General features: G+C 41.6%; 7 protein-coding genes across 8 annotated transcripts; 2 read left to right on the top strand and 5 right to left on the bottom strand.

Annotated features, from left to right (window-relative positions):
- Positions 1-9123: 9123 nt before the first annotated feature.
- Positions 9124-41615, bottom strand: chst15 (carbohydrate (N-acetylgalactosamine 4-sulfate 6-O) sulfotransferase 15). The gene is made up of 8 exons (XM_044013586.1): positions 41358-41615; positions 21684-22226; positions 19951-20287; positions 16212-16355; positions 13641-13791; positions 12578-12734; positions 11301-11448; positions 9124-10030 (listed from the first exon to the last, which is right to left on the bottom strand). The coding sequence occupies exons 2-8, from the start codon at positions 22122-22124 to the stop codon at positions 9837-9839; spliced, it is 1572 nt and encodes a 523-aa protein (XP_043869521.1). The 5' UTR covers positions 22125-22226; positions 41358-41615; the 3' UTR covers positions 9124-9836.
- Positions 41616-86506: 44891 nt separating this feature from the next.
- oat (ornithine aminotransferase) lies at positions 86507-93773 on the bottom strand. Its single transcript, XM_044013584.1, has 10 exons — positions 93652-93773; positions 92107-92332; positions 91454-91678; positions 91252-91347; positions 90818-90945; positions 90091-90213; positions 89033-89161; positions 88743-88856; positions 87813-87957; positions 86507-87675 (listed from the first exon to the last, which is right to left on the bottom strand). Exons 2-10 carry the CDS (start codon positions 92318-92320, stop codon positions 87515-87517), a joined length of 1335 nt encoding a protein of 444 aa, XP_043869519.1. The 5' UTR covers positions 92321-92332; positions 93652-93773; the 3' UTR covers positions 86507-87514.
- Positions 93774-94655: 882 nt separating this feature from the next.
- LOC122758880 (phospholysine phosphohistidine inorganic pyrophosphate phosphatase) lies at positions 94656-145397 on the top strand. Of its 2 annotated transcripts, none has more exons than XM_044013265.1 (7): positions 94656-94807; positions 95492-95679; positions 96404-96557; positions 97066-97129; positions 97249-97341; positions 99338-99429; positions 145341-145397. In XM_044013265.1, the coding sequence occupies exons 1-7, from the start codon at positions 94677-94679 to the stop codon at positions 145366-145368; spliced, it is 750 nt and encodes a 249-aa protein (XP_043869200.1). In that variant the 5' UTR covers positions 94656-94676; the 3' UTR covers positions 145369-145397. The 2 variants fall into 2 exon arrangements, with proteins under 2 accessions (XP_043869200.1, XP_043869199.1); XM_044013264.1 differs by lacking the exon at positions 145341-145397 and adding an exon at positions 116207-116844.
- On the bottom strand, positions 128018-141376 carry fam53b (family with sequence similarity 53 member B). Its single transcript, XM_044013263.1, has 5 exons — positions 141185-141376; positions 134560-134773; positions 133742-133796; positions 131547-132292; positions 128018-128472 (listed from the first exon to the last, which is right to left on the bottom strand). The coding sequence occupies exons 2-5, from the start codon at positions 134647-134649 to the stop codon at positions 128116-128118; spliced, it is 1248 nt and encodes a 415-aa protein (XP_043869198.1). The 5' UTR covers positions 134650-134773; positions 141185-141376; the 3' UTR covers positions 128018-128115.
- hpdl (4-hydroxyphenylpyruvate dioxygenase-like) lies at positions 144997-148194 on the bottom strand. Its single transcript, XM_044013262.1, has 5 exons — positions 147473-148194; positions 146426-146592; positions 146167-146318; positions 145575-145696; positions 144997-145469 (listed from the first exon to the last, which is right to left on the bottom strand). Exons 1-5 carry the CDS (start codon positions 148165-148167, stop codon positions 145259-145261), a joined length of 1347 nt encoding a protein of 448 aa, XP_043869197.1. The 5' UTR covers positions 148168-148194; the 3' UTR covers positions 144997-145258.
- Positions 148195-149178: 984 nt separating this feature from the next.
- On the top strand, positions 149179-163459 carry zranb1a (zinc finger, RAN-binding domain containing 1a). The gene is made up of 10 exons (XM_044014360.1): positions 149179-149503; positions 150010-150865; positions 154310-154497; positions 155514-155667; positions 156480-156551; positions 158045-158243; positions 158876-158996; positions 160409-160538; positions 161791-162020; positions 162442-163459. Exons 2-10 carry the CDS (start codon positions 150034-150036, stop codon positions 162655-162657), a joined length of 2142 nt encoding a protein of 713 aa, XP_043870295.1. The 5' UTR covers positions 149179-149503; positions 150010-150033; the 3' UTR covers positions 162658-163459.
- Positions 163460-164615: 1156 nt separating this feature from the next.
- On the bottom strand, positions 164616-211892 carry ctbp2l (C-terminal binding protein 2, like). The gene is given in 11 exon segments (XM_044014359.1): positions 164616-166498; positions 168947-169064; positions 169734-169861; positions 173123-173253; positions 174577-174791; positions 178397-178603; positions 180069-180213; positions 184630-184784; positions 197034-197075; positions 210085-211345; positions 211347-211892. Coding segments are annotated over 11 exon segments (3129 nt in total). The 3' UTR covers positions 164616-166317.
- Between the last annotated feature and the right edge of the window lie 38679 nt (positions 211893-250571).

Raw genomic sequence — 250571 nt, 5'->3', positions numbered from 1 at the left:
GCAAATGCAGTCTGAGGCTGGAGTGTATCACAGGACAACAGGATGTGGAGTGGGTGGACAGCTCCAGGCTGCAATACTCCGTGCTCAGCTGGCACAGTCTTTTGTCAGCTAGGGAGGCGTTCACTGTTCACCCACTCCACATGCAGACTACACCCATCCAGGCTGTCTCAGAAGAAGAAGAAGAAGAAGGGAGGAGGAAATAGATGGAGGGATGAGAGGAAGGCATTCATAGAATAGAATAGAATAGAATAGAATGCCTTTATTGTCATTATACAAGTTGTACAACGAGATTTACTTGACTTCACCTTGAAAGTGCATACAGCTAACAACGAAGAACAATAACAACAACAACAACAACAACCAGTGTATGGGTCAAGGACATTAAAAAGAAAAAGTGACCCTAGTTAACGTAAACTAGGGTCACGTATTCAAAGAGCACTGTAAGATTTGATCACATGAAATATCCTCCCTATTCTCACACCTTGAGGCAAATGCAACTGGGCTGATTTATTCAATCATTCCACCGGCAAAAAATGCAATCCAGTCAGTTAAATACAATAAAGGTATACTTAATAATTGCCTTTTACTTAACTGAATGTTTAAGGTGCTCAATCTCAACTGTACTTTACACTTTAAGGTTCAATGTGTAACATTTAGGAGGGTAGAAATAAAATATACTAAGTGTATAACTGCTTGAAAATAAAAGCAATGTGGTTTAAAGTAAAGTAAGGTTAGAACCAGACTTTAATGTGTCATTCGAGGCAAGGGTGTCGCTTTTCTGAAGCCGCCATCTTGAGCCGCCATGTTTCCACAACAGCCCGAATGGACAAACCAGCCAGCACATGTGTCTCATGTGTTTTGAAGTGGAAGTTTTTCAAAGTTTTGAAGATTTTCAAATTGAAACTATCTTCAGCCCAATATAAAAGTTACTTGGAAACAGTCAGCCTTTATTAGAAGCTTGTCATCATTTCTTAAACCTGTTGTGTGAAATAAAACAGACTGTCTGCTTTAAAATACCTGATTCAGTGTGAAGCAAGGACATCAAGCAGCTGCTTATCAGGCTGTGGAACAGAGCAGCTTGAGGCAGACATGTTGTGACAATAGCTGTCTTTTTCAGCGAGGAACACCCAAGGTAGGAGAGTGATGGCTCCTGCCTCTCTCCATAATCTCTTATGGGGAGAAAACCCCCGACTGAATTCTCATTAATTGGACGTCAGTGCTCAGAGTGACAGGTCAGAGGCACAGCGGCCATTCCTCTGTGCTGCTGGTTGGCACCCAGTAATTGATGAAGAAAGGGTCTGGCTGGAGATAGAGAATGTAGAGGGTGAAAAGAATAATGTATAATTGTACTGTACTACTCAGGAGCACATGGCACGGCTACCAATATGCAGACCAACGACACACACACACAGGCTTCAATCATGATTGAAATGAAAGTGAACATCATTTGCCTTTCACATGATTGAGAATTTAATATAGTCTGTATACAGACGCACATAAAAATTGTACAAATGCAAAAACACATTTTTGTCATCCTTCCATCAATCTCGACCCTGAGTGGGACATTATAGGCTGTGAGCCACGTTTGCGATGCATTCTGACGTTAAGAGTTAAATTGGATATGTATATATATATATACATACATTCCTGCATAGTTCATGCTATTTACACTTTAAAACTAGTGGCTGTGACCATTTGTGATCACTAATCTAATGTAGTGAAGAAGACTGGCGGATGTCCCCCATGTCCAATATTCATGGACATTTGTGTCAGCTTAAGACCTCACTGCCTTGTTTTCTAGGAAAACGACATTAGTTTGACTATCTAGTCCATCGATCCAGTGCTTTAACATGATTAAGACCCCTTTTTGAACTTTTATTTCTTTGTCTTCCATTTGATTTCCGAGACACCTTCTTCTAAGGAGAGCGAGGGAGGGGGGGGAAAGGTAACACTGCAGCCAGTGTTGAATTATGATATTGAGGGGGAAGATGTTTGAGTTATATGAAGCTGGACTTATGAATGCATGAATATTGAAAGAGGCCACTAGCCTCCAGCTACCATTTCCTAAGCTATTTGACTTGTAGAAAGAGGTATTTTATACTTTTATAAACTAATGCATGATATGAATCCAGCTGACCTTTCTGCTCTCAACTCTTATTGCCAATATTTTCATATTGGAGCTGCTATAGGCCACACAGTTATACAGTGGCTAGCATTGTTTCCTCACATCAAGAAGATCACCAGTTCAGGTTCCGGTTTGACCCAGGGCCTGTCTGTGTAGAGTTTTGCATGTGTGTGTGGGTTTTTCCGGGTACTCCTGATTAAAAAAAGCTCCATCTTCTACTGCTGCTTCTTTACCCTTCACATGAGGGTCCCGGAGGTGCGCTGTGCCAATCTCAGCTGACATAGGGCGATAGCTGGGGTACACCCTGGACAGTTCGCCAGTCCATCACAGGGCTCGACCCATATGGTCAATTTAGAGTGTCCAATTGACCTAATCCCCATATTGCATGTTTTTGGACTGTGGGAGGAAACCCCACACACAGGCGGGGAGAACATGCAAGCTCCATGAAGAAAGGCCCTTGTTCTGACCGGGTTACAAACCCTGGTCTTCTTGCGGCAAAGGCAAGAGTGCTAACCACTACACCAATCACGTGACCTCCACCAAAAACATGCAGATGTTAATTGGTCCCTCTAAATTGACCATGTGTGAGTGTTCATCTCTGTATTTTGGCCCCTGCATTGAACTGGTGACCTGTCCAAGGCGTACCCTGCCTTTCACCCCGTGTCAGCTGGGATTGACTCCAGCCCCCCCGTGACCCTCATGTGAATGATAAAGCGGTAGCAAAAACAAGAAATGGAGCTGCTATAACATATATATTTATATTAGGATTTAAGTATGTGGTGGAGGAGTTGTCTCACAAAACTGCACAGTTTGTTTCTGCTCTGTGAAGCATCGATTAAAGCTGTAGTGCATAACCTTTTGAATATGAAGAAAGGTGTCCAACATTGAAACCATTGTCGATCATTATCAGCTGAAATCTCTCTGTGTTCCTCGATAGATAGATCCCCCCCGTTGTGACAAAGTATTGACAAAGACCTAATGGATTATAATCAATAACACCAAACAACACAAATAAAAAGAAGTTAAGCACTGCAGGTTTAAGTCACCTTACCATTTGGACGTAACATTCAGATACTAGACACACACAAGAAGGAAAACAACGTCATTAAAAAACAGTAGCATAAAATCAACAAAGACGAATCAACCTGAATGCAATCTCTGTGTAATTATCACTGCGACAGTTAAGAGCTGTGAGCGAAGATCAGGAGAAACGAGTGCTAAACCGATGAGATCTGCAGCACTGATCTCTGTCTGCCTGACAGCTGCTCCTCGACAGTGCAGGATGTGACAGGGATCTCTGTGCATGTTTAAGTGCATACTGGTCAAACAGGATCTGAATAATTACGATTTAAATACCCATAAAAGTTCTTTTTTCATCAAAAAATAAATAAATTCTCTGGTATATGTGAGTAATAACCCAACATCTGTGTTTTACACTTGACTTAGTCTGTGGGTTTTTATTTTTATTTTTCAGCACTGCCTCAGTCAAATCATGCTCATATTGTACGATCCCTGCAGAAACTATTAGATTTGTCATAGTCCTAAAATGTTGCACAATTTACTGTTATGTGTGGTTTGGATAGGCTGATTGATGAAAAGCCTTTTAATCTATATTTATCACACACACACACACACACACACACACACTTAGATCTAAAGGTGCTCAGTTACAATGTCGCTTTAACTGCTTGATGACCGGATCTGTCGCAGGACAGTCGCCCATCGGCTTCCTCACTAAAAACACTCCCTTCCTGAGCACCTGTGTTTCTAATACGTCCACATTCGCCACAGATGATGTGGACTCCAGATGGATGTGACCAAAACAGGCCAGATGTTCACGTCCAATAATAATTTTAATTTGAATGGCAACTGAATGGTGAAGGGACAATTACTATGCATATGAGCAGAATCAAATGTAATAAAGGTTATTTGGCTATTGTTGTATTGATTAATCTTTATTACCAACTTGCTGTTTTTTTGGCTATATAAAACGTTATATTTCTCAGTATAGTAGAAATCAAAAGAGTTTGGCACACTGATGAAATATACAAGGTTTTCAGTATCTAAGTCATAGCAGATTTATGACTGATTTGATAACAGCTGTGTTCAAGAAATCCACAAAAAAACAGGTTTTATGAGAAAGCGGATGGACATCTGGAGGTTTCTGCAGCTTTGAAGAGATGGTCATCCAGGCACAGATGCAATCACATCACAAGTCGGTATTGTTCATAATGTGAGATGTTTGGCTAGGGTTCGATGTGAGTTAATGCAACAAACCCTGAATCCTCTGTCCTTGGTGACACAACTGCAAGGACACAAGAGGCCTGCAGGGTTTGGAGAAAACACAAAAAGAGAAACATCTGGTTTAGTACATCTACAGTGTTGGAGGACTAAACAGAACCATTAATACAAATAATTAGGATGCAAACAGGCATGCAAATGAGATTTAAGACATGTCTGCCCCTGGGCTCAGCAGTGTAAACACACACACCAAAACAAAAACAAGTTTTTAAAGAGGCTGGACGACAACTTTACAAGAGCCTGGGAATGCTCGCACACCCAAAACATCAAAACAACTGCATGCACTTTGACGATGCCATCATAACTATGACTTTGCATGAAAGATTGAAAAGTTAACAGAATCAGTAATCACAAGCTTGGCCATGGACCATTTCTATTTCGATAATATGAGTCCAAAAGAGATAAATCTGCATAGCACTGCATATCACAAACAGATGTTTTGGTCAGAATGCTAACCATCACACAGAACTCTTAAGACGTTTCTGTTTAATTTCTTGTGAATACTCATTATATTACTACAGTGACAAATCTCACCCACTTGAGACTGCAGTTTCTCTAAAGCTCTGTTTGTTTCCTGCATTCCTTGCTCGCTCCATCATCAGTGAGCATGACTGGGCCTCACACAGACCCTTCAAATATAACTGGCACACTATCAGAGCGCTCTAACAGCATGATGGACTACAAATGTCTGTTGAATAAACCTACGTATCCAGATTTTTCTGTCTTGTTAATTGAAGAAATTCTTCATAAATCATTGCGCGGCAGGGTTATGATTCAAATAAGGGATCTTTCATTTAGAGTCGGCTCATTTGAAAGGATCACAAGAGAGTTATGAGCCACAGAAACCACTTGTCACTGTCGGTGGTCTGGAGGCAATATTTTATCCTCACTGTGATGGTCAAAGGTCTTAAACTTAGGACTTAGGACACAAACGTCTCTCTTTTTAACAGCAGGGTTAGTTTGACACAGGAGACATATGAGAGGAAGGAGCAGAGGCGTTCAGACAGACTTGATGAAGAGGAAGGAGAAGTGGTGGGAAAGCCCTTGCATCAAAGCTTATCCAAACTGACAGAGGAGAAATTGACCCAAGGAGGAACTCTCTCTCAATTACATCCAACATCCTGGTGTGAACCCCTTAAATGTGACTTAACGCACACTGACTTTAGGTTTAGAGAGTCAATCACTATGCTGCTGCCGGAATCTATAGGTCTTGCCTTTGTTAAACATAGAGAAGACTCTGCTGACTTGTCTTGTACAGAGACGAGGTGGCAGTTCCTTTGGGTCGCTCCTGACGGTTTCTTATTCTGAAGAAGCACAAAGACATAAATGTCAGTAGCTGTAAAACACTTATTCCATTAGAACAAGTACTCATCATTATTGAATACAATGCAGTAATGTTGACATTTTACTGAGTTTAATTAATTGTTATTTTTGACGTTTTATATTAATTACATTCAGCGAATTATTTTATCATACATGACAGCAGTCCTCTTTTTTAGATGTACTAAACCACTATATATGTACAGTATATGTATATTTATATATATACATACACATATATATGTACATATGTATATATATGTATATATATATATATATATATATATATATATATATATATATATATATATATATACATATGTATATATATATATATGTATATATATATGTATATATGTATATATATATATACACAAACATTGTGAGTAAGAGGGCTGCAGCTCCACTCACGTGACTATATACTGTAGCTACTTCCGGCAGCGTCAAACAAACGCACCTGTGATAATGAGGCGGTCTAATTAAACGGGATGCTGCAGGTGTTGTTGCAGGTCTTGTGGTTGTTCAGTGGGGCTTTCCGAGCGCCGCGGTTACTCACTCTGATTAAAACGTAAATTCATAATTAATTAAACACATGGGCATGCTAAACTAATAACAATGCAAACACGTTGTCTCCGGGCCTGATTTGAGTCATTAGCTCCTGTCGCTCCCTGACGTTGTTGGGTCAAACATCAGCGCCATGTTGGCTCTGACGCCACTGAAACGCCACTTCAGTTTGGCGGCTTTTTGGAAGGATTTACTGATGCTGAGATGCTGACAAGCGCTGCTTCTTTTCATGAAGGTAATGTTTTGTTGACAGTTAATATATATCACTGTATGTGTCTGGGTGGTGTTTACAAACATGGTATAGTCAAACTAAGTTGCCTCAATGCTCACATTTCTCTGCTGCGCTTACACTTCCTGTTTATTTATTGATTGATTTAGGTGTATATATTATGTTGCTGCCATATTTATGTGTATCATTTTCATTGTCATGTTGTAATTGCATTATCAGAATCACTTTTAAGACACAAGGGATTTGCTCGGCTGTTTTTATGCATCCAACACAGTGAAGAAATATAAGAAAATAAGCTCAGGAAAAAAATAAATAAGAATAGGATGAATTATGGCTGCATTCCTATTAGCTTCTTCGGTTTTAACTAGTGAATGCTGGTTTGACACATGAATTGAACGTGGCCATCATTAATGTTATCAGTAATGCCTGTCAGGAGTTGGATTTGTCACATATTCACCACATTGGTTTGGCTGTTTTCTGTTGGTCGACTGCAGTAATGAGTAATGTTTTGTGGTGATGTTAACAGAGACCGTCTTCTATTGTCCATGTATGTAGTTATTATTACCCTTCAATATTAGTTGTATGGGACACTTGGCATGGCTTTTTATAAGTCACGTTTTCCATACATCAGAGAAATCCTCAACTCAACACAAGAGGTTAAAATCACAATATAGTAAAAAATATTTATGTCCAAATGAAATGTCAGCTGCTGTTTTATGTGAGGTAGGTTAATCGGTGCTGCTGATGTCACATGTTGTCCACCTCCACCACAATATTAATATACAGTATGGCCTTTGCAGAGATTAAGAAACCAGTGCTGTTATGTGATGCCGATATATTTTAGCTGATGTGTCTGGTTAATTTTTGTGTTTTTTCTCCATGTGATAGAATATGTTGTTTTACAACGACACAGATATTGCTCAAATTTGAAATAAATAATTGAAAGCTACCGTCTCTACAACCTGCATTTTGATTGCAGTGCAATTATGTATTTTAATTAATGTTTATGTGTAATCTGCAATAATCTGCAAATTCCCCTTGGGTGAATTTGTTTATGGCGATTACTTAAAAACTGACAAATATCGGCCCTGTTAATTGTCCTGACTTAACTCTAGCCTCGAGAGGAAGTGTAGTTGTGTCATCATCTTTACTCTTCAGTCTCTTTTGTGCTCAGTTCATGGTGTGTATTGTGAAAATGACGAGTTAAGCGACCATACATGCCAAATATCAACTGTATTGTCTTTTAAAATGTGTTTTAAATATATTTTGTATCTCTGTGAAAACAAACATATCCCATAACAGTAACTTGTCTTTTTGGTATAAGCCACTGTGACCAAAGTAAAACATGAAGGCAGTGCACATAAATGTGAAAAAGTGGGATCTTTGATGTAAGTTTTCACAGCAGCAGCAGCAGCAGCAGCAGCACTGGTCCAGTTTCCTGTCAGTTACTGTACTCTGATTCAGCACAGACTGCGTTGAAAGAAGCTTAGATAATATTTATGGATTCCGAGGAAATTGAAGTTGGTCGGAGGCTCTCATTGAAGCATAACCTCTTCAGCCCGCCAGATAGACTCCAGAGTAAATATGCAAATGATTTGCAGTCACTCAGTCAGATTGTCTTGATTTCAGTGAGGAGGATGCATCCAAGGCTGCTGGCATTTGAGACAGTGAAAGAGCTGCATTCACTTTTGAAAACTGCAGCGAAAACAATGAGTCTCGAGTCGTTTAAAAAAATGATTGCAGGTTTCCTCGAATTATAAATGAGGTTTTTCCACTCATATTTAGGGCAGTTTGTCTGGATGTGCATGTTTTGGAAGAAGGCCGACGGGGAATGCCAGAAAACGGAGGCATGTGTGTATGGAATTTTGTTTCTCACCAGATTTTTCTTGATTGAAATCAGGCGTTTAGGCAACTCACCAGATCATCTGAACCTTGTTGAAGCTGGAGAGATGTCCTTATACCCCTGTTGGTGTAACTTAGTGAATGCCATCAGTCCAAATTACAAATATATTCTTAAGTGTTGTCTGCCCTCTGGTGTAGAAAATAGGTCCAGTATGTTCCAATAGCAGTTTATACTATGTTTCAGTCTGCGTCTTATTTAATTACTTGGCAGCATTTAACGTGTTTTCAATACTGCTGCACAGTATTGGCAAAAAGGACAATGCAGTTTTATCCAATTCATCATTCATTTAGACAACTAGTGGTCATCACTTGTTTATTTTTTTTTTACTCTATATTGTTTACTTGGACATACAGGGAGGATGAGGGATTAATTAAACTAATATGTCATCTTTTCAGGCTAAATGCCACTTTTAAGTGACTATTCAAATGATTGGTTCATTTTTAGCCTACAAAGATACCGACTTATGGAACATGGCCATGCTGTAAGGTGCTCAGAATCACCACTAGAGGACTCTCACTCACTTGCTGATGTCACAGTGTCTCAACTGTGATGTTGCAATACTACCATTGTGCTAATTTCACCATAACAATGCTGACATTCCCGGAAATATTGTGCAATCCTGGTTTTCTAAAATTGTTCTGGAGTTGTTCCAGGTTATATTTCATCCTAAAGTGAAGTCAGTTTAATTTCTTCAATTAACTTTTAATTAATTTAACAGATGTAGTGGCCTTGCAATCGCAATCACTGTCATTTCTAATTAGAGCTGAGCAATATGGATAAAATGTCATCACAATATCACAATAACAAAGTTGCAAATCATTTGATGTTAATTATTGTGATAAAACATCAGACCGTTAAAGATTTAGGTTCAAGATTAAAGGTTGTTGCTGATTACTCAGTGTTGTTGATGATTGTTTTACAGAGTATAAACATTGTGAAGATGTGATCAGACACACAGCTGATTATCAGCCAATGACATGTATTTGCCAGTAGAGGGCAGTAGTGGATAGTAAATGGATTATGGTGAGGGCAGCGAAAGTCTCTGCTTGGATTCCTGCTGTATTGGATAAAAAGAGTGACAATGAACTATTCGTTGTCGTCTTTTCAATTCTATTTTTAAAGCGATTATGCCAAGCTTCAATGTAGACAACTCAGTTTTGTATGTACAGTATGTATGAATCCACTATTGAATTCTTTACACCTAGTCACAGACAAGAAACCTCACTCACCGAAAAATGGCCATTCTCTCTTGTGCTGTTTGAGTCATCTCCGCATTTGTAACTTAAAAATTATTTTAATAGAAAACATTGATTTTTCATGGGCACATTCAAAAACATGGCGGACACATGAGTTCTCCCCCCCTCCCCCTTTTTAAGTGAAGGAAGGTGGCTTTTTCAGAGTCTGTCCTCCCAGAGGAAGGAGTCATTCTGTAGCACTTGGGCTAATTTCTCATTGAACGGCATGTGAAAGTCTTGCAGGATCTCTCTAGTGATGGGCAGCATGGGACCCAGGTCTTTGTCAGCCTGCTTCCTGGTGTTTGACGCTGGACTCCATGTGATTTCTGATTCTTTTTCTTTTGTCACTGGCCCTGTAAAACACAGAAAAAACAACAACACATACTTCACATGCCTGCTTTCTTAGACACTTCAGATTTTTCCACAGCATAAAGAGTATACAGTAGTTAAGGACTCTTTCAATGTAACTCAGCCGTAATCTGACCTAACTGACAGTGTCTGTGATGATCACGCCTGGGCTTTTGGAAAACTGTACTGTGGAATGACCTAGTATGATATAATTAACAGGGCTTCAAGAGTAAGATTACAGAGCACAACTGGGTTTGACTGACACATATATCGGCCTGTTACTATAACGGCAATCTGATGAAAATACCACCACTGATCCTGAAAATAGTTATTTTCTAAAACACTGTATATAACTTAAACAAACAAGGAAAAAACAGAGGTTCTACAATACAATGGTACTCAAGAAATAACAAAATACCCTTTTTAAATGTTCAAGAATGTAAACAAAAAAATAAATATTACAAAACAGTTAACTTTTCACGTCTGTCTCTGTTAGGGCTGCACGATAAATTGTTAAAAAAAATTGCAATCTCGATTCACAACTACACGTCATCTTCTAAATGACAACGATTTTTCTGCCTTTTATTTCATGAGCTGCAGCGTAAATAAACCATCCTATTTTCCTCTCTGAGTTTCTCACATCAAACGCAGCGGTGCCAAGTGAGTGCGGCACAGAACATAGGAGAAAGTGTGTGCTAAGGATGGCGATGAAAACCCAGGTGTAAAGTGTGTAGTGAGGAGGTGTAATCAGGCAGCAGTGCTGTCGCTAAATGCGCCAGACTCCTGTTAAAATTTGAGATTTTAGCAATTTCCTTTGCTAAATGTTGGAGACTAACCTACATTTTCAGGATTGTTAAGTCTTTTTAACTCATCTACAGTTTGGCATTGTTCTTTTGCCTCTTCCTGTGACGGCACGCTGACGATGTCACGCATTTTCCCTGGTTATGAAGTCACAAGTCGAGCTAGTGAGAACACGCCATGTGTCACTTAAGCTACTACAATAATCCTTTTGTTCATGAGTGCAATAAATATTTCCATTTGTGAAAAAAATGTGCCAGAGGATCGTGATCTCAATTCTAAGCAAAAAAAAACGTGATTCACATTTTTTTCCAGAATCGTGCAGCCCTAGTCTGTGTACAGTAAACAGTGCAGTAAACCATATGCTGATTAAACTTTACTAAGTGCTTCATTTATATTGTCTACAGTGATCATTTTTTTTTAAATAGGAGGACAGGAAAGTAACTGGTCACATGTCAGGATGTGTTGGTCACTCACCTAGGTTAAGAAAATCAAAGACTTTTTGCATTGTGTATTTCATATTGGATGAATGGTCTTCCAACCTCAGAACCAGAATCTGCTTCTTGCTGAAGACAGTCAGCCAGTCCATTAAGTACACTATGTACAGGCCAATGGTCAATCTGACCTGAGCACACAAGCAAAAACAATCAGTGGGAGGTAATCAGGCTCTGTTGGTGTGAACATGTGCTAAGGTCAAACAGAGAACGATACAGAAGATTCACAACATAAACAATGTACCAGATATAAACCTAACATTTCCCCCACATGGCTTTATCACCTCTACTGTGTCTCATTAATAACAACCTTTGTAAAGCAAAATTGACAAACATTCTCTAGTTCTACTTTGATAGATTAGAGGATGCATTTTCAAAATGAATAAATAAAACTATTTGAAGGCCTGCGTTCCAAGAACATTTGACATTTTCTCGATTTAAACAATGACCTCAGTTTGTGAAAAATAATCTTTTGTTGCATACATTGGCCACTGATCTATTTCTAGGACTTTACTAAAGCATTTGTTATGTCACTCTTGTTAAAATAGGTTGTTGAATTCTCCTGTGACTGATGACGGCAGAGCAGTTTCTTGGCATAAATGCTTGTTACAGGGAATGGCATTACCTCCATGTCCTTTTCCCCTCTTTAGTAAATCTGAAAGGCCCTTCAGAATAGAGGATTACAACTCGAGTAACTCTTGCCTTCTTAATTCAATTTGGTATAACAGCCAATGGATATGTTTTTATTCTCTAATCTGAGCTCTAAACTTTCTTTATCGAGGGCAGCTGGAATAACTCTGAGGAGAAATTAGTGTATGGGCAATTAGGCCAGCAGCAGAGAGTAAGCATGCTCCCACAGGGCCATAAAGCTCATCAGTGGCATTTGGAGAAGAGGACTTTTTAATAGAAGGCAGTCTGGAGGGGGAGGCCAAAAGAGGACGGTCCACACTCCCCCTCTCCTCAAGGCACTGTGGGAAACGCTGGCCAGGGTCCCTACACTAGGGCCCTGCACTGGCTGGTTCACTGGTAAACCAGGTTTTTTAAGCACAAAGAGAGGCTATTGATGCTGCACTCCTCAGTGGCTCAATAGTCCTACCAATCCGTTTCAAACAATAGGCCCTGCAGGCTGTAAAATGCTTTAATGAGGTGTGAATTTCACTCCATTTGTCTTTATCACTCCTTTTCACTGTCTTTCTATCCACCAGCTAACGGGCCAGTTGCTAAATGCCAAACAAAAAGTAGAAGGGAGGGTACACTCACTGGCATTGCATTGAAGACAGTATAGTTGTACACACACAAGTGCATTGTGTTCTCTGTAAGGCACCGCTCAAATATCTGCAGTGATTCGGACACCTTCACATGGAAATCCTCTGCGGACTTATTGGCATTACCAAAATAAAGGTAGTCAGAGTATAACCTGCAAGACAACACAAACATGTCAGTAAACAAAGTTGATTGTTAGTTGGACAATGATAATTTACATTTGATCTGCACACAGACTGAGGCTGCTGATTGTGTTTCTGGCTCTAAAATATTTTTGCGTCAACAATATTACACTAATGCATAGAAAACAATATGCAACTGAGGCAGTAGGGTTAACAATAGGGCTGATTTGGGGGATTAAAAGGATTAAATTGTGATTTTTCTGATACCTATTGTGATATAAAATTGCTTAAAGTCAAGCTTCAGATCAGTATTTGCTGTGTTATCAAATGATATGCCATCAAAATACTAACTACAAACTACTGTACTTTTTTATGCCCTTTCATTGGCATAAAAAAAGCTATTAATTTATGGACAATTTGTATTGGCAGTAAAGTTGACTGACTGCTTATGATTCATATGTCTCTAATAAAACAAAGGCCAACCTATTTGCAAGCATTAGCTTATTATTATTATTGGCTTATATGGAAAGAGTAATACAGGAGACGCATGAACCATATAATTGCTGCTACAATTCAGTATGACAATATATGGCATCTGTATCTGAGGAGATGCCAAAGTTGTAAACAAGTCATGCATTATAAAAATTAATTTCCTCTCAAAAGCTTTAGGGAATGGTTGAACAGACTGTGATTTGACAGACAAAGGCAATTATAGAGCACATGTTCAGACATTCTCTTAAGTAAAAATCAACATTAACAGCATCAAGTGAAACCCCAGTTTAGATGGAACGCCTCAGGCGCTCTGTGCATCTGATAAAGGTGTCATCATGAAACTTATGTGACAACCAGACTGTGTAAAAGGCAACAGCTCTTTTGTTGCCGATAAACAATTTTAAAGCAGGTTTGTATTAGAAGGCACAGAAAGTTTTTGCTCCCACCTTTCCACTGGGTCCCTGAGCATAACGATGAAGCGGGCATCGGGCTGCAGGGCGTGAATGAAGTCCTGGATAAGGAAGGGAGGCTCTGTGGTGTTGTCATAGTAATGATTACAGGCTCTGTTATCCCACATGGTGGATGCACTGGCTTCTCCTGCAAGATACAGCTTGAGAGTTAGTAAGCATAGTCATTTATTTAATTTTAAACCATTTTTTTTTTTTAACTGCTTAAGAAATATAATTCCATTTTGGCCATATACATGATTCACTTGTGATTTTCAAAAGTAAAGTGGGAAGAAAATGCATTTATTTAGCCAATTATGCCCCAAACACCTTGAGCACATGCAAGAAAACAAATAGTTTATAAACGGTGGTGCATGTTCACAGCAAAAGTTATTTGTTAGATCTAATTTACCCCGTGTTTCATATTGATTGTCTCATCAGGCTTTCTTTATTAAAAAGAACTAAAAACAAGGGGGTACTGCAATAAGCCGTAAGTGTATGACATTTAGTTTTAAGTGTCCATAATTCTCCTCATTTGAGTGTGTGACTAACACTCAGCCAGTAGGACAAAAACAAAATAATTATGTGTCCAGCTGTGCTCAAAAATGTGGAATGAATGCAACCTACACAGTGACAATACAAGTGTTCATAGTCGGACAATCTTTTCTCCAACGGTTTGACAGCAGAAACTTGATTCAGGCTGAGCTGAGCTTTCGTTATCATCTTAACTGTGAAGTGAACCTGTGTTGTATATGATAGCCAGGACCCATTTCCTGTGATGACCATGTTAAATGTGAGATCAGGTGACTGCTAGTTCCTTTCTGCCTAATTGATACACACTGTGATCAAGTCTACTGAAAGGTCTCCACACTATGTCCATTAAAATAGCTTATTTGGCTCCATGGGGAGAGGCTGTAATAGGGCAAACAAATAGAGGAGCCAGGATGACGATGCCTCTGGTGTTTTACAGCAGTTCGGTCTTGGCTGGTGGTTTCAGAGAGACAGAAGCCCACGATTCTGGCCACAGGCCTTGCTGGGCTCTCCAAGGGCATGGTGTGAATACTGAGCGGGACTTTGGCACACTCCTTACAAGGATTATTTATTTTAAGAGGGAGACAAAACGGGGCAGCATGCTAAGCTGCACTCAATGCACCAACTCAGTCCAGTGTGAAAAGGCTATTGTTGAAATTAAATCAGTTCTTCTTTGCAGCTGAGCAGTCCTTTCAGATCACATTTGGATGAGCGGGGAAAAGACAGAGATGGATGAAAGCAGAGGGACTGGAAGCAGGATATGCAGATAGAGGAAGGAGGTTTGTAAAACTTCTCCAACCCACTGTGGACATTACTGCTGTCCTGGCACACAAAAACAATGATTCTTTTCTATGGCCCTTCAGTCATGTGGATAAGTGAAGCAGAAGGAAGTCCCGTATTATTAAGCTGTTAGATCTCTCTGTAGGGCAGCTCTTTCAAAAAATAAATAAATCACCGCCACTCTCGAGCAGCACTCTGCTTCAGCCTCGCTATCTGCTGCTTTACTCGCAGCTTTGTAATATTGGAGCCGAGATTACAAGTGAAGTTCCCGGTAAATGTTGGCTCAGTAGAACCAGACGCTATTGGCTGCAGCCTGATGAGGCCTCAGGGTTCTGCACCCTGATCACAGCGCCGTTGCATGGCCTGAGTAATTAATATCGTTTGCACTGAACGGGGAAATGTATGTGCAACTAAATCTGCCAAGAGATTTCTAATGACGTGATGGTGGATGGTGTTTTACATGCCATCTCAAACATCATTTTGTGCTAAGCTTTCCACTAACATGTCTGCCACTCCTATGTTCTGCTAAGTGAAAAGCTGTGTTTTGATTGAAATTTTGTATAAAAAAAAGAAGAGGCTAATGGACATATTGTATAGAGATGGTCAGTGAATGAAAGTGGGTGATCTGTAGGAAAAACTGGAGCCTTGTTTTTTGTTCCAAAGTCCAGGTCCATGATCAGGTTTCTCTTCAAGGGGCTAAACATTAGTTCTATATGCACGTCTTCCTAAGGACATGTGTGGTTGTTACAAAACTGCAGCCTCATCACTATGCTCATGCCTGCAGGGACTCGTGGCAAATGCAAGAGAGCATTCTGGGCTTTGGCCAAAACAATGACAGAGGAGACTGTGATATTTTATTCATGGACAAGATGCACACTGATGAGCTAACTAAAGCAACACTCTAATCTCGCTTTCGCATCAGCCGCTTTCCTTCTTGGCGCGACTGACTGAGCTTGATAAAACTTTCTTTTGCTTTTCATGCTTCAAGTCTGACCTTACTCTTGAAGACAACGAGGGAGGTTGTGGAAGGTCTATTTCTTTAAGTCATGCTGTGATCTGTTCATTCATTGGCATCCCTTTAAGCTTATACTGAGACATTCTATACTAGGATCTGCCATTATGTAATGTTTGAATATATACTGTATATGGCATATTGAAATGACAGATGAAATCTAAGGCACCAATTTTTCACTATTTAAATCAAATTATTATCAAATGTCACCATAGAATGTTTACCACTGAGTCTGTAATGACGCCTACCTGTGATGATGTTGGGATGGCTGGGCCTTCCACTGGCGTTTGCCATGGGTTTGCCCTGGATTTGGTCAGCAACTTTATCGAACAAGTCCAGGTAGCTCTCCACTGGGTATTGATCACGGAAGCGCTCGTTCGAAAGGGTGATGCCTGGTTGGTGGAAGAACACAGATAATAGACACACTCAGTAGGCTACACTTAGATGTGAATTTTTTTTCCTTGGATTGTCATCACATTTTTTCATACATATATATATATGTGTATATATATATGTATATATGTATGTATATATGTATGTATATGCATATATATATGTATGTATGTATATATATATATATATATATACACACATATACATATATATATGTATGTATGTATGTATGTATGTATGTATGTATATATATATATATATATATATATATATATATATATGTATATATATATATATATATATATATATATATATATGTATATATATATATATATATATATGTGTATATATATATATATATATATATATATATGTATATGTGTATATCATAAATCATGGAAACCGTCGGTGGTTTGAGGGCACATGTGGTCACATTCCTGAGCCATATTTGCAGAATCTTTCCACAGGATATTCAGCGGCTGCCCCCTTAGCTGATATAGTATCGCAACATTATGACACCAATTAATGGTCATAATTGAATTTGCAGCCATTGTCACAATATTGTGAACTGTGGCGCATACACAGGGCACCCAGGCCGGCTCGACTCCCAATCACATTATCTAGGTGTGTTAGTTTGAGAACGTCAGTCAGTCTAACATGTTTACAAATTTATTTATTTATTATTTATTTTGAAAGTCAGATTTTAGACAAAGTAATACTATAATTGGTTATTAGTTATTTTCTAATGTCACGCATACCTACATGCCCACCTCTCTCCTTAATATTCACAGGCTTGCAACTCCGGTCAGGGGTTTCTGCATCGTCCTTATGACCTAATAAAATCCAAGTTCAGTTCAGCAGGGCAACAATGGATCTGTTCAGTTTCCAGTGTTTCCAATTAAGAGACAATGTCAAGTTCATTCTTTAAATCTAAGAATACAAAATGTGTTTCCCATCTAAGCTGATGTAGTTGACAGTATAATTACAATTTACTTGGCAGTTGTGGAGATTCAGTGTAGGAGGACTTTGGAGGATCTATGCAGCATAAGGATAATGAGGAGACTCGGGCATCTGTATCATTCAGTGATGCTTTGATGGTGTTGCAATAGTAAACCCTTCTCTGTTGAGCAGGAATTTATGATTTTAAAAGCTCTGGTGAAATCCCCAAACAGCCAGCCTGCAGCATCATCCCTTTGATATGAATGAAGTGTCACACAGTTTTGAAATGTCTCTTGATGGGTAGGTTATAACATCTGCTTGAGATTCAAACTCTTCTCTAAGAAAGTTGGAGCGCGGATAGCATCAAATTACCTTTTCACAACATCGTCGGGGTGGAAACTCCAGGGGAATGAAATCAACAAGTACAAAACAAGACTGTTGGAATTTAGAGTGTTCTCAAAGGATGTCTTAAGAAAAAAAGTGCTGATTACCACCAGTGTACAGCCCTGAGGGGAACGCAAGAAAGTGACGGCAAAGCTGAAAGCATGGGGAATTGCAGCGAGCAATAACAGAGAGGGACCCATGTCCATGAGATGCATGCATGTGCAGGTTTGCGACGTCACACGACTGCAGAATATTCTAAGTGCGAGTGCCGTGGCGGACAAATTAAAACCAAAAACAAATCCTCCACACGCCACAGTGTTATGATGTGCAAAAAAAATTATCAACGCAAACCAAACACTGCACGTTAAAATGGGCTTTGCATGCAGTCTGTCCACCAAGTAGGTGTGTGAGTTCCGGTGGGATTAGTTAGTCAGCAGCTGGATGAACTTCAGAGCTATAACTTTGGTTGCAACCAGCAAAATTAAATGTGTGAGTCGCTGCTGTGTATAAGAACAGCACTCGTCCATAGTGAGACATCAGCATGGAAACCGAGTCTCCATTCTACACAAAAGTGATGCTTTGGAAAATTATGATTTTATCTGCACACTTGATGAAAACATCGTACAGATCACTACAGTCATTATCATCTAATCTGCTTTTTGATTCCAGACGCTTGGGTGACTTGAAACAGAAACGTCAGGGCGAGGCAGATTGGTGCTCTTTACTTTAACTGCCACTCTTTAAGTTTTTTTTTTGTTTGTTTTTTTTACCATAACCTCTTCACAAATTCAGACACACAATAATGATACACACACACACACACACACTGTCTCACGCTTTCTATCCCCGCCTCTTCAGCTGCTGAACATTCTCGATTATTCATGAGCCTCAGTGGCTGTTTCAGTAACAGTATTTCAGTTTTAGGGATGGTTTTCTATTTATGAAAATGTCATTCAGCTACTATTGATTTAAATAATCTTTGACATATTAATAGACTCAAATTGCATTGTGGTTTTTTCTGACGGCAGTCTTGCAAGTTAAGTAAGGCTCAAGCGTGTATAGTACGCCTTTTTGAGTTCATTCTGGGCAAATTCAGGCTCGCTTCCAGATTTCACATGGTTTTCAGTCCCATCTGGAGTGATGTGGTCGTTCTTTTAACGCCACAGATACACATGGTGAACGGAAATGCACAATGGCATTCAGACTTTTTAATGACAGGACCATCATAGAACCAGATGTCAGGCAGCTTCTACTTCTCAAGGGTTTATTCCTTTGTGTGGGGAAATTGCATAGTGCCACCTGTTCAAAGAATCACAGCAAAAGCCAACAGGTACAAGCCAGCATTGTAAAAGTAGATTGTAATTGCAAATTGTTTTTTTTTGTTTTCTTAAGAAAATCTACACTGAGATGAAGTGGTTGTTGATAATGCTAATGTCAAAAGTGGCAAATTTGGGGTGGAGAAATGGAAATATACTGTAGCTCCGACAATTTATGAAATATGCAACATAAAATAATTTTCCTGTCTTGACCAAATCTCAGTTCCTTTTATTTTTTAAATGTTTGCAAAGAGTGAAAAAGAAAGCTGTATAAAATGCAAAAAAAGTACAATCTGACAGGGGCAATTTGTCTTTTGTGGACGTGTCATAAGGAACCTGTGCAACATTAATGTTTAGTAAGCAAGTAGGAAACGGCACACCCACACATGTGGGTTACAAGCGTGTGAAGAGGCTGTATCGCATGTTCTTTCCAAGTGATGATAACCACAGAGATAAACATTAGAGTGATAAATGTAGGGTAAAAACTCTCGCGTAGGAACACTGTTTGTAAGCTTGAGCTCAAGGTGGCTCCTGAATATTAATGTCTCCATTAATTGCGTTGGGAGATTAAATATCAGTGTGACTTTATCTGTCCCACATATGCAGCTGTAGTGTGGTTACAGCTTCTTGTCCTTTTATGTCGAAAATCTTGTTAGTCAGTACCTTCAGGACCTTTCACCCAATTTAACACTACAATTGATACAAATGATAAAAGGGTAAAAAATACAGGAGATTTAATTATGCTTGGAAAAGAGACGAGGCCGGCTTTTGAGGACGACACCCTCTCCGATGTGTGTCGCTTAGTGCTTATCCTGAAGCTCACTGAGGTATGGCTCTGCCAAAATGACATGCTGTCGAAGGTCACATCTCACACTTTCAATACCCTTGGGCTCTCATTATTGTATACCAGCCTAGAGGTCTTTTACCACAGTAAATTATAGTCGTCTCTACTCACCAAACCTCTTGCGGGTCCACCAGTGCGGCTCTTTAAATGTGGTAAAAATATCCGGGTGCAGACTCAGTCTGGCGTACAGGTCTGTTGTGCCACACTTTGGTTGGCCAATGATATAGAAGTAAGGAAGGCACCGCATGCGGTAGAGTTTCCCATTGCGGTGCAACAAGTGCTCTCTGAAAGTGATTCTCAATTGCAGAAACTCGGCCCGGAAGCGCCTCGTGTAGCGTCCGTACAAGTTAGCCCTGTATGGGTCCAAAGTGATATTCTCCGTGTATTCCTCATACCAACAAGGGTTCTTGACACCAGGAAGGAATTTGTGGGGGATGACGGAAAACATCTGTGTGGGCAAACAAAGACAGCTGCGTCAAACGAAAAACCATAAAACTAACAAATTAAATTAAAATCCAAGGTGACGTCTTGTCATTGCAATGATACTTTACAGCGAGAGGTTTTGCAGGTGCAGTGAACCATTGGTGTGACTTTGAAGTTCATGTCAAGTGTGTACAAGGGCGCAAACGTCTCTACAGGAGTAGACTAAATTGGTTAATAAGTGCACATGCTCAAAATTAGAGGTCAACCGATGGTGATGAAAAAAGTCTGTCAATGCCAAGAAAACAAAACCCACATTCATAAAAATATTAAAACGATAACTGAATGTTTTAAAATTGTGTTTCCAAACTTCTCCAGTGTTCTAAGGACTTAATTTGCTGTGCTTTAATTACCACAAGATGATATACACGTTTTATGTGTTACCTGAGTGTCAAACCCAAAGTTAAATATTTCTGAGGCATATTACTGTTGGGGTTTTTTAATGCTAAAAGACCACAAAGTACCATGTGACTATGACTTTCTATCTCACTGTACGACACAGCTTAAGACGAACGGTGTTAAACCCACACACAGATATGTGGTCACACTCTTCTGTTCATTAGCTGGTTCAATAAGAAATTGGTCTCTGGCACAAGCCATTCACACTTGGGTTAACAGTTAATTGAACCAGACTTTGATGTGGGACAGTCACTGAGAGAAACCCACAAGGTGTGTGTGTGTGCGTCTGTCTTTGAAGAAAGACAATGACTTTAACCGTAAAGAAAATACAGCCGTCTATGAAATGGTCTTTCAGAGCAGCTTTATCATTTTATAAATTAAATTAGAAGCTGCAGTCTGGGCCGTATTGAACCATATGTAGACGGTGTGTATAGACGGGAATACAGATTTGAATCCCCTGTTCACTGCACATTCATTTACAGCATACGACATGTCTGTGATTGTCAGTTAAGAGAGAGCTATTATCATGCTGCTGTATGATAAGAAATGGAGATAAAGTTCACTTAAACACTGAAGTAGTCATGACTTAATTCATCTGATAAGACATTACATTTTTGAAATATTGTAGAGCTGAAATGATTAATGGATTACTAAATTAATCGACAATTGTTTTGATTATCGATTAATCGGTTTGAAGCTTTTTTCATGATTAAAACAAAATTTCCGATGCTCTGGATAACAAAAAAATTATAGAGATATTATAAAAGACATTATAGGACATCATCATTTCCAGGTTTGAGAAACACCGATCAACATTTTTTCAGGTTTTGTGATATTTTATGGACCAAAGATTAATCAAGAAAATAATGGTTAGTTGCAGCTCTTGAATATTGGCATCAGCAAGATGTCCTTAAGTACATTAAATGAGAATTAAGATGCATATGCAGCGTTTCTTGGCTACTCACATGTGGCTCACTGTTAACCAGTGCCTTAACATCTGGGATCTGTCGACTCCTGTGAAAGTCCAACTTGGATGTGATGGACTTGACCACTAGCTTGATGTGTGCGTAGTCCTTGACTGAGGAGAGGTTAAAGGCAAAAGGGCCGGGGCTGACCAGGCTGCTGTAGTGGTAAGGTGACGGGGTGAGGAAGAGTCCCTTCTTGTCTCCTGTCAGAAGGTATGAAGTCATGATGAGGAATGTGACGACAAGTCCGACGATGAAGCTGTAAAGCCGGATCTTGCTGAAGTAGCTTTGGGTCGTCCAGCTCCTCAGCAGATCCCGTTTCACCTCCATGACCGCAAACGGGTTCATGGGCGCGTCCTCCACCTGCAGGAGCAGGGGCCGCTTGCGGTAGTCGTCCACGGCCGAGCCCAGCAGGCTGTATTTGTAGTCCATCTGTGTCATTGTGGCAGCAGTCTGTCAGCCCCAAGTGTCACAGCTCAGAGGGACACGTTATGGAGCAGGGGGCAGCCACGGTGATGCCACATGATGGGTTGTCACACATTCCTGGTAAGAAAGACAAACCACCTTTCAAAAAAAAAAAAAAAGACTCACAATTCTTAGATTTTATGCAATGCTGTGAGAAAGAAGAAGACTGCTTCATAGTCACATCCTGTTCAGATGCTGACTTGCATTTGCATGTGTGTCATTTGGGAAGTAGTTTGTCACCAAGGCCTGAGCTGTTCTTTTCATTTTGAGTGTAAATCCTCCACCTACAGAGCATGTCTCCACATTGTCTCTAATGACATAGTAATGCTCCTTTATCGAACTGTTCAACCATTATACGGCTCTGTTTATGCAGTTGTTGCAATGTAACCTTAGGCTGAACAAATATAAATTGATAGCAAGAGAAAAACAGTGGCCGCTCTGAATATAGATGAGCTCAAGTAACGTCTTGTCCTGGAAATGACGACATGCTTTCATACGTCACTATTTCCACAGTCTCTGCTGATTCAGTTTTTAATGTGACAAAAAAATAATCATATTATGCAGCAAGGTTAAATTACTTGTTCTTTTTAATGAGACAGGACGGCAACGCCCTCCCCAACCTCACAGTCCATCTTCCATCCTCCCTGCTCGCCAGAGTCACAATATGGAGGGAGTGATAAGGATGAGGGATGCATTCAGCCTAGTAACTACGAGGCTGCATGTCAGACTCTCCTGGGGAGAGACACAAACATGAGAGATACCTGGTTCAGACCGAAGAAGGGATTATATTATCAGAAAATGGTATTTCTCACTCTGAAGTCGCACACTGCCTGCAGATAAAAGAGAGGCCAGTGTCTAAAGGGTGAAGAATTGGGGACCTTAAATGATAATGCTCCAGCAGCGGTGACGTCTGGGTTTATCCTTGAGGTGGGCTACTCTTTGTGTTTGGAGCACGGTAGCACGGTGACTTCTTTCTATACTTTCTGTACAATGTCATGAAACAAGGGGCTTTCATATGTAAAACTGGTTTATGCGCAGATGCGACAATGAAATGTAATATCCTGGCTTAAATTAGATCAATAACATCATTATTTATTTAAAAGAACACGGTCCAGACCTGTTCTATAGGAAAAGTGACCTGAAATGACTTCAGATGGCCTTTATGTTCCACCTCAGACCAACTGATTTTGTCTGTGCCCCACCACCCATTGCACACAAACACTGGACAACTGTGTATTGGCAGAGCTGATAAGAGTCAGCTGAAGAGCTGCTCAGCTCGAGCAGTGTCATTTTCTTCCAGCTGGGCCGTCAGCATCACACCACAGCTACAGCCCCATTAAGCCCAGCCACTGATTTGTTCTAAAACACCAGTTTTGAATCCTGAAGATGCTTGTCTGGCTGCAACTTCAGACAGAGAAAATGAGAGTGCTAAAGAGAATATAAAGGATTCATGACGAAAGCTGAGACCCCAGTCAGATATTATGTTTTCACTTTTAGCCAGTAAGGCAAGGTGAGTGCATTTGTATAGCACTATTTATACACAGGGCAACTCAGTGCTTTACACATAAATACATTAAGAAATGCATAGAATAAAAGCGAGACATTAAAATGACACTGCTTTTAACAGTAGTCTCAGCAGATCTGACGTCCTTCTCCATCACAGAGCCACTGCACTGTCTAATCAAAGGACTAAAACTGACATTTTCAGGGCCGTACTCTGGTAACAAGCCCAGTGTTTGCTCTCATCTGCAGTCGTCATGCCATTAGCACTTATCGACTGTCTGTGTCCTTGACCAAGGCTGTCATTGGGGTGCTTGCCTGTGCTCAAGGCTATTTAAGATAGAGGGAAGGAAGAAGAGGGCATGCGATTTAAAGATGGAAGGATGGAGAAGTGGTTTCAAAAAAAAGAGACTAGCCCAGATTGAGATGAGCAGAACTGGTTTGTGTCATTGACGAGGAACGTCACAAGGGACCTGGCAACTAAATCAATCGGCTAACCATAGCAGTGGGTGACTGGCAGCTTGACACTCCTACTGTGTTCATAAAGCAAATACGTTGCTCCTGTCCATCAAACATGATGAAATGGCATTACTGGAGGAGAAATATGGCTGCGGGGCATTGGACAAAGAGGACACAGGATTGCGTCATCCACCTTTTTAGCTGATAAACCTTCAAAGCTTTAACGGTGAATAGAAAGTGTGGATTTAACATTTCTCCTCACTGTAGATGGATATTGCTCACATGTATTTCCCTGGCTCGAACATTAATTGTTGCTCAGCAATCATGCGTCATTTCAAGAAACATGTAAAGCCTCTAGTAACACATGTACAGTTGTGTTCAAAATAGTAGCAGCTAAAAGCACAAAATCCTATATAACTATCTTTAAAAATAGTTTTTATTTCCATGCATTGAAAACACTGCACATTATATTCTAAATCATAAAATTTTTTGCGGGGATTGGGCTGGTCGCTCCATAACTTTAATTTTGTTGGTCTGGAACCAAGATGCTGCTCGCTTACTGGTGTGTTTGGGGTCCATGTCTTGTTGAGAAACCCATCTCCTCTTCAGCATAAGGCAACATGACCCCTTCAAGTATTTTGATATAATGCAAACTGATCCATGTTCCCTGGTATGCGATAAATAGGCCCAACACTATAGTAAGAGAAACATCCTCATATCATGATGCTTGCACCACCAAGCTCCTCTGTCTTCAGAGTCTACTGTGGCTTGAATTCAGTGTTTGGGGGTCGTCTTATAAACGGTCTGTGTTCCTTGGACCCAAAAAAAGATGAAAAGATGCAGCCTGACGACGTCACATTTCGTATCAGCTTGGAGCCTCGCCAGAGCAGGTACTTAAAAAGTACGAGGTACTATAAAAGGAGTAGTGTTGAGCCACGCAGAGCCGAGTCATGCTGTAACTGTGTAGTGGAAAAGTGCCTTAATACTACTGATAAACAACATAATCAAAGGTAAACAAGGGATTATCCCTGATTTATTGTGCAGGTGTATAAACTAATATAATACTGTTGCCTCCTGATATTGCCAGAAACATTTTAGATTTTTTCCTGCAAATATGTTTGTGTTTTTTTTAATCAGTGACTGTGGTAAATAAATAAAACAGATTAGCATGTGCGATGTGGAAGACGCAAAGCATAATCTGCTGCTTTAGCCTGCCTTGTTGGTGAAAAGAGACAAAAGCAAGCTTGGTACTTTTGCTTCAGTCAGAGACAGGAGGAGAATATAAAAGATGAGCACAAAATGACAGGGTGGACTGAAAAACCACGGGATGAAGAGACTTGAGAGACCTTGAGAATGAAGCCGTACATTCTATCCTCAGAGCTTTTGTGTGCAGCTGCCCAGGAGTGTTCTCAGCCGACTCTCAAAGACTTGATTTCAGCCACTCACTGTCATTCTGAAGGTGCCGTTTGTCATTCAGAAACAAGCCCATCCACTGAGTGTTCTAAGAGCATTTCTCCTTTAGGACCATTTATGGATCCTCTAAAGCAAATAAGCAAATGCATGAAAAATAGAGCAAACTGCTAATGACTCAGTGTAAGCAGAATATCAGTACTGCCTGCCGACTCGAGCAGTTTCCCATCATGGCTTATTTTCCACAAACGGCTAATGAGCTGACTGTAAAAGCCAAAACAAGCCAAAGGGCTGTAAACATGCAATGTCTGTGCTGTATGTTTACTTCTGAGAAACCATCTGCTCGTCCTCCCTTCAGTCAGTGACCTCTTAATGTCGCCAAAAGCCAGGAAGTGGATTGTGGTTGACGTCCAGAAACAACACAGGAAGTTCTCTCAGGGCAAGAGGAGCATGACAGAAGCCGTCAGAGAGAGCGAGAGAGAGAGAGGGAGAGAGGGAGAAAAACAAAGGGGGTGTCACTGCTGTGTCAGCCGGAGAAAAATGTTTTCCCACCAAGCCACTCACAGTAATTAAAGTTCATCATGGGGCCACTGCCGGGGAGCTGCAGCCATGAAATCAGCCTGACATGTGACACTGTGGCAGCCTTATGATTGGCTGAAGAGGGCTGGTGATATGTAGAGCTGATGACACGGACACTGCCGCCTCACTTTGAAGGCTATTTTAATTTACCAGGGCATCTTCCATGTGGATATGACGCTCATTCATATTTCAATAATTGAAGTTGTTTGTCTTTGTAAATGACAAATATTGATGTGGAGATGCGGTTTGACAGAACGGTACGTGCGTTACAAGCAACTACTGCAGCAGGCGTTTCAGTTTAGAGCACAGCTGAAACCATTTTTAATGAAGAAGTCAGTCAAAAACAAGAGTGATCTGATTTCAAGCTGCGCATACCAGAGCCCACTGAAAGGACTGTGTTCAGTCCGCCTCGTTCTATTTGATCCTTTTCATGAAATAAAAGAAAATCACATGCTCATGAGAACACTAAGAAAACTTGCCTCTGCATATTAAGGATAATGTGAAGCAGCAGTTTCTTTAGTTTGTTAAAGTGTAATTTGAATTCATCCGAAGAGACGGTGATTTATAAATTGTTTCAAAATCGTCATTTGATCATTTGTTTCACAGTGCAGGAAAATAGTGACAACTGCTGTTTACATTGAAGCGACAAGAGGAAAGGATTTTAACCTTCAAATAATGTCATGAACTAATTCTAATCCTAGCAAAGGAGTACAAGAGAAACATCTGGAAACAGGATTGCATTGTGCTGCATGTCTAGAGTTTACCACAGAGCCCTCTGATGTTAAAGTAAGCCGAATCAAAATGACCTGTGATATCACTTCCTGTCATATCAGCCACATCCAATCTAATTCCATATACCCCCGAGCCTAAATCACAACACATGCAAGAAAGAGAGAGGATCAGTAGTTACTGGATTCATGGATCATATTACTCAGAGAGAGAGCTCCTTCATCACATTCCCTCGCATCACACACACACACACACACCCCCCGTCAGGATCAGGATCTCATCTCAGGACCTGACCGTGACCTTAACGAGGTGCTGCCGGGTCAAATTATCAACACAGCCTAGAGACACTCGATGCATGGCCTCTGACCTGCGTTCATAACCGTTGCTGAGCTGGGATCTCAGCCTCAGTCCCAGAGCAGCACTTTCTTCCTTCTTATCTTTTATTCATTACTTTAATTTTCGCTCGCAACTGAGGTCGGAGCTTAAAGGCCACATAGACCGGAAGCTCCAATTAACGCTTTGTGTGTGTGTATCTGCGTCATTACCTCGTTTATGAAACCCTAAAGTTTCAGAACAAACAGTTCAGCCACTGCTGAGAAAATAGTGTTGTATTGTTTTCTTGGGCTCTGCGAAGCGGATCGGCACTTCCTTAATTTTATGTCGTCATCAGAAATCCTCACTACTCCTCTCACCACCGTAGCGCCTCCTGGTGCGTCACTAGTCCGGGCACATCCGGTTGCTTACGTTCAACCGCAGAAGAAGAAGAACTACTCTCGTTGTAGCAGAGCATCCACCGTGCCAGAGGGGGAGCTGTGTATCTGAGAGCTGGCCTATCTATTACGTCACTTCCAGGTACCTGGCCAATCACAGGACAGTGGGAAAGCTCTCGTTGGCTGGCCAATCACAACACAGTCCACGTTCTGGGGGTGTGGTTTTGGTCTGAAACAGTGCGGCTGACGAGAGCGTCAGTGAGGAGATATTTTGATCGGCTCGTTTGCAGCGATTAGGAGTTTTTTAACCATGAAAACAAGTTCATATATGTAAGTAGACCTCCATAACTAACATATATGTGTGATACAAGCATTCTATGTCACCTTTAAGACTGTAACCATTTTATATCTTCAAAAAAAAAAGATCTGCTTATTACCAGAGCTTTTATCAGTTAAGAATAAATACGATGCACACTGTATGCAGATTGAAATGTTGCTCCCTAAAACTTTCTGTTTGTAGCAACAGAGCGAGAAGAGCAAGCACTCTGAAACCCCCCTGACAAGCTCACGTAAGGGTGTAATTTAAAAGTGTAGGGAGGAAATGGACGCCTATTAAACAGTTGACTGTAGAAGAGGCAGTATTGCGAACAGAGATCGCAGAATAAAGTTAAACTGGGATATGAGCCCATTCTCTCACACAAGAGCCCATGCAAGCGTTTTACATCAAATTAAGCCATGGCAATTTTATTTGAAGAGCTGAAACTTAACAAAATCAAGGACGACTTGTGTGAATGAATAATTTATCAGTGTGAACTTTAATGGGATGTGTCTGTTACTTGTTATCTAACTTAATACCCCCAATTACTTCAAATGATTCTGGAGACATCTTTGAGTGTGCTTTTCCTGCTGCTCGGTTTCTTTCCAACAGTGATCACGTCACGTCCATTTTTGCATCTCCACGTCGTCTTTGATGGCTCATCTAATTGGAAGCGCGGAGTTTTTTTGCATTGCACAAGGGTTGATTGTCTTCAATTATTTTACTGTCAACATCCTTTAAAAATACAAAATATGCCCAGACTTCTGATCTTGTTTTTTTACTGGGGTGCAGGTAGCTTTAGCCGCGTTGTCACAGGACAGACAGTGGAAACTGCGCGTGTGCTTCTGAGCAAGTGCCGTTCAGGCGCTGCTGCTTCTCCAGGAAACGAGCAGTATCACTGAGTTATTCGGTAATCAGTTGCAGTAATCAATCACGATTTTAACGATAATTAAAATTTGAAACGGTAGTACTTACCGCGTTTTATCGTCATACCGGTAATCGTTACATCCCTACTAGATACACATCAAAATGCAATACAGGAATGTACACCCCCCCTGCTTTTAGTTAAACTTCGTCTTCCTTTGGACAAAGGCCTTTTTCGTTTGCCCCACAAACCGACACCTGCTCCTGCTCAACTCCTCTCTCTTAACAAAATCTGACAGGCAGTCTCTCTACAAGTGATCTTTTGGATAAAAAGCAGACCAATGTGTCCCCCACAGGGGGAGGCAGTTGTAATTAATCCAACGGGAATGTAAACGGATGCATGCAGTGGAATGCCTGTGAGCTCATGGGGGAAAAAACCATGACATTTGCAATTAGAGTGTATTTGTGACCCCCACTCGTATACTTACTATATTTATCCCTTATTTAAGACACTATTGCAGCATACATGTACTTTTCCATCGACACTGTTTCCCACTGCTGTGGAGATTTGTGGGACATGTTTGTAAACAAACCCCGTTCTCCGTCTTCTGGAATCGCTCTGCATTTTAAGTCGGTAAACCGCGACTAAAGTCTCACTCGATGGCACATCTGTGCGACGTATAAATACACTGGATATTTTTGCAAAACACTCGATGGGACTATAATGAGAGCCAATAAAGACGAGAAGCTCAGAATGTTTGTTCCCTTCCAAAAAAAACAAAAGTTAATGTGTGACGGACAAAAATGTTGCTGCTGTAAAAATAGTCAACACAGTCTGTCAATAATTATCACAATTAATGCGAGATAATTCATTAATGAGTGTGAAGTAAGCTATTAATTGTGCTGTTAATCTTCTTTATGAGCATAAAACAAACCTTTTGAAGGTTTGAAGTAAAACATTTAAAGCAATTATGTATCGTGTGTTTGGACAGTATAAAAATATAGTCAACTGCAAGGCATTTATTGGCTATCATTTGCCAAACTACTGTTAATAATATATCTTGCATCTGTGTGGCAAGGCTTCCAAATTCTACTTTCTTCAGCATATTCAATGTGAATATTTTCTACTTTCTTTGATTTTTCAACTTAAATGGGATTTTTTTTCTACTTTCTTTGATTTTTTTCAGCTTCTTAAATGTGAATTTGTTCTACTTTCTTTGATTTTTCAGCTTCTTAAATGGCTGAGTGACTCGAGCTGAGATGAAACAAAAATTATTATTCAAGGAAATTGCAAAGCAATGTTACAGATATTCATGGTAAGAAGGAACTGAAAATGTTGGTTTTGGCATTGAAAAAATGTCATCTCTCCAGTTGATTGTTGCCTCACCCTCTTGTTAAATTTCTTTCTTGGTATTTATTGTCATGACACATCACAATATGTTCCACATTTTGGGAGCAACTGCTGAGTCAGAGTTGACAGTTGGTATAACACTGGCCCATCTCTACCTCTCTGATATCCTGACCGTCATATCAGCGGGGATGTGGGTGGTACACATCTATCTCACTGTCCATGCGTCCCAGGGACCTAATTCTTCATCTTTAAAATGTCACTATAAACTAATTGGACTGTTTAAGATGAGAATATACTATGATGTTGCCAAATTTGGACTTAAATGACCAAAATCTTTTCAATTCTTCCCCGACCACAACAAAACATCCGTACATAAATATAAATCTCAAACAGGAGCGACACTGTATGGGGACCCAATGAATTTCCCAGGGACCCATGCAACTTATCTAACCTGTATAAAGTAAGGGTAAAAAAAAACACACAGGAGAAAACATTATCGAGTGATGAAATGAAAGTTAGGAATTCACCTCACAGCACTGTAGTTAAATAAATCTGTAATTGTGACTGAGTATTCCGTGGCTCCAGTTTGGCAGCTTTAATTAAATCATAACTTTGTTGTTTACCATCTGTCACACTTAAGCTCAATTAGCAAACACATTTCAGCTTGTTAGCAGCCAACTGTGTGACTATATAAAATTAGATACTACGCGTCACCGCGACTTGGCTCGCCACAAAGATTGTGTGCGAGATCTGAGATGTGTAAAGTGATTTAAAGTGCTTCATTTATCACTACTGAAGAATAGGAGCCTTGGGATTTGTCATGGAGCATTGTTCTCACCAAAGAGGAATTTTATTTATATCCCCGTAGTTGTCTCGCTGGACAGGCGAAGAGGGTGATGCCGACTCGAAGCTGCAATCCCCTCAGATTCATTGGACCATCAAGTAAGGAGACTGTGAGGCACTCATTTGTTTAATGAAGCCTGAATTAAACGTTCTTTCAATCAAATAAACGTGTTAGTCATCAGCCAACGAAAGATGGAGCAAAGTGTCGGCTCCATTTTAAACGCTTTTCGCAAGTAGCTCCAGTTAGGAGCTGCAAAAAAATCAACCTCTGCGAGTGTTTTAAAAGAAATCGGCATAAGAAAGTGAAGTTTCTGGTCTGAACAAAGTACACAAACCCCCGCAGTTGTGAGAATTCCTGGAATGACTTGGCAAAGTCAGATATGTTTTCTCATGAGACGGTTGGCACCCAGGAAAGCGCCGTCTCCACTTAGTGAGCCGAAAAACGAAGTAAGCAAAGTTATTAAAGGCGACGCTTTCCCACCTGCGACTTCTGTAGGTGAGATAATGAGTTGAGGCTCTGGAGGCTTTGATGTTTCCAGAACAGCTTTGCCTCCGTACTGTTCTGCAGGAGATGTGCAGTAATCCTGTGCAGAGGTCTTTCACACCTAGTTAACAGTCGGGAGTTTTATCTGTGACTGTGCTGAACCACGTGGATTGAATGTGAGCCTGTGACTGCTGTGAAAATGTGTGAACTGACCCACACAGATGACCGGCAAGTCGGTCGGCTTAGTGCTTACCACTTGAGAGTGAGCCTGATGGACACAGACCCAGAGGATCCATAATATTAACCTGGCCTCTGGATTTTTTATGTATAAGATGTTGTGCTTTGTCTTCTCCCTTGCTATATTTTACATGTGACTCCACAATAATGAAGGCTTGGACAAACTGTCCAGGCTTAACACACACACACACACACACACACACAGGCAGACAGGTTAATGTCCCCCAAATAAGACTCAGGATAAAGAAGTCTCCCCTTAATACGGAGGATTAAATGCACGGTATCTTAATTTTTAAGACTGCCAATATGTCGCAAGGGATTACTTCACCATAATTAGAGTGACATGTTTGGCAGAAATTACAATAATATACCTGTCTTGTTTAAGATGCTTTGCAAAAAAAAAAAGGTTTAATCACAATTCGACTTGCTTGACCACTTCTTGATAAACGGAGGGAAATGCTGAGGTGTTTCGAACTAAAACAACACATCTATCTTGTCTTGTGGAAAATGTCCCTAGTTCACCAGAAGGTTCACCGTGGCAGCGGCTGTCTGCGCAGATTTACCAAACTCCAGCTCCAAATTAACTTCTCGGGGATTAACCCACAAAATGTGACGTGGCAAAAATAACATCTCTACAAGTTTCATTGAAGACTTGGCCATGCAGGTTGGAGTGTCTCTCTTTACTGCCAAAAGGCCTGAACAATATAAGCAGCCCTGTAGATGGGTCTAATGCACTGGTTGGAGATTTCAAGGCTGACAGATAAACGGAACTCGATGTTGACCTTTGAACTGGAATAGACGTACGGCTAAGTGGCGAATGCATGCGAGTTGTTACTGGAGTTGTTGTTCGGGTTGAATGATCCTCGGGGCTGCTGCTGCTGCCACTTCTGCTGCTTGCACTTCAATCGCAACCTTAACCACGCATGCACTTAAATTATTCAGAAGACAGCGTAACAGAAATTGTCTGCGGTTCCGCGATGAGATGCAAAACTGTGTGAAACATCAGTCGCTCCTCAGTGGTTTGTTGGGCATCCAGAATAGTGACACTGCAAGTTGCTCCTGTAAGAGGAGTAATTGTGGACCCTCTCGGGTCCACGCCGAGGCACCACCAGAGTGACATCTGGAAGGCAGATACTAGAGTTGCACACAACCACTAATACTGGGTCTTTCTGTGAACCTAACCTAAAATAATAGCTAAAGGACTCCAACGCAGCACATGAAAGCGTCCATCGCACAGTGTAAATATAGATTTTAAGTTTAAGTGCTCACATACAGAATTCTGATTATTTTCCAGTAATACACAATAACACAACACTTTGTATTTGTAAACGTTTCTAAACCATGTGATACGGTTTGCTCTCTGTCTTTATTTGTTTTGAGAGGTTTCTCTGCAAATTCATGTGAAAAAGAGTTGTTTCTGTTGTCTGAATCTTTACGGGCACACAATTACCTTTGTTCCATCTTCCTTTTTGGAAAAATTTTTAAGCAAAACGGCCTCTTATTTACGTACAATGAAATGAATTGATAAAATCATATTGATTTACTACAACTTGGTTGGTTAGAGAATCCTTATGGGAAACAAGACTCTAACAAAAGCTCTGGTAGCCAACATATTTGTGTCGTTTGTGGGCTTTGTTTCCCTACTTTGGGAAATCTGGTTTGTGGTGAGAGACTTTGACCAATCACAGGATAGTTCAGAGAGAGACAGTGCTCCTATTGGCTGTTGTACTTAGCATTAGCAACAGCTGACTATGCTACCTACAAAAAAAAGAAAAGAAAATAGCAACAAGAATACAATAAAATGTGTATCTATCAGTATCATAGGGTGTGTTTCCAGAGATGGAGACGTTGCCTCAGTTCATCTGTTGCATGTGAAGCGTGTGCGTCTGTCCGTGTTTATTTGGCGAGAGGAGCTCGGAACAGAGAGCCTCAATCAAACACATTAGTATTTAAGAACTGGAGATAAAACGCAACAGTCAACAGTTTTTCCCAGTGATCCTGCCTCTTACAGCATTAACTGTAGCAGCTTTAAATCCCAGCGTACCCATGGATGTGCAGTCAACTATCACTGGATTACACTGATGGTGGTAATAAAGAGTTTGTTGTGCGAGCAACAACTGCTGTGAGAACACTTTTTTTTTTTTTACTCTCTAAAAGTCTGTCAGTGGACATTATATGTTATTGAAAAAACAAGAGGTATGCGTTCAGAAAGCATCAGCGCCACTGAGGCATGACTCTGGAGGAGTATGAATGTTGACACACATTGTGGAACGAGAGGGTTAATGGTTTAAAGGATCTTAATTGCCTTTCACCTCACACCCCCCCCCTTCATATCTGCCACAGCCCCCCTGGGCATGCATACCACATAGTCTGAAAATCTCTGCTTTAACCAATCAGCTCTGTAAGTAAATGTTAGGGAAATTCAGCGAAGTGCAAAAATAAACCTTACAGTTTCACTTAATTTCAACAACATCATCAAGAGATTCACAAGGGTTATGCACGTCATTGTACACGTGCAGTGCTCTCTGCTTAAAAAATAAACTGAAACCCGCACCGCCACACCATAAATTGCCATAAATGATTAAATGAGTGCGCTGCATGAGGAGGTTGTTCTCGTTCACCATCTATTTGCCACAACTGGGTGCAGATGGTGAGGGAAATAAAAGCCAGTTTGCACGCCGCATGTCATTAATACAAGCAATGACCCTCAACTTGGCAGCGGCAGCGGCACACAGCAACTCTGTGATGCCAGATTTACCTTCTTACTCATCACCTCAAAGTCCCAGCATGATGTGCACATTACACACACACACACACACACACACAGGCTCTCGTGTTACTGGCAAAAAAATCTCACATGCTCATGAAAAACCTTTTGTTCTTTCAACAAAGACCCTAAAATGTCTATGTGTGAATCTGTTGTTTTTCCCCTGTGTGATGGCTTCTCACTGTAGCCGCGTGGGACAGTTGCATATTGAATTGTAATTTTACAAAACGTCTCCATTACAGCATGCTGCTAAAATGACTCCCTTTTGTTTACAAGAGGCAATAACAATAGAGAGAAGGAAACTTTGCAAGTCATTCACAAGATAAAGCAGATTAATGTCTGTTGCCATGTAGACTTTATCAAGAGACGGTCATTAATCTCGGGGATAAATAGCCTCAGACCACTGCCTCAGACAGACGGCATCTGCAGGAGTGCTTGCTCCTCCACAACCACATAAATCCTACGCGGTGATCCACCACTCCTATCAGGAATATATACCATAACTTCATTGGAGGATCCATCTATCACTGGTCTCCCTGTTATTTTCAAAGTCCTGCAGTGGAGTTTCCCCACACTCCTGCGTCGCAGTGAAGCAGACATATACCGTCCTCTCTATAGATCACTCACTTCAAACGTGGAGTGTGCTGTCGTTCAGATGTGAGCTGCGCAAAAAAAACAAAAGAAACGGCAATGTGTCTATGAAATATTAAAATGATTGGGGTGAGTGATGACAGGCGCGAAGCTAAAAGATGGCATCTTCCAGGGCTGCCATGCTTTCGTAGGCTGCTGAATAGCCTCAGACTTTTTGAATAGAGATGCAGGACAAAATGGCAGCTGACCGGCTGGTTTGTTTATATGGACGCAAAAAACAATCGGAAACATTACGATGAGAGACGTAAAGTGTGCAGTTTACTGGAGAAAAACAGCAAATTAAACGGCACGCTTTCAAAGCTGGGTTTTCTATTTGACTAACTGTGTAGCGTGTGACTTTTAAATCGAAACGAAGGTCTGTTGAATTCAAACCATTGTCAACCGAGTTCACACATTGCCGATTAAACCTAACGGCTGCACGTGACTCTTGCGAGATGGCTTCAAATAGGTCGGAGTATGACTGAAAGCACAAAGAAGAACCCATGAAAAGTTTCACATGTGAATTCAACTTCTTGAAAAAAAACAACCCAAACCCTTATTTGAAGGGATAAACACTTCTTGAGAATATAAACACAACCGGCAACAAACGTTGCACATTGCAGCCAAGGAATAGTTCTTCTATCTGACAATTATTCCCATTTACAACAGAATTTATTGTTTGTTATAGCATCAACATGTAGTAGGTAGTAGTCTCTTCTCAATGGACTCTCAAGATACAAAAGGGGGACATGCTTTTTGGAATGTGACCTGACCTTGTCTTGTGCAAATGTTGCCTGTGCTGTGTCGAGGGTCCATATGGACGGCCTGTGAGCCCTGTGGCCCAGAGGAGCCCCGGCAGGCTGCACACGCAGTGGCCCCCGATGCACACTCGACACTGTGCTTCCTGCTGCAGTGACTAAAATAAAAGACCCCTGACAGAGAGGTCACATGCTTCATTTGAGAAACACAGACTGCTGCTTCAGGCTCTCGGGGCTGAAGACGGAGATGAATCCCAAAGAAGGAGAAAAAATGTGTCAGAGTTATCAGAGCAGAGCCAGAGTCTGTAAGTCACTGGGAGGAAGGAACGCGGGTTGTCTAAATAACTGGTCAAGAGTTTTGTTGTGGGGGTGAGACGCCGGGGATATGGGAGAGTCAGTTGCTCTGTTTGGTGCAGAATGTCCCAGACAGACATGTCTGGGACAGCTGGCAGAGAGTCAGGTCGAGTTGCACAATGTTTATCACCGCTTGTGTATTTTTAGTTAATTCTGACCAATTATAATTCAGGAAAATAAATTCTCGATGCAAATCAGTATGTTTTCTTAAGATTTACGGAGATTAATAAAAGATGCTGAACTCCTTTTCTGGAAATAAATACTGTGGTGAGATCCGTGACATTAAGTACATGATGGCAAGAACAATTCAAACGAAAGTCCTAATCTTCCACTCTCACGCACAATGAGCACTGTGCATGCGCTTGCAAATTACACTGATCTAACACGGGAACAAAGATGGTCAAATAATACCAGCTGATTCTCAGAAGCCTTCCTCCCCTGAAAATAAACACAGCCAATCTTGTTTCATTTGAACTGGCACTAATCCAGTCTGTGGTTCAACAGTTGCCCAAACATGGGAATGTGTTTTTTTGTCACTGGTGGTGTTTAATGAACTTAAATCCATGAATCTGAAAAGGCCAACAGGCCTGTGTTTGCTCGCTGCCAAAAGTTCTCCCCAGTCTTCGTGATAAAGTAGGAGAGAAAATAGCGTTTAAAGTGAAAAGCCTTCCCTGGAGAAATTTCCAACAAAGATTTCAACATAGCCATTATCTCCTTTGCCTGTGTTGCAACAACTGAGAATCTGCAGCTGCTTGACAAACTGAGACCTTATCAGTGGAATCGCACATAAAAACCAATGATGAAAAAGCGGCACTTCCTGCGAACAGCGAACACTTACACGCAATCAGTCTCTGCTTGAAAAATCCTTCAGAGTTCAGCCTCTTTCTGCATGCACTCTTGTGTTTGTGTGCAGATTCAACGATGTGTGTCAGCGTGATTCATTGTTGATGCACTTTAAGTTCCTTTAAATTAATGCTTAATCAGGCGTCTGTAAAGAACCGAGTTAATGCTGCATCTAAATCAAGCACAATCAGCCGGAAATATTACAGCTCCACCTATCTACGACGGAGTGATCCATCAAAGTGCCTCAGTCGCTACGATGGGGGGAGATGATGTGAGCTCAAACGCGGCGGCATGTGTGCGAGAGGGGCTGTGTACACTACACCCAGTTGTGGCATTTAAATCATTCTAATCATCCGTCCCACTCGCTGCATAATAATATATCGCAGTGAGAAAGAGGATCCCCGCCACTTAAATGACACCTACATCTCAGCTTCCCACACACGCTCTCTGTCAACTTGCAAGCAAACAGCTACACTAAGCCAGCACACAGACACAGTGTGTGCATGCAGAACCATATAAATCATTTTGTGCTCTTAAACAGCCGCAGATAATCTTTTTTTCTTTTTTTTTCCCAGCTGTAATTTTCTTTTCAAATAGTTAAATATATTGTGAATAATTTCCCACTGATTTAATTTAACTCCTGACAAAAGCCCCACCACCGCTTCACTACTGGGATAATCCGATCTGATACTCGCTCTCAGTCCGATGGTGATGTGTCGTTCGTGAGCGAGCTTTGTAGTGAACGAGAAGCCGAATCTTCTGCCGCTCCGCTCCAACATCCCAACAAGGATCATACCATTATGTAAACAAAGGAGGGAGGCAGATCCTTCCAAGACGGCCAGTGTGGTGGTACAGGCCAGGTTCATACAGAGCGACAGAGACACAGTGCAGGGTTAGGTTGGTTAGGTGCAGGTTCAGATGTTATTTTAATGGTTTGATTAACCCTCTTATGACCATCATGATAATCAGGCTGCCTGAATTTATGGCTGTAGAATTGTCATAAATCCTCATAAATGAGTGAGTTCTTCTGCCCCTTTTTCCAAGATTACTTTCACTTTAGATATCGGGCAGTTATTCAACCGTTAAAGAATCACGGTACTGAGAAACTGACGTCACAAACGCGTGGCGCGCTGGTGAATCTTGTGAATGTGATTGGACGGTCCTGCTGCAGAAGTCTTGAGGTTCTACTGTAATGACGAGTACGTATATGGCCGCAAGGCTCTATTTCTCTGCTTTCTGGTATCCATCCATCCATCCATCTTCTATTACTTTATCCTCCAATCACAGCTGACATGGAGCAAAAGGCGAGGTCACACCCTGGACAGATCGCCAGTTTTTGAATTTTTGAGATATCACAAACAGTCCAGGAGTTACAGTAATGAGAAGTACACATGTCATTTCCTGTCGGCACAGAAGGGTTAATGTAATTATATATTATTGTATTTTTTGTAATGATAAAAATGCATAAAAACAATTAAATTCACGACAAAAACAAAAAGCAAGCGCTTACTTGTACATCGCACTTATGACCAGCACTTTATAGTTTGGCTTACTTGAAGCACTTACTTACTTCTAGCTCTTGTTTGTACCCAAATGTTGAACTTATTGTAAGTCGCTTTGGATAAAAGCATGTAATGTCATGTCATGTAACATGTGTGCCACGCAGGTGGTAAATGCATCAGCACAAAGGCTAATATTGGCATTGGTGGATGCTCATTGTTGTGATATTAAGATCTATTATATTAAGCTCAGAGCCATCCCTGCTTCAGCTTTGAAAACTCGGGTACATGTAATTAAAAGGCATCGTATTGCTCTGTTGACACATTGACTTATTCAAGTTGAATGTGAAGAGGAGATAGGACTGGGAGGTTAGAGTGATTTCACCCCGATGGCCACGTCTCAGCGATTATCCCAAACCTGTCAGCCCAGGTCCTTGTTTCAGCAGCTGCAGATGTTTACGTGTTGGGATGCAGCAGAGTCTGTATTGTGGAATGTTTCTAATGTAAAGTGTTTAGGACGTGAATAGGGATGTAGTATGTGTGAGCTGCAGGGACTTTAGGAGTCACAGCTACTGAACAAACCAATATCTAATTAGCTATGTTCAGATTACAAGACAGAAGTAATCAGATTTGACTCAGATCTGATTTTTTTTTCGTGTGGCCACAAAAAATCCAATCACCAATTCTGATTTATAAATAATTTTCATGTCACTTTAGTATGAGGTTGTAGATGTAGTGCCAATCTAGATAAATGTGATGTTTCTGAGAACGGTCATAGCTTTTCGCCTTTATGGGCACGGTCATCATCGATTGGCATCATAGAAGCAGCCCGTGCAACTACAGTAAATCATAACCAACCCACCTGCATACGTTGCGTTGGCAACAAGGTAAACGTTCACACATTTGTGGCTCAGCTGTCAAGCACAGACGGATGAAAAGCCTCCAAACACCCGCCTTGTCAATTCTCAGTGTAAAACCTATCCATCTCTCGAGGAAAACTCAGCAACTCAGAAGATTTTACTTTTTCTGATGTGCTGTAGTTATCACACTTCTCTGCAACATGAGTGACAACTGGCCAGTTTTGATGTTGTTGTGTATCGACTGAAAAGTGAGTTTTTTGGGGGTGTTTTTTAAATCCAATGTAGCAGCTCGATGCATGTGAAAATGTCATTTGAATCCCATTTTAATCACCTTCAAATCTCATTTGTTTCCCCTCCTTGTTCACACTTTCACTAAGCAATTTGAATCAAATGTGAATATTACGACACATTATTAGGGCCAAAAATATTTAATATTTAGAATAAATTTGTAATGTTTGACCACAACCAGCTGTTTCCTCCCCCAGTTCACAGACACAAGTCTTTTTGATTCAGTTTCTTGCACAATCAAGTCCTGATGCTCAAGATAATGTGGTGCTCATAAGCCAAAAATATTATTATAAAGTTTTCCTTTATTTGTGGAGCCCAAATCATAATGTAACTTCACAAAATGCTCCATGCTTCTTCATTTTGACCCAGGTTTGCAGCTGATCATCTGACCTTTTGCTTGACTTTATTTTCAAAAGATTACGTCTTTACTCTCCAAAGATTATGACTTTTTTCTTGAAAAATTACAACTTTATTCTCCAAAGATTACCACTTTATTCTCTCTCAAATATTACGACTCATAATAGTACGACTTTATTCTCGAAAGATTACAACTTTATTCTCATAATGGTACAACATTATTCTCGAAAGATTATGACTTAATTCTCATAATATTACGACGTTATTCTCGAAGGATTACGACATTCTCGAAAGATTGCGACTTTATTCTCATAATATGACTTTATTCTTGAAAAATTACAACTTTATTCTCGAAAGATTGCAACTTTATTCTCTCTCGAAAGATTATGACTCAATAGTACGACTTTATTCTCTCTCGAAAGATTACGACTTTATTCTCATAATAGCACGACTTTATTCTCGAAAGATTGTGACTTTATTCTCATAATATGACTTTATTCTCATAATATGACTTTATTCTCAAAATATTTTTAAATTCTTTAATTTGGCCCTAATACTGTGTTGTAGAATATACTAAATAAATCCGATTATTTTTTTCCCTGGCAGTCCGAGCAGGGTCATGTGTGGTGTCTCAGGTAGAGGACAAAGAGAAGAGAAGACCACTCCATCCCTTCCGAGGCTTCCCCTGCTCCTATTGGCCAGCAGGAGATCCTTTTGTTTTGACTCTCACGGTTCAAGAACCCCAACAACCGCAGCTCATGTCATGGAGGAGAGGAAGCCAGACATCCACGCGCAGTCACAAAGGAAAAAAAACCAACAACCCCGCATATAATCTGGTTACCGTTCAGAATAAATGCAATCCTTTAGATTTGCGATAATAACGGACGTGGTGTTTGATGCGGGGCGTCACAAGCGGTGCGTTGTTATAAACGCGCACACAGCGCATCTCGCGCTTACATGCGAGGAAAACTGAGTCAACTCGTGGGCTGTGGATGAGAGAGTGAGCCATTCATCCTGTGCACGGGCAGCGGCAGCAGCTCCGCTCAAAGGAGTCCGTTATGTTGGCGGCGTCTGCGCTTTTATACAGCCAGAGCGCGCGCGCGCACACACACACACACACACACACACAGTCAAATCACACAAAAACTTTTCCATTTCTGTGCCCACTCGCTTCACACACCGAGGGCACGAACTTCAGCGACACAGACAGACACTCAGTCACTATGAGATTGTCCATAAAGAGAAGTATGAAAAAAATAATGATAATAATGATGATAAAGCACGCTCAGAAATTACATTGTGTATATTTCAGTGGAGATAAATCACACACGGAACGCGTGGAAATACAAGAATTAAAAAAAAAAAACCTACCACGAGTTTTCACTGTCGGTGCCGGCTGCGCTCGCACGACCACCCGCATCCGGCAACTTCTCACCGTGTTTCCATCCCCGTCGCCGCTCACTGATCAGTGGCCATTTGTAAATCCGTGTATTTATCACTGTTGTAAGTACGATTTCTTCTGGATTCTCCTCCGCTGCCGATTTACATGTGTTTAAGTTGTGCACTCGGAGCTGTTACAGCGTCTGCTTCTCTCTCCCAAGCTCCCGATGTGACGAGTGGGAGTCAGACACTCTCTCTCTCTCCCCCCCCCTCTCTCTCTGGACGCTAATGTTGAGGGTGAGGATGTCTGTCTATATGAGCCTACAGGCTATTTATATACAGCCATGATGCCCCCTAATTAAGTGGTAATAAACACCTTTAAAGGGCCAGTTCACTCTAATAATAATAATAATAATAATAATAATAATAATAACTCAATCCTCTACTTCAGATTTTGAGATATAATGTATCAGTCCAGTGGAATTTAATTTGTGGATCAGAATGAAACCCTATAGCAAAAATCATCATCTCAAAACAACATTATCTCGGTAAGAGAAGTCCATTTGGATTTTTATTTATTGCAATATTTATACAACAAACAAGCGCAAAGGAAGACTTGTGTCCATAATTTCTAAAGAAAACAATTCCACTGTGATAATATTAGATTATTGTGATATGAAGGGATCACATTTTTGTTTCCTTTGAGACTTTTCTCTGCCTCTTTCAAAGAAGATTGGAGGCTCTGCCTTGGAAGGTTTCGAAAGCCTTTTGAGTGCAGCGTTAATTTGGTCCTCGTATACCGGCATAAAGACCACGCTAAGGGCAGCCAAAAGACCAAAACCCAGAAAATTATGAGACTCATTTTGTGTGGTACGTAGACACATTGGAACCAGCCAGGTGGCCCCCTCCACCCTTTGAGGCAGAGTGAAGAGTGGGATACCTGGTCGGCATGTGTAGTGTGTCCAGCAATTCCCCTGCCGTTGAGTCTATCGGCCCTGGGAACCTCAAACCTTGACATCATATCTTCACCATTTGGTAGTATATTTATTTACCTAAACAATCTGACAAGTGCTTTTGACCTTCTTTTAGTTTGGAATGGTGTTCGTCTACTTGCTTGAGAAATGTGTGGCAAGTGGTCAAGTGTTTTTAACAGAAGCGCTTGTGGGGTCGGGCGTCTTTAACATCCCGTTGTTACCCTGCATCAAAACCTGGGAGCTGCTGAGTTGACTGTAGTTGCTGCAGCTTCACTAAATGAATCAATGAATTCAATGTGGGTTGTTTGTGGGGGGAAAAAAACACAACATTTTGGATGTTTGTGTAGAGCTTCATCTGGATGATGGCAAATCAAAACCTATTTTAGAGTGGAGAAGGACCAGTTTCACTTCTTTCTTTTTGTCTAAATATGAAAAGTATTAAAGTACTTGCTACATACCAAAAAGTTGAGATATTTTCATCTTGGTGTCAAAAAAACAGGCACATCGCCACGTCCTACAACGTCACTCTCTCTTGTGCAAAAGACACGGCATGTGAGCGGCTCCTAGGGTCTTTTGGATTTGCTAGATTATTTTCCTCGCATCCTCGCAAATCTTTTCTGGGTGACGATTTGCCAAGCGGCTTCTCATATTACTCGTATTCCCCTGCTGTTTGATATCATGACAGGTTTTTTGCAATTCATCAAACCGTGGCTGTTTTTTATGAGACTCTTGTGACAAAACCCTGAAATGAAAGCTTGGCAGAGCAGATATTTGTGACTTTTTGTGTCCTCTTGCAACGACTGCTGAACAATTTGGTGAAATATCTAATTTGAGAGTTTGGGGACTGGAATCTTCCAGATGTGCCTCCGATGTGTTTGGTTCTAATGAGCATTCTTACTATAAATCATATTATTGGCTAACAGGTTGAAGGTGAACTGAGCTGTTGTCCAAGACTTTTGGATGACCCAACTTGGTGGTTTTTTTAGTTTAGTTTTTTATCACAAGGTTTTGTAGCCAGGGAACAGTTATGCAACATGTTTTCCACGAATAAGGAGGAATTCCACCATCATTGACGAACGTGTGCGTCGGTGTGTAAAAGAGTGCTCACATTTTAGATTAAGAGACGCTATTTGACTGTTGCTCCACTGCTATGTGACACATAAACTGTAAATAAATCAACGCAAATGAAGACTTGTGTTTGACTTAAGTATATCTGTGATCACACCGAGTGCGATTTGTCGCATTTCTTCTCACCATCATCCAAGGCATTGTTGCACTCTCTCTTGTGGAAACGTCTGCAGAGAAGAAACCGTCTTCTTGTGAAACCACACAAGAAATCAGCACAGTCCCGTGTGAATCGTCCATATGTCCGTAATTTGTAAAGTAAAAATGTCACCGCGACAATATTAGTCCCGTGCGGACATTGTAAATAAAGCTTTGCCTCGCTTAGGCTGTAAATACTTCACGTCTGTCTGCATTGTCAATTATTTTCTCCACAGCAATTCAAGACTGAAGGAAGAGAGAGACGAACATGCACTTTTGGTCTTGGTGTTTTCAGTTGACCTTGAGAAATGGACAGTCATTTGGCATGGCATAGTAGGAGAAATGTTCCAAAGCAATGAGGAGCACAAATGTTTTATTCATGTCCGCTGAGGACAGAAATCCCATGAGTCGGAAAACTGTAAAACATCAGCTAAAGCTATGTGCATGGCGACATGGAGGTGTATGAGAAAACACTGTTGTGTGATTTAGGTGAACTGACCCTTAAGGCTCTGCATTGACTGATCTCATATTAAACCTGGTGCACTAAAACGGATATAGATCTCTGCAGGAAGAAAAAAAAAATTAATACAAGAACACCATTACCCCAAGTCTCTATTGGACCATCAGTGGATTATTGTGGTGCTTGGTTAAAGGGGGTGAATGTCGGGGGAGGGGAGAGAGAGGGAAGCCAGACAGCTGCTGCTTAATTCACACCAAGCAAAGAAAGATTTACAGACGGCCATATTATGTCTATATGTTTGTAAGGTTTTCTTTGTTTTGCTGTGAAATAAATAAACAGTAACTGCCAGAGGTCTAAATGAGAGATTCTAGATCAGTTGTTTATAACAGAACCCGTACCAATTACCAGGGGGAAGTGAGTAAAGGTCAATAATCTCCCATCGATTTGAGAATGTGTGAATTCAACTGTTGGTGTTTCAGTCTCTTGCTTAATGAAGGCCAGCTGGGAGCTGCATGTGGACCACAAATGATTCACCCTGATACATTACAACCATTCAGCAGCTAAAATGTATCAAAGCTTGACCGTGGTGGCACCACATGCTGACGCAGTTCCATCAGCAAGACTGAGGCGGGGGCAGGGGGTATCATGGTTTCACTAATGGTGCTACAGTATGTGTTGGTCATTGCTGCAGCAGAGTTGGTCTTTGTCATCCCCGCTACCGTCATCATAATTGCCACAAGCTTCTGAGTGGCTCTCATTAAAATTCTGCTTTTCTCTTTCCCAGATGCTGGTTTAAAAACCCTCCCATTATCTATTGTTGTCAGTTTATCTCATTTCATTTACCGCAGTAACTCACCCGGCGGAGATTATAGATTTCAGGAGTTTCATTCTCGCACACAGTGTGATTTTTGTTTTCAGCTGCTCCCCGTCTGTCATTCGGAGATGATAGCAATGTTTTTGTGTGTGTGTGTGTGTGTGTGTGTGTGTGTGTGTGTGTGTGTAAGAGCATTTACCTCTGATGGCAACAGCACTGGTGATGAAGTGATCGTGTAATGGCTGTTTGTCTCTTCAGCAAGTCATTCAGTTGTGAGTCACTGTGCCTGCAGGCAGCCCCATATCTGCAGTCAGACATGCCTCCCAACAACAGCCTGTCTTAGCCTCTGTCTCCATTAAAGCCCAGTGGAAATTACTGAAGAGGAAGCAAAAACTGGTTGTGATTGTTTCATCTTTTTTGTGTTCTGAGCGCAGAAATTGCATTTCATCACACATGAGGTAGGCGATAGGGGGAAATACATGTCGGCATGTGTGTGCTTGTTCCCCGGACCCTTGTGATTAAGTGTTTTCCAGTTCCAGAGAAGTAAATTACGCAATATTTGGAGCCAAACCCTGTGTAATTCAGCTTGGCCGTGTCTGATGATTGCTTGTTTAGTCACACACACTCCACTCGTGCTTTTGTTTAAAGGTGGCATTCCTTAACAATTGGCAGTGTCATGTCAGTGTGCCGTTAATGCACAGTGGTGGCAGCCAAGAAATCTTAATAGTTTGGCTGTTTTCCACCAAACTACTGGATTTTGAAGTAGTTCACAGCTACATATGCCCTTGAAATTAAAAAGACTTTTATTTTGTAGTTGTAGCTAACTTCATTTCTGTGTTTTGTGATATTTTATTTCCCACCTTCCCTGGATTGTCGGGGAGAAAAATGTATCCATCCCAATTTATGTCTGGCCAAGACAGAACCCCACAGTTGGCTTTGTTAGACAGGGTTTTTATGAACTGAGCACCAGTCTGAATTTTTACCACAGCTTCTGTGAGTTTTTCTGTTTCCTGCATAATAAGAGAAGATAAAAACAAAGTTTCAAGAAACACAGGAGGGTCAGTCGAATGAGAATTAATAACTTTTACAGATGTCAGTGAGAGAGTGGGGGTTGGGTTAGGTGTCCGATAAAATCATGCTGTGGACGTCTAAGGAAAGAATGAACACTGACCTCATAATGATTCACTGTTTCCATTGAAATGAGGTGAACATGTCTCTATTTTGTCTTTTGTGCAAATGTGTTTGTTGTTAGGGCCGGTTTGAACTCGCAGGAGCTAAAGCAGCTGCTGCTCTGTGGTTCTTTGCAGCCTGGGCATTACTCATCTCTTTCATTCCATGTTGTGTGTGTCAAGGCTGAACGGTGATTACAGTCTGACCTTAATGATATTTGTAGAAACTCCTCAGTGCTGGTATGAGGGCTAAACAAAGACCATGGAATACATTTCTAGTGGGGAAACATTGCTTCATTTTCCTTATAACATTGAAATAAAACTCTGTCTCGAGATCAATACTAACTAGATCTGTCTTGAGAAATAAAGATGTAGGAGAAGGCTTGGTGTATCAAGATGCATGGAGACTATCAGAATGTTTTTGTTCATTTTCATCTCAACAATTCAATACAAACTTTAATATTCAGCCTGTCAACAGTATATATGTCTTTATGTTAAGTCTACTTGGCATTAAAAAGATAAAGCATGGTTTATACTCGCCTTGTAGCCTTGATGTCATTGCCACTCTTTGAATTATGAAAAAAACAGTTTGGCAAAAAGCAGTGTTGTAATGTAACAAAGTACACATACTTTGTTACTTAAGTACAAAATTCACATACTTTATATTTGTATTTCTAGCAACTTTCACTTTTACTCCACTACATTTCCTCTAACTATCTTTGTTACTTGTTACTACCAAATAAAATCAGAAGAAGAAGAGTTGGTATTATGGTCTGTATTTATATAGAGCGTCTCTAGTCTTGATGAGCTGCTTTACACTTTAGTTTTGCCAGTCACACATCTTTCATACCCATTCAAGTACCAACTTTAGTACATTTTTATCAGAAAATAACTTTTGATCCGTAAGTACAGTAAATGTCGTATACTTTAAGAATTTTACTTAAGTAATATTATAAAAAAGTGACTTCAACTTCTACCAAAGTCATTGTTTGTACTTTTAACTCAAGTATGCATTTTAGGTATACTTTATACAAGTCTGGAAAAAAAGGTATCTTTCTGAAGCAGAATTGAAAAAAGTTTCCCATATAATGTTATCCTTATCTGTGAAAGTGAATTTCTATTGACCGCTCAGTGAAATGACAAAGCTGGCATTGGTACCTGACAGTAGAAATATGAAATATCATCTATTCTTGTGGTTCTCTCTCCGTCTCTCAAGCACACACAGATACACTGTACCGCTTGGACCAAACCTCATTAAATCATGCCCAGGTTGAATCATTTTATAGAATATTGCTTCTCCACCATTTGCACTCTTGTATAGCTCATATTGCTAATATTGGGGAAATAAATCTGGAGATGTAGATTTAGCTACAAATGAGCTTACTAGAGACCTGCTCGATGCTTGTGGTTTGAGGATTCAATAGCTGCTCTTCGCATTATACACACAAATCTGTTACCTAACGGCCCGTCTCCAGGTTGCATTGTTGCTGATGTAGTTGCAGATGAAGCGATAATAAAAAAAAAAGAAAACTTTTTTAGTTTTTATAGGACGCTCAAGCGTCAAAGTATTGGACAAAGTATTGTGTTGTCTGAACTCAGTCATGCACATTAAATGGCACGACATCCATTCTGCATGGCTTGAATAGCAGGTGCTGTTGAGGCAGTTATTCCCCTCAAAAAACTATAGTATATAAATGTAATTATTGGAATAGTAGTTATGTAGAATGAGTTATGTATAGTGTTTTCTGGTGTCATTTGCTATGCTAAGAAAAATATAGGTAAATTGTCTGCATTGAAAATGCTTTGAGCCTCCCTTTTTTGGAGGTTTTTGTTTGTTGACAACTTAATCCTCAGACATGGTGGAGAATTTAGGTACAATTACAACTTTTTCAATGTAGACTAAGATCAATTGAATACAAAATGAAAAAATCTATTTGGCCCTTTTGACCTGGTGGGGACTCGAACCTTCCGGTTACAAGCCAAGTTCCCTTTCCACTTGGCCACGGGCTGCCCAAGACAACAACGACTAAAAAAAACGTACTTGTACATACATCGCCATTTATGACTAGCACTTTACAGTTTGGCTTACTTGAAGCACTTACTTAAATCTCGCTCTTGCTTCTTTTTTGCTTATGGGGATTAGGTTAATTGGACGCTCTCAATTGACCATAGGCGTGATAGTGTTCCATCACATGTCTCTATAAGTGGTCATGTGATGGACTGGAGTACCCTACCGATCACCCTATGTCAGCTGAGATTAGCACAGCTCCCCCCGTGACCCTCATGCGGAGGATAAAGTGGTAGAAAAATGGATGGATGGAAATTTGTCCTTGGTTGTATATTAGCAGACATTCATTAAAAAAATCTAAATTACATCCATGATGCAATCTGCAAAGTTGGTCCATCGAAGGCAGCAGTAACTATTAATACCAGGATGGCATCCCAGGGCCAGATCAAAAGGGAAAACATTATGGGGTGTGTTATTCCAGCATAATCTGTCGTAAATTATTGGATTCAACAATCAGATGTAGATGGCAGCACCTGCCTCCACGGAGAATAGTGCTGCCTCAGCGCTTTAGCAAAGCGGGACTTTCGATCGAAGCTGCCACAGTCCATCGTCTCTGTCATACCTCTGTGCTTCGGAGGCCGCTCTTCTCGCAGCTCAGTGGCTGAAATGGAAAATTAAAATGCGTCTGTGTCGTGGTACTCGACGGAATCAGTTAATCACGGCACGTGTCAACTAAGCGGAGCTCCAAGAGTCACTGGAGGGAAAGCAAAAACAACTTTCTCCATTAAATACATGTTTGATTTATGCGAGGCTGCTCATGTCTTGTGTGGGGGGTGGAAAATGAGCGAGAATTGAGTCCAATCCTGTTGTGTTGGACAGGACGCCATGCATCAGCTCACCAGACTGGGTCAACACCCTTTTCCTGATAACAACACACACACACACAGGGTGAACAACATAAACATTTTAATCTCAACACTATCAGTTTATTTCAGTGTTGTGTTACATGATCTGGTGGGTTTGGATACATAGGTAGATAGACGGACGGATGGATGGATTTCCATATTGTGTTTGATCAGACAGAACAAACAACAAGAAATACAAAGAAGTGGTTTTGGGCTCTGGGACCTGTGCCATGTTATGAAATATTGATAAACTAAATAATTAAAGACAGGTTTCTGATTGGCTTGGTTAATCACAAAGGAAAGTTCTAATCCTGCGGGACTCTTAGGCACCTCATCTGTTTTTAATGTCCCCTACACAACCCACACACATCCTTCAGCTCTTCAGATATATCACAGAGCCAAAATATCTTCTCTCTGAATGTGTTCCTTCACTTTAGAGAAATATTATTAAAGGTCCCATTATTCACGTGTCCATGCAGACTGATGTGTTTTAAAGGCTCTCCGTCTTAACCTTGAGCTCATGAACTCCATTTTTACAGTGTTTTTCCCAATGAAAGAATCCAAAGGGGTTTCTGAAGTCCAGTCCATGTGTATATATGTATATATATATATGTATGTATGTGTATATATATTATCCCATAATAATCAGCAACAGAGCTCTTCTTAAACAGTGATGGTATTATTGCCAATATCATTTCTGCAGGCTAGTGCTGGAGCTTCCTGTGGGAGGAAATGTAGACATTTCTCTATAATTAGGAATAAAAACTATTAAGAGGATAAGATACCCCCACACACACACACACACACACAGACACACCAGTGCCCCCGGTGTCTGTGAAATTCTAAACATGCCAAATGCCAGGGACAAACCTAGTGTGTGTGGAAATGAAGACTAATGAGCCGACTTAGGAATTCAAATAGCGATCGAGATGCAAACATGAATGGTTGGAGGTTATTAGAAGTCCATACCATTGGCTGGGTTTTAATGAGATTTTTGAATGGCACTGGCATGTAAATAAACAGTAGATTCTAAGAGGGTTGTGATGAAGTAATTATGAGAGTAATGAAAACCCATCAGTCAAACCTGTGTAATTTTCTGCCATTGCTTCAATATGTCGCTTCCTCAGTCGAGTTGTTTTTTTATTGGGGTGGGGGGGAGAGATGGAGAATACATAGAGGCTTTTGAAATGATGCCAAGTTTTGAATTCTGCACGACAGCGCTGTTGCACGTGTTATTTTTCATTTGGCTCACTTTAAGCTGAGTATTTCAAAGTGTGCTCCATGGGAATCACATTTCTTCTGCTTCAAGTGAGACGGTTTGATGGTGCATCCGCTTTTTGATATCCCCACCTTTGCATGCCTTCATCCTGCTGGTGGGTTTCATGCACGTATGCAGGATCTAGCTTGAGCTTCAGAACCACATTTTCATCCTGTGATTGCTGATTTCACCGAGGGCACTGAGCAAGACCTCACTGAGGAATGTTTTCAGTGGCTTTTTTTCAGTCAATATCAATTTCCGTGCAAGTCAGTGTGATTAAAAGCTGATTTCACAGACACCTGACCTCTCCGGTGTACTGTTCATACATTTAACAGAGATAATTGGTTTAACATGGAGGATTTGCATCATGCATTAACGGCATGATTTGACCATGGAGAAATGAACATTGTTCTGGTGGATTAACGTACAGTGCAGGCTAGTGGTAGGTCAGAATATGGTATATTATGGAATATGGCAACTGATTCAGCATGGCAAATATTGATATTTTAATTAATAAATGGAGGCACTGTAAAGTGAACAGTCCCTGTGATTTTCACTTGCTGGACTTCACTACTGTACTTGACGTCTCCTCGCGGCGGGAGATTTGGGATAGAAGTTACCTGGAGTTAAATGTGGGGTAATGGCGGAGAAAGCTTACGTTAAGCGATGCCCCATCCACGTTCAATACGCAGACTGAATATATAAATCCTGCACTTCTAACTTTCTAACTACATGTTACCTCCTCCTGCTAACCTGAAGCTGCTGCTAACTAATAGTCACCATGGCAACTGCTGATTTTGGCGGCATGTTGAGCAGACTTGAATCCACTCCCACTTCTGTGAAGTCACCGGTGTGGAAATATTTTGCATTCCTCGTGTGTTTTGTCAAAATTCAACTCGTGCTAAAGTGCTATAGGTGCTAGTTCTATAGCATCAGACATTAGACCTTATTCTATGGTGGAAAACCCTTAAACAATTCATTCATGTACTAAAGGTTCATGTACTGGACCTTAAGAGCAACACAGAGCGACATGACGCTCCATGACTTCTCTTCTTTTACAGTTAGTTTTTGACTGGTTCTTATTAATAAATGATTTAAATTTGCCAATAAGGCTTTAGTGTGGTACATTGCAAATGTAAATGTAAAATGATGAACATTAGATCAGTCATGACACCATGTAGACAATGGGATTAATGAGTTATTATGACATATGACAAACCAATGATCCTAGACTAAACTAACTAGAAAATGGCAGACCCATTTGTGCTAAGAGAAAAATGGAATCCAATCATGACACCCTTAGTCTTGTGAGGTACCCTGTGATTGCCACTCCTAGTGCAAGGCACCTAACCCACTGTGATATCCTGTCACAGAATTCACATTTGCCTTTAAAACACTAGCTTACTAATTAACTAACTAAAACATGCAAAGCCACGTCTCGCCCCTCTACCTTCCTAAAACCAAAGGTGACTTTTTTACGAGTCAGCACACCGTCACTTTGGAACGGCCTCTCCTCCACTCTCCACAGTCAATTTATTTCTCCAAAAAACTTTCTCAGAAACCATTTTCACCTCCTAGTTTAACATGAATTACATTTCTGTTCATTTGAATTTGTCTAATGTGATCTGTGAATTGTTGCATTTTATTGTTTGTTTTATGCACTGTGCCGCACTTTGGAAATGTTTTTTAAAAAGCATTACTTTCTTTTTTCCCAGTGGTTCAGCAGGACTAAATCCTCTATATCCAATCATTTATATTGCAGGAGTTAATAAAATAAAATAAACGGCAAAGCTTCATGTTTTGTCCGCACAACCTGTGGCTTGTTATTTACATATTTTTACCTCACAACTCAGACAACATGGTATCACCATAGCGTTCACTTTTTGTTACCATGTTTTTTTTTGTCCATATAATATCTAAAATCAATATATTTACTGAAAAATGTAATAAATGTTAATTAAATGTTAACTAAATTTCTTATTTTATCTAATATTTCAAAACCCAAACATTCAGTTTACAATAATGACATAAGAAATACATACTGTGTATATATGTGTGTGTGTGTGTGTGTGTGTGTATACATATATATATATATATATATATATATATATATATATATATATATATATATATACATATACGTGTGTGTGTGTGTGTGTATAGGATTGTGTATTGTGTATAGAATTTAAATTTGCACTAATACATTTCTTAAACCACAAAATAAATTTCTTTATCAGCGTCTGAATAATTTATTTCAGTTCTGTATAATCTTTGGCGAAAACTAAACCCCCGTCATCATCCAAGTAAAGTATTTGAATCGAGACGGATAAAAAACGACCTGGGACAGCAGATTGAAATCTTGAAAGTTCAGACTCCAAGGAAAAGGTTAGGAGCTCGTGAAAATTCAGCCAATACTTTGCATGAAAGATCCAAAATCAACCTCTGTGCAACAGATTATTTGATCACGTTACAGAAGACACATATTTCCTGCTGGACTTCTCTTATGTGGCCTGTCAGATATTCATCTGCTATATTAATGAGACACGCAGCTATGTGTAAACTAAATTGTTGAAATCATTTGGACGTGCGTCCGTTTGTCTCCTTGGTTGTAGCTGGGTTCTACTCCGCTGCTCTGGGTTTGGAGCACAGGTGAGTAAACCTGCACAGGAGAGGTGGTCCAGTCAAAGTGGTTTTTGAGGCTCGATGGTGTTTGAGATTAATTAAATGGCCCGTCTCCAGCACCCCTGTCTGCACGACTGTGTGGCTGTTTGTCCAGGTTTCACAAGCTGCAATCTGTCAGTCACAGGCGGTGAGACAGCTGCTCCATCCAGGTGCCAACCTGTGCCACTGCGCCAAGCGGGTGACTTCACATCCTCCGTTAACACTGAGGCTCCATTCATTCACGAGCGAAAGAATATAATCGAGCTGGAGGAATGGCACGGAGGATCATGCAAGAGTTAAGAAAATAGAGAGAGAGAGAGAGAGAAGGCAATGGAAAGTAGACAAAAATAAAAAGGCAGAACATATTGTGCTCCCTTTCACCTGTAAAATGGAAAATGCTGGTCACACAGTCTCAGGACACTTCTGACTGAGGAAAGATTGAGCGGCTTCATCTTTTGATAAGTTTGCCATTCATGATTTTTCAAGGAGCACAAAAATCCCGTCAAGGTTGTTTTTTTACTATTGTTCATCCAAAGAAATTAAAGAGGCAGTCCATAACTTTTGATTTATGTTGTTTTTGTGATTCTGTCAACGGTTGGCCTTTGTGAACAGAAGCATTATTTGTGTGCTGCGTTCTTTGCCTGAAGACGGGCTCTGTCGAGCAGTAAGATCAGACCTGACTGTGGGAGCATTTGTGTGTATACAGCGGCAGCACAGGAGGCTTTTTTGAGCAGTAGAATTCACTCTTGGTCGGCACTTTTCAGACTGTTTACTAGAGCAATGTTGCTGTTTCTATAGTCACCGGGCGACAGGAAATCTAAACACCACTATACTGAGAAACACACGCTGATAGCCTTAAACATCATTGTATGAACTCATTTGACAATGGGTTGAATGTAGTAGACTTTACATATAAAAGTATGGAATTAGATTTGTGTCAATATTTTCAAGAAACACTATGAATTTAGCAAGCAAATTAAATGTCTATTTAATCGTTATCGTTATTATCGTAAAAATATTGTGTTTTATTTGTTAAAATACACTTTTTGTTTGCAACGATCGGAATTTTGTTTGCTCCAACGTTTGCACTCCCTCACTTGTTCTTTGCTGTGGTTTTTTGTTTATGATTCTGACCATGGGCCGGCCTTAGGAAAGGGACAGCTGATTGGCTACTGAGTTTTGGAGCCACAGCTCAGTGACCTAGAAGTAGTCACAGGCTTGGAGTCGCATTGTAAGTATCTAACATTTGTCAGCTTATAAACGTGAGATACTTAACATTATATTGTCGGATGTCGACGGGGAAAACTTGGGGAGCGAGATCCAGACGGACAGCGAATCGGCTCAATAAAGCATTTTTTATTAGATATTATTTAGATATTTTGATTTTGTGGTTATTTTTTGTTTGCTCAATTCATAAAGTGTTGTCTGCTTCTTAAAAAGTGTTGTTTGAAAATATTGACACAAATCAAATTCAATATATAGGTTGCACACTAAAGCTTTCAATTCCCAATGTCAGGAAAAGAAAATGTAATATTTTCTTAATTAAAAAAAATATTATAGCTACAGTAGGTAGGATCACTAGAAACAATTAAGTCTCATCCCCAGGCTGTTGAATACTAATATGTTGGGCTCTCGTCTCTCAGTCCTGAGCCCAGCCCACTACATGAGCATGGACAGACACAAACACTTAATCTGGGACAGATGATGCGGAACAATCTCTCCATCTCATCCATTATTGATTAACTGTGAATATATAAAGATGTTGTCTACCCCCAGGTTTAACGTTTTCAGTTTGTTTTGTCTTCTGAATGATTAATCCTGAATGTCCAATCAGTTCCGTGTTTTTTGGGTTTTTTACGGCTGAGCTCAAGTGTGAGACACCGACCACTCGGACAGATGTGACTCCCCCGGGTGTGATAATTAAAAACAGCTCAAATTAGGAAGTGCCACAGCGGGGTGCATCAGTTTCTCGTCATCCAAAACCCCTGGTCTTGATTCATTGTGACATGTTTGCTAATTTTGAATTAAGGTTGGGCAATGGAGAGGTGAGACCCACAAATACTCTGGACTGTGCTGTAAGTTTGAAGGTTACAGCCTGTAACCTTCAAATGAATGCTCCCCATCCTCTGCTAACACACACACCTTGACTCTCTTGAGCATCTTTATGATAGCTTGTTGTTTCACACTCATTCAGGTGTTGTAGCCGTAGCGCTCGCAGCAGCAGCAACAGCAGCAGCCTGCTGACACAGACAGACTTGGGCACATGTCCAAAGTCATTATTCCCTTCCGAGCCACTGTTTTCCAAACACAGGTTCTTGCACACTTGATTTGTGTGTTTTATTTTTCGAAATAACGCCCAGTTAAAAGGGATAGTTCTGTTTTGTGTGGTCAGTGTTGACTTATCTGTGTGTGCAGCCAGCTTGCTGCCACAACTTCAGCCCTAGGCACAGAAGGAAAAACAGATTTGAACCACAAAACAAAAGGTCCATCCATCCATCAATCTTCTGCCGCACACCCTGGACAAGACCTGTGTCCAATTTACCTCTTTGGACTGTGGCAGGAAGCTGAACCCGGAGAGCAGAAAGGTCCTTGTACTGACTGGGTCGCCAACCGTGTGGCCCAACAAACAGGTCACTTAAATTATGCATCTGCTTAAGTCTTTGTTTGCCACTTGATCTCACTTATTTCCACCTGGAAAATGTGTCACTTTGTAAACCACTTACTCCCCTGCACCAAACTCCACAGAGAAAATCTACATCACAGCACACACAGTTTTAGATCCACTGCTGCCTCCACCACTAACAAAATGTGTTTTTGTGACTTTGGTGTTTTAAATCATTGGTTTCGGATTTAGCTAAGAAACATACATTTAGCAAATGAGTGGTTACCAGCAGCTCCCTTGACATTACATGGTAACGCTGGTCCTCTGTCAGCCTTTCCCATACTTCATATTTCTGAAAATCTCCCACAACCGACACTAAACTTCGCAACTCTAATGAACGTGTAGACAACTTCCTTTTTCCGGTGGTTAAAATCTGTTATTCCATGTGTCCCCATTGGCAGCCATGATTTCATGTTTTCTGCATGCATGCAAAGTCGCTGCTTAATATCTATCAGTATCATACTTAACCCTCTTATGTCCATCAAGATAATGAGGTTGCCGGGGATTTATTTAGATTTTATGGCTGTAGTATTGTTGAAAAATATTCACTGAGTGAGTGCTTCTGCGCTAAGATCTCTAAGATAACTTTCACTTTCGATATGTGGCAGTTATCCAACTGTTTAGGAATTACAGTACTGAGAAGCTGACGTCACAAACGTGTGACGAGCTGGTGAACCTTGTCTATGATTGGATGGTTATTCCGTGGAAGTCCTGAGGGCTACCGTAATGACAAGTAAATGGGTACAAAGCTCTATTGCACTGCTTTCCTGTATCCATCCATCTGTCTGCTACCGCTTTATCCTCCACATGAGGGCTGTGCGGGGTGCTGTGCCAATCTCAGCTGACATTGGGTGAAAGGCAGGGTCACACCCTGGACAAATCACCAGTCCATAGTTTTTGAATTTTCTAGATATGAGAAACGGTCTAGGAGTTACGGTAATGAGAAATAGTCATGCCAAGTCCTGTTGGTGACGACTGGATGTCACAGAACAGTTAAAAAACACCTGAAATATGCCTTTAAACTGCATTGTTTCAAAATGACTTCAATACTTTTGGTAATATTTCTAACAAAGCTTGAAATTTGAAAGCACTTTTTTTCTTCTTGTGCCTTTATGTTTTGTATAAAACAATTTATTCATAAGAACTCTGGTGAACGGATCACTACATAGTCAAATGTCACCAATTTCAGTCAGCAGGTGAAATATTACGTTCAGATTATGTTCAGATTAAACCAAGGCCACACTTTAACCTCACTTTATTTGCACAAATGTGCCTGCGGGCTTACATTATGAACAGTTAAAAAAAATATGTGTTGTTTCAGTTTATTTCTAAGCAGGAAATTTAACAACCCTATTTCCCACAATGCTGAACCATTGCCTTAATGTTGCGATCTATTTTTCTGGTCATCCGTTTTCACTTTGTCATTTTCTGGAGTCTTGCGTGTGCAGGCAACGGCAATTGGATTCTGCCACTCATTTCCTTTTCATAGTGAGTCCTTTCATCCAATTAGCGCAGACGGCGACAGTCTCCAACATAAGCCAAGAGGAGGGCATGTAGAAAAGATTCACAGCTTTGAGAGCCAAATTCACCCTCATGTCTTATCTCATTCCCCAGAGCTTTGGCCACCACACAGCGTAGCCAAAGGCCTTATTGGTGGATAATGGCTGGTCCAAGCCGCTTTCATGAGGGAACATTGGGGAGATGCCTGCTGTGTTTGGCTGTGAGAAACTGGGACATAAAGTTCAAAGCGGGCTCAGCTCTGTGTCCCACAACACCGATTCAGCGCGCTCAACTGACTCACTTTTTGCCTGCAGGAGTGACTGAGTTTACATGCACATTAAATCAACACCATGGAACATTTTTATTTTTGAAATAACAGCTTCAAAATCATTTTGATGGTATAGTGACTTCTTTCATTCTCACTCTGTGCCCACTATCCACCTGTTTATGTACTATGTTGCTTTAGAGAGGGGGTAAAATCACCCCAGAGAGGTTTAGAGCTGAATGTGCAGGAATTAGGCCTATAGCACTGGATCAGATGAAAAGAAGAAATGGTGTTTGTCTCTGATATCCAGTGAGAAAACCTTTAACACTTTAACAGTGAACGTATCACAGATGACCCGTTTGCGCAAGCAACGGTTTCTGAAAGCTGAGAAGTTACAAGTCAAAGCCGAAATGTGGTTATTACAGTAATTTCGACGGTGAATCAGCATCGTTGTCGCCAGAGAGAAGAGCGTTGGAAAAACGCCTCAACATAGTTTGTGGACATCGACACAAAGACTCAAACAAATGTTACTTAAAATTACAAATTTAGCACATAAAATCTAGTGTTCATGAACAACTATAGTGTTTTCTTAAAATAAGCAGAAACATTTTGCAGCTTAGGTGTTAAAGGGTTAAAATGCAAAGACTTCCTGGTGGAGTTTGGTGTGTTTGTTCTAGTGACGGCACCGGTGGTTTGTGGAAGGTGGCGATCATGAGGAGTGGGACTGGAGGTGGTCAGACCTCTAGTCAAGTGATTGGAAGGCTTTGGTTTCTGTACATGAAAACAGCTTAACCACTCAGACTCAGAGCCCACCAGTTGCATAGTGTTGCTTTAAAGCCGGTTTGTCAGGGTTTAGTGGGTTTAAGTGGAGTGATCATTCTGCTCCTGATAATACGTCTACTATACTATAATCTGACAAATTGCAACACGATGTGTCACACATCCCTCTTTGTTTACCGTTTATCACCTCCTGTGTTAGTTTTCAATTTCACAGTATGCTTAGCAGTTGATCTTCCTGCATTTCTTATCCTGGTGTGTAGCTTCCACTGGGGGAAAAAAAATGTGCAGGGATTAAAGTGTGTTGTTGCTACAATAGGATTCAGTCAGCTCGATACCAGAGAGGCCTATGTTTAGGATCAGTGCAGATAAAAGTGTGATTTTAACAAACCCAGAAGCAGCCTCTCTCTGTTGTGATTTTAGAACTGCCCAAGCTCATAAAGCAAAGTACACTGCTGAGAAGGAAACGACCCACTTCATTAACTCACTGCTCTTATACCAGGCTACTAACATTATAAAACCTTTCAGAAACGTCGTAAAACTTGCACAGAGATATTGTACAACTGTATGGTATCGGTATTATGCTTGCAGTCCAGTGATGATGTTAAAAGGAAAAGTCACAGTAAAGTCTAACCATCGTTGTCTCTGAGGTTCCATATTTTGGGTATGTGGAACTTTGTAGGAGGAACTTTGTAGGAGGGGAGGTCAAGGTTCCAACATTAGCCCTTGTGGTTCCAAACATGAGAGTAAATGCGGCACTAACACTTTGGATGTGTTGTATTTGGATGTATATCATCCAAGGGGTAACCCTGTTGCACGCTTTAATAGGGTTTTGGGCCCATTGTATTTTGTATATAATGTCATCTATGTTCATTTATTAAATATATGCGATTTACCAGGTTGAAAGTGAAGGGTTGTGCTGCACTTGTGGTAATCCAAATATATATATGTTCAACCAAACCTTTTGAGTGTGTGTCATTAGTCATCCACCTTGCTCTAGTAGTTGAACATCAGTGATTGGCCTAGTATTAAATTAAAGATTAAAACCTGTATTCCGATCATTGAGACGGGCGTTACAAAAGCATCTGTTTTATAGGGTTTTCTTGGTCATGGATTTTTCATTTGTATTGGCTACTGAGCCAGTAGTCCACATATGGGTAGTATTTTCAGTGTTTTTGTAGGTATGTTTAATGCACTAATTGTTTCCTTGTCAATTCATGATTGTTGTAGTTAATGTATTTAAAGTTTATTTATCTGAGTTAAGAGGTTTTCCTGGTCAGCTCACCAGTTGCTTGTTTTCTTCGTCATCATATTTCTATGATCTAGCACCGATCACAGAGACCGAAGTGAGAAATGCCATAAAGACCCTTAACAATGGACGTTCAGCAGGGCTGGATGGAATTAATAATGAACTATTTAAGTATGGGAGTGATGTCATATCACCAATCATTGCCCCCATCATAAACTATGCCTTTGAACATCATCATCCAATCAAACCTATGGTCAAGGCACTTTGATCGCTCTGCCCAAACCCAAAAAAACACCTGGTCCTCCTGTGAACCTTCGCCCCATTGTCCTCAACAGCATACGGAAAATTCTGTCTACTGTTGCTCTCCATTGCATCAGGGACAAAATAGACAAATTCACAGGGCCCTATCAAAGTGGGTTCAAGAGGGGACGCAGTTGTGCAGATATTGTGTGGGCCCAATGTATGCTAGTTTCTGTGGTAATGATCAAGCACTGGGACTTCTACAAGATGGGGATAGACATGTCCCGAGCCTTTGACAGGCAGGGTGCAACGATGACAAACTCCGATTGGTTAGACTACTACAGGCAGGAACCAAGCTGAAAGTCAGAGTCAAACCACCTACTCAGCAGACTTTGAAACAACTATTGGCTCCCCACAAGGAAGATAGCCTATCCCCGGTGTTGTTCACCTGCTACCTTGCCTCTGCACTGTCATCTATACGGAGGAGTTCATCAAGACCAGACTCTCCGATTTCAGATCTAGGCATGCTAGAAATGGAATATGCGGATGACGTGGACTTTGTTGATGAAGAAAAGGACACGTTACATATTGACATATTACTCCTTCCAAAAGCTGCCAAAAACCTGAAAGAGTCAAAACTGTTTGTCAACGAGGGCAATACAGAATTCACACACATCTACCTGGCTGAAACACAGGAAAGAGGAGAGAATGACGAACCTCTCCAAGGAGTGGAGAATTGGAGGAAGAGTAAGATCCTGGGATCGCTACTATGCAGCTGCTCAGACATAGAGGCACGCTACAAATATACAATGCAACTTGTGTCTCCATAATGCTATACAACTGCAACAGCTGGGCAGTGCCAAAGGCAGCCATGGACAAACTTGATACATATCATCGGAACCACCTGCACAAAATCACAGGGTACCAGTGGCCGCACAAGGTTTCTAACAAAGCACTGTATAAGATGTACAACACTACCCCACTGTCAACAAAAGTTAACCACCTAAGATGTTGCATGACATGCACAGCCTCCACATGCCCAAAGACACACCAGCACAAAAGGCACTAGAGTTCGCCAAAGTGGGATAAAACAAATACAAGGCCAGGAAAGGAAGACATTGTACAAATCTATTAAGTGTCCTGAGGACAGACCTCAAGAACAAAGAAACTCAGAGAGCTACGGCAGCTTGCAGGAAAAAAGACCCAGTGGAAAGAAATTAAAAAAGACTGATTGCATCCAGAGGCTGTTTCAACAACTACCTGATATAATACAGTGGATCATCATCATCATATTTTTGTTCAGTTCCTCGTGTTTCAAACATTTTTGTGAGAGAAACCAACCGTGACGACCATTAAAGGAATACTTCACCGATTTGCTTTTAGCTTTGTATTACTAGAATAGTAATAGTACTAGAACAATTGTGCTTCCAAACCCCAATTTCCCCCGAGTTGAGAAATATCTTCATTATTTTCTTTGTCACGTGCCCACCAGTGACACTTGGTCCTGTTAGCGTAACTGCTAGCAAAGATGGCGGACACTGTTTACATTCTGGGAGTCCCCTACAAGTGTGTCTAAAAAGTGCGGAATTAAAAGGCGAAACTGAGGTTGAAAAGCATAATTTTTCAAAAAATACTACCCTTGTTCTAGTAATAATAGTGATGTATTACTTTAACCTGACAGCTATTCTGGGCTTGTGCTTCAAACCCAACCTATACTTGACGGCTACAGAAGTGGAGTTATTGGAAATCCTCCGACCTGAGTTTATAGGCTAACGTTAGCTGGACGCATGTATGGTCTTGGGGACTGTTGTGGGTGAATTGTCCTTTGGGACAAATTAAGTTGTCTGATTCAGCTAACCTCCAGTTAACCTCAAGTTAAAAAGAACGTAATTACAAACATTATGATCGCTCCATCACAGTTCTCTACATCAGGGATCGATCAACTGCACTGCATTGGCCCATTATGGGAGTGTATGTTAAACCTATGACTGGCTTTCTCTCTCTGCCTGTCAGTGCGATTATGTCTGTGTGTGTGGATCTGAACATTCATTATGCTCGTGTTTCTTTAATGTGGAAAGTATGAAGGCCACATTGCTCTGGAAACTGCTTTCTGGTCAGCACTTTTTGAGCAGTCGGTACAGAGTGTCTCCAAACATCTACGCGGAGTTTCCGGCCATTTCGTCCGTACAAAAGGTCAACGGTGTGTGATGCAGCTTTAACGGCAACTCCCCCGCATGTCCATTTCTGAAAAAATAAAGTTGTGGGATGTGACAGAGGAAGTACTTTGAAGAGGAGGCAAATGTCAGGCTGGGCAGACTTGCTTGTTTTATAGAATATGTTGGCGTGTTTGACCCAGCTTCCTGTTGAAAAACAGAGTGATTGAAATTTAGACACTGTGTGGAGTTCAATATACTGCCCATACGTATGTTTGCAAAAGTGTGTAATTGCCTGAGGCTGGTTTCACGCTGGATGCACGTGCGGTTCGCGAAGGCAGCAGTGCTGATATGCAGCATCCTGTTACGCGTCTGTCATTCACACCGGGTGTAAGCGAGTCACCTGCTCACCTGCTGCAGAGCTTCTGTGCAGCTTCTATAATGCTCTACATAGAGGTTCGCCTGTGGAAATCATAATACAACCTTTTAAATACTCCTCTGTACTCTGTATAAATGCCAGCGCTGCACATATTTAATAATAAAACTTTGCTGTGGGGGAAAAAAATGAATGGAATCAGTGAACTGAGATGGTAGAATGTTTGTACTTTGAAGCAGGAAAAGGACGTGCTGCGTTTGTGACATATGAGACAGCTATAGAGGCTGAAACTGTGGTGGAAGATTATTTTCACTGTATATTTATGCGGTGAGTTGCTCGCGTGAAAAACAGGCAAGAGGTCTGTTCCCAAAAAAGATCAATGTGACTCACTCATGGGAGATCCACCATCTCATCTCATTAGTTTACAAACTGTATGTGCGCTGCAGCTGGAACACACCGCACCCACATACCAGTGTGAAAACAGCCTTAGAATAAGCAGAGGCACCACCATGTTTCCACAGCAGCCTGAACGGACAAAGCAGCCAGAGCATGAGTTTTGGATTTTGATTCCGCAGCAGGGAAGTCCTGTCGGGGATAACTACCATGGCACGACACTTGCAATGTCAGCCTCTTAAGAATATCTTTGTAACTCATTCCCAACCTAAAATAAAAGTCAATCACTATCTCTGTCCATCCCGAAACTTCAGTCCTCTTCACTCTCTTTACTTGTGCAGCTCTCCAGGTAAATTCATGAGAATGTTATTAATATTATTAATTAGCGCACAATGTAGCTATTTGGTGGGAACTACTTAGTATTTCATGCATACGTTTGACCTATTTTGTGGCCACAAATTAGTAGTTTGTTTGCACCTTTTACCTATTTCATGAGAAGTAATTAGTATTTGTGCACACGTTTGACCTATCTTGTGGCCACAAATTAGTAATTCATTCATATGTTTTACATATTCCACAAATTAGTATTTTGGTTGCACGTTTGACCTGGCCTCCGTACAAAGGCCACCATTGTTCCCTGTCACTCTTGGGGAAAGGGAGGATTGTGTTTAGGAGTATATACTTAAGTAAGTCTGGTCCCAAGTTTGTTTACTGTACAAAAGGGACTCACTAATCTGCCACAGGATTCACTGAGTAAAGATTAATGAGGAGATACTGCAGAGGATCAAGAGAGACTTCTGAAGTCCTTACAAAGCCCCAGGTAAGTATCTGCACAGAGCCGATAAATAGCAAGACTCTCTTCCACTGGCAACCTCTGCTCATGAATATTCATGAGCTTTTGCCTTCATTGTGGCTCATTACTTGTACTTGTGTATTCCATTTACAGTTAAATGCTACACATGGGATTTCTCTTCTTTGACCATTAAAAAAATCATCAATCACCAATCACCCTCGCACTCCTAAACTGAAATGTTAAATCAAACCAATTGATTAATGCTGTAACCTAAATTAAAACATAGGATTGTTTTGTTTTGTTTATTACCCGCTTGAAGCAGTGGAGCGGCTTCGCCATGAGCTCCGACTCTGCCTTGTTTCACATTCCTCAGATGTTGCTGTTCATGTTTAAATGTCCCACATTTCACACTTTCCCGGTGTTTTATTTGACATTTTGATCACCACGAGAAGAGTAAAATTGCACACTTCTCAATGAAGCTCCAGCAAAAACAGGCGGTAACAGGCAGTGATCAATTCAGAGAAATAAATAGTTAAGTGCAGTCGATGTAGCGGTAGATCATCCCGTGAAACAAAAATAGGTGCTGTTACAAGAGGGAGAAAATAAGAGTTTCACACACTGTAGCTCCATTTATTACAGTTTTAATGAGACACACCAGGGATAGTTTCAGCTCCATAGTCTTCTTCAGACACCATATTACAGTAGTTGATAGGTTTTGGTCACTGATAGTCACATGGAGGGCTGCAATGATCAATTGATTATTTACAAGTCATTTGGATAATCGATTAATCGGTTTGAGTGTTTTTTCAATAATGAAAAACCCCAGTGGTGGTTTTATCACCCGAAAGGACCGTCTTCAAGGCATTTTTGAATCAAATGCTCTGCCGTGTGGAGAGGGGGGCACAAAGGTGCTGATTTGCCGCCTTCCTGCATCAGTGTCAGTGAATCTACAGTAATAGCCACATTTTGGCTTTGAAGTTTAACTTCTTAGCTTTCAGAAACCGTTGGAATTCTTCTGATGGCACAAACTGTCGCATAATTTCGGTAATATAAAGAACGCTGGCCCAAACGTGTCGCCGGCAATACTCTCGGTGTTAAAGGGTAAAAACAGGCTGATTCCTTTCATTTCATTTGCGGATTTGGTAGAACAGAACAGAACAGAACACCGATCAACTTTTTTCAACATTTTCTGACATTTTACGGACCAAACAAATACTCCAGGAAATAAACAACCGATTAATTGTTTATGCAAATAATCGTTAGTTGCAGCCCGAGTCGCATTAAAAGTATGAAAAAACAAGAACCAGGTCAGTACAATTAAATCAAAAGCTGTAAAAACAACTCAGAGATATATGCAATGTGTGAATGTGTCGCTGCATAGAAATATACAGATGATGAAGAGCTATTGGTAAACTCACACAGGAACAGACTGATATTATAGATGTATTCAGAAACTTGTTTGAGAGGTGTCCATTCTATTCATCTAAAATACAGTGGTTCTTTGTCTAAAATGAAATAAAACTGCACAGGTAAACTCTGCATGTTTTTCTGTTCCAGTCTCAGAAATCTGGAGGGACGTTTCACAAAAACTGCCACATAAAAATAAAGTTAAAACACTCACCAAAGGCTTGTGGGAACATTTGTTCATATTCTCAGTGTATCTCTGTGCCGCTCACTGTCACGCACCACAAAGCCCCAAATAATAAGACTGAATAAAAGCAGCGGAAGCTTCAGTTGTGTGATTCAATCAGTTGGACACTACATACCGTAGTATCTGCTTTAAAAGTAGTTATTTCATCCACATTATTATAGTTTTTGTGCTTTTTTGTTTTGGAAGAGTCTTCACACCTAATAGTCCACTAGACTCGGTATGATCAGGGACTCGGTTCAGTTGGGGGGTTGCAACATTCAGCCAGTCCGAGTTTGCTTTCACACTTACATGATAAAGAACAAAACCGTTTGAATAATGTATTCCCCTCCTCGCCTGAGGCGGCGCTGCGTCAAGAACTACTAAAGGAGAAGACAAACAATGAACAAGAAAACTCATGCAGGACAACTTCTGTTTCCGCCACATCAAACCCTATCGCTTTACGTCAACAATGGGCGTATGTTTTGGTTGTGTTTTCCCACAATGCCCTGAGTTGTAGTGCGCTTCCTGCAAAACAAGACCTTGGCTGTTGCCTTCTCCAACCAATATTTTTTCCCAAACAAGCCCAGAAGCAAATCACTTTGTTTCAAACGCAGAGTTAATCCTGCAACGCTTCACCTACTCGACACCTAAAATATCTGATTGAGGCTGCGCCTCATGGAGGCAATAATAAATGTTTGTCTTTTTTAGATGAACAGCCTGCAGAGATAATATATATATATATATGAGATATGAGACCTTTTTTTCTAAACTCCTTTCAAACATATACTGTGCTGGAGCTGCAGTTTCAATCAATGACAGTATAATTCCCCCAGCCACTACACACAAATGCATTTTGTAAATCAGACTCATCTTATTGTATTAGATGACTTAAGCACAGATAAATGTGAGACAAACCATCTTTTCCCGTCATCCTAACGTACACATCCCCATTCAGATGTCACTCGTAATTTCATATATTTATTAGATGAAGCCGTTATTCTGAAGATGATGCCATGATTTAATGCACAAATTGGAATAAAATTCCCTCACTGCTTAGCATTCAGCTCCAACACACATAGATAAATAAATAAATGCTGCTTTTGAAATTCTGAATTTAAATGGTGCTGTTTGCTTGCCTTGGCATATTTTTCCTCCCCTTTTTCATCCGGTGTTTTGAGAAGTGTGAGGAGCAGCGTCAGCTCAGCGCCAGTGAGACTATTAAAAGCACATAGGACCTCAAAGGTCAGAGTGCCGCTACAGCGCCGACGCCAGATCATATATTTATTGCTGCCACTCACGTCAACTCTGCAGTCCATTTGCAGAAGCTCACGTTGGGCCGATGCTTATTGACCCCAGAATGGAAAGGACGGGAGGTGTGAACTCGCAGCAGGATTATATTCATTTACAATTTTTGATACATTATCGTGCACAGAACTTTATTTACTGACAGAAATGTAATATATTACCTATCAATATGTTTGTAAACCTTTTTAAGGGCCTCGCTTTATGGAGGCAGCCATCTCGAGCTGTGTTTCTACAGCAGCTTGGACACGTGGAAGATTTAGAATTAGTTTAATTATTGATTCATGAATTTGACCTCTGAATTTAACCCAACCTTTTCACACACCAGTATGAACACACACACACACACAAACCAGGTGCAGCAGTGGGCAGGACTTGTCTGCGCCTGGGGAGCAATGGTGATTAGATACCTAGCTCGGGGCCACCTCAGTCCTTGACCTGTCCCGGGATTTGAATGGGCAACCCTCTGGTTACAAGCCTAATTCCCTTCCTCTCAGCCATGAGCTGTTTTGATGTAAATGAAAAACAGCCCCACTGATATGAAGAGACTGTGGAAAGAGTGTTTTTGGCATGCAAAGGCCACCATAGTTCCCTAATGTGCTTGGGAAAAGGCGGTGGCATCCTCCTCCACCAGTTGCACTTTGCTGTCTCACCTATGTGTCACTAATTCTTTCACACTGAACCTTTGAGATGCTGCTCCAGACCCAAGAGAGAATGAGCCGTGCTATAAACACCGTGGTGCTGTGCTTATTATGCTGTATGCAGAGCCTGGATGACTCCCAAATATTTATCTGGGCTGCTTAGTGTTAGATGCCATGGTTGTGGTCGTCATATTTTATTGGATACTATTTTAAGGAGTGTGTGACCATAAAAAGACATCGCTGAACTTACATTAGGCTCCATTACTATAACAACTTGTCATTAGTTACTCTCGAGACCTAGGGTGTTTGCTTTATCTGACTCTTGTTTAATTTATAAATGGCAGCGTATCTAATGTGCAGTAGGTCTGGCGTACAGAGGTTAGTCATTTTAATGTGTCTCCTGAAAGTCGTGCAACTTAAATACTGTGTGCCCTTCTTTTAAATGAAATGCTGCTTTTCATTTTTTTAAATAGTGTCATAGAAAATCATTGATTGAACAAGCCACCTGAAAATGTCAGCTCAGACCACGGAAGATCTTGAAGCAATTAATCAAAATGTCAAAAAATAAATAAAATGAACAATCAAGGCATTAATCTGTAATGACTACAATGAATAGTTGCTGCCCTGAAACGGTTTCATAAATTAGACAATATTTGAAAGAGTAGGGGAGTTATAACAACGTCCGTCATGATTATTTTGACTTGAGAGAAGAGTAACAATCATTGGCTAAATCCCATTACCCTGAATTTTACTCTGCCTTCATTCATATTCATGGCGTTCCCATGTGACAGTCATAATTATGCCCCCCATCGTTTCTCCTTCACAGAAAGTCACCTCTCATGTCACCGGTGCTGGACGTGCACGCTGCAGTGCGCACCTGGGACACCAGCCGATGTGCAAACATGAAAAGGCACATCAGGGTAATCGTTGCTCAGCATAATCAGCATCTCGGTGCGTCACGGGAACAGCGATTCGGGTCCAAGAGGGCGTATGGAGAGAGACAATCAGAGGCTCTGGCTTCACTCTGGGAACTGCTTCCATCTGGCAGGACGTAAGGCTCTGATTCCAGCTCACACAATCACACGTAAGAGTCACAGATTAGCTTTTTTGGCCCCTCAAACCAATCCTTTTACTGTTGAATATCTGGCGAACCTTAGTACCTATCTGATGCTTGTATTTGCTCATATAACAGAGCTGCACAGTAGCTTGCACTTCAGTAAAATGAATCAAATTCCTGACTGAAGAGGAGCCCATGGCCGCGGGCTAAAAAGCTTCTGTATCCACAGTTGGACAACCTTTAGGGACTAGATTCAATCGGAATTCACAGGCTTTTTGATTTTCACAACAGCTACAAAAAACATGTTCCCAATATCCGCGTTCACATGCTGAAATTCAGCCTTGGAACAATCAGAGCTGTGTTTTCGCAGTTTGATATTCCTAAACCCGATGGACCCCCATGTGGCAGAATTTCTGAAATGTTTCCCTCCCAACTATTTTAAGCACTTTCCAACAGCCCATAAACACTACTAAATATAGGCTTGTCTGTTACTATGGACTTGGCATGGGCTTTGAACAGTCAGAGCTCTGTGCAACAGGCCCACAGGAATTTCTGATGCTGTAATATGAAAACCTGTGGCCCCCTCATGCATGTAAACTCTGGTTAGCCCTGTCACCGCGGTGCAGGCGAGCTGAGTGGAAGAGAAAACTTCTTCAGTGATTTCACAGTGGCACCTTTACAGTCAGGAAAATCCCCACAGGCTGTGCTTACACACTGTCATATGTTATATCAGGATGTTGTGGATTCCTATAATCTGATACAGGTTATACCGCACAGAAATACGCAAAATTCTCATTCTGTTTATTTTTGGATGAGGGTTGCTGAGATTCCACAGTGTGGACGCTATGTAGCCATTTTGCCCAAACAAACAATACAATAACACGCAGAGTTACAGGCGAATAAAGTCAGAAGAGTATTAGGGCCACAAAAAGGATTCTAATCTCAAAATTCAGTATAAAGTCATAATTCCGAGAAAAAAGTCATAATAATTTGAGATTAAAGTCATGATCTTTAATCAGAATTCAAGATGAAAGTCAGAATTCTGAGATTAAAATCAGAATTGAAATTAAAGTCATAATTCTGAGATTAAAGTCAACATTGAGATTAAAATTATGACATAATTTGGACGAACAAATCTGAATTCTGACTTTAATCTCAGAATTCATGCTGTTGTTTTTTTCTTTCTTTCAATTTTTTTTTCACATATGGCCCTAATTCTCTAACGTAATAACATCATGCGAGCACATTATTTATATTTTATGCACGTGCAAAGTCGGATAACGAAACGTGGTTCTACATCTGATGCGTTTCTCCATGAGTTACAGTGTCATTTTTCAGGAGATTGATTCTCTCTCTCTCTCCAAAGCAGCGAGAAAAGCACAGATGAAACAGATAAATATAGAAATCTCTCATGTGACGTAACCTAAACTGTTGTAACTTTGGCAGCACGTGGCGGTTTCATGTACGTGGGATCCCACAGTAAAAAGCTGGCAGAGGAAATTGGTTCTCTGGGGCCTGGAGAAAAATGAAGAGCACACACAGTAGGCTGTGAAGCTTAGACATAAAATCTGTAATATTCTATATTTAGGCTCTCCGAACTCACGTGCCGAGTCGGCATGTATAACAGAATATACCTGCAGAGGAAAAATAAACTGTCTATAAAGTCTCCCATTGTGCATTATCACCTCGTGGCAGCCAGAGTTTCTAAATGTCCACAGAGAAACGCCTCCCTGCTTCTCCGTTAATGTTTTATTCATGCTTTGGATTTGCCAGCCCCTGATTGTGTGCCCTCCACCGTTTTTGTTTTTTTTGCCCCCCCTTCTGCATATTGTTTGTTGTTTCCCACTTGAACAGAATAATGCATTACAATGTTTGCCATCAAACATGCACTGTGGCGCTGACAGTGGTGCAGAAGCTCATTAGGAAAAGGCATTGGACCCTGCTGGGCTATTTCCAGCGAAAGCGAGTGTGGCACTTTAACCGCCTAAAGTCAATACGGAAGGTTCAGGCAGATGCTTTTGTGTGTCTGCGAGTGTGTGTGTGTGTGTGTGTTGCCTCCAAGATGTGGAAATTAACTGGAATTCATCGTAACCTTCGAGCTCATCACTCCCACCTCTGTGAAGGGGAGAGCCTTCGCTTTAGGTTTCATTCGTGAGCTGCTGTGACTTGATAATTCGTCGCTCGCTTCGTGACGGCTCCCCCTCTTCACAGATTCCCTCCTTCATTATTGACACAGGAAGGCAGTTTGCTTTCCACCTCACCACTCGTAATGAGTCTCACTGTGTTGAATTCTCTCTTCTATTCATCGTTTCACACCGACCAACGTCCTCCGCTCCACTTTGTCATTTTTTTTCCTGACCTGCTCTGCACTTACAGGCCATATCAATTTGAACAGTCACATGTTCCATTGTGTTTGGCTTTGAATGCCTGCACATGAGATATGAAATAAAACAATGGCACCACGACAAACTGATTCTTGCGGATTTAATTGTATCTTAAATAGTATTGTAGCCCCTTGATTGTTAGGCTAATATCAGTGTTGAAATTGAATTGATTCAATTAACTTTTTTTGAATTTAAAAGGGGTTTAAAAATGTCATTATCAGCTCACGTGGATAAGATTTAAATGCAAGCTCATCCCTTATTCTGTAAATGTTTAAACAGGTACATTTTATTTATTTATTGAGCACTTGTGAATTCCAAAGTTCTCTAAAATATTGTTTGCTTCCTATTACTATCATCATCATCATCACTATCATTATAATTATAGATAGTGTGGGGTATGCACTTTTTCTGTTATGTATGGAATCACCTTCAGTACCTCTGCTGACAGTTGACCTTGTACCAGGATTTTTATCACATCCAACACACATATACATATAAGCGTCCAAATATTGTAGCCATAACTGACGGTGTATTATTTGAATTATGTAGTTTAAAAACTTTAATTGTTCTCCAAAAGGAGTTATGAGGATTCAGACAAAGGGTACCTGCAGTTTTAGCAGTTTTCACACATCTATTCCGACTTTATCTGTGGTTGCAGGTGCGACTGACCGACTGTCAATCATTGTCCTCGTCTCATCCCATCATACTGGCGACATGCTGCTCCTCTGACAGCTTCATCAACGCCACATGAAAAATCCAGGCACGGTCTGGAAGGAAGAGCTGAAATATTCACCACATCGCTGAGGTGAGCGACAGCGCGCAGGAAGAGAAACGCGATAACACAGCTGTGCATGATGAGTAAATGTTTATATTTCGCAGCTCGTCAAACACCCCGGGAGGTGCAATCACCCAAACTGACACTGTAACTGGATTTTAAACGTAAATACTAATGTCTTGGATCTGTGCTGCACTAACCCACAACAAGCCCCTGTTTTATGGAGGAGGAGAGTGTTGGGGGTCAGCTGCTCGGCGCAGTCAGACAGGGTTCACTTCAAGGCTGAAGATGATTGCCTTTATAAATAATGTCAGGCTCCGGGGTTGAGATAAATGCAGTATTCATGACCCGAGGCGTCTGGAAGGCAACACGTTGAGCCTAAGAGTTGCACTTTGACTAAACGCCTTCATGTCTCAGTAATATTAGTTTCCCCAGTAACAAGTAAAGGCCTCTACACATCAAGGCCGATGAGAATCAGTGGCACGAAAACGCAAATGGCTGAGATGTGCAGAACACTTTCAGACGTAACTCTTTTCACTGTGTTCTCCTGTTAAATAACACAGAAGACAGCGCTGTTGGTGTCCAATCCAGTTAGTAAAAGGCCTTAAGTGTGAAGTGTTATGAATCACTCAAAAAGAACTCTTCACAGTCTTTCTCCACGCTTCGGATTCGTGTCCTTGGATTAATGAGTAAATGACATTTTTAAGGAATGAGTTCACACTGCATGTGACTCAGCCATATCCAGCAGCCTTAAGATCAATCAGACAAACTATCTGTTTGCCTGCAGCTGTAATCAAACAGCGCTCACAGATGACGAAGCAGAATTACAAAGACAACAAATCACCTCTGTCTTTGTGCGCTGTGGTGGCACCGTCTCTGTTCTCAGTATTGTTTGTTGTTTTGTTGTTTTTTATTTGAAACCAACAGCCATTCGGGCTGAGTACACAGGCATACAAATCAATATGCTGCATATTGCCATGCCGTTTCGTTTCACTAATTCAATTACTGTACTTTCATTTTCGCATTGCAATACAAGATATCCGAGCAATTGATCCCCACTGCCTTTGTTATACGTTTACTCTCTCATATATAATATAAACAGCTTTTCACATTTTATCATGCGCTTAAAACAAAACTGCCGCACCCTTTCCTCAGCGGTCATCCGGCTTTGTCCAATAAAAAAAACAACAACCTTCCACTTTAATGGCTGCCATATTCCACAGCTGACTGCCTCTACGTTTATGTGCTGCATTATATGTATCCTTTTGGTTTTATCAGCACATGAAGTGCATCTGATGTTCTTAAATGTCTGTTCATTTTTAATTTTTTTTTTTTTTTGTCAAATGGTGCAAAGAAACCAGAAAATATTCACATTTAAGAAACTGAAAAATGAGAAAGCTTGTATTAATTATTTAAAAAAATCCTCTAAAAAGGAATAAAATCAAAATAGTTGACGATTAATTTAGTCATTGATTAACAATCGATTAATAGTTGCAGCCCTACAGAAGTATAATAACTTATTTACAGTGTTATACAATGTTCTTAAGGTTCTCAGTACAACACAAAGAATATGTCTGACTTTAAACACGACCATTTCCACCATATTCTTTTAAACTGATTTATGATTCTACTCTTGCTTCAATTCATCTGTTAGACTGTTCATGACATAATCTACTTTATTTGAAGGTGCAGTCTAAAGTCAAGTTCCACTTTATTTTTAAAAGTCAATTAAGAAGAAAAGACACTTGTGAAGCAAAATGCAGATTCAGTGTGTCGCTCTATAATTACCAAGTCAAGTAAAACGAGCCTCACGCTTGTTAAAGTTGAGCCAAATCTTCATTTCTTTGTTCCTTCCTTAGCCACAGTTTGAGCTTTTCATCTCTGCTGAGGCAACACATTATAATCCCACCTCTAATTCCTGGGTGGCTTTGGCTTCAATGTAAAAACATTAGCAATTACTGTGGATTACATGGTTTGCAGGTGTCATCCATGGGTTACTAAAGGACATCAGGTCGAAGAGGCCTGTGGTGTGTCCGTTGTGCTGCAGAGACTTATGGTCACTGTGAAAACTTTGATTTTAAAAGGGCACCAAAACCGATTCAACCCATTGTCCTTTTCCACTTTATCACATCTTGTCTTCCAAGTGGCAGATAATACAAATACCTACAGGCCGTGTTGAGCCAGCAGTTGCACGGCTCCTGCTCCGAGCATCCGTCTTTCACATCTTACCGAGGAGCAGAGCTCGTCCTCCCTCCAGCTCCCTAACCAGAGAAGGATGTTGCGTTAAAGCTACCCACGCAAGGCTTGGCAGCTTTTTTTACACTAATTTCTTCCAAGGACTTTGTTTTGAAATTAAATTTCTTCTGTTTCGTTTTAAGAAAGAAGAGATAAGCATCGGTTCAATAGCACCTTTGCGGAAGGGAACACAAATGCTGACATTTCCTTTGACGGATACACTTCCCTCGTGAAAGATGCCCCTCTTATTTTTCCATCTTAAAACTCTCGTGATGGCAGACAATGACAATCACAGCAACCGCTGTCCTTGTGTCCTTGTGCTTTTGCTATCATTCAGTCTCTCTATCAATAACACAACAACACAAACATATCCTGTTTGTGTGGTTGGGAGGAAATCCACTGGAAGGGCCACAGCCAATTTATTTTCTGTCACCAGAATTCCTGCTCTAACATGGTGGAGTCATGTTTGGGAAAGCGGTGCCTCTGTGAACGCGCCTCCCTCCCCCAATTTCACTCACTCGCGTTCGCTCGATCGATATATGAAAGAAAGTCTGTGTGTCTGGAGAAATGTATCCTGAATTCCAGAGATTACATTTAGCCGAGGAAATGTCAGGGTGGATAACACAGCATGTTATCTATCTGGAGTTCAGTCCCAGACTTGGCAACTGATGAATTCACCATTAATGGATGGACAAGAAGAGCGATGGCGAAAAAAAGATATCCAGTGTGGGGGCCTGTGTGTTTTTCCTTGAGCTTTTGGAATGTGCTCATACTGAGCTTGAAAGTGAGCTTTGTGAGACACAATAGTAAGTTTGTCCTCCAATGCACACTATTGGATTTCCCTGCGCTTTTACCATAATATTCACAACAAGAAAGCACTGTTGCATCCCGTGACACCGTGCTGTGAAAGGGTCTCTGTCGGTTCTGCACGCCGCTGTGTGATTTGATATTTTATCATCGGAATTTGTGAGTGAAGACGTGTTCACTGCGTCTCCGGGGGAAAAAATGCTGCAGCAAATCCTGATGGACATCCTTTTTGACATGGTGTTAAAAATGCAAACATTTCCTTCAAAGACATCCTCTTTAATTCTTCTTCACTTTCAATGAATCCTGTGCTTTACTCTGTTCATTTCTTATTTATTTAATTGACCTGTGTTGAATGTATTTATGGCCCTCCTTTGAGTATTTAAAAAAAGCTTAAATTAACGATTAATCTTGAACTTAATGATCCTGAAGTGTTTGAAACAGCCGGCACGTTGCTCCTGCAGTTGTGATATCCTTTGCTTGATCGTTTCTGGCACCAGATTTACATTCAAATTCATCCAGAGTCCATTTTGGGAAAGCAGTGCTTCTCTACTAAGTGTTCAGGTCGTCGATTTTCTCTTTGCTTTACTTTTCTTTCTGCTTTAGATGCTAACTCGCTGGCATCAGGTGGAGAGTGGTATCTGATTCAACACTTAACACTTGTTGGGTCAACTTGTCCAACAAAAAAAATAACAGTCAGTAACGGGAAAAACAAACTTGTCTAGAGCTGCTTTTGAGCGGTTTACTGTTGAAGCTAAATGCATTAGTGTGATTGGCTCGTGCCTGTGTTGGCACATTTGTGTTATGATTGAACATCGTTCTGAAACTAACGATAGAGACTATAACTTACGCATAGACAGACTTCTTCAGTTGCCCCCTGGTGGCAATTAAATATAGTCTCACTTACTGATTGATTTCACAGATGATGGGTTTCCAGCAGATTAATTTGCTGCGTTCTAGTGCAACTCCAAAAAGGAGGACAACTCAGTGTCCGTACGCATGACCACCCTACTCGTTGTTATTACATAACAGCTACTACTGAACCACAAAGAAATTAAATGAAAAGATAAATTACAGGCAAACAACACACACAATGTTCGTAATCTTTGAGACTATACGTTTGTATATTATTTGGCATACGATACTAGTGAACAGAGAATTTATTATCAACCAGGTTCACCGTCAATCTTCGTCAATAAACATGATAGACTAAAGCTGGGTAAACCATTCTGCTTGGGATGTAGTTGAATGTTACTTTTATTCTGTATTATTGTCAGTAGCCTTTCTGCATGGAGTTTGTTGTTCTCCCCATGTGTGCCGTTTCCTCCCACAGACCAAAAACATGCAATATGGGGATTGGGTAAATTGGACACTCTCAATTGACCATAGGTGTGAGAGTGGATGGTTGTTTGTCTCTATGTGTCCCTGTGATGGACTGGCGACCTGTGGCCCTATGTCAGCTGTGATTGGCACAGCTCCCCCCATGACCCTCCTGGGGAGGATAAAGTGGTAGAAGATGGATGGATGGATGGATTATTGTCAGTATATTCCATGGTGGAGGTACAGTCTGCATTTGTATGAGCTTCAGGATGGAATGTCCAAGTCTAAAAAAAATTGATAAGCGTCAAGCTGTCTCCCACAAGGTGAGAACACCTGTCTTAGTCCCAGCAGCTTCCGTGATTGGCTGTTTCTCTCCCGGAAACTTGATATCGAGATAAGCTAATGAATCCCTCCACAAAAAAAGACACAAACACGATAGCGATGGGTGGGCGACACAAAGCCTTGTCAGCAGTTGGCAGTCGTTGCAATCACTAATTGCAGCATCTGTCACAGTTGAGGGGAGAGACAGCTGCGCCAGGTACAGCACTCCAAATGCCAACCCTGATTATATCACAATCTGTCAGATTACAGCGAGTTCTTCGCACCAGCAGCCACCTGCTTTTCCAAACTCACTGTCAGAGACCGGATTTACCATCCTAACAGCAACTGCACACGTTTTGTATTTGAAATCTCTGCCCATCTCTTGATGTCACACTGTGCTGCAAATTTGTGTTGGCCTTCCTGCAAGTTAGATCTCAAAGCTGTCAGCGAGTATTCCCCCCCGGCTTTGACCGATGTGTGCTTTGACCATCAGTTATCTCACAACAGTAAAAAGCTACAGAGCCAATCAGTTTGCCGGAGAGTGCCGGTACATTTCATTCCACCCTCTGTCACATAAAATTCTCCATCTGACACCGTGCAATGAGAGGGAGAGAGGCAGGGAGAGCGGGCTGCAGCGTCTGTCACCGAGCCACACCAGGGGCATACTAATATCAGCTCAGTCCAGCTGCTCTCCACGCTCGGCTGGATCAGCTTGATTATGAAACATTACAGAGCTGTCCGCGTCTGACCGGACCAACTGCTGAACTTGGTGTTAGAAAGGTGATTAGCCAATCTGCAACATGTACGATCCTGTCGTTTAGTTGTCTTGACTGCAAATAACTTAAGGTACCTTGTCTCGCCTCAGGTGAAATTTGTTCTTGCCTTTATAAACAGACATTAGCTGTAGCTATTGTGTGTGCAGAGTCGTACATGTACAGTATTAAATCTAGGGCCACATGTTAAAAAAAAAAATGCAATAAAACTGCATGAATTCTGAGAATAAAGTCAGAATTATGAGGAAAAAGGTCAGAATTTTGATCAGAATCATTTGTTTTGCATGTGGCTCTAATACCCTTCCATATGCATGTCATCTTCGTCCTGAGCAAAGATAATTGTGGTTATTCCAATAACCTGACAAAATATGCATCAAACTAAACTAAAATGGCACTAAGATGCCCACTCTAAAAGTGACTGGAAAAATGTCGTCTCAAAATAAATCACTAGGACTGTATGTCAGCGAGATAGACAACATTTCATCCTACATAAACCCAATATTGGAAGTTGCTTTTTTTACCTGACCAGAGTCATTGAGTTAAAGAGAGATTAAAAGGCTTTGCTTGGTGGGACTGCAGAGAAGACATCCAATCGATTTTTAATATAGAAACTATTGATTGATGGAGCTGTAAGTGTTTGAAAAATGGACAGAGCTGTCATTTTTCTGGTGGGGGCAGTCTGCCAGTGCCGCCATCGCTGGCCGCGGCTGCTTTAGGAATGCTACTAAAAACAAACAGGGACAGATCTGTCCTTGTACTGTCGAGGTTTTATGTTTGCGGCGACATTTCCATTGAAATTATGTAAGGCCAACGCTCACGGAAAAGATCTCGGTCCAAATCTCCGTGTGACATCATTCAAACTCACTTTAAGTTTTCCTTTGCTCAGCCGGTCACACTGTTGCCAGGCAAAACCTTCCTAGCTCTCATTATGAGTGTCAGGTCAGGCAGCCCAATCATAAATACCCAGAATTTATGGATTTCATAAAATGGTGTGTTAAAAAATGTGTGTGCTTGTTTGGTGTTTTGCAGGTAAGCAAGCAGGCATTATGAGGAGCCTGCTGAAAGTGAGGGGTTATTGCTATGTCAACATTTTTAGGAGGATGGATGTATACTTTGAAAATAGAGCAAAGTAGACCTCATCATCCCATTACATTGCAGTTAACAAAAAGGTCAGTGATTTCGAGCAAGACATGTTCCAGTGCAGCCGTATTAAGAGAGTCTGCGAGGGAGAGAAGAGTGGAATTTGAGGTGGGGGTGAAAAAATTTTTTTGAAAGTCGGCAAATAAACATTAACCAAGAGCAGTGGAATGCTGTTTGTGAATAGGATCTGCTGCACATTTAAACAAAGGGATTTAATGCCTTTTATGTGGCTTTTTTATTTATTTATTTGGATAAGTTCAAATGTTCTTCTGTTGTGTTTTGAAAAAAAACAAAAAAAAAAGAGTCAGCGTGTACTGAATACAGCGAGTATTGCCTCCTCAGGCTGCAAAGACAGGAAGATATTGTGTTGTTGTCCTTCTACCATCCCCTCATGTAGTGCTGGGCTGCTGACAGCCTGCAGGCATGGAGCGAGGGAGAGGTGCGAGGAAAAACCTTCTCCCAGTGGAGAGTTAGTGGGCTCCTAACAGACGTGTGCATGTGCAGCATCAGCAGGACTGTGGGGGACACTTAAGGTTCAAAGCTCTGCAAAAACATCTTAACATGGACTGCAGCTGAATGTGAAATTTAAAATGACTGTGATATGTTATCAACATATTACGCTGAAATACTGGGGCCACAAACTCACTTCGTGCTTTGCAAATGCTGACATCATGTTTTATTGAAGCAGACCTGAAACTAAAGATTGATACCAATTTTTTTCCCAGGCCAATTTACCAATAGACAGACTTCTTTAGTTGCCCCCTGGTGGAAATTAAATATACTCTTACTGACTGACTGATTGATCGATTTCACCAAGGGTTGAAAATGCAATGAAATAAAGTCTGAAAGTTTTTTGAAAGTTACCCCCTTCAAAAACGTCTCAACCAGAGGAGAAGAGAACAGCGACCTTCAGTGGAGAAGTGCTGAAATATAGACGACTGCATGCAGAGAGGAAGCTGAAGACACATGTCGATATGAATCATTTTCATGACATTAGCTATTGCTCTCTCTCTGTCTCTGTCTCATACACGCACGCTGTTGGTGAATAATTCACCTCAGAAACGTCTTCACAGTCTGTTGTCTCTCATTATTATGTGACAGCTTTCTGCTGCTCCAGAGCAGACTCGCTTTCAATCGTCTGATCGCCAGTGCTTTTGAAACACGGTGTTTACTGTCGCATACTCTACAATTATTTGATTTGGGATTGCAGTAACTGTTTTCAATCCTAAAGGTTGCTTTTGTGCATATTTTAAATGAAGTCGGTTTAATAATCTTCCCAAGGGATTAGGTTTTTTAATACTGGGAAGAAGCCGTCAATAGAAAGAAGATGTGAATATACTAGCCAAAGAGAATAAGGCAAGATCCTCTGTGGCAACAGTCTTCAAGTAAGGTCCCATACATTTACTCACATGTATAAGGAATGTCACATGTTTCGTCATGTACGTTTCGACCGCCTTGCGTCGTCATTTGCATGTTAGCGGCTCTTGTATTCATCACTCTGTGCCAGGAGGGATTCGGTTTTTAAAACTCGACATGTAGCTTTTAATTAAAGTGTCGCTCTCTGATTGTGCCTCCGTTTCCTGCAGGTGTCACTGCTCATTTTATGTCCCACGCAGCCAGAAAACCCTTAGAAATATTCTGTGCTGGTACATTTCAACATTACTGCAGCTAATTAGATAGAGGATATCACCAATAATAGTATATTTGACTGGTGCAGGAGCAACGCTTTTGTAAGGAATGGTGGCCACAAACTGTGCACTGTAGTGTAGATGCCGTTCCACCACACTGACATGGCTGCTTTTATAAAATGAACTTCATTAGTAAGAAATTAGCTCGGACATCACACAGGAGAATTATTGCTGAGTCATTGTACCTCAGCTGATGATGAGGGGAAAGCCCTCTTTGCCCTTGAGCAGCGGGCAGATCCTTTTAATGAACGTTGGATGGTCTCGACCGCAGAAGACTTCAGCTGAACTTTTGAAGTTTAAAAGCGTCTTGTCGTGTTTGCCAAGCTCCGAAAGTCGCGCTGCTTGGAGCGGAGTGTGTGCAACTGCAGCCAGCGCTCAGTGCCATGATTTATCTTTTACGACACTGAGAGCTTCTGTGGCAGATTGCCCAACCCAAGTGTGATACTTAAGGTTGCCCATCGTCCTCGGAACACTCCTCCGTTCTCTGCTTCCTCAGAATTCCTCAGAACATTTTTCTTACGATTAGCCTCTTTGAGTGTGAGCACATCCCAACCTATTGTTAAGGGAACAAGCACCATATGTGCACAACCAATTTATCCTTCACCTCTGCCCACCTCCATTTCCTACCTCCCGTATACCCAGTTTCACCGTTGTTTTTTAAAGTGCATCTGAATCCTCTCTTTGTTTGTGCACGGTGACTACTACATGCTTTTAAGGCTGCGATGTAAATTCCTGTGGGCACAATAATGGTCCCTGGTTATTTTCTTTCACCCTCCCAGCAGCGAAAGCTGAGACCGACATCTTACCCCAATGCCCTCTTCCATCTCCTTCCTGCTGCCGCCTCCTCTTCCCTCGCCTCAGCCATGAACTCTGTCAACACAAATGCTTTGTCTGCAGCTGTCGTGGTGGTGAATCTGTGGCGTGAGGCCATGTCCTTGTGGAGCATCAGTTTGTGCACGGCCACAACCGAGTGAGTCGCCTGCCACTTCAGTTGACCTGAGAAGAGAAGAGAAGAGAAGAGAAGAGGGCGGCTAAAAGGCTAAGTCGTGGTGACTGCTGCCGTCTGCGGCTTGTGTATCCTTCAAATACCCAAAGGCGTATTTTAGGGCCACAAGTGGTGGCATGTGCTCGTTTTAGTGTGGTCTACGTGTTGTGGCTGCCACATGTGAGCCTTGATCCTTCTACTGGAGTAACAGCCACACACGAAACTGACGGAATTCAGCAGACATTTCAGGTTGGCACTGGTACTTATGGTACTTATATTACAATTTGTTCAATGTAATTACATCAGATTTAAAGGTGCCAGTTGCCAATTTTTGGTTCCCTTTTTTGACCACTAAGGGGCAGAAGCATCGCTTCAAAACATTAGATTACATTGGTGTAGTGGTTAGCACTCTTGTTTTTGTAGCAAGAAGACCCGGGTTTGCGATAAGGGCCTTTCTGCATGGAGTGTTGCATGTTCTCCCCGTGTGTGTAGGTTTTCACCGGCTTCCTCCCACGGTCCAAAAGCATGCAATATGGGAATTGAGTAAATTGGACACTCTAAATTGAGTGAGAGTGGATGTTTGTTTGTCTCTGTGTCCCTGTGATGGACTGGCGACCTGTCCAGGGGGTGTACCCATATCAGCTCCTCCTCCCCTGACCCCTCATGTGGAGGATAATGCGGTAGAAGATGGATGGATGTGGCTTCATCTAGCATTTTGCATTGAACACCGTCCCTACAATGTTTGCTATATTCAGTTTATGAATTATTTCTATTTCTGCAGATAGGTCAGTTTGCAAGATTGTACTTGCAATTGTGTGAAACTATCGCTGCAAGCGGTTCTCATCCATAGGGAGTTTCCGAAAGTTGATGGTGAAACTAAATGCCCTTTACTTCTGTCTTCTCTTCTGGAACTTGTGCCAAAATGCACTGAAGTGATACTGTTTGGCATTAGATAAATGAAACACAAGGGCAGAGCAGGTAATCAGTGAGGTGGGACACGCATGAGGGGACAATTCAGATTGTGAAGACACACAAGGTTAGAAAAAAAACAGGAAGTAAAATAAATATCCCACAGTGCAGAACAACTGAAATCCATTAGAAATACTGAAATAAATCCAACTGAATGAAAAAAAAGCAGGTTGGTTGTAGCCCACCTTGAATATGAAAACAGAGGGATGTTTTTGTAATCTGGAAGCGGTTCTCTCTGTCCAGGGCCTTGGTTTTAACTATCACTTACCTCTGAACCTTTTTCGCTTTCATTATACTGCGGCAAAGCTCAAGCCAGCGGTCGTCCACTGAGTCTAATTGTGTCCTCCCTGTCAAACGATCCAGGCAAACACATTTGTAGTGAGGATGTCCACAGAACGGATGAGTCCCTTTCTTCCTGCGTAGACTACAGGTTCTAAATAATGCGTTCGATAAGCGTCACACTCATTCCCTGCATAACCACTGTGCTGTGATTAAACAATCACATTAGTCTGTATGTAAGTAGAATGTTTTACTTGTTTTTAATGTAGCTTCACTTGTTGCAGCTAAAAGAAAATAAAAACAGGCTGAAACAGCTCGATAGAATACTTGAATTTAAGGTCCAGTGTGTAAGAAATGGTGACACCGATTGTGTCCCTCTCCCCCAGTGCATCTGTAAATCACAGTGGCCTTTGTTTAAGGTATCCATATTAAAAAATACAAGTGTTTTTTTATTATTTTAAAGTGATTATACACTTGTTTAAAACGGACTGAACCTTTAATCAAATCTATTACATGTTAATTATATTTCATCTTTTTTATTTGAATCATCATTGGGTGAATCACATACTGTACTTATTGTCAATATAATGAGATCCGCATTTTATTGTCACCATAAAGATTGTGAACATCGGGCGCGTTGCGAGACTTTTACAAACACGACCACCGTCTAGTTTGTAAGGAGTATCCACGAGTTTGCAACCCAGAAATGAAGCTGAGGTGAGGCTGCGATGTCTAACATGAACACCGCGAGACCTCCAGGGAGGAACACGTCCTTCTGAAGACCTTGCCACGCTTGATCAATATATAATGTTCCCTCCGATGTTAACCGAGAAGGAAGAGAATGATGGTCAGCGCACACAACTCCTTAAGGATTATGTGTCGTTTGCCCTTTATGTTGCACATGTATTTTATCTGTGCACTCAAATGTTATAAACCTAATGCAAAAGGCCAGTTAATGTGAGCACTGGCAGGCGAGCCGGACGTTTTCTCTGATTTATCTGCGCTGTTACAGGGAAAGAAATGAATAGCTTATGCTATCCACCACGATATCAGTCATAATTCTCAAGCCGGCACCTTATTCTCTCTGCTTTTAATGGATACAGAGCCTTACAATTTACGCTCACCTTAACTGCAGCTTTGCATGAATTAAAGTCGAGGCATTACATCTTTGTGTGAACGACCACACTCTGATTTCCCTGTTGGGTAAGAGTGAGGTGAATATAAGAGACGTGCTGGTGGAGAGAGAGACTGACAAAAGGGGCTGGAAGAGAGAGACGGGACTTAGATAACAAAATTAAAAAAAGAAAGAGTGTGTGTGAGTGAGTGAGAGGCACAGAAGGAGAAAAAAAAGACAGAGCAGGTGAGGAATAAAAAAGGCTGAAAGTGGGGATGAGAAAAGCCATCCAGTCTGCCCAGGTCTCTCTTGACCTTCTTTTCAGGATTGTTTGTAGACACACACCAGTCTTTGAAGCCAGCCTTGTACCACATGCTAGAATAGACTAGACTGTGTGTGTGTGTGTCTTTGTGAGGACATTTTGACTGGTCCTCACAGCTGTAAAGGGCTTTTGGAGGGTTGAGACCTGGTTTTACAGTTAGGCCTAGAATTAAGTGTAGGTTAGGGTTTGGCTAAATATTAAGTGAAGGTTATTATGGTTAAGGGGATAGGGACAGTATGTCTGTGAGTACCCTCACTACTGTAAGAGTGCGTGTTCTTGGACGTTTTCCTGGCATAAACACTAAAACTAATCCTCATAGAGATCCAAACCTGGTCCTCATATGGTAGAACCTCATCTCTGAGGTAGTGCTTGAGTTTAGGGCTAACATTTGATGCAACACTTAAAATCGATAGAAATGTGAGAATGCGTGTGTGTCTTTTTGTTACCACTTAAGGGCCTTTCTACCATAAAGTGTCAGGTGTGCGTGTGTGTGTGTTCTTGTATGGGTATCTTTGAGAGGACCAAAAAACTTATATACCTAATGATGTGGGGACATTTTGGTTGGTCTTCACATTCTGACACCCCTAAAAATGGCTTTTTAAGGGTTAAGAGCTGGTTTTAGGGTTGGAATTAGGTTTAAGTTAGGATAAAGGTTAGGGTTAGGCACGAGGGTTGTGCAAGGGAATGCATTATGTCTATGAATGTCATGCAAATGTGTGTGCGTGTGTTTGCAGTGGGGAAAGCCCTGGACCTCACTGTGCCCAGAGTCTGTGGCCTGTCACTCCTTTGCCAAAACTGGAGCTCATTTGTGGAATACATTATGCTTTCCTATCATGGCCGAGCGCAATGCAGGTCTCCACACAGCATAGGATCAAAGCCTACACAGGACACACAAGCACATTCCTTGGTGTCACCCTGAGATAACCCTTGGGTGTTTTTTTTTTCGCCAGGCCAGATTCCACTCATATTTTACAAGCAAACTCCGGGGCCACGCTCATCTCTCTGCTCCACTTCATATGAAATAATGACCTGTCCTACATTGTATTCTGTGTGCTTTCTTCCTGAACCACAGGCCCTGCTTTGACAGCATGGAGGTTGAAGGAAAAAGCAGCTCATTAGGCAGTGACCTTAAGGTTAGAGACAATTAGAGCTTGCAACCGGAGGCAAATATTTCAGAATGTGTGTTTTTGTTTTGTTTTGGTTTTGGTGTATTTGTCAGTTACAGAATTAGAGACTCTAAACAGCATTAAAAAGTTGATTTATTCAGTTTTATTCAGGTTTTCTCCAGGTTGAGTGGTTTCCTCCCACAGTCCAAAAACATGCAATATGGGGATTAGGTAAATTGATCATAGGTGTGAGAGTGGTGTGCACTATATAAATAAATTACAGTTTGTATAAATACAGACCATAATACCAACTCTTCTTCTTCTTCTGATTGTATTTGGTAGTAACTAGTAACAAAGATAGTTAGAGGAAATGTAGTGGAGTAAAAGTGGTTAGAAACATAACCAAGTAAAGTACAAATACATGAATTTTGTACTTAAGTACAGTAGCTAAGTATTTGTACTTTGTTATATTACAACACTGCATTTGAGGCAAGAAATAAAAAAACAACGTTATTTTAGCCAGTCAAAATAAATAATCCAATTAATTCCATCCCCAGTTTGTGGGAGCACTGGATAATTTCCATTAAAAAAAAATGGACAGACAGACTAATGTATTATTGAGAAATATTAAAATCCACTCCTGGATAAATAAAAGTGTCAAAATGCACTTAATACAAAGTCTCATAAAGAGGAGTTGGCCCTGGAAGAGGCTTTTTTAAAGGTGCAAAGCACTAAACTAATTAGAGTGGATTTCATTGATCCCTAACAGCATGAGATATGTCACTACTGCTTTTTCTAAATAACTTTCTGTGGGTTTTAAATGAGTAGAAAAAAACAAATGTGTCTGTGCTTTGTTAATTACAGTGGTTTGGCAACAGCGTTCGCCTTTCAACATTCACTCCAGATGTATTGATTAAATTATACATATGTAAGTCACGTGATTAACACATTTGTCAGCGTGTTTCAGACCTGTACCGCGTCATTAGTGATGCAGCTACTGCTGCTCATATTGATGATGTTGTCAGAGACATTAAATGTCGATACAGTCTGTGGCAAGAACCAATTTGTCTCTCGGGTCCGACAAGTGTCAAATATATCAAATCTCTGTCAGTGTCTTCATGTCAGAAAGACGGTTCATTCACTTTTGCATCCTAATACAGTGGAGAGACTTAAAGTGTATCTATAGTGCAGCTGTAGTATTGTATCCACACATTTGTACCTTTTACTTAAACTTATATACATTCAACACCTGCATAACACTTAGTGTTTATATACTATGTGCTCAGGGTTCATAAACGAGACCAAGTTCATAATTCAGTGAGGGCACAGCACCATCTAGTGTTAGATATGTGTCACTGCAAAAATAAGTTAATAAATAAATACATTTATACTGTACTGATGGGATAACATACGATATTATCACTTATCGGGATTAAGAAAGAAAAGTGTGTGGGGGGGACAAATGTTCACTAACCAGCAGGTGACCTTATGTTGATATCACAATAAAGATCATCATGATGATATTTCACAGAATTTCAAAGTAAAAGTGCTTGTTTTGATACAGAGGTGGAAAGAGTACTGAAATATTATACTCTATTCTAGTAAAAGTACCACTATTTTGAGAACATTTGACTTAAGTAAAAGTAAAAAATACTGGTCTAAAAATTTACTCAAGTTTAAGTAAAAAAGTAGTAACTAAGTAAAGATTTGTTACTTTTTTTTAACAAGTTGGGTTTCTTTCTTGTGTCGTGCAAAAAGGACAAGGGGACACAAATCTCACATGAATTGTTTTTAAATTGAAGGCAAACCAAATAAAATATGTAAACAGATAACGTCCTCGTTAGTTAGTCACTGGCAAAGTTTGCAGTCCGTTGGTTTTATTAGTATTATTAGTTCATTTTAAATTCAGGCCAACATAAACATGAAGTTAAAGTAAAATAACATGACTAAAAAAATACACAAAAAAACAAATGAATTACAGTACTTTCCACCTCAGTGTCTATATATATATATATACATATATACGTACATACTGTACATGCACAGTATATATAATTTAATATTGTATGTGATACATTTAACAAAACAATAATTACAACTGTCTTATTTTTACTATGATAAAAATATTGCTAGCAAATATGTGTGCTGTGGGAAGAGGGGGTCACAGGCACATGTTTTCATTATAACATGGGCTACATGTAATCCACTGGGGGGCCACAAGTTTGACACCTCTGCTCTAGAGGTGTGAAATTGGAAAGTATTAGATGTCAGACCTGTGATGGACTAGCGACCACTCCAGGATGTACCCTGCTTTTGCACCAGTCAGCTGGGGATTGATGGGCGGTTTAAAGACACAAAGTAACAGTGGGACGAGATGCAAGACAGTACACCAAATATTTATTCATCAGGAAACAACCAGTTATGTAACAATTCAAATGTGACATTTGCAATAACAGCAGTTACAACACTCATCAGAAATGTTGACTCAGTGTACACATACTACAATGAGGGGGGAAAGAAAAGTCAACTGAAACTGTCTCCGCTTGCTGCATGCGTCTCCATAACGCTCTCTGTCCTCATACATTCATTGTAGAAATTGCAGAAACCAAATTATATCAAATTAATTTGATTTAACATACCAAAGGTTCCACTGTAGGGATTCTGAGTCTCAGACAGCATTATGTTCACAATAATAGTTATAACTTAGGTTAAATTAAAATCTTTAAAAAGTTTGTGTTTGTTTTAAAAATACGTCCTTTTTTTGTAATTTTGAGTTTTATAGCATTTTGTTTTTTTGTTCTTTTTCATGAAATCTGAAAAGTCTTGGAATATGAAAACATCATCATTGAGATGAATGTGTGCAAAACCCTGCTTGTGCTTCACATCATCTGACAGGAACAGCTCAGTAGATGGTAACTAATCTGTGAAATCATCTCTGCTGTCGTGTATAGGAAGATACAGTCCTTTAGATGAGTTATGTGAGCAAGTTGTATTTCCTTCTGTATATTTTTAACTTGTACTTTTACCTTTACACACATGAGTTGCTGAGATCTAATTGTGGCTCATTTGAGAGAGTTGAAGTAAAATAACTTAGTAAGTAACTTTTTGAAACCATTTACATCACTCTTTACTAGCAAACGCCTGAAGAAACCAGCTCCAAAAAATGTTTTGATTGTAACAAGTCATTTGTACACTTAGTTCTTAACAGCAGTTTCGTCTCTACTTAAGTGAAGCAATGCTATTTAAAATCCTGCAACAAAAACACAGAAATAAAAACAACCACTTGGTTTAGAGTGACCTTGCGATGAGTCATGGGTTCTGATGTCGCTCATCAGTTTGAAGGATGTGTGTGAATGAAGGAGTAGCTGAAATCCCAGGGTTGTTTAGAAAGACAAGATGGTCCTCTGGATGATGTCAATGCATTCGCGCAGCTCGTGCTCCTTGATGGTGAGGGGAGGGGCAAAGCGGATGATGTCACCATGGGTGGGCTTGGCCAACAGTCCACTGTCACGCAGGCGTAAGCACACCTTCCATGCGTCGTAGTCTGCAGGGGGAGAGGAGGGGAGGTAGTGTTGGTTAAGTCACAGCACACAATGCAGGTTAAGCCTTTCTTCACTTAGTGCTTAGTACTTAAGTTCAGGGGATATTTTATTTCATCACTTTTAGAAAAGTTTAGAGTACCTCTGGTCTCTTTGATGACAACTGCATTGAGGAGGCCTTTTCCTCTGACTACTGTCACAATGTCTTTTGGGAGTTTTCGCAACTCAGTCCGTAGCAGCTCTCCCATTATTTCAGCGTTTTCAGACAGTTTTTCCTCCTCCATTACCTGCAAAGAAGAAGAGTACATTTAAAAAAACAAACAAACAGGATTTAAACTTAAAAAGAAACCTATATGTCAATCAGTGGTTGCAAATAAATTGACGTATGAATGTTAAAAACCTGAAACTGCCATCAGGCAACATCAGGTTCTAATCCATATTAGAATGTGGCCACATATGTCCCCATACGGGCTTGTATTTGATTCCTCTTGGATGTAAAAGTTACATTTTGTAATTTATATAGACTTGTGTGGTTCACTATTTATTTCTAAAACACTAATTATCTGATTTGCCCACTTGACAAGTTGAATTTTGAGACCATGGAGGCTGGAAGGCAATCGGTGAATACAAGGAGAATACTTGGAAATCTCAACAACTGGGTGCTGTGCCCCCATTTACTAGAAAACCCCTTGATGATTTTAAAGCAGCGGTCTGTTGTGTTAAGCTGTGGCAATTTTGTTTCAGCACAATTGCCCTCCACCCTCCTTTTCTCCACCCAAGCAATAAAAATACCAAACCACCTCTAAATGTGGTTTCTGTGATTCAATCAGAGAGCTCATCCTGGGAGTGTTTAGACTTGTACTTAACATGATCTATCCAAGACCAGGTCTGTCATTTTTCTTTCCCAAAAAGATATTTTAGCTTTACTGTACAGTGATGAGAAAGCGCAGATGCGTCGTTAATCTTCACATGATTTGATATTACACTTAAAAGCCACATTGGTTTTCAAAAAAGGGCAAAAAAACCAGCATAAATTAAAGTCAACAAGATAAAAAAGCATCGAAACTCTGACCTCAAGTGCTGCAATAGCAACCTGACAGGCCACAGGGTTGCCTCCATACGTGGAGCCGTGCTCCCCGGGTTTGATGGTCAGCATGATTTCATCGTCACACAGCACAGCCGATACCTGAGAAACGGATCATTAAACGCAGAGATAAGCTACATCTTCACGACTAAAATCGATACCCCTGTCCCAAAAAATCTGAAACCCAAAGTCCACAAGGTTGTGTCAAAGAACACAACAGCAAAAGCAAATCTATAACGTGATATGGAGCTTGACGTCAGAGTAACAAAAACACTTACAGGGTAAACTCCTCCAGAAAGTGCTTTTCCCAGCAGTACCACATCCGGACGGACTTCCTCATGGTCCACAGCCAGCCGTCGACCGGTGCGTGCCAGGCCTGTCTGCACCTCATCTGCAATCCACAACACCTGCACCGAGCACAGAGGACCTAATTAGTCTTTACAACTGTCATTGTAATTTAAAAACCTATTTACCCGATTTGCCTCACTTTTATCTCTCACAGAAAAGAGAAAAAAACATACTTTATCAGATCTCTAAATTCATATATACTCCTTTCTCCAAACTGCTGGCAGGTGGGACTAAAATCAATGATGCGCCAATATTAGTAGTGCAGAAAAGACCCATCTGTGTACTAAGGGTGGATATTTTTATTTCTACTAAACTGACTGAACCTTGATGTCCATGTGAAGCACTGGTCTTTTACGGTGCTTTTCTACTCTTTACACCAGATAAGAAAATAGAAAATGAATGATTTTCCCTTAATTAGTCTGTCTTACAGAAAGAGACTCTGTAAGAGTTGGCTGACGTGTTTGTGTGTAATGTCGTTTTTTGCACTGTTAAAGCTATAGTCCATTATTTATTCCTAAAACACGTTATATCTGATTTGCTCACTTGACAAGTGAGACTATGGAGGCAGGAACAGTCGATGAATATAGAAAAAAATACTAGAAAACCCCTTGGATTTTTCGCAGTTCTTAAGCAGTGTTGTGTCAAGCTGTGGCAATTTTGTTTCAGCACAATTGCACTCCACCCCCCTTTTCTCCACCCTAACAATAAAAGTACTAAAGCTTTAGCACCCCTTTTTTCCCAGCATGGATGCCTGCTGGCTGTTTGATGCAGCGTCATTATTTACAACACACAGCATTGCCTCAGGCCTAGGTGGTCAAATAGACAGGATGAAGTGAGACAAACTCTGTGTATTTTGTTAAGAAAAAGAGCCTGTAATATGGCCCAAAGCCACAACATGCTTTACTAATAAATCCCTTGTAACATTTCAGTCAACATTTATCAACTGGTGAATCACATGCTTTTAATGTTTTAAGAAAACTGAACTTACATTGTGTTTGGTACAAAGTTCTCTGACTTTGGTCAGGTAGCCCTGATCGGGCACCACCACCCCAGCTTCGCCCTGGATGGGCTCCACCATGAAAGCTGCCACATTTGGGTCTTGGAGGGCTTTCTGGGGGAAAACAAGGAACAGTCAGCCATTATTATTGAATCCAAGAAAACCTTGTCAATGAACATGTGGCACATTAGTTAACCATTCAATTCTTGTGTTTCGAAAGAAAAGCAGTGAAAACGTCAGTCAGTCATTTGGCCCGATTTGTTTACACTGATAATGAACACATCAAGTCAGCAATTTCAGGGGAATCTTTTAAAAAATAACATGGTTTTTGAACCAAGTAGTTCATCGTCCTGAATTCAAGGCAGGAAAGTGCAAATTCTTCTTCACTACCAAAACTTACAACTGACTGGCCTCATTTTATTTTTATGTCTGTCTTCCAGGTTTGACTCGTTTTGGGGACAAAATGAGGATTTCCGACCACTCAGCAGCCTGAGGTTCTGCAGGTTGCACATACCATAACCATGGAATGTAGGTATGAGGAAACCTGTATTTTACATCATACTGTACTAAACCATGCACTTGTGTTTTGCAAATGGAGTCACAACATGCAATTTCCGTGCATTATACATCATGACAGTAAATTAAAGAACTCAAAACTGGCGATACAGTGATGCACTGTATTTACTGGATGTGTTGGAAATCACATCAAAACCTGTACCTCCAGTGCAGGAATGTCATTGTATGGGACAAGCTCAAATCCTGGCATGTAGGGACCAAAACCTTCATAACTGCTGGGATCAGTGGAGCTGGAGATGGCTGCCATGGTGCGCCCCCAGAAATTTCCATCTGATCAACAAGAGTGAAAAGAAAGTATTTATTACATTGTTCTTCATTCAATTTTTCCAAACGGTGATTTGTTGATCGGGTGACTTTTTTTTGGATGTCGACTCAGTGGTCAACCCACCCTGTAACAGCTGAGGGGATTACTGTGCGTCCCTATTCTAGGAAGGAAATTTGCTAACTTCCTGACTACACAAAGGCGGCACAGTATTGAAATGCATCAGACAGAATGACACAACAAGGATGCTTAATGTGTGACAAATGGGACAAAGCTCTGTGACGTACAGAAAGTTATGAAAGATGTCCGCTTACCTGCAAAAATGATTTTGGCCTTGTTTTTGGGAACCCCTTTTACATTGTAAGCCCACTTGCGGGCGAGCTTGCAGGCAGTCTCGCCAGCTTCAACACCTGATTTAGAATTGTTTATGCACAAGAAAACAAAGGTCATGAGGCCTTCTGGATACTGATTTGTTTAAAAAAAAAAAAAAAGGCTTCTACATTCTACACTTCTTACCCGTGTTCATGGGTAAAACTTTATCGTAGCCGAACATGCTTGTGATGTACTCCTCATAGGCTCCGAGCACGTTGTTGTAGAATGCTCGGGAGGTCAGGGTGAGTCTGGAGGCCTGGGCAGTGAGTGCAGCTATGATCTTTGGGTGGCAGTGTCCTTGGTTCACGGCGCTGTAAGCACTCAGGAAATCATAATACCGATTGCCCTCCACATCCCACACGTAGATGCCTGAGGTTGATAAAAAGGAAACGTGAAGTGAAATTACACACACACACACACACATCAACCTCTTTCTTCAGAATACACATTTCAACGTTTTAAAACAAACCCCACTTTCTATTAATTGTTACTACATTTTGCACCGTTATTCTGACTGCAAATTTAGGATTGCTTTTTTGACGTGCTTTTGATCTACTGTCTGGTGATTTCTTCTTCTTTCATGGGATTTAACGGCAGCTTGCATCCATGCTATTGCATCACTGCCCTCTTCTAGAGTCAGAAAACAGATTTTGTGTAAAACTTTGATATGATAATGTTGTATATAAATAACATGGCCCCATATTTGGACATGTTTTTTTTTTCACTGTTGTTTCACACATTACAATATAACAATATATATTATACATAACAATAACTTCACACAACAGTGAACTCACCCTTGCCACTCTCTAAGGCCACAGGTAGGGGATGGTAGTTGTGTGCTCCATACTTGTCCTCACGAACGAAGATTTCCTCTGAGGTGAGCGGGCCTTTAGTCCTCAGTTTGGAGGTAGCTCCAGAGGCGAGACACCTACCCGAGTGGACACTGCGGCTGAGAGCTGGTGCGGCCTGGCTCAGGTTGCGGCTGAGCTTGATAATCATTCCATTCATGGTTGAATTCAGCTGACAATAAAACCAAGGACCAAAACATTACTTCACTTACTGTGAGCACAACACAAATTGTATTTTAAAATGTAAATATTTACAGGGATTTTGCAGGAACAATGGCTTTGAAGATATTTCTTCAAAGCCAGTATTTTAGTTGTATCTCGAGTATTACTCAATAGTCTACTTGACACATTTACATGTGAATTAATTATGTCTTCATTATGTCAATACACTCATAAATCCTGTTCCTAACATCCCACATTTGCCTTGAGGGTAAAAGGGATGTGTGTATTACAGAAATGCATTCAGTCAAACACACACACACACACATATCAGGTTAATGTTCATACCAGCTCTCTGGAATTTCACAGAGCTTGGCAGTTCTGCTACACAACCATTCTTTTACCACATTCAACACAATAAAGCACCCACAGACATGCTTTGTGTGGATCAACAAAAGATAATACCACGCCTGTGAGGCCATGTGGCCGTGACGTTCCTGACTCTCTTTTTCCACCTCTTTCATTATTAATTGTCTATCACTGTCACATTCACTGCTCCTCTTTCTGCTTTCAAAATGTTGAATTATATGAAGATTTTCTTTCTCTCTATATATGTCTATATGTGTATATATGTATATATATATATACACATACATACATACATAGATGTATTTGTCTGAGTTTTGGGAACATTTAAAGAAAAGTGCATCAGATGTTGATATATCCTTCCCAAGAGGCTTTTTTGAAATAGTGAAAAAGGCCAAGTGTACCCACCAGGTATCCAGCTGCACTAATCAATAACCTTGTGTGGTGAATAAATACACAAAAGCAAACTGACAGGACGTGGACTGAATGACATCAAGGACATGAGACCTGCGTGACTGATTTGGTATTGCTGACGATTTAACCTGCTCTTGACATGATAGGTTGGTGAGGAGCTGCCTCCATTCACACCCACGAACTTTACAGCCAGGAGCTAATTTAAGACCTCTCGTGCTAGTTGCTGCTGGATGATGATAAATATGAGAGGGGCTCGTTCAAATCTAACTGTATTACACGGCTCCAACGTATACTACCAGCGTGCTCTGGTTGTCAGTGCGCGACGAGCCTTATACATAAGATACAACCAGTGTTAAAATATATACAGTTTCCCTTCTTCGCCAAAGAGTGTAAACGCCTTAAAGAGCATTCTGGCCACACAAGACGAGAGCGCTTCCTATAACGACTAGCACGCTAACACTAGCACATCCATGCTGAGAGATTTTTATTGGTTAATGTATTTATTTATTTTAAAGTACAACACACAGGAGACATGAAAATATGACACCGTACCAGACAGACGTGAAGCGACGCTATTATCCCGGTGACGGCTCCCCTTAGTGATGTCCGAAGGTTCGGTGCGGATTATCTAGCTGCGCTGTAAGCGTGTAGCGGTTGTATGACGTCAGAGCCTGCGTCACCAGCGCCGCCCCTGCCCGTGGACAAACCCCTCTCCGGGTGATGGTGCAATTTTGTCCACTGTTGCATACGCATCACCGTAGACAGCAAACATCAGTATTTTACTAGACTAGATGATGATAGATATGGTTTATTTCCAACAATTGAATTGTTTTTATACATTTTCTCATTTCTTGTTCTATGTTTTCATATTTCATTTTATTTTGCTTCTGGTTATTTATTATTCTTACTTGTTATCGTTAGTTTTAGTGATTTATAAGTATTATTTAACTATTGGTTTATTTTAGACCTGCCTCTGGCGTTACTTCGTTTTGCAAGTGACACATTTTTAAAAAAAAATTGAAGAAAAGCAACTGTTTAGTCAGGATGGGTGGTATTATATTATAGTAGAATTATATCACAATATTCCATAAACGTATCGCAATAATGTTATTGGTGACCATATTTCATAAAATGCCAAAATAAAAGTGTTTGTTTACAGTCAGGATGCAAAATGATTCTCAAAATAAATAAATAAAAAAAAAAACACAGAAAATGACCCATTATAACTTCGGTGTGCTGGAATTTTAGAGCATCTTATGTTATTAGTTCATTATGTTTATACCAGATGGAGGGTAAAAGAGAAAATGTGCTAATCATAAAATAAAAATGACATTTATGAATCAGCTTTGTTCATTGGGTTTAGTCAACCTCTAGAATATATGTGTTAGTCATCTAACATCTCACAGTGCCTTAAACAGAATACAAAAACTAGACAACAGAAAATTCAGAAAAATCTTTGAGAGACAGGGGAAAGTGTTTCTCTAGTTTTTTTCCTCAGTGTGCAGAATGTGGCCGTACAATTTTGACAGCTGTGTTTTTGTTACGTCACGCGCATGCGCTCTGAGTTTCACGTCGCCATGGCTGACAGAGGCTGGCCAGACTGTGCGAAGAGTTTGAAAGGTGTTGTGCTGGACTTGTGCGGCGTTTTATATGACAGCGGGGAGGGCGACGGCGTAGCTATACCCGGCTCCATTGAAGCCGTGCAAAGGTGAGTGAATAAACGTTGTTGGAGCATTTTAACAGGTTGCATGTTGGACCCCGTGGGTGTGTGGAGCAAAGTACGTTCACTTGGTTATTCACTCCTGAAGCGTCTTTTTTTACATGTTGGAAAAAAAAAAAAAAAACTCTTTATATTAAAAGTTTGATAATAGTGATATTTGAAGATACGGAAATATTCTTGGCAGTGGTTTGCTCACAGTGACTTTGTGCTGTATTTAGGCCTCCGACCGCTAGTTGGCAGTAGGCTCCGCCACCCTCCTTCCACTCTAGTATTTCCGTTAGGGCGGGGCGATATGAACATAAACAACGCGTTCAAGATTAAACATTTTTAAATAAATCGATAATTATCTTTAAAAAATGTGATATAGTTACAGATTCCAAAACATATTTACAACAAACAACTATTCATTCATATTATCATTCAAATTAATGATGCGTTATGTCTCAAAATGATATTGATAAGTATATTAAAAACTTTATTATATTCATTTAGAAGAAAATTACAATAAATATATATGTTAATTATTCAATGCCACCCCTTAATTACAGTATATCACAAAATGTATATCTATCATATCAAATGATTCTTTGACAAATATCAGTTTTCATAACAGTTATATGTCAGTTTCTCTGTGCTGCCATAAGCTGTGATCTATTCTCTCTTCTCATAAAGGCTCAAGACGTCCGATCTGCAGCTTCGCTTCTGCACCAACGAGACCCAGGCCACCAGAGAGAAGTTTGTGGCCAAGCTGCAGAGGCTGGGCTTTGACATTTCTGTGTCTGAGGTATTCTCTCCTTCTCCTGCAGCAGTAGCTGTGCTTAAGCAGAGAGGTTTGCGGCCTCACCTGCTGGTTTATGATGGTAAGGATTGTCTCATTCGTCAAAATTCACGACACTATTAAGACAGTACCTCAGGGTTTTTAGCCTGCACCTCAGTGGGTGTAAACATACACAGCTGGATTTCAGGGCAGATGTGATTATGTCATTATTATTTCTTTCACTATATTGGAAATACTGAGAAAATGGTCCAATAACAGGTTTATGTTACAACAAATAGAACACATTCACACAGATACACATTCTTTGTTTTAACATTTTGCCTTACTGACTTGACTGTATTTCTCAACTTATTAATTTGAAATGGTCTTTATACAGAACCATAATCATACAAATGAAACAGTATGGCATAATGTTAAAGATAAATCTAACTTATTACATTATTAAAATGGGAAATAATGTAAATAAACCTGAATTATATGTAAAATAAATAAGAATTTACACATTTCATTCACTGCAAACACTGTAGCATCACATTTGTTCCATAGCAATTTATATATATAAGACATGACACAGAAATGTACGTGTAATGTATATAATGTATGTAAAAGGAAAAGGTTGACAATACTTCTACAGAGACCTTCTCTGACTTCACTGTGAAACTGGATGTTGGAATTGTTTTTCTATGTCCAGATGAGCATATAAATGACAAAATCACACCTACATGACAGGTAGGATGGATTGCTCAAACCTGTGAAACTCCTTCAACCTGTTCAACTTGTCCACCTTCTGTGTGTTCACTCTGCAGGAGTTCTCCCTGAGTTTGACAGTGTTGACCAGACCAACCCAAACTGTGTGCTCATCGGAGATGCAGCTGAAAACTTCTCCTACCAGAACTTGAATGAGGCATTCAGGGTCCTAATGGGCCTGGAGAAGCCAGTGCTGTTCTCTCTGGGCAGAGGGTAAAGAAATATTTGTCCTTGGTATATCACATATTCCAAGTAATACAATGTAGGATTTGCTCTCGGCATCTCCAATAATGTGTCACTTATATAACCCATTGTTCATCGTATGTACATTGTTTAAATCACTTTACTGATGGACAAGATGACTCCAAGAACACGGCCAGACACACAGCAAAGTAAAACGCACTAGATATAGATGACAAGCAAATAATTGACACTTACTTGTCCAACAGTAACAGGACCTGCTCACTCTTCGGGTTTTTTTTCCTGCCACTGCCATTACTTTGATTAAATGAATGGTTCCACCTGGTTAACTTTGGGGGTGACATGCCATAAAATAGAATGTCGTATAGTTTTTTTTGTGACACGGACCTGAAACCAGAAGTTGCGTAGTAATAATTTTGGAGACATTTATTTTAAGGTTTAAATCCTACATTGTGTCCCTTTAACTGTACAGTGTCCTATAACTGGTCAAATTATCTGTGCTGTTTTCATACCTTCGTAGGAGATACTACAAGGAGACAGATGGTTTAAAACTAGATGTTGGGGTTTACATGAAGGCTCTGGAGGTACAGTGCTGTAGGTGCATATTGTGCATTTACATGTTCAATAAGAAGAAATAACAGCAGTTGTTTCTGTACTTGTGAAGAACGCTGCCTAATCCAAGATATCTTTTCATCCTCTCCAGTATGCCTGTGATTTAGAGGCTGAAGTCATTGGAAAGCCTTCCCCCATGTTCTTCCAGAGTGTTCTCAGTGACATGGGCCTTCAGCCTTGCGAGGTATGTGGAAGAAGCCGTTGATGTATATACATCAGGACTATTCAGTTACAAACTCAGTTGGGCCTCAATTTCAGACCCACACATTTCCTGCAGCAGGTGAGGACACGTTTTTAAAAAGTACATTAAAAATATAATAAAAGAACTAGCAATACAATTATTTTTGGTCATACCTGTCCTTTGCACACCCCAAAGTGCACAGAAAAGTGCACAGTATTAGTTGTAACTATTTTAATTAAAAAAATAAACACGTTTGTTAAGGTACATCGCAAATTGCATGAAATAAAAAAGGTGCACAATAGTACAACATTTGTTTCTCTTTGAAATAAGGTCAAAAGATGTCATATATGACCCACAAACATCTCACAGTACCTTTAACAGAATACAAAAACTAGACAACAGAAAACTATCAGTGCTATCAAACCTGGCTGACTACTGTAGGTTGTATGTAAGTGAGAATATTTGAGGGACAGTGAAAAGTGTTTCTCTAGTTTTTTCTCAGTATTTCTGGTGGAACCACAGGCTGGGCCACTATGAAGATGGCTGTGGTCCGAATGTGGCCCATGGGCCTCCACTTTAATAGGAAGGATATGTTTCTGAGACAGTTTTGTCAAGCACCAATGAACGCTCTTACTTCAGTTTTGTAGCGTAAAGTGGTGAGTATGTAACAGTTTTTTGGTGACAGAAGTTATACACTGCCACTTAAGCCCTTCGACGGGCAGTGGAACAGCAACACAGTGAAGTGAGTAAAAGTGTAGGTAAATAATCTGCATGCAATATAAACACCACAACATATTAAAAAAATATGGATAAATGTTACATATTAACAAAAGAAAAAATATAAACGAGAACATTTAAAAGTGTGAATTGCACCTATGAGATATTACACAGTAAAAGTATGTGAAAGAACAGGGGAAGTAGGTACAAATCTATTGATGCATCAGCCTCTCTCCTCACATCAGAAGTCAGATTCCTATCACAGAGCAAACAACTAGGCTCTCGTTAGAAAACTCAGTTTATTGACGACACTCCTCTTTTGAATCAGGAGCTTGTAGGAGCTTGTTGGAACTCAGACTTTCTCCTGAACCCTACTCCCCTTCTTGTTTGCATACTGACCTGTGGATCATTCACGACAGTGGAAAAAGAAAACCTGGTGAGAGGGGAGAATGGCTGAGCAGTTTGAAAAAAAGAAACTTGAGTACAACGTTATGGCACACTGAAATCTTATCTGTCGGGTGCTGATGAACCTCAGGAGAAGAGCACGACTAACTAAGAAGAGGGCATCGCTAATGGCACTAAAGGCAAAAAAAAAAGGGCGTTTTCAGGGGGTTTTAAACATTGCAGGAATCACAAATGTCAAATTAATTTTCCATCCCAACATCTTGTATAATACCGTGCACACAAGTGTAACATTTACAAGTTTTTATTGGCAGAAATTGAATAAATATGTTTATATAAGTGTATAATTAGTTTCGTAGCCTTGATAGAAGCCTTTTATATGTACTTTTGACAACGCACTGGGCCATTAATTTATACATCAACATTGCATATATTTTCACAACTTTTTCACAAGATATAATATAATATATAAAATGATATTCCTGACAGAAGAGATGTTCAAGATCAAGATAGGTTATTGTTTTATCTGATGAATGATGTTTGAGTAATCTGCATTTCAATCAGGTTTCCTGACAGTGATACTGGGAAATTCTCGTAGACGGACTCAATTCATTTGACAATTGTACTAAACTTTGTAAAAAACATAGACCGAGATGGGGAGAGTTTTATTGAGGCAGAAGGCTGAAATGAGACATTCAGCTTAAATAATTTGTAACCGTTATGGAGGTCGCGTTTGTCATGTGTTCTGTTCATGTTTTTTAAGTATTTTGCAGGTGGCTATTGTTTTTGTCTGCTTTCCTGTTATATATAAACTATGCTCACATAAGTGTACAATTAGGCTTAATTCAGTGCTCATGTTACTGTTTTTTAACTCCTGCAGACTTTAATGATTGGGGACGATTTGGTGAACGATGTCGGTGGAGCCCAGCACTGTCGTATGAAAGGTGTACAAGTCCGGACTGGCAAATACAGGTCAGTGATGGAGTGACATAACTTAAGTTTCCTTGACGCAGTCTAAACCTAAACATGACTCTTTATTGGCTGCTGCTGGTGTTTCTATTGCTGGTCATTCAAACTGGCCTTTAAATTGTTTTCTAGATTCACTTGTTCACTTGTGAAAAGACAGCTTCATGATTTATGCACTAAAATAAAGAAATGCATCAATTCAAATTTGAATTTGTAGTACCTGTGAAGCAACCAAAAAAGGAATAGTTTTAAATTAGTTTTACAGTGCCCCATTTTTGGAATATAGTGTTGAATGAGGCTGGTGTAATCATGTTCAGCAAAATAAATCTGTTCATCTTATTGTCACAAGAGGGCGCCCTTACACCAGCGCTGTAAGATAAACCTTCCTCTGTAACATGAGGCATCCTGTGAACCAACCACCTCATTCTTGTCCTCCAGATTTGTTTATTTGATTGAGAATATGTCAAAAATGTCTTTATTCACTCCACATGTCCAATGCTCACAACTTCTTTTGTCACCAACGGATTTATGATTCCAAATGTAGAGATTAACTGTGGCGCCTTCCTTATGCTGTAACTGTAATTACAAAAACATATGGCTGATCATTTTAGAAGATGGACTGTATGTATGTAGTAGTTATGGCATGGCAAAAACAGAAACATGACGGGAAGTAGGAGGGGGGACGCTGTAACAGAGCAGCACATTACATCATCTTTTCATGTATGTTCAGAGTCGTAGTTTAAAAGGTGTTTTTTTTCCTTGTGGAATGTGACCCCACCCTTAGTTTAATATGTGCACTTATGTGTAATATTTAAAGAAACTAGAGTGGAAAACTGAAGCCTGTTTGTAGTTTACATTTTAAACACATCACCCCTTAATGTGAAGCAGTAGTAGAGCAACGATTAAGACTCTTTACTTAAAGAATCATTACCTAAATGATATTTATTTGGCAGAAATTGAAGATAAAATACATTTTCTCATTTTTTATGTGTGTAAAATCACCTGATTTTATGAATTGTTCATTTTCATTACCTCAGAATGAGCCGCCATTTTGGATCACCATATTTTACAATAGCCCATAATGGACAAACAAAACATTTTATCAGTTTTGATGCTAAATCAAAACTGGGGTGGGGGGCGACATAGGTGAAGGCTACATAGGTTCTTTCAATGCTCTTGGAAGGGAAGGGTGAGGTGAGGCTGCAACATTACCAATAAACTTAACCCTTTAACACCGAGCGTCAGTGAACTATACATTACGCAACGGTTTGTGCTTCTAAAAATTCCAACGGTTTCTGAAAGCTGAGAAGTTGCATGTCAAAGCCAACATGTGGTTATTACTGTAGTTTCACTCGCACTGTTGCAGGAAGTCGGCAAAGCAGCTTCTTTGTCATCAGAGAGGAGAGAGTTGGAAAAATGCCTGTACAAAAGTTCCACTTTATGGCCTGTTTTTGGACATTGAGACAAAACCTTGAACAAATGTTATTTCAGTTTAACATTGTTCAAGTTTAACACAAAATCTGGTGTTCTTGTGCAACTACAGTGTTAATAAATAAAACCTTTTGGTTTTCTTCATTGTTAACATGCAGTAAATTGTAAATAACCCTTTTATGGTTAAGATAAGCAAAAAAAGTTGACATTTTGAGGCTTAGGTGTTAAAGAGTTAACTTAATGGTTTCAATACCACCACAATCATGTTTTAATGACATTTTTGTTTGCAGTGGTGCACAGTCAATTGTAAACTGCTAAACTAGTGCTGTTTTGTGATTTTAGCTCACATAATGTAGTGCATCAAATCACATTTTATGATGTTCTATGTGTTACAAATACACAACTGATAAGAAGTATAAATGAAGTTGTATACATTGAATATACTACCGTTTAAGTTCATATTCTTTTTTTAATGGTGCTTAATAGATCAAAATAGCTGCTTTTTGTCATTTTCCATTTTCCATTCAGAAGTGTAATGACTTCTAAGAGCAATATTAAGACAGAGACTCGATTGATTGTGTCCGACTATCACTGTCGGGTCATTTTGGCCTTAGAACTTTGATTAGTCTGCAGAGTCTCGTACTTGCTGACCTGCTCCACTGCTGCGCATTGGCATGCAGGTTTTTAGTCATGTGACGCGAGAACGCTGAGTAATCTGCTTGAGCATCAGTTAGCTTTAATCCTGTGCTAAGAGCACAGTCACACACTGTACAACCTGTTTGAATGAACATGTGTGCGTTTGCTTTCTCACCAGTGTTTTTGTGTGTTACTGTCATGTCCATGCACGCTCATGAGCCATTGTTTGCATAGACGGCTGAGTGTTATTTGTGAATTTGTTGCTGAATCCGTGGGGTTTATGTGACTTCCTTTCCCAGCAGTTCACTTCTGCCTCCAGTGTGCTGACACACTGACCTGAACGCTGGATAAATTAGATAAAAAGATGTCACTGATTTGTTTGTTTGAATGAGAGTGAATTGGTGAGAGTAGTGGGCCACAGAAGAGCACATTTGGAATCAGTGTTAAGTTACATGGCGTGCTGTGTTTGTGCTGTGGTGGTCTAGATTTATGGACTGTGACGTGCATGGGGTTTGAATTGTGAAAACACATGATAATAAAGCAGGGGTTATTTATTTATAGTGTCAAATTCATTTGTTATTGCATCATGTTTGTGTGTGTGAGCAGTAAAGGAAGACATTTTGTGTGAATAGATTTATTCCTCTAATCATCAGCCAGTTACAGGAAGTGAAAGTACACAGAAGTGTGTCAAATTAGAAGTTGTGGCTCTGTCATTTTCTTGATAAACACAGACACCTCGTAATGTCCAAGATCCTTCACCAGACTTGCAGTGTGCACATTCTGTGAGAGCGAAAAAGGCAAAACAAAAAACAAAAAAACGTGACATTATAGCAGTGTTTCTGTGGGGACTGTGGGAGTTGGGGGGGAGACGTGAGATTTAGCATTGTTTAGCCAAACAGGGCCCAGTGAACCCAGGCTTGCTGGGAGTAGCTATAAACCCACAGTCAGATCTATGAAAACACAGCTGTTTCCAAGTCAACCAGATGCTGCGCAGGCCTCCAGTTCCCATCACGCCTGGAAAAGAGACTTCTTCAAATACCTCAGGCCCGGTGACAAGGAAGGAAGGGGAAAAGACATAAATCATGGACAAATCTAATCATATCATCTTACTTTGAAAAGCCTTTGACTGCTGTTCTCTCAGCGAGGAAGACGGCCTGGGATTCTTTACCTTGTGTGTACATTTGTATGACACATGAGTCACAGAGTCCTTCTTATTTTTGCATGTCGTTCATTACCTGCTGTTCTACATCGCAAATTATCAGTGAAGTGACAACGTATGGCAACCAAGAGTTGGAAAATGTACTGTTTTATTTCTATCATAGTGAGGTTGTCACAGTGTGGGCAGTGTGGGCACATGCTATAATCATGTTAGTGGATTTGAGGTGTTAGTGCTCTCTCTACTTTTTAAAAAAATGGTATAAAACAGTGCTTACTATGTTACCGTGTCCAAGACCACTGGCTGAACAAAGTGCCATTACAGAGCCTGCAACTCACTGCTGTAAAGATTATAGGTATAATATAGAGGTCATTTAAACAGGGTGGTGTTCTGCTAGCAGTAAAACTTTTCTAGTTTTTAAATCACAAGCGTAAGTTAGCAGACTTGTCTCGGGGGAGCCAGAAAACCCTTTATTCTTTAATGTAGAACAGGTTTACAAAGAGGGGCCTACCACCACCAAAAAGTGGTTGGAAATTAGACTGAGTGGAGAAACCCAACTGCTGATGTTAGTCATCTGCATGAGAATAATCTGCTGACACTGCACCAGTCTGCTCCAACTCCTGTCGGCTCTGTAGTGTTGAGTGTCGTCACAACCGTACAGCTGCATGTCAAACACTTTAATGTAGAATTGTGTATTATAATAGTGTCAGTGGCTACTGCATGTAGAGAGATCAACACCAGGTTGTGTGAGGGTTCTAATGTCTTGTTTGCTTAAACGTCCAGTGTGTGACATTTAGAGATTGTATGAGCAGAAACTGAATTTCATAGCCTTGGGTACATTTGGTTAAGGTTATTGGTGTATTGGTTTTTGTAACCCTAGAATTAGAATTAATATGTACTATAGCAAGGGCCTTACTCTACTGTCATCGTGTGCCACAATGTTTATGCAGGAGCCCAAATTTACAACAACAACAACTAACCACAGAGTGTGTTTTGCAAATTGTGAAGGAATCTTACTATGCAAACAAAGGAGAATCACATCCTTAGTTCCCTGACACGCTTGGACACTTTGTTTGGTGCAATCTGCCGTTTCACCATTAGACGTCACTAACGCTTACATACTGTACTGTAAACGCTGCAGTCAGTGAAATATCCCACAACACTTTATGTAATCAATGTCGTCTGTTCATGAGTTCATGTGCCTTTGACTGTGCGCTGCTCGAAAACACACACGTTCACTGACGCACTCAACCAAATTGGTTTAATGTTTATAAAAAATAAAACAGACGGTACAACAGTTGTGTGTATTTTTCGGGAAAAAAAATAACCACACTTGAGCAATGTTTTGAATGCTGTAATCATTTTAATCGCTTACTGTTGGGCATATTTAACAAATATCACCTTTAGCTAAGTATGAGCTACATTACCAGTGACCGACACGAACAGTTTAGTCAGATGATGACTATGTTGTCCCTGTTGTCCCGGTGCTGTCTCTCCTGTATGTTGTCCTTGTCCTGCACAGTTCACCCCTGTGGTTTGTGGCCTCCACTCGTCCTGTGTTCTTTGTTTCTGTTCTCTTATCATCAAGGAACTGTCGCAGCGCTGTGTATCGTAGAAGGCTCCTGAAGGCAGGTTCCCATCATGCTGTTCCTTCCATTTGTACTCACTTTAATTGCTTTCTCCGAGCTGACAGAATGTTTCTGAAGCTTTTAATCTTGGCATGCTGCCTTTACCTCTCAGCCTGTGATAATCAAGGTAGTTTTTCTATCGCCTTCCTTTTCACGTGTATAATTCTGCTGAGAAGGAAACAGGTGTGATGTATCGCATACCAACACAGTATTGATAAAGTCGTTTTGAACGAGGGCCAGGGAGTTAAAGGAAGCCCTTTGGAATCTGGCAGAGACGTCACAACAAACATGTTCACACAGCAGCCATCATCTTAAAAATGGTTTACAGTGTAAACTTCTCCCTGTGGCCAAACGCTCCGCTGCTAATGTGAGTGTTGGGAAGCTGTTTTCCGAGCACACTGAGCCAGACTGAACCTCTCCAGACAGAATTAGCCCCCGATGATAAAAACTGTGAACCACTTTAGAGAAACCGCACCCTGGTTGTGTGTCTGCAGCCGGCACAGAGGGACACAACAGGAAGTGAGCATTGCAGGGGTTCAGCGGCCATGTGATTACTGTACAGATTAGTTTTCCTTCAGTGTTTTTCTCCCCCACCACGCACGATATGAGTGGGTTCATAGTTCCACGCTCGCACGTTGTTCAAGAACATTATTTTAATGCTGCATTCAAGCCATGCTGAATGGAAACAATGCAGAGACCTTTCATAATCCATTACACTTTTTGAGTGTTTTTACAGAAATATCTTGGGTTGCAAGCGTTAATTAGTTGTTTCATATCTCGTTACGCAGTGAAAGCAGAGACAAGCAAACAGTTGATCCTTTTTCATTCGCCTAATCAACTGTATTTGTGGAAGTAATGGATGTAATGGTGATTGAATTATCAGTCACACCTGTTTACCTCTGGTTTTTTCCTACCCCCACTTTGGTGCTTGTAAATGACAGTCTAAATATTATGACATTAATTTGGCTTTGGCATGGTAGGATGCTTATTTTTACAACTTCATTTTTCATATTAGAAAGCTCTGATAATATAGAAAGGAAATTACACTCCGGCATTACAGTGCATTTGTCCACCATGTGAGCACTTTTACTGCGCACACACACACAGCTTATTATCAAAGCTGATATTGTAATGCACTGATGTTGTTTTGTGTACTCAATAACACCAGTTAGAACACACTGTTCTCAGCAGATGGGCCCTATGCAAATATGTACAACTATCGCTGCAACTGTTGCTCTTATAATCAGAGTTATCAGAAGGTCTGAGGCGGATGTAGAGCGTGTGTGAGAAGTATTTGGCTTGATGTACGAGGGAAGTCCTCTTCTTTTTTCACAGACATCAGACACTTGTGTTGAATGCTACAGCTCATATATGAAAGAAGATTCTTAGCATCACATGGCTTTAATAACACTTAAAATCATTCCCATCTGATCCAATTCGAGTTTGGTCCAGAGGAATCAATCTTTAACACGTGTCTAGTCCCACTTATAAAGTTGTGAAAAGATGGAAGGATGGATTCACTAGGAAAGCTTGTGGCCCAGGTATCTGAGTGAACAGGGAAGAATCTGAGTGAGCTACAGATCCCACTGTCAAAAGAATTTATGACTAATTCATATTTAGTGGATCTGAATTCATGCAGGAATAAATTCACAAGATTGCTCTGTTTCTTGATCCATGACCATGACGGCGAACCACCTGAACTTGAAGTGAAGTGGATGCTTCAGTTATTCAGGGACACACATTTCCTGTTACACGGCCACCCCTGCTGTTTTTGGTCTGTCCAAATAGGAAAACAACAACAAAATAACCATGAGCTATTTTTTGAACAACTCTCTGAAAGTAACCGAGCTATAAAATCTAACTGACTTCCATCGCTGTCTGGACTGTTCCACGGATATTCTGTGTTTAAATCAATGAAACATGTCATACCAAGTGATATTTAATTGCCATTTTGATGCCTCTTTTGTTTTAGGCTTTCTTATCTTGTGTGCATCACGTAAGATGTATGATTTTGTTTGTGTAAATTCAGTCCACACTGAATCAACATGATTACAAAATCAATTTTTTTTTGTCTCTGCAGAAAGATCACGTTTCCCTCTGCACGGACACGACCGACCTCTCTGATGTCAGTTTTCATAAACGCGACACAGCAGTGTTAGATTTATGGTTGGGCTTTGTTCTGTGCAAAACTATGACGCAGGGCAGCCGTGTCCTCTGTGCGCAGCTGTGGTGGCACCTTAGCTTTCAGGTCCGTACTCTGTTTCAGTCCAGTGTATCTTTCAGCCTTGCACTGGTGTCCTATAGCCTCACTAGCTTTGGTAATGTAAGGTTTCAGGTATGCGCCTGTCAGACCTGGAGTGTTTACACGTATAACTATATATCAAGGCCTTGTTTGTGTATTTCCCAAACTATAAGGTAATCTCTTGGAGAATCTCTAATTTCTATTTTTGGAACTCTCCTTTGTCGAACTGGAGTCATTGTGCCAGAGCAGGTTATGCTTGAGTTGCATCTGCACGTCTGCTCTGTTTTGACCTTTGTGAACCACACTTGACAAATGTATAAGCATTTTAGAGCGTCTGCTACAACAGAACAGTGTCACACCCTGTCCTGTCTTGTCAGTTACTGTTCACATGCTTTTTTTGTTTTGTTTGCGTGTTGGAAGGAAACGAGGTTGAGGTTATGAGGTTATTTCATCCCCTCCTCTTTGCCGAGGCTGTAGGCTCTGAACGGTTCTAAATGTGTCGCTGAGGTCTGTTTGCCTGTGTGCCTTCACAGACTCCATTCACACCAGTCCAGTGGATCATACTATGTGCACAACATGGCCTTTGAGCCGAAGCACAATCCACAGGGACCCACTTTTGTGTCCAAGTCCTCTGGATCGTCAGAGGAACTGAAATCAAAGAGCAGTGTGTCCTGTTTGGGTTTGCTTGTTTCGTAGCAAAACGCTTTAATCAAGAAAAAGAATGAATGACCATATTTGTACATAATGACAAAATCAAGTGAAATGGCTTTAAAGGTATGAAGGAAATTCACCACCCTTTAAAGATTTACATGGTACAATAGGAAACATATGAAAGTCTTGTTTTATTGGTTAGATTATTCGTCAGGGGCAGCATTTACAGTGACATGACAAAACAGTCCAGCTAATTAACTTAGTGTCTAATCTATGTTTCCATCCAATTCCCATGGATTGGAAATGACAGCTTAGTCGGGAATGTAAACACAATCAATTCTGGGAATGAGTTCCTCGTCCAGCCTGCACTTTTGTGCTGTTGGCACGAGACCAAACACTCCTTTGCCTTTTCTTCCCTGCTTAGGTCTTAATTTTCCTTGTATTACCTTCATACGTCGGTGCTTTTAATAGACTATTCTAAACACAAGGCTCAGCTGTTTCCTTTTACTCTCGGAGGACAACAGCTGTGATCAAAATTATATTGTAATTGCAGTAGGTTACAATGGTGACAAAAAAAATGTTTGAAAAGACATTTGTGCATTAAAATATCTAGAACTGACAAGATTGTTATAATATGCTTTGTTGAGTAGTGTTGTTTAAATCTGTAGAAATCCTTCTATGCGATTGAAGGTAATGGATCATTTCATTTTGGTCGCCTTTTGATGATGTCATCCACTTAAATCATGTCTGCTATAACAATATCACAGTACTTCTAGCAACGCAAACGCAACCTTGTGACGGTCATAGCAGTTGATTTCGGTGTAACTGAATCATTAGAATCAGTTAATTAAAAGTAATTAAACTACGGCTGAACTGGTTGTGATTCGGCTCGCGATCGCCGGCTTTTGGCAGTGCTGTTGCTAAATACACCAGACTCCTCTGTTAAATAGTGACATTTTATACATTTCCTTGCTAAATGTTGGAGATTAACGCATGTTTTCGGGATTCGTACGTCTTTTTAACTGCTCTGCGGTTCGGCATTGTTCATTCCTGTGTTGGACGTCATGCTTGTGACTCTTCCAGACCAATCAGTGGCCGACGTCACATTTTAGTATCATCTCAGCTCGCTTGGTGCCTCGCCAGGGCAGGTACTAAAAAGGCACCAGGTATCACTCATGAAAAAACAAGCTACAACTGTATAGTGGCAAAGTGCCATTATATCCAAGATAATACCATAGCAGGGCACCAAAGACTGAGGGCAGACTCTGAATGACTGTGTCACTAGCTGCACGAAGAGGTTAAAGAGCTTGATGAGACTCTACTGGGTGCCTGAGCCTGACCTGGCATCCCTCACCACCCTGGGGTGACAGCTTCCCCTGCCTGCAGGTTCTTCTAAAGCCCGCCGTGCGTTATAAGTCAATGAGATATTAATAATTAACCAAAGCGGTTGTTTTTTTCACCCCTCAGTGAGACTATACTCCCACAGCGATACAAAGGGGCCGGCCGGGCCTCGGCCACTGAGGCCCTCAACGGTGCTTTTCCTCCCACGAGACGGGAAAGAAAAGGACAGAGAGTGGGAGAGAATTTGTGAGAGAGCTTAAGCTCACAGATGGCAGACTGAAACATAGCACTGCCTCTTAAATACATGAACACAGGTCGTTAGCTGTTTGAATAGGGATCCAATCCGTCTTGCAATTAGGCTCCTTGGCTGGGGGTACTTGGGGCTTTGCCTGATTTCTTCCTGAGCCATATTTATTTCTCCAAGAGTTTGTATGTAGTTGCACAAGAATGTTTGAATTGTCAGTATTAGAAGCAGGTGACTCAGCAACAATCACACGCAGCCAAATGAATGCTCAGCAAGCCATCACTGGCACGACTAATGATGACATGCTGAAGAAGAGAGGGGTGTGGTTAGATCAAGGACATGTGAAGCTCTGTGGATTGAGCACAACACTTGTGAAACAGCTGTGAAACAACCACATTTCCAAATAAATAGTCTTATCACGTCAAAACAGTTAAAGCACTGAAATGGCTTTTCAGTTGTGAAATATTACCCTTTAATTTTCTTAACTACCAGAGTGTCATACAACTCTTTTAGCTTTGTCCAAGAAAGCAGTATTTAATAGATATAGAATATGCCAGGATAACTCTCGGTATAACTCTCGGTATAACTGTGGGACTGATAAAAAGAGTTGACAAGCAGAGATATCACTTTTTACTCCATAGAAACTTGTGTAAATGTAGGATTATTATTATTTATTTATTTTTTTAAACTAGCATTAGTTTCCCTGGAATAAGCTTTAAATTAACGGACCTAATGAGTGGATAAATGGTTGAAATGAATGATAGGCAATGAATCAGTGGCTAAAACAGCATTAAGTACTGGTGGTCAATGAACAAAGCAATGTCACATTTGCGTAATGTAATTACGTAAATGTTATAGTGTGAAATGGCATCTAATTTACGAATGATTATTTTCCTTAATAATTATTCTGTCATTTACTTTCTTGATCCGGTCCAGATAATAGTGAAACACCGTCATAGAAGAGCACTCCAGAAAGTATTCACATTTGTGAAGGAGAAATCAAGAGACCGGGTTATGTCTATTTAAAACAAAATAGATGATAAATACTTAGAATAATTAATTGTTGAAGCCCTCATTGGGAAGTCAGGTAACTGACTTTCGCATGAGGAACAGAAATGAATGGCTGCTTGAACCGGCAGAGCAATTATGTCTAATACAATATGTGAAATGAGAGCTGCTCTGTCGGCACCATTTAGATGTAAAACACTTTACAAAGGAGGTTCGTGGCTCACGTTCAATTTTCCAGTGGGTGTTTTCAACAGTTGGGGCGCACGCTCTTTCTGTGCGTCTCGCATTGCTCTCGACAGGAGGCTGTCGAAGAGCAACGGGACGGAAAAAGCAAGTGTCTCTCGGTGCTACGACCAGGGAATCCCCTTTTGTGTCCTGCTGCATTGGAAAGAATCATGTTGTGCGCAAACAACCGTAGACTGCAGCTGTTTGCTGATCACCATGACTCATCAGTAGCCAGCCTCGTTTGCATGGTAAAATGATAACGGCTGATTCGTGGCCTCGAGCACAGCAGAGGATGTGAAGGCTCCAGCTCAGCATCTGTCCTTTCTGTTGCCATAGCACACATGTGACATGGTGGTTTCCCCTGTTCAGTTAGACTGTTTTCTTTTTTTAAAGAAGCGGCTACAGCTGCTGTTGTGTCACCGCGTTACTGTATGTGTGCGGGAGAAGCTGAAGAGGAAGATGAGCAGGAGGATGATGATGATGATGATAAAACCAGACTGGAACATCACAGCTGGCTTGAGTTGTCTACTTTTTCATTTTTGCTCTCCTTTTCACGGAGCCTGATACGCCATCAATCTCTCCCGTGACCTTTAGAGCCAGAGCTGTGATCACATTCTCACCCTCAAGGCCAAAACTCCTGCAACATCACGGAGCAGTAAAAAAACACATGCGGTTCGCACCTTCTTCTCCTCCTCCACTGGTGAGGGGTAGAAAGCCTTGTCTTGTGTTAGTATCTTATGTCACCCACAAGGCATGGCTGAACATAAAGGCTGTGGTTGTATTTGGGCTGTGTTCTCCTCCAGGACATGGTGTATAGTCTGCTTTAGTTAGGAAAAAAAAAGAAAAAAAGAAAGCTAGTGTTTTAGCTGATGGTGCCTTCCCCAGTGCGGTATGAAAAACGCACTTCCACACAATGAAGTGGGGCTGAGTGTTTTTCCGTCTCTCACTGGCAGACTGACTGGTCTCCTCTCGGCGTTGCTGCAGCTCTTGTAAATATCTTTGCCCAACTGTTAAAGCCCGGTGAACGTTGCCGTTTTACTCATGCAGGAGAGAAGGGCTTTAAAAGTCAAGCGTGCAGCTTTTAGATCACTTAACAAATCACTCAAAACATTGTCAAATGAGTTCTCACAGTGCCGATAAAGCCTCTCAGCTCCACACGTCTCTCTCTCTGTGTTTCTCAGCACTGTGGTGTTTAGCACTCATGTTGCCCAACAACATTCCCACGCTGCACGCGGGAAGTGATTTGTTTTATGTCAAGACAGATGAAGGCAAGTGCAACATTACGCTTGTAAAGTGAGATTCAATTTTTATTTTATTTGTATTCTAAACTACAGCATTCATTATCTCAGAGAGGAAATACCGAACAGTTCACACAGTGAGCAAGCACTCGGCGTGAGTGGAGAGACAAAAAAACAGCAAAAAAAATCTTTGATGGAACCAGACTCAAAGATGTGCAGACATCTGCCTCAACTGGTTGGGCTGAAATGAGAAATGGGGGACACAGGAGAGCTGGGGGACAGAAAGGTAATGAGGGAGACCAGGAGCAACCGTTGCATTAAAGGAATACTTCAGCTTTGTATTACTAGAGTAAAAAGTTGAAAAATTGTGTTTCCCAACCTCAGTTTCGATGAAGTATTCTTTGAAGTTATAGATTTAGACAGGACACTTCAGAATCAGTTCTGACATGCTTATAGTACTACAGTGTCATTTATACATGTACTAGTGTAGATTGTTGACCAGAAATTATACTGATTTTAGTTTTAATCATAGCATAATAATAATGAGAATACTACAACTGCTAATGATGATAATAGTAATAGCCAAATAGGTTGGAGTATGACTGAGAAGAGAAAGAAGCTCCCACGAACGGTTTCAGTTATACATTCTCTAACGCTCCAAAATTCCAGGTGATTCAGCAGTTTAATGAGATAAGTGCTTATTGTCCTCACCTGCCCCCGATCTGTGTCAGATTGACACAGTAAACAAATGATGTTGCATCGTTTCTGTTCACAAAGTCCAAAGAGAGGTGAAATAATATCATCAACTAAAATCCCCCAAAGTTACGCACTGCCGGTTTAAAGATGATGTCGCATATTGAAACACTCTTCTCAGTCTCATTGCTCATTTCTCACGTCCTCCATGTCCCCTTTTTCATGTGTCATGGAGACTCTCGGCACATCTGCTTTAACACAAGGCACTGACTTGCAATTTAGGCCACAAATAAAATGGTGAACCTGTTAAATGTCCCTTGAAATGAACCCAGATTGTCCGACCTGCTGTTGTGTTGACTAAAAAGTGAGCCATTTCAAATTACCTCAGGGTTTAAATCATTTTTCCAGGATGAATTTTGCAGTATTTTGGCTACACCCATACAATGATCAACAGTGTCAACAACAGGAATGCAGAGTTATTTCAAAGCATCAGAGTTTCCAAAAAAGCAAACACAAGATGTGTCTGTGTGTTGAAATTCAGCTGCTGGGAAACAGTTTTCCAGCCACATTTCCCCCAAAAAATTCCCTGTCCTTCACACTCTGTCACTGCGTTCAAACATTGTTCTCCTGTTGGCTCAGGCTGGACTTATCTTCTCTGCCATCATGTGTGCTGCTTTGCCTGCATGTCGTGTAAGGCAAACTGCACACTCGGCAAAAGTGAAGCGGTGAAGACACAGGTGTTTAAACCTCAATGTAGGTGTATGTGACAGTTTGGTGTCCTGCTGTGCGTGTGTGTGTGTGTGTGCGCCTCTATGTGCTCAGTGTTAAGCATTAACTGACGGGAAGGTTGTCCTGCCTTTTTACCGTGAGGTCAGCAGTACAACAAAGACTTATTTTGCCTCACGTCTGTATCGTCCCTCATCGCTCTTTTCTCTTTTATGCCCAGCTGATGTTCTCACTCACTCACTGCATGAGTCACTCGTGTTCACTTTCACGCAGAGGAGCCAAGTCCCTTATAAAAGTCTGTCACCGTGTTTTCATTCTTTCTTTGTCTACCACTTTATCCTGCATGGGGGGGCGCCGTCGCCAATCCCAGCCGGCATAGCGTGACAGGGACAGGTAGTCAGTCCATCAAAGGGCCAACACATGGCAGTTTAGACTGTCCAATGAACCCCTGCCTGTTTTTTGGACTGTGGGCGGAAACCAGAGTACCCGGAGAAAACCCACGCACACATGGCAACTGCGCTCACCGCTATCCCACTGTGTGGCCTCACCATGTTTTATAGTTAAATATGTGACGGCCTACGCCACTATAATCTCATATTACCAATAAAATCGAATCATTTCCTCCTTGGCTGTGACCTACATCCCCCCCCCAAAAAATGTCATCCTTTTGACAATGCTGCTCACAGAGAAACAAACAAACTCAGCTGAAAACATAACCTCCCACAGGGGAGGTAATAAATGTCGAGCTTTTATAACCTGGAAAAACCTAAAAATGCATATTGACAGTTGCCAGATTTCCCGCGGTGACATCTTTACTATGGTAACTGTAAATCCATCCAGAGTTCTCCGCTGCCTCTGAAGTTCTTTAAGTTCTCTGCCCACTCGTAAGCCTTCTGATCATTTACCAACTTTCCTGGTGCCTTTTTTTGAAGGTCTTTCAACATGGTGGCAGCTGTTCTGAAGTAAAGTTTTTGGCTCCCGCCGACATTCTACCTCATAAGTGACCTCATCCCTGTGTCTGAGGGCGGTGTAGTGTCCATGAGGCGCGCAGACCAAACCTACGGTATCTCTTCACGTGTATTGATATTGTGTTGACCTGAAGGACATCGAGGCAGCGAGCGGCCCATTACCTCATCAGTAACCGGAGCTGCGATGTGCTGAATTTTGCATGGTCACATTGACCTGGTGACTCGTACATTATTCATGGGGAACGGGAGGAAAGCGGCTAAATGAATACGCCGCCGCATCCAAAGTGCTGAGGCAGGGGAAGATTTACAGGTGCATCGGGTCGGAGGGACGGTGAGGTTCGATGGCCACTTGCTTCGCTGTTTGAAACCCAAGAGCCCTGCGACTAACTCGCTTGTGTGCGCTCCGTGTCTGCGTGAGCTCGTGTGAACTCTATCAGTCCTCAGGCAGAAAAGGGTGCGGGAGTAATCCAGCACAGGAGACATAACACCTCAACCATTAGCAGACCAGCTCATGTAACCCAAGCACTGGCGGCTGACAGACATGCGTAAACATATGGCACTGCTTTGCCTGTATTCAGTGCAGCTTCAGTATTCAGCACCTCTCTCCTCCACCGCCCCTCCCTGCCCACAGGCCTCTTCTTTCTGTCGCTACACTTGGGCGGCTCACAAATATTTGCCACGGTCCTCTCTGCGAGCTCTCAGAGGGCAGGATTAATGGTGGTGTGTGCCGCGCACCCTGAGCCAGACAAAGCCTCCCCATCTGGAGCTCCAACCCGTGACTTGGGGAACAGAGGCAGCACACAGAGCCTGGTCAAGGCAGCCCACAGAGGGAGGATCTATAGGCACCACTTCATAAATGAGCAGGAAAAGAAGTCCTGTGCAGTCCTGCAGATGAATGAAGGGGGCGTCTCCTTCTTTTGATCTAATGGGGAGGAAAAGGGTCCTGCATGTTGGCCTGGGCCTGGTGCCACACCAAATAGATCACGTTTCCCTTACCAGCTGATTAAACAGCCATATCTGTATCCATCATTGGGCTCAAAGCCAAACAATAGCAACAGCAAGAGAGGGTTGGTCAGGACTGGACAGTACCTCCAACACACTTTCCACTATTTAACATATTTTGGGATTTGGTTAGTGGTTCCTCGTAGTAGTTTTGGTCTGTGATCTTTGGTAATGTTCCTTTATTTGGGTTTTTGAAGATATGAATACATTTCACATGTAGGCAGCGTTTCTTGCATTCTGTGTGGCAGAAGCTGAGACTTTGTTCAACTTTCCATGCAGCGGCACGAGCAGCAGCCAATCAAATCGCGTTCAAGCGCGTAGCTTAAACACTTCACAGCTTACTCCGCATAAGTATTGTTCTCTTTTTGTTGTCTGACAGTGCATCCAACAGTTGCAGACAAGGCGGACTTCATTTTACCGATATTAGTAACTCTTGCGCTATAGTTGGGTTGAACACATCACATATGTGTGAATCCACAGTTTGGGCTGAACAAATCAAACTCACCACTGAAATGGACGCAATTAGAAAAACTCAAAAGACGCAGTTTAACTCTCTTGAAAATGAAACTCATACATGTTTGTATCTTTAAATTTTCATCCTTGAAATAAAATACAATGTATGTCAGAACTGTTCAGCCCTAAAATACATTTACATAATGTGTCTATTTAAAGTTAATTAATAAACCGATTCCCACTAATAATAAAAAATTAACTTGAAAGTGAAGTAGTGTTTTCTGGCTGCCTGTTATCAGTTTGGCTGTGAGTCATGAGTTAAAGTTAAAACTCTGATTTTCTTTATCTTGTTCATAGTTTCATAGCCTGTAAATGGTCCGTTATTATATATCCTGGAGTGGTGCTGTGGTGGTTTAATAGTGTGTGTGTGAATGGTTGGTTGTTACTGTATGTTGGCCCTGTGACAGGGTGAAGACCCTCAAAGAATCCATGGGAATAGATACATAACATTTGAATGAATTATAGAATTATACATCCAATTGTTGAGTGTGATAGTTCCTCTCTCCTGCATTGCTTATCTTTCAAATGACTCCTTGTCGCCGTATCAGAAACCACCGACCTTTGTCACCAAATGATCATGTTTTCACAACTAACAGTTCTCATTAAAGTCCTCATATAATTGTCTCCAAAATACAGTGTGTGTGTTCAGTGTAGATGGGGAGAGAAAACACTGCAGGGGCGTTTGTTAAGCAGCTGCACTGAAGTGTGTCGATAACATCTCAGCAAATAATTCACTGGGGAAAGTTTTTAGTACATTTCTGTTGATCGTAGGTGAGTTTTAATACAATAGTTAGTAGTAATAGTTCTGAGAGGATAGAGGGGCTATTTATCATTACAGTCCCTCCCTTTAACTAGTGTACTTCTCTTCTGTGTATACTTCGCCTTTCCTGAATCTCCTTAGACCATCACGTCCTCTTCTATTCCAGTGAAGACGGTCAGTATTGTGACCGCGGCCGATAGCATCACACTGCTGGCCCTTTGTGTTTACTGACCCTTCTGTATAGAGTCTGTTTGTTCCTGTTTCTTCCTGCCATGCGTGTCCTTAAGTGTGGGCCCGTCTTTTTTGCGTTTCCTCCCTCAGGCCCAGTGACGAGAGGCACCCAACGGTGACGGCTGACGGCACTGTGGACACTCTGGCCCAGGCTGTGGACATGATCCTCGCTCAGAGGGGGCACTGAGGACAAGGCGGGGGACGCCAGAAAATGTTCCACTTACTGTGGCCGTGCGTGATACGGGCTTGTGACTGGTAGTGTGTTCTCATGGTTTGTATGTTTTACCGTGACGGTGTACTGCGTCGTGACATTTTAGTACTCCAGTGACATTTGCACAAGTATAACCCAGAGGGATAGTGTCGAACCCTGTGTGGCTGCACTGTGCATTTGTTGGTACACGACTGGCATAGATAAGATACCACGAGCTGACATGGACGCGTCTGTAACCAGCTGCCGACTGACGGTTAGAAGGGAAAGTAAAGCTGTGCGCCGTCGTTGAGACTTTGCCAATGCAGCTCTGCGAGATTATGTCGGAGCGACTGCACGCATAGATACCGTGAAATGAAGTTGTTTTCCATTTTTAACACGCAGTGATTATTGTATCCAGCAGCCTGTTGAATGTAGGGAAGGCTGTTGACACTCACTCCACATGCACCGTCCTAATAGAGTAGCAGGGAGTTGTCAGCAATGTGACTAATATAAATAAAGCTATTTTACTTGCCTGTGAGCTGTTGAAAACATTTGTCTTCCTGCATTCACCAGTTTGGCTCAGCCATTGTCACAGACTTTTTTTTATTTTTTTCAAGATTCAAGGTCTCAAAGCTTTGGGGGAGATTTAGCCTTGGCTCCGGTTGAAACTGGACACAGTGTTGGAGCAGCTTTTGTTTTATGAAAACAAATCGCTGAAAATGGGAAGTGAGCTGGTCTCAGAGATGAGAAATGCAGAACTTAGCAGAGTGTGATGAATTACGCTGGTGCTCAAGCTCATGTTCCTCCCGTAAGCAAAATGAAACAAGCTCTCCATCTCCGCAGTGAAGGATCACACATACACACGGCTTATCTTTATTTACTTGACTGTACGTGCTGCCTGCGATGGGGGATCGTCCCGTCACAGTCACACTGTTGATTCCCGCTAATTAGATGGAGCGTGTTCACCTCAGTGGCTACACTGTAGTTAGATAAAATTATTGGACTTTAAAAAAAAAAAATTGGTTATTGGGTTTGTGTGTGTGTGCCAGCTGGATTATTGAGGCCTCTGGAAGTGGGGCGTAAAACAAATGATTCTCCATCACTGCCCCTGAGGTTTCAGTGTACCAAATGGATTCATCAAGAACAAAAGCCCATCGCCATGTGATTCATTGAGGCCTTTCTGGTTCACTTCACCATTAGCTGACACAAGCTTGAATGTTATTGGGTAATTAAAGGTAATGAAATGCTATGAAGTATTATGAAACAGCCCGAGTGTACCAAATTCCTCTTTCTTATTTGGAAATGTGTGTTAAAATGGCAGTGAGTGACTTATGAATAGATCTGAACAAGTCTGAACTTCAAAATCATTGTGTGTCATCTCCACAACTCTCCAGTGTGACATTCACGCGATTCACGTAGAAAGTGATTTGTTTTAACAGAGACATTACGCCCCCCAAAATACACTGGTTGTGTAGTAAAAGTAGGAAAATAAAACATCCGGTTTACTTTTCAGAATAAAACATCCCGTGTTGACACCACATCGTATTTCACTTTAACGCATCATAAGAAAGAAAGAATTCCTGCAAACCCAGCGTGCTACTGTTTATACGGTCGATAGAAATACTGCTCCGTTTATATAACATATACAGTGCCCTATAAAAGTACTGCAAGAAAACTCAAGCTGTGCAGCTGTTCGGAAGCAGAGCCGTCCAGTGTATGAGTATGACTGAAAACAGAAATCCACAAAGTTTCAGTAGTGAATTCTTGTGCTCAAAAAACCTGGTCGCTCAGCAGTTTCTTGCCTTCAACCATCCCTGCGTTGCGTCCCTTAGTCGGGTCAGGTGTTATCTCTTGCCAGAGCCTGTTTTTAGATGACTCCATTTTATTTTATTTTTACATAATTTATGGTTCACAATGACCAACCAGACGCAGAATAACGAGAATAAAAAAATCCCCCAAAATTACACACTGCAGCTTTAATATGCAGAACACAACAAAGCATAAGCAGCTGGTTTTTGAACAGCTGACATTGTTTGACTTTTTTTTAAACATCACCTATTGGCCTTGTGTGGAGCTATTAAACATTCATTTGACAACTCCCATATGAATTCAATTGGCTTCCACAAGGTTGTTGTTGTTTTTCACACACACACACACACACACACCTTAGAAGTAGTTGGTTGTTAACCACACCTCTCAGGCCAAGCCGAGGTCATCCACCCTTTTCACACAAGTTACAAATTATCAGCAGTGTTCCCTGCGCAGACACGGCCGCCCCTCTGATCGGTAAACACTGATCTATTCCTCGTGGAGCGCAGCAACATTGATTTTCTCACTGTGACCACCCTCGCGACTGCGAAACAAGATTATCTTTCACATAATAGAGATGACCTCTTTTCAGGAGACATGTCTGGGCATGTATGACCTCACTGCCACAGGATTTTATCGACTGACTTAATACACTGTCAAACCCTCGACTGACTCGAGCTGCTGTTGTTGTGAATTTCCACTCGGAGGTTTTTAAGTGTCACCTTTATACTTTTCGTGTTTTGACATCATGTAGTATTTGTCCACGGGTTAATCTCAGTGTTGACATGCGTCCACTCTACCCTCTCAAGTAAACACTCAAGCAATTTACCTCTTAATCACTTCAGTCAGTCAGCAGGGAAATGTACGCAGAACAACTTAAATCAGTTCTGAAATGCCAAATATCTTCGGGTTCAAGAACGACCAGTCTTTCAACAGCTACAAAGTGCTCAGTGTAGCTGTGCTTTGGCAAACAAAAACCCTCACAGCTTTTCTCTGTTTCACATCATTTTTGAACGGAATCGCTTTGGGGTTTTCTGTTTTTCAGATGTGTTTGGAAGATGACACACTTTCAGGGGGAGAAAAAAAAAGAAAAGAAACATCTGAAACATTTTATCTGACATTTTTAAACCAAACAATAAATTACAATCAGCTCATCTCGAAGTACAAGTCCATAGATTTCAAAGACAATCTTGGCTTTTTTCTCCACACAATTACACACACACACACGCACACGGACAGTCTTACAACTTCAAGTCATTAAGCCGATGATGTCATTTTCATCTTGTATTGACTGACACCTCCGGGACGTGACGCTCTGCAGCATGTGTCGGTCAGGAGGAAGAGGAGAATGTGGCTCTTTGTGTCCTAAGCTTGTCCCGCCTGATTTTCCTAGCCATCGTTTGGATCTAAATTCAAACTTTTTTTTTTTTTTTTTTTAAATGTATAACAGAAGCAGCTGCGTTGACTCTTGTTTACACAAGAAAGGAATTTACTTTATTTGTTGTTCTGATTATCAAGTAAAATCCTGGCCCTTCTCACACACACACACACACACTGCTGGAGTGTGTCTCTGAGCAAACATTCACGTACGTATTTATGTCATCTGTTTGGGTTCGGCTCCTCTCGTGAGGCGTGCACACTGCAGCTCTTGTCGCACACCTGCATTAACCCACCTTAACAACTGCCAGCTGTGTGCGTTACCTTGAACTTTCATCTCCGCTCATTTGGCTCTTCCTGTTTGACAGGAAACGGCGGGTCAGCTGACCAGACAACGCCGCACACCTGCAGCTCTGAATGTGCCATTATATGTGGAAACATGCGCTTGTTTTGACAGCGGTCGGTTATGTGTGTGTGTGTGTGTGTGTGTAGGCCTCACACTCACTTACTCACTAAAGCACATGGTTTCCACCACGTTTCATCACGCTCCTTCACATGTGGGCAGCAGAGCCGACAGCTCTTGGTGGCATATGTGAGGACTCTAAAAACTCGGAATGGCTTTGTAGGCCCCTCGTCTTATTTGAAATCTTGAAATGCAATCTGAGATAGTGTCTCAGTCCTGACACAGAGGAGTCTGTGCTGCGCTGACATGGTCACAGCCGTCACTGGCCCCCCGAGGGACTTGACCCCTGCTCAACTGTCCACTGAAGCCTCGGAGGCTGCGCTCCCCAGACACAAAGCACGACTCAGTGATGTCATACACCCAGGCGTGTGCGTGTGTACAGTCCTGGTGAAAGGGTGGTGGTATGTCACCATGCAGTGTAAACGAACTGCCTCTTGTCTGCGAAAGGTCTGAGCGAGCACAGAGCATCCGAGCTGTAAAGCTGTCTTTGCTTCGCTCTGGATTTCTTCTGTGAAAGGTGACCGACCACTCACCCAGTTTGACCGGAAACCGGAAATTCACAGTCAAACACGCTGGTGTCCACTCATATATGCTCCTTTACAAAATTGACATCATATGCTGTTATAAAGACGTGAAATCAGTGTTTCAGACTATTAAGTAAGCTCATTTTCCTATAGATCTCCATTTAACCCTTTTACACATAAGCCTCAAAATGTCCGTCTGGACATTTTTTTCCTTATTTTAACCATGAAAGGGGAAGAAAATGTCTTGTGTTTGCCCATTTTTCCAGAATAACATCAATATCTCAAAATAGTGTATTAACAATTTAAAATGAAGAAAAAGAAAAAGTTTTATTTAGAAAAAAACACTGTAGTTTTTTCACCAGGTTTTGCGTGTTAAATTTGAAATTTGAACTGTAATAAAACCTGATTTGCCTTTGCTTCCTGCAACAGCGCGAATGTAATTACCATAATAACATTTGACGTGCAACTTCTCAGCATTCAGAAACCACTGGAATATTTCCCATAGCACAAACCGCCGCGTAATCGCGGTAATGCAAGGTGCTCTTGCGCAAACACGTTGTCTGCGATACGCTCGACGTTAAAAGGTTAAAAGTTCTTTCTGTCGCCAGTGGAGTTGCCCCCTGGTGGCTAACCGGTACCGCCATCCTGCCCAGCTCAAACAACCGTTCTGCACGTTAGAACTTTCCTCTGGCTTTGCTCAGACATAGTTCACCATCTTTCAGGTCCACACTTGCTCACTTTAGCATCGTAGGAATACTTCACTGATTAGCATTTAGCTTTGTATTACTAGAATAGAGGAAGTATTTTTGAAAAATTGTGCTTCCCAACCTCAGTTTCCCCCTTTTTTTTGTTACATGTCCACCAGTGACACTTCGTCCAAGGCTTGAAACTGCAACGCTAATTCCGCCCTGTTTAAACCCATTCGTTGGGGGACAGGACCTCATTACCAGAACGTAAACAGTGTCCGCCATCTTTGCGAACAGTTACGCTAACAAGACCAAGTGTCAGTTGTGGGCACGTAACAAAGAAAATAATGAAGATATTTCAGGGGAAACTAAGGTTGGGAAGCACAATTTTTCAACAATACTACCCCTATTCTAATAATACAAAGCTAAATGCTAATTGGTGAAGTATTCCTTTAACCACTTTTGTAAGTCGCTTTGGATAAAAGCGTCTGCTAAATGACATGTAATGTAATGTAACATCAGGCCCTCCAGCTGCCAAGCATTAAAGCAATGCATACATAGTGTAAGTCCAACATTAAGGTTGGAGTGTTCACAGATCCTACTCACTGATAAGCTCCTGCCTCCTGGAATGAACGTTTTTGCTCTTTTAAAGTATTTTTTTAAAGCTCTTTTAACATGCGCAGTTTAGTTTGACCTCGATGCTTCCTTGTCATGTGTATGCAGAGACTCCAGACATAACGCTGACTTCACTTTAAAATGCCAGTCGCACCTCACACACAGTTTTGCGGTTTGGTCTTGCATGAATAGAACAAAAAGAATGCGTGTGTGTGTGTAGGGGTGACACACACACACACACACACAACACAGCGACTACCTGCAAATGCAATGTCAGAGCGAACGAACAGAAACGAAAAACAGAATGTGAAGGTTCATTTCAAGCTCACGGTAAAAAAAAAAGAGTCTGCGCTCCCCCCACGTCTGCGCGTTGCACTTGCTCGACTGGAAATGTTTTCTGTGGGCGGGTGGTACTGCTAAATTGCTTTTTCACCCTGACCACATTTGAGCTGCCAAGCAGAGACAGCGCCAACATTTAGTTTCGTATTACATACTGTTTTGTTTATATGAAAAGTTCAACCCCGTATGCGATGTTTTTGGAGGAAGGACACTTCTTTTTCTTTTTTTTTTTTCTGAAATGGAAAATCACTTGCAAACCTTTTGCAGTATTTTCCTTTCGGTTACCTGCTTTTTCAGTGATCCACACACTGGGCTTTGGACCTTCACTTGTGGCTGAGGTCAATTTAGAGCGGCGGTGTCAAAAATCTGGGCCGCAGGATGAATTTGATACTATTAATACTATATTTTTCAGTTCCAGACACCTGTGACTAAAAGTGTTATGCCTTTGTAGATCCACTGTTGTGATGAACTTAGGAGCAAGTAATTTAAGGTTGTTCATAATGTGTTTTGGAAGAAGATACTTGTTGTTTATAGGTTATTTTGCTATTATTTTACTGCTCCTGCCCACTAAAGCGTGTTTGACACGGCTGATTTAGAGTGTCCCAATCAATGTGGAGCACTGGGGATTGGTTACCTTGCTCATCTGTTGACCTGTGACCTATTACAGGTCAACAGCTGCTCAAACTTTTCACAGTAGGCCTACCCGCATGATGGCTTGACATTAGCTCCAATGAACTGACTCACATTTTAACCAAGAACTACAACAGTGTCAATACTAAAGAAGATTAGTTTCGTACCTGTTATCCCTTATTGGTGAAAGTGATGCCGTTAAAACCGGTTATCCCCGGTTAGTAAATACATTTATATTAATACCCCATGTGAGTTGTCTCTATCAGGATATTGGCATTAAATTCATTAGATTATAGGACTGAATATAGCTTTTTAACTGTAAACATGTGGACCCTGAAAACACTGAGTGGTGGCGAGTGGGTAGGAACACCAAGAGACGCGTGCAACGTCATGGTAGTCAGTGACTCAAACTGATACTCAAACGTAATGTTGAACTGATGTGGCCTGCAAAGACGTAGAAGTCATTAAAACTCTGCTTTCATGGTTATGTGTTTGCTACAGCTACAGCACATCCAGGGAAAAGTCACATGAGCAGCGTTTCGACCAAGCGGTTCAGCTCGCAATATGCATTTTGTGATCCTTTCATACCATTCCTCTTGTCAAAAATGGCAATTCTGTTCCGCTCTGCCCTTTACATCCCAGTCTGCTATGCTAGGCAACTTTTTGGGTACCTTTCACAAACTTTCGAAGCATAACGCGCAGTACTGAAGCAAACTGGGGCTTTAGTGTTGCTTTCAAACATCTGCGTCTCCTGTGGCACATCTGGTGCCTCAAGACCGACTGACGCGCCATGCGACTCATCTTTGGAGGGGATGACAGCGTCCCTAACCTTCAGTGACAGTTGGAGAGTGACCCACCGTCACGTTGCGTCAGTGCCGGTGGGGGTTGTGTGGATCCAGAGTAGCGTGCGCTTTTCCTCTCAGAACACAGCCTCCTTTCACTCGTGTCACTCCGCTGATTAAAGGCCGGGCCCCCTTCATGTGTCCGTCTGCCGCACAGCACATTTACAAGGTCTCTGTTTAGGCATTTGTGTCTCCACTCATTATGTGAAAAAGGGCTTAACTGAGATGAGGCGACGTGAGTGTACCACAGTGTAAATATGACCTCACTGTGCAAGCATACGGATTCTCGTGCAGCTAGCGTCGTAATCCAATCCATTATGAGAATATGCACTGGGTTTGTAGGCGAGTTTAAATCCACAGTTATTCTGTGACTGATATTACAGCTTCTATGTCATCTTGAGCAATCTTCAAATGACTCAGCAGCTATTTTTTAATGTTTTTTAATACTTACAAGGTAATTTACATCCCTTTGGTGCTGTCTCATGCTTTCAAAGAATGACAAGCTTCAATGCAAACACGCAGAGGTCATTTACAGTCGAGCAATAAGAACAGTGCAACTTCACAGGTTTTTACAGGCATCACAAGTGAGCAGGGGGAAGCAGCAGCAGCAGCAGCAGCAGCAGCAGCAGCAGCAGCCCTGACACATGGCCCACATTCACAGCCGCCTCCCACGTCACTGTGCTCCTTAGAGAAAAAGCCCCTTTTGTTTCCCAGTGCAGGGGAGGGAGGAAGGTCTCTGGGGTAAACCGCCGCTCAGCTCCACCACTCCACCCGCCATCAAAACACACACACACACACAAAGAAAAAAGAAAGGGACCGGACTTCCCACCCCTGCCTGGCGTCCTCCCTACTCACTCCCCGCTTCAGCACACAAACACAGGCTCATCAGTACTGCCATTACTACGCTTGTGATTGTGTCTTTTCCTGCTACTTAATTGGATCAGTCTATATTGTGGCATTAAATGCGTCTCCCAACAATGACCTGTTGATGACCATGTGCTCTGCTCCCCTTACACCAGCAGCAGCAGAAGATTTTCCTCTCTTCAGCCTCTTAACATTGGTGCAAAAGTGGAGAAATACCTCCTGCAAATTGACTTAAACTGTTTGGAGTAGATTTTTTAGATAGTGTAAGTACAAATACTTATCTAACAAACTTTAAACGTGTGTAATTCTGAAAACCCCACAAAGTGTAGAGTGCTTTAGTTCCTTTCCCTCCCCCCCAAAACTGCTGTGATGAATTCTAATTTTGGGACCCAGAAAGTGCACGTGTGGTTTTGAACTAAACAGAAATCAATGCTACGTCTTAATCATCGTGTAGGTTTATATTGAAGTGGAAAAAAAAGACTCCAGCAGGTGGAAAAGCAGCTCGATGTCATAATGCATTTTGTTTCTCCATCCAAACCTGTAAAAGTGCACGTTTGCTGCTGAGAGAGAAAAGCAGTTAAATACCAATCGTGACCTGTTCTGTAACATCTCTGACACTCCTCGTGTTTACTTTAGAGATAAAAAAAAAGCTGAAGCTGAACCAATGTTCCTGCTCCAGTGATGGCCGTGTTATTGACCTATGAGTGGATGATTTAAGTTCCGGTCCCTGGTTCCAAATATAACCCCGTGAGGATTTACAGCACATGAATGTAGATCATTGACTCTGATACACGATGACTGAGTAATTAAGTTTCATTTGAAATAATATAGATGGAGTGATATTCAGCATGGAGACTATTTTTAGTGAGTACTAACACAAATGTAATTAGTGTGTGTTATATTTACAACATAAAGCAGGGGATGTATTATTATAGATAATAAAAAAATAAACTGCTGTAATTTAAAGGAAATCTGCACCCTATGGTCCCACAGAGGGCTTTTCTGTGTGGGTTAAGTGGGGGGTTCTCTGGGTACTCTGGTTTCCTCTCACCGTTCAAAAACATGCAGAGTTTAGTTGGACACTCTAAAATTGTCCTGTAATGGACGACCTGTCCAGCACGTACCCTGTCTTCTCAGTCAGCTTCAGCTCCATGAGACACTGATGTGGTAGACAATGAATGAGTGAATGCATGAATAGAATAGAATAGAATAATCTTGTTTGATCTATGCGATTCAACCTTCCTGCCATGCCGTGACTATTCACCTGCCTTTTTTAGATCCTGTTTAAAATACATTCTCTCCAAACTCTTAATTTACCATTTTCATTGTATTGGGATGAAACCTGAGGACTGGGGTGGGTAGGTGGGTGAGGGGTGAGGGTTGGGGGGGTGGGGTTAGGTAAACCCAGGCCAAAACTGGTTCCCACTAGTTCCAACCGAGCCACGGTGCTGCCCTATATAATCTTTGCATATAGGACTTCTACCACCTGCCAGCAGCTGCAGGTGCTGATGTGCACCTGGGAAGTGGAGGAGGTTAAATACAGGTCACATGGCTGTGTCACTTTGTCACATGCTTATATATATAGTATATGTAAGTTTAACCACAATGTCAGCCCAGTGATATTCAGATTCAGGGGTTGGAAGTCATCCTTCATCATCAGTTTGCAAAGTCTAAAGATCACTATTGAATCTTTCAATAACATCACAAGACGTCGAACATGTACGCAGAGCTTTTTCTACAGGCTCTTCGGGGACAGCAAGCGTCTCTGAGTCATCGTCCACTTCAGCGAAACTAAAACTGTTCCTCTTGGTTGTGGCTCCGCAGAGTGAGACGCGTTCCCAGGGCTTTCTCTTCACTGTTAACTGTGGGTTTTGTGTGACCTTGTGTTTCCCAGTGATGGATCAAGGACAGAAATATGATAGTACCTTCTCTGGAGTTCTTGATTCTGTCGTGTCGTCTTTTTTTTTTATATACCAACTGAGAAAATATTGAGCTCTTGAAGTAACACAATTATCACCTACTGTACGTTAAAATACAGTGGTGTAAATAGGTTGAGCAAAGTCAGCTACAGACTTTTCAGAAGAGGCAGATTTATTCCCAATAAGATCATTTGCTCTCTCATCATCCTGATTTTGATGAAAGGGAAAAGCAACTAATTACATTAAAAAAGTTACTGTTAAGTTTTTGAATGTAGCTCTATAACTTTATAAAAGCAGGTTATCAGTGTTGGTGAATGGGTGAATGACCAGGCTACTGCTTGTTACAAGGTATAGTTCCACATTTGGAGACTGCAGTGGATTATCTGACAAAAAATAAACATGAACCCAAATGCAAAACCACATGTAGTAATTAATCTATTTCCACATGTGGGCCACAAAGATAGTAAAGCAATAAGTGTATTACATTACAATTATAATAATTAGCAATTACATTCTTCACATAACATAGTTCCTGGAAGTATCCAGTAAATCTCCAGTGCTTCCAGACGAAACACAGAGCTGTACATTATTTAAAATAAACTAAGATTCTCCGCCTGGAGCAAATCTGCAATCTATTCACACCCACTTGCATCTTCAGTCTCGTCATAATCAGCCCTGAGTTGCCCCTCTTCACACGTTATACATATATATATGTTAGAGAATTGTGGCCGAGAGATATGAAAACATAAGTATGGAGCATGGACAGTTTCTCTGCAGTCTTCTGCTCGGGATAAAAATATGGCTTGATTAATGCGCTGGCCACGCTGCCAGCAATTCAGAGCAGAAAATGCTGGATTTTTCTTGATCTGAAACCTAATTTGTAAACACTCAGCGACTGTTTTCATCATTTAAATTTAGCAGGGTGATTAGAAACACATTTTCCAGTGGGATATTTGACCACTTTTTTTTCATCTGTAAGACACAAAGGTGTCTCAGTCTGAACGACAAAAACAAAGCAATTCAAAGATGACACATTTAAAACTTGTGTTTATTTGTAAAGAAATATGCTCATGTTTTACATCATTTTGTAGTTACAAATTGTAAAAAGAAAGAATATTAACGCTATTAGCATTGCAGAGATTCTCTCAAAACAAACCAGGAGCAGAGATCTCGCAGAAGAGCCCAGGGGTTATGGTGTGAAGTGTTAGGCTCTTCAATAGACTGTATAAGTTGTGTGTGTGAGTGTGTGTGTGCAGCTTGTTGCTCAGTCAGCGTGAAAAGGGGCATTTTTACAAACAGTAGCTCTTGAAGTCATGTCCATTTCTGTCCATCGCGTACCCTTGTACAACGGAAGAGGAACGGACGTTTTCTGAGCAGAGAGTTCATTCAAACTTGCTGTGAATTCTCTCCAAACCTAATACAGTGTCAGGTAATCATGGTGACAGAGGAAATAGTCTCTTAGCCAACATTAATGCATCGCTCTTATATTCATCCGGCCTTTTTTTGTTCCCCTGAGACACAGTTGAGACACTGCACAGTGGGCGAGTAGCGTCTTAAGACAAAACGTCCCCTTAAAGGCACCTGCTAAGATCTCTCCTTGAGAAGAAAAAGACATGTGCTGCATTTGCATTATTTTCCACTTGTTTTGTCCTTAAGACTATCAGTACTGTTCACTGTACCATCTGGTGATAAGCTTTCAGTCCTCAAAATCAGCTTCCCTCTGAGAGAAAGGCAGCCCGGCTCAGTTCCTCTCAATTTGCTCAATGTCAAGTTCGCCTCCGAGCTGATACATGTCCTTCCTCATGCTACACAGCCCCGCCCACAAGGGCTCATTACTCTTCCCAATTGTCACCTCTGGTGTCACATCGCCGCCGTCCGTGGCGCTCCAGTCCCCTTCCTCAGTTGTGGGGTCAGTCCGCGCATTCCCGACGACCTCGCCCTCTTTGGTGTGAGGCTGAACGTCCTCCGCGTCGTTTGCACGCGAGCCGCTGGTGTCGCTCTGAGCGCTGCTCACATGAGCGGAGTCAGTCTGGCTGGACTCACAGCTGTCCTCTCCTGTGATTCCAGGGCAGCTAAGGCTGTGGAAATTCCGAAGTTTCTGTGGAAGGGACAGAGAGGTTGTGGGTTTTTTTAGAAGGAGAAAATTGATGTTTTCAAAGATACACTTAAATAAAAAATGCTAAACCTTCGGTCTGGTATGAGTCCATAGGCATATTTGGTGAGGAAATGCAAAAAGATTTTCTTTATCCTCAACTATGATTCATGTCCGAACAAGCGGACAAACAAAACTGGATTCATACAAGCATTTTATGAAAACCACAGAGGTCAGAGCTGGGACTCTGACACTGGGCAACAACCACTATAATATAAAAAAAAGGTATAAATTTAGCCCGGCATTAACACTGCAGCAACTGGTGGTTGGACGAGTAAAGCTCTACCACCCAGGGTCCAACAGCCAACAAGTGCCCAAATACCCAGAGGGCAGACATCATCACTAATGTCAGCCTTTTAGACTGTGCTGGTACAAAGAGCACATACATCTGGGAAACCCAGAAGCCTCCATAGGCAGAAGCCACATGTGCCAGCACTGCTGCAGGCGAGCTCTGTGACAGCTGTGTGTGCTGGAGTAGGATGCTTTATGACAGGCTTATCCAATCTATACAGCTAATGTGGAGAAAGCGGGACAGCTGCCTCATGCCTGACCACTGCACTGTTAGGCCAGAAGGACACAGGAGAATGGGGTCTCTGTGAAACCTCCTGTCACTTGTGCGCTTATGTAATACTTAACAGGCAGGAGGCTGTTGGCCGCGCAGCTCACGGCCAAGTTTATACGGCTCAAGCTAATTGATAGATGAAAGACGAATCTATACACTTTTTCATGATTCACATTAAGAGCGAAGCGGAAATGCCCCCATCTCAAGTTCCAAAAGTTCCTGGATGCCCGGTGTGTAACATTTAGGAGGTTTGTGTAAGTGTACAAACGTCTTTTATACGTATTGTATTGTATGTACCTTGTTTTACACTGCCATGTTTCTACAGCAGTCATCAACTCTGTGCTGCTAATTAATGTATAAACATGCTGACAATGGTCAGTACTGGTATTCAGCATGTTTTTTAGCAACGGTTTTAACGAATCTCTGAGCCAAAATGTCCATCTAATAGTTGTAGAGATGATCAGAAACGTGTGTGCACTCGACTGTTTATTTTATTATTTGATATAAATACTTAAAAGGTCAAATTCATTATTTGTCATTTCAGCTCTGTTACAGCTACAATAATATTTGTATTAGAACCATGAGAAAGGTCCAAGGAGGAGGGAGTTGACAATTTTTCAGCGGAAATCTGTCTGAAAGGTCTGCACCAGGCAGCAATACATCACAAGAGGCCGTGCTGTTTATTCATGGCTCTGGTCAAGCTGGTACATTTGTCAGCAACAGGCTAGTGTCACACTGCAGCCTTGTGCATTTTGAACTTGACTCTCAACAGTCACGATTTCTGGCCCAGACCATGGGACCGAGCTGATAAGACTGTGAGTACAGTCTGCAATATCGCAAAAAAACAAATGGCATTGAAATGACACCAAGTTGTTCTGCGGGGGGGCCCTGAGGTGACACCGTGTCCTCACACAGTTTTTCTGCACCACATCACAATAAGGGTCACGAGTAATTGCTGCTGGAGTATTTTCCTGCTACTGCAACTCCGGTGGGAGAGAGGAGCAGAAAGTCTCCTCATTCATACTGACCTTGGACTCTCCGTCAATATAAGCTGATCAATAGCTCACGAGGCGTGGTTGTGGCACCGATCCACCCACTGAGCTGAATTTACAGAAATCAATATCTCTTTACCCAGCACGCATCTCTTCTGCGCTACGATCTATAACCTCTGCCACAGCTGCTCTGCTTCCTGACATTCACGGAGCCGCAGTGAGCCACGCAGAGGGTAGCAGTTCCTCCCTGGGAAAACTACACCACCGTGGTGTGTGGATGACCGGACACTTTGCAGACGCATTCTGCAGCACTGTGACTGCTCTTGAATAGTAAGGTGACTTTGAATAGCAAGAGGGAACGATAAAGCCCTAGAGCTGCACATCTTTCATGAAACATCAGCATGAAAATGGATTATTTAGTTGTTTAACTAGGCCAAAAGTGTCTGAATGTCATTTTATTTTCTAAACTAATCCCCTGAGATAAATGAAAACTGATTTTAAATCCAGTAAGTTGATATCTCCGGTAAAATAAAGTTATTTATTTGACCTGACGTGTGAAAGTAAACTCACAGCAGTCCCTTCTTAATAAAAAAAAACAATCAACAAACAGCAGGGAAACCCCAAAGCTAACAATCTGAGAGGCACCCTGACGTCGCTCTGTATAAACATTGTTGTTTGTCTCACCTAACGCTCATTTCTCTACATCGACCTCACTGCGTGTGGTGTCGTCTTGTCGTGTCACAGCAGCACTGTTGTTAAGTTACTGCTGAACTCTGTGTGACTTTCTCAGAGGGGCCAAGTCCAGCTCAGTGTTTATGATGCAGCCAGAGTTCGTGTGAAACTTTACCATGTGTGTCTGTGTGCTAGTGGGGCAAAAGGACAAACGACCGCCGGGATGTGCAGATAAAACACGCGGTTGTCTGTTGTAACAGTCGACTTCAGGAGTGGATCCATCCAAAAGCACTCATTGTTTGATCAGGTTCTACTTTAAACTTGTTAATTCTGTAATCCATACTTTGCTACATGCTCTACATGTGAAGACACACATCCACTTCATGGAATGTGACCCAAGCCAGCCCTCCGTGAATGAACAATGGCATTTAATGACAGTGCCTACAGAAACACAGACACTATGGCATGACCTTAGTTGGAAGTTTATCTAACATGGAAGGAACACATTGGCCTAACAACAGAGTGTAGCCGGCTAATGTAAGAGACTGATGGACCTAACAGAGCTTCCAGCAGGCATGACCATTTCTCCAGAGTCTTGTCTCTGAAGCCCAGAATCTTTTGGAGCACAGAAGAGGGCTGTGGCAAGTTCCAGCAAATGCCTTATTAAACAGACATTAGACATGATCAGGCACAACATAACCTTCATGTGTATATTTTATAACAATATTTATTCAGTGTATCTTGGCTTGATTGAATACAATATAAATCAGTCTTGTGACACTTGAAGGACTAACCTGGGTCATCTTTGCCAGATCCAAAGAAGGCCTCTGTTTATGCGTGTCATCCGGTCTCCTACGCTTCACGCCAATCTTCTTATCATTTAGGACACAAGGCTGTGAGCGACTGCGGGCGAGACCCCCCTGTCCACCACGACGCTCCAGCTCTGGAGTGGAATCTGAGGAGCTGGGTGGAGAGGGTTCACGAGCCTCGGTGAGGCAGATCTGTTCGTGAGAGAGGTATAGGGGCTGCACCGGGGGTTCGGAGGAGGGTGTCAGACCAGCGAAAGCTGAGGGGCAGGGTAGACGCTGGGTGAAACAGGGCAGCTCCAGAATGTTGGAGCGGGCCGGCAGGCTGAAACTGGAGCTGCGCTGCATGGCTGGGAAACCCAGCTGCGCATTCCCTACAACGCTGCGCTGGACACTGCCTCCACTGTGGCACCTCCTCTTCTCCACCGTTGTCCACACGCGAGAGCCCTGTGGACGCCAGGTGGAGCGGCAACCGCCAAGCTCGTCTGAGCACGACAGGGACCGGCACTGCCGCTTGCTGGGAGGCGCAGTCGCGTGGGACGTTGCAGCCTCGGTCAAGCTAAGGTCCTGCAACAAGCTGGTGATTGTGCTTGATCTGGAACCAACATCCCAATCCCAGTGGGCTGAACTTTTGTGCACCTCAGGCAGGACATCCCACAGGCTCTCCAGGCTGGTTCCTACCGGCCTCTGCTGTATGGCACAGCTATGGCCCACCTCATGCCACCGACTTGTCTCTGCAACAAAAGACCAGATTTGTTTTTTTTTACCAGGAGGAAAATCACCCTTTTATTTCCTAGAGCCATTGATAGTAATGTCAGTAACACAGTGACACTGGTGTTTGGGGCAGTTATTTAAGGCATGAACCTCTGAAAAAACTTTTTAAAATTGATTTAGTTCAATTTAATCTTTTTATTCCTTAACCATGAGAGGTCACGTTTGCAGACCTTGACGTGAACCACAGTCAAGTCATGTCCCAGCATGTTTACTTTGTGTTGGTTTCACTCACTGTATTGTGTAAATGGAACTAAAAATAAACCTTGTCCCTCAGATTCTGCTTCACTATAAAGCTGACGGGGACAGGGAGCGAAGCTGAAAGTCTAAATGACCGGATAGCACACAGAGACTCTGTAAGAGTTCTGTGAGGAAAGCACCTGTTTTTGCTTCAACAGAAATTCAATTGAATTAACAGATCAGCCAAATGAACTGGTCAGTCAACTTTGAGTTGAATAACACACATCAAGGCCTCTGCCCAGTCCTGGTATGCAAAATGTCTATTTTTCTCGGCTGGCGATAAAACTCCAAAAATACCATCGACAGAACAAGGAGGCAAGAAACAAAGGGCATTGTTAACAACACCTACTGGTTACTGCCGTGTTCTCTGCCAGACAGAAACATCAGCTTAGTGTAAAGAGATTATACAGTCTTACAATACAGTGACTGCAAAGGCTGTTGCTCCTACAGTAAGGGAAATGGAGAATACAGGGCTCTGTACCCATAACCCAATTTTCAACTGCAGTTTGTCACGTCCACAGCATTGAAGCATGCAGGTGTGCTGTAAGATCTCTGCCAAAGATAAACTAATGACACATAATCATTAACACACTTTGGCAAAAACACCTGTCAGGCCTGTCTCACAATAACGTGTGTGACCATCATCCAGATTTAACAGGAACTGATGTGTTTTCTGACATCATATAATACACACACACCCTGCTGTGTGTGTGTATGTGTGTGTGTCACCGGAGTATTTCTGGCCTCTTCAAGTTGTTACGTTCAAATGTTAAAAATAAAAAGTAAAAGTGGACTTGGGAAGTCCATATATCCATTATTTTTACCACTTGTCCTTTGATAAAAAATATATTGCTTTACAATATTTATAAATATTAAACTACTATTTTTCTGATTTACACTAGAATTATACTATATATACATATATATGTATATATATATATGTATATATGTATATATATATATATATATATATATGTATATACATATATATATATATATATATATATGTATATATATATATATATATATATATATATATATATATATATATATATATATATATATATACATATATATATATATATATATATATACAATATATACTAGAATTGTCTATGATGTGCTTGGATGTGTGATTTTGTATGGATGTAGTAAAAGATGACAACACTTACCCATGAGTCCACAAGAGAAAAGTGCAGTCCCCTGGCTCATGGTCTGTGCCTGAAACTGTGAAAAAACATTTTTTTTTTAAAAAGGTATCACTGTCATCTCACAAAAAAAAATTAAAAAACAAATCAAATTTGAAAATCGACAACATAAGTGCTGGCCCCAGGACTGCATGTATGTTGGAGCACAGGTTTTCTGCTGCTGAGTGATTAAGTCCAAATGCTGCTCATAACCAAAGAGGGAGTTCCAGCAGAAATGCCTCTGATTGACACTCAGCCCCAGAGCATGATGACTTCATTTCACGTGGCTTCGAGGGCAAACTCAGCCCATATTCGTGGGGGGAATTTTCTCACTCTGTCCAGGCAGAAAGAAGAATCTGTTGCATGAATGCTGATGAGAAAATGAGTCAGCACTGCTCAGCTAAGTCGAGCTAAAATACTCCATTGTTGTTTTGATTGAAATAAATGGAGCAGGGAGGGTCCGCGACCAGATGACAAACACCCTGGTGATAGCAGTTGGCGGCAATTATGATGCAATTATCCATAAATGCAACAAAATACATCACTCATTGGCAGATACATGAATCTGAAGACATGCTTCCTGATATGCTTTAAGGCAACACTTGTCAAACAGATTTGACTCAAGGGAAGTTAACAGTCAGATTTAAACTCTGATTAAAGTTGAAAAATAATCCCACTTTAGAGCAGCACCTTGTCATCTTTGTCAGGTGCTGAGGCCCGTTGGCGGCGCTTCATGTAAACAACAAATGACACATTTCAAACGGGGGAAAAAAAACTTATGCAAGTAGAAAATAACCTCTCACCAAGCCCAAGTCTTTCCTTTTGGATGTTACATCGTCGGCGCTCTTCTTTTCCAGTGTTTTCTTGTAAATGATTACCATGGCAACACACATCCTTGACTGCAGTCGTTCCAGTGAGGGAAAGAAGAAGTGAGAGCCATCTTGGTCAGCGTGGTGTGAACTGGATGTTTTCTCATATGTTTAAGACGGCACCTCAGCTTCTCTGGGAATGTGTTTCCTGAGCAAGACACACACAGATGAGCACGGAATTAGAACTCAGTAACATTATGTCAGCAGTTCTGCTTCGTGGAAGGAGGTAGCTGGATCCACGCTGGTTACAACTCTTCAGATACCATTACAATTCAATAAGCTCCAAACTTTTCAGTACTACCTTTAATGCCAATTGGCGCGGGGAAAGAAAAACCTAAGCTTCCAAACACAATCCATTGTAAATTTCCTGCCATGCGCCACAGGAACAACCTGCTCGACATCCATAAAAGTGAAAGATAGGTGGGAGAATGTAAAGCGAGGCTGGTGGTTTGACAACTTACTTAAATTATCAAGTAAGCGAACGAACATGCCTAGCACAAAGCTTTGCCTATGTCACCATGTGGGAGTCTGTGAGCAGAAATTACACTGCATTTTCACTTCCACATGGTCTCTACAGTGTCACCAAAAGTGGAACTTTATCCCTTGTTTGGCTCTCGCCTATTCAAGTGGAGGATTATCAGTCATCTGAGAGAATGAATTTCCTCTTAAGTGTTGCACACTGGAGCACACAGAGAGGAATAGAGCAAAGTCAAAGTTGTGTAAGTGAATCCTCAGGGGCTGGCTGGGAATAGCTGACCTTGCGGTTATCAAAACAACCCTCTTTGCATTAATGCTGCTCCACAATTACAGTAAAACAGCTGATTAACCACAGATGTAAATCTGTACACCCATCACGGGAGATTTTTTACTGTCACCAGATCAGTTTAACTAATACTTTTATTTATATAGCACTTTTTCAAAGAAAGTTGTAAATTATAATACAAAACACAGCAAAAAAGACAGCCCAAACTAAACAAGACTTTTCTCTAAAGATGACTTTAAGAAGCTACTTTAACTGGTGCTGACTTAAGAGGGTTGGGACTAAAACAGCAAAGGTATGACCACCTTTACTTTTGCATTCAGAGCAGGGTTGCATGGTTAAAAGGCTATGAGAATCAGAGGATTGAGAAGTTGTACTAGGAAAAGTATCAGAAATGCAACTGTGGGCAAGGTCATGGACCTACAGGATCTTGTGGTTTATTCAAATTTTTACAGGAAGCCAACAGAGCGATCCAAGAACGGGGATAATGTGAGGCCGGCGGCTTGTTTTATTTAGTAGCCTGGCAGCTTCATTTTGAACAAACAGTAAATGATTTGGAGCAGCGTGATCGAGGCACATATGGGGATACTGAAATAATCTACAGGAAGAATGTTAATAGTTCAAGATCCATAAAAGATGAATACATCTGATTTTAGTCATAGTTCATCGCTGAAGAACACATGACTTGATGAGGAGCACAACAGATAATGGCAAGATTCTCAGCATAATATTTGATAGTTGAGAAAAAATGTGTGATAAACTGATGAACTTGAGAGGAGTAGAATAAAAAACTTCAGTTTCACTAAGGTTTGGGTGGAAGACTTGAGTTTATTAGGTTAAGCAGAGAAATAGATCCTTATAATTGTGACTTCATGAGCCAGAGGAGGTATATTTTGTACAAAGAGGAGTGGTGTGGTTCAAGGACCAACCCCATACAGCAAGGGAGCTGAGGAGGACACATGATTGTAAATACAAGCATTGACATATCTATTAGTATGATAGGACATTCCACAAATGCTTGCATTGCCATAAGGTGATTGCAACAAAGTGCAGTTGACACAACGTATAATGGCCGCAAGGTTAGAGTGTCTTGCTTGAATGACAGAACAACTGCAAGCACATAAAGAGGTGAACAGAAAGTGATGAAACAAAAGAATGCTCTGTGCAGAAGATGAGACACTGTGGGAAACAAAAGAGACGATATCAGAGTTGCGGGTGGTGGCGTGGTGTGTGAGTGTATGTGCAGCTGGGGGGTGGGTTGGGGGGGATGGATCGGATCACAAGACAAGAGGGAGCTGACATAGTGGAGGTGCTGTTTGCATTCAGCATATGATTTTCATTACCAACACTTATCACATCAGGAAAACAGCTTAAACACAAGCATGTTTTTAACTGAGTTCTATGCAGAGACAAAATGTGGTTCAAGGACTTCTGGCAGCTTTAATGTATGGCCTCTGAGAATAGTAAAGGACAGGAGCTTATACTGTGCATGACCATTAACCACACAAATCTGTGGTCCACAGAAGAGATAACTCAGGATGTGCTGAGGTAGAGGAAACAGTTGTTTATATCTTGCCTTTAATGGCTCTGTGATGGACTCAGATGGCATTGGCACTTGGCACAGAAAGAAAAAAAACCTCGCCCATAGAAATAAAATTGGGAGAGACAAAAAAAGCTCTTTAACACAAGTTTTACCCCAAAGGACACTAAATTTCTTCCCCTGGAAAAATGGAGAAAACTCTAGCCTGACAATCTGAACCTTAAACTGTAAACATCATCTATTATATTCAGTTACAGAGAACTGTAACAGTTTATCATCCTTCTCATGCTTAGGCATTATGTTTTTTTTTAATCGCATAAATCTGAGCCGAGCACTTTAAATGGGTGAGGTTTATAACATAATTATAAACATTCCTCAACTTCATGACATAAGTTGTACACACAATTAGAAGAGCCTAACCTTGCCCCACAGCCTTTGAAAAGCATTCAAACCTTTGAGAGTTTGTGAATAGGAAACATCTTGCAGAGCAGCGGCAAAATGCAGTTTACTTTTTTTGGAACATGGACACAACTTTAAACTAAACGCAAGAGGCATTCCAAGACATGGTCTCCAGAGCTTAAAGGATGCACCCGATACTACGTGCCACTCCTCTTCTCACACCAAACTGGATTCACCTCCATGACGATGCAGCTACTATCAAGAATCAAAAGGAGTCTCTACTCTTCTGCAGCCTGATAGCTCTTTATCTGGGTTGGAGCAGCAGCCACCTTGACAACTGAGAAGTCTAATCTCTTCGAAGTGAAAGAATGTTGGACGACGTTTCCATCACATGCAAAATGGCTTCTGACTGACTGCGGCCAAGTTGACACTGGCAGTGTACTGACAAGATGCCTTCCTAAAAGACAACAAGAATGTTGTCTTGGACGAGCTGATGGGACTGCACACTTCCTTTGTGGTTACCAAATGTTTTTCAACCTTTGCTACTTGGGGTGTGAGAATAAGCGAGCTATCGCGTGGCCTAAATGAGTTCTAGATAGGACAAGAATAAAGAGTTCAAGTATAAAGTGGAGGCCAGCTGTGTTTTCTATACAAGATCAAACACTGCAGTCGTAAATGACACATTTGAAGACTCATAAATTATGGTGCAGTCCAAAAAGTCTACAGTCAGCATAGCGTTTTAATTGGCAGCTGAGCTGTGGTCACTCATGAAAACTGCATGGGTGACCTTCTATGCATTGTTCTGACTGTAATCCCACAGGTTAGGCCAACATTACAAAAGGATTTGGCAGCTTTGTGTCTGACTCGACAATTAGTGTTAATACTAATCTATTCTTTGGCACTAGGGGGACAGCTGGTGTGATATTGTTGCACCTTGTTAGGCTACTGAAAATGCTATTGGATTTAAACTAGTTTTAAGACTAGTAGCAAACACACTTTGAAGTAACATAACAACTGTGCATGTTTCCCCTCAGACTATGTTTTTTTTTGTCCATAAAGAAGTTTACAACCACATATAAGAGGTTTCTTAAACGTGACATTTATCACAATACAAAAACATGTGGGTGTAAATTGCTACATTAAAAAAAACTTAATGTTAGTTGAATTTCCAGGTATGCTCCTTTGACATTCCTACAACAAAGCAGTTGGAACTACATCCTGCTCTCAACAATCCCAGGATTGTGGCCGTCTCAGTAATCCAAGCATCTGCTGAGCAACTGAGATGGCCTGACTTGAAACCGAACAGAGAGATTTTTTGCTGCTCTTCATCAACATACTGCTTGTCAGTGGAATGCTGTGAAAGGGTTTGCCTTCCCATTGCACAAAAAGATTCCTTAAGAAAGATTATGAATGTTCCTAAAAAGCCTGACGTGTTCACACTAACTAAGGCTTAATTCTTTGAGTTGCATGGCTTGTGCATAATCCATATTTGGACACAATAGTGGTTGTGTTGACAGAACATGTCATAAAAGGCAGACAGACTTCTAGGGACCATGATGAGGGAATAACTGAATGTCAAACTGTCCGACCATTTCTGTTTTTTCAACAGTAATGTGCATCGACAACAACAATAATAATAAAATCTAGATTTTTCATTGTTAGTGCCTTTAATTAGCTGCCACAAAGGGCAGGTGCCACCAAGTTTCGCTATGGCTGACTGACTGAAAATAAATTTATGAAACCTCATTGTAGAGTGCAGGCTAGCCCGCAGCTGTCCCCATGCTCACAGAAATTAGGCGATGTCAAACAGGAGGCACACACTACATCTAAAGCAGTGAGTGAATAGTCAGAAATGAGCATGGCTGGGAGGCTTCAATCGTAGTTATCAGGCTCAGTTAAGGGCCTGGGGTACAGCCAATGTCTCACAAGCATGCAGCTGCCCACTTACCATAAACACAAAGGCTCAGCATGGCTATGCATGGCAGCCAAGGAGGCCTACGTTTTAAAGCAGGCCTGCTGTTTAATTATCTCATACATAATCACTTGCACTGTATACATTAGTCCAGAACAAGAGCCTTTTGGAGCTCTGTAATCGAGGCTTTCAACAAACCTGTCCAAGTTGGGGAGAAAAGTTGTCCACTTGAATGCTAAATCTGACAAAAGTCTCTTAATTACAAAGGACTGAAGACACAACATCTGTCTACTTCCACGGCAGAATAACCTTGCGTGTCAATAGGCCAAAATAAAAATAAGATTCCAACCAAAATTCAGAATGGAGAGGAAAGGTGCTCTTCATTTAGATGCAGGAATTTCTCAAGCCTCTCACCGATCACATATAAATGACACCAGAGAAAACATGGAACAAAAATTTGCCCACATAAATGTTTTGAGCATTGTCCTAGCAAGATCTAAGATTACCTCAGAATGTGTCTAAATATATCGGTGATGTGGTCAAGGAAAGAGGAATTGTCTGCAGGCTCTGTTTAGCCTCCTTACATTAAGACTAAAACCTCTCACCACTTTTTCAGATGAGTTTGCCAGCCTTCCAGGTGGATTCCTCTCAGTTTCAGAGAGGGATCTGAAAACTGAGCTTGTCCAAGTAACTAGCACAAACAGCCCCTTAAACCCCTTTTTCCAAAATCCCTCATGAAAGGGAAATGAGTTTGGCAAAGAAATTGGTGTGACGGGAGCTCACAGAATGTTACACACAGGCTACAGAGCAAACAGGATTTTGAGCTGGAGAGAAAGGCCACAAGCCACTAAGGTTAAAATATGAAATGTGTGTGCTCAAAAAGGAAAAAAGATATTTGTATTTACAGTCAAAAAAATTCTCTCTACTTAACTTACAATGTACACATGTTCAATCCACTTCAGAACTTAAGCAGCCATAACCATGGTTGTGGCACACTGAGGAGTTCAGGTTTAACAAGCTCTTGTGTTTATGATCCTACTGAGGACTTAAATTGCAGAATCAGTTACATTGTGTGTCAGCCAGCCCCATCCTCATACCTGAGGGGAAGGTTGGCTAGATAAAGATAAGACATCACATTCCACTGCAACTGGCACAAAATGTGCCATAAAAGAAAAAAATGGTCTAAGCCCCAAATAACATGGCCACCAAATAATGGGGCATCAAGTACAAAAGCTTGCACCCTGAACATGTTGAAGAAAAAAAAAAAAGTCATACATGTTTGCCCCCTAATTACACTTCCCTATCTTGTCCTGAGTTCCATGCATGAGTGAAAACCCAGTTTGCACTTCAATGTCACATAAAAACTTTTTGACCCAAGGGTGGTTTTATCTCTTTGCATGTCAGCTAATCTGATAGAGTTAACACACACATTATGCGATGGCAGACAGGTCATGCATAGTTTCTATTGTAGCAAAGGAGACGAAGGGATGATACTGACATGAACTGTAGTAATTACCATGGATGGTTTACAAGACTCTGAATATGTATGGACATGTTCAAGCTTACTGACACTTGTTATATTAACCTTCCCAACGACATTTAACTCCATACTATTCTATTCAATTGTAACGCAGACGTAATACATGGTAAAGGAGCAGATAATAATCACTTCACGCTGCATTTATGTAAGTTTTAACCCAAACAAGACAAAAGGAACAGTCTGTACACATGAGGAAAGGTTGCTAAGCTAACTAAGTTTAGTTTAGTACACTTTCAGAAGTTTACTGATACTAGACAATTGTGAAAGTACATGTCAATGTAAGAAAATAACTATTCATGCGAGACACCCACTTTTAAAACACAAAAGAGCATAACAACTTATAAACTAGATACAGCCTCTTTTAGTTAGCCAGCACAGACAGTTATTTGACCAAAAACTACGACTTACAAGCCTCACGGTGTGCGCCCCGGCTCTCCAACAGCACCCCGCGGCTGTTTAAGTTTGCTGGACCATGTTGAGTTTAGTTTTATCAGACAGACACAACAAGGAGTCAGGCAGGAAGAGATGCGAGTTCCTCACTACACGTCCTACTACAAGCAGCTTCTGCAAACTACAACATTGCCCCAGCGCACTACTGTCCAAAATTGCACGCTAATGAGCCTGTGACAACATACACGAGCAGCACCACTTGTCACAGGGGTGGACGGTGTCCGCTGACTTGTTCGCGCAACTAAATGATAACCGTTTGACTCGAATTACATACATAATTTGTCTTATTACAGCTCCACATACCAGTCAAACGAAGTTTATAGTGGTAGAACGTGAAATAGAACTCTTGGTATTACTTTTCTTTTAGCACGTACCACCCCCGCGCGTGTAACTAGTGGTCTGAGCCACCATGCAGTAATGAAAAGTAATCAGAGTTTTGAGCTGTGCGTATAGACAGGGCACTTTCACGACATACAGCGATGTAACATGATAACCTGGCAACTGTGTGTGATTTAGAGAGCCAGATGACGGAGAACGAAAGGTGTGTGTTATGTGTGCAGAGCTGTTTCACCCCCACTATGTGAGTTCTACTATAATAAGCAATGATCCCAAATAAATACATTCATTACAAATGTATTGTTCTTCCAGGAAGTAAACTCTGGCTTTATCATACCCAACATCAGCACCCAGTATAATTATATAGCCTTTTAGGCTTTAGTGTGTGTGTGTGTATGTATGAATACATGTGGTAATAATGGTTTACTATAGAGAATGTATTTTTATTATTCCCAACAGTAACGATAATAGTGATATAATTATATAGCCTTTTAGGCTTTAGTGTGTGTGTGTGTATGTATGAATACATGTGGTAATAATGGTTTACTATAGAGAATGTATTTTTATTATTCCCAACAGTAACGATAATAGTGATAATCATTCATAATAAACACATTTGCCTTTCATGACACTCAAGGTCCTTCTCAGTCAACATTATCGTGTTATCAACATTCATTATCTACAGCAACACTAGAAATAAATGAGCTATACTTCATACTTACTGTACATAAGGATTAGGTTAGGGATAAGATTTGGTTGTTCAAATAAAAAAAAGATTTTAATGCAGTGTTCCAAGAAGAGTAGATGCACAAATGTGTGTGTATGTGTGTGAACATGTCTTAAATGGACTGTGTGGACCAATTGTCAAACAAACATCTTTTTGTGAGGACATTTTGACCTTGTGAGGACATTTTGGATGGTCCACACAACTTTTACAGGCTTTTTGAGGATTGAGACCTGGTTTTAGAGTTAGGGTTAGAAGAAGGTTTAGGTTAGGGTTAGGCATTGGTGATAGGGAATGCATTATGTCTAAGAGTGTCCATACAAATAAAGCAAAACCAGTGTGTGTGTGTGTGTGTGTGTGCAAACATACACTCATACATATCATTACTCTAACAACCTGAGTGATTAAATATTGTATGCTATTTTGAAAAGGTGAGTTTTGAGAGGTGACAAAGTCTGATATGTAGACCAGTGTGTATCATTTATTTGTTATTTGTTCAGTTGTGTTGTATCATCTAGGTCTTTTTTATTTGTTAGTACACAGAGTCAAATATATGCACACATACTTGAATTGAAGCCAATTCTCATTCTAAAAAAGCTCTTCTTGTGAGCTCTCTATTCTCTAAAGTCAGGGACCACTTTCATTCATGCATCTTCATATAACGCAGCTTATGTACAGTATATAACAGTGTGTTTACTTGGCTTTTTGGGTGTTTAGATACTGTTCGCACGTTGTGAGCCAACAACAGCAAAGTTGCAGTGCTTGTATTTGGGATCTCACATCGTTGATGCATATTTACGACACTAAAGCAAAGGCATGATACGAGCAAATTGCAGTTATTGAAGTCATACCTGTATATTTGAAAAACAGATGAACTACTTCTTGTCCCATAACTCCATGTATGCTGAGCTGATTTATTTTGTGGGGGCTGAAGTTAAGACAGTGGGGCCCAGAAGGGTGGGGAGCTGAGTCTCACCCCTGGCAGACACTGTTGTTAATCAAGGAGTAACATCTGCTGTGTGCCACTAATCTCTCCCAGACTGTCAGACTGCTGTACTGTCCTCCTCGGTTTTAGACTGTCTGCCTTTTGTGTTAAAGGCCACTGTGGATTTGTCCCCTTGACTGTGTAGGCTACAGTGTGGGAGTCACACGTTGTTGTTTTTTTTTACCCTAACTGTTTCAGCAGACTGGCAAAGAAATGCTTTCCAAAACAAATGCACAATATATGACACATCAAACTTTGCATGTGTTGTCGTCCTAAAAGGCACAGATGAGTCTGTAGGAAGCGCTCTGTCAAACACGCATGAGTGGGAGTTTTTGCAACTTACCAACTTTGACAGAATAGTGTGTGCTGTGATTGTCAAAACCATAGGGGGCAGTATCCACCAATCACAGTGCCACAAAAAGGCCCCAGGATTAAACTGAAGTGACCCTAGGTTCTCGAGTACATTTTTTTGACGGTTATTAATGTAACACTTGTTACCATGTGGTGAACAGTAAATAAGAGGTGAGCTTCCAAACTCCCAGTACTGAGACCCCATGCAGAACGCTGGATGCCATCTGTGTCTCACACTGGCTGCAGACAGATGGCTGAAGCACTCCTGTACTGGAGCCATCCCTTCTCAACTTTAATGAACAGTTAATTCCCTCCATCCCAAAACAAAACTCCCCCTTTATGACGCAAGATTCAACAGTTTGTATTCTTTCCCTTAAACTAATGCAACCAGGCTACAAATTCAATCCAAAATTGAGTTAAGAGTACAGCTGTTTGTGTCTCTCTGTAGTGTTTCTCTTTGTGCCAGAAATGTTCAGTTTAGTAAAAGACAGACCCTAAAGACATTAAACTCCAAAGTTTTGATTTGCCAAGAGAATGACACTGGAGTAAAAGAAAACACTGACACCATTTGTCAAAAGGCAGAAGTACATGTATTTACAAACTGGTTATTTTAAAGGTTGTGGTTGAAATGACTCTCCGATGTTACTCAGTGGGGACACAGGGACTGTCGTCAGGACATCAAAACAACATATGGTTTTAATGGAACACTGTCTACAATTCACTGCCTCGCCTATAATAATTATAGTCAAGTTAATTGAACTGGCACAACTCTGTAGGGGATAGTTAGGAAGAGGCTGGATGGAGCCACGATTTAGCCAAAGTTTGCGCAACACAAAAACTGAAAGAGGTGCAGCTGTTCTTCCAGTGATGGTTCATTAGTGACTGAGTGAGTGTGTTATTTAGAAGAAAGGTCATCTTAGCTCAGAAAAGTAATAATATAGTTTATGTGGTTAAATGGCTATTAAATAACTAGTGAATTTGGATAATGCTATACAATTACATAATTTAACGACAGTCTCAAGATGTGAAGTTACCTGATTACCTGTGGTTTTTGTTTCTATTTTTTTTTTTAAATGATAAAGTTGAAATACTATGTATCATATTGTATTTGATTATTAGTGCTGATGCATTAACATGTAATTAGTCTTCCAGGCTCTCCATGTGATTTTATCAATAAGTCAATTTTTGATGGAATGTTGAGGTATTTTACTTGAGTAAATCCAAACTACTAAATTAAGTATAGAATGAAATATCAAGTAAATTATAGTAAGTACAGCATTTACTTCCCAAATGCATTTGAGAAAAAGAAAACATTAAATAGAAATAATTAAGTATGGAAACCACTGTCATAGATGACTCAAGATATTACAATAATGAAGTTTTCACGCCATTGTTTAATCAATGTACAACGTTTGTATGTGTGTTTATTTATGTTCTCATATTTGAAGCATTTTATGAGTAATTTGCTATCACACCAGTTTGTTCACAATGAGAAGCAGCATCTTAAATTTGAGATGTGCGAGATAGCTATTATCACAACATATAATTTGATTTATAAACAGCGTAGAGTGAAGTGCAATTTGAGGCCTTCCACTTAATTTATACTGAAATAGATAACATTTTGAATATTTCATTATTATTTTGTTTCGTGTGCTCTTATGTAAACAGTCTTTGAGTTTTCATTTTCTTGAGAATCCCCTCTTTCACTCTCCATGTAGGCCTGCACCGACCGCCACAGTGCTCTGATGTTTCCCTCGCCAAAACCCATTGCCCCTCTTCTCTCAATCAACTCGAGGAAGAAGGTGTCCTCAGCAAAGATGGGCTTGGTGAACACCTGGAGAAGGTACCTAGACAATGACGATAACAGGACAAGTACAAGTCTTACATTAATCATCTCCTCTGTGGGTTGATTTCTCTATTTTCGGGGGTTATTTAGTTATATTCCCTCTCACCGTCTGTTGTCACAGGATGTTTTCAGTGGACCCTGGTGCAGGTCTGTGTCCAGGAGAATGCCATACTGTGCCAGCATCTGAGGGCTGTGTCCTGCCTCCTCGATTTCCTGCTGTTTTCCCACCTGTCACAGCATAGAGAATCGGTAAGTGTAGAATCAGGTGGAGGATAATATGTCTGCAAAATATTACCTGTATGTGTTACATACTACTATTATTTAATGCAAAAAAACAGCCACTGATATATATGGAGAAATTAATTGGAAAAACACCATTAATTGTAAACTCTGTATAGAAACCTGATATATTCTGATGGAAACACAATGATGTATTTGTACTTTCTTATAGTGAAGACAATTCTGGTTTAAATACACATTCTATGGCGATAATAATCACAATACATAAAATGTAGCTGCATTCAGTGCCAAATTGGCTGCTAAGAGTTTCTTCAATTTTCAACCAGGAGCAAAAATCAATTGACATTTATCACAATATCTACACAATTGAAAATATATATCGCGATTAGCATTTTTGGCCTGACCAAAAATGTTTTGTGGTAATCCTGCCATTACAAGTCTAAAGGAGTCAGTCAAACCTCAGTGTAATAGGCAGGAGGGGGGGAGAAGAACTGCACTCCAGCTCCAGCCATTGCATGTGCAGTAGAGAGGATGTTTTCAGTGTACAGTCCAACATGCTGGATCCCTGGAGCCCGGTGCTGCTCCAAGAAGGTGTCAACTTGGTTCCTGCCTAAAAATGACAGCAAGAAAACACATACAGTAGGAGAGGAGTCTTTAGATCACACAGGGTGGCAGAGGGTAAATTTATTAGTAAAATATAGGGTGGCTGGATGTTACCTTGTTCAGGCAGTGATTCTGCAATGACAAACTTGCAGTCAGGCCCTTTTTTGTCCACAGAGGGAAGAATGATGCCAGCTTTGCTGCATTTCCAGTACTCCATGGCAGTAAGACGCAGTCCAATGCCCTCCTGGTTTATGACGAAACCTTCATCCACATCTTCCTCACTGCTCTCAAGAACAAACAGTCAACCGTCAGCTTTGTGAAATTATCAGTCTGAACAAAATAGACAATTACATGATGACAGATACGGGTTTTTCTATGGCCTCAGCCGATCTTTAGAATATTTATAATATATGACGCCAATATTGGGGGATGATTTTCTTTTTTTCCTCCATCTGATAAATTCTAAATCTTTAACAATCAGGGGTGGGTCAAAATATTGATTTGGTGATATACTGTTGACCTTCCTCACACAATACAATAATCGATACACCGGTGCAAATATCTTTATTTAATTGTACTTTATTTTACGCTGCTTAAATGAATGAGGGAAACTTGGGTAGAATTTAACTGGATGAAGAAGAGGGAGGTTATACATGAAGAGATGCCCCACCATGTTTAATAAGCAGACTTTACACACTTTGCTCTGTATGTTGTGAATAGAGAAATCCTTCACTTTTGACTTTTCACAGGCATTCAGTGAGACAGATATCGTGATGTATCGCTATATGATTGTCTTGTAATATATTGATTAAAACAGAATCGTTGTATCGTGATATCATTGGTATCATGCATCATCTACATTTTATGTCTGCACTGTATTTATGTGACAATAAATTAAGTTTGAGTGCAATTAACAGGATTCACACAAAAAAGTGCAAATGTACATAAATAATAACACTAGTACACATTATTTATATAAGATACTCAAAGGTACTTCATAATATCAAAAATGCACCAACATAATTAGACCAGTTAAAGTAGATAGTACAAAATAGGACAATAGAACTTAATGAAGTATTTATAATATAATAATTGGCCAAAAATTGTCCCACTTTATAATCTCTGGAAACCTTAACTGTGAATATCTTGAGTTTTTCTCACCTATCAATGAAAAACCTTTGAAAACCAAAGAGCTGCTCATACCACCTCATGACCTGCAGAGTGGTTTTCCTGTGACAGGCATAAGTGATGTGGTCAAAGTGTGTGATTGGACAGGACATGTCCTCGTCCTCTTCCAGGTTGCAGTCCTTTTCCAGGACATCAAACCCGGGCAGGAATAAACCCTCATATTTAGTCCTGTCAATCAGCGTGTGGCACACATTGCCCACAACTGACTGCACCACAGAGTAGGTGACAGCTCCAGCCTCGTCCTCCACTGTGGTGGGTGGCACCAGGAAGTTACAACCCAAATGGCGAAGGTCCCTGAAGGACTTTTCCACATCCTCCACCTCGAAGCACACGTTACTCACAGTATCCACAGAGTAACTCGGGCTGATGTCGTACAGACATTTCGCTGTTCCCTGTTCGTACTTGCGCACGTTGAGCCTGCGCGTGTCCGGTGAATGCCGGTGTGTGATGTCCGGCAGCTCTTCATTCAATATCACGCCGCTTTGGTTTGGTCTCTCGTTCACGACGAACACGGCGGCTCCTTTTCTGAAGGCCAGTTGTCGGGACCTGTCCGTTAATCTGGTGGCGAACAGGCTAAACTTGAACTTGGACACAAGGTCATTGGCTATTTTGTTCACGTTAGAAACGTGAAGGGAAATGTGGTGTAAGCCACTCAAGTAAGCTGCCATGTTTGGATGTGACGTCTTGACAGGGGGCGTGTCTAAAGACGAAATACCCACCCACCACACACCACCACACAGCACCACACAGCACTTATTTTTATTTTATTTATTTACTCATTACAGTGCAATGGCTTTATCACACCGTGTATTTTAATAGAAATGTATACTATCACATACGTTATCATGAACATCACTTATAGCTTTTATCCTGCACTTTATAATGTATTTTTATGTATTTTATTGACAAAATAAAAAAATATTTTTCCAGTACATTTGCAGTACAAGTCGCAACATTACAACAACAACAACAACAGTAATAATAATAATAATAACAATAAACAATAAAACAAAAATGCTCAATTGTCGTGTATCCACAGTGAATCGTTTATTAATAATCCATTTTATTTAAAAATGTATAAATCTTTGTGAATTCCATGTGTATACTGGCAAATCGTGAATGTATTCAATTCAATGTACTCATGTAGGATTCCCCTGGATTTATGTGGAATGCTGCTTTCAAGTATTAATTTAATTTAAAATATTTGAATAGTTTGAAAGAAAACATGCACCACTTAAAAACAAACAAACACAAACTTTGGAAGGGCCGATGAATTTGAATGCTTCCTCTTTATTTGCTGAATAACGAGGTAAAAAAACATTCACCCCTTAATTAACCTTAATTAAAACTAATCAATAACAGTAGGCTCTAAATATTTTATATAATGTGAGATGCATATTTATTTTGTTTGCACTATTAAGGGCTATTTTTCTACGTATATATTCCGCCTTAGAGTAATAACTTTATTATACAGTCTGCAGTATCTATATAATGTTGCCATAATGTGATGTTAATGATGCAATATAACATAATACAGAAATACCATGATTCCACGAGTTATTAAATGACCAGAGAGGTGCTAGTGTTTCCCGATAGTCGTGAATGCCTCACGGCACCGTCTGTCAGCCAATCACAGTGAGCGATAAACCAGATGATTGGTGACGAAAGCAGGCTCGCGTTTATTTTGGCTCTGCTACCCATTTGTCTGACTGTCGCCGCCATTAGGCAACACTCAGGCAATGTAAGCCATGGAGTGTCGAGGATTTTTGCCATGACTCGGGGAGTACAGAGGATTTACCAGGCTGTGTTTTTTTTCAGAGAGGAGTTAATGTGTGTACACAGGTAAAAAATGTGACAGAGCAAGAGGGGTCGAAAAACTCGGTTTAGGAAAGGTTTCATAGAGTAGGAGGAGGTGGAGGAGGAGGAGGTGGAGGGGGGACTGGACAAGAAGGGTTTGTTGTGGTTTCCAGCAGCTCTACGAACAACGAACGCAACTGATAAACAGTAAGTTTCGAGCATGTTTCTTCAAATGTTCCGTGCAATTGAATGTTTACGACTGTGGGTTTTGCCAAAAATGGTTGTTAATTATTGGAATTGTCTTGAGCTGTGTATGCTAGCTTAATGGTTAGCCTGGTTGTCAGCTAGCAAGCCAGCCCTAAATACTGGAATATTATCCTATGGAATGCGTAAAAATGACTGGTTTATTTGAGTGAAAGTCGGACTGTTGACTAATCTTATACTATATTCGATATTAAACATTTGGCCGGCAGTTTTTCTCCTTAAGTCTCCACTATGCCCGGTTCATAGTGTCATTGAAAGCACCAGATAAATGCGAGGTATTTACAAAACAAAAAACCCCAGCTTGAACATTTGAATTTAAATAACTTCGTGAAATAATGTTGTCTGACCCATATATTATCTTAAACACTAATTAATCATACTCATCTATGTACTTAAGAGGACTGGCCCAAACCATAATTAATGATTTATAATAAAACTTATCATTACAGTTGGACCAGCCGGAGTGATCCACAATGACTGAACAGAGGGTTAAATGGGCCTGTGACTACTGTACCTTTGAAAACTGGCCATCTGCAGTCAAGTGCACCATGTGCCGTGCACAGAGGTTGATTTCCCCCATCATCACAGAGGAACCTTACAAGAACAGCCCTGATCTGGATACCAGTGGAGAGTGGGACCCTCCCAGAAATGAGAGTGGCAGCAGCCTCCTCATCTGCCCTGACTCCAGTGCTAGGCCAAGGGTTAGGTCAACCTGTGTGGCTGAGCTTGCCAATAAATGGTCCTGCCAGATGTGTACGTACCTGAACTGGCCCAGGGCAATCCGCTGCACACAGTGTCTGTGTCAGCGCCCGAGGACCAGCAGCCCCACTGAATCCCCCCAGACTTCAAGCTCCAATGCAGGCTGCCGGCCTGCTCTTCACTCACCTGTGGATACCTGTGAGGAATACAATGACAGAAACAGACTCAACACCCACCAGCAGCATTGGACATGCACAGCTTGCACTTACCAGAACTGGCCCAAAACTACTAAGTGTGTGGTGTGTGACCAACCCAAGCCCAACCACCAGGAGGCCATAGAGCTGGCAGAATCAGCACAGTCATCACCTATGATCAATGAGCAGGATAGGGGTCGTTGGAGGGGCAGTTGCAGTGGAGGCCAGGGCCAAAGGAGGTCACCTCCATTGCCCAAGAGGGGAGACAATGTTAAAATGGAATTCCAGAGGATAGAACTTGCAGCCGGAGCCATGAGTAGCAAAGAAGAGCAAGAGATCGACTTCAAGAAGCTAAAGCAAATTAGAAACAGAATGCGGAAAACAGACTGGCTGTTCCTCAATGCATGTGCAGGTGAGGTTTTATGTTCTCACAACAAGGGTTCAAGTGAACTCAAATGAGTATTTTTTATTTATTTTTGTCTCTGTCTTTTTCACTAATCTTGGCCTTTTCTAAGTGAAATTATCCCAAAAAATATAAATGACCAGACCAATGAATCAAGCTTTAATTTCTACATTATCGTAGTAGTGATAAATAGTCACAGGGTTTTTCAGGGCTCAGATTATGTGATAATACTTTTGCCCTCATTTCCCTCTGTGGCTCTAGTGTATATACTTTTTCCTTGTTATCCATTGTCACACCAGCCTTTTTTTAATCCTCCCATGATGTCATTCTGAGTAACAGCCGAGTAAGTTGCTCCAGTCAGAGGCAACCCGATTGTTTTTGTCCCCAAGGCAAAATGATATTTTAAATACTGCCTGTTCTGTCCTATTTAATGGTGCCTTATCTGGTGAAGGCCAAAGTGGCCTTGGTGTTTAGTTAAAATCTGTCCCGCCTTTTCTATTCCAAATGTCTGGAATGTAGCACATGACCAAGAAAGGTTACATTTCAAGTGCTGCTTTCAGGTGGAAATGTACCACTGCAGTGACATGACACTTATGGAAGCCATCGTGAAACTAATAGACATAATAATAATAAAGATAACTGATGGTAACTGATTGGTTAGTGAGAATTTTATGCAGCTCACCACTTAGCCTCCCTCCTGCCCTTGCTGTGCCACTGAGAGTCTCTGAGAGGGTGCAAGTGTTTCCCAGCTGGTGAGGATGAATGAGCCGTCTGGGCAGCGCAGGAATAGCATGGAGCTCACCGACTTGAGGCTCTCCTGGCTCGCACTCAACACACCCTGTAAACAGTGGTGCTTATGTGCTGTGCTGGGGCCCACAGGAGGCAAAAATAGCCTGAACAAGACATGAACACCAGTCAACACAAAAAGCAAAAAAGTGTGAAAGCAGCACATGACCAGGGACCCAGTAACCTTTGCTCTGATGGCCTTCGTCGGCTAGTTCTTGAAGAACAGAAAACAACACTCTTAGGTCACAGGCATACAATTCACTCACAATTCACAGCACATATGTGCTTCAGACATTTCCTACTCTTTGATTTCAGCTTTAGTTCTTACTACTCCACTGTATTGACTGACCTGTTTCAGTTACTTAGCTTGTGTGACAGTTGGAGCCTTCATACTGTTGTGAGGAAGTGAGCTGTGCAGCACATAATGACAGAAAGCCAAGCACTTCCTCAGGTCTCACAGCTTCACTCTACTGTTCTGCCCTAATGTTTTGTCAGTGCTCTGCATTTGGGCCAAAATCATATGATCCCATTCATACTATCTCCCTACACAAGGAAGCACACAGTGTTTGTCTTATATTGTTCTTTTGTTTCACTGTGACTTAGGAGCCTTGACTTTACAGATAGTGTTAGTTTGTTTTACAATTACGGTTATAGTTCCATTTTTGCTCAAGGTAATGTTTTGTAAAGTATGTTGTTTCCTTTCAAGCAATAGGACATTGTTTTATTTGATTGGATTAATTTTACTTGTATAACTACTAAATTAGTCAGAAGAAAATTATAGCAGTTTGTGTTGAAAGTGTAATCACGCATATTAACTCAAAGATGGATAGTATTGGGGATGTTTTGGATTGGTGATATGATTATATTAAAGTAGTTTATTAATGTCCCCTATTGCTTGACCTGGTTGAGGGAAATATCACACTCCGTTGTCTTAAACAACCTGCATGCTGTGCAAATGTGACTGGACAAGAGCGGCAGCAGTCAAAATTGTGGGGTCAGGAAAATTGTCGTCTTCTAATGTGAAGAGAGAAAGCAAAACATCCTGACATGTTTTTTATTTTTGTTATGTCATGATATTCATGGTGTTTTCTATTTCTGGCTAAATGTGTGACTAGTGTATGTACAGGCTTATTTTGACATAAGCATGGCATTATCTTTTCATATTATACCACTGTGGCAGCCTTTCTTTGATAAGGTTGGACACTGGTGAGGTAGACAGGAAACAAAGTGTGAGGAAAAGTGAAGTACTGAATTCAGCTCTGGTCATTAGAACCACAGACGTTGCTGTCATGTGCCATGATTAGGCTGTCAGGGCGTCATTTCTATCATTTCTGTTTAGTATCTCAGTGCCAGCTCATTTCGGGTAACACACTTTGAATTGTGTTGTTGCTAGTTCACTGGGCAACATAATAACAAAGGCTTAAAGGAATTAACAATACCAGTTAAGTAACTGAAGGAATCTTGTCATATCACTAGTTTATTTAAGCATAAGGACTTGTGAGGACACACAACGGTGCTCCCTCATGTTTACTTCTCCAGGATGTTATCTTGTTTTCAACATGACAATGACAAAGTGTCTGGCAGCGTGCTAACTGTAATGTACCCACAATCCTTCTGTGTCTATTTATGAACCAGTTTGCAAAGAAGTCACCCAGCATGTCTTAAAAATTTGTCATCCACGTTCAAATCCAGTTTCTCTCAAGGCAAAATTCCTCCGCTCTGCTGAAAAGAATGTCCATAAGAACACCCACAATCATAATGTAGATTGTTAGCCAGAGCCTTGGTGTTTACTGTGCAACCTACCCGCCGCACATTTCACTTGTAACAGATGTTGAGACTGCAAGGTCCAAAACGGGGAGAACGCTAATCTGCACAGACTGCCCTCTGTCTTACACCACTCTGTGCTCTATAGCTCTGCATTATACTACTCTGTCTGTTATGGCCTGACAGTGTGATAACTGTTCTCACACTGGGTTAGCTATTGGCTACATCTCAGGGGTCATCTGTACTGTGGATTGCTTGAGTGCTTCTTTTTACATTTATCTCTCCCTTTCTTCCAGTTGACCATGCCACACAAATTCCCTGCAGATTTAAACATGTATTGGTTGTGACTAAGAACAGTGTGATGAGGTAGCAAGCCGTCTGTCACATTGAACTAGCAAGGCCATGGAGTTGGAGCTGCTCCAAGAGTCAGACTAATCCATTTACAGAGCAAAGGCCTGTTTTAAAAGGATTACCATATCTTTCTACATTCATTTATTTTCTTTGCAGATGTGTTTGAAATTGAAATGGTAGTCTTTTCTGTCATAGAGTCATATATATACATATGTGTATATATGTATATATATATATATATATATATATATATGTGTATGTGTGTATATATATATATATGTGTATATATATACATACACATACATATGTATGTGCATATATGTGTGTGTGTGTATGATATGTGTATATATATATATATATACATATATAAATAAATATATAAATAAAACAGTGTTCTGTAAATGAGCATCACCTCCACTGGTGTGCACAAATTCCTGGAAAAGCAATTGCACCAGTAAATAATTCCTGTATATGCTTTTGTTGAATGAAGATTCCCTTTGCCAACATTTTCCTCCTATTTTCTGATCTTCCTTCCTACTTCCTCTGTTTCAGGCGTCGTAGAGGGAGACCTGGCGGCAATAGAAGCCTACAAGTCATCTGGAGGCGACATCGCCCGGCAACTCACCGCTGACGAGGTGCAGCTCCTCAACCGGTGCTCAGCGTTTGACGTAGGCTTCACCCTGGTCCATCTGGCTATTCGCTTTCAAAGGCAGGACATGTTGGCCATCCTGCTAACAGAGGTACACATGTTTTTTGATCTCTTTGCAATTCCAAATGTGTGTCTGAGTTTATATTTATAACAGGTTGACCCTTGGTTAATACATTTCTACATGATCATTATACAACTGTGCCATGTTACAGATAATATGTATATTTACTGTGAAACACTGAATGATGCTCTTGAAAAAGAGGTTTTAAATATCGATGAGTTTTTTTTTTCCTGATTTAAATAACGGAAAATAAAAATACTTTTTATTTAGATTATTTGCACAAGTAATCAGACATGCTCATGTAATTCCAATACTATTCTGTGCTTGTTGTACTTCCTTTTGTCGAGCACCTCAGTGCCTACTTTTGTTCTGCACAAGAGGAGGCAACATATAGCAGATGCCTGTAATGCCTATAATTACAGTGGTAGTGCACTTTAAGGATTAGGTAGAGGATTAGCCTGGCTGCAGTCCTGTCACTTGTCTCTAATGGACACAATGCCACAGAGCTGATGTGGTTAGCAGGGAGGCCAGGCAACCATTAGGAGAGTCACAGAAGGCTGCACTCTGCAACACGTCACCGAGGGTGAAAGAGGAAGATGGCCTTATCGCTGTGTGTTGCAGAGTTAAATACTTGATATTCAAGTACAATATGAAACTCAACATGGCACTTCTGTAAAAATAAATAAGAATGATAAGTTCCAGTGACTAAGCACTGATGAGGTCTAAAGAACATGGTGGTCTTGACATACCAGAAAGGATGTTGTTCTTCTTCAACCTTGTGGTAAGCTTCTACTTAAGCTGGTTTCTCCATTTTGGCTTCTGGAGAAACGTATCAGCACAAAATGGCACCCTCCATAAAGAAGGCTCTTGCATAAAATAGGAATGTGAAAATCAAACTATTATTTTAAATATACTTGAAGACACAGGAAACTGTGTGTATATGGAAACTGTAATGGTCCGTCTTTTTCATATGGGAATTGAACACAAACTAGATGTGTATTCACTCTTGACTTTCTATAAATCTGTTGTGCATATTTGTTTTTAAGGTGAACCAGCAGGCACCCAAGTGCATCCCGTCCATGGTGTGTCCTGAGCTGACAGAGCAGATTCGCAGAGAAATTGCTGCATCACTACATCAACGCAAAGGAGACTTTGCCTGTTACTTCCTCAGTGACCTGGTCACCTTCACCCTCCCTGCAGGTACCTGTTTGTTTATATTTGTCTATTTTAACACCATCTCCTGTTTTATTCCTGTATATATTCATTACCTGGCCTGTGTTGCCAGAGGTTTTTCCCTTTTGTCCTCCTCACAAAATGCCACAATTAATATCTGAACATTCATTGTTAAGTTAAATTTCAAGGTATTGTATCCTTATATTTGACACCTTTTTCAAAATAATTTCCTCTTGGTAGTTTCAAACATGAAGCCTTTCATTGTCCGCCTCCTCCCCACCCCTTTTAACGAAGAGTAGGAAGAACGAAGCCCGTCCTTGTTGTGCAGCATTTCTCAGAGAAACAGCAGTTCAGTGTCTCATCCCTGTGGCGTCATGTCTTCATTCAAATGACATGCACTTCGCTTTTCAGAACTGCCACCACTATTGTGATTTAGATCCGCCAATGCCACCGGGTTAAAAGATTATGCAGGCTTCACTGATAGATATGATTTTTTTTTTTGAAGCAAGTATGTCTTTGCACACAGTATTTGGCCTGAGGCCAGCTGCAAGGCGCTCTCCCTCTTTCAGACAAAGCCAGTGCCATTCACTATTGAGTGAGAGAATAGCCAACACTGTTCTGGCTTTGTGTGTTCACATTTCAAATCACACAGAAACACAACATGCTATACAGAGCTTGTCTTTACAGTGTGTTATTGACAAAACATCGGCCTGTGAAAGTAACTGTCGAGAACATACCCTCTGTGTGTCATTTGCTACAGAATTTTTCTTTCACTTGCTGCAGCCAATCATTAGCTTATAATGAGCATTAAAACATATCTTTCCCATGTGCCTTTGCAGATATAGAGGACCTGCCACCTGCTGTCCAAGAGAAGCTGTTTGATGAGGTCCTGGATCGAGATGTGCAGAAAGGTAGAGTTATTTATGACAAACAAAAACTTACGAAACACAATCAACATATATATATAAAAAATATCAAATGATTTAAGTGTGTTATTCATGATCTGCCATCTTTGACTTACTTAAAAACAAAACATCTGCCCTAGTGCTCCCCCTCCCCCCTCATCAGTGGAGTTCAGTGATTTCTCTCCCACAAAAATAATAAGTGAGACATTCTGTATGTGAATGCTTGTGAACCTGCATGCTGGCTTTTGTGTTGTACTGAAGATACTAGAGGAATCTGGTGACCTATTTAGGAATTTAAGTTGGATTTTTGGTGAGGTACAGTACTGTGCTTAAGTCTTACGGAACCAGCAGCTGTTCATTTCTGTGTGTCTAGTGCTCAAGCATGTCTCGAATAAACTTGATGTAGTTGACAATTTTCACAGCCGGTACTTCTCAGTATGAAATATCAGGATAAACACAGGTTTTAATAAAAGCTTTAATTAAGGTTCCACTCCAGGTTCAAGAGAGTCAGAATCATGCTGTTATTCAAGTGTAAGGGGAGGTCACACTACATACCAGTGTTTCCCCTACCATTATATGCAAGTGGGGCATCCCGTCCCCCCTTGAAGGTCAAGTAAATTTTATTTAATTTTATTTTCTATATAGTGCCAGATCACAAAAGAAATCATTTAAGGTTACCTTTCATATAGTCATATGTAGATTGACACCCATATAGTGTTATTTATCTCATTCACACAACCGTACATGTAATTTCTGTCTCTACATCAAACATCGATTGTTTACAATTCTCATCTGCTCTCTGTATCGCACATGGCGGAGTTCTGCCCCGATGCATACACACACACGCACACACAGACACCACCCAGGGTGGCGAAGAAGGCAACACCCGCTCTAGTAGCAGCCAAAGTAGTTCTCCTGCTCAGAAGTAGTACAGAAAAGAGCCGATGTATATTTCAATGTACAGTTCAAAAAACAAATGCTTTTAACTGTAGAAGTTGTGGTCTAAAATGATTATACTGTAAGGTCATTATAGCATTAACAGCTAATCAAAACAGCAAATCTAATGGTGGATTAAGACTTTAACACAGTGCTGAACCTTTCTGTTTGTTTTGGATTTTGCTTTGACAGCAGCAGAGGAATCTGTAAAGGTGTGTTTAATGATATTTCAGGAGGAAAAGAAACATGCTGAAAAGCTGGTTTTGTGGCGCTCGGTTTGTCTCAAACTGTCAAAACAGTTCACTGCAGCAGTTGCATACCTCATGTTGTCAACTCAGCAACTATGTTCCCATGCTTATTGTGTGAGTGTCAACTTTGGAAGTGATTTTTTGTCATTCCTATTTAACGCAATTAATTTTAAAATATTAAACTTCTCATATCATCTGTAACTGCAAAATTTGACAAACACAGATGGGCTCAAACATGGCTTTGATTGGGAGCTGGGTTATTTTTGTCATGCTTTAACCCCACATTAATGTTTTTGTTTGTCTCACTATGAATAGAGTTGGAAGAGGAATCGCCTGTCATCAATTGGTCTTTGGAGCTGGGCACGCGTCTGGACAGTCGCCTGTATGCCTTATGGAACCGCACAGCAGGAGACTGTCTGTTGGACTCTGTTCTGCAGGCCACCTGGGGCATCTATGACAAGGACTCTGTCCTTCGGAAAACGCTCCACGACAGCCTACACGACTGCTCCCATTGGTAAGATGCCCAACTTTTTTTATTTAAAAAAACCCCTAAAAAATAACAGTCCTGATAGTCGGTATTTTTAAACTTACAATGACAGACACTTGGTCCAATATAATCTGAATGATCTGACTTCCATTATTTTGGACCATTTATTTCTTTTAATTGTTGCTTACTGAATCTATAAAATCTCTATTGCCAGCAAACAAATAAAGATGAAGCAGATCTACTCGTATTACAACTTCTGTGCTTGAATTTAATTTCTCTAACTTGTTGCTAGTGGATGTTCTGTCAGTTATGTGGTTGTGATAGTTTGATTTGCAGGCTGTAGAAGTAAATGCAAGTATTTTCTAATATTTATTTAACTTCCCTCATGTTTTTAAAATACAGGATGTTTTGTTACTGATAACAGATTTTCTTTTAATGTATGATGCACTAGACCGATTTTGATCAATATGCATAACTATGTTTTTTTTTCTTAACTTAAAAAGAGAATAGAGAGTGCAATTTGTATCAAAGCTATTTAATGTGAAGTTTTATCCAGTTGGTTTTGATATGAAATACAGTTGTTGTGTATTTATGTTTGTTCTTTATTGCATCTTTCCTGGGAAAAACTTAAAATTAACTAATGGCCACAACCTTTTTAGGTTTTATACACGCTGGAAGGAGTGGGAGTCGTGGTACTCGCAGAGCTTTGGTTTGCATTTCTCCCTGAGAGAGGAACAGTGGCAAGAGGACTGGGCGTTCATCCTGTCTTTGGCCAGTCAGGTAATTATGACACACTCCTTTAGTTCACTGTGAATCTAAATGATAAAATGGCTCTCTATGGTGTGGTCGGTCAGTCTGTTTTTTTTTTTTGTTTTTTTCTGTATTAAAAAAGGGGTGATAAAAATAAATGTATGAGAAGATGTACAGTATGCTCTACAAGGTTGCATTGGAGATTCTAATGTAATTTTAAAAAAAATTATGGCAAATAAATGAAATTGATGGTGCTTTTGTTTTGGAAAATCTGCTAAGACCACATTTACAAATACTGGCACCAAAAAACCCCACACATTTTTACATTGTCTGCAATACACTGTGACCTTTTTCATTGGAGTTTATAGTGGAAGGCAAATAAAGAATTTCATTGTATAGGGAACTTGTTTCATATATGCATATTTGAAAATAAATGCTTTAAATCCCAAATCTTGAAAAAGACTGGATTAATAGTTTAGCTGCCTCAAACTGACAAAAAAGGAAGCGGTACCTCGCCACAATCAATATATAAAAAATAATCACACAGTTATTACACATACTTTTTAATTGAGTGTAATTTCACTGTGGTTAGCACAAGCCACAATCTTTTAGTGTCCATAATACAATGTCATTCAAATTTCCAGTTTCAGCCATATGTACACAACACTGCTCTCTGAAGCAGCCACCTTTTGGGAAAAAAAGAGGGAGCGGTAGGTGTATTTGAGTAGTATGATCATCATTTACAAATGTACAAAAAACCCATTAGCTGATAAATGTCACATAATCTTAAAACTTTAAGTGACAGGGGCTGAAAACGTTTGGCTCATCAACTTTCGAAAAACTGGAATGAACCGTGTGGCAGACGCAGTCGTAAGACAAGCACCGTGGTAGAGGAACAGTGTGTGAATGACAACAAGGGCACGAGTTGTTATTCTGAATTGACAGACAGCTCATCTGCTCAGCTGGCACGTCTGCTGAAGCAGCACTCCTCCCCCAACATGTGACCTTGGGATTACAAGCACAAGCAGAGAGTCACTTTCCAAATATGAGAAACGCGCTCCTGTGATAACCTCATCTGAGGCTTTGACTGTGACGGAGAGATGACATCTAAAAGATTATGTCAGCTCTTATATTGCCCACTTCGTAAGTGTAGATGTAATTGCAGCTGTAGTGTATTTAAAAGCCCTTATGTAATTTGCTCTCTCAGTACAATTGACAGATGTGGAGGGAGGAAGATGGTGGCATGTTGACGTGCAGTTGCAGTGTTGCAGATTCCCAGTGCAGAGGATTCTCTGTTTTGTTACTCGATCACAGTGCTTGGCAGTCTTGGCCCTCAACACTATTTATATGAAATGTTCATTTGAGGGAGATGTTAATGTTGACAACTACTGTATGATGTGTTGTTGTTTTTTCTCTCTCTCTCCCTTTTCCCCTCGACTTAGCCCGGGGCCAGCCTGGAGCAAACCCACATTTTTGTTCTCGCACACATTCTTCGCAGACCCATCATAGTCTACGGAGTGAAATACTACAAAAGTTTCCGTGGGGAAACGTTAGGATACACTCGTTTTCAAGGTGAGACGGCAATGATTTAAATAAGTGACTGTTTAAGGGGTTGTTCTTTTAATCCATGCTGATACATATTTCTATGCTGCAAATACAACTATGTTGTATTGGAAAAACAGCAGGTGACTCAAACTCAAACCTGGACAAATTTGTTTTTGTTTTTTGTTTTTTTTGATGAAATTACCCTTTAAGTTTCTTTCAAGGACAATCAGGCAAATAAAGTCATGTTTTCTTATTTCAGCTTCTTAAATGTGGATAGTTTTTTTTTTTGCTCCTCTATGATGGGAAATAAAACATTTCCAGTCTGTGGTTGAAATAAAACATTGAATGTCAAGATTTTGAACGCATTACAGCTTTATCTGCATTTGATGGATGAAATAATTAAGTTATCAATAGAGAAAATAATCAACAGATCAATTGATAATGAAAGAAATCATTAGTTGCTGCCCTACAAGAGAACACAAGATAAGGTATTTAAGGTACAACAAATGTTCCTTTTAAACCATTTTCAAATGAGTTCACAGAATGCTGAGTGAAACCTTTCAGCTCCACATGTTTCTCTCTGTATTTTTCCAGTACAGTGGTGTTTAAATCTTGTGTTTCAAGTGATTCTATTTATGCCAAGACGGATGAATCGACAGGGTTAGAGTGTGACTGAAAACACAAAGAAACACCCACAGAAGTTTGAATTCTACTTTTCCAAAACCCCAGTCGTTCAGCAGTTTGTGTGTAAACAGCAGCAGCTCATGGGCGGACAGGGACATGAAGCATTTATCTCATCAAACGCTCCCTCATTCAGGTCTGATAGTAGTGCTTGGCTGAGCCTATTTTCAGTTGAACCAACATAGCACACAAATAATGTTACCATGGCAAAAATCACCAAATGTTACACACTGCACCTTTTAAGGTGTGGTAAAAATAGCCTGATGACTCAGAATATTGTCTATTCAAACCAGTGTGGAGCTGTTGCTCTACTTGTCTACTTGGCTGATAGCTTGGCTGTGTTTTGTTTGGAGCAGGAAGTGTTGAGTGAGTGTCCTCCTGAAGAAACAGGACACCAGGCTGCAGCACAGAGCTGATCTCTGCTCACAGTGTCCCAGTTGTTTACAGGCGGCTGAGACGCAGTCACTTCTGATGTCAGGTCAGATCTGAGCTGGTGCTTGGCCCTGAGTGACAGTCACACACAGTGTACAGCCACTGTTGTGTACGGCATCTCCCAGCTGGTCTGACCTGCTCCGTGTGTGTGTGTGTTTTTTACCAGGTGTGTACTTGCCTCTGTTATGGGAGCAAAGTTTCTGCTGGAAGAGTCCCATCGCTCTGGGCTACACACGGGGCCACTTCTCGGCCCTGGTGGCCATGGAGAACGATGGCTATGACAATCGCGGTGCTGGCGCCAACCTAAATACGGACGATGATGTCACTGTCACTTTCTTGCCACTAGTGGACAGCGAGAGGAAGCTGCTGCACATTCACTTCCTCTCTGCACAGGAGGTAGGGTCCCATACTGAGATGAACAACTCATGTTTTAATTTTATGGAAATGTGTATGTGTATGTTGACATTTAATATTAATATCAAGGTGAAACTGGGCCTTGCATGGCATGTTTTATACTTTTGTGTGCTTAAAAACAGTGTCTTTGATTAGTGCAGTGATTCCCAAAGCCCCCTGTTGGGCCATGAGGGTACTGCAGGTAGGTTTTGAAAGGTAATTTAGGTCATACAATTTTAGTTTTGTTGTTATCTGACCGTTTTATACATTGTTACAGTTGACCAAATACAACAGCTCTCACTTGATATTTTACATATTTTAAGACCCACTTTCAGGTGGAAAAGGAAAATTGTTTGTTTTTGCACTTTTACGTTTAATGTTTGACCACGGTCACCAGTAGTTTCTTGTCTTAAATATGACTCAGATGGGCAACGAGGAGCAGCAGGAGAAGCTGCTGAGGGAATGGCTGGACTGCTGTGTGACAGAAGGAGGAATGCTGGCGGCCATGCAGAAGAGCTCTCGCCGCCGCTACCACCCTCTGGTCACCCAGATGGTGGAGAAGTGGTTAGACCGATACCGCCAGATCCGCCCTTGTGCGTCTCTCTCTGACGGCGAAGAAGAGGAGGATGAAGATGAGTGAGTGAGGGAAGGTAAAGAAGATAATGCTTGAGACTGGACACTAGGCTCTGGGAGAGAACCTTATTGTCTATGTTTCTTTTCTTTTTTTCTCCCCACCCGTTCTTCAAAATGTTAAACTTTAACTTGTAATGATGCATGTGTTCTGTGAGCTCTGTGTTAGGAAAAAGAAAAACATACCAGCAGCAACAAACAGAATCCTGATTAACTGCTCCTTTGAAAGCACATCAAGTCCACTTAGTTTGCCTTCTCGACTCAGATTTCTCCATAATTGTTATCAAAGTAATTATCTCAACTTGACAGAAATACTAGCACATGTAGGAAAATATATTGTATTTAAGAAAACCCCGAAGCTGCACTAGAGGAGGAATTTCATTTACAGAGTTGCCTGACAGAAATTTTGCTTTAAGCTGAGAGGATGCTAACCTTTTGTGTGCGTGTTAAAGTGTAAAGAGCACCCGTTTTTTCCCCGATTGCTGATTCCCTCTGCAAACCCCCTTTTTTGATGTTTGAGTTATTTATTTGTTTAGGAGAGATAGCGCACGGAGGCGATACCTCTTGTTCTGCCCTGTTTTATCTGTGTTCGGTCTGAAGTATTTTTATTTTGCACAGATAAATCCTACATTCTGTGAGTGGGAGGGGGGGAACATGACGTACAAGTTTACTGACATTTTTACGTGCGACTCTGTAGCTCCTGTTCATGTTAGAGTGGGTGGCGGTGATGCTGGTGGGGAAAAGACAAAACCAAACACTCTGCCTCTTTCTATGGAGTGCATTAATATTAAATTTGACTCACTTGCATCCTCTTTGTTGTCACTTGTATTGATGTTTTTTAATATATTTTTTTTGCCGTAGCTGAATGAAAAGCCGTGTTTTTCTCCTTCAAGGGAAGCTGCAATCAGTGGTTTCAAGTTTGACAAAGTTTAACAGTCGCTCAATCAAGTTTCAGTTAAAGACCAATCACACTCTTGAACTTCTCTGAACTTGCCAGGCCTGCACTTATGGACCACAAATGAATCCACTGGGAGCTTCTCTTGAATCATTTTAGAAGCTGGATTTGGAAACTTGCAGACAGGTTTCTTACAGCCTGAGCCACTTCGTCCAGACATTTTTTTTTTGCTTTTTCTTGGACACACTGGGTAGTAGACGTCATAAAAGCAAACCTTTTGTGGGAATCACACCTTCTCACATTCCATGCAGCACTCTAACCTTGAGAGTCATTTGGTCCGACATTTGCTTATTCTTTCTTCTCGTCTTTGAGTGTTCTCGTTCATCGCACCTCAATCAGGATCAAACATCCATCCTAAGAACCTCCAAGGCTGTAACAGCTTGAGCTATGTAGTCAGATTTGTGTGACGGCTCTGCAATTAATTACTGAGCCACATAAGAATTGAACCATCCATCTCACGTCTTTGAAGGCTTCTTTATCCCATTGTTCAGACAGACCTCAGGACCTGAGTCTTTCAGCATTAGCCGTGAGTATTGGACTTAGAATTTGACCCACATCCTGACATTTGACTGTCCTGTCTTAAGTTGCCTTAATTCTAGAATCTCTGTGCTGGACTTAAAAATTCAGGATCAAAACCACAACATTAAAACAGTTGTAAATCTAACTTCGCACTTCGGAGGGATTCACCATGATTTGGACTAAATTAGACGATGTGTGAGTGAACTCAGATTTTCCATCATCTTGGGGACAGTTACGAGAGAAAAATGTGAATTAGTATCACACAAGTACTTAATTGAGTCACCTCTTCTCACCAGGCTGCATCTTGTTGACTTTTTAGCTTCAGTTTGGCTTGTTTTATTCGATTGTTGCTTCGTTTGTTTCATGTTCATCGTGTTGATGCTTTGGCGCCCCCCTGTGTTGCAATAAAAAAAACTTAGGGAGACAAATCAATGCAAGCTGACCGGTAATGAAAGGTTTCTCATCCAGAGGACAACAGATAACCACACGGCAGATAAAGTATTGTATCTTTTTATTTGAACTGCACTGAATGCTAAATGTTCACCTTGTACAAGAAACAAATACAAATACTCACACTAAAAACAAAAACATACTGCTGGCTGCCTCTTCTGCTATTGTTGGGACACTAAGTATGAATTTCTGCTATTGCTCTTACAGAGTACAGGATGCCCCAAAGAACCTGGCCTTCAATAGAACAAAGAAAATATAAGGAGAGGAGAGAGAGAGAGAGAGGTCGGATCACATAGGACTATGGTTATAGGAACATTTAACTAGGCAATACAAATCTAACAGGACTCTTCAAAACTCTTTTAACACCAAAAAACGTGGGATGCGCCTTGTATATAAAAATACCACAATGGAGAAGATGAGGAAAGGAGAGAAAATATCCAGACTAACCAGATGAGTCATATTTTTTTTTTTTTATCCTCAAAGACAAAAATCTGGGAATAAACAATATCTGCAAAAAGGTGTTTTCCTGAGTCATTAAGAAATTAAGTTTGCTTTAACCCTTTCCTGTCCTCGAAGGTTGTAATGTGCTCAAAGAAAGGAGGGAGTCTGGATCTGCACACTGCCGCCATGAGTTAAGGTCAGTTGTCCATCAGCTGTCATCAGAAATGTCCATATATCAGCACAGGAGGTTTGAATGTGGGCACACCAGCCTCCTTATTTCACTGATTATTTGAAATGTCACACTGACATGACACCTACTCACTGTTTTTAAATATCAAATGTGTACAATCCCTATGACTTCTTACCTGTAAATGCAGTGACAAAGAAAACGTGTTCAGTGAAGGTTTCTTTTCTTGTTAACCCACAGGAAAAAAGAGACAATCACAAAATACACTGGAGCCACCTTCTTACACGCAGAGGAACCCGTCAAGCTATGTAGAAGTGCCCTCGAGTGGTGGAGACTTGTAACTGCGGCTGTGACAACTCGTTATATTGCCAGGAAAAGGTTAAAACCCACTGTAGATTACTATAAGTGATGAGCAATCTTTTCCTTTTTGTTTGACTAATGATAAATATATTTACTTCAATAATCCATTTTTAGTCATTCACACTAAAGATAGAAAGAAAAAACAAAAACGAAAAAAAAAACGCTCTCTTCTGAGGCGTAATGAGGGGCCTAAACAACACACATTAGTTACATGAGGAGGGTCGGAGTAGAGGAGGAGGAGGAGGAGGAGGAGGAGGGTAAAGGGTTAAGGTCCAGTAGCACATGATGCCAAAGTTTGTTTGTTTGTTTTTCTCTTGTTCTCCTGTTGGTGTGTTGATAAGTGGGCCTACGTTTCCCCATGAGCTCTGAGGTGAAGGGGTGGGTGGGTGGGTTGTTGGGCAGGCGATGGGACAGAGTCTCATCAGGGGTTTCTCCCGAAGCACTAAAAACACTGGACTCGGTGTCCACAATCATAGGCATGTCCCGAAGAAAATCAAAACGAAACAAAAAACATCATCATCAAAGAGTAAAGTCGGTACTGAAGCCAAAGAGACAGAGAGAGAGTAAAAACTAAAATGTTAAAAGTACAAATTCCCCCAGAACACTTTAGTTCCCAGTTGCCGACTGATTGCACGGGCAGCTGCGTGTGTTTCACTGTCTCTTGGTCCCAGTTGGTCGGTTTGTGATTTGTGATTGGTCGGTGCGGAGAGTCGACAGGTCGGATGAGATGTTTGGCCGCGCACGTCCCCCTTGTGTTGCTATTGCTCAGTGTGGTGCTCTCTGATTTCGCCGTGTTTGGAGGGCTGGTTGGGCGACGGGGCCTGGGAGGGGTGTGTACCAGAGGGCAGGGTGTGGGCGATGGGCACCCCGCCTGGGACCATACCCTCTAAAGCTCCTGGGATGCCGCCTGGAGCCACTCCTACCACACCTGGTGGGTATCTGGTGGGAGGAGAAAAGGAGCTTAGTGTGTTTGTGATTCCCAGTGTTGAGACAGCACAGGCATTCTAACACCGTGACAAACATCTAGTCATACTACTGGCTCTTTTCCACTAAAGAAACCTTTTTTAGAAACTGTTCAAATTTCCGTAGTCACTGATTTCGTTTCATTACGCGGTGTAGCTGTTTGTTTAACCACAGTCCTGTGTCTTCACCTACTTTTATACACACTTATGTAAATGATTTGACTCCAGAGTACAAGCTTTTATCATCTGTGTTCCAAAAATGACTGAATAACATAATTTTAACAACTAATTTGTGCTGTTTTCCCTCAGCATTTTAAATAAGATTTTGCCAACACTATCTGGAGAGCACTATGTGGTCATGTGCAAAGTCAGCAGCTGGATAACTGTAATGTTGATGGGTTTTATGTTTTCTATTTCATTATTGATTTAATTATTAACTGTGATATGAGTGTTTTTTTTCATTTATTGATTGTGATTCATGCAGCACCACTGACCCCACAGCGAGCGCCCCCCGGGAACAATAAAGTAAATCGTAAATTGGCCTCGGAGAGGAAAACAAAACAGGAGAAACTAAACAAATTAGTCTCGCCATTGATAAATAAATCAAATCGGTAGGAGAATAAAATTATCTCTTTTATTTAAAGGGTAAACTCAATATTCTTCAGGCGTTTGGTTGTTGTAAAAGCAAATATTTAATTATACTTAATTGAGCTATTCATTATTTTGCAGACAAACTGACTGTTTTGTGTTTTAATATTGTTTTTAGTTTAAGTTATAAAATAACACAAATACATTAGAATAAGACATCAGAAATAACAGTAAATTAAAGAGGAGATGTTCTCTTATCTCGACAGTTGTTCTTGTTTTATGAGCAACGATTTTGGCAGAAATATCACAGTTTACAAACCGTTTACAGGTATTGAAGAGACTATTTCCAATTCTTTGAATTAAAAAACTTGTCTAATCTGAATGGTTGAACAAAAAAAAAGAGACTTAATTCTTAGTTCTGGTACTATTTGGTGGGAAAAGAGCCTTTACATTACAGTATTCAGAGGGGAAAACACCATACACACCATACAACCAGAGAAGGAGAAAAGAGTAACACAGTTCAGAGATTTTAATCCAACAGAACTGATCCAACAAAAAAACAACCCATGAGAGGGGGAACCATAAAGCATGACTCCATCCATAAAAGTGCATTTGAATGTCTTAATGTCATGCTTCCTGGGACATTCAACACGCAACATTCGCTTCCACCCATAATCTACTCCATGTTCAGTCAAACAAGTGAGTGCTATGTTGAGGATTATAGAGGGGGACAGACATCAGGTGACCTTCAGGGGGGGAAAGGGGTCTGATCCAGGACCTTCAGGGAAGAGGCTGTCGGCCCGGATTGGTCGTATTTACCTGCTCCTGATCTAGGCATTAATTTTGTCTTGGGGGATGCCGGTTGTTACAGCCGGGAGAGTTTGGTTCACTTGGCTGTGTGAAAGAAGCACATGGAGGTGGACACGCTGAGATCAGGAAGAGCTGTCCCACAGTGGGACAAAGTGGACAGAGTTACAGCTCTATGACTACAGAGGGCAGTTAGTGAGAGGGGCTGGGACACTACAGCAGACATGTGACTTCAGAGGTTAACTTATATACTCAGAGAACATCAGCATGGAGGAGAAGATCAGGGAAATGTACAGTCAAGTGTCCAGTGTGTAACCTTTATGAGGATTTAATGGCTGAAATTGAACAGAATACAAGAGTGTAATCGCTTTAAAGCACCAGTGTGTAACTTCTGTCTAGTGTTGCACCAGAGTCTCCTCACTCCTGAGTCTTCTGAATGGACAACGCTAACTCTATACTCTGTTCTCTTTCCACATTCGCGTCAGCATTCATCGCACTACCCTGTTCATGAGCGCCACACTTTAATCCTTATCCTAAAGCCCATTTTCAACATTTAATTTGACCTCACTCATGTTTCAGAGAACCACGCTTTAATCCTTAACCTAAAGTCCTCTTTTAACATTTTTTCCCCTCACTGATGTTTTAGAGAACCACACATAAATCCTAAAGATCTAAAGATTCAGGAAACTCAGGAAAATGCTTAGTGACTTTATAATTCAAGTGAGAAGAAGAAGCACATTTTTCCATATACTTACATTCAAATTGAGTCGTGGCTATTCTTATTTACTGTTTGGCTTCAGAATGAGACTTGCTGCAGACTTTTTTTAATGTAAATTGATTCATCATTCGATGTCACTCATTTTTACACACTGGACCTTAACATGACATTTGTATTTTTTTCTTAACGTGGAAAGAAGCATGAAAACATTCTACAGAAGTATGATACACAGACAAACAAATCATTAACCACTGACATCTAAAAAAGAAGAATACAAATGAAGCTCAAGCTGTTACTATGTTCAGTTCTTACCTGTAGGCGGCGCCGTTGAGCTCAGGGTGAACTCCCGGTTGATCCATAACGGCCCACGGTGCCGTGGTGACAAAGAACTCCTTGTTGACGCAGTTTCTTAGGCTGTCAGGGATACGACCTGTGCACACGAGCCAAACACACGACAGCAGTGACGCTCATTACCGTCAAATCAAACGCTCCAGAAAAGGCCACGACTTGTTACAGGAGATGAGTGACCGACCACACGAAAGTGTTGATGAGATTGGACTGACAAACACAGCCGGCCCGCATACACACACACATGCAAATTGAGCTCATTTAACAATTGGGATGTCGTCTGAGAGGCCGGCCCTCGGGCTCGGCTCTGCTCTGTGTCGAGAGGCTAATGATGACATCTATTAAGACGTCCAGATTTAATAAAGGCTGCACAGGGCCTATTGGAGTGGAAATGGGACATCTGGGAGAGAGAGACGTGCAACAGGTCACAAAGTGGAATGAAGCAGACGTGTTTGTGTGTTCTTGTATTTGTTAACTCCTTTTTTTTGGTAAGTACTGATCTTGTCAGGACCAGTAGTCCAAAAGGAGACCAAAACCTGGTCCTAATGAGGCAGAACTGCTCATGTTTGTGGCTATGTCTTTAATTGTTGGAAGCATTAATTTAGCCCGAGCTGGTTATGGTTAAGGTTAGGGATAATGTTTTGTTTGGGTTGTCCAAATGAATGGAATGTCTGTGTGATGATTTAATGTTTTGTTTGTGAGATTCTGGCAAGGGAAATTTCATTTTAATGTGTTTGTGTGACGGCGTTACCGGTGATGGCTCTTCGGATCTCGGTGGCAGCCGCCTCTCTCATCTCCAGGGATGCCTGCTCGCTGTACCAGGCTGTGTGTGGTGTGCAGATCAGGTTAGGAGCGTCTTTCAGCGGCCCCTGAGCAAAACTGTAACACACACACAGAGAAAACTAGATGTAGAGGATGTTACGTTCTTAAATTTACTCACATGATGAAAGCATTGCAGCAGACCTAAGACCCTGAGGAGTTGCCTGATCGAAAGAACTCGGTAAAGGAAAATCCACGTTAAATGTATGAATGTTTCAATCCACTGCGGTTAAGGAAATAGTGGAAGTCAAGTTCACCAACAAAAGCAGTAGGAGGTCCAAAAATGTAAAGCCCGGGTCACCAGAGAAGAAGGATATGTAGTCGCACCTTGATGATGTAAATAAACACCTGTGGTCAAGTCATAGATTGCTACAGGTTTGGTAGAACGTGGGGGGGAAGTGGCCCAAATGTATAATACTAGATCTTTTCTCATATATCTTAAACAGGAGTGCAACTTTAAGTTTGTACCACCTCGTATTAGTCGTGTGAAAACAAAGCGCTCTCTTATTCAGCCACATTAACATCTTTTGTTCTTCATTATAGATATCTGCAGCTTCATGTCAGTTTCAGTTTATTATGAATATCTTCAGTACAAATATTTACAAGTCACGATGAAAGTTTATTCCCTGAATGTGTTTCCATTGCACTGCTCCTCATTTGGCTTTTATCGACGCTCGTTAACTTTTCCACCTCCCTCAAGTGTGTGTAAAAAAAAACAGACCTCGTGAAACGGCAGATTCTGAAAACTAGATTACTACTGCTTTCATTAACTGCATTTTTTGCTGACAGTAGTTATTTGTTTTCTTTTGTATGTAAAATGACATTATAAGGAGAAGACGTCCAGATATTCGCGACTGCCCGTGTGCACCTGTGTATGAAGTGTAACGCCTCGGCGACGGCCTCAATCAGAGTTTGTGTCACGCCCGAGGGCCAGAGTTATGAAACACTGCCCTGCTGAGATATTGGGTCAGTGGAGCATGAGTTGGGTCTCTCCTCACGCAGCCAGTCAGCCAGAAACATGCAGCCTTTAAAGCGCCTAACTGCCCCGACAACACCAGTTTCCCCCCTGAGACAAGGAACATGGTTTTTAGGCGGAGGTGGAAAAGTGGCAGGCACATCCAGCTGTGAAAGTGAGACATGGAATAATAGTAAACACTGGCTTTTTCATTTTTGTTAAAGTAATAATAAATGAGGACAATTCATTTACACGTAATCCTGTTTTCTTTCAGGATTTTATTTCTCGTTCTTTAAATAATTTAACACGCGTCATTTAAAATTCATTCACTCCCTAAATGGCAAAAATAGTCAAGACACAATTTGGTTAAAATGAGCACAAAATGTCTCTTGTCTCATGAATTATTACATAAATACACAGCACTGCAATCATTACAGGTTAAAGTTTACATTTGTGCAGTGCAAATGTAATTGTCATTTATTAATATTTATGAGTGTAAAAGACACTCAACTGAAATGTTTCTGTCTAAAAATGTCCCACATGGAAAAGTCATAGTTTACATTAAAATAGAGACATGAATTGTTATTAAAGGACTTTCAAAATTCAACTAGTAAGACCTGTGTATAATCATGACATTAATTTCATATATATTTGTACAATTTCACTGCGATTTCTTAAAAGACCAGCACTGTCCACCTAAATACGTAGAACTTCAACTGTCCTCAATGTCAAACTGCATAAATAAGTGTTCAAAATATCAAGTATCAAGTGAATGAAATGGTTTCATGAAATAACATCTAGTTCATAAAGAGAACTTTACATTAAATCAGGAAACATGCAGGGGCATGTTTTCGATGTTGCCCTGGTAACAGCACACCTGAATCAAATGAGCGGCTCGTTATCAGGCTTCAGCAGAGCTCACTGACGAGCTGATCATTTGAATCAGGTGTGTTGGAGCAGGGCGGTGTTCCCCGAGGACCAGGGTTGGGAAACACTGCAGATCAAAGTCGTGTCCTCACTTTATGACAACTCTGTCTGATTTTTACATAATTCTGGAAAGAAAACCAGGCATATAACAGCCAGCTATAACCTTGAGGACCTCCATTCCTCGCTTCGATCTGGATGCAGCGGTAGGACACATGGTCTCATAAGCTCAATGTTTGTGTAACTTAAAGATGCAGAGTTTAACTTTTGGTCAGACAGAAGCAATGTGACTATTGTGGTTATTTGTATTCTGCTGAAACGGCATTGATTGTGTGAATGTTTGAAAATGGTCAGAATGGAACAGGCATTTGTTTATTGTGTGTTAATACTTTGTGTTTTGATAAAAAAAAAAGACAAAACGATAAGAAGTACTGTAGATGTTACAGTCTCCTCAGTTCATCGCTGAATTTGAATGAAGTCAAAGGTCACACTATGTTTTTATATATATATATATATATATATAATTTTAAATACAGTTTGCGTCTATTGTCGCTTTCTCGCAGTTTTATCTCGCAGGACTTTATTTTTTCTCTCCGCTGTGGCTAAACGTTTGCTTATTGTGGCAAATTGTCAGACTTCTCTTGCATATCATAGGGTCTTGACCTTACTCTGCGAAATGCTGAAGTTGTGATTTGGTGCTATACAAATAATTTAAATTGATTTCCTATCGAGGCAACTCGGGCGCATTAAAATAGGAAGGAAAAAAAACAAAACAAGCACTTTTTGCTGGACCTCAGCTCAGTGAACTTGTCCACTAACAGACAGGAACAAACTGGGATTTCCATCAGCTGCAGGGCTGTGAAGGAGCATCTTAAAGTCATCACGTCTGCAACTGTTCCTCTCCTCATCTGTTTGAGCTTCTCTGCCGTTGACAGCTCGGAATTTGCTGCTTTCTTTTTTCTTTTTTTTTCCTTCCTGCTCATCCATTTATTCCATTGTCTGTCACTGTCTCTCTGAATGAATTCACTTGTCAGCCTGGCTTTGATTTTGAAGATATGATGATAATAATAATAATAATAATAAACAGCATTTCTGCGTTAAAACATCTTAAAAGGACAAGACTTATAATAAATATTGAGTTTAGCGTACTTGCATTAGCCAAAAATGTTTACAACACTGAAAATCTGTATTTGTATAATTGTCCGTTTCATCCAAATGTCAGAGTGAGGAAGGAAATATTTAATCCCTATAGTTAGCCGGTGTGTTGTCTGCTGTTTGCATTTAATGTTATATATTTGTCACTACTGGATCACGACTAATCGTTGCTCTTCCCATAAATCGCAAACGCACATGGAAACCAGTTGAGACAAACGTGCAAACTGCTTCCCAAAGCCATCCAACTCCTTCTAACTTTGTTATTGGAAAAGATGATGAAAAGTCACCTGAAGGGCTCAGTCTCATGGACGTCTAAAGCGGCTCCACGTATCCTTCCCTCCTTCAACGCCTGGGCCAAAGCTTTCTCGTCCACCAGACCTCCTCGCGCAGTGTTCACCAGGAACGCGCCCTGGCGCATCTGTCGTGCACAAAACCGAAACACACAAAGGAGTCAACACAGGAAAACAGACATGCCATCATTTATGCACTGCATTAAGATCAGATGTGTGCTTTTTCTTTCTTTTTTTTAAAGCATCTGTCAGCCAAATAAATCTGTGTGATCTACAGCTACATCAATCTGCTCTGAATGTTTACAATTCAGGATCTTGAAACGCATTACGCTGCACACAAATGGACACACACACGTACAAAGACCCAGGTGACATGTGGCAGCTGTGGAAAAATAGCTGCCACATGATGTGGGACAGAGACGAGTCTGAGGCAAAACCAGAAGACCAAATAAAGAATGAGGGATGAGCTGAAAGACGAGGCAGTGCCACCACCCCTCGATGCTTATGCGGGGGGGAGGCACAACAAAAAGTCTAAGAGGGAGGGAGGAAAAAAAGAATTGAATGAAAATGCTCAGAAGAAAGTAATCCCTTAATCTTGACAAAAGCTGAAATGCAGGGGCATGAAAAGCCTTATGCTGACAGCCAGGCTTTTACTTGGCCTTGGCGGTTTTTGACACAGAAACAAACGCACTCCTGCACAGATACCTTAGTGAGGACACTCATTCCCGAGCCCCTTACCTAACCATCACAACCCTAACTCTTAATCTAACCATGAACCCTGAAAAAGACATCGAAAATTGTGAAGACCTGCCAAATTATACTTCCTTTTTATGGCCTTGTTGGTCCTTGAAAAAAATATACACACAAGTACACACACACAAAGAATCTTTTTGGAAAGGAACTGCGTTTTCACCGCAGCACTTTAAAGGAGAATCCTACGTTCTGGAAAAAATATCCAGACTTAACTAGGTTAGGCTGTTCCCCTTCACCCACACCAGCTTGAAATTCAAAAGTAAAGAGACCATGTGTGCAGTTCCGCCGCTTCCCTGCAGGTGTCACCCCAGGCGGCGCCTCCACATGGGAGAAATGTACTCAGAAGTTTTCCTCTCTCAGCGCTCTCGGCCCCCTGCTGTGCAGCCGAGTCGATATATTTGCTGTAGCCATGAGCTGGTGCTAATTGCATTTGACAGAGCAAAGGAATGTATTTGTGTCCAGCTTTGGTGGAGATGAAGATAAAGAGCAGGGAATGTGCAGGCTGTTGCTGCTGTATCCTCTCTCTCTCTCTCTCTCTCTCTACAGACCAGAATAGTCTTTGCGACGGCCTTCAGGCTGACACAGTAATGATACACCAGCAGCTCTGCTTGTCTACCTGCTACAAAGCACAGCATTAAGCTCAGGTCAGGCCACAGCTGCTCAGCAGCATGTCCGCCCTGTTTTAGGCGTCTTAGTACCTGTTTGATGGTGAAGTCGTTGATGAGGTGGTGGTTGTGTTCGTTCAGGTTGCAGTGTAGGGAGACGCAGTCGCTCTGGTAGAGCAGGTCCTGCAGGGTGTAGACGCGCTGGACGCCCAGCGAGCGCTCCAGGCCGTCCTGCAGGTAGGGGTCATAGAAGATGACGTTGAAGCCGAACACCTTGGCTCGCACCGCCACGGCCTGGCCCGAGCGACCTGAGGAGAAGTAGACGGCGCTTATTTATGGACGCAAGTTGGACACAAGGAGCACAGCTGCTTCCTTGTACTGTATGTTTGTAGGTGTTTAGTCAATAAAGTTATCTGGACGTGTTCTCTGAGTGATGTAAAAGAATTGGAAATGGATTCTGACATCTATTTATCTATATATGTATCTAATATTATCTATATTATACTATCTACATATCTATAGCTGATATTGTCTGTTCATGTAAAACTTTTTTTGAGGACTGCTGATACAACTATAACTGCAGTAATGTCAGAAATTGACCAAAAGATTAATTAACAATGTATTTTGAATTATTCAATCATTACTACACTATCGTCGATTGATTGTTTCATAAAAAATCTAAAAACAAGTGAATATGTTCGGGACATTTGAGCAGATTCTGAAACGCCATGGATCACTGTTCTGACATCAAACCAATAATCAAGAAATGAATTTGACAAATCAAGCACTAATGAAAATAGCTGTTGTAGGCCTAGATTAAACAGTAAACACACCAGAACAAAATTGTTGTTAATCTCAGGGAGTGAATTAATCTCAAATGAAACAGGAAAGAGCAAAATACTGTTAAAAAAACAAACAAAAACCCAACAGTTTAACCGAAGTTCTGCAGGTACAGAACAGTGTGAAGTAACTTGTCTCTGGTTGAGGCTGTGAGACTTTCTGTCTCTCAAAGCCATTTGTTGTGTAGGTGGTGAATGTCCACTCTGCTCCTGCAGCAGCAGCAGAGTGAGAGAGTGAGAGTTATGGGCAGTTGTTGCTGGTGAAAAGAATCGATAAGGTCCTTCACAGTCTGAAGGTTCTGTTTCAGTGATGGAGCTTTATGTCTGCCTCTTTGGCTGAGGAGAATCAGCAGCTGCATTAAGACTCAGTCATTCTCAAAGCCGTCATCTTAACTAGTCCTTTTTAAAACCATGATGGATTATACAGCTGCGATTGGAGATTATTTCCATTACATTTTCATTACACTGTCCCTCAGCCAGCGACTTGAGTTACTTTATCTCTACATTGCCCACAATACAGTTTGACACCACACAGAGCATAAAGATGTAGCTGCTGTGTTCAGCTGCTGGTTTTAAGTGAAGGTTAAACTCGTAAATCTATATTTACTAGAGTATTTGCAGTTTTCCTGTTGCTACAGTAGGATCTGATTTAACGAGACTGCCTGTGTGGAGGATTTAAAGATTGATATATACATTATTAATTTATATTTTTGGTATTTTAAATCTCTCTATATTCTCAATTCTGATGCACTTACGCTGCACTACATTCTGAAAAGTGCTATTATTTTTTGACCTGTTCTTTTTTGTTGTTGTTGGTGTGTGTGCGTGTCTGCGTGTGATTACAAAATGCAATCTCGCTTGGGTTAGAGGTTCTGAGTGTGGCAGTGGGCGAGTAGGACCCTGGGAGCCGGTATGGTGCAGACACTGAGCTTTGGTGCGGGGTTAGACACCTCCGGGTGTTTTGTATAAATGTCTTCGAGAAGGCATGTTACAGAGAACTTTAATAAAAGTTGCTCATTGTTGTATAGTTGTGTTCCTCCACTGTGTCAATGTGATGACATCATCAAACGACTACTTCGACTTGATTGACTTTACTGATTTAAAGTCTTTAATGGCCTTGTTTACACAATGTCACACAATAATGAGACTCACTGTGTCTCTTAGTGCAGTGGACGTTTACACCTCGTGTCCCCCAGCAACATTCCCTCGCTGCACACAGCAAGTGGTTCGTTTTATGTCAGGACAACGCTGCCCTCGTAAAGCGAGACAACCGCAAGCACACTGGCGTATGACTGTCGACACAGAAGTGCCGACATAAAGTTTAAGAAGTGAATTTTACTGCTCAGTTTGTTGGGATTAACGCTTCCTTCTCTCTCAGGCAGGTCTGAAAGTATTACCTGCCAGGGCCTGTTTTCAGATGAATTTTACACAATTATAGAATAATAACCTCAATATCTATAACAAAAAAATGACCAAAACCTGCAGACAAAAGTGTCTTCTATCACTGCTGGAGATGTTGTTATAAATGAAGAATGAATGAATGAATGAATGAATGAATGAATGAACCAGCACAGTGAAGCTGTGGTTGAAAACATTGAGCGGAAAAGTCACCGAGGTGAAAATGATCTGCGGCTCAGTCACATGGACGACCCCTGTTTGTGTTTGCGCGGCCATTTGATCCATTGTTAATATAATTGTATGCTATTGACCACAGCTGCTTTAACTGGTTTTAATCATTTCAGGCTGCCACAACACAAAGATAGAAAGCTTCTCTTTGGGGTGAAATTATTCATGAAATGCTCGATCGATGCGACCAAACCCAGCCGGTCGCTGACAGTGACGTCATGGATGTCCAAACTACCTCTGTGATTAGTTTCTCATCCATACCACATATGACATAGACTGGACATGAGTGTGTGAGAGTGAACTGGGTCTTTAAGAGTCTTTAAATTCAACTGTAGCTGCAGGATGTGACGGTGCTGTTTGAAGGACGTAAAACTACAATGGATTAAACCATAATACATCAAAAAAGGAATTATAAAAAGAATATTTTAGTGTTTCTATGAGTGTAGAGGCCTTATAGGTTGGCATGGATGTTACTTTCGTGTCTATTGTCGCCACAGAGCGAGACATGTGTTGTTGTTTTCTCACATGTGTGGATGCAGCCTGCAGAGCTGTGCAGATGTCTGTACGACTGTGAAGAGTCCTGCAAACAAACACCAGGAGGAGGTATTCGCTCTCCTCAACCTCCCACTGGCAGGAGACACTGTGGTGGATGGAGACAGACTGAGCCAGAGAGGCCAGGGCGAGGGGGGGGCGGACTGGATGAGGAGAAAAGAGATCGCATGTGTGCGTGTGCTTGTATTTGTTACCTCTTTAGGATCTTTTCTGGCATAAACCCTGACCCTGTCAGGACAATCAGTCCACAAGGAGACCAAAACCACCTCCTCATGAGGAAACGGTTAAGTTTGGAGCTGAGACTTGAATTGTAGTTTGATTGAACTGATTATGGCTGAGGTTTTGCGTTTGTTTTGTGTGTCCTCAGAAGAAAAGCCGCGCAAACCTGTGTGTGTGGTGTATGTGGACACAGAGATAAGGTGGCACTCTGGGAAGGTTTTTAAGAAGACAGAGTATCTGTTAGCCTGGTGATGTCGAGACAGGACAGAGTGACGCACAAATGGCAGTAAAACCACACACACACACACACACACACACAGAAGGACATGCACACAAGATGTCGAGGGATCACATTGACGTAGACGAAGAAAAGTCAAAATCCGAAGAGGAGAGACGACTGGGATGTATAATGGCGAGCATTTGAGCAGTGGGATGAGAGAACAGTGTGGCAGAGGAAAGGAAGTCAGCCCGGAGGGAGGTGAAACAGACAACCTTGAGATAATCTGTGGGGCGGGCAGAGGGAGAAAAATAACCTTATCAGGACAGGAAAGCAGACAGCACAAGGAGTGGGGAGAGGATATGAAAACGGAGAGGGAGGAGGAATTAAAGAAAATAAGAGCTGAGGTAAGAAGGCGTTCGAGTTTAAAGGCTGGAGAGATACTCGGCTTCGTATTTACCGAAGCCGATGAGGCCGAGGGTTTCACCGCGGATGCGGGCGGCGCCGGACGCCACCTCGCGGATCTGCTCCACACTCTGGACCCGTGTGCCCTCCCGGAGAGCCTGGTAGAGCCAGGTGTTTCGCCGGTACAGGTTGAGGATGTGGCACAGGGTGGAGTCCGCTGTCTCCTCCACAGCTGCCGAGGGAATGTTACAGACTGCAATTCCTAAGAAGGGAGAGTTAAAGAGTTAAAAAAAATGAAGCATGGAGCGAGAAAATATCAATTTAAATGACAGTATTCATTTGTCCCGTTTAATTACAAAACAATTAAAGATACAGGAGTGTTGACACAGAGGTTTGTCTTACTTCAGAGAACACAGTGTGTCAGCTTATAGACATTTATTTAGATATAGCGATATGACTCAACTAGGTGTGTGCGTAATTGTATACACTTGGTTTATTGTCCAGTCCTACTCTTCGTATCTATCAGCACATCATCAAATTGATTTGGATCTGAGCCTGAAGAGCTATATAAAGACACGGAAGAAAAACGTCATTGTTTAACAAAACAACAAGAAGATGTGATCCTGAACAAACCCCCATTCTGTCTTAACTTAACATACACTTAACACTTTACACATTTACATATTTCCCCCCAGTAGCTCCTGAGTGTGTTGCATTCAGGGAATTCAAACTTCACGACCCTGTGGTTTTACCTCACTTATCTTCCACAACACGGTGTTTTACTGATTTATTAATTTCACTCAACACTTAAGCACTCCTGCCTGCCCTCACTCTCCTCTAATGTCCTCATCCTTGCCCTCTATCTCACAGTAACAACACACTCTTGTCTGGAGAGCGAAATAAAAAAATAAAAAAATAGTACGTTCAGTGAATGGCCCCTTTTCTTCTTCTTCTCCCCGAGAACTGCCGTCATATCAGCGCCGTCTTCTCCAGGCACGATAGCTTTTTGACTCCTACGTTACGAGGCAGAGCGCCTTTTGGTGAGTGGGTGGCCGTTCGACACAGTATCTCGTCTTGGCAGGGAAATGGCAAGGCTTTGTCAAACATGATGTTTGAGCTGCTATCCAGCTGATATAAGCACGGGTGGCAGTTCAGAGGGAAGCCTCAACTCTCCTCTCGCCGTGTGGTTTTCACCTTTCTGTCAACATTACAGCTCACCATTATAAATCCATACTGTGGAAAACTAAGGGAATGGTAAACGTTCCAAAACCAGCCTGCCTTTTGGCAAAATCAGTCGAATCAACCCCCCACCTCTAGATTCACCTACTCCATCAGATACCGGAGCCCGAGATGTCGTAGATAATTAACAGACGTGCGAATGATCAAACGATCAAACATCCATCCATTCTGCCTCCCGTGAAGCGATCGATGCAATGTGGGATACGACAAACTTACTTCAATCTATTCTAAGCCACAAGGAACAAATTCATTAGTAAGGAGCAGAACGAAACACTAAAACACATTTTAAGCAGTTACAAATGTAGAAAAATCCCTTTTTTCCACTTCACTTTCTGACTTACACGCCCCCCAAAAAATGTGATCAAATTCTGTTATAACTCAAACAAACAAACAGACACTGGCAAAAAAAAACCTCCTCCGTGAACCTCCGAGGAGGAGGAGCAGGAGGCAATAATGTGTCGCACGTTATGAGTTTGGAGAGTTCGTACCCAGCTCTCCAGCTGCCTTGATGTCGATGTTGTCGTAGCCGCTGCCGATGCGGATGATGATGCGCAGAGCTTTGAACTTTTCCAGGTCCTCTCTGGTCAGAGTGATGGTGTGATACATCATGGCTCCCACGGCCTCGTTGAGCACCTGCAGACACGAGTGAATGACGAACAAGTGCTTCATTAATCTGTCTTTGTTGTGTTCATCCGTTCATTCATTCATTCATGCAGACTATGGAACATGGCTATTAGCCCATTATAGTGGTTATAATGATCATAAGATCACATTGTTCTGCCGTGACGGTGGACATGTAGCTGAGAGGTTAGGAGGGGAGGGGGACACACACAGCAGACATCACATGGTCACCAGAACCACACTGACACACTGTCCCTTTTACAGACCTGAGCTGCCAGTGGAAACAAGTCATTATATTGTCTACTGCACAGTCATCACAATTGCACTCAAAAGATCCGGACAATTGACTACACAGGAAAAGGTCAGGGTGGCAGATGATGGCGGCGAAAAAACCTCAAGTTATCACAGCGTGTCGTAGGTCAAAGACATGCTTGAACTCCGGTTACTTTTCACCTATTTATACACCGGCGGTGACGGGGAAAATATCACGACACATTCATTCATCGCCATGACCTACATGTTTCTGAACTACAAATCCCGACTGTTCCACATCACATCACGCATTTATTTGCTCTGTTAATGTTTGTTACACACTTTTTTTCTCGCTGGATCAGACCGTCTATGAACAGATGGTGTCATACATGTTGTAAAGAAGGCTGCAAGTGTTTCTCCAAGCCAAATGCATCATCTCAGTGCTTTATCACAACTATACTATAGTTTTCCTAACTACTGGGATGCTAGACTGATATTTTAATTTAAAAAAAATTCATCTGATTAGGGCCTAATCAGATTTCATTACCAATTGTTGCATCTCTACTTTACAGCTCGAGTTAAGACAGATAAGACAGTAATGTGAACAGACGTTAATGGCAGAATACTGCACTGAAACCTTTTCTTACGGTGATTTTGCTTTCTTTATGGCGAACACGCATTGAGTTTTTTTTAATATATTTATACATATAATCATTGTACTGTGACATCATCATCAAGGGCAAGATATTGCAAATCGTAAACACAAGTAACTCTTGTGCGACTGCTCTCTCTCCGAACATCATTCAAAGTAAAAATGTATTTAAAACGGGAAACGACACAACCTTTATTTAAACTGAACTCTGCAATTAAGGCAGAAAGGAACGTAGACTGTGCTGACTGTGTGCATTTCAAACTATATAATCCAGATGATAAACATCTCTCAAAGTTTGGTGATGCCGTTTGAACTGTTTCTAATCAAAATGAAACCCCTTCATCCATGTTCATCATCATCATTTGAATTTCCTTTACATTCAGTTACAATCCTTTGTGGTTTCCCGGCTGAGAAACAACCAAAATCAAACAAAATTGAACTTAAAAGAGGGTCGTCGCTGTGGAAAACCGCTCCTCTGCCACTTGACTCGTACAGCGTGACCCGGCCTGTGATTCAATCTATTGGTCGATGATTTAAACTCGGTCACTGTCAGCTGCTTTATCACAGCTCTGTATTCACCTCCAGCCAAACTGCTTTAGTTTTGTTATGATTAGCAAATTACTCCTGAATTTCCATACAGTTTTACTGGAGCTGTGTCACAGACCAGGCATTCCACACACACACAGGAGTCCAAGAATAAAAAAAGCTCCTCATTATGCACATACATACACACACCGCCAGCCAAAATGTACATGCACTGACACACGCACCATCATCTCCTGCTGGGCCAAGCCTGGAGGTCTGATGTTGTTTTTGAGCAGAGGGAGTCTTTAAACGAGTCTGAATGGAGTTTAGTTTAATGGAAACTCTGACCTAATCCATACCCTCTGCTCCATTTCTATCATTTCTGATGATGTCTAAGTCTTTCTTCACATGCCAGTGAGACCTCCCCTTTTGGCCTGAGTGAGCGTAACGGAGAGAATATACAGTTGCAGAGGAGTTTTGTGTGCGTGTGTGTTTTTTTTTTGTGGCCTGCCACGGAGGGATTTTATGGCTATGAAATCATCCCACTAGTGAGCCGTGTGGATGTATGGGGGATGACAGCTGGTTGTGACACTTGGAGGAGACTTGGCAGAAGGACATTCTGTTGAAAATGTTGCATTTTAGCACTCCTTTAAGATGTGATATGGCCATCATTTCAGGTTCAAGCTATGATTAATCACTGCCAGACAATAATTTCACGTGTGTTTAAAAAGAAAGAGAACAACGCAAAGAAATCCTTTTTTTTATCACAAATTTTTAAATCTACTTTTGCAGTGGAGCAGAGACATGAATTAAAAGGAGAAGTAAGGCGATTAAATGAATGATCAAACCCGGTAGATAATAATAATAATACTAATAATAATTTTTTAAAAAAACCTCCACGCTTCAGTTATATGGGCTTGAAAAACAAAAGTCTCTTTTTCTTGCCGAGAGATGGACGAGACGATAATAGCAGTTTCCTGTCATTACAGAAATGAAGCTACCAACTGAAGTGGCAGGAGGAGGAAGAAGGTGGAGAAGAGGAGGAGGAAGAATAAAGAAGAGGAAGAACGAGAACTTTGCAAGTGTAAGTAAGAAGTGAAGACACAGCCACACTGAAAACATGGGTCACAGTAGTGGAAGTTAGGGGGGGTTAGGTGTGGGGCATAAAGGAAAACTTCACTGATTAGCCTTTAGCTTTGTATTATTTAGAATAGGGGTAGTATTTTTGAAAAATTGTGCTTCCCAACCTCAGTTTCCCCTGAGTTGAGAAATATCTTTATTCTTTTCTTTGTTCTGTATTCCTTAAAGAAAAACTCTAAAATCTAATCAATATGCACAATATAAAAAGTGCAAAAAAGATGTATACATATCATAAAGACTGCTAAATACAATACATGTAGAGTGTTTCTTCTGCTCATTTTGTTTATCCATTAACTTAACATAAAACTTTTACTGCTCCCCCCCCGCCCCCCTCCTCCAAATATGTCAGCCCAGCATGTATTGATTATGTATTGATTTATTTAAGCAATCCAGGTAGTAGGGAATGTTTGACATTAATATTCAACAGCGTGATCGCACACAGCATGCTCAATGATTCTAGAGATTCAAACTGGCAACTTTTCAGTCCCAGCTGCAGTAACAGTAGTCTGTATATAGCACAGTGGGCAAAGACGCCAAACATTCATTCGCTCCCGCGTTTCAAATGTGAAGATTTGTTGCTATAAATCATCCTGTCATTATGTAGTAAATTGAATACTTCTGGGTTTCGGGCTTTATGTTCGACAGAAACAAACAATGCCATCACCAAGTACCAATGGATCATTTGCTCGTGTTTTTGGCAGCCCGAAGCTTGACACCAAAATTGGATGAACAGAGTCAAGCCAGTGTACAGCGTGATAGGCCAAAGTTGACTCAATGCCATTCGGGCGAACGTCCAACTTTTACAAGCCACATGTGACTATGAGGACACAGCGACTGTGAGAACAAAACGGGATCATCGACCTTGGACGATCATGACGTCGGAGCACAGGTGCTGCGTGCAGAATTTGGTCTCGCTGAATTGGTATTGTAACCTGATCTCAATCAGTATTGGCCTGTGTGACGCGTCATGCCCCTTTCACCCAAAAAAACCCCAAAAGAAACGAGAGCAGCGGATGGGAGTCTTGACACAACCTCAGGGCACTTTCATATCCCAGCCTCAGACGGCTTTCCCATGAATTTCCGAATTGTCTGTTGTGTTGTGGCAGCTGGCGCCTGCACTGACAGCATCGCGCTGAACTCCCAGAATCATCAGCAGTGCATCTCCACTGCAGAAAGAGGAGATTGAACATTTTCAATCTAAATCACCCCCTCTGGGTATCTAGGCTGCAAGTTATTACTGTGAACTGCTGAATATGCTGGCGAGGTGAACATTACAATCATGTTTTCCCTGATAAGGCCGTGTTAAAAACAAACAAAAAGCTACCCACTCACCCCCCCACCCCCCCCGCGCTCCCTTTTCTCCTCACCGCGCAAGGTCTTTGATTGAATTGATCTCTATGCAAATGCTTCATTTTTAATATGTCCCATTTTCATAAAATCAGCGAGAAGAAAGACGCCGCAGCTCACACTCCGTCTGCAGATGGAGCGATAGCACTTCAGCGATACCCATCTCTGCAGCCATATATTGTTTTGCAGCCACCGCGCGGCATAAAAAGCAATAAAGAGCCTCTACAAGCCAGTGTAATTACAGCGCATCCCCGCCATACAAGACTCTCGATTAGAACAATGGCACTGATACCTGCACACCGCGCTCAGTGCCACAATGTGACATTAAATCATAATGAAGCCACTATATTTTAACTGGCAAGAGCATATGGGGCTAATACAACACACTGCACATTATTTGTGCTGTGAATAGAAAGAGGCAGAAGTGAGTGAGTGGCAGGCTCCGCCTCTCCATCAACTTTTATGTTATTCTGGGGTAGGGCAGTGCTGAAGTCGTGTGTTTCCTCTCCTACCTTCTCGTGTATCTCCTGTGTGGACTGGGCATCGCAGAATGCAACAGTCGCCAAGTCTTTCAGGATGGGCATCTCCACGGTGCAGTCGCGCCCGTCTAGCAGCGCCACAAGGGGGCGGGGATGCATTGGCCCGTTCATGATTTGGGGCCGAATACCTGGGGACAGATGGAGAAGAAAAGTGAGGTTATTTTAAGAGACAAAAGCAGGTTTCCTCCTCTGATTGACATACATTTTAGACATGGTTATAAAAACTGACTCTTTAAAGCAGGGGTGTCAAACTCATTTTAGTTCAGGGGCCACAGACGGCGCAATTTGATCTTAAGTAGAGTGGACCAGTAAAACAATGGCATAAGATCTCCAAATGTTTCCCTTTGTTTTACATTTAATGAAGTTTATATTTAATGAAGTTTACATTTAATGAAGCATCTTTTTACAAAACATATTATGAATACCAATATTATGCCTAAGTTTGCCATTCACACACATGCACACCATGATCACAGTGGATCTACAAAGGCACAAAACATTTAGTTACAGGTATCTGGAACTAAAAAATCTAGTATATCAGACACCGTATGTTTGACACCCCTGCTTTAAAGCAACACAATGTAACTTTCAATTCTGACACAATTTGCAAACTGCAAAGACTGCAATGCAATTTTTCCTAATGTTAATTGTCCTATGCCAATTCAAAAAATGCAGTACACAGTATTGCATTATACAAAGTTAGAAATAATTAATTCCTCAAAGTTCTCATCCCTGAATTAGCGTATAGCACATATTAAAACGAATGAAGAGAACTTATTCAGCCCTAGTTCCGTTCCATCCTCACCAAACTTTTGGTTTCAATGGTTCAGCTGCACCCTCCCAATGTCAAGTCAGTGAGCCGTCAACATCCACAGCTGTGCGGTGTTGCTTTAAGTGTTTATGACTTTGTTACATGAACAAAAAAATCAATTGATACTCTCCTGTCAGCAGGAGTCAATTCCTCACCGATTTCTTGTCAAAGACAAACACAAGACAATTACGTGCTCTGTGTGTGTGTTTGTGCAGCCGAGTGCGTGCGTGTGAGCACATGTTCTGATTAGGATACAGTAGGAAACGAGGCTTCTCCCCTCTAACAAGCGTCAATAAGTCAATGCAACTACTCCACACTGGAATTAGACCACAGCCGCACCTACAGGAATCCTTTCCCTCTCAAAGCTCCCAAACACTCACATCAACGTGGAGAAACTCTCTCTCTCTCACACACACACACATAGATATGGAAGTCCACATAGAGAAGAATCCATCATACCAAGAGGAATCTGTGTGTGTAAACCCGCGACAACTGTGCACCAACGTGTGGTTGTTCTAATTTCTCAGTTCAAAGGAGAGGATCGTACATTTGCTTCAGTGTGGGTGGAACCAGCAGCTGTGGAACAGGTAGAAAAAAAAAAAGGAGAAGAAAGCGACACCTTTACAAAAATGAGTTTCACTGCCTCAAAAGAGCGACGTATCACAAAAATGCTGCAAGCCTGAAACAAAGCCACATCTGCACTTCACAAAGTGCATGTCATTCTGAGGAGTTGTTTGTTTGTGTCAGAGTAACTCTTCCTCTCTCCTCCACTTCTCTCACTTAAAGTGAAGAGCGCTGGGAGGAGCTCAGCTCCCCAGCGGCCTGACCTTCTCAGGCATCCGACAGAAACAGACGTGCCACCTTGAGAAGTCAGACAATTACCAGTCCGGCTTCATTCAATGTTAACAAGTGAGGAGCATCAATATTCATGCCGCTTCTGCTCAGACACTCGCTTGTGGATGGACAGATGGACCTGAGAAGGAGCTGCGTCTCCCTAAAGCCACACGGGTTGTGATCATTACATGACGTCACCAGATATGTATCAGCACAAGGCAACAAAACCCAAGGCCTAAAGTCACTTAACATGCACTGTTGATGTTTCCCTGTTATTTCATGACATCACTTTCTTATCTGGCACTTAACTTTCTATCCTCCGCTTTGCCTTTAAAGATCCATATCTGGGTTCCTGCGCGTGACCTCACACCGCGTGTGCTGTGCAGGTGTGCACTCTTAAACATTATCCCAAGGATTACGTTGACGTCAGACTCCGGGGTTCGAGATAAGTAGCAGGGCGCGAGGAGGGGGGCGGGCTCATTAGAGGTATGCTCGCTGAGATTACTGCAGCAGAGGACGCTGATTAGGGCAGATAAAGGTGAGATTAGGAGATGAGAAAGTTTTCTGTGTGTGTGGCCATTGCACAAACAAGCTGCAACGCACTAACAGGTGGGGGTGGGGGTAGAATTAAAATGTAAAACGAGCATGCATAAAAACAGACTAAACACTGCCTGTTAGCCTGAAACGCTCCCAGGAGACACATCAGAGAAGAGGAGGATGAAAGGGGAGAGAGAGAGAGAAGAGAGAGAAGAGAGAGCGCAAATAAAAGACAGGAGACGCGAAGACAAAGCCTGTCTGATGGAGAGCGAGCGGTCCAGCAGCCCTGCCTCTTGGGGCAGGGGGGAGGAATCGGAGCGGAGTTGTCTCCTTCCGCTTGTTGTCATGGTGATCACTTAACAGGCTTTGGCTGCCAGTTTTAATGCACTTTATTTTTGGCACTGCTGGCATCTGTGCGGAGAGTTGAGGTCAGAGGTGCAAACGCCCGTATCCTCCTCACACTCACAGTCGCACAGGGTGGTGGAGATGTGTGTTTTCTTCTCCTGACAGATGAGACAGACAGCCCCCACCCACCAACACCACCCTCCTCACCCACAGCCCAACACGGCGGCTTCCATGCCTACTTATCACACTCCCTGTTCAAGATGGATGACATGTCAGTGGCAAGGTTGATGCGTGGCAACTCGCCCGTCTATGCCACATCTGCAACTGACAGCCCGCTGAATATTAATGGGGGCAGCTGGTAAAGACTGAGCTGAGACCGTAACACCAAACTGGCATGGGTGTCGAGCGCTCGCGCTAATGCAGTGAAATGCTTGACCGCTTCTGAGACGGGGCACACGTGCATGAAAGCGCCAAGAGGATGCGCTGATTGATCAAACAATGGAAAACAATTCCAAATCAGTTTATCAACTAGAGAGAGCACTCCGAGAGCACTAACCTCAGTCAAGGCTGCTCAGTTTCCCACACTGCATGAAAATGTGGCATCCTACATCCTGTCATCAAAACCTGCCCTTTACTTTGTTTTGAGTTGTGCTGCTCACAGACATGAAGTCATGAATCATTACACACTTTTCTCCAGCTTCTCAAATAAATGTTCCTCTATTTAAACCAATTTTGAATCAGATATATTAGAATTATTGACTGTTGACTGAACAGAGACCAGAACATCTGGTTTATGGCAGTGGGCGTCCTTCTGAAAATTCCTTAAAAATAGTTAAAAGGACCGGCCTTAATAATGAATAATGAATGTAATGCGTAGCTCCAGTTCCACAGTAAATTTGCTTTATGTGTTCATTTGCCTAATACACACACTTTGGTGGCGTGGATTTCACAGTTTACATAAATGTCAAGAAGCCCAAAGTTAATGTGACTGAACACAGCTTTAACCTTCAGTTTAAGTCCAATATTCACTTTTTCTTGAGGTTCTGGGTTCCTTTTTTTTGTCTTTCTAGACACATGACACTCACTGCTCACTGACTGACTGCACTTTTAATGCTGAGGAGGTGATGTGGAGTCAGGGCTCAGCACTTCAGTGTTTGTTTAATTCACGTTTCGTTAACTTCCTGGGGCAATTAATTCCAAGGTAATCATAAATACTAATTAAGGCATTTGTGACCATCTCTGACTCAGAGAAGAGACCCAGAAAATGTGTAGTTCCTTGTATCTCAGTGTGTGTTGCAGGTGAGAGAAGCAGTGGATGAGGCAGGAGGACAGAGGAGCGGCTGGCAGGCTGCATCAAACCCTCAGGCTGAAGTTAGACAGGCTGAAAACTCCATGAATCATCCACTGGGTTTCTCTCCGTCTCTCTGACCTTTCACACTCTCTCTTTCACTTCAATCTCTCTCTCTCCCTCTCACACAGACTCTTCCACTCCTTTTCATGCTGTCGTCCGCTGTGTTCTGTTCCTCTGTTGCTGTATCTCTGCCGGTGCAATTGCATCTCCTGATATCTCTGTCTTCTCACTGATAATGCCAGGCTCTCTGTTTGCTCGCCATGTCATCATCCTCGCTGTCCTTCATTGCTATTTTCACACACATGTCTTTTGGTCATCACTGGCTCTCCTTCCTCAGCTCAACTGTCCGTCCTTTCCGTCGTTCTCTTTCCCCACCCCTATGGTTCTGCCACTCCAAGAGCGTGTGCGTGTGTGTGTGTGTGTGTCCTCCTGTGTGACAGATTGATTCTCACTCTGCTGATTTTGATGGAGAGGAGATGATGTATTCTGGGAGGGGGGGGGGCAAGGAGGTGGCGGCATGGTAAACTGACAGCATGTACATCACGCCAGTCTCAACTAGAAGCACCAGGTTGCCTGTCATCGGCACTGTGCCACCACCCGCGGTTCTATATGGTTTATGCATGATGCTATTTTTTTGTTTTTTTTTGTTTTAGGGTAAATTAACTAGGGCTGCATAATATTAGGAAACATGTGATTAATCCTTCAGTATATGCTGATAATGTCTGTTTTGGGTTTGCTGCTGCTGATCTGCATGTACTGCAGTTCAAGCTGTTCTAAAATGAAGCAATTTAATTAGATAATAATAAAAGAAATAATCAAGCTGCTGCACTAGATGCATTCCCTGGTTTGAACTCCATTGAAAACAGAGATCGTAAAAACAATAGTTTCATGAATTCATGAATGCCTGAAAGATTTTTTTTTTTTTGCAACAACCTGCTCTGTTTTAACTTGAAGGGGGGAAAAAAGCCTTCTGGCCTGCACACTCTCAGATGTTGCTGCAATAAACACTCGCAGATCTCGAGTTTTACCAGTTACCGTGACAGCTCATTCGGCAGCAACATGCGGACATAAAGCTGGGGGTTCAGCGGGTCTGCCATGTTCTCTGCAGGTTCCTGTACCACTGCCTGCTTTAAAGCAGCTGCCTTTTTCTTTTTCTTTTTTGCCTGAATACAAACAGACGTCGATTGAAACTGAGTCCAGCAGGGATAATGACATATAGTTAATACACTTACTGTTTAGTCCAGTGAACTCCACATGTGCAAATTGAGGGAGGGGGGGTGGATTATGGTGTGTTGCGGGTCATGTTGGAACAGCAGGGGAGACGGTACTCTTAATTTCACTCCATTAATTAATCTCCCTCATTTCCTTCCCTCAGTGTCTTTGTTTCTGCTGCTTGTTGATTAACTGTTGCCAGGCTGTGTGTGTTAGTGTGTCTGTGTGTTTGATGATTTTGGAATGAGTATATTTTCAACAGGGGAGGAAGCTGCTGTCGTGGGTTTAACCGCCAAAAGCAGAAATGCATGCAAATCAGATCAATGGCTGCATGTGTGTGATTTTTCTCCTCACGATAGATTTGTGTGGATTATTTTTGCTCTTGATCAGTTAATTGCATGGTCATTTAACCCTTTAACACAGAGTCGGAAAAATTCGGGAACAACAGTTTCTGAAAGCTGACGTCTGTTCATAGTTTCCATTTGTTGCTCTGTTTGTGGACATTGAGACAAAAACTCAAACACATGTCAATTAACATGTGTTGTGCTGTTCAAATTCAAAATTTTCTGGCCCTTTTATGGTTAAAATAAGCAAAAAAGTGTCCAGGAGGAGGACATTTTGAGACTTCAGTGTTAAAGAGTTGATTTATTTAATCAAACAACTAATCCAAATAGTGTTCAGTTTCGGCCCTGTGATGGACTGTTGACTTGTCCAGGGTGTGACCCCGCCTTTTGCCCTGTCAGCTGGGATTGGCATTAGCACCCCCCACGACCCTCATGTGGAGGATGAAGCGGTAGAAGATGAGTGAGTGAGTGAGTTTTCCGGGTTTCCTCTGCAGCAAAACCAGAAAATGAGAGTATATTGAATAAGCCACTAGGGAACAACTCCATTAGTTTGTTTGAATGGAATTGATTTATAACGTCAGTAAATGATTTCCTGAGGAGTTAACTGCCTCAATCACTAGTTTCAGGTCTTCTTCCATAGCACATGATGTCAATTTTGCAAATACAGCAGATATGAGTGGACTCCAGTGTGACTGACAGCTAGTGTCCAATAGGGGCCTGTTAGCAGGTGACACCTCTGAACTTCTGCTTGCAGAACTGGGTACTGGCCAAACTGTGATTCTAGAGGCTTCAGAACAAGACTTTGCATTCTTATGTCACGACCGGTTGCCACTCGGTACGACTGTGAGTCACGCTTTCAAAAGAGCTATGCACTTGTAATAGAATAAAAGAACTAAAAGAAATCCTCTCTACTTGCCAACACTTCAGAGAGATGTATCCTGTTGGTTTCAACATGACTAAAATGAGTCTTGAATAAAAAATGTTTTAACTGCAGGATATTATGTTATCACGATCTTTTCAGCTTCCAGTATTAAAAATGTGGTGAGCTCAGTGAGCACGTTTAAAACGGGACATTATTCTCAATCTGAACGCACAAGTCATCAAAAAAACCAGAACTAGGTCACAATGAAAATTATTTTGGAAATCTAGGTCTCCTTTTTTTTGCTCACTCAGTCATCATTATTCTAATTCTAATCATTCTAGTAGACCGGCAGTTCTCATTTGTCAATGACAACGGGGGAGCAATTATAAAGAAGGGATCCTGGATCCAATTTTAGTAAAAAACACACATCAGCAAGCTCCTGTTTATTTATTTTCGCTCTCATAAATCATATTCTTTCTTAGTTTCAGTTCATATTTTACACCTGGTGGTTATTCACTCGCCTCCACAACCCCACACCCCTCTACCTCCACCACTGCACTGACTCTAGTTTGAGAACCAGTGCTACAGAAAAATACGCGTGGACACCGAAATTCAGCCTCGACTGCAGGCTGCAGCTCCTGAGCCAGCAACACTTTGTCAGAGTCTGGCAGCAGGACGCAGCAGAGCGGCGCACCGGGAAATGAGGCCAGAGTTTCCATTATGTGGTGAAGGGAGCTGGGATTCTCTTCCTACTGCTGGCCTCTGCTACTGGTGTAATGTTGCCTCCAGTTAGGCAAAGAGGGAGCAGAGGGGGACAGGGACGTGCAGTTTTGTTGTGGTGGGGAGAGGATGAAAAGGAAAAGGGAGAGGAGAGAAGCATAAGTAACTCAAGTGGTAATGGGAGACCTCCACCATACTATCATCATCTGCTGCCATCGGTTGCCTAGCAACCCCAAGCTGTGGTTTGCAGGTGGCTCTTTCATGACAATGAGGCCGGGTGGGGGCTGCGACTGCTTCTGCTGCTGCTGGTGACCGCTAACAGTTATGGCCATTTATTGTGCCACCTTGAGCAGCGCTGCACTGAAACCTGACCCAACGCCGCTCCACAGTTAACACAGGAGGAGGCTGTGTGCCAGTACAGTGCACAAAAACATCCATTCTTAAGATGGTAAAATATTTGAACTCCTGGTACAAATCAAACGATAACCTCCGTGTATTGCGAAAGAGAAAATAACACAGCAGGTCCGGCCACCGACTTCTCATGAACGTTCCAGTTTTTGACATCTGAAATGCCAAACATCACTGTCAGTAAATTAGATCAGCTGTAGCTAATTAACGAAAGAAAAAAAGTCTCCACGTAAATTCAAACTTGGCCCCCTTTTCTGTCTCAAGTGCTGCAATTTGGCTTCTGTGCTGAGCCAAAGATACTTAACTCAAGGAACGCAAAAATCCTCTGACATCATTCTGCATTCACAAGTTAACTGTGGGATTTTACTGGTCATCAGGGCCAGCACAGGACAAACAAACTCAGTGATGGCAACATTTCAGCTGCACTAATATTTACCCAGTTAAACTCACACGTATCAAAGCCTGTCTGAACAATACTTCTGAATCCTAACCTAATCTCTAAGCAGAACAAATCACTCAATTAATAAACATATGAATAAGTAACAAAAGCTTTTGTTGGTTCAAATTAATTTGATGAGCAGAATCTGTACTAGATTCGTTTTGTTAAAGATTGGTATGAATGACCTTTCAAAATAATACATCCTGTCATCAAATCTCATCCCCTAACACTGGAAGTTGTTGTCTGTAGTGAAACAGGGAATTTGTGCTGTGCCTCCGTCTGCCATGTTTCTGGTACCTGCTTGCTAACCTCTGCTTATTGCCTCTGCTTCAGTGATGCACACTTCTGCAGCGTGTTGTAGATTCATGTAGTCTTCCTCTTTGAAAAAGTGACGCCTAGGAAGCAGGATGGAAGTAGTAATTAGGCAGCAGTGGACGACGCTGCTGTAGTTGCACAAAGTGTGAATGGAAGTCTCTGGGAAAATAAGCCTACTTCTCACTTGATTTATAACATCATTAAACATTTTCTCGAGGAATTAATGACCTCTATCACTAGTTTCAGGTCTTCCGAGATTGCATATGATGTCAGTTTTGTTAATTATGTTCCCATTTAGAGTAAAATAGGCGACATGAGTGGGCACCAGTGTGATTTAGAGCTAGTACTGGCCTGGCTGCAGGTGACGTCTGTGAATTTTCAAAATTGTTCATTTCAAGGCTTCACAGCGGGAGTTTGTTGCAACTGGAATAATACGGCAATGTTGATGTCCGGCCCATGGTTGTGGTGTTAGTTGCAAAGGCAAAGTAAAGATTGTAGACGGCAGGAATGCACGTGCAGTATATATGGATGAATAAGAAGCCATTCTCAACCTGGGCACAGTGCCAGGAGCTTGACTGTGGTGTAACAGAGAAGCCTGGCATTATACACAGATGTGCCATTGGGTCAAACAACACTTTGTTTTACTTGCTGTAGTATGCACTCTTTTCATGTGGCACTCCGCCAGAGTCTGTACATCTGGTTCACTAAGGTTGAATTACTCATTTACTACTTTCCTCCCTCTTACACACACACACACACACACACACACACACACACACACACACACACACACACACACACATCATGCCATAAACACACGCACCCTTCATCTGCCTGTGACAACACGAGGTCATTGCATGAGTTGTAGTGGATGAATGCAGCCGGTGGGGGGGTGGGGGGTTTGGGTATAAGCACCCTTTGTTGGCAGCCTTCTCCCTGCCCTTCCCTCCCTTTACTTCCCAAAAAAGTAGCACACAAAGGCCACTTGTCCTGCTCTGCCAGTGCCCCACCCCTGTCACCAACCGGCTACCCACCACACCAAGCCGTCCCCTGCCAAGAATATGAGCGCACGCCTGTTTTAAATGGTACCCTCTGTGTGCACGGATGGGCCGGGCCCACACTCCACCACGGGACAAAAGCGGGTGTCAACAGCATCCATGGCACCACCGCACTGGTCCTACCATCCCCTCCCCTCCTCCCTCTTCTCTTTTCCCGCTCTTTTATTCTCCGGCGTTGCCCCGAGCTACGGAGCGCGTTCAGAGCCCAAAGCCCGCAGAGGAAGCGAAAACACGGAGCCAAGTGCAGCAGCACAGGACGGGCGGACCTCGAAATGACAACACGGTTGGACTGCTCACCAACCACACACACACACACAGCTCTTCTTCTGACTCCCCACCCTTCCCCATCCACCTACCTCCCTCCCACCTCCCACATGCCAGACTTTATTAGACATCCAGAAAGGAAAACAGGAAACATGCTGCTTGCCTGGAAAATGTTGTCTCCACATTCTTCGGCTTAAAAACTATTCATCGCAGCAAAAAAACTGAAGATGATTGAGGCGAGGAGGGGAAAAAGACCAGAAAAATACAAAAAAAAGCGAAGTAGAAGACCCTCCACAATAATCCAATGAGGTTACTCCCCCCTCTTCTTCTCCTCCTCCAATACTCCTTCAACCCCCCTCCCCCCTCCACTGGAGTTGCTCCTCTTGATCTGGCCCTGTTGGTGAGGGGAAGGGGTTTTTGCGGAGCAAGCTCTCACTAAGCCCCCGGCTGCATCATCTTCAGTCCATGCCTCTGAGGGCTGGAAGAAAAGCAACATATGCCTGCGGCGTCCTTCTGTGCACACACACACACACACACACACAGAACGATGTGCAAGCTGGTGATCGGATGGTGGAGGGCTGGAGAAAGCGGGGGAGATGCTTTTGTCCTTTTTTTTTTTAATCTCCCAGGAAGAAAACGCTGCGGTCACAGAGCCCAATGGCTGAAAAGTCTCTCTCTCTTTCTCTGCTGCTTCCTCTGCTGTTAGCTGCGCAACATCTATTCACTCTGCCACTGTCTCTCTCCCTCTCTCTCTCTCTCTCTCTCTCTCGCTTTAGCTCTTTTCTCCAGCCTTTGTCTTGAGCTGATAATAACCCAGGAGGGGCAGAAAAAGGATCGTGCAGCAGGGGAAAAAAAAAATGTCTAAATCAAAAGTGCCAGCTCGAACATGCGGAGCTGAGCTCTGTGGGCTCGCACAATTTACTCCCCGGCTGTGTTCACTTCATAGGAACTGCACACACACACACACACACACTCAAGCGCAATTCCTCCTCCCCAGTCCCTCCTCCTTCTCCCCGTTTTTTATGTTTTATTTCTGATCTGGACTCCACAGTGTTTTAAGAACACCCCACACACACACACACAGCTTTACCTCTTTCCTCCCTCCTGATTATTTGCTTTCCTCCTCTGCTTTTACACTTTCATCTAGACTTAGACCTCAAAAGCCACACACACACACACACAGAGAGGTTTGTGCAGCTGTCCTTCTGAGGACACTGCATTGACTATATCCATTAGGACACCCGGAGCAATGCGTTATCCCCAACCTTAAACATAACCAGTTAATGTCTGACCAGAACCTTCTTAACACCACATTCTTAGCCCGAAATGTAGCCAGTTCCTCAGAAATGAGGTTCTGCCTCATTGGGACCAGATTTTGGTCTCCATGGGGGAGGACTGGTCCTGAAGGTCAGTGTTTATGCCATAAAAGGTCCTAAAGATGTCACAAATACAAGTATACACACACACACATACACAGAACACAACCTCACCCCACCCTGGCATTTTGTGGGTTACCAAGAAGAAATTTGAATAGTGACACACACACACACACTCTCACTCTTCTCCCTCCCTGTGAACATGTAACACACACACACACACATAAGCTCATACTCAGGAGGAACAATGCAACATTCAAGCCATTCCAGTAATAACATTACAGCTGTAATGTTGGCTGTTTTTTTTTTTTGCACCATCAGGGAAGTCATCATAGCTGAGTGTGTTAAGTTCACAGTTTGGTCCCCGGAGAGAGGGAAGCAAAAGTGACACATCGCTCTGCTGAGCGACTGAAAGGACAAGCTAAAAACACCCCGTTTAGAATAACAATGTAATCGGAGGCTCGGTGCAACTCACACACACACACACACATGAATAAATGCACCTCGCCTGCTGCATGACAGGCGCGACCAATAGACAAAAGAGCGTGGCGCGGTCACACGCCAAAACCGATTATCACTGACAGTAAAGTGGAAAGGTGGAACTGCCCGAGCAGTGGTGGCTCACTGGCGTAGGTGGATGTTTCCATCCTTGTGTAGAACCTCCTTCCTCCTTTGGTGTAGAATAAAACACTTTAAATATACTGTGTGTGTGTGTGTGTGTGTGTGTGTGTAAGTAAGTATCAGGACTGCTGTTTGTCATCGGCGAAAGCCCAACAAGACGAGACACGGTGTGTCAGTCGAGCCACTGTCTGTAGCAATGACACATCTGAGGGAGTGTGACCATCAAAGGCGGCAGCCCCCACTTCCTGTCAGCCAGCCGGCCAGACACACACACACACATGTGCGCGTGCTTGATGGAGTGTGGGGATACGGCTTCCCCTCTGATCTTTCTCTCTTCAATAACATTAGAGGATGTGTGGAGGGAGAACAGGGAGGCGGGGGAGGAAAAGTGAGGGGGGGTGTGGGGTGACTGACAGCAATATGTTAATATGAAATTGACAGATCACATGACTCTCCAGAGAAAGAGCTGCCCTGTGAGGTGTGAGGAGAGGAAGCGTATCAATTTTTTTTTTTTTTTGTGAATGACCACTGAAGGCTGCTAACTCCTCAGGTCATGAGGTCATGTGGCATTGAACTCCAGATTTTAGGACACACAAATCAAAAAATATTCCAAGAATCCCCTCATGTTTTTCCCATTTCCCCTAATCTGTAAACTATTTCAGGTTATGAAGTGAAAATGAATTCACTAGCTGTTGTAGACAAAAACAATAACTAACAGATTGAGCTGGACATTTCTCAAGGGCTCTCAAGTTCTGCAGACCCCCATGTGCGAATCACAGAATTATGTCACAGCATCTTAGTCGAACTAACACTCCCAGATTATGTGACTGACAGTTGCATTGCTACTGCATGTAATCGTTCAATCGGAACCCAAACTGACCTAGGTGCGAGAGTTCCCAGCGTGGGCTTTGATCCGGAAATCCTAAAGGAAACCAATACACAGAAGAAGAAGAAGACAACAGTGAGAAAAACATGGTGAAGTCCATGTCGTAAAATGTCTGAAGTGATGAGAAGATAAGATTTTATGCCTTGTCACCTCAAAGACTTGAACGTTTTAAAGTTCATGGTGAGAGGACTTGGAATGGTGCTCCTCTAACCAACAGCTGAAGTTGTTTTGGTCTGTGGTGTGATCGGTCAACGGGAAAACGCCTATGCATACTAACTACCTACCATGGCGGAGTTGGACACACTTGTATTGCTTGTATTCTGGTATAAGGACAGTCGTCAAATCAAACAGCGCAGTCAAGGAAAAAAGAAAGGAAAACAAAGTAATTATTAAGTAATTTGTGAAGATTGTGCTCCACTTTCCTTTTAACTTAACAAAAGTGGTTTTGGTCCCAATTTTGGTGCTTGAAGTTTCTTGCGTGGGTCATTTTGCAGGACTCATGTAGTGGTTAAGATTTCTGTTCATTCTTGTCGTCACAAGTCTGCACAATCTGGGTTTTCTTACTCCCTGACTCCCTCCCTGTTCTTGTGATCTCTCCAGCAGGTGCAGGAGTTTGACGCCGATGAATCAAGCAAGACGTGGATCTCTGAGGACAACATAACTGGACAGAAGAGGTGGGTTAACATGCAGCCACAGGCCTGCCGCAGTCTGTGTGCTCATGACTCTAGTGGCTGACATGCATGTCGTTACACATTTGGAGGGGGCGAGTAAACACTAATAAGAACAGATTGGCACAGCAGGTCTCACCCCCCCAACCCCACTCCGACACACACTTCCTCTTTCAAATGTAGAGCAGCCAAGCTTAGGTCTAAACCAGTTCTGAAGGCTACATCTGTTCACCCCCTCAGCCACTGTTGCCAAAGCTGCAACCACGCCTTTGAGCACACACCCAGTTGACACAACAGTTTGATGTACAAACCAGTGCCCCAGTTAAGTACAACTGATCCATTTCAAGTTTTTATTTCATTTCTGTCTGGCCAAAAGTGATTTAACAGGTTTTCCAACAAAGAAACACACAAAAATATGATATACGCAGCAATATCGGCTGTTCAATTAATAATAATAATAGTTATTGTTTATTATCATTATTATTTGTTGTTTTGATGGGTTTACGGCTTTATAGCACGACTACAGATAAAGGTTTAGAGGCAAAGAACCAGTCTGATAGTTTTTGATAGAGCATATTATAAGAGCACAATTTTTCATGTTTGATTCAGAGAAAAAAAGAAAGAATTCACAGCCCATAGGCTTCACTCCTGTCTCTCTCCTGCTGCACCACTGCTTTAAGCCCTGACCTTTAGCATAGTGAGACATCAAGAGCAGCGGTCATGCTCTGGAAGACCCGACAAATGGCCTGAGCCTCCTTAGAGTCCGTGTGGACTTAGCACTGAGAGAGAGCCCTCTTCTTTAACCTTCCTAATTATACTGTAAGCGCCCTTTTCCTGTAAGCACAGGGAACTTGGCTTCTCGATGTAGAAGCCTATTAAATCCCCCTAAAGCACTTAAAGGGATTTTTAGAGAGCAAGTGGTAGAACGAGCCAACCTGCCGCCTGGAGACGAGACTTCAGCTGACCACATTACAGCCAGAGAGTCCAGGGTCCATTTTATATGCAGGCGGTTCAGTACAGGAGCCTAGAGATATGCACTTTCAGTGACTTTAGTTTTTTCTTGCTTTGGGTTTTCTTATTTAATTCTGTAATCTGTATTGTGCTAGGTTTTTTTTGTGTGGCGTCAACTTGGTATAACCGTATGCATTCTTTATGCTAATATTGCTAAAAGAACACATATTTTCTCTGTTCCCTCAACTTTCACCTGAATATGATTAGATTTCCTCTGTTGTGCTAATAACAAAGAACGAACAGTGCCTCAGAACTATGTGGACTGCGTCTCTAGTGAAGTTCCAATAACACAATTTCACAGTTCTGAAGTTGAGGCAGAAGCTTGATCAATGAAGGTCTCAGACGAGTGACGTAGACGTGCAGCATTCTCAAATTCTCATTCTCCCCGTGGTGTAATTCATTTCAGCACATCTGAGAATAGCAATTGTCGTCAACACAACCAAACCTAGAGGCTTGGAAGTGGTCTCGGTCCGATCGCAAACAAATTCTGGAGCAGTTAGTTTGTGGTGGGAACATGATCTAACCTCAGTCTGACCCAACCACAAGGTGTAGTTTGGAGCTACATGGCTACCATAGTCGAGTAAGCGTTTGCATATTTGGAAATGAATGAGCATAATCATCGGTTGCTAGCAAATAAATTGAGGTCAGAGCAGAACTGGAAAAATAGAATTTTATTATTAAGTAGCTATTTTAATTGGTGCATAACGTTGGAATTATTGAGATGAAGCGTTGTATTCCATTTGAAAGAAAATGACATGTGATACATATAATTACATAAGACATCACTATAATAATTTTTGAAGATTTGGCAACCCTTCCTGACTTATATGGACACATCCTATTCTTTTTTGATTATGATTTGTTTTCTTTTTGTGTGGGAAGAGTACAATATTCCAAGTACAATAGCTATTTAGATCAGAGTGAACAAACAACAATCTAATTTTAACACACATTACGGTCGCTATGTTTCCGCATATGGACGACACACAAAACTATGATGCAGAAACAAACATTCACTTTCTAACTAGGTATATATATATACTTTATTCAACATTCTCTTCTCACCTCAGCCCAGGCAGCAGTAACAGCACCAGTGATGAATGACAATATCGTGACTGACAAGTGTTCTACGGCTTTATTGTCACTTCTTGTTTGACGCTTTTCAACACTGCTATTAATTATTCATGGCACATCTTTCTATGTGACTATGTATCTGAGAGCTGGATGTTTACACCAGTGTTAACATGCGTATTGCTTGCAAATGGTAATTTGACAAGCGTCGTCAGGCATGTTGGAATGGAGCTTGTTTAATACACGACTAAATGCTTCTCTGGATGGAGATTATGTTTTTTGTTTTAAAATAAAATAGTCTCAGTGCTGATGTAGCCGCCTTAGATGCTTAGAGGGCAAACGCTCCTTCAGACCGACATCTCCATACCCACTTCCACTTTATGCACAGGGAATGAACACTGCGATATAATCTTAGCTGGAGGTCATGTTTGCTCATTCAACAACTTTGTAAGAGATGAAACCTCTGAGGTAACAAGCTGTGACTGCATCTGTCCAAAATATCAGGAGTTGCGCCTCTTAAAATAAACACACAGTCAACACAGATAGACACTGATAACAGCTCTATAAAACACTCAAACGTCCTCTGACATTTCCTTTGTCCTTTATGCTCGCTGACTCCTCTCGTAGGGATTTGAGAATAAGGTGGCTGATCATTAATGGACTGGACATGCTGAGTGTGACGGGAGGCGGAGAGAGAGAGAGCACGTGAGGGGAAAAGAGAAGTAGTGGTGTAGCTTTTTGTAAGCAGCTCTAATTTCCCCAAGGTGAATATTTATTTAGGAGGCCCAGGTTTATCCACTGAGAGGCACCTGCCATGGCAGCAGCCAGGGTAAATAGTGCCACCCCCCCCAAAAAAAAGGCATGGATTCAGACACACACACACATATGCACACAAGAGTGCACACCCCCTCAGCAGCAGGTCCAGATAACGACCCAGAGTCAACACTGCCTCTCTGCTTTTGTTTTTTCTGCCTCCCCTCCACTGTTTCCCTCCCACGTTCCAATCCCCGTGGATCCACGAGGACTGGAGCTGAAAAGATGTCGGGATGAGGGACAGAGATAGAGAAAGAGAAAGAGAGAGAAAGAGAGAGAGACAGAGGTCTAAATTACAGCATGGGAATGCAAATTAGGGTATTTTATTTGGGGGGAGCCAAGGAGGGCAGGCAGGCTTTATTTTCCAGGCAGGAACAGACCCTCTGTGGTCTCTGGATCAGTTGCAGAAACAGCGAAGAAAGGAAAAGAAAAAAAAACACGGACATTCTTACTCTCCTTTTTTTTTTCACTCCTCCCCAAGTAAAAAGGCAAAGAGAGAGAGAGAGAAATACAACAAATCCACAACTCTCAGAGGGTGGTGAAGTCATAAAATAAAATGATATTTACTGTGCTTTCACACCAGCACCACAGCCACCTCCCTTTCTCTTGCACCAAGTCACACCCCCACCTCCCATCACCACACTCAACCACCCACCTACCATTGGCAGAGGCACACTAAAGTTGCTGAAATATGGGCACAAATCAAGGCCTGACCCAACTCTGCACTACTGCTGCCGCCACCATCACCTCCCCCATCTGGAAAAACAGAGTGAGAAAGTGAGCGTGTGCAAGAGGGAAAAGCGATGGGGCTGGAGGAAGCAGGGTGAGCCAGCTGCAAGTGGTCTCCAGATGTGGTGGCTCTGGGGACGGGCCACTCTGGCGCTGTTAATGGCAACTCAGAGCTCCCTCCTTCCCCTTTTTCTTCCATCGCTCCTCCTTCTCAAATAGTGACAGGAGCCATCTGGCCTGGCAGAGAGAGTTGGAACGCGGCGGAGTGTCCCACCCTCCCAAGTGTGGCCCCTGCGTGCCACTCAGCAGAGTGCACAAGTAAATAAAATACATGCACACACACACACATACACACACATCACCTCCTGCTTTTCCCCCAAAGCTGTCACATGGCTATTAACCCATCGAAGCTGCAGCCCAGCTGTGCTCCATTACGATAAATACACCAGGGTCGCAGGGTCTTGTCAGCCTGGAGTCAGCCATCAGATACTATGAGGTGTCCACTTACAGCCTTTTAAAGCTCACTTTGCTGAAGAGTTACAGTCATTCCCACCAGCATAACCCCACTCATTTCATCTCCCACACCCCAATGGACAGAAACTCCCACCAAATGGAATCATCCTCCTCCCTCCATCCCAGGAGATGATATTTCACACCTCCTCTGAAAGCACAGACCCCTTTCCCCACTACCCACAACAACCCTGAAACCCACTGTAACTGGAGTTTGTGTTTTGGTCACTCAATACGACACCTGGAACACCCGAGACGTTTGAGCTTCACTGATGCTGCCCCTGTGTGTGTGTGTGTGTGTGTGTGTGTGTGTGTGTGTCATCTAGCCAATGCACTTCACTTGAGTGCAATTACCTTAAAAGTAACTGTTCTTAAAACAAAGTCACAAAACTTTTTCCTGGAAGAAATAATTTGACTTGTCTTATTCACTGGAAAAGAAAATCACTTTTCCCCTCTCTCCAGTTGTCAGTCAGTATACAGTAATTCTGTTGAGAATACTATTGGAAAAGATTAGTCACTTAAACCCTTGGCCGCTTCCTGCTGGCACATTTGTTCTTTATGTGGCTTGCAAATACTTTTATAATGGATTTCTGGTTAATTGTCTATGCTGCAGTACAAACGGGGAATGGAGGAAAATGGACTGAAAGGGTAAGGGCCAGAGAGAGAGAGCGAGAGAGAGAGAGACGCAGGGTCAGAGTTGCATTGCTTTCTCTGTCTGCACTATATCTAGTTTTCCATTTGCATTAAAATGTATTGTTATCGTAAAGATTTGGTAAAACTAAATGTGCATTTAGGTACGTTTACATCCATTACTAGTTCACCGTGATCAGCAGTAGGTAGTCCATGTCACCACAGAACAATATGAAGGCTTTACTGACTGATGACACATGAAACGCTCCAGTAGCAGTTCTTTCACGAAGAGGCGGAATGTTGTTGGTTCCTCGTCAGTCAACACATATTGTACATCTGCTACTTTTTTAGTGTGACAAAAATGTGCAAGCGGGACAAACATTTCAATCGGGCGATTTCATTTTTATGTCCTCTTTTATCTGTTTTCATTGCACTTCTTGGCATTCACCTATTATCCACCTCCCTAAAACTTTTATGCAATATTTCAATACTTTTTTCATCAAAAGTTCACATAAAAACAGGCCAATGGAAACCCACCTGTTAACTCTCAAACCTGAAAATGTGTGCCGCTGTTCAAGTCCAATACATTTTATTTCCACAGCCCAACACCACAAACATTACAGTCTGTACACCCTCTATCCTTAGACCATCATATCGAGTGAGGTCATGCGTGTGTCAGTCTAAACAGGAGGCAGAGTGCCTTCTCTGCATTTGGTTGCTAAGTTGCAGAAAATACCAAGAGCAGGGACTTGGATGACAGGATGTAACTCATACTTGAAATAAGGTCTAGCGATCCTTGTGATTCATCGTCCATTCACTGCTGCTAGTTGAGACCCGGTTGAGGAAGTGAATGTGGGAGTCTGCATCACTGTTTCCAAGTCTTAGGTTCTGTTGATCCAGACTAAAAGAGGGCCAGCAGTGTTTTTTTCAAAGGCTCAGAATCTCATTGTGTCGTGTGGGTGCCAGGTGCAAACATAACGATGCCTTTCATACGTGGACAAACACAGCCTCAAGTGTCTGTGAATGAATAATACTGTCCTTATCCTACGAGCATGTACAATATCCAAAAAAATGATTTATTTTATTTATTCAATATCTATTCAGGATCTTCTCTCTCGTAAAAGAGGCTTTTTCATGTCTTTATCCTTCAGAGTAACAGCTTGACAAAACACTAATTCCAAGAAGAAATATGCACAGATATTCTGAAAAACAAACAACAAACAACAAACAAACCCAGCTTAGAGTTTTCCCCCTTATCGTTGACGCCCCCATTGTATATATGTTCTCATATGGGAGATGTTCTGGGAGTCCCTGCTGTGTTTGTTGGCCACTGAGCTAAATGAATGGCACGCAGCAGCATTGATTTGCACTGCAGACCGCAGATGAAACCACAGGACAAAAGACACGGCAGAAGGACAATAGAGAAACACAGTGGTCCACATGGGAAACAAATGACAACCGGTCGATCCGGGACGACCACAGACAATGTCAGGCGTGTTCGCTCTGAGAAGGAAAAGGCCGCCAAACATGCATCAAGAAAGGATAGTGAATCAGCTGCAGCCACACAACAAGATAACCCATTGTGGTGGTCAGACAACTGAGGTCGTCCAAAAGAAGAATATCCACAGGAACAAAAATGATGGCTCTACCTTTTAGATTACCTCTCTTTTCATCTCCTCTATCCTCAGTCTTATTCTCCATCCTCTCCCTCTCCCCGCCCCCTTCTCCACTGGCCACAGAAGAAAGTAAATATGCAAGCAAGGTAAAGCAATCGGTTAACCTTTGAAATACCCTTGCAATGAGATCGGCTGCTTTTTTAGTTCTTTCAGCCGAAAAAGAAAAAAAATTGAAAAGAAAAAAAACACACACACACTCAATGTTGGCCACCACTTCAGAGGATATTCAATATCCATGAGCTTTTTCATTTCACTCTGATGAATAATTCAGGGTGACCTGCCCACCACTGAGTGAGAGAAAAAGAGGGGGAGGAAACAAAAAAAAAAGAAAGCAGGACCGGGGAGGTGTGCAGAGGTAGTTGTCTGTTTTAGTGGATGCAGCTGTTGCCATCCGACATGCATAAAACCAATCTCCTCCCCAGGTGCCATGGAAAATGGAGTAATATATGACAGAATCGATGACAGATAATTAGCAAGATTACACCAATGTGCTGCCGTTCTTCCAACACGCTCTTACAAGGCGAGCAAGGAAGACCCACGGTACTATATGGCCTCCAAAAAATAAAGATGAGCATATAAACGCACACTTTCTTTATTAGCACTTAACAGTGACCTTTGGCCTGTGGAGGAGCGTGCAGTGGCCAGTGTGACGGCAGCTACACCAACCAGTATACTTAAAATCATCGCTGTGGAACCTGAAATGTTTTCTTATTGTGTGAGAGAAGTAGCCGCTTCCTGCTTGCTTTTCGAGTCGAAACTTTTTCAGTGCAAGCCTTTTTTCCAAATCCAATTTAGGAGTGTGCAGAATACAAAGTGAATTTAAAAGACTCCAACTGTATCAATATGTTGTAGCCATACCTCAGCCTTGCTCAGCCGTAACCCTTGACTATTTTTTGGACAAATCTGATCAAAAGTACTTTTTCTCCATCATAAACTCGTCCCTGACATGGTTTAAAATGCAGTTACAAGCAGCAGAAGTACAGTCGCTGGGAGAAATCCTAAGAGTGAAGACCCACACTCAGACATAGACAGCTCTTCTCGCCCCGTGCATAGGTCAGATGCTACTGTCGCACGCGCACACAAACGCACTCTCAAAACTCTCGGAACTGTCACAAGCAGGGGAAGACCAGCTGTTCCTCATTCAATCTAAGGCTCCGTTCCCTCCATGGGTTGGCTGGCTTCGCAGAAACTATTAATCCTCTGTGAGCACAACCGATGGTTTGGAAAAATCAACCATGAGAAAACAGCGAGGGAGGAGTGCGGGCGGGTGGGGGGTTTGTACGAGGGGATGGGGCTCAAAAACACTTCCACTTGTTTTGTTTTCCGTGAAAAAACAAAAAAACAACTTCAGTGGAAAAATAGATTTTTCTTGGCCATATTTCCCAGAGGACACAAACAATACTGAGGCTAAGTGGAGATTCAGCAGCAGATACTGTAGTTCATGTAACATTTACCAGGTTTCTCGAGAAACTGGAGACACATGACGGAGGGGCCCCATACAGATAAGCATTAAAGAAACTGGAGGTGAAAAGTGAACATTTAGCAACACAACCTTTGCCGAACGTACACGCAACAGTGGGTTACAGTGGGCTATATCTATATAGTATAAATATAAATATAAGAAGTTTTTTTTGTTGGAGTGAAGTGGAGTGTTAGAGTGGCGTCTTCTTATCAGACCAAGAGAGTTGCATGACCTCATTCCAACTGATCATTTGTTTTAGCTGCTAAAAAAAACATGGTAAAGGGGCGGGAAGCAGCTGAGGCATGTGGAAATGTGACATATTATGATTTTAGTCTGGATTTGTTGTGTACTAATTCCCTGTATCTTTAAGTTAGGGAGATAGGAAGGAAATCGATGGATCGATAGGTAGGATGAAAGGAAGGAACTTCCTCTTCCTGGACTGATCATTTACTGGATGGCAACCCTCTGAAATGAAATTTAAAGTGAATGTGCTGAAGACACAGCGTGGCAAAAATGCATCTATTTGTAATGAGCTGAACGCTGTAAGCGTGCGTCCTACATACACTTCATCTGTGCACCATGTCAACACATGCTCAGGGTTACACTGAGCATTGTACGGCCACATTTCCTGTAATAACCCCAAACCGAGGCCATGTGAGCCAGACTCTCTTGTTTGTCTCCACTCATTCATATCAGTGGGATTAGTGAGGATGAGTCCCGTTGACACGTGATGCCTATATTGTAGAATCCACACACACATAAATCCATGCTACCATTAATACATACACACACACACACACACACACAGATGGCCCACTAGGATTTCCCTCCTCCTAATTCGTAGCCTTTTCCTGGACAGGTAACGTAAGCCGTTAGCTCTCCACAACAACCCTGACAATCCAGTGAGTTCTTGTTGCTTCAGTCCCTCAAGTTTTACCTTAGGAAAACAACTTCAAAAGAAAGCCACAAATAAATTAAATTGAATATACATTTGATTGCTGCTCAGCTAAATCAAAGCTAAAAGAATGAGAATCATAGCAATGTCCTAGTCGTTTCTGACTGCTCTATACAGTGTACACACTATATATTTATGGTATGTAGTTCTGGTCATGAAGAGGAAACATAAGGGCTTGTCCCCATGTCCTGCTGTCAGCCTTAGATGAAGATAAACACTTCCTGCTGCTGAGAGAAGCATATCTGTCTAAATGTGTAGCAGGATGGAGACACACACACACACACACACACACACACACACACACACACTAATACTGAACCATGTATTTCCTTCTCCAATGACCCAATGACCTAAAATTAGTAGGGGCATCACTTTCTACAAGGTGGCAGCAGGGGCAACCATTTGTTTATTAGACTGCATGTGTGTTTGTAGAAGTATTGAGATTTCTAAGAGAATGTCCTAACTAAAATTATAAAGCGGTTGATCGCTACTGTATAGGCATATGGATTCTGTCTTGTGTCTGAAACACTATAGGTATGTCCAGAACCAGGGTCTAAGTCTACACTGACACACAAGGGATGTTCTCTTAGATGCACATTAAAATCAATGTCAAACACCTGAACAAAGCAGTTTAGCCAAGGACAGCTGAGAGCATATTAGGTATGCATCATCGTGGATGCCCTTCCAAACACAAGTAGGGAAACAGAATGAAATCTCATTCAGGCCCCTCTCATTCAAGGTTACATAAGTGTTAGCCGCCACAGTCGTGGCTTCCTGTCAAAAAGGATGAAAAAAGTGACCTGGCATGTTTTGACCAACCTGTTATACAACCTGTGCGTCGTATCACCAAGAAAACCGACTTCTAAAGGTGAATGTCAGATGACAAATCCCATAAGGCTATGAGGGCCTGGTGCCAAATTCTGCTCTGTCTCTCTCTTTTCTGTAAGCTACAAGCCCTGCCCCGAACAACACCACCACCACCACCACCATCCCCGCCTGCACATCCCCAATGCTCTAGCCCAGAAAAGCACAGCTGAAGATGTTCTGTGGATTATCTCCACAAGGAAACCACGTGCCAAGACAACACGCACCACCTTAGTTAATCTACCGAGCACTCACACCATGCAAGTCACTAGCCAATTGTGTCCTCTAGCTCGCCGAGTGGCTACTCCGCTTCACGTGACACTAATGCTCGTTTTACCCACCTGTGCCGCTCTGTGAGATGCTACTGACAGGCACCTCCATGGCCAATGTGAGTGCTGCAAGCGCTCTCCCCTGCTTTAGGTGGAAGAGAACTGCTGTAACTAAGCTTGCCTCAAAAGGTTTAATGCCATTACTAACGCTACTTAGAGTTTTAGCCAACCAAGACAGTGCCCAGAGAGGAGTACACATGAAGGGCCCTCCCACAAGTCTGCTCTGAGATGGAATAAGAATTCAACAATATTGATGTTGTGGATACCTCAGTGGCTAGGTGAAAATGTACACTTGTTGGTGTTAAGATGATAAAAAGACGATTGGTGATTCAGTTTATTCAGCATGTGCAAAAGGAGTAATGTCTCGGCTTTCATTAATATGCATGTTTGATCATAAAACACCATGCATGTAATAAGAGAACCTGTTCACTGGAGTACTAAACCCTTTGCAAAAAGTGAGAAGCAAGAGAGAGAGAGGGTGTAAAAGAAATGTTTCTATTTAGTGCCTTGCAAGATCTTATTATTTTCACTCAATTTTCTCCAGCTCCAAACTGCAAATGGCCTTTCAAGAAAAAAAAAAAAAGGAGTAACAAGTGTAAAAAATAAATGTGCAACACTATACAACATGCAGGGCGCCACTTCCCATTTCCTTAAATGTGAAGATTATCTATCTCTGATTAACAGTGAGACCCAGGTTGCTTGGCAACACACAATTAAGAAGTATGCTTTTCTATCTATCTGCAAGGACTACCCCATTATCAGATGAAGTTAGCGAAGCAACAAATGTCAGCTCCATACAAATGAGCTTGTTGTGCTTAAGAGCGTGTTTGAGAGGGTAAAAATGGCTTCCACTTTGACATTGGAAACTGTGTATGTGTAATTTCGCGAAGCTCAAAAAGCTGTCCTTCACAACAACCCATTTCATAAAAGTCATTGCTCTGTATCAAGTGTAGCAGCCTACAGAGCCATTACAGAAGCTGACAAGATGCAGGGTCACATAGCTGAAAGGGAGGTTAAAATATTCAATTCTTGTCTAAGCTCATGAGCTCTAATCAGGAGGGAAATCAAAGGCGCTATATCAATCGAAGTTATTATTATTATTATTATTATTATTATCATTATCATTGTTATTATTATTATATATCAGCTTGTTATAACCTATTGAGCCCTTTATCAAACAAGCTGAGAGGATAGTGTGCTAAAAAACCAACTCTTATTGTAAGCAAAACATAAAAAGGTAACCCCACCCTACTTCCATTAATCTTGTATGAGACATAAGTTCAGCAGAAAAATAATGATATGTTCTTTGAGGCTACTGAGGAAGAACAATACATTTCCTCACAGGAATCTGGATATATACTATATAAATGTATTAAAAAAATGCTTACTCTTATTGTATGCAGAGATACAAAACATTCACAATGTAAATTGGTCCACACTTAGCATGTGAGCACAATGATGGCTGTTTGTTGGTTATCATCTAATTTCGATCAACCATACACTGCTTCAGCTGTTCAGCAACGGGCTCTGGAAATTCCCATTTAATGTATGTCCTTATTGTCTCAAATGACTGATTGAATTTGAACAAACAAAGACATATGTGAAAGAGTGTTTAGCTGCAGTACAACCAGAATCTCAAACAGACAACAGCATCTATAAAAAACAGTTGCCTATTATAGTCTACACAACTATACATCCAATTAGTGTAATTGGATTTGAGGCAGTTAAGCCACTGATTAGGAGAGAGTCCAGTGTAAAATGGAGTGACAGCTATTATGAATAAAGGAAACAGACTTTTAAATAGTTAAGACATGCTGATAATAAGAAATATGTAAGAGAATAAGAGGAAAATACAATTAACACTACTACTATTATAAGAGCCAGAAACATTTCCACATTCACATTTTTGCTTCAAAATTATTCTGGCCACATAACGATGGAAGAGGAAAAAGACCTAAAAATGTTGACCTCAATATAACTGGAGTGCTGCTCATAAAAATTCTACTTGGTGATGAGACAGGATCCCCCTCAGGCAAATGACACAACTCTGTTGCAACACATGTTATAAACAGTTGTGTGATTCTTTTTCAGAAAAAAAGACCTCACAGTTCAAAGCTGCTTAACGTGTCAGATGCATCTTACATGCTACTCCTCCATTTTGTCTGTTGTTTTGTCGTATGCCAAAAAGTCTAGTACATACAGAACTAAATCTAAATAAAACATTAAGAATACCTACAGAGAAAATACACAAGGTATAGATGACATGGGAGAGATGATTAAAAGAAATTAGTGAGACAGGGTCGTTAATTAGTGAGGTTTTACATTACTTGTGTCAGGTGTGGTGACCATGGTTGAGACTATGACAGGTGGACCAGTGCGACGTCCTATCATCTTGGAGTTGTTAAGATTTTGAGCTTGGAAAGCAGAGGAAGAAGTTACAGGAGCAATGCTGGTGTCAGGAACAACATTGATTCCTTTCCGGAGAATTTGGGGGCTGTGAAGCGGGCTTGGTAGTGCGACTGGCGATGCTTGGGGAAGATTGGGTGGTCTCTTCATCAGCTCCATGGGGGAATATGAGCCAGAGAAGGTTTTGGGTGCCACTCCGGGGATGCCTGGGGCTGCTGGAGGCTGTTGTCCAAGAGCAGACATGGCAATACCAGTGTGGGCATTGTACATGGAGAAGGGTCTTCCCTGAGTTACAGCACTGCTGTATCCTCCAGGGCTGACTGGAAGAGCTCCACTCACTAGGGGCCGTGCTCCTGGGTAAGTGGTGGTCTCCAGGAGATGCTGGGAGGGGGCACTGCTTGGTCTCCTGCCAAGAAATTCTCCCATCCTGGGGGACACGGTCTGGATGCTGGTGGGAGGTTGCTGCATCAGGCAAGGGTCCATGGTCAAACCCTGGGGCTGCATGTAGAGGTCGTTGCGATGGCTAAAGCTGTTGGATCGAGTACGTGACGCTGTCCCACTTGTCTTGCAGGCAAGCACCACACGGGAGAGAACACGAGCCTGGGCCAAATTCGGGGCCACAGAGCGTATATCGTGGTCCTCCATCATTCCCAGTGGGGCTGTGGAATCAAAGCCATGTTGCAGCAGGAGAGTGATGGTGCTCTCAGCCAAACCCTCAGCTCTCAGAAAAGCCAGAAAGGTTGGGTCTACCATCTTCTTTGGGTCTGCAGCACTTGGATGGTGAAGAGGCATGCTGGATGTCACTCCAGCTGTGGCAGCCACCACGGCTGAGCTGGGGTCATAGCTTGGGTCATAAGGCAGCCGCTGGGAGGCTATAGCGCCGTAAGCCCGTGGAAGAGCTCCGTCCATTACCTGAGAAGCTGGGTCCACCACAGAACTGGTGGCAGCTGGCAGACAGGAGTCCTGGGAAAAGCTGTTTATATTATTAAAAGCTTGGCGAGCAGAGAGAGACGGCTCAGCAATGTAACTAGTAAAAGGGGAATGGACCCCATAGACTACAGGAGCAGGAGAGCTGCCACCAATACGCTGGACGTCTGGGATCATCTTAGATCCCAGAGTTTCCCTGTACAAACGGCTCAGCTCATGAACAGGAGGGGGAGGAGGTGGCGGAGGGGAGGGGAGGGGGAGGAGGCACAGGGTTAGGTGTAGAAGCTGAGGCTAGCATGGTAGGAGTGGCACTCGCCTGTGCCAGATCCCAGGTGGGTCTCACCCCCCCAGCACTGAGCCCATAATGGGAGGCTGATCTGGTGAGCAGGTGCTGGTTATCCCTATAAAACCCAGACTCTTCAAGTGGCTGCCCTGATAAGGTAGCATTAGCCAGATAATAATCCACAGGTGGTGCAGAGGCCAGGCTTGCCATCGCTTGTCTGAGGTAGATGCTCCTGCTGAGATCGGGCACGGAGTTCTTCTTCAGTAGCTGCTGTCCATGCCGGTTCTGCTGTGTCTGGGAAGTCTGGAGGGCTGGATCCAGTTTCTCACTGAGATCTAAGTGATGGTGAGACCAGACTCCACCCTCTCCTCCACCCAGTGCCAAAGAATTCCTACGCCCTGCAATGGTGCCACAGTAGTGACAGCGGCTTGAAGCCCTCTGGTTCTGGCCTTCAATCCACTCAGGACCGTGGTGGCCCAGAGAGCCACCAAAATGCGACTGCTCACTTGAGTTAGGCATCAGTGAAGACAATAACGCTGACAAGTATAATAGCAGAAAATAGAGCCGGGTATTGCATTTCAACTCTCGAGTTACACTCACTCCCAATCGAAAAGGAGGAGTGCAGAGACGAGCAGAAAAGGTGAAGCATGAGGTACCATTGTACCTGATCTGCAGCTGTAGGCCCCCCTCCCCCCCACACTCTTCAAGGTGTGCTATCATGTAGCTCCCTGCTGGCAGCATATCTAAATAATTCAGGCCTGGAAACATTAGAAATCCACGAGGACAGAGGAACAACATGACAAACACAAAGAAAGTGCACACACGCACACACATACACACATAAAAATAACACACCTTTAAGGCGAAGATCTACTCCATCCTACAGCAGGTATCATGACTGTGCTAGGCATCATGCTTTCATTCCAAACTCTGACCGAAGGTAACACAATTGGGCTGAAAACACATGCTGGCAATGACAACAGAATGGAGGAGGGGATGAGACACCCTAATCCAACGGGGTTGATGCACGCCATTGGCAGAGACGGTGCTCTGGTCCTCGGAGTTAACCACAAGGGGATTAGCATCACTCTAAAACCTGCTTAAATCCACTGCTCCCTGTGACATTACTCAAGCGAGATAGTGTACATAGCCAGCATGCTGCTGAGGCCCTGTGAATGTGTTCACAAAGTGTAAAGCTACAGTGTTCATGGTGCTTAGTGGTCACTGCTAACCACTTCATTGGCCTGCAGCTGGCATCCCTCTGGGCATGAATGGATCGTCCCAGAGGGACAGGGGAGTTCAGGAGCTCACATACTGGCTAAAGTGTGTCCCTTGAGAGAGAGGGAAAGAGGGGAGGGGTTGGTTAGAGAGGCCAGACAGACACACATCTACTGCTGAGGGTCAGCTTCAGTCTGATTGCTACTAGAATAAAGCCAGGTAACAAACAAACAACAAACATGAACAATCCACCCAGCCTCCACTACTGGCTTATGTCAGATTCACACATGTAAAAACCAGGCCTATCACCAGTTTGATTTCACAATATACAGCTTTGAAGAGCATCAGGCTGTCTGCCCTACAAAACACAAATAATTAAATATCCATAAATACCCATAACACACAATTTCTAGACACAAATACAGTGTCTGAAATCAGTCATATCCACGTTTGAGTAATGAAGCCTTTCAATGAAAGTACAATAAACCCCAGGCTGAGAAAGCACCAAATATGTTTGATTTACACAAGTTCAGTTGAGCCTTATTTAGGAGTTGCAAAATAAAAAAACAAATAATAATGTGTCATAATACAGTACATCACTGCCATGGTGAGGTCATGCTCCTCCACAAAATGTTAATTCACAGACTGAATCAGTGTGTGAACTACACTTGAACTAAGTGAGTCTTGTCCCCCCTTCCTGTTCCTCTCCCACATACACTGAATGCAGAAGGGAGCAGATGTGGCTTTATCTGAGATGTTGCCATCAGAGATAACTGCTGGTGTTTACTTGCCATGACAAGAGCAATGTAAACAAAAAAAAACAGGAGGCAGCAGGAGAAGAAAAGGGGGCCAGTGATAAGTGTGTGATGGGAAAAAAAAGCTGATAAGGCCGCTGGGCTGCCAGCTTCAACTTCCCCGACAAGACAGACAGTGTGGGATAGGACAAGGCATGGAGAGAAGACGATATGATTGGACTGCACTGGACCATGACAAGTAGATGGCTACAAGCCTGTTTCTAATCTGTACATTATTTTTGTTTGAAATGGCCGACAGGGATTTAAAGGGAGGGTTTTTTGCAGCACTTCTCCAGGGACACAATCTGGATGCTCCTGTAGCTGAGACACAAAGACAGCGTGACTAAGATGGACGACATTTATTACAGTTTAGGAGTGACAAGTGACAGCTTTGTTTTCCTGCTACCTACCTAGCCATAGAGGGAAATGCAACTGTTTTTCAAATTATGAGCTCAAGTCATGCAAGACCAAACACACACAAAAAAAACACAAAAACAGATTGTTTAATTTCGGAATATCCAAATTGGAAAACATTAAGTGGGTCAAAACAAATAGAAATCATTTTCCCTATATGCCAGCACATTCCACAACAATGCTCATCTGAAGGATGATTTCTCTCACTGGAGGTAAATCATACCTGGCAAATTCAATGTGGTGATTTCTCAGCACAATCCTCCCTGGTCTGTGTCTCCATGCGCTTTTTTGTCAGCCTGTACAACACACCATTAATCACCGCGTTGAATCTCTCCACGGCAATCGCCAACAATAACTTCTTTTAATAAGCCCCTTCCAGGGCTGCGTGTCACTCAGATCCCCGCTTCCCAGACAAAATATTAATAACAATAATAAACATCTCAAGTAAGCTGGGGCTGGTGTTGTTAAAACCGAAACAAGGATATGACACCTCATATCTCCTGCCATGCAAATTGCTGCATTTCCCACAATTCATAAGCAGGAGAAGCTGGGGAACCATATTCATCTTGTCTACATCCTCTGATATGCCTCTCATGAGAGCTCCATAATTAAGTGAGCATGCTATATTACAATCATCAAGCAACAGGGACCCTGTACTTGCGAGCATGAATAATATAGTGGAGAGAGAAGAACCCTCCAAACTCGCACAGTGGATATTTGGTGAACAGCATAACAAGTCGTGCCAGCGCTCACTACCTCACCACCTCACAGCCAATCGTGCAGCTCTGTGAAAGACCTCTGGGTAACAATGTGTTGAACAGACGTCCAGCAACAGTCATGCCTTTGGAGCAATCTGGCCATCTTTCTAGGGCACAGGACGCTAACGGCGGGACTTGGCAGGCAGAGCAGGCAGGGATAGCTGCAGAATGATTTACATAGCCACTACTCTACAACTGCTGATCCATTAAATTTTCATAGGGACTTCATAAATTAAAACCATGACTGGGAGATCTTGAAAATTCTACTCAATTACTGTGATTGTACAGTATATTAAAGTTTTAACGAGCCGCTGGGCCCTTTCTTGCTCACACAAGCGCGGGGGGGGAAAGGGGGAGGAGGGGGCAACGAGGAGAGGAAAAACACATGGTACCAATTCTGGTCTGATGGCTTTCATACGGTTCACATCTGCTGTGGAATCAAGACACCAGTCCCTGCCTCTGTACCACCTCACATGTCACACATTTACATGGGTGGGAGAACCAATGGGGCAGAGCGAGGGACATAACTGCAAAGCTTTTTATTAGCGGGGCTGCGCCTCTGGAAGGCTCGATGAGGCAACTGATTTGAGTTCTGTCTTCCATTTTAGCAGGGTTGGTTCATTCTTGCTCTGTCTCATGCATAGTCCCGCACTCCTCCTGCCTATCATTACAAAGCCAGTGGTCCATACTGCATCACAGATGGGGCAGACAGAAGGGAGAGGCGACAGCCTGCTTGTTTTTTGGAGAGAAGACGAGTGTGCAGCTGAGTGAGAGAAGAGGGAGGGATGGCGCGCGAGAGAGCGAGAGGGGAGAACGGATAGAACAGAAAATGTAATTTCACCTCACTGATGAAAAAGGATACAGATTCTAGTTAAACGGCAGAGGAATTTTCCAATATGTTCAGCTGAGATGTGGTTGCAAGCAAAACTATACGCTGCTCAGGGTTAGGACAGCATTACTATACATTAATGTGCAACGCTGGTGAAAACCTAGATCTTTGATGTAAATGCTTGGTTTACATTTACAAGTCAATCTTCAGTATTTGATAACATCTCGGTTTATATAGTCTGGATGTATTACTTAAATGAATATGACATAAGAGACAAGAAACATGTGACTTTACATCCCACTTTTCAAAGCCAGTAAGAGTAGACTAACTGCTAGTTGCATGCTTAATTCTTTATTATTCAAATGTTTCAGTTTAAACAAAAAACATACTATAAAATACAATTACTAAAGAGAATAATTGACTGCTAAACTGTTGTGTGTGTCTTTTCGATAACTAATAAAGATAAATTATATTCCTAATTACACAGCCATACAGTGGCCTCATGTAACGTGACAGGAATAAAATGCAGCTGTTGATTAAAACATTATCTGACTAGATTACAGCGGCTTTGATCTAACCCAGAGGGGAAACACCGGTGTAGTCTACAATCAAAACAACAATCTTAGCAAACACAACGGTCCTCCCTCGCAGCCCCACAGCAACACAGTTGCTGCTCCGTCATAAACATTAAGGGTGGGAGGAACATGAGCCGAGCAGGATCACACCAAATCTCTGCACATGACAGAAATTAATCTCACCCCAGAGAAAGAGGCACTCAGAAGGAGAGAAGAGAGAATGCTCTTCTCTCGTCCCTGTATCGCTGAATTAAAGCTGATGCTCTCCGGCAGCTGCTTTGATTGAGCTAACTAGCAGCTTTTGATAAAAATAAAAAAAAACACTTCCAACCGGCTCCCTGTCTTGTTATTTGCAGACAGGCCAAATTATGCTAAATACATATCGAGGACTTAAAAGGCCCGATCAGCGTTGTCATCTGGTCACCTAAGATACAGCATGTATGATCATTTTCCCTCAAATGCCTTTGTAAAACAGCAAAAACCAACAATTTGTGAAGATATCATTTTGGGGGGGGGATACAATAGATGATCTGGATCATATTGGAAACTATCTTAGATGATAAAAGTGTGTGGTCTCAGCAGATGAGCATGAAAGACAATGCTCCAGATTTGTGCTTCAAGGAGAGAGACGCTACGAAATGCGGGTTCAGCTGCTCTGTGTCCGCTTGCCAAGCGCGGAGCTGGCTGAGGTGTGAACCTGGACGAAGATGAGTTAGTAGCCAAATGGGCCATGTGCGGGATTCTACCTGCGTGTGAACCAAAAAGTAGAGCCTTACATCATGTGTGTGTGTGTGTTCTCCTCGCGTGGAGACAATCACCATGACAGCCTTATCATTCTGTTACATGCGATCAGTGGGACAACTTTGCCTGGTCATTGGCTCATGAACAAATCACAAATCACAAGCTGTTTCTTTTTTCTTTTTTTTTCTTTTTTTTCCCTTTTACGCCCTCACAATGGCCGCCAGACGACTGATTCACTGATCCTGTATTACAGCCATCTGGAGGACTTGTGTATGCACGGCGTTTGTGTGTGTATGTGTGTAAGAGATGAACGCGGACAGGTACGCTCACCACGAGGCAGCGCCGCGTGCATCACAGCAACACCTGTTACTTTCTCTCTGTGCGTCTCCTGCGGGCTTTGAGCTCAAGCCCAGCAGCGCAGACTAACTGTTGTTCCCTCAGGAATGACTAACTACCTCAGATGTCTGATTCACACGAATGCAACAGCTGGATGTGGACCGACGTTTTAATCAGGAAGGATTTCCACCAGTGAACAATCCACCTGTGCTGAGAAACCGGACTCTTTATGACTGGTCTTTAGGGCATGGTGATTACTCTGTATCGCTGTTGATGCACTTTAAGTGGAGTCTTGCTGCCATAGAATAATCTCGTCGTTTTTATTCCGCAGTCCTAATGAATACTAACTGATAAAAATGAATAATTTACAAGAAAAGCGTGACACATTTTCCAACATAATATATTCATTTGTTTCTTTAATCATAATTAGGCGATTAGTTCACAGGGCTGTGCATCTTTACTGGTCTAGTGATGCGCTTACGATCATCGTGTCAACTATTTCATCTAATTCCACAATTCATTGCATCCTCAATTTTGTTTTCATAGAGATGTCTTTATACCACTTCTTCCACTTCTGATACAGATATGAGTCCAATACAGTCTTTTCACATCTTTTAAACGATTTAAGTTTATTGAGGAAGCTACTAAGTTGTTACCCCGACAGTATAACCTTTATTGCTTTTTTTTATTTTCATCATTACAGTCTGTGCTTAGTTATGCATTGACTGTATGTGATCACGTGATGTTTCCGATATCCAATCTAATGATCTTGAGTATCAAACCATAAGCAGTGTTTCCACAGAGTAAAAAATGTTCGGTTCAGTACATTATAGTACATATTTTTGGCATTTTCATTAAGAAATGTACTTTACCCTTGGGTGGCTCCACCCACGGCAGTCAGCCGACAGAAAATTGTCGCTCCTTAGCGCTCTGTGTTAACATCCCAAGGAAGTCAACGCAAACGCCTGCATACAAAGTCATACAAAGCTTGACAACTTGAGCTCCTGGATGTCCTCCTTTGTAGTCCGTTGTTTTGCTTCAACGTTGGCATTCGATAAAGCCCAGACCACGCCTCGTAGCCTACCAACACAACCCTGACCCTGGGCTTTACCATTCCAAACTGTATCGGCCTACATTTCCATCAATCAATACAAGCATTCGGATAAATGTGAAATAAAATATGAATTTAAACAGTTCTTTCCAAATGAAATTGTGATGCACCATCCCTAAAAACAATTATATGCTGTCAATTCATCAATGTAGAGTCAGCATCGCCATCTTTTAGTGATCTTAGAAAAGCCCTAATAAATAAACCCACTCACTTACCCCTACACTGCGTGTAAAGCTACAGATTAGTTGTTTCCCAATTCCTTGTTCTACTAAACTATGTAAAGTTTAAGCCAAGATAATCTGAGGTAGTAAAAAAAATGAATCACCAGAATGGTACTCATCTTGTCCAATAACATTCCCCATAAAAGAAAATGCATGCATAGCAGATAGCCCACTCAATTAACACTCCTTTTAATCATTTTTGCAGACGTGTTATTCCCCTGTATTTTGCTGTAATTTATGTTTAAAATTGTATTGACTTAAGGCAAAAACATACATTTTGAACTTTAAATGGCTATGGCTTGATTTAAAGATTCAATTTTACATCTTCCTCATTTCGTTCTCCCATGTTTCTTTAAATATTAACATTTTAAAATGTTAAAAGCTCCTTCCGTTGGTTTAAGAATGCAGCAGAGGTTGGAATCCGAAGGTAGGATTGGGTTTATTTGGCCTAACTGTGGGTTTCTACAGGATGTGCAGTTTATGTCCTTCATTTCATGCCCACGACGCTGAGGTGCTTACATCATGCTGCAAAACAAATATGCTGGCACTGGGGGTAATGGTGCATCTAGCTTCATTTTCCAGCACTGCAGTCATGTCTGCCTCTGCCTGCGCTGGCTCCAGGAGGACCCAGCGGCTTAACAAGCCTCTTGGGAACCCAGAGAGCAGAAAGGAGATGATTTTACCTCGGGACACAGTCTGACAGACATGCACAAACACACACACGTGCACGCATGCACACACACACACACACACACACGGAGCAAAGTCAAACAAGTGGGTTTAAAAATGCACATCCACAAAGCTTCAGACACAGTTTATACACCCACACGACTCATATTCCTTGTTGCCTGGGCCGACTTTGCAGCTATACGCGCAGCGGGGGTTCCTATTATATGCCCGGGCCCTTCAATACAAAACCACTGCTCTCTAATCCACAAGCTAAGGCCTAATAATCACCACAGTTCATGGGGTAAAATTGGCTACTTCCAAACAGCCGTGACAGGATAGAAACCATTCAATTCCCTGCGGTAATCTAACTGTAGCTCAGATGTTCAGAGATTCTCTATAAGCGTAAGTCACAAAACAGACATTCCCACACAAACAAACAGCAACTCAGTGAGAGACATAATCTCATTTGCATCTGCCAGACGACTGTTTGCTGAGGTCAACATTTATACACTGTTACTGTGCTATCTGACATGCAGTGTGCCGGGAGACAATTATAGGAATCAATGAGCATTGATCACAGATAGGTCTTAGGGTTGTGCTAATAACAATAAGGTTAGTTGGCTAGAGGGATATAAAGCTCTGAAGCAAGTCAGTGAGGGGGAAAAAACAATATTTATTTTTAGATCAATTCTACCCAACTCAAGTCTCTTTCACTACAATGTGCATGTTTTTTTTTATTTTTGTTTTGGTGATGTGGAGAAGAAGACACAACAAGTGCAACTGAAAACACACAACTTCACCTTCGCAGATCCGGTCCAGTCGCTGCCTCTTCACTTTGTGTTTGTCAGTCAGGGACATGGCGTCAAACGCAGCACGGCACAGGGTGGCGCGGCTCTGCACGGCTCTGCACGGCACGGCACGGCGCGGCGCGGCAGGGTACCTTTCCTCCCCAGCCACAAATACTGACAAGGTTCAGACTCCTAGTGCACTGTCAGCACTACTCCCCGGGGCATACCGCCTCGGCACATACACCTGCAAGAAAGAAAGGAAGAAAAAAAAAAGGCACAAACACAGAAAAACCTGGTCAGACACAACACTGACATACACATACACACTCTATATACACACATTATTGATGTACAAGTGCAAAAAAAAAAAAAACATCTGACATGGGAAGGCATTAAAGACTCTTTGACTACAAAGTCACTCTTCTTGCTTACAGAGAGCCTGGGAAACTGCAGGCAAAGATTATACACACACACACACACACATATATGTATAAAAATCACATTCGCGTACACACACACAAACACTAAGATACTACTGGTGACAAAGTGCCCTATTTGCTCTGAAAATGACAAAAGCGTCTTCTCTAAAAAGCTCCACTCTTCTCCTTTTGAGGTGAATTCCCTTTGAGTGACAAACACTCATCTAATGCTCCGTCTACAGCAAGTTGCCACTCTTCACATTCCTCACTGATGGCGGTGACATTTGAGGTATCTCGACTTAGACAAATACCAATCTCCTTTGTCGTTCAAAGCCACTCGAAACCCGGCGAGCACATAGAGAGACTTAAAGAAACGTAAAAGAATTTCTTCGAGCTACATATTCATCATCTGACACACACTCTTGAGTTGATATGCTGCACCTGGAGGTTGACAGACTGTCATGTAATGACACATTCAGGCCAACAGAGGGTAGTTAAAATCTACTCAGAGTGTATCTGACAATATAGGCCCTGTTAAGACCTGGTAACATCCATCTCTGGTGTCAATTCATCCTCCTCTTGGCTCGATCTAACTTCAAATCTTCAAATCTATTTTGCCTCAAATCTGGACGAGCATTTGTAATCAGAGTGAACATAAATTTGAGCCGGCTGTACGTGTTACTCCACAATACATCCGATTCAGTAACATTGACAGACATGCAGGCAATTATTTGCACAAATGCATCTTTGTTACAGAGAAGACAGGCCAGTCTGCATTTCTTCACTGGCAGTACATAAAGAGCACACTGAGGTTCAGTGTGCTCTCGCTCTCTCTGAGGGAGACCTCAGTGAGTGAGAGCAAAATTATTGCAACACAAAAGGGGATCAAATGCTGCAAATGCCACATCGTGCTTGTCTAGGACCCGAGCCAGGAGCACCTCTCCCCCTGTAGAAAGTGCTGAGACCATGAAAACATCTCTCTGTGCCAGAAAGCATCAGCACAGCTATTACTTAAGGTCTTCCTCAGTCCTTTGTAATCAGTATTCAGGAAAAGAAAACGAAAACCGAGAATGTAAAAAGTGTATTAAAAAAAAACCCAGCAGCCTCTTTCATTATCGGTGTGTGAACTCATGGTAATGTGGATGTAAATCTTCCCCACAGTCATCAAGGTAATTTTTCACGATCGGCTGTGCAGGAGTGAAGCTCGAGGCCTGGGTGTGGCTAGTTGTGAACATATGGGAGTGGACAACGCCATCACACTCCCAAAAATACAGAGAGCACCTTATAAATGTGTCACCACACACTTGTAAATTAAATAATTAATATATACTTTTTTAATTAATAAATATTTAAATATTATGTCTTTGTTGTGATCAGCTATTAATTTGTCTCAACCTGTGTTTTCTCCATTTTTTCCCCCCCCAGAATTTCCCAGAATCCTTTTGGACAACCTCAAAAGAAAGGCCTCGGCATTGCTGTTCTTATTCACAGGTGAGTGCAACTTTTGTAGCAAAGCAGGACGTGTGCATCACAAACTAAGGGTAAATTAGATGTTGAGACAAGGTTGGAAAGGGAAATGTTCATGCAGAGCTTTCATCAAAGCCTGTTCAACTTTATCATTCGCTCCCAATGTTAGCAGCACGGTTATTTATCATGGTTTCAGCAATGCCCAAACAGGGCAAGGATACATTTGAAACTTTTCATTTAAAGTATTTAAAATAATCTTTTCAAAGAAAACATTACAGAGCATACTTTTTTATTTATTTTCTTTAAAAATAGCAGCCTCAAAATCAATTTGATGGGTCACTGACTTGTAACGGATCACTGACTTGGGAGAATGGAGCCTCTTTCATTCCCACTCTGCACCTGAACCTCCGTTCTACCAATGGAAGAAAAAAGCACCTTTGAAAATGTTGATGCAGTTCACTTCCTGGTTCTTATCCGCCCAATAACTCGACCATCAGTTGTGAATGAAAATCTCTGTTGACATTTACTTCCAGTTTAAGTCTCATAACAGAAATCCTTGCCCTTATGTCTCACCTTTGTTGTGTGTTGTATTTTCTGAAACTAATGGCACTATACCACTATACCACTATAGTTTGAGCACGGCTTAACTCGGCTCTACTTTGTTTTTTTGCTGAGATAGTACCTGGTGCTTTGTTTGGTACAAAGTGAGCTGAGTCGAAAAAAACGCTGGTCATTTTCAAATGAAAACATAGTAGTATGGATGTAGTCTTAATGATAGTCAGAGACTCAACACTGTCCGAAACCATGTCAAGAATCACTAACTTTCCATGCACCGTTAAGTCTGCTCGTAGCTTGACTAGTGCCCTTCGCAGCATACAAGCATTAGCAGAGAAACATATTTATGAACTGGTGAGTTTATCTTCTCTTCACTAGGAGTGAAGGCGATATGCCCCCCTTTCAGCTTGTTAGTATAAGGCGGTTTCTGGGTTTGTTGTCATTCTGAGACGTCCTTACGACCCACAAACTTAAAAATATGTAAATCTTCAAGCTGACAGAGCATTTAATCCTTCACCATTTCACTTCAACAACTGCACTGGCCTGAATTTTAATATGATTTTGTCCTTGTTGTCTTATTCTTCTGTGTATCGGCTTCTTTTCTTATTCCCTGGTTTGAGCTGGCGCATTAACGTGATTTCAGTCTGAATGTATGTAGTCTATGGAAAAGTCCGGTATTGGTTGGACCTACATTTGTTCATTTCTCTTCTAATTGTCATGTAAAGGTACCGACAAGATTGCTTTCATCCTAGTGTGTTGGCTACAGAGACAGCGCGTCCTGCAAAGGTGCACAGTGTTGCTTTCAATGACAAAGCATTTTCACCGGATATATCAGTCAGTCACACGTTGTGACATGAGGAAGCCACACAGAGTGGGTCACTTCTCGCCTGTCTTTCCAAGAAGAAGGCAGTAGTCTGGTCCTGGTGTGTTAACAAACTGCTGTAAGGCCGCTCGCCCTGTTACTTGATTCATTTCACTCCTCTCCGTCCCTCCTCCTTCCTTTTCATCTGTCCATCTCTCTGAAGTGCTGCTCCCTCTGAGGTTTCTCACACATCACTCATCAATCCGCGGGCCTGCTTCCACGGCTCTTTTCCTCGTCCTAACGACCACTCAGAGCGTTTTGCGCTACGAGTCACTTTCACGCACATATTCAATTATACACTATTTCTCTATACTGCGTTCACACTGGAAGATATTTAGGTTGCGTATCTTGCCCGGAGAGACTTTGACATGCCGGTCGACCCACAGACTTTAGAATTAGGAGATGACTTGGTCAGCCCTCTGTGCCACAGCTGTTTCACGCATGACAGTGTGGCTGTGTGTGTCAGATTGAGAGGGAAGTAGAGGAAAAAAGAGTGCTTGTACAGACTAATAAGATCCACACAGTGTCCACACTTTCCTCAGTTCTTATCTCTTTTACTATTTCTTTGTTTTTCTGTAACACTGAGCTCAGTCAATTAGAAGAGCAAGTTGGTAGCCAATTTGAGGGGAAAAGGGTACTTCTTAAATAATACAGCTGCTGATTTCCTGAATCAATTTCATTCCTTTTCAGTTTCAGTTCCCAGTATCCAGTCACGCTTTGACTTGTTTAACTAATGCTGCATCATTAAAAATATGAATGTTTGCATTAAAAATTGACTCCACGTAGTTACATCAATGTACTTTTTTAATCTTATAATTCAAAGCCGTGCTTTAAAACCTGTTTGAGTTTAAAATATACAGCCAAGAAGTACATTAGGCTGTTCAAAGTAGTTACCAAGTTGTCCAGCAGAGGGAGCTGCGAGTACAGCTTGGATTGTGTCCACGCCTTCTATCGAAGAAGACAACAGTGACGTTTAGTTGTTTTTCTGTGACAGTGGACAAACTAATTTGTCCTCTTGGGAGAATCCCGTGTGGAAGTGTTTGTGGTTCTACACCAGTAATTAACAAATCATCGTACTCAATTGTGTTGGCTCCAGTCTTGTGTGACAGCGTTAGTCTGGCAGGATACAGGAAATGGCAAACGTTAAAATGTTGGTCAAACGATTTTCATGATTCGATATCATATCTAACAAATGAAAATCGTAAAATCTCATTTTTGAACGCAGCCTTATCAAATAATGCAGCCACACATGACCCCCCACATCCCGCCCCCCCCAGATAAAACAGTGCAAAAATAAAAGGCTATAGGTAGTTAAGCAGGAATGTTTGCACTCTGATTCCAAACACAAAGGTCATGCACATGAATCTTCATGTTTAAGAGGCATTAAGTGTCAGATGATTGATACAACCCCCCTGCCTCTGGGGCCACAGCTCATTGTAAGGGAACCATTTGTGTGTGTGTGTGTGAGAGGATGTGGCGGTAAAATGCAGGACTCTATATCGGGGACAGTCGCCTCTGTCCTTCATTGACAGTTCAGTTGCAAGCGCGATCACACACACACACACACCACAAACTTCCCTCACTGTCATCGACACACAGGGATCAGTGTCTGCGTTGTGTCCACACAGGAGGAGGAAGGGCAGCCAGACTAAATAAAAACACACAAAGAAGTGATTTGAATTTGTGTTACACTACTTGAATATACTACAACCTAACTGTAAATGAGCATTTAAATTGTCTGGAAATAAAAACCTTGAGGTTTTTTTCCGGTATCAGTCAGTATCGGTATCAGTCCACGACTGGTCAAAATCACTGGATCAGATATCGTACAGATAAAATTATTCATAAATGACTGAATAATATCGGTACATATTTGCGTTTTTGATATTGGTATCAGAGGCAAAAATAGTGGTATTGGGACATTTTAATAACCAGTCAGTCAACTTAAAAATAATTAACGACGATGTGAACTTGGGTTGGATGGATGGGAGTTTTAGATTATATATCTAACATTTAAACAAATAAACAATTCATCCAAAGGGAGAAGGACATTTCTGTATGAATAAATAATGACAGAGCAGAGAGTAATTATTACACCGACAGTAAAAAATCCATCCTTTTGTTTAAGTTAGACAGAAATATGTTTGCAGGGACAGAGAGAGAGAGAGAAGCTAAGACAGTGTCTGCGGATGAGTCTGAGAGATTGAATAATTAAAAAGGTCACGCTACCTGCCTGCTGCGTGTCGCTTCACACATGCACACAGTTCTAAGTGAGGCACAATGCACACTGGGGCCAAGGCTCAATAGTCATTCAGGGGAATGATCATTTTCCCTCGAACACAGTGTAGTTTGTGAACTAATTGGGTGAATCCATAATTAATTTGCTGACATTAAGCCTTGGGGTCTGCTCCACTAAGACTTTCTAAGGATGTGTAGGAGTCCTCGTGAAGCCTCGGGCTCACCGCTGAAGGGGAGAACTCTTGTTCTGGTGCTTCGCAATCCAGGTTGTGACATTTAGGGCGATCCATTTCCACGCGCGTCAGGTTTAACTCGCCGCACTGAAGGGATTACTTTAATGTAGACCTAGATTTCCTCAATGAAACATTTGAGTGATGGATAAATCTAGGAAATCCATACTCGACATGTTTTCAATCGACATAACAAGACGAGGTTGTTTTTCTTACCTGACTGTTTTGTCCTTAGGGGAAGAAAAAAAAAAATCAGTGCTGAGAGATATTAAGAGAGGTTTCTAGACTTATTAAGGTAGAGTTACCCCGCAGTACCTGCACACACACACACACAGGGTCACAACGTTCAGTCATGATTGAATTTTTCTTTCATTTAATCAATAATTGCTCTTGAGGTTGGGTCTGATTGAAAGGGAAAACATAGAATTAGGACAATAAGAACAGACTGCACATTTCTAATGTAAACTCTAATGTAGTAGGTACGGCAGAACTATTAGGGGAAAATATCACATAGCGATTTCATTCATGATATTTTCAAAAGTCAATATGTTACAGATAAACTGAAATATGATGCGTTACCAATAGAGCTGAAACAATTACTCGATTAACCGTTTTGAAGCTTCTTCGTGATTAAAACCAGATTTCTGATTGTTTCAAGCTTCTTTAATGTGATTATATTCTTCGTTACTTTGCTCCACATAACAGAGAAATAATTGAAACTGAATCATTTTGGTTTGTTGCACAAAATAAGAACATTCGAGAACATCATCATTTCCAGGTGTGACAAACACTGACCAACGAAATGAAGTGAATGATCAAATGAATGAAAATAATTGTTAGTTGCAGCTCTAGTTACCAAATACCATGAGAATATGAACTGTTATATACTCCAATGCAAGGATGACAACTTTAAGATACCCAACATGTATATGTACTACATTTCAAATGGCATAAAACAAAGAAGAATCACAAACCGAACGATGTAATTTCAGCGTTTGTAGTTTGGAGTCACTTTCAAGATATGACTGATGATTATGAATAAACAAATGTTCTGGAATAAACTGTTAAGATAAAAATGAAGTAGAATCAGATGATTGTCAATGTTGGAATGATATTACTTAACTATAAATCTCTGTTTTTCACAATGAAGGGAAAATATTAAAGCCACTAATACTAAAGTAATTTTATCCATCGTCGAGGGAATTATTTAAAAACAAAAAACAAATTGACAGCAAAATGTGCTTTCACGTGTTGCACTGAGTGACGAAAACTTGAGTTCTTTTAGTTGTAATACAAGCAGGATATTTTTTATCTGTATTGGACAGACGGTTGGAGAGATTAAGATAATCTAAGGAGTTATATTTAGTAGTAAGCTGCTAAATTATATCTCACTGAGGGAGGCTTGAGAGGAAATCTTTCATTGGCTTGTCAAATGTGCCACAGCTCCAGAATGTGTATTTATCTTTCTCCACTCATTCTATAAACCTCTATAAATTTCCAGGTGACGTCTCAATGCGAGCTCTGCGGTGATCCCTGCCAAAAAGTGTAAAAAAAAAAAAAGCACTTGCACTTTTTAGATAGCACTGGATAACTCTATCTGTGGACACCCTGCAGCACCAACCACCATCTACTGTTAATCCAAATTCAGCAGTTACTTCCTCCAACTTAATTTCCCGGTGGAGTTTGAAGGGTGGGGTGGGGGGAGGGGGACGGTGAGAAGAGACGACTGTTAAAAAGTTATTTGACAGCGTGCAGCGGGGAAGCAGAGCGATAACCGTCCGTCTCACAGCTGATTCATATCAAAAGCGGCAGCTCAGCGAGCGTCTTTGGAGACACGGAGCCGGTGAAACTTCTGCTTTCACTCAACGAAGAACACTTCAATAAGGGGGAGAAAAAACACACCTGTGTCCTCGCAATCGCTCTCATAAAGAACAAACACACGTCTCAATAACAAGAGTGTTTATACTATCAATATTCCAATGCATTATTACCCACTTGTTATTTTCTTATTCTTTCAAAAAACAAAAGTCTGCTTTCTTTCCACTACAGCCCCATTTGAACAATGGGAGGCTTCTCCCCCCCCCCACCTCTTTCAGATTCTGGAGTTCCTCCAGAGGTAAATCTGTCAGCGCAGGGCCAAAACAAAGAAAGAGAAAACAGGAAGGTGTGGACACCCTGCAGCACCAGCCCGGCTCTACTATTAATATCAACTTACATGCCCATATTCTCAGCACCTCAGGCAGAGGAGAATGTGATTTCCATGAACTAAACGAGGCCTGTGACAGCGTAGGCAGGTGACAGCTTGACACATTTATATTTAGCATAGTATAAGCATGTCTAACTGAATGCCTTCAAACTGCAGATTGTTGTGGAAAACACTAATGAAAATGCAGTCTTCAAAAAGCACAAACACGGCCAGCGCTTTGAAACCCGAGCTACTCTTGCCCACCTTGTGCTATTTAAATCCAATCAATAAAATCTTGTTTCTCAGGCTGAGGTTATCAGCGCCAACCACAGCCAAAGTCAACTCTGAAAAGCTTTCCCAGTACAGGAAAGTGCCTGCAGCATGCCAACCTGCTGAGCAGAGGGACGGCGCGGCCTGCCTATGCGAGGGTGAGGTGAGATCTCCCCTCACCAGCAGCTCGGTGTCAGTGAGAGGCCAGGCTCTGTGGCTCAGACAGCCTGGCTGAGTCCAGCCGCCTCAGCCCGGCTCCCCTTGGGTCTTTCCAGGAAGAGCCAACGTGATTCACAGCTTCCTGGTCCAGGAGAATGAGGTGCTTCCACTCCCTCCCCCCCCCAAAATGTGCCCACGAACACACACACATCGCTCAACTCTCTCCCTGTGGACGCTGAGACAACTCGCTCTGTGCTGTACTCGGGCTTACATTGGGAGGAGGCCAAGTCAAACAATGTGTTGATAAAGTCCAGAGCAGTGTGGGGAACACGGAGCAAGCGCACGCGGGGCTGTGCAGCAACTCACAGTGATGGCGATTCACACAGCCAGGAACACTTAAAGATAATTCTACTTTGTCTAATTTTCATAGTTTTGGCCATCAATCCTATTGGTATAATAGTACTGCACTCATCAAGTTAATTGCTAAAGTCTGGAACCACAGTGATCTAATTTGGAAGAAATTCATCATCCTCCTCCTGGTTTATCTCTGACCTGCTGGACTTCTGCACACACTTTGGTTTGGACAATCAGGCTTCACTGTTAAAGCTGCAGTGTGTAACTTTTGCTTGTTGTCGACATGATTACTCTGCCTCTGGTTAGTTTTTGTGCACAGAAACAAATCCATCTAGAAAGGGGGTCTGTCAAGCAATACTATCAGACCTGACTGACCTCCCCAAGATATGCATCCATTCAATGTGTCAAAGTTCATTGGTTGCAAACGTTTGTGTAACAGCTGCGTGTCGGGTCCGCTCATTTGCGGAAGGTTAGAGTGGATACGCGGCACTTCTATTTCTGGCAGATGCCGTATAAAGGAAGTACATCACAAAAAGAATCTTTGTAAGCCCATCGTGCTCCTGTTTGTTTGGTCGGTAGAAATATTGTCCATCTGGTGTGTTTACAACATTTGCGTGCGAGAAGTAACGTGAGAAAAACTAGTCTCGCGACTTCAGCTTGTCCAGGACATGAGAGGCAAGCAGCGTAAATTGGCGGAGCTTTGTGGATCAGAGCGCAGCGCATCCATTCTGTGGATTTGTGTTTACACATGTGCAGGGACGGGTGGGGGGAAGAAGCGTTAAGAAGAAGAAGAAGCTAAAGGACTATTTTTTTTTTAGCTTTTTTTGAACTTTCCGTGACTGCTTCTTTGTGTTTTTCGTTCATACTGCGACGTGTTTGCAGCTGTCTTGCTTTACTCATGCAATCTTGGACTTGCCTCGGTCTGTCTTGATATAAAATATCACCCTGCATGCATTGAAGTAATGTCACGATACTGAGACACAGAGAGAGTTGTGTGGAGCTGATAGGATTTGTGTGAACTTACTTGACAAAGTAACAGACGTTTGTTTGCATTTACACAATATATATTATATTTTTTAATAACTATGGCAAATTATTGCTCAAACAATTTCAAAAATAAAAGAGAATTTTCTCTTAAATGCAGCACCAGCTGTGGTTTGTCTGCTCCCTGGGCACAGCTTAACTGGACATATTTTAGAGAGATGGAGCCAGTTACTGACTTCACTGGAGAGCTTCTTATCCAGGCCCCCTCTGATGGACTCACAACACAAGGTCGGCCTCTCTCCCTCTCCCTCTCTTTTTACCACATCCTATCATCTCAGGCTCTACTAATGCACCACGCTTCAAGGGACTAAGGCACACACTCCCACACACACACACACACACATACAGAGGTAGTCAATTAGTCCTGGCCCAACCTTGCAGCTGAGAGATAAATGGTATGGAGTCTCAGCAGGCTTTTGCGTGAAGCTGTGCTCCTTGTCCGCTGTATGTAGAACAGCTCTCTGGAGGAAGAGACATGGCAAGCGTGATGCCGACGAGCAGATCATGGTGCTCAGGCATGTATTAAAATATGACACGTAACAAGGACCCCGACTCAATAATCAGAGCTGCCCTGACAAACTAGGGAAGGCGAACAATGGGGGGGAGATGTAGGGAGGTTCCGTCGGGGCGGGCGCATACAAAATTTCAGGTCATTCCACTTACACCTCATTAACCATCTTGTTTGTGCAGTTGAGCTGTAATCTGTCTCCTGCAAGAGATCGAACGCAAGCAGCCAAATGTTTCCCAGAGAGATTTTCATTCACACTGTGTCTACACCACAAAGCCGGCTGGATCTGAATATGTCCCCACAGTGTGTGTGTGTGTGAAGACAAAGTGTGTCCACGTTACTGCTGCAACTGACGATTATATTCATAATCAATTAATCTGTTGATTGTTTTCTGGATTGATTGAGTAATCGTTTGGTCCACACAACGTCAGGAAATGTTGATCAGTGTTTTTTTTTTTAAAACCCGTCCACCAACAAAAACGATTCACTTTTAATCATTTCTTTGTTATATGGAGCAAAGAAACCAGAAATGTTCATATTTAAGGAGCTAAAAATGATTTACAAAACACTCTAACCATTGCAACATTATCTTTCCCGGCCCACACTAACAACAACAACTGAACTAGAGAAACAGCAAATTTTCTTTTTCTTTCAGGTGTGAAAGATGAAATCAAAGCTCACACCTGGCTCTTCACACTAAGAATATAATGCATCCTGTGTTTCAGTGTTCAAAATGATGACAGTGTTTTAAAAAAATGCCCAAGCACACTTGCATGTTCCTCAGTGACAGAGAGTGATTTAAAATGATTCCCTCTACTGGGCATTTTTAAAATTGGACAATTTAGTGTGGACAAGATGAAAAAGGCTTGTTTTCAGATTTAACCTGACCTTACTGAGTGTTTTCTTAGTGGGAGGCGGCCCAGGCAGGAAGCCTCACTTCCATCACCGTAGTAAATCAAGCGACTGAGCTGCATTATCTGCACCAACATGACAATGCTTTTAACACCTGACACACCCCGGCAACAAGCATCCCCCCCACCCCACCCCCCCAACCACAGCCTGCTGACATGTTATATACGGCTCCCTCTCCTCACTAACTTTTCACGACGTGTCACTTCTATTAGTACACACACACTCGTACACTCACATACCTTTAAATCAGCCTCCAATGCCGGCAGGGTGGGGCGGGACGCAGGTGTTTCGTGTTTGTATGAGAGCAAGAGCCTTTCCATGGACAGCGAGGGACGTAAACACACACACACACACACACACACACACACAGCAAGGTGAAAAATTACAGTGGGGGTAGAGCGAGTGGCCTGGTGGATTAACTGCGGAATAAAAGTGCTGATGGGCAACAAAAGAGAAAAAACAGCTATTCATCACCCTGGCACAGGATCAAACTCACACACTTCTCAAATGCCCTCCTTGAGTTATAGTGCAGTGCAGCTCTGCTGGCAGCTCCACGGGAAATGGTGCCCTACCTGAATTGATTAGAAAAGAGACATATCCTCTCTCTGCAAAGACGGAGAGCGTCCCCCGCAACATTCAAGTGGCAGAAATATGTTAATGTATGTTGAAGAACTAGACTCAGATCCTCCTGGTCTTTATCAAAGAAAGCACGCTCGCTGTTGTTTACTTGTTCTTCTACAACCATCCACGTTTAAAACTGAAATTTAGTCTACATGTAGATTGATGCTTTTTTTTTTGCTTATTTTAACCATAAAAGGGCCAGAAAATGTCCTGTAACTAAAATGTAAAGTGCTTTTGCCCATTTTTCTAGAAAAATCTTCAATATCTGGCAGTTATTTACAATTTACTGCATCTTAAAATAGTGTATCAACAATTTAAAATGAAGAAAAACAAGTTTTTATTGAGGAAAAGACACTCTAGTTGAACACCAGATGATTTTGCGTGTAATATAAAATTTTTGTCTAAATGTCCAAAAACAGGCAAAAAAAAATGAGGAAACTTATGTGCAGGCTTTCCTCTCCGGCAACAGCGCAAGTGAAATGACCTTAATAACCACACGCTGGCTTTGACGTGCGACTTCTCAGCTCTCAGAAACCGTTGCAATTCTTCCAAAACGTGCACTTGTGCAAACGTGTCATCTGTGATACGCTCGGTGTTACAGGGTTAAAAGTACAAACTACATACTATCTCCTCAAATACCGTCATTAAGGAAAACACACATTATTTGATAGATATTGACAGCTCTGAGTTCACATGTATGCACACATTGTTAATGTGCATGTGCACGTGTGCCCTCTGGGAAACGTGTCCCGTGAGCCCTGATACTTTCAGTGACCTCGTGTGTGTTTTGTCTTTGTGCAGCACAGTTTCAGCTCTCACCCACAAAGAAATGCATTAGGTAAACTCTGATTTTTATCTCGCATTCTTGACCCAAATTTGTTTAAAAAAAGAAAGATAAAAAAAAAGCACACACTCAGCATTTTCATTCCAGAGGATGTTCACTGCATAATTGAATCGCTGAAACTTCTGCTTTGGTTTCTCTGCTCATATGAATATTTTTACTGTATTAAGTTTGTTTTCTTCATTTGCAATAAAAAAACAACAACATAAAACCTAAATAAATTCCATTTATTGTTTTCTAAACCCCACAAAAGCAGCACATTGTCACATTCTGAGATGCTCCGACATGAGGGGGCTCAGGGTTTGCTTTTTTTTTGCGTGTGACAATTTTAATGAACCGGTCATCAATCAGTCCTATCACTGCTGCACTAACATGCACACAGAGTGGAGACTGGGCCGTCTTTGCACAACAAACTGCCATCTGTTACAGTTTAGTGTCTTCTCTCCAAGACCAATCAAAGCCCCATTTTATCAACAATTGGAACATCAAAGGCGGCTAATAAAAGACATTAATATGAGTATAATGTCGTCATCTTTATCTACAAACTGCTGTAAAGTGCTGCATAATATCAGCACTCAACCAGATAGGCCATTTAGATGCATCAAGTCTGTGATCGTGTGTGAATAGGGTGTGTTTTCTTGCATTTGTTACCTCTTTAGGACATTTGCTGGCATAAATACTGACCTTATCTGTGGATACTAAAAAAACCTGGTCCTAATAAGGCACAACTGTATTTCTGCTTACATTTGGGGCTAAGATTTGAATTGTGGTTGGGTTAAGGTTAAGGTTTGGCTTTAAGTGGCTATGGTTAAGATTAGGGATTATGCTTTGGTTCGGCTGGAATGAATGGAAGTCAATGAGAGTCCTTAAAAGGACAGCTGCGCGAACCTGTGTGTGTTCAATGAGCTCTCTCCGCAAAAGCTCTGACAGTACATAGCCCTACACAATGGAGGAGGAAATACCATGAAAAGGGATGAATCATGGGATTGTATCGCCCAGTAAAGAGACAGAGACACACTGACCGCCTCAGGGTTTAGGTCAGTAGTGTAGTCTGAGCAGCAGCGACGGACAATTCTGACACAAACATCACAAACACTTCACACATTGTATAAACCATTCTCCTATTTTATTTGATTCCTCTTATTTTTTTGTTTTTTTGTTTTCAAATCATGAAACAGTTGCAGTCAGAGAGACATTCTTGCCTCCATCAGAGCACCAGAGTCAGCGGTGGCCTCCATTTCAACTCGCCAGGTCATGGGGTTGCCACGCCTTTTAAAAAATAGAAAAGCCCCTGTCACAGTGCAAGGTTTCTCTGCCGCCTGGCACAAAATGTCTCCTGACACAAAGCACTGGAATCAGCACACTCCCACAGCACTGCCAACAAATGTGACCTCCTGTTTTCCTCTCACTGCTAAAACAAAAAAGGAAGAAGAAAGAAAAAAACAAAACATAACTGACCTGCACCCTGCCAGCTGAAAGTAAAATAAATAAATGAGAACAATGTTCTGTGCAGCGCTGCCAGACCGCAGAAGCGGAGTAATATTTTTTGTCTCTCCGCTAACTTCTGCTTGAGATAGTTTCCATGTGAGAGTTAAGGTGACGGCTTCAACTTTATACTGAGTTGTGTTCAAGGCCTGGGGGGGGGAAAATGCTTTTCACTGTTTATCTTTGGCTGCCTGGTTTGAGCCAAGGTCTGTGAAACACTGCAGAAAGCCCAAGCGCTGCCACTGTTCGAGCAACAAAAGAAAAGAAAGGAGAAGAAAAGCAACAGCTTCTAGCAAAGTTTTGCAACATGTCTCTGAACGCCCAGATGCAAATGTGAAATGAAACCTTTCAACTTGAGCTACACTTTCATTCCAGATGCGTTTAATTTGAGTGTCAGAGTCAAATGTCTGGAACTACACTTCCCAACAACGATTCAGGGTTTTTTTTTTTTCCAAATGTGAGACTTGATTTCCGTCGGTGTTTGTTCGTCATCTTTGGGTTTTGGACAAAACAAACGCAATAAATCAACGGTGGTGACAAAACTGAGATAAATGAGTGACGTGTTAGGGTGTAGGAATAAGTCATGACGTGATATTGTATCAGTGGATCAGACATATCCTTGACAGTGGTTTGGTTTGTTAATTTAGGCCCTTTCTTCTCTACTTGGCAGCAGTCTTTTGGCCACTTCTCCTGCTCCTTCCACTCCCCTCACAATATTACATTATTATTTTTTTATTATGAGACACCACGTTTGGGTTAATGCAATATCTCACCCTGCTTATAGCATCTCAGTGTGTTGTGATCAGTACCTCAGTCGCAGGACATGTACCAAATCCCTAGATTCTTGCCAAACACTCAGCCCTAGAAGTGTTAGTCGCTGCCCTTGATGTCGGCCGGCTTTGTGTACACTGTGTGGTACAACAAAAACTCATAATGTCTTCTGAGGTGTGACCCCATCCATCTGCTCCCACAAGCATTCGGCACACACACACCCCACCCCCACTCACACACAGAGGTCTGTGCGGATTAAATCAAGTGCATGGAGAGCAGGGCCCCACTGCCCTGCAGAAGCCACTTCACTGGTTGCTTTGCACACACACACACAATTATAAAACCACAGGGCTTAGGTCAGTGGGGACACTGGGGGGGTCAAGCCTTGCATGGGGATGACCCTCAGTGAAACTGAGGGTGGGAGTGAGTGCAGGACGTAACCGCCGGGTCAAGAGGTGACAGTCCAGTCGGGGAGAAAGACGAGGAATTTGTCTCATGTCGTCGTGTCGTGTTGTTTTGTGTGTTTCATAAAGAGCTGATGAAAGGTGATGCTGCAGTAAATACAGACGGGAGTGGACACTTTTAGCCAAATTAATTTCCAGAGTAATGGAAACAAAATACAAGAAGGCAGAGGAGGAGGAGGAGGAGGAGGAGGAGGAGGGGACAGGCAGTAGGATCGAGGTGTGTGTGTGTGTGTGTGTGTAAAGAAAAAGGCTGCAATGTCTGCACAGAAAGAATAAACAATTCCACCCTGCGCTGTGTCTGCACGACGTTAAATGCATGAAACACATGAATTATGGCTCGGAGCGACCTGAATTAACTCTATATATCAAGCCCAGTCCAAATAGTTCAGGGGTGAGGGGCTGTGTGCCTCAGCTGATGAGGGGGAAGGGGACGGGAAGCGTGTGTGTGGGTGGGAAACGAGAGGGAAAAATAAAGTAACTCAACATTACTATCTCCTCCCATTAAAGTTAACCACTTCTCTCTCTCCAGAGCCATAAAGCTGTCAAACAGACTCCTGATTTATTCTGCCCTTGCCCAGGCTCCTGTCCTAACTATTGCATGCCTCCAATTAATTTTTTTTGTTGCTCTCCATGCCTTCCCCTGTAAATGTAATGAGATTGCAGCACCGAAAACTGCTGACTCTCGTTAATGCAAAATCCCGAACGCCAGCCGCAAAAAAAAAGAAAGAAAGCAAAAAAAAAGGGCAGAGCAAAGATGCATGCTCGCCCAATAATAGCATTTTAAGAGGAACAGAGTCTTGTCAGAGATAATTAACATTGTTCGCCGCAACATTTTGCACGTTTGCAAATCGTGAACTGACTGAAGCTCAAGCCTGGCTCAAGCCTGGCTCAAGCAAACCGGGGATGGCGTCCATTCGTCCACCTACTCCTCACCCACTCACCTGCTCCTTTCTGTGCAGAGTTGTTTTGAAAAGACGAGACGTGCGCTGCTTTGATTAGAGGAGGAGCACTTTTCTGTATCGGCGAGCTCTCAGCGGCAGCTGAAGCAAGCAGATGAGGAGTTCAGATAAGAGAGGACGGCTGCAGTAATTGCATTCGTGCCTAAGAAACAGCATCGCAACCTGCAAACAAGGTCAACAACGCGGAGCTAATTAAGTCCGGATTTTAATTCCGATCATAACTTCCAGAAGTCTGCAGGAGATGGAGACGGAGAGATAGTGTCGACTGTTGCTGCTGATAGCGTGATTGAGTTGTGCTCTGACCGTTACGGGTGGGCTGCAGGTGCACAACGGGAGGTGTTAAATAGACTGTTTTGGTCAAAGCTGAACGCAGCTGGCAGGTGTTGCTGTGAGGGGACTTTATTACCCTATAAACTATCTGAGACAATTCACTCACGCCGTCTTCTGAGGGCAGCAAAAGCCCCGATTCAATTACTGCTGAAGCCCAGCGTGTGGAGAGCCCAAGGAGAGTGGGCAAGGTTCGACTCATTGTTCTTTGTGTCACCTTCCTAAGCAGAGAGCACAACAGCGTTCTCACGCTGCAGGAGCAAAATGAAAACCCAGCTCTTCCAGTTGTAGATGTAACACAATACAAGAGTGTAATCAGCAAGCAATCGGAAGATTGATATGTTCTCTTGGGCAACTAATAACTCCTTTGTCTGGAGTAAAAGTGAATTCATGTACGCCGTAGTGATTGACTGACATGTTTGGGACAATTAGAAGCTCAAGGAAGCAAGAGTTTCCTGCGTTTTTTTTTTTTGTCCTTTGTTTGTGTACACGGAGAAGATTCATTAGGCCCCTGCATGGAGAATTTGAGGTCTGCGGCGCGAGAGGGACCCAGCCCAAGTGAAGCATGTCAAATTAGGAGGGGAAAAAAATCAAACCGCTGCTACTGGGACTCATTAGAACCTCAACAAACACAACAGTTTGTTGTGGATGTGCATCTCTGTGTGTGTGTGTGTGTGTGTTTCTCTGCCTCTGTGTTTGCGTGTACTAATAAAACAGAGGCGCTGTGTTGTGTGGTTTTAAGTTATTTTCATCATAGTAGTTTGTTTTATGAGGCACAGAAGCTGAGACACTCTCCAAACAACTTTAATGAAAGTGAGGATGCAGAAGCCTCATGGGAACACGGGTGTTAAGCTGCTGCTCCTACAGAAAAACCAACAAGCTGCAAAATTAAAAGTATCAGGTGACTTTAGTAAAATACCCAAGTTTTCTGGTTGACGAAACACAACAAGGACACGCACGTGTGTGTCTCTCCATACACCTGATGAGCAGCAGTTCTTGTGAGACGTCAGGGCTGACTCTGAAGGGCTTGATGGAAATCAGGCCATGATTGATTGATCATGCTTCTGTTTAAACTGTGTTGTATTGGATGTGACTCCTGGATAGTTTTGCACAACTAATTATTTGAAGTTCGATATTATCACAGCAAGATGCAATACTTAACATGAATACTTCCTCAGATAGTAACACATTGAGCACACCTTGAGGGTTTCTATGCGGTACATATGTAATTCACAGTGAATTTAAAGCATTTCCATCCAACATAATGTGATGTACTTCTGATAAACATCTACTTTTGAGAAGGATTTTAATCAAACCCTTCCAATGTTGATTGGATCGCTCCATCAAGGACGTGGAGTTCTGAGCACAGAGAGATGAGGTGGAGCAGACAGACGTGGCGATGAGGCGTTAAGGACGAGTGAAGGCCTTCGTCCACAATTCTCACTTAAAGAAATTAATTAACTGGACTATATAAGCATAGCATTTTGGAATGGAAATGTTTATGATGAATAACTGAGGTTATGAAGGGCTGTACTTGACAAAGAATTCTGGCCGTCACATCAGAGTCGGTTGTTTAATGTCCAGGTGTAGATAATTATTGATACACAAAAATATCATGATATTCCACAGTGTTTTGATCATTTGAAGTACAGCATTGACATGGAAATGTTCTGTACAGTGGTTTTATTTCGACTACTTGTTGGCAGCAGGCTTTTGGTATTTTGACTCTCTGCCTCTCCTTCCTCTCCTCTCACTAGACTAAAAATATGTACATTGTTTACGCATATAACAATGCTCTTTTTTACTGTGAGAGTTTTTCCTCAAAATAGACCGTTGTGGGGGGAAAAGAATTTCAATATATTGCCTCGCTTTTAGTATTGCAATATATCACAAAATGTAGTACCAACACCCCTGAAACTCGGTCTGTTTCATATCTCCATGTTGTCAACACACAACCCCAGTTTAATGTAATTCAGTATTTTCCAATATCTGTCAACCGAGCTGTCTGGCAGATTTGTTTTATTAGTTGTAACATTCTGTTGTAAATGCAACAGCATTTACACGATACAGTAAAGTTGTGCTAAAGCTACTTACATGGATTCAAGTCAAGCAATAGTAGTAACTACACCACAAGTAACTATGGGTCGTTTTGGTCCTGAATATGACCCATGGTTACGTATTTAGTGCACTGGTGTTTTTCAACTCAACTCAAGACAGTGAGGGAGACGAGACATCTGCATGAGCAATTATGATTGACTAAGGTCGAGTGAAATTTCTTCACTTCAGACAATCAGAGGCAGAAATGGACGGGCGTTCACCAAGGTTATTATAGTTGATGAAAACTAACAAAATAACGATTTTGAAAGGTTGTATTTGAGACAGAATACTTATTATCACCGTTTTGAATCTTGCACCTGGAAACCACTCCATATTACAAAAAACTAACACTATAACTAATAAAAACTAGCAAAAACACGCTTTTAAAATGAACACATTTTAAAAACAAAAAGTCAAAACTTAACAAAAACTAAAACTAATGCAAAATTCCAAACTATTATAAACTTAAATTACTTTACCCTCATTGAGATAACAGGAAAGAATGTATATGTAAAATGTAAATTATGCCCAGGAACAAGGTGTTTGTCCACGTTGGTCATAAGCAAGTGCCTAACACTGACTGACAGAAAAGAAAAAAAATGGTCTGACTCGAAGAATCTCATCTGGGTGAGCTCAAATCGTCAATTTCCACATGCAAAAACGTACAAACGTCCTACAGTGTAATCAAACTGCTACCTACAGCGACAGTCACTGTGCTAATGTTAAGCGAGGACTTGGATGGATAGTTTAGGTAATTGCCCCAAATCACATTTGCTTGCATAGAAATCCTCGTTGGCTTCAAAGCTGCAGTGCATCTCTGCTTTTCTCAGAAAACTGATAGAAAAATAACAAGCATTTGTATTTTTACATGTATTTCAGTAATTCAGCACACTGCTACACACAGAGATTATAAATTTGTTGGAGGGTGCGGACGTTACAGACCCGTTCATTGCAAACTAGTCTCTGAATCCAAAGTGAATTGGACAGAGGTTAACAAAGCAGATCATGTAACCCTCCTAAATATGCCACACAACGCCATGTTGACTGGTCGTTAAACACTAGTGTGAAAACGAAGACAATGGAGGAAAAACCCTGAGTGCCTCCCACTTGCCTCGGCCTGTAACATGCTCAGAACCAGTAAAATGTGGAATTTTCATCCAGCCGAAACTTCATCGTGCAATGAAACACTGAAAGCTAGTTAACGATTGGCAGAAACATCTGCCACCCCCACTGATCCCAGGGGTTAACGCAAAGCTAATTTACCTCCAGGCATGTCTGCAGCTAGGCCTTCAAACAGCTCACTTTACCACAGCACATCATAAAGCCACTGGTCTTTCCACTGGTCAAAAAACGAACTAACACCCACTGACATCTGGCTTTTATCTGCAGTGGGAACGGATACAATCGACAATCGTTTGCAGGTCAAATGACTGGGCACCTTACATGAGACAAAGCTCCAGCGTCCATTGGTAAATGTACTTATTTCGTTCGTCTACTAAATTATTATTGCCGTCTAGACGCCGACACTTTTTCTAACGACAGTTCATGTGCCGGTTTGAAAGAGGGACTGAAGTCGGGCTGAACAATTAGGAGAATATATTTCTGACAGGTTTTTCGATTGCAAAAATAAAAAAAGAGGCCCCTTGAATGAGAGGTGAAATGTCTTCAAGAAATCCAGTAAATACTGATTCAAGGACTTTTGGAGATTTGCGTTATCATCTCTTAAAGTTAACTTCAGTTCAATGTGAAGTGCCCAATAGATTCAAAACAACATGAAAACATTAAAAGAGCAGTGTGCATTGTAACCGACAAAATCCCATGGCGAAATGGCATTTTTTGTAATTTAAACGGCTCATTATGAGGTAATAAAAACATACTTTTAAATATTGTATTAAAGTTTAAAGATCCCCATAAATTCTACACCCTAGTCATTAACTACTCTATATGCTAATGCCATGGTGAGCGCTTAAAGACATTCAACTGTATACAACATGCATGTTTTTAAATTTACACAGAACATGTGACAATCAGACATAGAAGAATTAAATTGCAGTCTGTGTGGTGTTTCAAATTATGATTTTGATTTGAAAACGCTTTCTGCCGTGTGCTGCGCGTTCACCTCTTCCAGCCCACCGAGTTGGTTGTTTATGGTTTGTTTGTCACATCGGACACGACTCATGAAACAGAAATGTGAACTCCTTTGCTGGTGATGGGAAAGGAGTCAATCGCCTTGTTTTGAGCAGGTTTACATAATGCATAAAACTCTCAGTGCCTCCTAACTTTGGAATTAAATATTTCTCTGCACATCCACCTATTTAAGGTCGAGCGATTAATCCAGATGTGTTAAACTCAAGATCTGGCCACATCTGGCCCGCAATACTATTGTATTCGGCTATTGCTATTTACACGGCGTGTAATTTTGCGTCAAAGTGCTGCATAAGACTCAAAAGGGTTGCATTTAGTGTCTGAATTGCTGGAGGTGTTTTTGTAGTTAAACCAATCAGAGCTTGTCATTCCATTTAAAAGCCAGGTGTACCCGCGCCTGGGGCATTGCTATTTAAATGCCGAGATGGAAGGAATAAATGCAAAATAAAAAAATCATAGCCGAAATCAGTGGCTGCCCTTGTCTGACCCTCGACTTGGACACAGTTTTTAATTTCACCCCCCTCTGTAATTGAGTTTGATTAATCATTTTAGCCAATTAATTGGCTCCAATAAGACATTTTAGAACCGATCAGCATCAGCTATGGTTGCTACTGGCCGGTAGCGCACATTTATGCGCTGTATTTGCTCGTTTAAGGCCACTTTTGCAGTATATATGTGATTTTCGAAACGATTAACAACAAAAACAACAGTTTCAAGCGCTTAGGATAGATGAAGTAAACATGCGGTCCACAAATCAAGGTCCTGTTGTTGATGTGTTTAAAGAACCTTGTAATTTTTATCAAATCAGTCTCTCAATCAGCTGCCTGCTTCCAACTATCATTATTCTATCAGCATTTAAAAATCCGCTATCAGTCGACCTCTTCTACCTACGATGTCTCCCGTCAACAGGCAGGAAGGTGTGGCTCTTTTTGTCCCCGTCTTTCTTACTTCCCCTACCCCTCCCTCCAATCCCTCGCTCTCATTCCTCAGATCATTTCAAAGGGCCCCGGAGATCAAAGCTGACCCTTCTTTCAAAATGGACAGGAATGGGGAATGTATTAGTTAATCATTTATTTGAAAATGAAGGAAAAAAAGAAGAAAAAAAGACAGCGCCCCTCCTCCCCAAGCTAGCGTCTGTCTTACCACTTGTCTCTTTACCCTCCAACTATCCTCGTCCTCCTGAGGCCCTGCCCACCAGCTCTCAAAGCAGTTTTTAATATGCAGGGATAATAAGCTGAAAGTCCACTTCAGGCAGTAGATGGACGGGAACGGCCTGGGGAATAGAGTTCAGCTACAGAGGAAAGCTTGCTTGTGATGGATTAACCCCTTACTGCACAGGACATCATGAAGTGGTTCCTTCAACGTCACCTCTCTAAGACTGTGTAGATATACATATACATATATATACATATATATATATATATATATATATATATATATATATATATATATATATATAGATATCTTCAAATGACAGATGTTGTTTGGTGAGAAAAGACTAAAAGGGTACATTCACGGATTTTACTGCTGAGCACCTGTGCAAAGAATGAATCCATCTTCCTGATCTGTACGTTACCTATGAGACGCATTACGAGTAAAGACAAAGGAGCGGCGCACAACTCAGATATATGGAGTGATTATACAACATAACACAGCTCACACCCTGTGCTAAATCACGATTAGTGCCTAAAACTTTTTCTAAGTGTAATGTGAATACCTCGCCTCTGCCTCAAACACACACACACACACACACACACAGCTGACTGGCCAGCAGCAGGAGGAATGACCCTGTGAAAGGGCTCCGTCACACTCGCTGCCCAGCAAATGGACTGAGGCCTGAGACAGCTAATGGTATAATGAGCCCACAGCAGCCTGCACTGACATTTTTAGCCAAGAGTGGAGGAAAGGCCCTACATGGAGGCGCACACAAAGGATGATGACAATGTGTGTCATGTCCATCTTTCTGACACTATCCCCTTGTTACTAAGTGATGTGTGAGTTCAGTCTGAACTGCCTGACTTTGACATGTCCAGACACTTAAGTTCCCTTTTGAGACGTGTTTTTTTATTTTGCTCTAACTAATACTTTGTTTTGTTCCTCGCAAAAATAGTTTTATTTTTTACTCGGGATGGCATGCAGGGTTCTAGCTAGCGCTATGATTGCGTGTCAGCCCGTTAGTGTCAGTGCCATGCCAATTTCCTCATTGTAACATGTCGTTTTCTCGACTACTGTTCGATCTAATCCTGCCACCATCAAAGGCCAATTAGAAAATAGTATTTCTTGTTGCCGGGTAAAGTCTGGAAATAGGTTTTTCGCTTCAAGTACTTGCACAGGTTTCGAGTGACAGAGCATGGTCAGGTAATCACTTCAATTATGTCTCTTAATTTATTATAATAGCTGCTTATTAAACTGTAAGATGTGAAGTGTAGGAAACTGTTAACAACACATTTGAAGCTATTTCAATAAAATACACAAAATTGTTTGAGAAATATTCTTCTACCATAAAGCAGAAATAAACAGCCCACAACATGACTCAGCTAAAATGCCATTGCTGATTTGTATTTGCATTTTTACAGTCTGTGCATAATTAAGCATGTGATATACAGGATATTTAAATCAAAGTTAAAAGGTAAAGTGGAATTTTGAGGGAGAAATGAACACATTAGAAGATCCTCACACATTCATCGCAGTCTATTTTACAGATGTAGCACAACACCAACTGTAATTAGCAATCCATTGTTTGTTAGCTTGTAACTCTCAGAGGCAAACAAATTGTTAGTGGTTAGTGCTCACTCTCTGTTCTAACATAGTTTCTTTTGCACTAACCCACAAGATGATGGAATGGGTTCCTCCTATTTGTGACTTAAAATACAGCCACATAGTGTTAAGAGCTTATTTCATTCCTAGTCTCCCCTCTCCTTTAAAATACACCATGTGGAAATGTTAACAAGTTTAAAACTTTAATTGTAATTGCAGGAGGTGTCTATGATTTTATAGTATTTTAGAGCAAATTTAAATCTCCATCTCTTGCAAAGTAAGTAAGCCAATGAGCCTGATCCTTCAACACACAAAAAACTGCCTAAGATTTGTTCAAACATGAAATACTGTATTATCGGATTTTTAAGTGCACATGTATTTTGTGAGGATCACGTTTCTTCTTAACGTTGACATGGACACTGAGACAACTGAGACATAGACACAAGCCCTTCACAGGTGCAGCTTTTGAGGCTATTGAGCTGGAAATCCAAAAACTAATCTGACATTCAAATGATAAACCTGCAGCAACTATAAAAGACAGACATTTATTGTCAGGAGTTTATAGAGATGAAAAAAATATGAAAGGTAAAGCTCAAAAACGTCAGAAGGGAAAATCTTTACCGAGCATATTTCAGCTAAATAACAGTTCCGTACTGTAGCTTTAGCGTTGATCTCTGAATCTGTGAGATTGAGGCATTTAAGTTACCTGAGGTGTGACAGCAAGCACTTTTCATCCTGAGCAGCGATGCAGCCAAAAAACAAAAGCTGAAAGGTGACTTGTGTTTTCAGTTAGAGGCGAGAGGGGAGGCCATATCGCCTAGCACAGGTATCAGAGTCCCTGCAGTCTGTCAAAACAGTGCTGCCATGATGTGGGCTGAACGTTCCTCTTTCTCCCTTATTCACTCTCTGACCTAGATGTGTGTGTGTGTGTGTGTGTGTGTGCATGCTCTGGTGTGGATATGAGCTGTTTTTAATGCGAATGTGCACTGGGAAATTCTGTATGAATCATTGTAGGTGCTGGATGTGAGCCAATTCATACTGCCTGACTCACCTGGTTCTGGTCTGAAAGTGGCGGAACCGCGAGGAAGAAGTGGACCCCACAAGAGGCAGAGAGAGAGAGAAAGAGATAGAGAGTAGGAGAAAGAAAGGAAACACAAAAGGACAAGAGGGAAGAGGCAAGATGAGCCGTGGAGTCTAGTCGGCCAGGCAGAAGTGGGCCAAGCTTCTGTTGCGCTCAGGAGATGACACACATACATTGTAGTCCAACTGACTGGAGACGAGCATTACCGCCTCTCTCTCTCTCTCTCTCTCTCTCTCTCTCTCCCTCCCTCTCTCGCTCTCACATACACACACCTACAGAGTCCTCTGGGTGCTGGTTGTTTCAGTGCTGCGTGCTGACATTGTGAAAAATACAGCTCAAACATCAAGCTGACTAAACAAGACAAAGGCGGCTAAATTTCACCAGAATGAGGAGGAAAGCAGGGCATTCATTCAGTGGGATCATATGTCCTTACCTGACAAAAGTAATGTGACTTTAGTTCCACCTCGAATGTGAACTAATGATTATGGATCGCAGGTGAGCAGCTGCTGCTTCAGCCGAGGACAAAATGTAGGGATTCGAGATGCAAAGCTGCAATTAAGGCATTCATTTCCAACATCATCAATTTTTTTCTTCTTTTTTTTTTGATTAGTCAACGTTGCAAAAAAAAAAACCAACAACCTAACACTTAATTATGTCTGTGAAGAGCCCAGAGCGACATATTCAAATATGTTCTATCTAGTCTAAATTTAAAAGGCATTCAATCTGTAATGATATACTAGAGGAGCTGGAATAACCACGTTTGGGATTTTTGCCTAATTAACAAAAACAACAAATAATTGAGCAAATACTAATGATTAATTTTGTCTCAATGGACTATTAACCTACTTCAGTACTTACAGTAATTGAAAAGGTAATGTCCTAATGTCAATTATTCCCATGAATAATTCAGTAACATCTCATGATATGTGCTGGGGAAAAAAAGAGAAAATCCGCAATCCACCAAATAAAAAATGAGCCAGCAACTGTCACTCTCCATGAGAGTGGAATATATGAGAGGTATCGGTTGTTAAGTGCAGGGCAAGGAAGCCTGAGGACAATAGCCGCCTCTTCGGCTCAGGTTAATGAAGCCCTTCACAGGTCGCCCGATTTGGGCCTCCTCGGGTTAATTACAGAGCAACATGCTGACAGGCTTCCGTGCTGTTTTCATGCAAAGCAGACAGGTTAGAGAAGCACGGTACAGCTGTTAGCCTTTGTATCACCGCAGAAGCAGCGGCATTGTCCACAGAGGCTGTGTCATTACTGTATCTAAAACCAGGCTCACAACCTTTGACTGCAGATTTCATCGGAGCATTTCTGCTTCCAGTCGGCTGCGTCATACTGACGGCTGCTATCTCTACGGGTCTTCTTGTCTCACTCTAATAAATAGAATGTCAATTTGGCCCGGGCCTCGCAAACGGCACCTTTTGTATTCTTCCTTATCGCTAATGGAGGCCACCCAGCTGACATTTATCTATTTTCCGTGAGCAGAGCTTTGCATGTTTTCTATAAAAAAAAAATAATAATAACAACCATCTGATGGTATATTGTAGAGGAGACGCGATAATAGACACTAAAAGAAGCAGGAGAGGATTAATAGTGGATATATTTTTATGTTTAAGTGGAATGAATCCCTAAGCATGTACAAGTCTGACAAGACAAATGCCAAAAAGTCAAGTCAAGTAAGCTGAACAAACGCACCAACTCCCTCACTAATCCCTTCTATATATCATTGTCAGATGTGCTACATTTCCCTCAAGGATAAGAGAACTGTTTAAGTCAACGTTAAAACTGGAAATGGTCTCGCGATATTATGAAATTAGTATAATTTCAAGTCACTTTTCACAACCCCGAAAACAAACACAGCTCTTGTGTTTTGGCAAATGTGGCACAGAAGAGAGCACACAATGATTTTAGGTGATACTTTACTCTTTACTTTCCTCCTCTCTGCCTGGTGCACTGCACGGCATGCACACACAAACACCAGAGCAGGTGAATGTCACGATAAATGGAGTTTACAGCAAGACTAACTGTAGACGGATGTGCATGAACCTGTTTGAAGCAACATTTCCACCATTTTGATGGCAGTTTAACACAAAAACACCCTGCTTTAACTACAGATCTGCTCTCTTGTTCTCTACCAGTGCTACCTGCAGCTTCTACAGTCTGGAATACTATTCATTTTATTGACAATAAACATTAAAAAAGTACTGTTTTCCAGGCAAATACTGGTCAGATTTTATATTGTAAAATTGTGTTTGCAAAAGTTAAAGATCAGATCGGGATCGGAGCCAAAAAAGCTGATTGGGACGTGGCCAGGGACGCTGTTAGTTACGTGTCCTGCGTCCCTAATGGATTCATATCCAAAAAGACAAATCAGTCACTGTCCATGCGTCGCAGGGACACATAACACATTTCCTCAACATACATTTCACCGTGGCGGCCTGTTCAACACAATACATGATGGTCTAAGTGGTGAGGAGTCAGAGGTGACATGGTATTATGCCTTATTTTGATCCTCTGCACCTCTCTACACATACACACATTCATTCAGTTAGTGCAGTCATCGTGGGGACCGCTCAAACCGCACATGCACCAATACCCGATAAAATACAGATGAAAAGAAAGAGATAAAAGGAGATAAAATAGAGAAAAAATAAGACTTTATGGACTTGACAGTAGTATACTCACTACAGTAGACCACTCTACACTGCTGATGTACATTCAGCTCTGTGGAAAATATAGGAATGTAACTATTTCTGGTTAAATCTATGTTTCCACTTATTTTTTTAACTTGATTTGTCTTTAAATTTCACTATAAACTTACTGAGATGTTTAAGATGAGCATATATATTATTGTTGTCATTAAAATCTACCAGAATTCACCAAATTTCGGCCTTTATGGCCAAAATTCCAAGAAAAAAGACCAGCATCAAACAGGAGTTTAACACTATAGTTTCTCAAGAAATAATCATTTTACCTGGGGACCTACTGAGTTTCTCAGGAACCCTAAAAATCACTACCTGTGGACTCCCGGGACCAATTAGACTTGAAAGCCTATTAGCATCGCTGCATCCCTAGCTATCATGTTGTTTGCTGTTATCTAATGCATGGAATTAGTTCAAGTGTACAATAAATCAGATGCTCTAACCAAAGTCCATGGACATCATCTCCTGGGTGGTACAGCTAGGGATTGGCCCATTTATGTCTTCAATGACACCCAGTCCAGGCCCAAATGTAATGGACTGATCCTATTTCACAACAGTTCTGTTAGCGGCCAATGTTGACAACAGAACCGGACAAGGCAGAAGTGGTGGCCCAGAGCCCAGAATATAGAATGTGGAAAATAGCTTCATGTACCAGTAAAGTTAACTCTCTGTTGTCAGAATGCAGTGAAATGATGCTGCTAAAAATATGACATGGCTGACATGCAGTAATTAGCACCAGGGGCACAAGAGGAGGAAAAGGAGGAAGTGCCTTTCATCCTTTTTTTAACTCTGTGGTAAAAATATTAGTGCTGAAATTCATATTATAAGAAGTTGGCATGAATGAAAGAAACACTTAAGGATGGAGAAAGACAGTTTGATTATTAATCTGGTACTTTACTTTCATATTTAACATGGAGCACTCTGCGCTTCTGTTTGATTTGAAGCCATTCAATTAAATTAATACTTGTTCCAAGCTACTCATGTGTCTTTAACAGAAACATAGCTCTGAGGCGCCAATGAAAATGTATATTACGTAAAGAAGAGTGTACGGTATTTGAAACCGGGCTAAGCACCGGAACACACACTAAATAGCCTCTAGATTCTAACATGGACTTTTTGCAATTCAATGCTCTCAGGTAGGGCTGCAAATCAATTTAATCAATTATATGAATCACTAACTATTACAATTTTTGATTAATACGTTTGACTTAGTTTGACATTTTCACTTTATGGACCTAACTAATCCATTAATTGAGAAAATAATTGACAAATTGATAAAAAAAAAAACAATCATTAGTTTCAACCCTACTGCAAGGAAATCCCAGGAGGTGTTGTAAAATTCCCCTGCTTTATTTAAAACTAAATAAGCTATGTTGACTTTTTTTTTTTTTGCTTTTGACAGGTAAAAAAACTGTTTTCCACGAAATGAATTAACACTCTTTAAATGGCCGCCCCTTTTCAGCAACTTGCAAACTGTAGCTACCGGAGCATACAAACACTGTTAGTTTGAGAAACCACAGACAAGAGATTTCACACTACGGGGAAGACAACAATTTTCTATCAGAGATAAACAGATAAGCATCCTCAGCTGGAAGTTGGAACACTGGCTGGTTTGTTTACCTCAGAAAAATAGTCTCGCGCGCTGAACTTCAAATGAACCAGATCTAATGCAGACACATCCGCAGCGAACTTAAAAACACACACGAGAATCTCACAAATAATGGATGTCAATCATCCAAGCTTTGAGGTCTACTGCAGAAAATGGACTAACAGACGTTATTGCACTTTGTAATCATAACACCGTGTGTATCATATACGCGAGGTAAAGAAAAAATATCATATTTATTATTATTCATGTAACTAGGGCACGGAGGCAACAATTTGTAAACACAAGCCTAATTAAATTTTGTTTTGGCCATTAATTCTGACACTCAAAAGAAACCATACACATTCATGAATTGACACAACAGACAGTCGGGACTGTGATGTGTGTACTTCAAGATAGGTGGTAATAAAGTCGGGGGTGTTGGGTGACTCCAGCAACTACCATCTGTCTCCCTCCCTAAAGAATTAAAAAAAAGGACACTGTGTAACACTGACTGCTCTGCGAAATGGTGCAGATATAAGTTCACACAAGTGCCCCATCTTTAATCTTCTATGTCAACGTGTTTGCACACATACAGTAGAAATGGCCAAAAGGCTATAAAAGCCAGCAGAAATGTGAAAATGTTTCAGTGCTCGGGTGAAACCATTAGAGGCAGGTTGCATCCACAGATCACCTGTGGCAGCAAGTGACAGTATAATAGGAAGATGGTCGGCGCTCTGTACGCTCTTGTTTTTTTCTCTGAGGTCAGCTTGGCTTGTCAGACAACAAGAGCACGACGACCTCTCTAAATTCAACCAATCAACAGAGGCAGTGCTAACTTCTGACTCTGCTGTATGAAAAACAACAGCTGCAGAGAATTCTGTGTTCAGTATTTCTCAGTATTATAAGCAATTGGCAATAATTCAATAAGGGCAACTGTTGTAGTTTAATTTTAGCAATACAAGAAAAGTTCCATATTGATATAAGTTTATTATGTATTATACAAATACACTGTGTGGTAAAACACAGACTGAAGAATATTTGACCTCAGTTGTGAAATGTTCCCTGTTCAAACCTGGTGTTAACATCCGTACCTCAGGACCTGGCATTAAAACTCCTCTCCACATGAGATAGGATCTGGCTTCCGTGTCGTCCAGTATCTAAATATACACTGACGTCTGTTCACAAGACCAGAGTTGTGTTTTTATCGAGTGCCAAATAAGCGAAGCTGAGTGAAACAAAGCTCTATTTACACTACTGTAACATGAAATACAATTTTAACTGCTTTACCAACAATTTTCATTGTTATATTGTATTTTAATACTTTGTCATGGCTAAAAATAAATCAGCATGTGTTTTCGCCTGGGTCACACGGCGGTGTAGTGACTAGCACTGTTGCCTCGCAGCGAAAAGTTTCCTCCCACAGTCCAAAAAGCATGCAGAGGTTAGTTGGACACTGTCGGTGTGAATGTGAGAGTGAATAGTTGTTCGTCTCTATGTGTTTGCCCTGCGATGGACTGGTGACCTGTCCACGGTGTACTCCACATTTTGTCCTGCGTCAGCTGTAATTGGCTCCCGCGACCCCTGTGACCCCCCATGTGAAGGATAAAGTGGTAGACAATGAATGAATGTTTTCACGCCATAAATAAGTTTAAAACGACACATTTCTTAAACTGATAAGATGATTTTTATCCTGATAATAT

The sequence above is a fragment of the Solea senegalensis genome, linkage group LG18, assembly GCF_019176455.1.
Source record: "Solea senegalensis isolate Sse05_10M linkage group LG18, IFAPA_SoseM_1, whole genome shotgun sequence".
NCBI lineage: Eukaryota > Metazoa > Chordata > Actinopteri > Pleuronectiformes > Soleidae > Solea > Solea senegalensis.
The sequence above is the reverse complement of the archived record's forward strand: the minus strand, read 5'-3'. Positions and strand labels throughout refer to the sequence as shown.

Excerpts from the sequence above, each read along its gene's own strand:
- chst15 (XM_044013586.1), bottom strand. The coding sequence starts at position 22,124 with ATGACACAGATGGACTACAAATACAGCCTGCTGGGCTCGGCCGTGGAC. Across the intron at positions 13,792-16,211 it reads CCATCCCAACATCATCACAG|GAGAAGCCAGTGCATCCACC; the intron begins GTAGGCGTCATT and ends TGTATCTTGCAG. Across the intron at positions 10,031-11,300 it reads CTTTGATTTTCTTAACCTAG|GGCCAGTGACAAAAGAAAAA; the intron begins GTGAGTGACCAA and ends TGTGTTTTACAG.
- oat (XM_044013584.1), bottom strand. The coding sequence starts at position 92,320 with ATGAATGGAATGATTATCAAGCTCAGCCGCAACCTGAGCCAGGCCGCA. Across the intron at positions 87,958-88,742 it reads TTGCTATTGCAGCACTTGAG|GTAATGGAGGAGGAAAAACT; the intron begins GTCAGAGTTTCG and ends TCTTCTTTGCAG. Across the intron at positions 87,676-87,812 it reads TGTCATCAAAGAGACCAGAG|ACTACGACGCATGGAAGGTG; the intron begins GTACTCTAAACT and ends CTCCCCCTGCAG.
- LOC122758880 (XM_044013264.1), top strand. The coding sequence starts at position 94,677 with ATGGCTGACAGAGGCTGGCCAGACTGTGCGAAGAGTTTGAAAGGTGTT. Across the intron at positions 94,808-95,491 it reads TCCATTGAAGCCGTGCAAAG|GCTCAAGACGTCCGATCTGC; the intron begins GTGAGTGAATAA and ends CTTCTCATAAAG. Across the intron at positions 99,430-116,206 it reads GTCCGGACTGGCAAATACAG|GCCCAGTGACGAGAGGCACC; the intron begins GTCAGTGATGGA and ends TTCCTCCCTCAG.
- fam53b (XM_044013263.1), bottom strand. The coding sequence starts at position 134,649 with ATGTGTGTTGCCATGGTAATCATTTACAAGAAAACACTGGAAAAGAAG. Across the intron at positions 133,797-134,559 it reads AAAGGAAAGACTTGGGCTTG|TTTCAGGCACAGACCATGAG; the intron begins GTGAGAGGTTAT and ends GTTTTTTCACAG. Across the intron at positions 128,473-131,546 it reads ATCTGGCAAAGATGACCCAG|AAACTTCGGAATTTCCACAG; the intron begins GTTAGTCCTTCA and ends TCCCTTCCACAG.
- hpdl (XM_044013262.1), bottom strand. The coding sequence starts at position 148,167 with ATGGCAGCTTACTTGAGTGGCTTACACCACATTTCCCTTCACGTTTCT. Across the intron at positions 145,697-146,166 it reads CTCCTGCCTATTACACTGAG|GTGGGAAAACAGCAGGAAAT; the intron begins GTTTGACTGACT and ends ATGCTGTGACAG. Across the intron at positions 145,470-145,574 it reads ACATCCTGTGACAACAGACG|GTACCTTCTCCAGGTGTTCA; the intron begins GTGAGAGGGAAT and ends GTCATTGTCTAG.
- zranb1a (XM_044014360.1), top strand. The coding sequence starts at position 150,034 with ATGACTGAACAGAGGGTTAAATGGGCCTGTGACTACTGTACCTTTGAA. Across the intron at positions 158,997-160,408 it reads TCCTGTCTTTGGCCAGTCAG|CCCGGGGCCAGCCTGGAGCA; the intron begins GTAATTATGACA and ends CCCTCGACTTAG. Across the intron at positions 160,539-161,790 it reads AGGATACACTCGTTTTCAAG|GTGTGTACTTGCCTCTGTTA; the intron begins GTGAGACGGCAA and ends GTTTTTTACCAG.